The sequence below is a fragment of the Felis catus genome, chromosome A2 (genome assembly GCF_018350175.1).
Source record: "Felis catus isolate Fca126 chromosome A2, F.catus_Fca126_mat1.0, whole genome shotgun sequence".
NCBI lineage: Eukaryota > Metazoa > Chordata > Mammalia > Carnivora > Felidae > Felis > Felis catus.
Genome location: NC_058369.1, coordinates 89190405 through 89467706, shown reverse-complemented (window position 1 = coordinate 89467706; position 277302 = coordinate 89190405). Strand labels below are relative to the sequence as shown.

Genomic DNA, 277302 nt, shown 5'->3' with positions numbered 1-277302 from the left:
CTAAATATATTCATGCAAATCTTGACTCCTCGATGATCTTTTTTAAACTTTTTTTTTTTTTAACGTTTATTTTATTTTTGGGACAGACAGAGACAGAGCATGAACGGGGGAGGGGCAGAGAGAGAGGGAGACACAGAATCAGAAACAGGCTCCAGGCTCTGAGCCATCAGCCCAGAGCCTGAAGCAGGGCTCGAACTCACGGACCGCGAGATCGTGACCTGGCTGAAGTCGGACGCTTAACTGACTGCGCCACCCAGGCGCCCCTCCTCGATGATCTTAATCAGAGTTTTCAGAGATTAGTTTATTATTTCAAATGTCTAATCACATAAATGTTTTGTGGTTCTTTTCTAAATTTAACAATTTTGGGGCTCTTGGGGTGGCTCTGTCAGTTAAGTGCCCGACCCTTGGTTTGGACTCAGGTCATGACCTCACAGTTCGTGAGTTTAAGCCCGCATTGGGCTCTGCGCTGACAACATGGAACCTGCTTGGGATTTCTCTCTCCCTCTCTCTGCCCCTCCCCAGCTCGCTCGCTCTCTCTCTCTCTCTCTCTCTGTCAAAATAAATTTATAAAACATAATAAAAATAAATAAATAAATTTAACAATCTGAAGATCGTTCTACTTCCCTTATCTCCAGTTTATCTTTTCTGACTATAGACAAAGCCCATGGACTTTGTAGTTGGGTAGATGTACGTTAAAACTTTGGAATCACCACTGATCTCTGGAAGGGTTCTTAAACTTTAGTGTCCCCATCCACAATATAGGAATAATGATGATACCTTAGAATACCTCCTTTTGAGGGCACTAAGACAAAAACATATATATGTGTGAAAAAATACATTTTTTTGAAAGAATGTCTTTGAAAGAGCCTGAAGTAAACAATAAGAAAAAGCTCTTTTTATAATTATTGTCATTGTTAGGAATTCCCTTATTGAGGGGATGCCTGGTGGCTCAGTCGGTTAAACGTTGGACTCTTGATCTTGGCTCAGGTCATGATCTCACAGTTAATGAGTTCGAGCCCTGCGTCAAGTTCTGCACTGACAGTGCAGAGCCTGCTTGAGATTCTCTCTCTCTCTCTCTCTCTCTCTCTCTCTGCCCCTCTCCTGACCTTGTGAGTTCAATCTCTCTCTCTCTAAAAATAAATAAATAAACAAAAAACAAAAATAGCGCCATAGGAGAGCAAAGTGATAACATTTTACCAAGATAATTACAAAACAGTTCCTTTGTGAAAAGTGGTTTCAAACAATTCATAAACCATTCACCCAACAAAGGGTCCCTGTTTTATCCAACAGGAGAATATCCACAGCTAAGACCTAAGACGTGAGGAAGAAGATGGTAGCAAACAACGGGCAACAGAGTCAGTGGACAAAATCTGTATACCTCTTCAGTCACCAAGTATAAGGTGAAGGACCTTAGGAAACAGGGGACTGGGGGAGTCTGTGGAACTTCAGTTATCACACATCACCTAAAGCTGTTTTAGTCCATAGGGGCTGCTATTACAAAATATGCACCAAGTTGCCTATAAACAATAAACATTTATTTCTAATTGTTCTGGAGGCTGGGAAGTCCAAGATCAAGGCATCAGCAGATACAATATCTAGTGAGGGCCTAGTTCATAATGACTGCCATCTTTTAGCTGTGTCCTCACATGACAGAAGGGGTGAGGGGCTTTCTGACATCTCTTTTCATAGAGGGACAAATATCATTCATGGGGGCTCTGCTCTCATGACCTAATCACCTCCAAATACCATGACTTTGGGAGTTAGGGAAGAATTTGGTGGGGCGTTGGTGGGCATAAACATTCAGTCTATAGTCCTTACTTTATGGTTGCTATCTATTTTCTCTTATTTATACTTCTATTCGATTATCTCAGGTAAGGGCAAGAGAGTTTTGCCAGCCATACCTGTCCCATATTTCAAAGAGACCTGGGAAATCGAGAAGCGTGAATGAAAATGAATTATAAAGAATTCCTTGGTTGCAAGTAACAGAGATTAACTCCAGCTAACTTAAGTAACACAAGAATTTGCTGGACGGCAAATAGCCTAAACAACCGGCTTCTAAAACATCGAAACCAAGAAAGCTCTTGTGATTTAAAAGGCAGTGTCATCAGAATATCGTCACCCTCTGAATAAATCTCCTGCAAGTGTTTTCTTTCCTTGAGACACTGCTCAAGAATCAAATTCTAATGTGAATCTAATTGACTTAGCTTTAGATATAGGACAAACCCTTTTCCAGGACAAGAAAGGTGTTTTGGTTTATCATCCCAAGACTAAATCTAACCAGGGTGCAAAAGTTTGGGCCTGGATAATAAATCAATAAAAAGAAAACTAAAGAAAGCTGACTACAGTGATAGATACATTAAGCCATTTGCCTGGAAAACTCAGAAAATATGATCCTAGGGCTTGATTTTTAACTTTCAGGTGAAATAATTATGTCTCAATCCAATTTTACTGTTTCCTTAGATACACATATATATTTAGAAAAACAGTATTCAAAGAACAATATTGATGCATTCATTTGTTTTTGTTTTCAGTAAACTCTACGTGGAAAGTGGGGCTCGAACTCACAACCTTGAGATCAAGAACTCCGCGCTCTACCATCTGAGCCAGCCAGGCGCCGCTTGATGCATTCATTTATAAGATGAAAACATTGCTTGTTTTTAAATAACAATTCATAGCTTTTAATAATAATAATAATAATAATAATAAACAACCAACAAGCTTCACTCCCTCCGAGTTTTAATTTCCTTGTTTATGAAATGAGAGATTGGGAATAGATCATCTCCAACTCCTACAATCTTTAAGTCCCTGAAGATGATGGCCCACTGCAAGCTAGCTTCAAATTTAAAAATATTTTGCAGAAATGTTTGGAAACTAATATTCACCCTTTCATATTTTCGCTTTGATCCCAAGTGGCTGGGCTTAAGGCAATAAGTCCCAGTATGAAATGCGCTCCTTAAAATTATGGCTAAATCCCAGATGTCTATCTCAGGTTTGTATTAATTTAGTAGGCTGCCACAGTTCATAAGAGCAAAATTGTGAACTTTCTGGAGTTAAGTACAGTTATATGCTTTGAAATTAGCGAATATAAACACAACTGAAATTATCTGATTTTAGCTGCTGTTTTTGTTTCCTTTTGCTAGAGATTCCCACTCCTTACTTTAGACTATGAATGAAAGATATCAGTCTGATATCCACAAAATTAAAATATGGACATTAGCAAGAGACAGTCCCTTATATTCCAGCAGATAAAAAACAAGCATTTTTTATGGGAAGACTTCCTCATGAACGTTTTGCATGATGTCAGATCCTGTCAGTGAAAATATAATAGAGAGTTTAATCCATAATAATTATGGTGTAGAAAACATGTTTTAGTAGAGGATATCTTTGACGTTTACTAATCCAATCCTTGTAAAGAAGCCAAATTTCCAGCTAAACCGAAAGACAAAGAAACTAACTTTTAAAAAAACCAATAGAAGTATAATTTTTAATAAACTTTTAAATAATATTTTATTGTCAATATTAGTGGCATTCTTCCTAGAAGTCTAATACCAGTTTCTCTGGCCTGTGTGGTTGGACATTTACAGAATTTTTTTTTATAGTTTTTTTTTTTTTCAACGTTTATTTATTTTTGGGACAGAGAGAGACAGAGCATGAACGGGGGAGGGGCAGAGAGAGAGGGAGACACAGAATCGGAAACAGGCTCCAGGCTCTGAGCCATCAGCCCAGAGCCCAACGCGGGGCTCGAACTCACGGACCGTGAGATCATGACCTGGCTGAAGTCGGACGCTTAACCGACTGCGCCACCCAGGCGCCCCAAGGACATTTACAGAATTTTAACAGGATAGTAAGGCCTGTAGAGAAGAAAAGAGTGAAGGAGGAGAAGGAGAGCAGTGGCAGTTTGAGAAGAATGAGGAAGAAATAAAAATATCACCTACAAGTCAACTGACTGGGCACCTGGCTGGGGGCTCAATGGGAAGAGCAACTCTTCATCTCTGGGTCATGAGTTTGAACCCCACGTTGGGTGTAGAGATTACTTTAATAAAATAAATAAGTAAATAAGATTAAAATAAAGTAAAATAAAATTCACTAAGTTTACTGGGCTCTAGTCTCTCCAAATCTCTCAATCCAAAGCCAAGGAATGTGTTTTTAAATAAGCTATTTACAGTATTTGATGAAAGAATGTAAAATTGTGGTTAAACCAAATAACTGACGATTAAATCCTTTCAAATCAGCATGGAAACACTGTCATCGTTATGCCTTTATTATTGCGAAAGTTCAGTTTACCCCTGTGTTAGTGCTGCATTAGTCAATTCTTTCTTACATTTGGAGTCTACTTACTATCTATTTTCTTCTATTTTAAATTATTTTTTATTATTATAAGATTACCATAACCACCTTCTCTTAACTTTAAGAAAATAGAATGGAAAATAGAAAATAAAATTAATTGAAATCCATCATTATACTATCGTTTAATAGTATATTAGTTCACTTCCCTCTGGCTTGTACTCAGCATGTATTACGTAGCTTATAATTTAACACGCAAACTTAGGAACACTACTCTATCGATGAAAACTATCAATAAGTATTTTCATGTCATGAGAATAGAAATAATGCCCATAATATTTAGTGGTAAGGTAATATTCTGACCTTAATCAGGTCTCCCCAAATTTATTTAGCCACCACCAATCTTGGACTTTAAAACCAATTTCCATTTCTTTGAATAAGAATATTGTAAGGAAAATTACATTAGTATATTTTTTCCACATTTTCCTAGGATACATATGACATCTTTGGATTCATTTGGTAAAGAACATGAGTCTATCTCTGGTTATACATTAGCAAGTTGACTTCAGAAAAGGCTATCTAATTATACCCTCACCAACAATATGAAACTTCATTTTCCTTTGACAAGCTAGTTAATGAAAATGTTGATACTTCATGTTTGCTTTAATCAATATTGTTTTGGATATTTCTGAGAAATCTTTTGCTTCCCATTTTTTCACTATTTGTCACTCATTGCTGTCTCTATATCTTGTGAATTACTGCTTTATTACCTCTCCTTGTTTGTATAAGGAATCTTTTTGATAATTTGGGGGCACTTAAAAATCTATGAGGCAAAAAAGCAATGATCTCAAATCATTATTTGGCTATCTCAATGACATTATCAGTCTCCCTAAAAATGTGTATAGATGTATCTTGTCCTAAATATGCAGAGTGGGATGTGAATAATTCTCTTTCAATTTTAATCACTGGAAATAAGTGATTATATACACAAATATGAACCACACTTGTAAGTATAGTTCTTTGCATTTGGTCTCATATTTGTTTTTAAATATTTTTTTAATGTTTATTTATTTTTGAGACAGAGAGAGACAGAGCATGAATGGGGGAGGATCAGAGAGAGAGGGAGACACAGAATCTGAAACAGGCTCCGAGCTCTGAGCTGTTAGCACAGAGCCCGACGCGGAGCTTGAACTCACGAACCGTGAGATCATGACCTGAGCCGAAGTCGGACGCTTAACCGACTGAGCCACCCAGGTGACCCTGGTCTCATATTTTAATTTGTTTCAAATAAAGCAAGCTTTGCACCATAGGATCATGAGAGGCAGAAAAGTACATTTTTTTAAATCTTGTTTTATGTAACGTGGAAGGGGACAGGTTTGTAAGAAGAAAGGCTGGTCTGTCCGTGGTAAAGGATCTTCGATGGGAAATCACCTGTTGATTTTCTGACAAGGAGGACGAGGGGCTGCCCTTCCTGGTAAGAGATACGTAAGTGCTGTTATAACTATGGGGTGCTGGTTGCATTCTGGCAGACTTCAGAAAAGGGTGTGTTGGGTGGCAAGATATTTGAAAGAAAAATGAAGGATTGAGTCATCACTCACTCTAAGTTGTTATTTTATCAGCAGAACATGCAACGGCTTGTTTTACTAATACGTTTTTAATGGTGTCATGCGGGTTCTGCTGGTGTACTCACGAGGTACAGAAGGATTTTATATTCTAAGGGTGATGCATGAATAAAGATTTAGTTGTAAAATAATTTCTGGTATGCAGGGTGTGGCCCTGAGCTGATCCCATACCCTGAAAGTCTGTGTTCATCCTTCTCCATTAAGCATATGGGAGAAACCTGTTTATGTACTTTACTTGTGGATTGTCTTGCTTCATTTAATATAATGACTTAAAATTTTCCCTCTGCTCAGGAATTGCACTAGCTACTTTATCCATTCAGAGATCTAGATACAAATATTCTCAATAAAATTTCCTGGCAGAGTTATTAAAGTTCCGTGTTTTTTCATGTTTTTTTTTTTTCCACCTGTTTTTTTCATGCTTAATGTTCTTCCCTTCTGGTATTATAAAGCTACGTGATTTAAAAAGTCTAAACAAATTCTTACCTAATGTTGAACTTAATGAAAAAACACATCTGGAAACATTCCGAACGAGGCTTTCTGAAGTCTAATCAGATAATGTCTTATACACAAGTTTCCACTGAGATTGAATTAGCCTACACAAATTCATGCCTACTGTTGTAATTAATAATTGCAAAATGTTTCCATGTTTATAGGAAGAAGGTTTAAGTAGTTTTATTCAGTTCGTGGAAAATATAAATCATTTTTAAAGCATGAGAATTATACCTTTTCCTACTTTACCTTCTTAATCCTCTTTTTTCTCCCTATTTTATTTTATGATTCAATGTTTTGACCTGGTTTTTCTTCTCTGCTTTTTAAAAACCAAGCAGATTTTAAAAATGGGCTAATTATCCATTATAAACGACTAGCCTTTTATTTAAAGTATTAAAAGGATAGAAAAGTAAATCATCTAAGTGATTTGACTTGAAGAGCCTTACAAATTCCCTGGCAACTAGCATCATTCTTTGAAAGTAAAACTTCCCCTATTTATTGAAATAATTTCAGAGTCAAAAGCCTATTTTTTTTTAAACGTTTATTCATTTTTGAGAGACAGAGTGCAAGTGGGGGAGGAGCAGAGAGAAAGGGGACACAGAATTCCAAGCAGGCTCCAGGCTCTGAGCTGTCAGCCCCAACCCCAAGAGGGGCTCAAACCATGAGATCATGACCTAAGAGCCAAAGTGGAGTGCTTAACTGACTGAGGCACCCAGGCGCCCTGAGAGCCTACTTTTAAAGTGCGTATACCCTTAAACTGAATGAAGTTTCAAGGCATTAAGATAATTGTTTATCGGGGCACCTGGGTGGCTCAGTCGGTTAAGCGTCGGCCTCTGGGCTGATGACTCAGAGCCTGGAGCATGCTTCCGATTCTGTGTCTCCCTCTCTCTCTGCCCCTCCTCCATTCATGCTCTGTCTCTCTCTGTCTCAAAAATAAATAAAACATTAAAAAAAATTTAAGAAAAAAGATAATTGTTTATCAAAGACTAACTCTGAGGAAGACATTTTTATGTCAATTTATTGAATATTTTATAGCAAGTAAACATCTTAATCAATATTAAAGTAATCAAAATTTTCCTAGAAGAAAGTTTCTGGTTACCAGATCTCTTCCTTTTCTTCTCATTGATGACTTTTTATGTTATTTCGTTACAATTGGGGAAATATTTAAACACCTATTTGGTATAAATAAATAATGAATAGACTTTGTGCATGCTTTACAGAGTTTATCTAAAATGAAATAATTTCAGTTACATTTTAGTAAGTACTGAGATGCATAGAATACTATGGAAGCACACAGAAGCCATTCAGGAATACAAGATTCTTAATGAAGAGTAAGGCGGGCCAAGAATAGGAATGATGAGAAAGCCAGTTGCAAACAGTAAGTAGTTTCAGGTCGAGATAGAACAAAAGCTATAATCACATGGACCTGATGCACAATTAGAGGCAATTCAGTAATGCTGAAATGTAAAAATTGGACAGGGATACTTAGAGTGTATGAAGTTGAATTCAAGGGCTAAATCGCAGAGGGTCTTATATATCATCATGTCAACATGGCAAGTATTAGCAATAGTTACGAAGCAAAGGAACAACGTGGTCTTATTTACATTTAAGATGACTCTCTGGGATAGTGTGAGAAATTAATTTGGGGAGGTGTTCGGAGGGCAAAGAACAGAGACTGAAAAACTAGAAATGTGAAATGACCCACAGGAAAAAGATTAGGTGCCTGAATTAAACAAATGGTGTCAGCGAAAGATAGTAAAGGGACATATTTATGAAATATATGTAAAGTATAAATCACAGAACTCAGTAACCAATTGAGTGGTTACAGATGAGACAGGTGGAAGAATCCAGGGTGACTGCCAAGTTCTTATTTTTACAGACATTTGGACGATGAATACACCGTCCAAAACAGGGCATGCTGAACTAGGGGTGACCTGTGGCGTGGGAGGTGTCACGGGAACTCCAGACACATATAACATTAGGCATCGGGTTTTGTGAATTGGAATCTCAGGGTTCCTCAGTACTAGTATGTGTTTCTTTCTTCTGTTGTGTAGAATTAGAAGGTTTTTTTGTCGGCCAGTTCGTGTTACCATTTTCTTGGCTGCCCTTCTGGTGGTTTTGCAGTTGCCCTATAAAATCTGTGCGGATACAAACAGTGTCTTATTCGTGTTTCTTAAAACAATTAGCACAATTTTGTGTTCTTCTGGCACTCCGCAAAAGATTCAATTACTCCTTTCATTTGCTAGCCATTGAGGTTACAAAGATGGAAAGCAGGCACAGTCCCTGCCCTCAACTGGCACACAGCATCACTGTACAAACAAGTAAAAACATAATTAGTACCCTTGATACCTGTAATATTGGAGGGGCTACGAAAGCAAAGAAGAAGGAGGCATTGAATTGATTTTGCAGAGCGTAGGGGTAGGTGAGAACTTTGAGCTGAGTTTACTATGCAAGGCTCTATAGGGGCCTTACCTCATGTTGCCATTTTCACTGCAAAATATGAAGCCTGAATGAATAAGCTACCTCATTCCTTCACACCACATTATAGCTCAAAGGAGACAGGATTGGTGACCATTTGACATGGAAGGGGTGAGAGCAGAAGAACAAAGATGAATACCAGGTGTCTGATACCGGTGACTGGTAATGTCACTAACGGAAGTAGGGAATACAATAGGAGTAGATTTCATAGCAAAGTTATCAGAGTTAACACAATCTGATTTATTTGATTATCTGGGCCAAGTAAACAAAAATGAAATGTGAACTGATATTTCTTCAAGCTTCACATTACGATGCTCTGATGCTTGTTTTGTGAGCTGTGTTTAAATTAGGAAGAAAGGATTGCTGTGCAGATTCTATGACAAAGTGGAGACAGTCTTGGGTAAAAGTTGTAAAACGCCTTCCTTTATCTTGCTTCTCTCACATTACCTTTTTTTTTTTTCTTAAAATCTTTTAAAAATTAATCCTTCCAAGCCTTGACAAGACACAGAGGGAGCTTAAACGCATGTAAGTAAGTGAACGAAGCCAATCTAAAAAGGTTTATGATTCCCACTTTCTGGAAAAAGCAAAGCTATGGAGACAGTAAAAAGTTGTCAAGTAGTTGCCAAGAATTAGAGAGAAGAGAACACTGAGGAGGCAGAGCATGGAGGATTTTTAGGGAAGTTGACCTATTCTGTATGATAGATAACTACAACGGTGGATACATACCATTACGTATCGGTCAATCCCAAAGAATGGACAACACCAGGAGTGAATCCTAGCATAACCTTTGGGTTTGGGTTGATAATGATGCATCGGTGTAGATTCATCAGCTGTAACGAACATACCATTTGGATGTGAGATTTTGATAGCGATAAAGGTTGCGTGTATTGGGGGGACTAAAGATATATAGGAACTCTGTACTGTCTGCTCAATTTTGCTGTGAACACGAAACTTCTCTGAAAAAATAAATATCTTTTTAAAAAATGTTTATTTATTTATTTTATGAGAGGGGGAGAAAGCATGGGGGAGGGGCAGAGAGAGAAAGAGAGAGCGAATCCCAAGCAGGCTTTGTGCTGTCAGCGCACGAACCATGAGATCATGACCTGAGCCACAACCAAAAGTCAGACATGTAACTGACTGAGCCACCAGGAGTCCAATACATTTCTTAAGTAAAACCTTCATATTAAGGCCTACTCAAGCTTCATTTGAATTATGTATTCCTTAGAATTTGTTGATACTCTATTGAAAAGTGAAGGGGTTGGTGAGATACTCAGCAATACACGGAACCTGATTTCCCTAGCTACCTCTTTGGTTTTTCCATCTTCTGTAAAGATGTAACCACAAAGGAGGTGATTTTGAGTCCCATTTCCAGTGTGAAGCATCTATAACCTCAGCCACAACTTGCTTGCTCTCTCTTTCTCAAAAATAAATAAACATTTTAAAAAAGTTATAACTCTGAGAGTTAACCAAGTTAATTAAGTTAACTTTGTTGGCTCTCAAACCAACAGAATTAACCTATTATTTCTTTATATAACCCACTGGAGAATTCAATTTCTACTTAACTTACTAAAGCCAGGATTTCTTCTGAGTGTTGTTTGAGAGAATAACTTTTCTGGGAAGGAGAAATGAGTCTTGAATCTTAAGAACCCAACAGAGAAAATTATATTTTTGACTTTGGTGTTTTTAAGTCATGAAGCTATTTCTGGGTTCTCCCTAAAACCATGTACTGACACATGTTGGTTCATATGAGTACACAGAATCATTTTATTTTTTTAATTTTTATTCTTTTTAAAGGTTTATTTATTTTTGAGAGCGATAACATAAGTGGGGGAGGGGCAGTGAGAGAAGGGGACAAAGGGTCTGGAGTGGGCTCCGCCATGCTGCCGTCAGCAGCAAGCCCGATGGGGGCCTCGAACTCATAAACCTTGAGATCATGATCTGAGCCAAAGTCACTGCTCAACCAACTGAGCCACAGGTGCTCTCAGAATCATTTTAAATAGAAAATTGGTAATCTGCAATTGCTTTTCAAAATCAGCAGTTAAAGAAAGTGATGTTTTCACTTTCAAGGGACAGGGTTGAGAGTGGTTGCAGGAGGGATTTAGAAGATGCCTATCATTAACATCTTACATTAGTACAGCTCGTTTAATGAGCCCATATTGACACATTATTATTAATTTAAGGCTGTTCGGATTTCCATAGTTTTTAACCTAAGGTTCTTCTCTATTCCAGGATCTCCCATCCAGAATGCCACCTACATTTACATTTAGTAGTCACATCTTCTTAGATTCCTCTTGACTGAGGCTGTTTCTCAGATTTTCCTTTTTTTTTTTAATGACCTTGACAATTGTGAAAATTATTAATCAGATTTTTGTAGGATGTTTGCCTGATGATACTTCTCTGATGTTTCCTCATTATTAGGCTGGTTTGGGAAGGAAGATCACAGAGGTGAAGCACCATTCTCACTGCATCATTATAACATACAGAGGCGGCGCTGAATTTTGCATATTACTATGGGAACAAATAATGAATGGATTTATTAACATCTCCAATTTTTCTGGTTTTTACCCATATGTTCTACATCACAGGTATTTATGTTATTCATATTACGTTAATTTAATTTTTAATTTTCAGCGGATATACTGGTTCATCTTTTATTCTTCCAATCTCACCTAGTTGTTTCAAAATATGACATAGCTAAAGGCAAGGTAACAAGTCTAGACAACACATGCATGTTTTGTTAATCTGTGAGAAGTACTTGAATTATACTTTAAGTAAAAAATCTTTTTAAGAGAATATATAATGAGAAACAATCTGTAGCTTTTAAAGTAGTATTTGTTTTTACCTATTTCTCTCTTGTAAAACAAAAACATGCTCTGCAAAAGAAGATAATTGCTGACATATTTAATCAGTCCACCTCTTTTAGTTCTAGTTCATTCAAAGCTTAACTGTGTCCTAGGTAAGACAAATGTTTAAATCTCATGTGTGTACAGAAGATGGAAACCAAAGGTTACAGCAATTTCAATTTGATTTACTGTGAAGTAAACACAAAAAATGAAGGTATTCAACTAGTATGGAGACAACATTTGTTTTGAGAAAGTCAAACATTATAGCTGATTAAATGTTAGGATTTTTTCTTTCTTGGTGTTGTATCATAAAACGAGGCATACGGACACCTGAACTGACTACATAATGCCTTTCATGGAAACCTATATTCAAATTTCTACCAGTACTTTTTCAAGCACTATTCTGTAAGGGACTTTTATTTTGTATCTCACAACGTAGGGACTGAACCTCTACCCTCAGCCTCAGAGGATCTGGTCGTTCTGTAGTCCTTCCGGTTCTATGTTGCCCTTTGACCCTCTTGTTAACTCCATACCATTCCATATTCTAACTCTGTGGTGTTGACTCACGACACTTTTGTATCAGGGTTTTCTCTTTCTCCAAAGTTTGAACATTAGGTTTAGTGTCTCCATCTGTCATATATACATTTTCAACAGACTGTGTAAACTGTAAATTGCTGCAACATTCCTTAAAAAGGAAGGTTTGTTTTTCATGCTTCACTTCAATAATGTAATAGATTGTGTATATCGCTCAGGATTTCTCCTGGAAAATTATAAGCGTAGGTTTGAATGTTCTCTGAAATGTACCACTCCACCCCCATGGTTATTTGTTACTTCCTACCCCAGACAGCCAGATATCTCCCTGGACCGTACCAAAGTAGTTTCACAATTTACTTTATACTCATTGACATGTGGCTTGCACCAAAGTAAAGAATGTTTTATAACCATAAAAATATAAACACAAAGTTATTACAAAGAATGGAGAAAGTGTACCCTAAAAGTTCATTAGGTAATTAAGTAAGTTATATTCTAAGCTTATAATGTTTCTGACTATTCTTTTTCCCAATAGGAGATTGCTCGGATGTGATTTACAAAATAAGAAATTCTGAAATTGTGGCGCCTGGGTGGCTCAGTCAGTTAAGCGTCCAACTCTTGAGTTCAGCTCAGGTCATGATCTCACGGTTTGTGAGATGGAGCCCCACGTCGGGCTCTGTGCTGACAATGAGGCGACTGCTTGGGATTCTCTTTCTCCCTCTCTCTCTGCCCCTCTGCCACTCTCATTCTCTCTCTCTCTTTCTCTCTCTCTCTCAAAATAAATAAACATAAAAAAAAAATTCTGAAATGTCAGTCTTCAATAAGGGATGTTAGAATAAATCAAAGATAAAGCAATATTATACCTTTTTGTACACAATGCATTCCTGAAAAGAAATACAAGTCAAATATTTAAAACTTTCCATAGACTTATATATTCCATTGGAAGGATCCCATTTTTATTCAGTTAAAAAAAAAAATTACAAAATCCAGTAACTGTGAGTGCATGTAAAACTGGTGAAACCTAAATAATGCCAATGAACTGTGCCAATGTCCATTTCCTGGTTTAATTCTGTAGTAGAATGTGGCAATATTTAGTACTGTGGAAAACTGAGTGAAGAATGCACTGTTTCTCTATTTCTTGCAACTGCATATGAATATAAAATTATCTCAAAATACAAACCCATTAACTCGGCCTCCTTCTTTAGACAATTTGTAATTACATACCTTCAGTATTTTGTGCCTTTTCTTTCTCTTGAGTACTTTGTTCAAAATTGGTAAGTTGACTGGCTTCAGTCAAATTGTAATGCAATTGTTGGTCAAAGGTTTGCTCTTTGCAAAACACCTCATTATTTCCACTTTATCTCCTTATATTCATTTAATGAGTCACTGTGTTTAATACTAGAGTTATCACTTTTATTTACCTATATTCCATTCATTTCATAAACCTCAAAGCACTGAAAAATTCAAATATTTAAATCTTTACAAACGAATGAAAAGTGCTCTGATAGCGATGATGACACTGTAAAAAGCTCTTGCTTTGCAGAATATCAGGAAAGTAGCTTGAAATGTTATGAATTTGCTCATAGGAGTTTGAATTTGGTATACGAAAGCCAGTTTGAGGTGCCAATGTGCAACTGCGGACAAGTGAGGTGTCCTATATGAACCCAGGGTAACTATTGCAGAATGACGCGAAACGTACAAAATCTTAGTTGTACAAAAGAAACTCCTAAACCAAGAGTTTTTAGTAAGGACAAATCATTCTAACGTTTAGAGCTTTAAGGAATTACAACATCCCTGTAACATCCCGTTCCCCTCATTTATCGCTGTCCTCATGCTGGCGTCCCCATCTACGGCAACACTCCTTGCTACTCTGTCAGAAAACACGTGTCTCCCATAGAACTGTGCCTACAGTCACCGTTATCATCTTTTGGCACACAATTAAAACTATCTTGCTCTATTCCAGACTGATTCCTTCACTTCAGCTTCAAGATCATGAACTCCATTTCTTTTGAAAAACTTTCTGTCAATCTGAATTATTTTCTCTTTCGTTCATATCACACATCTAACCCACTCTCCTGCCTCCTTATCCTGAGCTGATGGCTGCTCAGGTCTCGTCCATTAAAAATTAAAAAACGGGCGCCTGGGTGGCGCAGTCGGTTAAGCGTCCGACTTCAGCCAGGTCACGATCTCTCGGTCCTTGAGTTCGAGCCCCGCGTCAGGCTCTGGGCTGATGGCTCAGAGCCTGGAGCCTGTTTCCGATTCTGTGTCTCCCTCTCTATCTGCCCCTCCTCCGTTCATGCTCTGTCTCTCTCTGTCCCAAAAATAAATAAAAAAAAGTTGAAAAAAAAAATTAAAAAAAAAATTAAAAAAAAAAATCTAAGAAACATCCTTCCCTTGAACATATATCCTCTTCTAAGCATTGCCTTCCTTTGCTTTCTGAAAAATCGCCATAATATTGAAATGCTTTGGGTACAAGGTAAAATTAGCAGATCTATTTATTTATAATGTTTATTCAGTTATTTAGATTTGTCTTCAGCAAAAAATAAATTTTTACATGATGATTGGGGCACTCTTTGGTTTAGAAATATCCTAACACGTTTATAACACTCAAATTCTGCTAGACAAGAATAATTTTCATATACCCAAAAGAACTCATAACAGTAAGTAAATTTGGAAGGCATATATATTGAATATGTTTTATTTTCTTTATTAACTATATGCATATGTTTATTCCTATATTATCTCCATATTAAATATGTGTATGTGTGTATACCTATGTATGTGTATACATATATGCATATGTGTGTGTGTATATATGTGTGTATATATATATATATATATATATATATATAAATTGTGATGATCTCAGACAGAAAATTTTTCTACAGAAGAAAAATAACACCTCCATCACCACTGTTATTTCCCTCTTCCTTAATATGCCCAGAGGTGCTATTGAGCAGCCCTTGGGCAGTTATGGCCTAAACTGTCTAAAGAACTTGCCCAGGTCAATGACATGCACACCTGTGTCAGCTCCTATCAAGCTCCGCTCACTCCCCAAACAGCTGAGAAATTTCTTAGTAATCAGTGTTTATCTGAGCTCCTGAAGCCTGCTAACCAGGGCTGAGCGAGGGGGGCTCTGCCCAGACAGATCTATGACAGAGAACTGGACAGTGATGTTAAGGGACCCTCCCCTCTTCCCCTGATTTTTCAAACTTTGTTTTACCAATCTATAAATTCTAAAAATCAAAGTGAATCATACTATTCATGCCTTTTTTTCCCCCTGAGAGCTGCCAAAATCATTTTAGTTTTTTTTTTATTGAACAACGATCTTCCCTTTCTACATGATTTCTGTGTAAATACATTTTATGTTCGATATATGGTTTTGTCTATACATGATTAAGAGGGAAAGGCATTAACTTGTAAGCCTTTCAAGAGTTTTTCTGAGCCTTTCATAAGCTCTTTCAAGGCTTAAGCTACATAGGTGCAGCCCTCCAGCAATTGTCTTTGGAGATGGCTGAAGTGTTTGCCAGTGAGTGATTCCAATGACGTGGTCACCAGCGACAGGACTGCTCATTTCAGCATAATCTCTCCTTTATCTTCCAATGGTTTCTGTTTCACAGTGGCCTCTTTTTGGGCCCAGAAGCCCTGAAGGAAAATATTCTGTTGGACCACGTGATATGAATCTACTCTGGTTCATCTCACAGAAGGTTTGGGCTTAAATCTCTTTGCCCTTCTCCAACACTTCACGAAGGCTTTCAGCTTTCTCTTCTTTATCATAATCTGCAGGGCATGCCCAGGGCCATTACAAAGATAACAGATAAGAGTTAGATACCAAGTCCTTCATCTTCCCAGGTGGTGGCCCTCCAGGGGTCTCTCAGCAAACCACCGTCACTCTGCTTCCGCAAGTTTGAAAAGCTTCTGAGGAAGTGTTTATGTTTTTCTGAAACGCTTAAAAGAAAAGTTGTAGATGGCATTCTGCTTTACCTCTAAAAATTTCAGTTTGCAACATCTAAGAACAACATTTTCTTACATTTGTCATGGTAAAATGATCAAATTAAGGAACTTGACATTGATGAAATTACTATCTAATATACTTTCTTCATTCAGTTTTTTGACAGATGCTCCGTGGTTTCATGTATGATATCTTTCCTGATCTGGATCCACTCCAGGCCCTTGCATGGCCTTTGGTTGCCATGCTATTTTAGTCTCCTTTGATGTAGGAGAGTTCTGCAACCTGTCTTTGTCTTTCATAACCATGGTATTTTTCTTTTCTTTTCTTTTCTTTTTTTTTTTTTTTTTTTGAGTGGTGGAAGTTGAGGTGGTTTTTTTTTTGACAGTTTAATATTTTTATTTATTTTTTTAATTTTATTTTTTTTAATTTACATCCAAATTAGTTAGCAGATAGGGCAACAATGATTTCAGGAGTAGATGCCTTAATGCCCCTTACCCATTTAGCCCATCCCCCCTCCCACACCCCCTCTGTTTGTTCTCCATATTTATGAGTCTCTTTTGCTTTGTACCCCTCCCTGTTTTTATATTATTTTTGTTCCCCTTCCCTTATGTTCATCTGTTTTGTCTCTTAATGTCCTCATATGAGTGAAGTTATATGATTTTTGTCTTTCTCTGACTAATTTCACGTTGCATAATACCCTCAAGTCCTATCCACATAGTTGCAAATGGCAAGATTTCATTCTTTTTGATTGCCGAGTAATACTCCATTGTGTGTATATATATATATATATATATATATATATATATATATATATCACATCTTCTTTATCCGTTCATCCATCAATGGACATTGGGGCTCTTTCCATACTTTGGCTATTGTTGATAGTGCTGCTATAAACATGGGGGGTGCATATGTCCCTTCGAAACAGCACACCTCTATCCCTTGGATAAATACCTAGTGGTGCAACTTCTGGGTCGTAGGGCAGTTCTATTTTTAGTTTTTTGAGCAACCTCCACACTTTTCCAGAGTGGCTGCACCAGCTTGCATTCCAAAACAACCATGGTATTTTTCAGGACCAAGCCTACTGCTTTGTAGGAGTAGAAGCTTCTATTATTGTTTTCTTTATTCTTATTGTTGTTATTGATATCTCTTCCTCCATGGCAGCCATCAGCTCTGGTAGAACCAGTTCCCCACTCCCACGCTGGTGCCTCTGCATGATGATGGCACATATCTTTCCCTTCTTGCCTTTCCACATTAAAATCAATAACTGAACAAGATTAGTAAGAGTGAAGGTTGCAGAGGGAGATGCTCTGTCTAGGTAAACATAATGTGGAGCCCAGATTTAACCTTGCAGAGTATTTATCTAATATTTCTCTGGACTGTGCACTCTCATCAGATTATCCAACCACATTGTATATGTATGCACTTTCTCTTTGCCTGCCAGTAAAAGTTTATGCGTGAGGCAACTTCAGTGGCACAAGATTCAGGAGTTAAGTTAATTCAGGGGTCTGTATCAAGGGTCATATATAAGAGGATAGTGTCTCCCTTTACTCAAGCATAGACACCAAGCTTTTCCTTCCCACACTGCCATCACCCCTCTGGGGGTAAAGCGCATTCACCTGTGTTTGGAGGTTGGTACAAATGTCCTGAGTCATTAGAAAAATAGGAAAAGTCAGATGAGGGTTAGCCAAGTGTTTGGGGATGGGTGGTTGGTTGCTCTGCTGGATGGTGTAATGGTGATTCCAAGTCATGAGCTCACACGCCACAACAACTAGTCTTGCAGAGGTTATAAGCAGTGACATATGGTCAGCAGATACGGGCCTAGTTACCACATGATTTGCCAGTACTGACAGCAGGAGGGGCAGTATGTGATGCTACCCTGCTTCTCTTCCCAATGTCCACTGCTCCCTTTTCTTGTCTCTGGCACTCCTTCCTGTAGGCCACTTTCCCATTCCTATTTTCCTTCCCTGACCCAGCCCACATAGTCCTCCTATCATCTCCTAGTCTACCAAGTGGAGTGGATGAGTCTTCTTCATTTTCTTTCCAATTCGACTGTTTTCTAACCTATTTCCTGCTTTTTTCAACCCTTCTTTTTGATACACAGAGGCGGGGCGCCTGGGTGGCACAGTCGGTTAAGCGTCCGACTTCAGCCAGGTCACGATCTCGCGGTCCATGAGTTCGAGCCCCGCGTCAGGCTCTGGGCTGATGGCTTGGAGCCTGTTTCCGATTCTGTGTCTCCCTCTCTCTCTGCCCTCCCCCGTTCATGCTCTGTCTCTCTCTGTCCCAAAAATAAATAAAAACGTTAAAAAAAAAATTGGTACACAGAGGCTTCATTTTTTTTTAAAGAAAAAGTGGAAGTATTTTTCCCTCTTTTTGCTCTGCCTATGACAGTGCCACTTTTCCCTCTGCCAACATGAAGCCTCTGAATCAGTTGAAGAAGGATGTATGTAATAGAATAAGGGAGGGGAAAAGTATAAAAAAATAAAATGTCAACATATCATCTCATTACATAGGAAACTCAGTGAAGATAATACAAGGGGACCTTACTGCTAGTTTTGATATGGGGGTTGAAAGAAGTCAATGACCTGGAGATTACAAGTCTTAGATATTTAGGAAACTTAGAGTATTCTTTAAAAAACAAAAACAAAAAAAAATGGAGTGTCTGCTTCAGGGAAATTAATTATTAGCTTGGAATGACAGAGTTTGAGTTCTCAGGGCTGACATCACACCAAGATTGATAATTCTAGCAGCCATGTGGAAAAATGTTTCTGGAATTTAGGACAGAAGTCGGCCTGGAAACATATTTGCAACAAGTCTACACAGAAGTGATGGATATGGACAATGCAGTAAATATTATAACATAGTAAAGGGGTTGGAGAGAAAAGGAGAAAAAGCTGTGGATAGAATCCTGGGAATGTGTACATATAGGGCAGAGAAAGGAAAGAAACCTACGAAGGCACGAATAAAAAAAAAAAGCATAGGGAGAGAATTAGAAAAGATTTATAAGAGAAACAGCCAATATATCCATGAAAGAACACTCCTTAGTGAGGGGAAGGTATAAAATATCACGGGAACTGAACTCAAAGTGCTCAAAGGCTGGGACCAAACCACACTTTTAGGGGGAAGCTAGTATACTTATTGGGATTGTTCAAATAGGCAACAGGAGATGAAAGGAAAGCTGAGTGGGGATGGGAAAATTCAAGAGGCAAGTAAAGGTTACTCCTTTGTGCCCTTTGACATTGAGAGGAAGGAGAGGTTTAATGACTACATGAGAAAGTAGAAGGTTGGAAGGAAGGCATTTTGATGGAGGGGTGAATTAATTAAGCATGCATGAAAAATACCAAGCAAACAGCCAAGAAAGAGAGAATACCTGAATACCATGGAAGAAGTGTGATCATTAATGAATTAAATTCAAATTAAATGAGCAAAGGGGAGCTTGGACATTAACTGGGCCTTTAATCTTTTTTTTTTTTTTTTTTAATTTACATCCAAGTTAGTTAGCATATAATGCAACAATCTTAATAAGAAAAACTAGAAAATAGACATTGAGGAGGAGAATTTCAAAACATCTCGCATTGGATTACCTTAATTTCTATACTATACGAAAGGAGATATGTTGACTGCTTTAGCAAAGGTAGGGCCCAGTTACAGAATATAAAAATGATCTGAAACACTGCTGGTAGGTAATTTGGTAGATCTTCAACATCGAGGATCTTTGTAGGATTAATTCCATGCATGTTTGGTGACCCAAAGAGCAACCCCAAACTAACAACACAGAAAATATAGTATAGCGATACCTAAGGTTTTGATTTGGGTAAAGCAAGTGAAGGAAATAAGAGATTTTTAGAGTTTGCGCAATATCATTGTTGAAACGGCTGATCGAAGTTTTCTGAATGAGACAAAGAGCCTCATAGTGGCAAAAATAGGTTTAAGAGAATGAAGACAGTAAGCAATGTGGAAAGAAGGACACTGACTAAGATGTACAGACACAGATGGACAATCAAAGCTGTTTGGTTGTGCAATGATTTGGAAGTGGTAGGAGGAAGAGGAAAAATATACTGATTGAATGTCAATAAATGAACTACAGAAACCGACAATGTCGGAGTTTTGCATTTCAAGGTAACGAGGCTTCATTTAAAGCAGTTAAAAGGTTCATTTTCTGTTCTTTTGTTTTGTTTTGTTTTTTGAAAAGGAAATGCACATTTTAAACCAGGCTTACATTTTAAACCAGGATCGGAACGATGAGGTTGAGAACAAGTAGTAGGCTGGCAAAGCAGGTAGCTGGGGAAGAATAATCAAAAGGAATAAGGGACTAAAAGATTTAGAAATAGGCTTGATGAGACATGTCATAGGGGAAATCCCAAATATGTTAAATACGTAAAATTCTGTTATTGGAAGAGTTTTTATATTAATCATTTCCAGTGTCCCACTTGGAATGCTAGCAGGAGAAAATAGGACTATAAAATTTTACTCATTTATGTTGATTTTTTCATCAAAGACACTTAAAGATATACTCATATTAAAGTTAGACATGTTACCAAACAAGTGTATGCAGTATTCATGCCACAAATATTTGGAACTCGGCAATAATGCTTTTTATTAAAAACAATGACTATTTTTGTGGACAAGATCCAATGGAGTAAATCCTATTTCCATCAAATGTTCTTGTTGAATATGGGAAACATTTTTACATGATTTCATTGAACCAAAATGTTGTTATTAGAGGACGTTTTTATTTGTATTTATTTATATTTTTAATGTTCATTTATTTTTGAGAGAGAGAGAAAGAGACAGAGACATAGCAGGAATGGGGGAGGGGCGGAGAGAGAGGGAGACGGAGAATTCAAAGCAGGTTCCAGACTCTGAGCTGTTGGCTCAGAGCCCCATACGGAACTCAAACCCCTGATTCACAAGATCATGACCTGAGGTGAAGTCGGACACTTAACCCATTGAGCCACCCAGGTGCCCGTAGGAGATATTTTTAAAATTAACAATGAATCAAGACACTTATTGAATAATGCAGCATTTCAAGCAGATTTTGAAAAGTATTTTGCATACTTTGAGAGTGAAATCTCTAAGACAAAGGATTATCTAATAAACTAATGTGTGCTTTTTTTTCCCTTACCTTCTGAAGATATTTACCTTCTGAAGGCTTAGGGTTATATGTGATTCCAGGATTTCTAAATAAGATGACACATATTTTCTTTCTATCCAACATGGAAAGGCTCTATTTTATAACTGAACATTTCCTCTTTTTTATAGTGAATAATGCTTGGATAAGAAAAGCAATAAATACAATGGAGATAAGAAATGCAGTTTTCAAAGAGAAGCTGAAAATTTGAGGCTTCATTTCATTTAGGAAGTAAACCAATTAAAAAGAAAAAAAAACATTGAAACAAGACCAGGTACTCCTTTTTTTTTTTTTTTTTTTTTTTTTTTTTACTTTATGGATGTCTTACGGCGTATATCACGGCACTATGCTGTGCTAGACAAGGCTTTGTATAAACTGGACAACTCAGGTGTCCTCAAGGATTACCAACGTTGTAAATAGGTGACAAGACATTGACACTGTTTAGATTGTTGTTTTTGCGTCTTAGCTTGGAACAATGGGTTGCAAAACAGCCATCTGCCTTCCTCTTTCTTCGCCCATCTCTTCATTGTCCCACATTTCATAGAAAATGGAATCACAAAAATGGAATCACAGAAATGGCAGTTTTTAAGATGGCAAAACAATAAAAAAAAAGAGGAGGTAAAATGAAAGATAAGAAAATAAAGGATCACTATGTCCTTTTGAAAAATAACTTTCTGAAACACACAGGTGGTCAAAGAAAGAACAGAATCTAGAAATTGTGTGAAGAAAAAACAAAATTTCAACTTTGCAGCCTGAAGGGCATTAACACAGGTTATCTGAGGAGGTTTTCAAATCTTACACTGGAAGTGAATATTAGATCATTGTGTATCCATAGATTTTTGTCAAAATAAGTAGATAGATGATAGAAGGAAGGAAGGGAAAGAAAGAAAGAAAGAAAGAAAGAAAGAAAGAAAGAAAGAAAGAAAGAAAGAAAGAAAGAAAGAAAGAAAGAAAGAAAAAGAAAGAAAGAAAGAGAAAGAAAAGGATAGGATAGAATGGAGATATCTCTGGTTTGTTTCATTTCGGAATAAACATATTGGTTAGTAGATGACAAGCACCTGATCAAAAATTGAAAATAAAATCACCATTCAGAAAATTGATATACAGTGTAGAAAAATATCTAGATAATTATTTTTTTCTCTCTTATTGTCTGGGCATATTGAAATTACTTAGTCACAAATTTACAGTGTGCAGGATACATACTGACATTTTATGGGGCAACATTTGACAAGAAAAACACAAATAGAACCCCCAACATACCTATCAGCATGACAAACATCAAAAGCTCAAAGGTACATAGGAAAGTAGTCACAGTTTTAAGTGAAAATATATGTTGCTGACCTGTGTAAAACATATAAAAGTACAGCACAGTATCATGGCTACTAAAATTTAATACATTCAATAAAATTTTAGAAACTAATGTTTTCCTATGTCTGTGAGCCAAGTTGATTAGTAGGAATATTAACAAGCAAGACAGAACAATTTCTTAATTTATAAATTATTTGATTCACGTATTTATTGCCAATACTAATCATTGTTTTTAATGGGATTTGCCTTGGAAAAACACATAATTTATCATAAGCAAATAGAAAACTACTGTATTATTGTACAAAGAATCTGAAGGAGATTTTACCTATATGTAACGGTGACTTACTTTAAAATTGCTTCACGACAAAATTATACACAGAACTCTAATTCATGAAATCATCATATATTTGCTTTCTGCTAAAAGAATACAAAGTTTTTATGGGTAGATTTGCATTACATATATTCATACATATATTACATATGTTTCACATTAAATGTCATATAAATTGACAATACTTCAAAGATAGTGATGTGGATATTTTTATTGTGTTCAAACATTTTCAGTCCCAATCCTTATACTTTATACACAGAACACTTACGATTTTAAAGAAATATTTTCCAGCAGGATACATACTTGTCAGTAAAAGACAAATACAAAGGATAAAGAGTCAATTAACTCAATATCATTTTTCAAAAAAAATTGACTGTAGGAAAGCATCTCAATTATTCTTTTTATGATTCTATTTTATTTTTATTTGAAAGAGCACAGAGGTCATTGTGCTTAATGCACATGCCTTATAAGGAACCATGCGGTTTTTTCGTTTGCTATTGGTTACACACTGATGTCTAGATAAATCTTTACAGTATCATAAATTTCTACAATATAAACTCAATAAAAGGCTACATGGCATGCACTTTGAAAACATCTGCACTTGCCATCTACAATATTTCTATACCAAAAAAGAGGTTGCGTTCAACCTTCTCTTTAAACAATAATAACTAATTTGATGCAAATCTTTGGCTTATGGCACAAAGATCTCTCTTGGATAGGAAGAGGAAAAAAAAAATCAGTGTCTAGGCTTCCAATGTTGAAACTGGAAAACTGCCTTTCCCATCGTGTAACCATTTCATCAAAGTAAACTGAGTTCAAAATCATTCTTCATACCGACACTATCCTGCAAAACCTGCAAATATGCAAACTGGTGTCCTTCCACAACCACAGAAATTGAAGGAATATTTGCCATCATTTATAGTTTAATTCTATATTTAAGTAATGAAAGAGAGGTCACCAAGTATACAAGTGTGCCATTTAATAAGAATGTGAACTAGTTCCATAAAAATAAGGGTACTGAATAGCCAATGGATTGGAGGTGAAAAATTCCCAGTGCTTAAAATTTTTACCGGCAGCATGAGGTTGCTATTTTAATTTGTGAAGTCTAAAAAAAAAAAAAAAAGAAGAAGAAGAAGAAGAAGAATGGAATGTGTATGTCTTAGGTTTTCTTGAAACTGAACTCTTGATCTCACTTTGAAAAAAAAAAAAAAGAAAAAGCTTTATATTTAATAGACTGTCATGTAAATTCAAATTCAAGCTGATAAAGAATATTTACACAAGAGAGTGAATAAAACATATGAAAACCATGGAATTTTAAACAGAGTTAATACTGTAGGGAAATGTACTAATAATACATTTATAGAAAAATATGGGGATTTGATGGGAAGGGGCTAAATAAGGATTTTGACAATTTAATGATGAACTGGTAAAAGAGAAATGTAATTTAGGAAAAACTTCTGCTTTTAAGTCAAAATTAGTGCAATGTGGATGTTTTACAAATCTATTTTTATATTTTTGTATATGTATTGCATTTGTATAAATGCTTACTTACTAGAAAGTAAAAATTTTAAGGCAATATAGGTACTATCTTTCTTAAGCAATTATGTTTGCAACATGAAATCATAAATCTATTTTTGCTTGTTAAAGACACATGCTAACATCAAAAGCTTAAAATATGCTAATGCAACATACGTCAATAAAACATACATCATGCATCTAGTGCAACATACAGCTATTGCAACATACTTCAATTCAGTCTATACAGAGAGATAAACTTCAATGTAGCATAAATGCATAGATGGCTGATGTTTCTCTGTGCTTTTAATAGTATTCTTGTTTTTTACAATTTTTTTTTATTTTGCCAATCTTACAACTTCACAGTTACATCTTCTAGACAAAATAAAGTTTTAAAAGTTTTTTTTTAATGTTTTATTTATTGTTGAGAGAGAGAAAGAGAGAGAGAGAGAGAGAAGACAGAGCATGAGTGTGGAAGGGGCAGAGAAAGAGGGAGACACAGAATCTAAAGCAGGCTTCAGGTTCTGAGCTGTCAGCCAGAGCCTGACGCAAGGCTGGAACTCATGAGCCTTGAGATCATGACCTGAGCCAAAGTCAGATGCTTAACTGAGCCACCCAGGTGCCCCAAAGCAAAGTTTTAAAGAAGTAGCTATTAAGTATATGTTTAATAATAGATCTGTGTGTAAGACCTAAATAAGCCACTGAATAGAGTAGGTTTTATAGAACGGGCTTCATGGATCCTACTCCCTACTACTTATTCTAGACATTTAGAGAAAATCTTTTAAAAAATTATTTGAAAGATAATGTATACTTATGGTAAACATAATTTTAAAATTACAGAAAAGTATAGCCTAAAAAGCAAAATATCTCTCACTTAACTCCTTCTTTCGAGGGTCTCCTTCTAAGATATATATTTACCTTCATTTTCTTCCTAATATTTAGTATTGTCAATGTATATACACAAATCATTTGTTTTAAACAAATAATTCTCTTCAACTATGTTGTTTTCCAGTAAAAATATAAATTAACCATATTTCCATATCAATATTCCACCATATTGATATATTAAAATTTACATAATCATTTAGTTAGAAATAAACCTTTAAATTGCTTCCAGTCTTTCTTATCATTTTGATGCTGAAATGAAAATCCTTGAGCATAAGTGTCATTGTAACTTGTTAGAATATATTAGATAAATTTCTAGAAATAAAATCATTGACAACTGTTGCTTGTAAAAATACATTTGACTAAAGATGTCCACATATCAGTGACATATAAGATTTATTCAATCTATCACCTGCAAATTTATGCAGTTGGTAGATTTTGTTTTTAATAAGCACGGCTAAAGAGTCAATCAGACGAGATTGGGCACATTCAGGGTGATATGGCCATAGACTAAAGAGTCAGTCAGAGAAAGACAGATATCATATGTTTTTACTCAAATGTGGAACTTGAGAAACTTAACACAAGACCATGGAGGAAGGGAAGGGGAAACAACAGTTTCAGAGAGGCAGGCAAACCATAAGAGACTCTTAAAACTCAGAGAACAAACTGAGGATTGATGAGGTGGGAGAGGGAGAGGGGAAAACGGGTGATGGGCATTGAGGAGGGCACTTTTTGGGATGAACGTGGGGTGTTGTATGTAAGCAATGAATCACAGGAATCTACCCCCAAAACCCAAAGCACACTATATACACTGTATGTTAGCCAACTTGACAATAAATCTTATTTTAAAAATAATTAATTAATAAAAAACGTAAGAACAGCTAAAGAAGAAATTAACACCTATTAATACTGATGTTATGGATGGAACGTTGTCCCCTCCCTCCAAAATTCACATGCTGAAGACCTAAACCCTAAGCTAGCTTTATTTGGAGATGGAGCCTCTGAAGAAGTAACTGGGGTTAGAAGAGGTCATAGTGGTGGGGCTCTGTTCCAAGAGGATTAGTGTCTTACAAGAAGAGACACTAGAGCATTTGTTTGCTTTCTCTCCTCCCACACAACACCCTGAGGAAAGGCCATAAATGGACAGAGTGAGAAGTTGGCCATCTACAAGCAAGGACGAGTGCCTTCATCAGAAACCAACTTTGCTGACACCTTGACCTCAGAATTCTTCAGCCTCTAGCATTGTGAGAAAATAACTTTCTGTTGTTTAAGTGACTCAGTCTTTGGTATTTTGTTATGATAGCCCAAGTGGACTAGACAACTGATGTTGTTATCGCAATTTTCAGTTAATTAGAGGGAATAATTATCTCAACCAAAATTGCTGATTGTTATCCAGAAAAACTTTTACACTTTCCATTGCCTAAATATGACTTGTTGATAGCCAATTCAATGAATTTTCAAGTAGAAGGTACATATGTATACATAAAGATGACATAGAGGGTGAAAAACGGATCCATGTTTCAGGAAATGTAATTCACAGTATATTTCATTCTCTTTTTTATAAAATATTTATCCTTTTAGATAAATGCTCATACTCCAAACAGTATTTATAAAACTAAATGAAGAGAATTCTCAAAATACGAGAAGAGTAAATGAAAACAAAGCTACAGCATAAAGAATTATTGAACGTGTATGTGTCTATAGTCAATCAACCACCATTTCACTGAATGTCTAGTCATAAGCAAGTTATTATTTCATGTATGGAATAGAAACCATTACTCACATAACAATTAACCTTTGGGAGTAACTTTCATGTATCTATTCATTATATATTTCCTCTTCTACATTCCCCAAAATAAAAACCACACACTGTAAAATAAGACAAGTATTATTATTGAAACTTTGCAGATGAAGAAACTCGGGCTCAGAGAAATTAGGAAATGTGTCCAAGGTTTTAAAACCAGTGAATTACAGCATAAAAATATCAGCCTAGATTTCAGGAGTATCAAAGCTTGTGCTCTTTCACCTGCAATGTGTTTTTTCTCTCATGCACCTTCAAATTTGTGCTGAACAAACTCCGATGAGTGTCCATTCTACGTTAGCACTGTGTGAGAAAGTAAACAAGGGAGGAACATAGTAGTGTGGGATCAGAGAAGTAAATGGACAGAGTAAGCAGAGTAATAAATGGTCTGATAGAAGCAGGCTCAGGGAGCGTGGAAATGGACAACTGACAGTCTGGAGAATATCAAAGAAGGCTCCCAGGGAGGGTGAAGCTTGCGATGGTTTTAAAGGACCCTTGAGAATTATTCAGATCAACAAGGGAATGAGAAGTCTAAAACATTTTCTGTCAGACTTCAAAATCTCATAATATGGGAGATGGAAGTTAGCTTACTGCTCCAAAGCCCTGTTCACGAGAATATAGAGTGTGTATATAAATAAATACTATATATGTATTTTAACTACATTGATATTTACATACTTATAGTCATTCCTATAACTATAATTACATTTATATGTATATATATCATATATATTATATATTTAATTTAAATTTATTTCTTTTTTTAACATCTATTTCTTTTCAGAGAGAAGGTGCACAGGGGAGGGACAGAGAGATATCTAGAGAGAATGCCAAGTAGGCTCCGTGCTGTCAGCACAGAGCCCCATGTAGGGCTCCATCTCACGAACCGTGAGATCATGACCTGAGCCAAAATCAAGAGTCAGACGTTTAAGTCACTGAGTCACCCAGGTGCCCCAATTTAAATTTATTTCTGTATCTGCAGTTACTGGAATCCATGAGTTCACAGCCCACTTCCAATCACATCTCAGGGTTCCTTCTAGTTTATTCCCTTTCTGTATTTGTAACTGCCTCTCTCACAGTGAGAAACCAAGTCCCATTATTCTTAACTTATTAATATGTCTCATTCACCCTCTATACTGACTGATCTCTCATTACCACAACCGCCCATCCCCTGTGTGGACAACTTGTTTAGCAACTCTTGTACCAGGATAAACCCCATCTTCACTTCATTCAGGGTTGAATGTCTTACATTCATCCGTCCCACATAGAGACAACCTCCCACCCTACTTAGCCTCTGAAACCCCACAACAGATCCCTCCACTGGGATGTCCCACACTAGGCTTCCCCACCCCCTCTGTGAGGATGACTTCCTCGTTCTGCTTTGATTCTTCACATTGTTCACCAGGCCCCCACCCTCAGGTGAGCCCATACCTGCCGTGCTTAACCATGCTCTGCCCCACCTAAAGCCTACAGGGCTGAATTGCTCAGGAAGACAAGAAGAAAGGGGAAAGGGAAAGGGAAAGGGGAAAAGGGAAGAGCAAGAGTCACACATCACAAGAACACAGCTTGCTCTTTTTCCACTACAAAATCAAGAGCGGTGATTCTCAAAAAGGAAACGCCACAGATTCTGTGGTTTGAAAACCATAGCCAATATATAATTCTGTATTTGGAGTAGGAAGCAAATATATTGTTTTCAAGATACAAACTAGTCAAAATGAAGCCAGACAATTTTTTCTTGAATAAGGATAGAATCTTGTGCTGAGGAGGAAAGAAGTGAGAATTTTGTATTTATCCAAATGAAGCATGGATCTTCAAATATTGCCATAGAGGACAGACATCTCAGTTTTTAAGGAATACCTGTCTGCTGGCTTTATTCCACTCAATATTTATTAGCATTGTAGGGTGAAAGATAGTTATATGATCCTTAAATAATTCACTACCAGGAAATCCTCAATTCCCTTAAATTTTAACTCTCCCTTTTAATCTCTCTCTCTCTCTATATATATACACACATTTAACATCACTGTACATAATGTTTAATATCATTATATATGTATGTGTATATGTACAATGTTTAATATCATAAAGCTTCTTTTATAATGAAGGTATCTGGGTACCTTTAGAAAGTCATTTTCTTGTTTTTGTTTTCTTATTTTTTTTGAATGTATGTGTCTAAAATACTTGAACAAATCAGAAATGAACAGAATGGAAAGCTACAATGCCTCCATTATTAAAGCAGATTATTATTAATAGAGTAACTTGGGAGTTGGGGGGTTTCTTCACACATTAGTTAGGAACCTTGCTCCTGCATTTGGTTGTGGCAATTTCCACATATAAAAACTCCAACAAAAGGCTACATCATAATGCTCTGCTTCAGCTAAGAAATAATTGAGGGGCAGCTGGCTGACTCAGTTGGTAGAATATCACCTCTTGATCTCAGGGTTTTGAGTTTGAGTGCCACTGGACATTACTTTAAAAAAATGAAAAAAAGGGGTGCCTGGGTGGCTCAGTTGGTTAGGCATCCGGCTTCTGCTCAGGTCATGATCTCACCGTCCGTGAGTTTGAGCCCTGCGTCGGGCTCTGCGCTGACAGCTCAGAGCCTGGAGCCTGCTTTGGATTCTGTGGCTCCCTCTCTCTTTGCCCCTCCCCTGCTTGTACTCTGTCTCTGTCTCTCTCTCTCAAAAATAAATAAATAAACATTAAAAAAATGAAAAAAAAGGCCTTTAAGAGCTACAATATGTCTTTTGAGTCATCAATTTCAAGAATTTATTTTAAATTTCCTAAGAAAATTGGAACATATGCAAGTTTTTAGTTATGGTAATAAAGATAATTGGGCCATATAAAATTAAAAAAATGGAAACACCTGATGTCCAACGATACAAGATTGATGAATAATTGTTTCATAGCCACAAAATGGGATATCATATGATATTAAAAACAATTGCAGATACTGATTAGGAAATAACCAGTTTTTATCATTTTGAGTAAAAACCTAGTATATACAAGTAAGCATTGCATTAATATTTCAAATTAATCTACTTGATCATGTTAAAAAATTTACAATGTACTGTGTTTCAAGTTGGTCTGGCGAGGCAGAGTAACATTTTTCCAGTGATGACAATTTTTTATGCTAGAAATCAGGATCTAGCTAAAGAGAGATGTTGATTTGCTAAATGATCCACAGTGTATCTACAGTTCAAGCTAATACGTGCCACCATTTCTTGGATCGAGAATTGTATATATGCTCAGAGATAAAAGTTCTCCCTCTCTGTTGCCTAGATTTTCTTATTTTTAAAGGTAAAATTCAAAAGACTCCCTCAGTGTTTGATGTATTTTTAATGTTTTTCAAGTCTTAAATCACTCAGCATATAAACTGAGGTGTTGTAGGATGTTTTCTCAGATGCCTTTTTGGACAAATAAGAAAACATGGCATTAATGTACTCAGCTAGAAAGAATATTGAGGTATCGATATGCTGCCTTTATTTAAACAAAAGAAATAAAATTTTCTCTTTCAACCTGGAATAAGATAGAGTTAATAAATATTTGTTGAAGAAATGGAGAAAAAAATGAGCAAAAGTTAATTTGGGGGAAAACGACAAAAAATAAAAATAAAACCAATTCTAACCCCAGAACATGAAGACATTTTCATCTATACCCAGTCAGACCTTTTGCTATATATGTGTGCACAAATATATACAGACATTCATTTGTTTTTTAAATACAGAATCATGTTCATGTATACTGGTATACACTAGCTTTTATTTTAATGTTTCTTGTGAGCACAGTTTCAAAATCAATAGCTATATTCCGTTCCATTTAATTTCTGTAAGTTGGTTTAGGTGTTTATGTTATAAACAACAACACATTATCAAGGGGAGTTAAGAATGCTGTTCTAACTTACAGACGAAGGGGTATGACTTAATGAAAAATAGCCACGCCCTCTGTATGTTAGATCCAGAATACTAAGGTGCCTAAACAGCCCCAAACAATATTAGTATTATTTACCTTCTTGTTTTGCTCTAAATTTGGAATACAGTCAGTAAACACGAGGTGAGATTTAAACGATTATTTTCTCTAACATTCATTATATTTCCTAGAACTGTTACTAAAATAAACATTCTCTTGAATTACTACTTCCAATTATGAGAAGATAATTTTGTACACTTCTATTATGAGCTATAACCATGAAATTTTGTAGTAGGAGGCTGTGAATCTCTCAGACAAAACCCTGAGGTCTCTGCGAGGCTTTGTCCTCAACCCAACAGAAATGAATATTAGAGTGAGATTGTTCTAATATCTGTTTTACTAGGCTTTGACCGCTGCCCCTCCCATCTGTAGAGAATGCAAAAGCCTTTTCCAACTTCTCTTCTCTATTACCTATGGCAGTTTGACTTATTCAGGTTCACATACAAATGTAGGTGCTGCTGCTGCTGCTAATACTACTACTTTCTGTACTAAGGCACAGAAATTTGGAGTTTATTTAAGAAATTATCATTACTTTAGCGATACAGCTCTCTACACTACTCAAATCATGATTTTGAGCAAGGGGGAAAATAGAGCACAGGAAGAGAAGAGGAAAAGGAACGAGCGTAGATGTGACTGGGGTTTTGCTAATGTGTGAACAAAGTGCTACACTAAGCCATGATAGAATCAGACTGGAATAGTAGCAAAAATATGCACATTCTGGTTTCGCATCTATCACTCTTGCTCAAGGCAAATCTGCTCTTGCTTTATGCAAGTTTTGTGGGCCTTGGTTTTCTTACTTGCAAAACAAGAAATTTCACCAGATGAACACTGACAGCTATAAAATTCCCATTCCGTATTTCCACTAACACATGAAGTGATGCATTTTAGGTTACAAGGTGCACTAATTCATCTAAGATGAGTGCATTTGAGTAAAGAATTAGGCACTGAGAGTTCCCCACCAGAGTTCCAGGGTTTGCCCTGACTCTAGACGGTGGAAGGTATTCAGAAAAGTTATTTAAATTCTCTGAATCTCAGCTGCCTCACGTTTAAGGTAAAAACAAAGGCAAAATTATCTCTAGATTTCCTTTAAGCCCTAATATTCAGCAATTCTATAAACAGTCCAGCTTGTGTACATTTTATAGACACGAAAAGCGATCGCCACCAGTCTTTCAGTCTAAGTAAAGTGCATAGACAATCTCTCTCTATAAAACTTCGTTTATAAAGTGTTATCAAGAAGTTAGGTACAAACCTGTTGACTCATAAATAATATTTAAGAGACCATGACATTTCCCCATCCCTTTCCTCACTTATCATTGTAGTATAAGGAACCTCTCTGTGAACAGCATAGCAGGGGCAGCAAAAGTGCAAATTTAAAGTTAGCTCCTAGCCCCAAGGCCAGAGTCACATTCCTCATTGATGATGTACTCTCAGGCAGAAGCTCCAAGAGACACTGAAATGTAGGGCAATGCCTTTCCTTCTGAGAGACAGAAAAAAGGACTGCTAATGCCATGACTAGTCAAGGGCAGGAGGACGAAAATTTCCTCAAATTAGGCTTTGAATGCATCATTTAATTCTGTCTATATCTTTAAAACAGCTCAGATCCTCCATATACAGAAAAGTAAATCACTTGAAATCATGTTAAAAAAAAAAAAAGGAACTTAACTCTTAGCCATTAGTAGATACACACACACACACACACACACACACACACACACACAAACACACAACCACGTGTCTGTGTATTTGTGTGTGTGTGTGGAGAGAGAGAGAGAGAGAGAGGGAGAGAGAAAGAGAGACAGGGAGTCTTTTTAAAAACTAATATGTGCATTACATTGGAATGGTTAGTTTCTACCTATCTCCGAACACCTACCTTAGGTAATTTTTTCCATTAACGTAATTTGACATTTAAATACAAAATTCCCATTTTATCTCTCGCTACTTAGAAATGGGCTATGTTTAAATAAAATGTCAACTCACTGTCAAAAGTATAAACACAAGGAAATGTTTAGCTTCTCAAGGGGTGAAAGTGGTAGCGAAATAAATTTGAGAGATAAAGACTTTCAGATGTTTTTTTTTTTCTCCTAGTTTCAAGGGTGTGTATTCTATAAATGAGGATACACATTAGGATAATTGGACTGGTAATGTACACATCTTGAGAACAGATAGTTAAATTTGACTGGGGATTTCTAAACCTCACTGCAACCTTTGGCAGTCTTATTATCTGCAATGATTATTATGTTTGCCTCTGTTCTTGCCTTCAGGAAAGACTTGTTTGATGGCTATTAACCTAGATGTGATGAAACTGAGTGGCATAAAATAATCCAGGTTGAAATTCTATAAATATAGAATGTAGCTTTTATGAAAGGAGAATTTGACATCTAAGTCAATACCTTAATAATAATATCATAAGTCAATTACTTCGCTTTTTTTGGTCCTATTTATAACATTGATTGCAAAGTTTATTTTAATATAAATTTTCCCTCCTGCTTTCTCCTAACCTTGTTCCCCCCTGCTTTCTCCTAACCCATAACCTTGTTTGACATGTTCCATGAAACATCTTATTTGTCTGTATATGTTTGTGTATATGTTTTATGTGAGTGACGACAACACGAGAAATCGAGCTATTGCATACATAGCGATCTGTTTTATATTTACTTATATTTTGAGAGCACTAAATGTAATAAACTATCATTGGTGACCAAATGATACCAAATCAGAACATCTTCATAATCATCTTGGAGAGTATGATGTAGGGGTTCAAGAACACGAGGTTTGACACCAGACAAAACTATATCCAAATCCTGGTCTGTGTGAACTTTGCCATATGCTCTATCCTCTTAAACCCTGGTTTTCTCAGCTGCATAGTGAGGGTGTGTTGGAGTCTTAGTCTTTAAAACAGTTTCCACTTCAAAGAACAGAGTGTTACCTGAATTTCTCTTTTACCTCTCTGGCATTTTAGCTTGCATTTTAATCATTTCTTTTTCTTTTTTTTTTTTAAGCTGCTTTTTACTCCGGTTTTCCTCTCTCCCCAACATGGGCATCTGCTGTCCAAAATGAAATTGTCTAGTTGAACAATGCACTCATCACGTCTTCTCTAATGTTTCAATGGGATCCATGCTAATTTTGCCTGTTTCTCTGCTAGGGTCACAACGTAGGAGCGCAGGTCTGCTTGAAAAGATCTTAGGCTAAGGCTCTCTGGACTTCCCCATCCCTTTTCTACCTGACCTTGACCCTCATATATATTTTTAAAAGGGGCTTTTACTGTTTCAACTTCTTTACTGCTCTGACGCAGTTTTCTGTTGAATTCTTTGTCCTACAGTTTTTGCAACATGATTCTCTATAATCAGGTCCTGGCCCCTCTGACATGAACCAACTGATTGTATCATGGGTTTAAATGATCACTATATTTGGATCAAAGAAGCAGAGAGTTCCTTTCATTCTCTGTCAACTCAATAGTTGCTTTTCAAACAGCATTGTCTCTTTATTAGGCAAAAATGAAACACTAGTTTTAAGACTGTAGTCATCTTTAGGTGTCACAAAGTCCGTATATATCTATTGTCTTTCTAACTCTTTCTACCAATAAGATAATGAAGATAAGGTGGGTGTTACTGTCACTCTAATTTTATACCCAAGAAAACTAAAACCCAGAGAGGTTAAATGAGTTGCCCAAAGTTGCATAGTAGGCAAGGTGACGAACTGAGATATAATCTCAGGGTTTTTGATTCAGAAAACATTAATTGTTTTTCTCCCAATAATCATATGGCTCAATCTATACAAATCAATGACTTGAGCCATTTATAAAATGTGAATGAAAATGAGGGAAGACAGAGAAACAATAAACAGTTTTTTGTTTCTCCTTAGGGGTAGAAGTGTGGCCAGAAATAGCATAATGATAAATTGGGCATAAATTTACGAATGAAATTTTGCCTGGACGGCAAAAAAAAATGGATCCCAAAACTCTGCCACCCATATTTGTTTTTTATCAAAATGTCTCTAGGCTACTTAATTGATATAGTCCAAGAAACCAAAAGGCCCCTAGAAAAGTAAATTGTTTAGGTACATAGTCACAGCACATGGTGCCCAGATCTGACTCAGAACATCTAGGATATATTGCCAGTCGTTGATATAAAGAACATAATACCTGAAAAAGTAAGATGACATAAACTAAATAAAAAAAATAATAAAAGTACTGATTTCTTAATATTAAAGTCAGAAACAAACAAATATATTGTTAGAGGGAGTTTAATGATAATTTGCTAATGGCATATTAGATAACATAGTTAAGCCTTGTTGATCTGAAACTTCCTATTGAAAAAATTGGAATGATGCTGATGAAAAAAATTATGAACCAATTATGACAGATGTTAAGTCTGTTATCCATTTCTGTATAAATCTGTGCTCATTCAACGATTTTTATGTCTGACAGTAATATTTTTTATTTATTTAGAGTAATTTCTGTTTATGTCTTTGAGATTGTGAAACCATATTTCTAGGAATAATATGGTGATACTTGCATGTATAATTATAGAATTATGCAAATAGTCTCCCAGGATCACTATCTCTCCAATAATTAGTATATATTTTGATTATACTCACATCATTGAAAGACTTCTACTTTCTGGAATAGTTTTCCCACCAGTGCATGCTGCATGTGGGTGCAAGAATTATGACTCTGTATACTTCTATTAGGAATCTTATTTAAAAATAAATATTGAAATGTATCTACCTGTTTTTTCTAGATATGTTGCATCTATGAGATAAATTGAATTCACATATCATTACTATACGGTAGAGAATAACTATAGAATTAGTAATTCTATTTGGTTTACCTTGTTTGACATGTTCCATGAAACATCTTATTTGTCTGTATATGTTTGTGTATATGTTTTATGTGAGTGACGACAACACGAGAAATTGAGCTATTGCATACATAGCGATCTGTTTTATATTTACTTATATTTTGTAAGTAAGGCAAACCAAAGTGTTCTCCATCTTACATTACTGTTAACAGGTACCATGTATAAATAAAGTACTTGGAGTAAAAACATGAATAAAATGTGATCAGTGCACACTCTGAGCTCTAATATTTTGAGGACATGTCAGAGAAGCCAACATAACCACTTCTGCCATTCATTAGTGAGAATCTCTTCACACCCCAAAGGGCTCCTCGATTTTCTGCCTTTCCTTTTCTTTCTGGGCTCTAGAGAACAATCTACATTATTTTTCTCTGACGGCTGCCACTACAAACTCCTTCCCCTAGGGTTATTCACCACATAAACCTGGGCTTCTAGAGGCTGTACACTACTTACTACCACTGAGAAGGTAAACGTGGGCCATGTTCTACTTACCAGCTCTACAATGAACTATGATTAAGAAAGAGGGAGATTTTTTAAGTGCATAGAAAATTCTAGAATCTATATTTTCTACTTCTCAATTTCGAGGGTGTTTTAATCACTTGGGGAGTACATTAAAATTGAATTAAATCTATGGAACCAAATCTAAGAAAGAGGGAGATTTTTTAAGTGCATAGAAAATTCTAGAATCTATATTTTCTACTTCTCAATTTCGAGGGTGTTTTAATCACTTGGGGAGTACTTTAAAATTGAGTTAAATCTATGGAACCAAATCTATGGTAATTGGGACCGGGCAATTCCCGTGTTTCAAAGAAGCCTCCTAAATGATAAAAACTATGTTAAAATATAATCATATAGTTCCAAATTACATCTGGTAAATAGAATTCTAGGACACTGATCTCCAAAGTAGGTTAACGATCCTGGCTTGGTCATGACAGAAATATAGTATTTCAACATTTATGAATATTAATCTTAATCTAAATTAAATGGACCATTGAATTATCTCATGTTAAGGCTCTGACTGAAGATTATACTACAAATACAAACACAAATGAAATGCAAAAGAAATAGAGGCAGAGCTGGCTTGTCCTCCCCAAGGATAAACTCTTTGAAGTATGCATCATGAGGTAAAAATCAATGATGAGGTCATCAGATAGGCCACGATATCATATAAAAATATCAAAAATTTTAAGACTGTTTGAAATATGGAGTCACATCAAAGAGAGTTAATGGCATACTTTTAATGAAAAAGTGAAATTACATGGAAATATTATTTATTAATATGTATTTTATTCCTAAGTCTTGTTTCATGAATGTTTTATAATGTGCATAATGTCTTAGTACAATAGTAAATGTACATCATTTATAAACAATATGCATTCATAAATATAAATATAAATAAACATACATAGCAGTCGGATAGTTTTTACTCAAAGATGTGTACAATCAGAAAAGAGTAGAGGCCTCTTCTTTTATCCAATTAAAGTATATGGTCCTTCAAAAAGTCTCCATTTTTTTTTATGTAGGAAGCTCATTCAAAGAAAAATAATTGATTATCCTTTTACCTCAAATGAACAATTTTTGATTCTTTGGGACTCCTACCCACGTGGCACTATTCAGGCACTTACTAGTCATGCCCAGAAATGACTTCCTCTTTGGTGGACAAATCCGTAAATGGCAAAATAATTAGCTAACTAATGATTATTATTAAAGCATTATGGCTCAGCTACGATTGCATCATGAAAATGGTGAGAACACAGAGTAGTAGTAGTAACTGATCCCAATAATAATTTAATGACAGCTTTATGGTAAGTGTGCTAAAAGTTCATCAAAGGCAATTATCTCCATATAGAAATGAGAAAACAGCTACATCAAGGAAACTAATTGCTTGGCAGGGTCATAAAAAAGGCTTCATAAGAGAGAACATATTTACTGGCCCTTAGCAGGTGTTTGCTTTGGCACCTTCGGGAAAGGACATTCCTGGGCAAATAAACACCACAACAAAAAGGGCCCTCACATATTGATTCCTGGGAGTTAGAACACGCTAATTCATCCATCCTCTGTTTTATTCCCTAAGTCTTGCACTTCTTTGTGATATTGACGTTTTCCACTTATCAGCCTTCCTTGTCTATTGAATTAAGTGCCCCAGAACACATTTCTTCATTGCTCATTTGTCTGTAATCTCTCATCATTATTTTCACTAGATTAAAAGATGTGTGAGAGCAAGGGCCCTATCTCTCTCACTCATCTTTATCTTTCCAGAGTCTAGGAGTATGTAAACATTTAGTAGATACCAAATAAATATTTGATGAATAAATGACTGAACATATTAGTTTGGCATGATAACAGGCATATGCCACTATCACTTAGTGATATGTGGACAGAGAAAAAATAAATACTAGTTTAGTCTAAGTTTGGAAGACCTTTAAATAAATAGAAATCACAGCACTAGAGCCAAAGAAATGTAGGTAACTGGAGGAGAATCAAAAGGTAGGTATCCGATTAAACAAATTGGCACTGAATCCAAGAAGCTCCAGATTACTTGATCTGTGATACTAGCAGGCAATCTTTTGATGTGTCTAAGCCTTGGCATCCTTATTTCTGGCATGCAAGGAACAATAACCCTATTTCATAGGTCTTCAGAGAGGTAGATGTAACATGAAACTAATAAAGTTTATGCTGAAAGCTCTGTGGTTTGCACAGGCACCTTTCAAGGCCTTAGTTAATGAATGCAGGGCAATGGAGAGTGGTGACTTCTTCACTGTTAAGAAAAATCTGAAATGTCCTGAAACCTTGTAGTTTTTATATGAAAAACAAAACAAAACTTATCGGAGAATATCCTCCAATTTGATAACAATCATAAATGTTTATTATGACCTTAGCTATAACAGGTTATGAGACTGAAGGGACCTTTCCTAAAGTATCAATGATGAAATACAAATTGAAAATATCCGTGAGAGAGAAAAACTGATTTTTCCCTATTCCTTCTGTAGAAAAAATAATACAAATTCGTATCATAGGAACAGGCCAAAAAGGCAATCATAGGAAAGTATGTATATGTGCACAGTCTGACCAGTCCTTAGAATGCTTGACTTGGGGTTTATACGTAGAAATAACCATTTAAACTGTCATTATAAAAAACAGATGTTAAATGAAAATAATTTAAAAGAGCAACAAACATCTCATTCTCACCAGACCAAAATTAAATAACATCTTTCTCTGTATCTATCACTGTTTCTTCCCTTCCCTAACAAATGATGTTAGAGTTGTCACCCTCGGAACAATTAATAAAACAATGCAAACCTTTTATTATACCATGTATACATCTAAAGCATATTTTCTAATGATGACAAATGGAACGTGGGAAAGGTCCTGTGGCTACCGATCCACAACACTGAATTAGTGATTTTACTCTCAAGGGTGGGTCAAATTCATTAGAGTAAGAAAGTGCCAACTAACCCAAACAATATGTGTATTCTATGACTCTTCCCATTTGATGTTTGACCAAATAAAATGGTACCTACCCAAACCACAATATCAGGTTATGAATCCAACTGGATTTTGTTTATTTGAATCAATATACAGGATTGTGCACGTTTATGGGTTTGTATTACCACAGCCACAGATGGAGCCACTGAATGTATGACATTTTTACATAGATGCACATGTTTTCAATGATGCTAAACTTAATAATTTATGTATTTTTTTATATAGCCCATGAGACTGAAAGGCAGCCAAAGAGAGCCACATCTAGAAATGTTGCTGATGTAAACTAAATGAAGTTGAGCATAATGTTGTGCAAACAAAATAAAAATGGAAAAGAAAACACATGTATCAAATGCAGTTTTATGACTAATCAAATACTAAAGGTCACCAAGGTTAAACTTACATTAAGTGATTAAAAGGAGAGTAGCTTTTGTCCAGTGACCCAGAATGCTGTCCTCTCTAATATTCTTAAAGGATTACATGGCACTAAAGAGAAGAATATCATTTATCCATCTGTGAAGAAATGTAGATTGTGGTGGGTACAGGGAACTATAGATACATTAATTAGTGAATAGTTCCCAGAATTTAAAGGGTGACTTTTTAAAAGACAAACACATGTTCTAGAATTACAATAATAACAAAACCTTTACCTGAAACTTACTGGAAGGCAGTCCCCCACCCCTTGCAATTATATGTAAGTCACCTGACAACATACAAATGAAGTGAAAAGTGTCATATTGGAATTTCGGAGACTATACTTTCAAAGAAATTCCAGCTGTTAAACCTTAGTATCTTCTTGGGTGCTTTTGACATTTGTCGAAATTATGCAAAAGTCTGGTAAAGTCTTTTCACATATTACTATTGCAAATAGTTTTAAATTCTTTATATGTGTGTTTATAAACTAAGCACACTGTATTTAACAAATTTCTTACTGATAAAATAGGTATAAGGAAAGCAATGACTGTATCTGGTGTGTCCAACATATGACAACTGTAATTAAAAAAAAAAATAGTACTAGACATTGCTTAATATCTTAGAAAAACTGATCTTGGAATAATATTAGTATTAAAACCCTTAAATGCATTATGATATGTTTTATTGTACATTGATAACTTCTAGAATAAATCTGCAAGAATACAAAATAGTTGTTCTAATATTTGACAAAATAAGCTTTCTTATGGGCAAAATTTTAGCAATTCTATGATTCTGCACTCTACAAACCATTACTGCATGAGTTTTTATTTAACAGATAGGTTGCCTAAAATGTAATCACGTGGTTAAAAGTTGCTATAAATAGAATGAAAACGAAAAATATCTAAAAATAAATAATAAATAGTGCATATTTTGAAAATAATTATATAAATATAGATTTTGGAAGAAAACCTTGTTACCAAAGCTGAAGTTTCGACATCAAAAAAGTTATCTTTGATAAATCATTGAACAATGATTAATATATTCCAACTGTTTAAAATTTCTTTATTACAAGGAGAAATATTTTTCAAACGTGTATTTACATAAACACAAGCACACATACATGCACGCATACCCAATTTGCAGGCAGACAAATTTAATTTAATTTAATTTAATTGTATTTTATTTTATTTTATTTTTAATTTTTTTAATGTTTTTTTTTTAATTTTTTTTCAACGTTTATTTATTTTTGGGACAAAGAGAGACAGAGCATGAACGGGGGAGGGGCAGAGAGAGAGGGAGACACAGAATCGTAAACAGGCTCCAGGCTCTGAGCCATCAGCCCAGAGCCCGACGCGGGGCTCGAACTCACGGACCGCGAGATCGTGACCTGGCTGAAGTCGGACGCTTAACCGACTGCGCCACCCAGGCGCCCCTAATGTTTTTTTTAACAGAGAGAGAGAGACAGGGTATGAGCAGGGGAGGGGCAGAGAGAGAGGGAGACACAGAATGCGAAGCAGGCTCCAGGCTTTGAGCGGTCAGCACAGAACCCAACGCGGGGCTCGAACTCACAGACCGTGAGATCATGACCTGAGCCGGTCGACGCTCAACCAGATGCCACCACCCAGGTGTCCCAATTTTATTTTTTTTAGCCTAAGCCCATACCAAAGTTGAAAATTGGGAGAGACCACACAGGTGCCATATTTCCCAGACTCAAGGACCGCTTAGCCCTGTAGTCTGCTTCAAAAATACTAGTTTAACAGGCATGCACTGCTGTTCGGAGGCTGGGGGTTTTCCAGCAAACACAATTCTTGCTCTGTTGAAGTGCTTTGATGTTAAGAATCCAAGTATCATACAAAAGAAAATGCTCAGGCTATCTTTACCTAAGGGTGTGGGCTGCACGAATCCTTTCTAAAATACATCGACAGAGGGAAATGGTGAATTCAACCAGGAAAAGGCCTTCAGCAGAGATTAGCGATCAGTAGAGGAGAATCAGAGAAGAGAAAGAGAGTTGACACATATCGAGAATTGGTCCTACTTGTCTTTCTATTTTCACCCACTTTAGGAACTCAGTGGCTTAAATTTTCAGAAACTCCTTAAACTCGCCTGTAAGCCTCTTCATCCTCTGTGGGTGGGCAGTACTGGAGGCTGCCGTGCAGGAGACACAGGGTTAGAATGGTAGAGAACCAGGGAGTTCCCTACTTAATCTCCCCAAACACCAGGCACCTTGTTTCCCAACACAGTTCCAATACGCACTCATTTGGGAGTTAATTTGATAGTATCTGTCTTTCAGTGAAACCTCTGTTGAGAGACTGTTTTTGTTCACCACTTATCTATAGCATCTGCAGCACCATCTGCCTCATAGTAAGCACTGATTGTAATATTACATTTGTGACTAAATAGATAAATGCCAAAGTGACTGTGATAAAATCCAGTTGGATGATATTCCTCCTGAAGACCATAGTAAACAATAAGTCTAATAGCCTTCAAGATCCTGTATCGACTCATTTTATAGTATTTGCAGATCAAATAGATTAGGTGGAGTAATGCTTGACCTAAGTTAGCATAGCAGCTTTTGAGTTTTTGCCTTCTGTTGTTCTAGAACAGATCAAAACAGTTTCCATCTCTAAATATGTTCTCTTTCAACATAATCTTTACTCCTATTGAATATTTTTTACATTTATTGTGAATGTGCTCAATAACTCTTTGAAACAGTTACTAATGTAAAAGGAAATATAGTCCATGATATAATTTTATTCATTTCAGACCTCTGCAATGTATCTGGTCCTGCAGAATCTTTCATTGTACCTTTCCTATGTGATCTGTGAATGATTCTAAATGTTTGTGCACATATGGATGATTTCCAGTTAACTTTAGAGTGTGAAATGATTATGATTTGAGGAATTCACTGAAAAGATAAATTAAATGAAAAGGAGTAAGCCCATCTCATACACTTAAAGTAGTTTAAAATAACTTCATTTTAAAAATCATTTGTGTTATGACTACATAAAGATTAATCGATGCTTTGATAGGAGAAAGAATAGCAAGAGTAATCAACAGATTATCTTTCCAGGTGTAGAAATGTATGTTTTGTTATCAAAAGGAAGGTTTACAATATTACTTAATTAGCGTCTGCTAAGAGAGGCTGTGTGTATAATAGGATCCTAGTTCACGCTCTCCCAATTAGCTAATGGTGTGACCTTGAGCAAATCATTCTGACTCACATTTTATTCATCTGCAAGTGAGGAGTTTGGATCAATAAATTCCAAACCTAAAGTTTCACAGTTTTCTGTGGCAGTCCCAGGATTATTCCAGTTCTGATATTCCTACCGATTTTTTAATGGAGAATCTGAATACACTAAATAGATGGTCAGGTTTAATAATAACCAAGACCAAGATTGAGAATTGCAGCAAAGAGTAGTTTGGGCTTTGTTTTAAAGAAAACATATTTTAATTGACCTTGAGAAATAAATATGTAGACACTAACTATAAAATATTTAGAGCCTAAGAGCTCAAAAACTAGTTGATCATTTATTATTGGAGAATCTTAATATATTGAATTGAACTACTTTGAGTTTTAGAGTCTGTACTAGTTGATAGTTTGATATAAAAATTTATTTGGGGTGGGGTGCCTGGAGGGCTCAGTTGGTTAAGTGTCCGACTTCTGCTCAGGTCATGATCTCACAATTTACAAGTTCGAACCCCACTTTGAGCTCTGTGCTGACAACTCAGAGCCTGGATCCTGCCTCAGATTCTGTGTCTCCCTCTCTTTCTCTCTGCCCCTCCCCCCTCATACTGTCTCTCTCTCTCTCTCTCTCTCTCTCTCTCTCTCTCTCAAAGAATAACATAAAAAATATTAAGATTGTTTTTATTTATTTAGGGAAAAAAAGAAATGAATCATTAGAAAATATCAAACAAAAAAAGGATGGAGAGTAAGGGGATAAGAGGGTGAAAAAGGAGATGAACAATAAAGAATAATAATTCCTTTTGCTCTTAAAAGCCTTTAGATAATTGGTTGGAGAGACGCAGAGCATCCATTCAGCACTGATGCGCTGTGATGTGTTGTATCTCTCCACTCCTTGTCCCTTTCTCTTTCTTTTCAGGCCTCTTCCTGATTCACAAATGTCTGATGAGTAATTACCCAGGGGACCAGATGGTGTACGTATACTGTGAATGACTATACTTTGCACAAAGCTTTAATACTATTGTAGCAGCTGTACTGCTCTGTGTGTGTGTGTGTGTGCGTGTGTGTATTATATCTAAAACCTACACTTTTATACACTATAACACATAAGTGGTCCTCTCACAGATTGTTTTCTATCAAGCATATCAGCAGATACACTTAGAGTGTGTTCTGTTAAAGAAATTTTATGCTCAGACTGCTCTACACACTAATTTTGATTATTTTTGTTGTTACCTATTAAATTGAAAAGTTGACCATAGACTGTGTGAATCTGGACTCACATAGGGCAAGGGTGGTGTACGTGAGCCAACGGTTCTTGTCTATATTTGGTTGGGATGTTCCCATACCTCATACAAGTCCTTCCTCACAGGTCCTGAGCTTATTCTTCTGATGAACATTCTCAGATGATTGGTAATGACATGTAGGTTTTCTTTGCTGTTTAAAGCTATGTAGAAATGTGTGCCAGGGACGGATACAGCTTATGGGTGCCTTGGTTTACTTACTTTCTTTGCCCTCCTCTCTTCTCACATGTCCCGGGGGTTGGGAGGTATGGGGCAAGACCTAATGGAGCAGGTGAGATGTGAGGGAAAGCCTATCACCTTCTCAGTCACCACTGTTGCTTCTCCAGGCTCAGGTTGCCAATGTGTTGATTTTATGATAAGGATATGCCGAATTATGTTGGGCAATGCTAAATCAGTAAGAGGCAAAATCAAAATTTTAAGGGTTATTTTTTTAAGTTTGGCATTATATTAAAGAGTCTTGTAAGTTATTTATTTACCTTTGAGAGAAAGAAAGAGTGGGCAGAAGAGGGACAGAAAGAGAAGGAGAGAGAATCCCGAACAGGCTCCACACTTGTCAGCACAGAGCCCAATGTGGGCGCGAACTCACCACCGTAAGATCATGACCTAAGTCAAAATCAAGAGTCAGATGCGTAACTGACCGAGCCATCGAGGAACCCCTAAAGTTTGGTATTATAATGTGCTAATTTATTAGCACTGTCCTGTTTCTTTGTGCAGTCACCCTATTATAAATTTGCAGTGTCATATGGACGCTCAAATGGGATACTCATTGGTTGCTTTGATGATCATAATACGATGATTAAGTAAGGCAAGGAGTGTCTCAACTTGTTTTGACACATCTGTATGCTAAATTTTTAAAATTAAGCAAGGTTTTACCATTGATGTAATTATTTGATAAATATATCTATGTAAATCAAATATTTAAGATATTTTGTAATTAATAGTCCCTGAAGTTTCTTTTAAACATTAGTGGGTGCAAGTTTGAAAGCTGAGTAAATTAGGATACACTGAGAATATTCTTTAAATAAACGAAATTGAAATTTTGGGAGATAGATGTTCACTTCATTCTGAGGCCAGTAAAAAAGAAAAACAAGGTATTGTCATCCAGCTCTGTCAGTAGGCAGAGGTAGTGCTGTGACTAATTTGTTAAATTATTTTTCTTGCCCATAGACCAAGATAAAGACCTATCTCCCCGTTAGCTCCAGAATCTGAAGTCTGGCAATAAAGATATTTCATTGAGACGATCCACAGAGTAAATCATTTTTAATGATGAAAAAATACTTACTGAATATTTTTACAAAGTTAATATGATTGCCCCAGCTTGTATTTTTATCCATATTTGTGTGTACCTGCTGCTTCACAAAGTCACTTGAAAAAAATCCTTAATCCTTGGATCTAGATCTGGCAATACATCAACGCAATTGGCATGCAAGATAAAAACAAGTAACATTTCTTACCTTCCACCTGCACCTCCACTTTCACTGAATGTACATTCTATTCACCATTTTTGTGGAGTAGAATGATTGGGAGGTATTGTCAGAACCCTTTGCGCTCTGAAACAATATCATTTTGATTTCAGCAGACTACTTTCGCTGCAAGCACCCATGGGATGCTATTTAGTATATGTTATCTGCAAGTACTGTATTAAAACATTTGTTGAGCATTCTTGTCTGGTTGAGAGTTGCTATTCTACCTTGTTGGAACAGCTTGCACAAATAAATGCCTAGGTAGTTATAAAACCTCTCCTCTTGGGGCGCCTGGGTGGCTCAGTCAGTGAAGCAACCGACTCCGGCTCAGGTCATGATCTCACTGCTCATGAGTTCGAGCCCCGTGTCGGGCTCTGTGCTGACAGCTCAGAGCCTGGAGCCTGTTTCGGATTGTGTGTCTCCCTCTCTCTCTGCCCCTCCCCTGCTCATGCTCTGTCTACTTCTCTCTCTCAAAAATAAATAAGCATTAAAACAAAACAACAACAGCAACAAAACCCTCTCCTCTTTTATGGAGTTTGGCTGAAGAAAAATGATGAAAACACCCCAATTGCTTTCTGCTTATGACCAGTACTTCTGCCACATGTCACTTTAAACACTTTATAAACACATAACTAAAGAATGTGAAAAAAAAAATAAGGTAGTGATTTCTCAGTTAATGGTAACTTTCACTGTATTAGTTGTATTATCTATGACAATTGTACAACAATTACCAAATTTCCACACTATAAATACTGTTACTTTTGTGAGATCAAAAAATCTGTTGGTAAGAAGGTGAAGCAGGAACACAATTTATTTGATATGGTGACAATCTATTAATCATAGAATCATGGCTCATGTAAAAGTTCAGATACACAAAAATCATATGGAAGTAGGTATTTAGAAAAACAGCATGTTTGAGTCAAACACTGAGTCTAAAGCTAAATTTTAATGACCACATATTGTACACAGTTTTCCCTCCCCCACTCCAGGCCAGTGTCAGGGCTTGCCCACATTCTGTTGAGGAAATGCCATTTAGATGATCTTCTGTCCTTCTGCTCTCAAACTGGTGATATTATTTTAAGCATTTGAGGGTCTGACTTGAATCTTTATTTATTTATTTTTTAACATTTATTCATCTTCAAGAGACAGAGAAAGACAGAGTGTGAGCGGGGGTGGGGCACAGAGAGAGGGAGACACAGAATCTGAAGCAGGCTCCAGGCTCTGAGCTGTCAGCACAGAGCCCGACATGGGGCACGGACCCATGAACCGTGAGATCATGACCTAAGCTGAAGTCGACGCTCAACCATCTGAGCCACCCGGGCGCCTCTGACTTTAATCTTTAACCCCTAAAGATACCTCATTAGCTTTTAGGTATATGTAACAAAAGTAACATTTTCTGAGCTCTCCATGTTTCCTGTTAGGTCTCTGAGCCCTTGGCCTTCTCCTGGTTTGCCCACCGTGTCTGTTTCCTGGAGCCCTATAATTTGTTTCAGAAATCATGCATAGAAAAGAACAACATTCTGCATATGACGTTAAATGATAAGATTTTGCAATGAGCAGTAGTTTTGTGATGCTGGATTTTCCTGAAATAGAGTGGTCTATTTTTTTCTCTCACCTTTTAACATTTCTAGAACTAAGCTTGGCTTGCTGAACCAAGGAGTTTTACATAAAATAAGTTATATATATTTGGAGACAAGGAGAAGAAAGAAAACACTGGTAATTTCCAGGCAATGGGAATTAGAAAGGAGAAGAGAGGACTCCCTAGGTGGTTCAATTGGTTAAGCGCCTGACTTCAGCTCAGGTCATGATCTCACAGCTCGTGAGTTCCAGCCCGGCATCAGGCTTCCTGCTGTCAGCGCAGAGCCTGATTTGGATCCTCTGTCCCATTCTCTCTCTGCCCCTCCCATGCTGGCTCATGTTCTCTCTCTCTCTCAAAAACAAACATTTAAAAGAAGAAAGGAGAAGAGAAAATGAAAGCAGAGGCTTGAGGCACTCAGGTATATCCCAACGTAGGCCTGGAGAGGGGAAAGTTTATTAGGTAAGTCAGTGTAGAGGGAGGCTATGCCTCCAATCATGTACCAACCTGGGCACATTCACATCAGCCTGGTGGTCTGTCTGAGGGAGGCCCTCAGATGTCATTTTCCCCACAATCTGTACTCCTCATGGTAACCAGGTAGAAACACAGGCAAGAGCCTGGACAGACTGCCAGGAGAGTCAAGACTTCCTAGAGAGAAACTCCCCACTGACTGCTGCAGAGGAGACTGCCCAAGCTGTGGCCACGGGGCAGAGGAGGCTGACCTCAGAGTGTGCTGCAGAAGCAGAGAGAGTAGAGGAAAGCATGAGACAGTCAGGAGATGCTACTGGGCCTGATGAAATCAAAAGATTTCATCATGTTCTAATCATAGACTTGAACAAAGAAGCCAAGAGGGCGAGCCTCACTCACAATGGTAAGCGATATGCTCTGCAGGACAGGAAATGCCAGAGATGCTGAGCCCCAGGGCTTTGGCACTTCCCTGATGCCTTGAGGCTACCCAAGCTCCAGGCGGTGATTTTAGGGGGAAAAAAGGAAAGGAGGGCCAAATTGTCCCAGAGTTTGATTGCTGTTTTATGGAGAGTCTGAACACAACGTGAAAGGAAAGTTTAAATTATTGGTTTAGCTAAGATACATGAAGGCAGAGGAGGGGAAAGAAAGGTGAAAGAGATGGGGAAAGTGAAAAGGTAACTGGAAGGGGCGCATGGGTGGCTCAGTCCCTTAAGCCTCAGACTCTTGGTGGTTTGTGAGATCGAGACCTGGGTGGAGCCCCTTCTCAGGCTCTGTGCTGATAGTAACAGCTCCAAGCCTGTTTGGGATTCTCTGTCTCCCTCTCTCTCTCAACCCCTCCCCCACTCTAACATGCATTCTCTCTCTCTCTCTCTCTCTCTCTCTCTCTCTCTCTCTCTCAAAATAATAAATAAATAAGATGACAAGAACATTTTTTTTGGTTTGTTTTAACTTCCCTCTGATTACTGCTGTTAAAATTCATTAGAAAATTTCAAAATACCTTGTTTATTTCAGGGTCAGAGGTTAGAGTCAAAAGATACCAAGTGAGACTGGGAACCCAAGTCTGCTTCCAAGGATCTCCTGACTTCTAAAAGCCAGCCCTAAGGACACCCAGCCTCCTCCACTGGGCAAGAAGCCCCTTCTCCCTGGTGGTTCGTGTCAATAGTCTACTCTGTGGAGGGAGCAAGTACCCATGCCCTTCCGCTGCTGGGAGTCCCCTCATGATCCCACACTGACAGAACTAAATATGCCTTCTCCAGACAAATGTTAGCTATGATTTAGCACGTTTACTAGGTCTGGGGGCTGCTTCTAGGAAAAATTCATTTCCAAGCCTAACCAAATCAATCCATGACTTGGGGAGGCTATTTTTAAGTGGCTGACAGTCTGTTTTTACCATATTAGATCAATTGTTGCCATTTCAAAGGTCTATTCATTCAAGTGCTTTGGAGTAAGGCTCAGTCAATTTCAAATGCCTTTAGCAAATTGGAAAACTTGCTGCCCTCAGATGACTAAAGCAGAAAAGGTCAATTAAGTAATAGTCTATTCTAGTCTACCAAGCCTCTTCCCTGACAATGCCGAAGCATGGATTTATCTTTTAAGAGCTCAAAGATTGCAAAAAGTCTTCATTATGAATTATTTATACAGAAAGGAGTATTTATATCTTCTTTCTCTAGATTACATAAGACAGATAATTTTCAACCATTTCTCAAACTTGAACTCTCCCCTGATTCTGTGGTCATTCCTTGAGTTCAGATCCTTACTACCCGACAGTATTGTAATAATCTCTTAGGAGGACTTCTTGCTCCGGATTTCTCCCACTTCTGACACATGCTATGGGTAGGCACTTCTTAAAGTGAGCAGCATTGACATCACTACTGTGTTCAACGTTTGTTTTTTTGCTTCGTTTTCGTTTGTTTTCTCGACCTCTCTCTCCTGTTCAATTTGTATAGTTTTCATGTTCTCAGTCAGGCATCCAAAATCTGCTATATATCTTGCACATCTACTTTTTCAATCTTGTTTTCTACTCTACACTTTTATAGATCTTCATGCCAAGAACACCAGGCATTTTCATTTTCCACTTAACACACTGTCCACATTCCCACATCAGGACTTTGTTCACATAGTTTTTCTCGTGAAGGAGCCTTACCTTGCAACCTCTCCCACATACACCCCTACACTTCCCAGGTGCTTATATTCGGCTCATCCTGCAGGACCTTACTCAAAAGTCATCCTAATACAGACTACCCACGCGCTTAACTTTATAATCTCTTCTGTGCAACCTTAGGTAAGGTCTTTTTTTCTCTGAACTCCAATAGAGCTTTTTGTTCAGTCCTTTTTTGAAATATCCCTTTCTACCTTCACAAAGTTAGGCAAAACTACAGTTCTGGTTAAATCTAACACTTCACTTAATCATCTCATGAAAACATATGCTATGTGAATGTATTCGTATTTCCAAAATTAATTAGCATAAAAACATACAACTATGCTGAATTTCTTTCCAGCACACCCACAGTCTTCTGGATCTCTACCGCATACTTCCATCCTCTCCCTATTACACCCACTCCAATCTTCACTTCAGCTGCTGGTCTTAAGCTTACATTACTAAGAAAAGACCGGCGATAACCAGAGACCTTTGACAAGCTCACGCTAGTATCCTACCCATGGGCCAGCTTCTCAGTGCTCATAACTCTGCCCTCCTTCATTTTACCACAAATCCTCCTCGTTCTTATTAACAGTAACTTTTTTACTTGGATGCTAGACCTTATTCTCTCTTGTCAATGCAAGGATTTCATTCCAGACGTTCTCTTCTTATTCCACAGAATCATATATCTTTCTATCTCTACTCTATAATTTCCATCAGTATAAAACCATAATGTAATTGTTTTCCTATGGTAAAAAGGAAAATCCTCTGAGTTTCTGTAGAATAGTAGCAACCACCTACATCGGAATTGCTCTCCACAGTCTCTAAAAAGCCAAATAGAGCAAGAAGGAACGTATGTGAAACCACCCTTAACTCATTCCTAGATCTTAACTAGGACACAGAAAATACCACAATCTTTAATTTACATATAAGTAAGAAAATGAGTAAGGCTTTATCTGGAGCCCACATTGGAGCTACTAACAGTGAGGAGCAGACTGAACAAAAACAAGGAGAGGGTGGTGGGGCCAGCAATGGCAGAAAACATGAATGGCCCATGAGAGAAAGAGTCCAACGCTTGGACATCAAGAACAGGTCACAGCATGGATGGCTGGGGAATTAGGGAAGGGATTTAAAAGCTTGGGATCAAAACTAGCAGTTTTGGAAAGGCACAGTTTCTGGGAGAGAGGTTGAAGGGTTGGTGCTGGGGGGACACAAGGGAATGAAGGCTGTGACTTCAGCATCTCATGGAAGCAGAGAATTACAAAATCAGAAGACTTACCGATTCTCTCCAGCCTTGACATAAAATAAGCTATCTGTGAATAAAACTGTCTTTGACTGAACCAAAGAAGAGTATATTTTAGAACTAAAAAACTTCAGAATAACCACACCCAAACTCCTCATAGAGAATTACTTGTTTTGCTGGTTTAGGAAAATTTGTTCTTTCAAAAGGATGAGTAAGTTACCAAATATGTATGTATGTATATATATACATGTATATACACATATATATATACACACGTGTATATACGTGTATATATATATATATATATATACACACATACATATTTGGTAACTTTACTCTTCCATATATTGTTATATATATATATGATATATATAACAGTATATGTACTGATATATATATATATATATAACATATACATACTACATATACACACACACATATATTTTCCACTAAGATATGGATATGTATATATATATTTCACTAAGATATATATATATTTCACTAAGATATATATATTATGAAAAGAAAGCGGAAAATGAAAATCAAAATATTTCAGCTGATGAAGATCACTCCCACTCAAAATAAACAATATTAAAAAAAGGAAAGGCAAAACAAAAGGAAATCAGACAACATAAAGAAAAAATATACCATTATATATACAGTACATAGAGTACACAATAATATGATTAATTTTTGTCAAAATAAATTAGTCATATTGAATAAATGGGCTTAACTGACTGATGAAAAGGTAAACATTTCCAAATTGGCTCATAAAGTAAAAGTCAATTATATGCTGTTTCATGAAACAAACCTAAAAGGATGTTATTCAGAAAGCTAAAAATGAAAGAATGGGCAAAAATGTATTAGGAAATGTAAACAATAAGGAAGCAACTGGTTGTGATCCTGTTAACAAATAAGGTAGAATAGGCGAAAAACTTTCAACAAGGCAGTTTGTAATACCAAAGGCCACAATACACAATGGAGATTTGGGGTTTTCTATGGACCAAATATCAGAACAACTGACTTTATACAGTAGGACCTATAGATGATGCAAATGAAATAGGGAACCATTAAAGTAGGAAACTACTACTCAGTGCAATGGAAATCAGGGGATTAAAAAAAGGTTAAAGAATTAAGCAACACAGTCTCAAGGATAGACCTTATGAAAATACACAGAATAATAGGAAGAGTACCTTCATCTGAAACGTATAAAAAATAGGCATTAAAATGGACCATATACTTCATCCCTGAAATGTCCCATACTTCTTTTTTAAAATTTATTTTAAATGTTTCTATTTATTTATTTTTGATAGAGAGAGAGTGAATGTGTATGTGTAGGGGAGGGGCCGAGAGAGAGAGAGAGAGAGAGAGAGAGAGAGAGAGAGAGAGAATGAATCACAAGGAGGCTCCCTGCTATCAGCCCAGAGCCCGTGGAGGAGCCAGATTCCGTGAACTGTGAAATCATCACCTGAGCCTATATCAAGAGTTGGGCACTTAACCACTGAGCCACCCAGGCACTCCTCCCATATTTCTGTTAAGTATAAAGATTACAAACCATATTCTCTTACAAGGGTACAATGGATTTGGAAAATAACACAATTTAACATTAAACAGTAACAATAACAAGATTTCTTTCTCCTGGGATTAAAAAGAACAGATTAATTCATCTTAACCAGAGAAAGATGAAATAAAAAATAAATATACAGAATTTCTGAAAAATAGGAATTCAACCCTACATATCAGATAATATTGGCCCTAATTAAAATGATAGTCAAAAGAAAATGTATAGCTTTACATGAGTGTGAGCTCCATTTTGTGTGTGTGTGTGTGTGTGTGTGTGTATGCTATTTTTTGTACTTGAAATGCTCTATAACAAAAGTAATTTTTAAAAAGGAAGGCATTTATTGTCCACTCAAGCGTGGAAAACAAAATTCCCATCACACGTGAATTATAATATATACCTAAATCTGTTCTCTAGGCCTCTAATTGTTTTGCTTCATTATCTATTCACTAGCCAATACCTCACTGTTTTTTTTTTTTTTTAATATTTATTTGTTTTTGTGTGTGAGAGAGAGAGACAGAGACAGAGCATGAGCTGGAGGGGCAGAGAGAGGGAGACACAGAACCTGAAGCAGGCTCCAGGCTCTGAGCTGTCAGCACAGAGCCTGACACGGGGCTCGAACTCACAAACCGTGAGGTCACGAGCTGAGCAGGAATTGGACACTTAACCAACTGAGCCACCCAGGTACTCCATACCTCACTGTTTTAATACCATAAATTTATGTTTTATTTTATTTTTTTTAATATTATGTTTTAACAGTTAATATTGGTGGATCATCATTTTTAATACTGGGCATGCTATCAATAATACACTTATAACTTTATTATGGACAGCTTGTCTTTTATTCTAATTAGTGAAATGTTAATTTCTTAATACTTTTAAAATGGTCATGTTTTTGTCTTCTAAAATTGGCTCTAAGAGCACCTGGGTGGCTCAGTAGGCCAAGTGTGGACTGACTCTTGGTTTCAGCTCAGGTCATGATCTCACAGTTCGTGCATTCAAGCCCTGCATCAAGCTCCGTGCTGACAGTGCTATAGGGTCCTGCTTGGGATTCTCTCTCCTTCTCTCTCGGCAAGCCCTGCTCTCTTTCTATTTCAAAATAACGAAATTAAAAAATAAATAAATAAAAATGGCTCTTTTCTTAGTAGTTTTAAACATAATAAAAGTAGAGATAATTTTTTAAATATGTGTATAATCATAGACTTTTAACGTGGACATTATCAGCAGACACATGAGTAAAATTTGGGAAGTAAAACTTTGTTTACATAGGAAAGATAATTTTACTGAGGTGGTAAGAATGCAAATTTTTAGTAGTAGTATAGTATAGTGGTTTGTTTTTCTTTACTAAGTTAAAAGTAAATAAAATTTAAAACCTTGAACTGTTTTATGATTGTTTTTTCAAATGATAATTCAAGTGAAAGTGTATCTATGCTTTAAGGGTCAGAATGATTATAAACTTAGAAGAACAGGATTCCATTTTAGATTGTAACTGAGAAAAATAATAGTTCCATGTGTTAAATTGGGCAGTTTGGAAAATGGCATTTTTCATTCTGATAAGTAAGATTCGATTTGGTTTATTTCTGCAGCATGGGACTAAGGATGCAGATTAGGAAATGACCCAGTGGCCCCCTTAGTACACAAGCAGATCCAGGCAAATGAAAAATGTGTGACTTAAGTCACTTAACATTAAGTTTCCTTGCATGTAAAATGATAATAATGTTGTTCATCATAATTATTATTATCACAATTGAGTTAGACTAAGAATTTAACAATCTGGCCTGTTTTAAACCTTTGAGATTTACTTTGTTACTAAATCATTTAAATCACAGTTATGTGAAAGTCTTTCTCTTGATCAACAAAGGTCACTGTCCACTATACCCATCTCCACTTTGCTGTGGGCAAACATGGTGGGCATTTTTTTGTCATAACGTGAAATTAATTGTATCCACAAACCACTGGACGTAACACATTCGTTATATCTTCATTTCTGAGTAAAGCAAGGGGAAAGAAGAGAAATAAAATATTCAAAGAATGAAAATCAGCATTCTCTTAACTGCTTCATATTTTACTTTTTTTTTCAATGGAAAAATAGGCAGCATCCTACAGTTAAAGAAATATTAGAGGCACAAATACAGTAGGGCAGGAAATTATGAATTTTCTCCTATTTGTGGAAACTGATAGTTTAAGTCTGTCCAAAACAAACCTCAGTGTTTGGGAAAGAAATTCTATCGATGCATTTATTTGAAAGGTATTTTTATAAGATCTGTAAGACTCTGTGGGTTATTTTGGAAAACGTTCCCCCATTTTTAGGGATACTGATTTCATTGTGGCTAAGTAGCTATATATGACCTTGAACAAAGCAGAAGCTTGGAATGCCTTCGTGTTGTCTACATGGGCCTGTTCTCTCCAGTTACCGCACAAAGGAATAGTTTAATTCCACTTGGAATACAGGTATGTTTGAGTTTCAGGAAATAATAGAGTACTGTTGATTTGTTGTGAACTAGAACAAATAAGCCACAAGAGGGCATATTTTTCTTGGTTTCATCACCCTTATACAAATAAGGCTTGCCTGGATTGGTTTCACGGGAATCCCTCCCCTCCCCCATTTTCTTAGAAGAATACACGGTTTCCGAAGTATGCTCTGAGAGAGGGGTGGTGGTGGCAGCATGAGGTATTCAGAAAAGCAAACTCAAAGGTGATTTTTTTTTTCTTATATATGTAAGAAAGGTGTTTATTTTTCCTTAAAATCCTTCCTGGGGGATTGTTTGTTGATGTAAGAATACTGTTAAAAAAAGAAAAAAGAAACAACAACAGTCATTTATTTGACTATCAACTCCTCCATCCTACAGCTATGTGGACTCCTATATCAGGCACAGAAAGCCTTCCAACCTCTAGTGAATGTTCATAGTCAAGGAGGTTTTCTTTTCTGAGGTCTCAGGACTTGGGCCAAAGGGGTTGGGTTGTGTTTTTATTTTTATTTTGAAGTGCATTCCTGCTGAATTTAATTATTCACCACACCCCAAACCAGCTAAGTAAATATAACCTTAAGATTCTGGCTTGGAAAGGTTTTGAAAAATAGCTGATTTTTTTTTTTTTTTCCTTCTTCTTCAAGTAAAGTCTCTATAGCAGGGTGCTGTATTATAGAGGGCAGAGAGCAAGAGTTAGAAAGTCCTGGGTGATTACTCCATCTTCTTGGCTTTGGTTCCCTCATCTATCCCATGAGGGCCAAAAGGTCTCTGAGGCCTCTCCCAACTCTGAATGTTTATGATTATTTACGACGTTAAAAGAGTTTAAAACTCAGAGACATTAAGCAAAGTTCTGACAGTTTTACATTCTGATTAACCAACCATAAACTCTCTTCTGTCTTTACTTAATGATGAGAAGCAGAGATACACTTACTTCTGAGAGTTCTGTGTATGTGTAATGAATGCTGAAGTAAAGATGAAAGGTGTGTTCTTTTCCATCACTAAGCATGATCTAATGATCTTAATATGTAACTAGCTAATGATCCTGTGATGAGTGGATTGCCATGATCAGATGAAACAAATGGGGGGAAAAACATATCTGAAATTTATATGGGGAAAACACCTGATAGAAGAGGAGGAAGTGGGTGAGGTGCTTCAACTCATGCCATCACTTGATCCAATTACACATAAACTAATATAGACTCCACTTTTCTCAATTGAGTATAACAATATTTATCTGTCAGTACAGATACGTTAGTATGTACGTGGGAAAACATTCATAAAGCAGTATTTATTATAAGGCAGAGAGGTTTGATATCTGACCAAGGTATGACTAGTTTTATTCATATAAATACTAATTGGTTTGAGTTTTATCTTCATTTTCCTTGTCTCTGTACATAGAATGTTGCAGTTTATTTTATCAGTCTTTTTTTTTCTTTCAAACTCACCAAATTTTCTTTCTTTCCTTTTCTTTTTGTGAATAGAAGAAAGTATAGAGAGAACTAGGATTATAGATTTTTTGTTGGGAAAGAACAACAAGCTACTACCTTCTGCTAAAAGTGCAGCCAAATTCTCTGAGATCCTGCTACATTTAAATTCTGGACCCAGTAATTATCTTTCTTCTGTCTTCTTGGCAGAGTTAGCTATATGTGGAGTTGGAGAAGCCCGGAATATACCTATTCCACTCTTACCCATCCTTGCTGCCTTTTCTAGTGGTTCCCAACATAGATTGACAATTCTTGAAGTTGTACAGCTAGAACTTTATTCTTTGGCTTCATTAAGTATTAAAATGTAATCCTTTGAGAAATAGTGTACTTCACATAATCTAACATGTATCTTCTACTACATTATGTATTAAAATGTAGGGTTTTTTTGAAAAATAGTGTATTTCATATAACCTAACACATATATACTACCATACAGTAAAAATGACTTACTTAAATTCTGAGCGCTAATGGAGATGGGTAAGGGGCGGTATGTCACAGAGGAGCAGCCTGGGCCCTCTAGACAAGTTTACTTACTCAAAATTTTTTCCAGGCACCTAGAAAGTACTTTGTTCTTTTCTTCCTTTCCTTTCTGTTTTTTTTTTTTTTTCCTTTTTTCTCCCAGGATGAAACAGGGATACAGCCGCAATTAGGTAGTTCTAACTGATGATACACACATCTCTTTCAGTGTAATTAAGGATCACTTGTTGAATCACAGATAGTCACCCTTGGAGATACACTAAACTCTGTAATACACCTTACATTTTAACAAAACTTAACGTAAAAAACATTTTTTCCCCCCAGGTGTTATTGCAAGGATTTAGATAGGGTATTAGCCCTTCAGGACAGATTACCAAACTGCTTTTGAGGACAACGGATCTCAAACTCCTGGAAAGGCCTGTAAAACCATGCTGAGGAGATCTTGTAGGGTTAGGAGAAGTTCAGAAATAAATGCAGTGGCTGATTATCATCATTATAGACACTGTTTTCAGTAACTAATTTAACCCCCAGATATTTGTTACACACCTACCATATGCAAGACACTCAGAGAAGTGCCCTGGGGACTACAAAGCCATGGACACAGCTGAGGCCATTTATCACAACTTTGGGCAGCGCGGTTGATTTCGCCTGCTGCGTGCTCAGAGCAATTAAAAGAAGGAAAGCACAGAACCCAATTTCCAGATGTTGTCTTCCCATGGTATGTTCAGGATGCCCTGGTAAATGCAGCCTGAATTTCAAGTCAGTGGAATCTGAACTAAACCAGTTTGATACACATTCATAGGCATTGTTTCAGCGGCTGGAGCAACAAAGCTAAAAAACTGCCAACACTCGTGTAAGAGCCACATGCATAACTAATTACGACATAACATGAAACGGGCTTATAAGAGTATTGAAATCAAAGTGCTTTGGGGAAATGGGAGGGAATGATTAATTTTTTAGGAGTTTTGTGGAAAAGGTTGAAATAGTAGCAAAGGGAGATGCTGTCTGGCTTGGGTCTACTAAGATTGGATTTTTGACAGGAGGGAAAAAGGGGAAATCCAGTTAGCTGCAATTCTAGTTAAACAGAATAGTCTGGCCAATAAACCCACAAAATTATTAGACAATAAGTAGAGAGATTTTAAAAGTCAAAAACTACTTATCATGGACCCACTATGTGCAAAACCCTAAGCTATGCTGTGGGAGATAAAAGAGGTATCCTGTCCCTACAATGAGCTAGCAATTTGGATGGAAGGGCATTGGCATAAACAAATAAAATAAAATGCATAGAAAATGCGATAAGCACACCGAGGGTATGGTTAATTACAAAAACAAGTGCTATAACATCAAATACAAAGCATTCCAAAAAAAAAGTTGCTACAGGTCGGAACAGTCAGTAGGGACTTAAATGTTCCTGTATCTAAAGAGGAAAATTATGGGGTTGGTTGGTTGAAAGTCAAAACCAAGGTTACAGAAATGGGGCAGCATGAGACACAGGAAAGAACTTTGGTCAGAGTTAGGAAACTTGAGTCCCTCCTGAGCCCGCTCTGCCACTAACCATCTGCAACGTGAAATGACTCATTTAGCTTCTGTGGCCCTCAGCTCTCCGCTGTTGAGGGGAAGCTGAATGAAGAGTCCCCTCCCACCTTCCAGTTCTTCCATTGTTGCTATTGATTGCTCAATACCCTCAAACCAAAACACCCCTTGTCATTTGCCAAAGGGGCTCTGGGATCCTACAAGCTGTGCTCTTAAATCAAGCTGACAAACGCAGAATCCTGGGCCTGCTTTTTTTCTATGGCTCTACCCCAAGTCAGCTTTATGATTGGGACTAAATAAGTGCAAGGTGTGTGATTCCAGACCTACAGTTACCGTCACAGAAGGACTGACCATGCAGCTAACGAGGCCCAAGCTGCAGGACTCATCACTTGCCCTTTCCGTGACCCTGAGGGCGACCTGACAATAAATTCACATAGTCGTTTTTGGAAAATCTGTACAAATTAAACTATTTCCGCATTGTTTGTCTTAAAGAGGATCCCACCTCCAAATTGTATACGTTCCAGGCTCCACAAATGTGGATCCACCCCTGGTCTCCCCACATACTTCAGTTTCCTATTGCGCGACCACGGTGTGTGCAAATCTACGAAGGAAACCTCCTAAGACAGAAATAGGTTACATATTCCTGTTGGCCTGGAATGAGGTAAAGAGGAAAGAAGACTTACATCTTGGGGGTTTTGCCCTTTTCCCCTCCTCCCCCGTCTGCCTCCCTTTCTTGGGTGTCAGTCCCTTAATGGAAGATTGATCTCCATCGCTCATCTCAATGCCTGCGGTTTCAAGGCTAGTGGTCCCGGGGTTTTACATACCAGACAGAACCAGCCACTCTTTATGAGGTTTACAATTGTTTGGACATTATTTGTCCTGTTTCTTCCGCGGGAGGTCCCTAGAGACTTTACGGTATAGTGTACATAGGTCCCAAAGTCAGCCAGCCGGACGTGGGCTCAAACGTCAGAGGCTGCTGCACAGACAGTGCACAGGGTGGCCAGTCCGGAAAAAACATGCCTGAGCGTGGCCGGAGCTACATTTAATCCACGCTGCTGACAGCCTGCGCGCCGGCAGGGATGGACTTCGGCACGCTGGGGAGGACTGGCGTGCGCAGAGGAAAGGGGGGCCGAGGGCTGGGGGAGGAGATCGGAAGGGGAGAGGTAATCCCCGGCGTTTTGAGCATCCCCTTTTTAGAAAGACTGAGTCTCTCCCAGGACAGCTGCTGCGGTCACACCACAAACTTAAAAGCCGCCCTCCCGCTCGGAGCGTGCCTTTCCTTGCCACACTCGCCTCCCCAAAGCTCCAGCTGGTGCCTGGCTCCCCGCCTGTCCCGTCTCCGCGCTCGGGGCCAGCAGCGCCCCCTGCCTCCCGGCCGGGCCTCTGCGGCTGCAGCCACCGCGCTCCGCCAGGGCCGCCGGCGGCTCCGCGGCTCAGCCAGGGCTGCCTCTCAGAGGACCTTGCGCCGGTGCCCAGGGTCGCCGCCGCGCACTCCCACAGCCTGCATCCCCGTCTTCGGTTCCTGAAAGGACGTCTGGCCCAGAGAGAGGGAGAGAAGAGTTCAAGCAGGTAAGGCTGGCTTCTGGTCACCTGCTACCCCAGTGGGAGGGCGCGGCGGGGACCGCAGAGTGAAGCCGGGGTGACTGGATTTGGGGGGTGGCCGTGGGTCCGAAGTGGGATGCGCAACTCCAGGAGCTAACGAACCGTCGTGGGACCGAGAAGGCGCTCCGGAGCGGACCAGGTGGGCGCGCGGGGGACCAGACAGGGAATCAGTGCGCTTAGGTGCGGACGGCCTGTGCGCGCCGCGCCGGGGACAGCGTGGCGGCGGGGGCGCGGTCCCACCTCCCAGCTGCCGCCGCCAGAGCCTCCTCGGCCAGAGCCTCCCGCCGCCAACACCGCGCAAAGTTTTCCGCCGGAGACGCTCCCGGGAACTTCACTCTGTCCCTCGCTCCCTCCGCGGCCAAGGCGGCAGAGAGCGCGTCGGACCGTGACCTGCGGCTTCCGCCGGCTGCAGGTTCATTGGGAGACGCGATGGTAGGGACCGTCCGGGGAGGATTTGACCAAGGGCTTCCACACCCTCGCTCCCCCCTCCTCCCCGCTTTTCCCCTTGGGCTGGGAGGGGGAGGGGACGGGGAGACCGTGGCGTTTGTTTGTTTTGTGGCTTCGGGAGAGGGATGGGCGATGCCTTTTGCCTTGCGAAGGAATCGTGACGCTCCGTCTGAGGGAAGCGCGCATCCTTCTTACCCTGAGGGTAAAGTTGGGGTCAGACACCAGCCACGAAGCTGGCTGTCTGGGAAATGCTGGTTATTGCAAAACGCACTCAGGCTGGAGCGGGGCATCCCTTGGTAGCCTCGGCTTGGCTCGGAGTTGACTCCTGCTGGGAATTTAACGCAGTGACTCTACCCCCTCCCCGACCCCGGGTGTCCCCTCCTGGCCCCCGGCCGGCCCGCCCCGAGTCGACGCGTTAATGGGCTGCCCTGGCAGAGCCAGGGCTGTTTTCGGCACTGGCAGATTCTCCTTCCCTGGCGGCTTGTGTTCAGCCTCGTGGGCTGAGTCGTGCTTCCGTCCCAGCGCGGAGGGGACTTGACAGGAGGAGGAGACGGTGCGCTCTCGCCGGCGAGCTGGAATCCGAGGGACTAGACGCGCGTCGCGCGCCCTGCAGCTGGGGCCATTGAGGTCCCAAATTCCTTGTTACGGAGATCGGAGTTCAAAAGGCGAACTTTTCGCCGAGTAGCCCGGAGTGAAACGAGGACTTCACCAAAGCCCCTCCCACCCTTCCTTAGCTTGTCAGTGCCGTTTGCGCTAGCGAAAAAAGGGGGGAGGGGACTTGAAGTCTCAAGTTTAGCGGCGAAGACTTCTCTTCCTGACTGTGTTTGTGGGGGAGGCCCTAACGGGGAGGAAAGGGTCGAGGGGGGAGTGGAGAAGGGATGAGACCCCCTCCTGCGTCTGGTGCTGCTGTTGCGTAACCATGACAACCGCCTTGGCGCGAGCGGTCAGAGCCTTATGGGTTCCGCACGTGGAAGGAAAAATGTGGAGGGTGGGGAAGGGAGAGAGCCGCATGTCATCACTCCAGTGTTGCCTTCGCTTCTCCTGCTGTACCGAGGCCAGATATCGAGGAGATGAGCAGGAAGGGTTGGGGTTGGAAGTGCGCAGCCCCAGCGGGGAGTTGCTTTAATTCTGTCCAGCCTTGAAGTCGTTGAGGCTCCTCCCAGCAGCTAAAGCTGGCCAGAGGAGTCACGGCTGACAAGCTCCAAAGTGACAGTCCAGGTCAGGGAGATGGGAAAAGACCATGGCCCTTGGAAGAGAAAGGCCAGGAAATACAGGAAGGTGATGTGGGAAGAGATAAGAATAGGGTCAAGAGGTAGCTGAGAGACAATAAAGCGGTACTGATTTGGATTGCCAACATTTCAAATGGAATTTGCCCATTTATGAAATGGAAAATTGGTGGAGATGGGAAGGGACATTTATCAAACACTTGCATTGTAGGTGCTTAATACATGATCACGATTAATATTCCCAACAATACCACTCAGTGTCATTCTTCTTTGTTTTTAGTTGACAAGAAAGCAAAGACACGGGATTAGAAATGGGTGGTGTCCCATTTTGTTTTTCGCAATTCTAACAAAGAATCCTGATCCTTAAATACTTAAAAATGGAATCGATGGTTAGGGGAGTAGACAAAGCGGTTATTTTCATCTCAAAAATGAGAATAAGGAGATCTAGAAGTGTTAATGGGTATGTCCAAATATAAACCAGTAAGGGGCAGGCCTGAATCTGGACCTGTTTTCCCGTCATGTGGCTCACCTTTCAGGGACTTTAGGAAGCTTTCAGTCATCACTTAGGTCATCACTTAGAGGCCCTTTCTAAGATCACTTTGATACTGCATCTGTATATGATCATTTACTAGGGAAGAACACCTAAGAATTTAAATGGAATCCATTATTGAGGATTGCTATGGACCACATCAAATGTGTAGGCTGAGAATCGTATGCATGTGATATTAATAATCTATATTTACACAGGTCTTATTGTACCTTTTAGGAATTATTGAGTGGCTTTAGTAATAATTGGAAAGAAAAGATGAAAACAAAGAAACATATTTTGTCAAATAGTAACCCCATGGCTGTATTGAGAAAATTTCCTGAGATTAATGGAGATTTCCTTAGTCTATTTATTGCTTTCATGACCTGAATACCTAAAAACTTACTTCATATTTTGGCACCACTGTTTCACCTTTGTAAAAATCTGCTGTCTGTCCGTTTAGGAGAAGTAATGATGTGACTCCTGTTACCTTCCTGTCTCTCTGAGAGGGGGAGGTCAGTGAAAAGCATCTGACAGTGCAAAATGTTTTGGAATTATCAGGAAACCATAATCAATACCAGCAGAAACTAAGGGTACAAGGTAGAGAAAAAATTATGTGGCTTTTATTTTACCTTTTTGCAGAATTGCCTTTATAGGTGAATCTTAGTTAATAAATTTGCTTTATATTTTTACATGGGAAAATGCACAAAGATAAATTGAATTTTTCATTTCTGCGTGAGTGTGTAGGGCTGGTAAGGGTAGGAGTAGGAATTATTTTCGGTAGCAGGGAAGGTCAGGAATATAAACAATTACAAAGACAGAGGAAGCACATGTACTGTTTCCAATGACAGGCTAACAGATCGACTGTAGGTCTGAACTTGAGTCATGGAGCTGAATTGCTCTCACATTATTTCTTTTCCAAAAGTAGGAAATACATTGTTTGGGGTTGGGGTTAAAGTAAGTCAGGAAGTTTCAGAGTACCTCATTTTTATTCTTCATACTGTGATCTCATTCCATTACATGAGCATGTGTTAACCATAAAAAGCCTTATCACAGACCTGAAGAAGTTTCCGAAGATGTCTTCTGGAATTGGTAGGTATCTCTGTGGACCAGTATTTGTATACTGCTTGTACAGAGCCACTGGATTAAGTCATCACCATTTTTATTAAGTATTTGCAATATCAAGTTTTCAGTCTCAAAGAAAAAAATATTCCAATTGGTGTTAGCTTCATAAACACTAGTATGTCTTCAGATTGTTTTTTTATGGCTTCATTATTTTGAGAAAAACAAATGTGACTCTGAACTTTATTGTTCCGTCTGGGAAATCTAATGGTGTGCTGACATATGTTCTTTGGGAAGCATTCTTGTCGATTAACACATGATTTATTTCATGAATAAGAGTAACCATAGCTCCATTTTGAAAAATTATTATTCTTTCCATAAATACCTGGAGCTAAACAAATTACTTCAATAAAACAGCATTTCAGCACTCAATAACAAATTCCTTGAAAGAAAAAAAAGAAATGTCCACATTTGTAAAATAAATAGGAATAATAGTAATAATGATTGACCATAGACAAAATTGTTAATCAGTTTCTTCCTACCTCAAAATTTGGTTAAAAAATACTCCACTAATAGAGGAAACCTTGGCCCAAATCCTTTTTTATTTGTATATCTTCATACTTTTAAAGCTAATATTCTGAGTTTTTAGTAATGTGTTTACTTCTTTACTTTTGTTGTTTATGATTGTTGACTAGATCATAAGAACTTTGGAGGAAGGAGGTGACTAACTTTTTATACCTTCAGGTTAGTACAATGCTAAACATATTCAGATGCTTAGCACATACTGAAGTCTGATTCTGTATTTAAACAGTCAATGCAGTGATTTTGAATCGCTTTACTGACTACAAAAGACCAGATTAAAGGTCTTTGCTATTATACTTTACTTTTTCTGAGATTTTTAGGAAGGAGACTTTCATCTTACAGCTGAGTTTTACCCCGTCACCGAAAAAGGTGGTGAGATGCTGAGTGTGTTATCCTAGTACATAATGTACAGAAGTGGTGTAATGATTGTGTGAAACAGGTATATGAGAATACTTAATAAACTGTTGCACGCTATGAAAAGTTATTATTTCATTTTAAATTTTTTGTGTGTTTTTTAGAAGGACCCAGTTAACACATGAGAATCTACATCATCTGTGTCCATATCAGTTCACCTTAACTTTGTACCTAAATAATAATTAAAACGAAGGACGTAGCTAAAGCAAAATTCACTATGAATAGGAAATACACTGATAAGCAACTATAACAGTTTTGAAATGATTTTGAAATTTAATAATAATGAGATATACTCAAATAATTACACAATTATAGGGGCGCCTGGGCGGCTCAGTCAGTTGGGCGTGTTACGCTTGATTTCAGCTCAGGTCATGATCCCAGGGTAATGGATGGAGTCCTGCATTGGGCTCCGTGCTAAGCATGGAGCCTGCTTAAGATTCTCTCTCTCTTTCCCTCTGTCCTTCTCCCTCTGCTCGTGCTCTCTATCTCTAAAATAAAATTAAAATAATTAGACAATTACAAATATAAATTATTAAAAACAGGGGCACCTGGGTGGCTCCGTCGGTTAAGTGTCCGACCTCGGCTCAGGTCGTGATCTCATGGTTTGTGAGTTCAAGCCCCACATCGGGCTCTGTGCTGACAGCTCAGAGCCTGGATCCTGCTTCAGATTCTGTGTCTCCTTCTCTCTCTGACCCTCCCCACTTACACTCTGTCTCTGTCTTTCAAAAATAAATAAACATTGAAAAAAATGTAAAATTATTAAAAACAGATAGTTAAGTGCTTCAAGAAGCTCGACTATACAATGAAACATACTGTTCATACTTAGATTTTACTCTATCTTCTTTGATATTTGATCATTCATATCCATGTTAATAATATTTAATAATTTCTAATGTCATGAGTTGCGAGCCAGGCTATCTTTAACAATGAGTTTGCTCATTGTTTCACAAAGCTCAACAAGCTACAAGTATTACCCTCCCATAGAAATGTATAAAATAAACCAAGAATTAGGTGACTAGAAGAGTCTGCATTTATCTGAATCTATCTTCTTTTTAAAGATGCAATGTCTTCTTCAGAAATTAGGAATAACATGTCCCTTGTTTCTTCTATAGGTAATTTAACATGATAACTTAAACATTTTATATCTACAAAGCAGAGAGTCAAGTAATTGTTAAATATTTGTAAATATGATGTAACAAAAATAAGACACCGGTATTTTTATTTTTTTTATGTGTATTTATTTTTGAGAGAGAGAGAAAGAGAGAGAGACAGGGCATGAGTGGGGGAGGGGCAGAGAGAGGCAGAGACACAGAATCCAAAGCAGGCTCCAAGCTGTCAGCACAGAACCTGATGCGAGCCTCAAACCCATGAACCCTGAGATCATGACCTGAGCTGAAGTAGAACACCTAACTGACTGAGCCACCCAGGTGCCCTGACACCAGTATTTTTAAAACTGGTGGTTAATAGTGTTTTCTATTAGTGAGTTTTACTAGCAAACCATTGGAAAAATGGAAACATTTGCTATGTTTTCCTAATTAAATAGAATTAAACATCATTAAATGGTGCTATTACTACTAAGAACAAAGTCAATAAAATAATCAAAAATGTCCAAATTACTGATCATCTTAAAAAGACATATAATACTCTTGCTTTCATGGCAAAGATATAAAAGGGTGTAGGTATATGAAGGTGTCATTATTAACCTACCATCAGATAAATGTCCAATTTATTTTATTTTTTTACTAATTGTGCATTTTACTACGTCTCCTCTTTAATTAATATTTTGCATATCTTAAATAGCTTTTAAGGATATTGGTGTCATATTTGGTCCAAACATGAGCCTACATAACCGATACCTAATTAATGAGTTAAACATCAGTAGTTTCAGACATACTACATTAGCAGAAATTAGACTAATAGGATTGCTCAGTAGATATTGTCTGGAGTTGCCTTAGTGAAGAGGCAGAGAAGTAGTGTAAACCATACATTTATTATCAGCTTGTATGAGTCGCTTAAAAGTGTCCAAAGTACCATCTTAAGTTGCTTAAGTAGTTCCGTAGAAGCCTTTTTTTACACATTATGTTGACAGCTGAACTCATGCCTGAAGATGCCATAATCTCAGATTACATTTAAGTAGTCTGGTTTTCATGATAGAATGTATAAGATCAGTGAGACTTTACTCCCACTCTTTGTTTTTTACTTGGGTTTTGGTGTTTGTTAATGCTGTTGCTTTTGGATAAATGTTTCCTCTTCATATCTGAATTGATTGTTCTATGAAAGAAAGAAGTGAATACTATTCTTATTTGGAGACATGCTTTCAATTTTGAAATATAACTTCATTTCAAAGATATTTAGAACTCGGAATTCTCAGTTTACTTTGAATGCTACATACTGGGTCAATAGAAATTGATACTAATTGGAGTTTGTTTTTTTTTCATGTTTGTTTGTTTGTTTGTTTACTTATTTATTTAGAGAGGGAGAAAGAGAGCATACACAGGGTAGGGACAGAGAGAGAGGGAGAGGGAGAATCCTAAGCAGGCTCCAAACTGTCAGAGCAGAGACGGACGTGGGGTTCTATCTCACAGACTGTGAGATCATGACCTGAGCTGAAACCAAATGTTGGACACTTAACCAACTGAGCCACCCAGGTGCCCCACTAATTTGAGTTTTCTTGTTGAAAGGGGGTGCATGTTTTTTTGTAGATCTTTTATATTTATAATAATGATTTTCGGGGTGCCTGGGTGGCTCAGTCGGTTGAGCATCTGACTTCGGCTCAGGTCATGATCTCGCGGTCTGTGAGTTCAAGCCCCGCGTTGGGCTCTGTGCTGACAGCTCAGAGCCTGGAGCCTACTTCGGATTCTGTGTCTCCCTCTCTCTCTGTGCCTCCCCCGCTCATGCTCTGTCTCTCTCTCTGTCAAAAATAAATACACATTACAAAAAAATTACAATAATGATTTTCATCACAGATACAGTTCCTGATCATTACTGAAAAACTAGAAAATATAGTATGCATAGAGATGTGTTAGTAAAAATGTATTCATAAACCTACAAACATATATGTGAATTCTTAGCTTAAACATGAAATTTATTTAAAAAATAAATTTTATATGTGACAGTGCCTAGATCTTGTTTTCTAATACCATCCTCCAATAAAAGGAACCAGGGATCCTTGGAGAAATGGCTGATTCAAAGGCTGGGGCAGGAAGCCTATACCACGAACCTGGAGCTTCTTGTAGTGCCAAAAAATAAAGAAGTGCTCAACATACACCCCACTGCCACTGCCGTTGCCACATACACACAATGATTGGGTATGTCCGAAAGACACAGAAGCCAATTGAAGGAGCTCGCAGTGGCCAAAGCTGGAATAATTTGAGCAAAAAAATAAAGTTGTACTGAGTATAACCCCAAATGTAAAATAACTATGCATGAGAGCGTGCTAATATAAATGATTGAATACATTAACAAATGGAGAAGAGACAAAGCTCCCGTGCAGAATTTCTTTTTTTTTTAATTTTTTTTTTCAACGTTTATTTATTTTTGGGACAGAGAGAGACAGATCATGAACGGGGGAGGGGCAGAGAGAGAGGGAGACACAGAATCGGAAACAGGCTCCAGGCTCTGAGCCATCAGCCCAGAGCCCGACGCGGGGCTCGAACTCCCGGACCGTGAGATCGTGACCTGGCTGAAGTCGGACGCTTAACCGACTGCGCCACCCAGGCGCCCCAAATTTCAAATAATGTATGTAGATACTCTGTTCTCAAGGAGGGGAGCCTAGCTCCCTACTTCCGAGGTGTAAGCTGAGAATGGTCTTTTCCTCCAAACAGTACAGTATGGAAAGGGGGAAAATGGTATTATACAGAGGTTCACAAAAGCTTGACAAACAGTATCTTGGCCAGGTGATCAAGGTCAACATCAGTCATGAAGCCAGTTGTTAGTACATGCTCTTGATATGATGGGATGAAAAGGACACTTTACCTCTTCAATCTCTCTCCCCAAAACCCTAACCCCAGTAGAACCATGAAAAAAACATCAGACAAATTCCAGTAGAGGGACAGTCTACAATACACTTGGCTGATACTCAAACTGTCAAGATCATCAAAATCAGAGAAAATCTGAGAATCTGTCACAGGCAGGAGGAAGGAAGCCAAAGAGATAGGGATTCGATGTAATGTGATATCCTGGATGGGATCCGTGAAAAGAAAAAGAAGATTAGGCAAACATGAAGGAAATTAGAATAAACTATGGGCTTTAGTTAATATATTAGTATTGGTTCATTAATTGTAACGAATGTCCATACTAATGTAAGATGTAAATTAAAAAAAAAATAGGGGAACCTATTATAGGGTGTGTGTTTAGGGGACCTCAGTACTATCTTCTCAATGTTTTTGTAAATCTAAAACTATTCTAAAACTGAAGTCTATTTTTAAAAATTATATTTGAAAGCATATAGATTAATCATGGTGAGAAACTCTGTAGGAGGTGAACTGTTCTCTCGTCAGCAAGGTTAATGTCATTCAGTTAAATGGTTACTTTATTCCCCTAGTTCAAGGTACCACTATTCTGCCTTTTGAGGGGGAAGAGTGGTAAATATTATAGATATTATTATACTAAACACATATTTTGAGTTAGCTCTTCTCATAATCACTTTTTTGAAAGAAAATGTGGTATCTGGATTACTAAAAAATGTCCCCATCGCTATTATTATAGGTTCTCATGAAAACAAAGCTGTGTATTATCATGTCCTGTAAATCAATCTTAAATATTAAAAGAGAAGACAAACTTTTTTTCTACTGTCCTTGCTACTTTTGTGGATATTGACAAGGTCCATCTCCTGTGCCAGTTCTAGATGATGATTATGCTTCCAGAATTCTTGCCAAAATGGCTCAATGATTATTTATTCTTTTTACCCCTCTTTGAATATCAAGGACACCTACTGCATTAAGTATGTTAAATATTATTCCCTACCAAATATTATATTTAATACACATATCATTCCTATTTTGAAAATTGTAAGTATACCTAGGAGGCCATTATGTCCTCTAAAAAACCCCCTAGAAGCTGAGACTTAACGCGTGTTCAACTAATGTAGAGTGGGGAGGAAATACAGGCTGCCATTTCCCTTTACGTGTGTGTGTCTGCGTGTGTGTCTGTATTTTCACTGTGTGTCTTCTCATTTTTTATAGATGCTTTTTCCCTCTCTCTATAAATCACACATTATTCCTTCTCTTCCTTGTGTGGCAAATTGTTTCACATTTTTAAAAAATCTAAGTTGTACTCTCTTGGACTAGTCTCTTTTACAGTTGGACTAAAGTCCTTGTGTTTTACTTATCTAAGCTTTCATACTGGTGTCTTATTTTTTATTGTTACCTCATATTTACAATTATTTAACAGTTATCTGACTCTGTGCTTTATAGTTAACTATAGTTTCTGCTGAATTTGTGTTCTAGTGTGGCAATTGTTGAAAAGTTTAGCTTTGCTTTTTTTTTTTCTTTCTGTTTTTAGTTTGTATGAGTCATAGCATAAAAAACACATTTGAAGAACTTGTTCAGGATAAGTCATGGAAACCAATTCCAGAATATGTGACTAAAGGGCCTCTTTTTTGGTATGACCCCACTGAATTTCCTGAAATAATGAAAGCGTCTGAAAAAGACCCAGATCAATATGACTAATATGCTCTGGGTTCTCACTGGATTCTTAGATTCAGGGTTTTCATTTTTGTTACACAAAATAATTGAATACATTTCTAAAAAAAGAGAGATCCTGCCTATGGTAATTTAACCCAAACAAGAGGAATGAAGAAATCTAATAGTCTGACCAAAACCTTTTAAAATGCATACCAGAGACTGTCATGTTGTCTCCTTTTTCACTTCCTATCAGTGTACTTTCAAGTGCTTGTTGACTTGTGAATACATAATTATAGCTAGAGTACATTTTTTTTAAAAAGATCTTTGTAAATAAAAGTAAGCATCTCAAGTTTTCTCAACTTTGAGATTTGACCCTGTATTAGATGACAACATCTTTAGATAGTGCGAATGTATAGTTAGTAATTTTATCGTTGACATGTATTCTGATTCAAAGTTCACCCTGTTGGCCACACTAGGGTCTGTCTTATAGCTTCATGTATTTCCTTATCATAATTGAATTAGTGTGTTATAAGTTGCTCTCCAAGCCGGATGGTAGAAGGTTAAAGAAGCCACACCATTCTGTCTGCAGAAGTATTTGCATGATGAAATAGCGTAAGATGTTATTTATGACATTCAAATGGGAAGTTAATACCAATCAACTTTTGAAGTTAAGACTTTTATCACCTGTAAAGAAGCTGTTCAAAAGCATTTATGCTGGCTATACAGATGAGAGCCCAACATTTCCCTTTCTTTGGCTTGATTCACATTTCACAGAGCCGTGGGGATTGTTGTCTTAGACTGCACTGTGATGAGGTTTGGCAGAGAGTATTCATTGTTCAGGTTTTAAAAAGGGCAAGTTTTTGGCAGGAATAACTTGCACAGAAAAGAAATGCTATGCTTACACATGTGCACTCAATAAACCCTTCAGAGAGCTTGGGCTGAGAAATTGTGGATTCCTCACTCCACCCTACACCCCTATCTCTGTATGTTGACTGTTTAGAACCCTTTTGTTGTGTCACTATCATATAGACCTTTTCATTTCACAAGAAATGATACTTTTGACTCCTATTTCAAAAGTTATTAGAGTACTGTGAGTGGTTATTTCATATCCTGTACACTTTCACTTGAGATTTATTAAAAATAACAATTGCATTGAGATCTGCTGTTCCCTCATATTTATCAGTCGTCACACAACCATCATCTCCATGATAGCCCATCATGCTTTCTATGTATTCGTGACCCTTGGTTATTTCTGATAATCTGAAATGAAGATGTAGTTTCCGCTTTTTCTTTTACTTTATTGCATTCAAGCCGCGTTGAAAGTGTCTGTGCTGTAAGTAGTTAACATATTAGGACAAGCAAAACCGAAAAGTCTTGTAAATACCCCAACTCAGTAAGCAGGGCAAACCAGCGTCAACCTCATGGGCCTACATTCTCCATACTCTTTCCTTTGTGGGTCTTTGACTGCTCTGATTTCTCCTTTCCCTTGGAATAATTATGCCTTTTACTGCCGCCACCTCTCCTGGCCTCTAGCTGATGCCCATTCTCCTTGCCACCTTTACATATGTCCTCTAAGTCTTGCCTGAAAAAGTACTTTTCACTCAAATGCTACCCACCGGTCCTTAAGATCTTTTCCAGTCCCCAGTAACTATTAACTATTACCCTCTCTCTAACTTCTAGGATCACAAGACTAAGTTTCTCAAAGATGAAGTTTAAATGGTTGTTACCTTGGCATCTTTCATGTTCCCATCGCATATCATCGAGTCTTGTATACAATAAGTACACCATCCAATACTTGAAGGGAAATTAATCCATTCAGAATCCATTGCCTCTGTTTCTTCCTCGTGCAACTACTTTAGATATATAATTCATCATAAAGTTCATTTCATGTCTATATTCCTTCATCACAAAGCTTACTTCTCATGTATTCGTATTATTTTTGAGCCTTCCCACCTCCAATTCCCTTGTCATCTTTTATTTGAGAAGTATTTATTGGGTGCCTTCACTGGGCACTATGAGGGTCTCTGATGAAATACACATGAAGAAACATGACTACCCTGCAGTGGACAATTATAAAAGAATTCATGATCATTATGGGTCAAATCACATCCCTTTGGGATCTTAAATACAATAAACAAAAGGTCCTATTCATACTGCTGGTCTTTTTTCTCTAGGGCCTTTTAAAAAATTATGTCATCTTCTTCCTTAACTTCTGCTTTTATCTATGTGTAGCTTATGCCTCATGTGTCCTCTCCAACCCTGACTTCTCTCTTGGATCTCATCTATTGCTCCATACTACTTCAACGCTTGTGGGTTGGTCTTCATTGCTCAATACTCCACTTATAAAGAGGTTTCACTGGTAACTGAAAATTTCAGAGTCTTTGATTAGTCTTTGAAGTGTGGGAGGGGATGTGGTGCAACAGTTGAGACGATGCCCTGTGAAAGCAGACAGCCTGGGTTCAGATCTTAGTTCTGTCCCATCTTAGCTGTGTGATTCAGACAAGTTGCTTGACCTTTCTGTACCTCTTTCCTGTCTTTCACCTAGGGGTTTGTGAAGGTGCTGACCTCGTAGGGGCATTGTGAGGATTAAATGGGTTAATACAGGAGAATCAGATGCTGTGTGGCACATTACAGTATCTGTGGGTATTATCTTTCCTTTGTCCTTATTCGGATCAAGCATATGGCATTTAAGGTCAGATTCTCACACCATCTACACACTGTTCCTAGTGACTTCTTATTCTTTATCTGCTGAATTCCCTTCCTTTCATTTGAAGAACAGCCCTTTGGTGACCTCCCTGTTGTGTTCCTGGATAAGAGAATGACGTTTTAGGATTGACGATTACCACCTCCTTATTTTTCACAGACGTGTGTTTAAATTTTTTTTTTTCAACGTTTATTTATTTTTGGGACAGAGAGAGACAGAGCATGAACGGGGGAGGGGCAGAGAGACAGGGAGACACAGAATCGGAAACAGGCTCCAGGCTCTGAGCCATCAGCCCAGAGCCCGACGCGGGGCTCGAACTCACGGACCGCGAGATCGTGACCTGGCTGAAGTCGGACGCTTAACTGACTGCGCCACCCAGGCGCCCCACAGAAGTGTGTTTAAAGAGCCATACAGTTGACCCTTGAACAACATGGGTTTGGACTGCACAGGTCTACTTATATGCGCTTGTTTTTTTTTCAAAAAATATATCAGAAAACTTTTTGAAGATTGTGACAACTTGAAAAAAACTCATATAGCATAGAATAAGTGACAAACTAATTCAGGTCATGAATGCATAAAGTATATGTATATACTACTTTATTTAGTCATTTACCGCCATAAAATATATATAAATCTTTTATAAAAAGTTAAAATTTATCAATTTATCATGGTGCCATTCACACTCGAGAGAAATGTAAACCAACGTAAAAATGCAGTATTAAATTATAGCTGCATAAAATTAACTGTAGTATATACCGTACTACAGAAACAATTTTGCAGTCACACCCTGTTGCTGTTGCGGTGAGCTCAAGTGTTGTGAGAGGACCCACTAAAAACACGGTGTGACACTAATCATCTCCATGTGAACAGTTCGTCTCTCCCTAGTAAATGTCAAATCATAGTAAAAAGTGATCTTCTGTGGTTCTCGCGTATTTTTCACTGTGTTTAGTGCAATACCATAAACCTTAAATAAAACCATGGGAACCCCACGAAGATTAGTGATGCTGGAAGTGCCCCCAGGAAGCAGAGAAAAGTTATGACATTAATAGAAAAAGTTGAAACGCTTGATATGGACCATAGATTGAGGTCTGCAGCTGCGATGCCTGCCATATCAAGATAAATGAGTCCGGTGTAAGGACCATTGTAGGTAAAAGAAAAGAAGTAAATGAAGCCATCATTGCAGCTATATCAGCAAGCACAAAAACCTTCTACTTTTTGCAGAATATCTTCTTTATCTCTTATGTAAAATATAGCAAAAAAAATGTAGCTTTTATGTGTGTACAGAATTGCTAGAAGAAAAGCATACCTATAGACTCTAATATGATTTAAGAAAAAACGAAGTCATTATATGACAACTTAAGGCAAAGAGAAAGCGAAGGATCTAAAGCTGGGGAATGTAATGTCAACAGAGGAGGATTTCACAATTTTAGAAAGAGGTTTGGCTGAAAAATGTCAAGATAAGAGGAGAAGCAGTTTCTGCCAACCAAGAGGCAGCAGATGAGTTCCCAGATGCCGTTACAAAAATTGAGGAGAAAGGATATCTGCTTGAACAGGTTTTTAAATGCAGATGAAAGCGCCTTATTCTGGGAAAAAGTGCCACAAAGGATATTTGTTAGGAAGAGAAGTGAGCACCAGGATTTAAAGCCGGAAGGGATAAACTAACTGTACTGTTTTGTGCAAATGCAGTTGGGAGTATGATCAGGCCTGCCCTTATCTATAAAGCTGCTAACCCCTGGGGCACCTGGGTGGCTCATTCGGTTAAGTGTCCGACTTTGGCTCAGCTCATGATCTCACAGGTCGTGGTTCGAGGCCCAAGTTAGGCTCTGTGCTGACAGCTCAGAGCCTGGAGCCTGCTTCAGATTCTGTGTCTACCTCTCTCTCTGCCCCTCCCCTGCTCTCGCTCTGTCACTCTTTCAAATAAATAAATAAATAAACACTAAAAAAGTTAAAAAAAGAAAAAAAAAAAGCTGCTAACACCCTGAGCCTTCAAAGGGAAAAGATAAACATCAGCTGCCAGTCTTTTAATTGTATAACAGCAAGGCCTGGACAATGAGAACCCTGTCTCTGGCTGGTTCTATACATGCTTTGTACCTTAAGTCAGGAAGTACCTTGTTAGAAAGAGACTGGGCATGTATTGGACAATGCCCCGAGCCACCCAGCACCCCATGAGCTCAACACCGAAGGCATCAGAATGACCTACTTATCCCTAAACATAATGTCTCTAATTTAGCCTCTAGATCAGGGGGTTCTTAAGGACCTTTAGGTTCATTACACATGGTAGGATTGTCAACATTATGAAAGAGAACCCTGATAGAGAACACCATGAAAGTCTGGAAGGATTACACCATTGAAGATGTCATCCTTATAGAAAAAACCATGAAAGCCATCAAGCCTGAAACAAGAAATCCGTGCTGGAGAAAACTGTGTCCAGATGTTGTGCGTGACTTCACAGGATTTATGACAGAGCCAATCAAGGAAATCATCAGAGAGATTGTGGAGGTGGAAAAAAAATTGAAAAGGAGGGGGTGAAGGGTTTCAAGTTATGTATGGCTCTTGGAGAAATTGAAAAGCTAATAGACACCGCACTAGAAGAATTAACAGGAGAAAACTTGATGAAGACGAGTACTTTGTACCAATGCCTGATGATGAGGAAAAAGACATTTTAGGAAGATGCAGTGCATCTTAGAAGAAGCAGTGCAGAAAATAATCTGGCCGAAGAGGTCCAATTACTCAAGGCTGCTTTTGACTTTTTTTTTTTTTTTTTATAGCATGGAGTCTTCTATTGATAGGGACACTGAAACTAAAGCAAACAGTGGAAGAAGGATTGATACTCTTTAGACACACTTTTATAGAAATGAAAAAGAAAAAAAAATCGGACAGAAATGACGATGTATGTCCATAGTTTCACCAAGTCTGCCTGTCTTTCTTGCCTCCCCTACCTCTTCCACCCCCGCCTTCCCTCAGCCAAAAGACCAACTGCCCCTCTCCCTCCTATGCAACATAAGGATCACAAAGATGAAAACCTTACCATGATCCACTTCCCCTTAATGACCAGCAAATCATCATCATGCCATACAGTTAATAACCCTATCTGTTGCGTATGTGTGTGTCTTTGCTGAAAATCTAATCACTGCACAGCAAGAACTGTATAAGACATTCTGTGTCATCGTCATTGTCTATGTATTAATCCTGTAGAACACCGCGTGCGTGAGGTGAGTGGCATTTAACGTAAAATTAATGTGCTAGTTTTCTTACTGTTTTATATCTTTGCTGTTCAAAGAATTATATTAACATACAGTACTCCTCTCTCTCTCATAGTTGGAGAAACTGTGTATTCACCAGCCATCGCAGGTAACGGTGTTTCTAATACTGTACTATGAATGACTGTAATACTATATGCCATAAAACTTTATAACAATTCATTCATGAGTGTGTAGGCTAGGCTGCCATAAAGCGATTCTATTGATGACACTAGGCTATCATAAGCAGTCGTATAGCTACTTCATTATCAGTGCATGAAAGGAACCCGTCACTACGAGTTCTGTCACAGAAGAAACAGCTAGTTATAGAGGCTGAAACGTGAGGAATAAAATCCTTAGGCACCCCATCTAAATTTCTAGACTTATTTTTGGAGGTCTCACCATTGTCATTTAGCTATCTCCTGTTGGATCTGTAGCATGTCATATTTCCTTGCTAATGTGCTCCATTCCCAAAATAAGCCGGAAATATTTGCTCAACAGCTTTCCTTCCCCTTTCTCCTTTCTTTTAGCCAGTGCACAGATGATTCTTTAGCTCTTCAATATGGGCCTGTTGCCAATTTGATCCCCTCGCTTACTGCCACGACCTTATCCCTCTCTCTCTCCTCATGAGGTATTGCTCTTAGAACTTTCCATCTAATGCGCTCACTATTCTGAAGCTTCAGAGTATTCTAGTTTAGTCTCCTTTGCAAAGAGTGAAGGAAGACGAAGTGATCTAATTCACTGTCCTCCACTAGAGGAGCTGGAAATTGGCCCAGCAACATTTTCTTGTATTTCAGCCTCATGTCCAGAGACTAGACCTTTTCCAGACCACATACCAGTGGTGAACTTGCTCTACTTGAGCTATTTAACTACTAAGAGAGCCCTGGATCCCTACTCCCTACATGTTGCACTTCAGGGGACCTTGCAGAAACCTGTAATACAGCACTTAAGGATGAAGTTCACTAAGGGAAGCTAAGCCCTATCTCTCAAGGAGGAAGTTTAGGAAGAGCCCAGCAATAAAGGAGTGATGCCTGCATCTCAATGCAAGCAATCTAACATGCGGAGAGCGTCTCAGTCTCATGCTGCCTCATCCACTTGGCTGTTCTCTGGAATAAACTAATAGAAACAGCAAGTATGTTAATCAATGATAGTTTCCAGAAATTGAACTTAAAGGTCACTTCAGCTTCTGCGCAAGTGGAAGTGAAACTGAATAATGTTTTATGGGAAAATACTTTTCTGATGCCTTTGTTGATATTGTTTCAGATTAGTCTATTCCTTTAGTTGTCACTTCTATATATGAATCTTCATCGATAGGCTTATATTCATAATAATTTATAAATTATTTATATTGCTTATATTAATTACACATCTTACATTAATAATAATTTATAAAACCATATTCTATTTCACAGGAAATAAAATGTTTTGGAGATAGGATAAATAGGATTTATTTGAAATAATTTCTAAATATTTTCTAAACAATCATAAAGCTGATCACTCTCTATATATCATTCTTTCTATATACACCTTTAGAATGTGGCATTTTCTTTTTTTTAATTTTTTTTGAAGTTTTTATTTATTTTTGAGAGACAGAGAGAGACAGAGTGCAAGCGGGGGAGGGGTAGAGAGAGAGGGAGACACACAATCTGAAGCAGGCTCGAGGCTCTGAGCTGACAGCACAGAGTCTGACGCGGGGCTTGAACCCATGAACTGTGAGATCATGACCTGAGCTGAAGTCAGACGCTTAACCGACTGAGCCACCCAGGCGCCCCTAGAATGTGGCATTTTCTATTCTATGACTTATTAAGGATAATTTTGTTAGAGGAAATCAAGAGAAGGAATAATTTTAAAGAATACAGAGTCAATTTAGCTTGTGTTATTTTTAAAAATTTCTCTTACTCCTGTTGCTTTTTTTTTAATGTTTATTTTTTGGGGGGGAGAGAGGGCTAGAGGGAGAGAGAGAGAGAGAGAGAGAGAGAGAGAGAGAGAGAGAGAGACAGACACTCCCAAGCAGGCTCCACGCTATCAGTGCAGGGTCTGATGTGGGACTCCATCTCACAAACCTTGAGATCATGACCTGAGCCAAAATTAAGAGTCAGGTGCTTAACCGACTGAGCCACCCAGGCGCCCCCTTATTGTTTTTTAATTACTTTCATGAATAAATGCTTATAAATCTGCTGGTTTATCTCTTGATGGAATTTCAAGTGAAGGCGATAATTTATAAATATTTTGCTAGGGCAAGGGGTTTTTTTTTCCAGATGATTACTTTTAGATGTCATTCATAGGGACCAGCCAGGCTAATAGTGGGCTTTCCAGTTAGTTCCAGGGTCACTAGAAAAGCAGTGATCTGGGACAAGGCAATGAGTCTGTACTCCGGTTTGAAGACAGGTAGGGAAGATGAGAAAACCTTTGGGCTGCTATGCAGGTTGTTATTTGGGGGCCTCTATAATTCCTTGATTGTATCTGACTGCTCCTTCTTTACCCCCTTCATGGTTCCCCTTTCTCTTCCTCCCACTAACTGAATTTTGCCTCTTTGCTTACAGCTGCCTTTTCTTTGTACAGGCTTTTCTCACGGATCCATTCACTGTACTCATTCCAGTTATTATGTAAATGGGGAAGACACATAAATTATTAACCCTGAACCCTCCCCTGGTTTTGGTCACTTAGCCAGTGCTTTTTCCAGTAGACGCTAGTCTAAGGCTGTCAATCATCCACTTAGCAAGGAGTTTAGATTCTTAGAATGATCTCACCATATGCTTTCTCCCATTGTGGGTGTGATTTTGTACACATCAGTGTTTATACTATATTGTGGAAAAGGAGTACACTCTGAAGTCACAATTTAGTATTTGGGAAAACTTGGGAAGTTTTTTAACCTGATCAACTTTGGTATACTTGTATTTGAAGTGGAGTAAATGACAGCCTTACATCCAAAACACATGTGAGTATTGGATGAGAAAATGTAGATAAAGAACCTCGCCCAGTTCCTGACACCATTGTTATTTAAAGAAACCGACACTAAGAGTTTGATTTTTTCTCAAACATATACAGTGTACAATATATACAGTAAGCTGTTCTATTAGTTGCAAAAGCCTTGAGGTGCCAGGGTACAGAGTTTGGATCTTATTCTGTAGGCAGTTGGGAGCCACTAAACACGTTTGAACCATGAAATAACCCAAGTCTTAGTGTTTTAGGAAGATAGACCTAGGAATAGTTTTCAAGGAGACCAGTTAAGAGACTTTTCATGGATGTAATAAGGGCTGAATTCACACAATGGTGATGAGAATAGAAAATAAGGGTACCAGGGGAACACAAGACTATTATATCAGACTTTTTGTAATTTGTGTACTTTGTTCATTACTTGTGGATTTCATGGTTTTGTCCTATTATATACTCGAAGCATTTTATTATAATGAGAACTTTCACTCATCCTGACTTGGAACTGTTTTATATTCCTCTCAGGACCTAGATTTGTTAACCTTCAAACTTTCTCATTGATGTTACACTTTTTGAAATGAATGTATATTGTTCCCGGAATTCACAAAAAAACAAGTAGTATCTTCCCACATAGAAGGTCTGAGGTCAGACTTAATTCCTGCAGGATATAGAATACCTAATGAATTTTTTCCTGCTAAAGGAAGTTGAATTTTTTAGGTTACTGAAATAATCTTTAGATAGACAGGATGGAGACCTTGTATAGATAGAAACTTTAAGGGAGATGTCACAGAATGGGAAATAGAAGCCTATGACAAAATTAAATAGTTGGTGAAATAAAATAGTAAATCCTTAGTTTGTTGTTATATATGTTTAAAATTTCATGTCCAGTGTTGCTCATGCTGTTCATCCTGAGTGAAGTTCCTTCCTTTTGTCTTTTTTTTAATCTCTTAGTAACCTGTCCATTTTCTTTCTTTTTTTTTTTTATTTTTTATTTTTATTTATTTTTATTTTTGAAACAGAGAGAGACAGAGCATGAGCAGGGGAGGGGCAGAGAGAGAGGGAGACACAGAATCCAAAGCAGGCTCCAGGCTCTTGACACGGGCCTCGAACTCACAAACCAAGAGATCATGACCTGAGCCGAAGTTGGACGCTTAACCGACTGAGCTACCCAGATGCCCCATCCTGTCCATTTTCAAAAACTAATTCAGATCTCAGTTTCTTCATCAATGTAACAATTCACAAAACATAAATAAGTTCAGTAACTTATTTTCTCTGTCACATAGATTCACATTTTATAACAAATATAAATTTAAAATTAATTTATCTGGATACATTAATTTTTTTTAATGTTTATTCATTTTTGAGGGACAGAGAGTGAGCGGAAGTGGGGATCAGACAGAGAGAGAGGGAGCACAGAATCTGAAGCAGGCTCCAGGCTCTGAGCTGTCAGCATAGAGTCCTACGTGGGGCTTGAACTCAGGAACCGTGAGATGATGACCTGAACTGAAGTTGGACCCCCAACCAACTGAGCCACCCAGGTACCCCTGGATACATTTTATATACCTTACAAACTAGCAGCTCCTTAGGATAGAGACTTTGTTCATATCTTATGTTCGTTCTCCTTGACATCTAGCTTAGAAATCAATCTTTGTTGATTTGTAATTACAATTGAAAACAAAAATCAAAGTTGAATCATAAGAGCCAAAAATAAGATCCCAAGTCACATGTAGCATCAGCAAAATAGTATTTTGTTTAAATAATGGAATTTTATACTTCAGCTGTTCTTTCTCTGTTTTAGTGGGAAAGTATCAAGGAGTCTTAGATTGATTCTCTCTCTTTCAATCAAGGAATCTAAAATAATTCTCACCAGATAGCAGCAGTTATTTATTTAAAAAAATGTTAGGTACTAGGATGAGGTTTTTATAGCTTTATGTACCATCAAGTTAATAAGCTAGGAAAATGTGCCAAGCATACTATCCTGTCAGTTTATTTTGACTTTAGATCACCTACATTCAGAATAATGTGAACAGAAAATGCTTTGTGAGAGTAACAGACAACCTGTTAGTGTTCAGAGAATAGCGTTCCTAAAGTTCTGTATTACAGTCTAAATATATTGTATTTGTGCATATCCGGTACAGAATTTTGCTATTTTTTCAACATGTGTATTTTGTTAAAGCTTATTTAACAGGACTAGTACCTGAGGGATTTTGTTTGTATTTTGTTTTTTGTGTGATTTAGTTTGTTTTAATTCCAGCCTTGGAAATAATCAGAGTGTAAGGCTGATAAACTGTTAGTCTCAGAATGTTTAATTGGAAATCTCTCTATTAAAAAAAAAAATAATAATAACAATAATAAAATAGTAAAATAATTTTTGTCTCATTTGTCTCATACACTCATGATATTTCAGGAAAAAAAACAAACAAACCTGAGAGAATGCCTAGTCCAATTTCTTAATTTTACAGAGAAGATTGAAGATGAAGTAATGCGAATTCTCCCCTTCCTCTTTACTTTCTGTTCTTCCTTCCTTAAACATGAAAGAACAACTTCTGTATTCTAAGATCAGTGTTGAATGTTTGCGGAGGAATAGTCCCGCCCACGTGTGCAAGAAAAATTGTAGCGCGTTCGGAAACGTACAACTGAGTAGCCACCAAGCTGAGATTATAACTGAAGTCTCTTTACTCCTAGCAGGGAAAGCATCCTACTTCTTCCAGATAGTGACAAATAATTTAAAGTTTTATTTATTTATTTTGAGAGAGAGCATGTGAGCAGGAGAGGGGCAGAGAGACAGAAAGAGAGAGAATCCCAAGCAGACTCTGCTCCATCAGCGCAGAGCCCTATTCGGAGCTCAAACTGAGGAAGAACCGTGAGGATCATGACCTGAGCCGAAGTCAAGAGCTGGGCGCTTAACTGACTGAGCCACCCAGGTGCCCCAGATGTCGACAAATAATTTAGAAAAGAAATGTAATGTGTTCTACCAGAATTGTTGACATTTAGACCTAAGCAAGGTGATAATGAGTAGTCCATAAAGGTGACTGTTTCCAAAAGAACAAAATATTTTCTTATCTGTTAACCAAAGACTCTTATCCTGCTTATGACCTCCAAAGGTTTAGAGCTGCCCTTGATCCGGTCTCTCCCTAGCTACTTTTCATTACTTAAAAAGAAAGAAAAAAAGGGGGGGAGTATACTTATAAGTGTGTACCTGTTATTAACATTATAGAATTTTCTATCTATATGTTTGTGTATACACACTCTTGGATATACATATGTATGCATATATTTGAAGGGAAGCAAAATATTTCACCCCAAAATATGCCTCTTTGGTGTAAGGATTATCTTGACCTGGTTATTTTTAAGAGATGGCAGATTCAGGAGAAACTCTGAAAACCTAGAGGTTATCCTTTTGTAAGCGAAATTTATTTTTATAAGGGATATCTCCATTTGTACAGGTGCCTCCCTGTCTCCTCTTGAAGAGGCGGATGACTAAATCTCTTGGAAGCTCTTATCAGTGGAGAAGGCTTGCACTTAAAGCTGCATAACGACCATACCCTTATTTACTGTGCTTTTCCTGGTAACCTCCCTTAACTGCCCCCTGCAGCAGTTTCTTTTACCTTTACATGGAGATAGTTTTTAAGGTGGTGGCTTGGGCCATTTAGGGAGTTACACGGTTTTCCTGGCTATATCCCATGTATACAGGAGGTATACAAGTTATTAAATTTATGTTGGTTTTTCTGTTAATCTGTCTTTTTATTATTTTATTTACAGGGTAATCTTAGCCAAGAACCAAGAAGGACAGAGGGAAAATTATTTTTCCTCCCCTAAAATCTCTATAAATGTGCATATATATATATATATATATATATATTACAACATGTTAATCCTTTAGCATATAAGAGATTACTTATGTATTACCTATACTCTGTGTGATTACATATACTTTATATTATGCATACAATGCCTTTTATATATGTTTGTGTATATATAAGACTAACATGGTAGATGATAGGCACAAAGTGTTAATAAAGTTTTGGGAACTTATTAAATAAATTTTCAAAATATTACAAAAGAATCAGGGCACTGGGGCAAGCAAGGGCAATCTTAGTGTTTCTATCATCTTTACGACAAGACTAAATAACATGAAGGCACGTGCAGAATCAAACTCTCTTCTCCCATTTAAAACATCCTGTGGAATTGCCTGTTTTCTAGTCTGTGTCCTCTATTATAATGTAAGCTTGATGAGGGCTGGAATAGGCCTGAATCACCATGTTACCACTATGGCTAATCAATATATAGCAGATGTTCAGTAAGTATTAAGTGAATGAATGATTCTTCTACAGGATGAACGTCTGAAGTGTCCCTTGCAATGCCCTTATTGGTTTAGGACATTCAGGAGGATTCTCCCAGACAACCCGAAAAAGTACAGAGTTTTTGATTTGCTTTCTTTTTCTTTCTGAGCTTACCCTCGACTTAAGTTGTTGTTACCTATCAGTTTTAGGGTAACTTCATCATTCAAGAAACCTAAATGTTTAAGCGTCCGACTTCAGCCAGGTCATGATCTCGCGGTCCGTGAGTTCGAGCCCCGCGTCAGGCTCTGGGCTGATGGCTCGGAGCCTGGAGCCTGTTTCCGATTCTGTGTCTCCCTCTCTCTCTGCCCCTCCCCCGTTCATGCTCTGTCTCTCTCTGTCCCAAAAATAAATAAAAAACGTTGAAAAAAAAATAAAAAAAAAGAAACCTAAATGAGAGTTAGATTTAATTTGAAGGCATTTCACACCATGCACATTCTATAAATCATATGAGAGGCTTTTAGTAGTTGCTCCGCTATTTAAAAAAAAAAATCATACTTAAACATTGTTAGAAGTTGTATAATATTTGCTGTTGGTCATTTCCTGTACAATTGGTTCTGAGTAGCTTGTAGAAAGGATGAAGCTCCCTCTGGGTCTGGTGTGGGTCTGATGTCTAACTGTACTCATCCCCCACCCCAAAATGCTAATGGATAGATTAGTAATGGGTAGATTATGTGGGCAGACATGCATCCCTTTCCACATTTTTTTAAAATAAGAAGCTCTGGTACAAAATGGTATTAAACTGTTCAACTGTAGTATAGATTTTAATCCAAAATAAATGTCCTCATCTGATATACTCATGTTAACCTGACGCGGTGCGGCTATTGGTTTGTTGTTTATAGCTCTTTGTAGGAGGTGTAGACTTACCTAAAGTGTTGCTACTTGCCATTTATCATCAGGGTGTGAACAAAGGAAGATAACGTTTTTACACAATCTCATGCTTTCTTGATGTGGTCACCTTTAATAATAGAAACCAAAAGCAACATTTCCCAATGTATTCATCATAATTCTACCAGGAAGCAGATGTGCAGTCTTATTTTTCTCTTAATCATGTATTTATTTATTGCATTTCATCTTTCAGTTGTGGATATTTTCCTGTAGAGGGAAATTCCAACCTTCCTGGAATGATAATTCCCGGTTTTATATGTTTGGTTTTTTTTTTGTTTTGTTTTGCTTTGCTTTGTTTTTTTTAACTGGTGAATAGATGTGAAAATACATTCTTCCTTCTTATACGTATTGGTCTTTTGATTGTATCTCTATACAGGTAGAGCTCAAATACTAATAACTCTTCCTGAGGATATTTCTATGGTAGCATAAAAACAAATCTAGGGAATTTTAGGCGGAAATAATCATATTCTCACTAAAATATAAACAAATGGCTCTCCAACAATAGTGTCACCTTCATGGGAAAGTTTGCTATCTTCTAAAGGTGAAAACTTTTAATAATTGAAACTCCTATTCTAGCTCTTTTATTTCTTTTCTTCACCCTGACTGAAATTATTTGTGTCTCCTTTAGAACATCTCCACCCTTGACTGTCCTCCATATTTCCAGGCACTCTTGGTCTCACTTGTCCATGTATCCAGCCTAGATCTCTAGATCAGGCATTTTAAGCTACCAAAAAAACCAACAAACAAAAACCTATTGTAACGTCTCGTGCCTTGATGTGGTTGATGTCATTTCCTACGTAATGATGCATAATTTTGTTTGTGCTCTACCTTCTCCATGGTGGTTTCTATTTACCTGTATCTAATGAAATACTTCTGCTTCACCAGCCACGGTTGATAGATATTTCCCTAGAGCCAATTCATTTGTGTTGATTTCAGGACATTTTTCATCCAACTTTTGAAAATTTGATAATTTATCCTCAAGTTCACAGCACCTGTACACCATTCATCAGACAGTGGTACGATCAGTTGCTTTGGTCATAATCTATTATATCCTCTTGTACAAAACCTCCTTGTCTTTTTTTTTCTAATCTACATATCTTTCTGGCCTTCAAACACAAATGTGTAAAATAAAACACGAATTTTTAATATTTTGTTTTCTTTACCAAACTTCTTAACCTCTTTTCTTTGTTTCTGTACCACAAATAAATAAATCCCATTTATTTACCACAATAAATAATCTGAATTTCATACAGTAGGCATCTCTGAGGTAATGTAGAACATGTGTCTCGGGTTTAGTCAGCCTGTGTTTCCATCCTGACTGTCATTTATTGGCTTATAGCTTAGGACACCTTATTTTAGCCCTCTTAGTTCCCACATCTATAAAATAGGGTAATGAGAGTATTTAATAGGTTTACTGTGGGGATTAAATAAATCAGTGGATTCACAGTTTAGGATAATGTCTGTTCTTTAGTTATCCCTGCATAAGTGCTAGCTGCTATTATGATCACTTTCCCCTGCTCTCTATTTCCACTTAGTTCATCAAGATTTTTTTAAAATTTCCCTCCTTTCCATTCTCACTGCCAACATCATGATTCAAACCTTCATGATCTTTTGCCTGAATTATTTTAATAGTCTCCTAACTCATATTTCTGTTCTCATTTAATCCTAAACCCTAACAAATTTAGGATGTTGCATTCTAAAACCTTTCTCTTGGGTAAGAACACTGTATTTTGCAACATCAAGGTCTTTCAGAAAAATATATAATTTAAGCAAAACTAAAACATTAAGCATTAGGTGTGTATATATAGGTGTGTATATGTATAACTATGTATATGAAATCTTGCATTGGATAAAAGTGAAAGCAAACCCATTTGAACCAAATTAGATATTCATAGCTATTAAATTCGCTTATGTTGTTAATGATTTTCTTGGCACCTTCCTCTGTTGATTAAAAATGACTGAAGTGGGGGAACCAGGATGGCTTAGTCGGTTAGGTGTCCGGCTTCGGCTCAGGTCTTGATCTTATGGTTCGTGAGTTTGAGCTCCACATTGGGCTCTGTGCTGACAGCTCAGAACCTGGAGCCTGCTTTGGATTCTGTGCCTCTCTGTCTCTCTGCCCCTCCCCTGTTAACGCTCTGTCTTTGTCTCTCAAAAATAAATAAACATTAAATTAAAAAAAAAAACTACTGAAGCATGTAATATGCTTGAATATGTATTTATATAATTTTATGTTATGGAGATAATACATTTTTTTTTAATTGTGAACCAGTTAAGATTTTCCTTTGACATATATCCATATATCTCTATGTATCTCTACATATTTCTTTTCAAGCACGTATTCTCTTCATAATTTGCAATTCCTACGTCACACATTTGTTCCTATTTTATATGAGAGGGATCAGGAATGGTCGAGGCTCTTGTTTTGTTTAAAGAGAGTGACCTAAAGTGGACTTAATAAGTGATTTTTTAGGTATTGATGTATATATGTATCAAGTTACTGAAAAACCACAAGAAATGAAACCATTCTGGGCAAGGCGTGGTTTTCTCCTGATAATGTGATCCCCTCATTATTAACCATTCTCAGATGCCACTGTTGTCATTTAATCCATGCCCTAAGTGATAACAGAATCCAGTCTAAATGCCTTTGGCTGTAATCTGACTTTGCAGCTTAGATCATGCGATTTTAGCCCCATAAAACTATGACATCACTTCTCTTCTTTTGTCATATCTTAAGTGTCTCTTGAAATTTTACTTTCAAATTCCAGCTTAAATGACATCCCTACTATGAATTGTCATTGATTCCACTCCATTCCCTTCCCATCTCAATCAAGACAAGGTTTTGTAACGATTTCATTTATATTTATATCTTTTATAGCATTTACATTCTGCTCAAAATACAGCTGTTTGTATACATTTTTTAAAATTACATTGTTATCTCCCTGAGCAAAGGACCACATTTTATTGGCCAGATGTAAACAAAATACAGTGGAGTTGAATCTTACATAGGTTCTGCATTCTAAAATCAGCATTTAAAGTTAAAATTTTATACTATCAATATTATCCTGAAAATTTCCGAAAGTAATATGTTATATGCACTCTACAGAGTTTATATGCCACATTGATTGAGGGCTGACATTTAGTCTCTCAACATGTAACACTGAAATTTCCTTCTACTTTGGATCAAGTCATTGTTTCTTCACTTCAGAACAGATGAAGTAATTGGCTTATATTTAGAGGCTGTGTTGTATGAAAAAAGTCCAGGCACCTTTAAACATGAAAATCAAATACAGCTTGGTGACATGCTCAGACTATGAGAACTAAAAATTATTAAGGGCATTTTTTCCCCTTGCAATTACTTTTTAAAATCTAAGTGGTTCAAAAATTCTGTCTATCTTCTTGGTTTTCATGAAATTTGGTTGCCCATATTCACAAAAGTTAGATAGATAGACACAGGTTGGGGTAAAAATTTACTGGTTTTGCTTATATCAAACGTAAACACTTCTGTCCATCAAAGGAGACAACAGATGAAAAAGCTGCCTGTGAAGTGGGAGAGACTAATTACAAATCATATATCTGAAAAAGGGTTAACATTCAGAATACATAAAGGACTGCTATAACTCAGTAACAACTGTAGAAGTCATAAATTGATTGAAAAAAATGAACAAAGGACTGGAATAGACATTTCTCCAAAGAAGATAGAAAAATGGTTAACAAGCATATGAGAAGATGCTCAACATCACTGATCAATCGAGAAATTCAAATCAAAACCATAATGAGCTATCCCTTCACACCCATTAAGATGGCTGCAATCCAAACAACAAAAAATAACAAGTGTTGGTGTGGGTATGGAGAAATTGGAACCTGTGCACTGTTGATGGAAATGTAAAATGGTCAGCAGCTTAAGATAATAGTATGGAGTTTCCATAAAAAAATGGAAAATATAATTACAACATGATGCTGCAATTCCACTTCTAGATATATGTCCAAAAGACTTGAAAACAAGATCTCAAAGAGATATTTTCATATCCATGTTCACTGCAGCATTGTTCATAATAAATGGCCAAACAAAATGTGGTATGTATATGCAGTGAAAAACTCTTCAGCCTTAAAAAAAAAAAAAAAAAAAAGGAAATCCTGGTACATGCTACAACATGGATAAACCCTGAAGGCATTATGCTAAGTGAAATAATCTAGTCGCAAAAAGAGAAATTCTATATGATTCCTTTTATATGAGGTATCTAAGGTAGTCAGACTCATAGAAATACAAAGTAGAAAAATAGTGGTTTCAAGGATTAGGGGCAGGGAGAAATGGGGACTTGTTCAATCAGTAAAGAGTTTCAGTTTTATAGGATGAAAAGGTTCTGGAGATTTCTTGGGCAACAAGGTGGATATGCATAGTGCTACTGAATTATACACTTAAAAATGGCTATGATGGTAAATTTCATGTTTTTTTTTTTTTCTGGCCAAAATTAAAAATCATTTAAAAAATACTGGTTTAAATAACTACTTTAAATCTGGGATGATTGGCATCATGTGGTGTGTTGGCTCAGTTCAAGTTATTTATTCAAGAATGACTTTCGTATAGGGGCGCCTGGGTGGCGCAGTCGGTTAAGCGTCCGACTTCACCCGGGTCACAATCTCGCGGTCCGTGAGTTCGAGCCCCGCGTCAGGCTCTGGGCTGATGGCTCAGAGCCTGGAGCCTGTTTCCGATTCTGTGTCTCCCTCTCTCTCTGCCCCTCCCCCGTTCATGCTCTGTCTCTCTCTGTCCCAAAAATAAATAAACGTTGAAAAAAAAATTTTAAAATAAAAAAAAAAGAATGACTTTCGTATAGAAACATTGTTAAAAGAGCAGTATTTTACTTTAGATAGACCTTAACTGAAATTCACTCTACTACTGATGGACTATATTACCTGGAATGCTAGTTTAGCTGCTCTGAATATCAACTTTTTCTCACGCTAATTTGGGTTAAAAATAGTATCTACCTATAGGAGCTTGAGAGGAAATATGTTGGCTTTAACACACAGTGAGCAGTCAAAAAATTTGGTTATTGTTTCTATTGATTGTTCCATTTAAAAAGTAAATATAGTGAAAGCTTAAGACTTCTTTGTTAGAACAAGCATCTATGACTTAATTCAATTTATATTTGGAAGATAGGCACAATTACTTTTATTTAGTATTTTTGAAAGGGCATTCCAACATGAAATGCTTGATTATTTACTTGAATCAGGATTGAAACACTTGGCTAGTTGAAGGCAATTCTGGGAATGAGAAGAAGGGTGCCTCTGGATGATTGAAGCTGGATTTCTGAATTGGTTCTTTCAGAAATAAGGGGCTGCATTGCCCATTTTCCATGAATTTACATTTTTCATAGTAAATTTCCTTGGATCAGATAAATTTTAAGTAACATCTCTCATTTTTTCATTACATTCAAAAAGAGTAGCCTTAATCTTCATCTTTCTCGTTCTCTTTATATTTCCTTTCTGTTGGACACTGATTCTTTCTTATTTATTTTCCAGTGAGGCTTACCATTTTTATAGATAGCCTTTGTTTTTTTTCTGTTTTTTTTTTAATTTTCAGATTTCATTTCTTATTTTCAACTATTCTAAATACTTATGATTTTTGAAGTTTAGCTTTATTTTACTGTTTACTCTCATAAGCACTGTGTTCTTTGCAAGACTTTTCTAACTGAATTATTACTCTACTGTGTAGTGACTGATACTATTTTCTGCTTTTCGCAGGTGAGTAACGTGAGGCACAAAGAGATTAAATAACTCGCCCAAGTTCCCTCCTAAGAGGTAAAGATGGGATGTAGACCCAGGCGATTTGATTCCAGAGCTCAGGCTCTCAAATGCACAAATATTAACTTACTTTCTTAGAGAGGCACTTTCAAAGGCTGTCTTTTAATTTTGTCTTTGTTCCTTCTCTATTTTAATTTCTGCATGTTTCTTTTAGAAATTTTCCCCTTCCCTTCAAAATGTAAATTACCATTTTAGAATGTACTGCTTTTCCCTCTCTTGTCCCTGGCCTCTCAGACCTTTCCAGGTCATTAGCTCACTGCTTGGGATATCCTCAGCCTCTAAACCTCTGTCCTGTGACATTCCATAGTTGACCCAGTTCCTTTACTTCTGTCTTCCAAGGAATCTGAGCTTCTGAGCTTTTTGAATGTTATTTTCCTTTAAGCCGGTTCCAAGATGATGTTTGCCTCTGCTAAGTGTATTTCCTCTCGGCTACTGGAACCTTCTGTTCTGCAGATTGCTCCTTGGTGCATTTGGGAAGAAGTTGCCAAGTCTCTTTTTGTGCATGTGCTTGTTTTTCAGTTCCTGGAAACTTGACAGAGCTTCCACTATTTTTCCACATTCTTCTTCCTCAAGTTGCGCCTCACCCTCCTAGTATACCTCTGCCGCGTTGTTTTCTCTCCACCCCACTTCACATCAGAATGTCCTCTTGTTCCAAATTCTGAAATATACCTGGGCCTTCCACCATCTTGTTCCACTGTGGCAAGAGCTGTATTTTAATCAACTATGATATGCCCTTCTGTAAAAACAGATGGCTACACATTCTGGAAACTTAAGCAACTAAGTTTTGTTTTATTTATTTGTTTGTTTGTTTGTTTATTTATTAAAAAAATTTTTTTAAGTTTATTTTGAGAGAGACAGAGACAACACAAGTGGGGAGGGGCAGAGAAAGAGAGGGAGACTGAAAATCCCAACCAGGTTCCGAACGGTCCACACAGAGCCTGACATGGGCTGTGATTGAGGACAGGAATCATATAAGAAATACAGTGTAGTGGATAGATCACAGGCCATGCAGTCAGAAGATGCTGGTCTTTGCTACTGGTGGTTCTTGTCAGCCTGACTTTGGCTTCTGAGTAACTTCTCTTCTCAGCTTTGTTATTTATAAAGTGGGGAATTAATAATACCTAACTTCAAGGGTGAGGTTCAAATGGGCTAAGAAGCATACACGTGTTTTACAAATTGGAAATTGCTATCCAACAGGTACAGATGATTCTTAAAGCGCAGAGATTCAAGTTGTCAAGCACGTAAAAAATTTTGATGAAAACATGGGAAATATGACTCCTGTCAGTATCAGAATTTTATTTGATTCCGTTTTCTATTGAGCATCAGGAGTTTTCCTCAAATCTTGAAATCTGTGCCATGGGTTTTATTTAATTTTTTTTTAATGCTTATTTCTTTTGAGACAGAGAGACAGAGAGCGAGCAGGGGAGGGGCAGAGAGAGAGAGAGGGAGACACAGAATCCGAAGCAGGCTCAAGGCTTTGCGCTGTCAGCACAGAGCCCGACGCGGGGCTCAAACTCATGGACCACGAGATCATGACCTAAGGTGAAGTCGGATGCTTAACCGACTGAGCCACCCAGGTGCCCACCATTGTTTTATTTAATAAAAGAAACTTGTAATAGGATGGGTATCCCGGTGTGATTCATAGGGAAGACACAGATGGTCTCCACGGGCATGCAGCAGTGTGTGGTATTATGGATGAAGTTCCACCTGGGAATCCTCTGTTTCCTTCTGTGAGGAGCTGTCTCACTCCCACAGGGATGATGATTTCAAGGTTTTATATCTGCCCACGTGTCTAATTATATAAGTGATTCATTTATGTTTTAATCTTTAAAAAGACCATATTGCAAACCAACACATAGACTAACTGGAAGCAGCAGTAAAGGACTTACCCCATTTTATTCCTTTCTAGAAGCTGCTCAATTACTTTACATTTCAAGTCATTAATTAATAAGGCCATCGTAGGAACAAATTATAGAGGCTGAAGCTAAATTTTTGAGTCTTTTGCGAACCGAGCTCAAATTGTTAGTATGGTTCTGATATTTCTTTATTCTGTTGATTGTGTCTTCTAGAATCGTCGTAACATCTGTGTGGTCCAATTGGTTGTATCTTGTACATACAGACCGATATCAGCTATTTCCCAGGATAGTGCCCTGTTCCATTATCAGGCAAGCAGATTTATCTCTTGTATGTTTATGCTTCCCTTCGTAACTTAGGGTTGTCTTCTTTTCTGCCTTATTACAATTGTTCTCCATAAACCACTCCTCCTGGTACCAGGTTCCGTAATAATGTTTTTCCTCTAGGTTATTTATGTCTTTTGTCTGTTTATAGATAGCTCCTTTGCCCATCAACTTGTGGCTCAGCCAACCTTACTGCTTGTTTAGTGCTTTAATCTTGCATCGTAAATCATTTTTCTCCGCATCTTAATCATTCTTCCATCATGTCTCTGAACTCCTTCCAGCTTCTCTTCACCTTTTGGATAATGAGGTCCCTGAGTCTGAACACCAGGTGCAATCCCACCAGTCCTGTCTAAGAGGGTGCTGTGGCCTCCAGCGCTGCTATGATGCCTTTTTATTCCCTGAGGTACTCATTACAGAGACCATGCCTGTCTCTACAGGCAAAGTCGGCAAGCTGCATCTCCCCTCTTGTCCTGTAACTCCCTCCTCGCTAAGCCCTTTTCCAGAGTGAAATCTCAATCTCTCTCACGCATTTTCTTGCTCTGGAGCTCTCACTATAACTCTGTACTCCTCCCGCCTGACTTATGATCTAATTCATCTGTTTATTTCCCTCTTTCTCTCTTTTTCTTGATTCTAACCCAGCATCTTTCCGGTCCCACAATCTCATGCTCATGCTTAATAGCCACCTCTGCCACTCTGACCGCATATGCATCCATCTCTTAAATACATCAACTTCTTGGGGCGCCTGGATGGTTCAGTCGGTTAAGCGTCCGACCTCGGCTCAGGTCATGATCTCATGGCTCGTGACTTTGAGCCCCGCATCAGTCCCTGTGCTGACAGCTCAGAGCCTGGAGCCTGCTTCAGATTGTGTGTCTCCCTCTCTCCCTGCCCCTCTGCTGCTCTGCTCTCTCTCTCTCTCTCTCTCTCAAAATAGATAAACATTAAATTAAAAAAAAATTAAAAAAAATCAGCTTCTTTCACACATCCTTGAGAAAGGATACACTTATTCCCTTCTGTTTATCTAATGTCTTACTTTTTTTGTTTTTTTTTGAAAGCAAATTGATAAGTGGTTTGGCATTAATCTGTTAGTCTTGAAAATTTAATTTTATCACAGTTGATCAGAGAATAGAGCTATGAGTTATTTTTTAACACTAGTCTTTGCAACTTAATAAAATAGCATTCAGTTCAGTTTTTTTATCCATAAATTATATATTTTGGGGAAATACTTGATAGGTATGGTATTTCTGGAACAGTTATAATATAAATGATGGCTTGTGTTTTTAAAATTTGAATTTTCTTTCTTTCTTTCTTTCTTTCTTTCTTTCTTTCTTTCTTTCTTTCTTTCTTTTTTTTCTTTCCTTCCTTCCTTCCTTCCTTCCTTCCTTCCTTCCTTCCTTCCTTCCTTCCTTCCTTCTTTCCTCCCTTCACTTCATTCTTTCCTGCCTTTCCCCCTTCTTTCCTCCAGTCATGTGATGGTTACTGAAGTCCTGTCACCTGCAGATTAGTGTGAGGGAGAGAATGCAGCACCTGTATTCTTGACCTGCTCTCACAGAGATTACTGTGCAGTTACATCCAATCACATACATTCTGTCACTTGTGTCTTCATACATAGCAAGACCATGGTTCAAAAATATGATTAAGTGAGACCAAGATAGCATTTTACTCACAGCCTATAGGAATAGTGAGAGATAAATCCCAAATCAAGTTTTGGATCATTGTGGAAGGACACTGAACACTTGAAAAGTTAGTAGTTAAACAGTGAAAGTCTTCTCATTGCCCACCCAATGAATTTTATCAAAACACCTTCAGAGCATGAATATGGTTTGTATACAAATGGAGAAATGAAGTGAGGGAGGCTGGAAAATGAGCTTGGGAAATGTTGTGATAGTCCAGGAATTAGATAGATAATAAGGACAATAAGGATTAAAGTATGGAGAAAATTTGAGTGTGGTACTGTGACTTTGGGAGCTAGCTTTAAAATCAGTGGCTGGTTGAAATTGGTTGTATTGAGTTTTACCACTTGGAATGTTTTCATGGTTAATCTAGACTCCTGAAAACCCTTCTGTGGCCTGTTGGAATGGAAAGAATATTTGGAGATGGCGGTATGGAAAACTAATGGTTACAATCCCCTCAGTTGATTCATAGTCTTATAACTGGTTACAAAATTTTGAGTTGAAAGAGCAGTTGTTGTCAAAATAAGTTAACTTTAGGGTCTAGTGTGAGTAGGAAAAAAAGGGTAGCCAAAAAGTGTGGCCGAAGGGGATTAATGGAGACTAAGGTCAACCAGGGAAAATCCAATGGCTGCAGTGAAGGAGTGCTGTAATTAACAAAGCAGGTGGACAAAATGGGCACAGTTGATGGGAATGGGTGAAAGAAGTAAGTGAAAGTAATCTGTGAGAGACTGAGGAAGTCTGAGCTTTTGCTTTTAAGAGAAAAGAAAAATTCCTGAGGCGATGTGGCCAACGGGTGTGTTTTGCAACTGAAGTGAAAAGTTGAGGGCAGCATATTGCTGGGGAAGGAACGACTCCCCTGGCCAGGAGAGATATTGTTGTTTGTTGGTTTGGTTTGATTTCCCAAGTCATGGTGATCCACATAGAGCTGTAAATTGATGCTTTTCATTGACTTATGAGACTCGTGAAAGAAAAATTAAAAAAAAATAAATAAATGGCAGATCATCTTGAATCACAGTGCAAAAGACCCAGATATCAGAATATCAGAGTGAGCACTTTAGATAATATACGTAAGGTTTGGGGCAAGGGTCAAATGGTGGTGGAAAGATCCATGAACTATATAGTGGAGATCTGTTTAGGGATACAAATTGTTAACTTATTTATATATTTGTATAACCTATTTTTAGGAACTTCGTCTCACTTGGGGAAATAAACTAAAAATCTTTCTGTTAATACTCTGAAGGTATTAATCTTCCATTCAAGTTATTTTCATTTAGCCTGCATCAGTATATTAACATTAACATCAAAATCATTACCTTGTTTGATATTATTATTTATTTACGGTCATATGTTTAGTATTGACTTTCTCTATACCTCCAGGCCTCTAAGAAACAATCTTTAGGGGCATCTGGGTGGCTAAGTCAGTTGAGGGTCCAATTCTTGATTTCGGCTCAGGTCATGATCTCATGGTTCGTGGGTTTGAGCCCTGCGTCAGGGCTCTCTCTCCCTCTCTCTCTCTGCCCCTCCCCTGCTTGCTCGCTCGCTCGCTCTCCCTCAAAATAAATAAATAAACATTTTTTTTAAATGAATAATCTTTATTTTTATAAAATGAAAAAACAGAATTAAAACTCAGATTTTTTTTTTTAACTGACTAAAACAGTAGGTTTGTGTCAGGGATCGTGAGATTTTGTGTATGTTTAAAGTGGTGTTTATTCCTGAAGCATGTCAACCTCTCTGCACAGTGACTTACTGTGTTTATCTTTATAAAGAGTAAACCATTACACAAACTGAGTTCCATTTGGGAACTGTAGTGCTAAGTGTTAATGGCATCATTATTCCAAACAAAATGTGTTAGAACCATTGCTTTATGTGGTAGGTTTCCTGTGGGAATTTCCATGAAAGTTTTGTAGTCTGTGAGACATTCACATGGCACAACTATTTTCTTTTTACAATGTCTTATGCTAATGATTTTTCTTGGTAGACGGGTTGGTCCTTTCCATAAAGAAATGTCAATTTCTTAACCTTTGCTTGCTATCTTTTTATATGTATTCTTTATACTGAATGAATATGGATGACAGGTAGGCAGTAACTTTGGAGGGACATGTAAATGACACATCAGGGGATGGAGTTTGCTTCTAAATGGGTAAGCATCTGAAAATTTTTCCACATTGAATTAGAATTCATCAAGATCCTAAGTTTTGAAGAGAGACTTGTTTTTCTCCAGAGACCATTATGAAATGTACTCTTGAAAATTCACTTATTGTTGAACCAGCCCCAGCATTCCATGAAATATGTAGAAGTTGGAGGCTGCTTATTATCTTAAGAATTACTTATCTTATGGCATAATATGAAATGTAAATATCTTAATGCCTTATTCTGTACACATGTAGCATTTCTAAGCATATATATATATATATATATATACACACACACACACACATATACGTATACATACATACATATATACATATATATATACATACATATATATGTATGTATATATATATATAAATCTAGATAAATTTGGATTTAAAGGCACATCAGGTAAAATAAAGGGAATTGTATACGTGTGATGAGTTACACTGCTCATTCATATATTCAACAGCTCAGCATCAAATTGTTGATTAGGGTGCCTCTGTTTTTTAATGATAAATCAAGGACTGTTTACTCGTTGTTCTATGATAGATGCAAAAATCACTATGGGAATATTAGACTCCAATAATTTGCATTCTTTTGAAGAGCTAGCCTGCATTAGAAATAAATACCTAAAATAAAGCATTCATATCTGTAACTATGATGTACCTTGAAGGTAAATAAGCCATAATTATTTTATTATACTTTTTCAAATAATAAATGTTTCACAGTCACTGAATATACAAATGAATCGTTCGCAAAATATGTTAATTAACATCATCACTAGGGGCTGCTCACAGATTTGCCTGTAACTAAAGATCTGTGTACTCTTCCATGTTACTTCCTTGTTGAAAATACATTAAATTTCACTTTGAGTAAGTGTGATTAGAGATTTAATATGTACCCATGGAAAATAACTAATTGACCCATTAGGGAGATTAAAACTAAGACCATAGCCTCATAAGCACTAAACTCTAATGGACAAGTTAACTAGCCTCCTAGTGATACGGCACACAGCAAGGCATCATTATCATTATCTCTTAGCAACATATTTTTAAATTACAAGGGAAAATAAAAGTATGTCATGCTAAAGTGTTTATGGGTGAAATGTACTGTTATCTTCACCTCACTTTGAAAAACATTAAAAAAACCAGATGACTTGGCAGGATGGATAGATATGCATTAAGGTGAATATAGAAAACTTTACTTATGGAATCGAGGTATCAGGATATGGATGTTTGTTGTATACTTTTCTGTTATGTATATTTGACAGTTTTTATTATAAAATTTTGGAAAAACACTTGCAAAATAAGAAAGACTATTACATCATTTTAAAGTAATCAGCATGATAAAACGTGAAGGGAAATGCCAATAATAACATGACATAATTCCTTATAAGTAGAAAGACAAGCTATGCCATATTTTAAAATGAGAAGTATATTTTTTAAGCAAATCTAAACCTTAGCCAAATTCCCTTTAGATTAATGCTTTTTTTTTCGGAAAAAGATTTTTAGTCTTTTCTCTAGATTATGTGTTTAAACCCAATTATTTTTTATGGTTGTCTATTATTTAGGGCTAACCTAAAGTTATCACCTTGTATTGTATTCTCGTCAATGGGCTTATTCAGTTTTATGGTTCTCTCTGGTACATTTACAAAGTACACTTTATACTGCCTTTCTAGTTCCCTATTAACAAGGAAACAGTCGGTCCTACTGTATTTCAAATCATTGTCACATTGACCATTACTTCATTTGCAATAAAAAGCACGGATAAACTAGGCAAGTGCATTTCATACAAGCTCATTTCTGAAGTGTTAATAAGTAAAAGTCTGGTCAGCCTTGGCACAGAGCAAGTGGCAGACCCCCCGCACGGTGGTTTTTGTGTGAGGTTTGATGGGATACCAAGGGTGTAGCTCCCTACCTATTCCCCTCTCTTCTTTCAGGTTTTGTTCCACCTTTACAAAATAAATAAAGTGTCTGGTTAAAAGGTAAGTATTATGAACCCCTACGAGTTATTACTATCTGAGCTTTAATGTATATCCTAGACAGTCTTAAGGAAATGGGGCATGGAGAGAGTTTGGAATTCAGAAATTCTCTCATGTTGATAACGTCCGAGAATATCTCAGTTCAGCAGGCGCAGGGGAGATCCCAGCCTGGGGGCCAGGCAGTCAGAAGCAAGCGGGAGGCACTGTGTGCTAACAGGAGCCAGGCAGCCATCTCTTTGGACTGAGGTGACGGAAGGAGAGCAGTCTTACATGATAGTTTATCAAGGCCAGCAGTCTTTGGATAATCCGTGTCCATACCTCTTGCAATATTTTTTATAGACATGATCAGTTCAAAACCATATTGGATTACAAATGATGTTTGGGTCTCTGCTATATAACTTTACTGCTGTGTTTCACTGAAACATACAGTGTGAACTTGTCATGATGCCTCATGTTGTCACTAGGTTAGAAATGACCTGTAAATAGTTACTTAGCTCCCTCAGAATTAGCAGCCATGGCTTTCTGACATTTGCTCAATATGAACAATTGCAAGTTGTCCCGATTTCTGAGACTGCTTGACTTTGATTTTCGTAGGAAGGAGGGCAAAAGACTGACAACCCTTCCAAGCGCTTTCTACTATCTCATGAGTTTCACAGAATAAAATTTGCCATATCAACTACAAGCCATAGATCATTTTCTCATGTGGATCCATATTTGTGTTTGTTTTCTAAACCATACTTTTTTATAGAAATTATTTTGATAATGAGATTATCAATACATTGTTACACTGCTTACATCATAGAAGCAATACTCCTCTGTTATTAAATTATTACTAGCCGTCATACACTGTTAATATTCTGTTGTTTCACTGTTTTCCAAGCATCATCAACAGCTCTTAGTTTTCTTTGACTACAAGATATAATTAACCTTTTACACTCAGTCTGCCGGAGATCATTTTCATCTTTGCCAACTTGTCTGCTCCACAACCCCGACATAGGTTTATGTTGTCCTCATGCTATAAACTAATTCCTTTTGGGGCAAGAGCAGGGGTGTCTTTCACCTGCCAAATTCTTTATTTTATTTTTTTTTACCCGAGATCAAATTTAGTTGCATATATTGAAATCTCTTTGACTTGCATATGGTTAACAATGATCCTTTCATATACCACTTTGGCTTAACCAAATAATGAGTAGGAGGTCAATTCAGTCATTACTTATATGCACATTTCAATAAAAACTGTCCAACAGGTAGTTGAAATAATCAAAACCTAAGATCAAAAAGCACTTTCTTTGGATAAACAAATGCTTTCCTACAACTAGGTATAGGTGTAAAACAAAACATGAAAACAAAACAAAGAGATCACAATGATAATAAATGGTTAATAAATCAGAGGGAAGCAAAAAAATTGTACAATGATGACATTTTCCTATATTTTATTATCAGGCCACAGTATACATACGATAATGAACATTTGATATAATTAGAAGTAAAGAAAAGCACTCAGGGCATATGCCATGTTTGTAAGAGTTTGTTTTTTTTTTCAAATTAGTTTTGTGAGCTTTTTCATTATTTTTATTGAAGTAAGTTCAGAAAACTTTTCATTCTTTTTAGAGAGAGTCTAAGATTTATGACTTTACAATATGAATTAAAACTTATTTAATATCTTTTAGTAAAAGTCTAGTATAAAAGCTTAAGATGTCCTAGAACCTTGAGTTAAATATAATAAACTGAATATAGATTATTAATGCAAAAAGCATTATGTGAGATGCTTTGAGGATGTAGGAGAATTGTATTCAGACAAACTATAATAATTAAATTAAAAATTGCATACCTGTGTGGTCATCACATGTACACACAAATCCATTGTGAAGTTCAATTTTAACTAGTATTGAAATATATTCTTGTCTAATTATTAAGCCTTCTGATGAGGAACTATATAGTTTTTGGAACTGATTTTGAACATAATCTATTTCTGGTAAAAATGTCACACTGTTGTTATTTACCTGTGTGTTTGCTTTGTTTTGTTTTAACTTGGAATTAGAAAGGATTTATAGGAATTTTTTATATATGCAAAAATGTGTGGAAGTTTACCTGTTTTTTTTATAACTTTATTTTTTATTTTTTTTTAAATTTACATCCAAATTAGTTAGCATATAGTGAAGCAATGATTTCAGGAGTAGATTCCTTAATGCCCCTTACCAATTTAGCCTATGCCGCCTCCCACAACCCCTCCAGCAACCCTCAGTTTGTTCTCCATATTTATGAGTCTCTTCTGTTTTGTCCCCCTCCCTGTTTTTATATTATTTTTGTTTCCCTTCCCTTATGTTCACCTGTTTTGTCTCTTAAAGTCCTCATAGGAGTGAAGTCATATGATTTTTGTCTTTTTCTGACTGACTCATTTCACTTAGCATAATACCCTCCAGTTCCATCCACGTAGTTGCAAATGGCAAGATTTCATTATTTTTGATTGCTGAGTAATACTCCATTGTGTATACATACCACATTTTCTTTATCCATTCATCCATCAATGGACATTTGGGCTCTTTCCATACTTCGGCTATTGTTGATAGTGCTGCTATAAATATTGGGGTGCATGTGTCCCTTCAAAACAGCACACCTGTATCCCTTGGATAAATGCCTAGTAGTGCAATATGCATAAATGTGGGAAAGTTTACCTGGTTTTGTTGAAGATTTCCAAAGTAAGAAAAGAAGATAGACTATGCAGGACGAAAAGAAGGAATGAGAAAATCAACAAACTTCACAGATAATTTATTTCCTCTATTCAATGTTTATACAGGATTTCTGTGGCAATTTCCTTTTTTATGTAGCTTATTTGTTTTTTATTCTCAGTAATATCAGATCATCTCTCTAATTCCATGGGTGTGTGTGTGTATGTGTGTGTGTGTGTGTGTGTATTTCTTTGTTGCAGGTAACATTGCTATTTCATTTATATTGTTTATCATTTGAAGAAAGTTCAAGGTGATATTTAACTTTTTTTTATTATAACTGGGTTAAATTGTTTTTAAAACTTTAGGAGCAAATATGTTCCTAAACATATTTTGAAATGTTACTTTGTTTATCCCACCTTTACAATGAAAGGAATTCTCAGGAAACACAAAATAACACGATTACCACTGAGGAAAGTCGGTGTGAAGAAAGTCAGCTTTGGACTCTTTCCAGCAGGGCTTAATTGTGGTGCTACAATGAGGACATTGTTAGACCAGGCTTCTACCTACTAGTGAACTCAGACATAAACTCAGAAAACAGCAATATAGAAAAGCTTCAATGACCATAATCTTTTGGCTGTGAGTCTAACAAAAGCTGGAAAATGTGGACGAGTAAAGGAGGTATCAGAATGAAGCTTCAAGATTCAAGTGGTAAGTTGATTAGTATATGGCATACACAAATTTTTCTTCAGGAATGATTTGGTGGGTGATCTTACTTGAAGCACTGCATTTTCTTAATTTTCTAGAAAAGCATTTAGAAGTTTCCAGAATTTTTCAGTTTGTGGTATCTTTAGCAGCTCAGTAATATTTTTAAGGCACCACTAGGCCAACACACAAAAACCAAGAATTCTGTTTAGTAAATAGTTGCAGCCAAATAACATATTAGTTATGGCCAAACAACTTAGGAAGTTATTTATGTCCTGATAACCTAAATTGAAACAAAAATTAAAATTAATATTTTTATTTCATTCATAAATAACTGTTAGTGTGTGTGTATGTGTGTGTGTGTGTGCGCGCGCGCATATTGGGTGCGTATGTGCACAACTTCTTAAACCTTGGAAACAATGCTGCCAACTTCATTCCCTGTTCCACATGGATTTTGAGGAGGCACTTGCTTTTTGATCACATGACCTTCTGGAAACCCAGCTTCACCCAGCTATGACATCCTTGAAAGGAATGTTGCACTCTCTAATGTCAAAACAGCGAAATACCTCATGCAGTAGTTTGCATAGTGTCTGACAGATGTCAGATGTTGTGTTTACCTTGAAATTTCCAAATACCCGACGGCACCCGGGGGAGTTCACTGTAGTGCTCCGGGGTGCCTTGGCACATAGTTTTGGAATCATAAATTTAAACCATTTGATGCTAATATGAATCATAGCCCCTGGATCTTAAAATCGAAAAGTCAAACAGCCTCTGCCACAGTGAAAACCAATGGAAAGCCCTGGGAAGCAACTATAAACTCCCACATCTTATTCTTTCATCTCGGTGTTTTCCTGTTCTCTCAGCCTAGTTATTGTGAATATTGCTTAGCATTCACAATATAATTGTCTGTGGCTTTGGAAATTTGAAGTTAGAATACACAGTGGTTATGCATGGTACCGTCATCGTGGCTCAAGGCGAGAGTTACTTGCATATTTGTAGAAAATAATATCATCAGTGTCTGTTAGGACATTTAACATTTTGATGTGGCATTTTAAGAGTTGGACTAAAAGTTTTTCAAAGCTTCCAATTACATTTTTCACTCAGAGGCACTACTTTTTTTTCTTTTTTTTAACAATGCATGTGAGATGTATTTTACTGAGAGGAGTGTTTCTGTGTTCTCGTGTATATCTTAACTGCACATAAACCCTAGTGTGCTCTGAGTCAGAGGATTTGAACTAATTTTCCACTTTATCTCATTTTTTTTATTTGAGTAACACAGTTAACTATATAAACATTGTTTCCTTTTAAAAACAAACATCTTATAGAATTGTGTATTTACCCTCAGCTAAGGAACTCAGTGGATCTTATCTGGATTATTAGAAGAAATCACATATGAGAATTTTTGAACTACATCCTTGTTCCCTTCTCAGTCAACCATGAAAGCTATCAGTGTCCCCAAATGAAGGCTCAGAACAGAAAATTACAGCAAGGTATAATAAAGTGAATCATGAAGAATGTAAATCAATTTTTTAAGTGAAAAGAAAAACAGGAAATGTTATAGCATAGAGCTCTTATCTCAGACAGGGCTGAGGCTCATGTTGATACTAGTTCCTTCACTGAAGTTCTTATGATTTTGAAATCAAAGTTTGAGTTAATTTTTTCCCCACCTTTGCATTTTCAACCTAATCTCCTACCAGATACTTTGTCGATAAAGTTTCCGTAACTTGAAAGAATAAATCATCATAATCTTTTGCTGTGGTAACAAATCAGGAACGGGCTTTAGTAGCAGGGATAATTTGTTTAATTTGTATTCACTGGTTGAAATCATTTACCATCTACTAGATAATAGGTGTTTGAGGAAATGAAAGCCACAACTAGTCCCCAGCAGGCTGGTTTGTCTGGGACCTTGTGAATTCTCTCAGCTGAAACAGTCCTAAAATCTAGAGGGAGACATAGCAGGGAGTTGGTCATATGGAGGAAACCTTTTTGAAGGTAATGGGAGGGACACTTCACCTATGTTATATGTCCAGGACTGCTTCTGATTATTTCAAAAGAATTTTTAAATGTTTTTATTTACTTTTGAGAGAGAGAGAGAGAGAGAGAGAGAGAGAGAGAGAGAGAGAGAGAGAGAAAGCAGGGGAGGGGCAGAAAGAGAAAGAGACACAGAAACCGAAGCAGCCTCCACGCTTTGAGCTGTCAGTGGGGCTCAAACTTACAGATAGTGGGATCATCACCTGAGCTGAAGTTGATCGCCCAACGGACTGAGCCACCCAGGCACCCCTGACTCTGATTATTTCAGATCCAAGTACATGAGCAGAAAGTAGTAAATTAGCTGATACGGTCATGTGCAATATCTAGATAAGTAAAACATTAGGAGAAAGAAATAATATGTAAAAATAAGGTACAAGAAGAAAAAAATAATTTGATTTTTCTATTTCATGAGATCCTGTCACCTCAATGTCAGAAATATAAATGCATGTTTCTCTGTGTATATGTATGTGTTTCTATATGTGAGTGTTTTCCTTTTTTTTTCTTTAACCTCTGTTATTGATTACATATATATATATATATATATATATATATATATATATATATATTTTGTGATTGGTATTGAATTGCTTTTTAGCTGGGTAACTAGTAGTAGATCTATAGTTAGAAACATGTTTACAGATAGTTAGAAATAAGGATCATTAAAAAGACGGACAGAACCCTATGCCTGTGAGCAAGTCCTCTTAACATTGACAATGAGCCCTTCCCCGGAGGACTGAATACTTTCCTGGCTCACTGACTTCGTCTTAATTGCTGTATCGAAATGTCTTCTTTTGGCCTTTCTATTCCTCAGGCCATTCCCTTGAATTGTCCGTGTTAAATTTGCTACTCCTCTGAGCACCCACACAGATTCACAACATCCTTTGGTAGCCTGCTTTAAAAGTGTGCCACTGTGTTACGAAAAGCATCTGGAGATTTTGCTGTATATTTCTCCACGTATATAAATTTGTCAATATATGAGAAGACTGGTTCTTGCAGCCCACTGCTCCTCTATTTCTTCTATCTATAGTATCTGCAACTATGCTGGGCTTTTATTTTGAAAATATAACTACTTTTTTTGTGTGTATCAGTATCATGACATACTATTTTAAATGCAGAATTAAGTAAAGGATTTTAAAATAGTGTAACATGTGAAATATGTTGTATGTGTATATAACAAAACTATAAAATACTATATAAAAATAGGTAGATTAAATTATCCTTTTTTTAAAAGTTTGTTTATTTATTTATTTATTTATTTATTTATTTATTTATTTATTTAGAGAAGTGGGGGAGGGGTAGAGAGCTAGGGGGAGAGAAAATCCCAAGCAGGCTACATACCAGCAGTGCAGAGCCTGAAAGGGGACTCGATCTCATGCACCATGAGATCATGACCTGAGCCAAAATCAAGAGTTAGAGGCTTAACCAACAGAGCCACTCAGGTGCACCATTCTTTTTTTGTTGTTGTTTTGTTTTGAGAGAGAGGGTGGGGGGGGGCATGAAAGTGAGCAGGGGATGGGAAGAGGGAAAGGGAGAGAGAGAATCTCAAGCAGGCTCCACTCTCAGCATGGAGCCTGGCACAGGGCTCAATCTCATGACCCTGAGATCATGATCTGAGCCAAAATTAAGAGTCAGATACTTAACCGACTAAGCCACCCAGGCACCCCTAAGTTTACCAAGTGCTGCTTCTTGATGTGTTTTCAGTCTCTCAAAGTTTTATATTCTAGTCATTAAAAGTAACTTCTTGGGGCACCTGGATGGCTCAGTTGGTTAAGGATGACTCTTGATTTTGGCTCAGGTCATGATCTCACCTTCATGAATTCAAGCCCCCATTAGGCTCCATGCTGACAGCTCAGAGTCTGCTTGGGATTCCCTCTCTTTCTCTCCTTTCCACTCATACAAGCTCTCTCTGTCTCTTTCAAAAATAAATAAACATTAAAAAAATACTGTATATTTGCAAATATATTACAATCCCCCCCCCAATTTAGGGCCTTCTCCCTAACAAATTTTTTTGTGGTGGTAGTTATTAAACACACTCTATTATCTTGTTCAGTGAGAAGATTGACTCCTGGTAATTTCCTGTCCCTTTTACGGAAGTTCTTTTCTATGAATTGTATTTTCAGTACTCCACGTTGCCAGCAAGGTGTCTTTTTGAAAAATTTAGCAAATTGTCTTGAAGTAGACTTGCTCTTGACTTTACTTTTCCGAATTAAGTGGGTGATGTCTTGGCATTTGGCATTTGGCATTTCATAGAGAAAGTCCTTTCAATTCCTGGGTATGGTTCAAGAGAGAAATATTCAGGAAAAAAAATATGTATAAGATGGGTTATATTTATTTTGAGAAGCCATCACTCAGCCAAAAAAGAGAAAAGGTTATTACATTCACATCATATTGCTTGTCTGGGAATCTTTCTAGTGAGAACAAAAGGAGCCATAAAATTAAAGAAAACATTGACAGGATTTTCAGACACTAAGAATGCCATCCCTCTTTCCTTTCTTATGAAGAACTTCTTCCTGGGATCTCTGAAACCAAACAAATACCAAAAGCCTTTATTCTTCTTTCTAAAACTTGTCTACATCCTGCTCTCTGACATCCATGATGAATGCAAAGTGAGGAAAATGCTGTATTACCATGGAGAACTATTACAAAAAAATAGGACCACCATGAGATAGTTAGATTCCTTATTTCCCTGATGTGGTCTATGTCTTTTATAGATAAATTATAACATCTTCAGAAAGTTTTTATTATGGAGTTTTAAATAAGGTTGTAATTTCGTGCCTAGAGAAATAAATTGGGACTTTTAAGGCAATAAAATACATATGGAATTAACTGTAGCTGATACTGAAATTGTAGATACAACTAAGCACTTTCTCAACATTTCACTAGGCATTTAAAATTTTTTCTTAATGTTTATATTATTTATTTTGAGATACAGCAAGCACGAGTGAACACGAGCAATGGGGGAGGGGCAGAGAGAAGGGGAGAGAGAGAATGCGCTGTCAGCGCAGAGCCCAGCCCAGAGCTGGATGTGGGGCTCAGTCTCAGGAACCCTGAGAATATGACCTGAGCTGCTATCAAGAGTCAGACTCTTAACCGACTGAGCCACCAGGCGCCCCTCACTAGGCATTTTTGGTTCAAAAGTCTATATTGGTAAAGAAATGACATCTCAAATTTTAAGTATGCAATTGAATTATTTAAAACTTGGGGGAGGGGCGCCTGGGTGGCTCAGTCTGTTAAGCGCCCCACTTTGGCTCAGGTCATGATCTCACAGTTGGTGAGTTAGAGCCCTGCATTAGGCTCTGTGCTGACAGCGCAGAGCCTTCATGAAGCCTGCTTCGGATTCTGCATCTCTCTCTCTCTCTCTCTGTCTGCCCCTCCTCCGCTCACACTCTGTCTCTCTCAAAAATGAATAAATGTTAAAAAAAATTTAAAAAAAAAACTTGGGGGAGAAATACTTAGCAAAATGTCTTTTTAAACTGATGTTGTATATCAAGTTCAGAAATTCTTACCCAATCAGATCAACTCAGATGCATGGCCAACCTCCTGTAATTGACAGAAACACATTCTTTCTCTTTTCTTTTTTTGGAGGGTAGGGTGGTTGTTAAATTTAAATAGTGCATTAATGTATTAAAGCTCCGTTTAAATGCCTTTTTTAAACTCTTTTCCTATTCTCTTTTTTTTTTTGAGTGCAAAGTGCATTGCACACATCATAAATTAATACTGAGAAATCCAAATTTACTCCAATAGGGTCTCTCAGTGACGACTTTATAAACTAGGCCCTTGTTTATTCTGTGTGTGGCCACTTTGGTTATTAGGAGAGGTTACACTGACTGCTTTTTCCCAGATTTATGAGACTTGGCAAAAACCTTGAGAAAACAGAGCCCAGCTTCTCTCTATAGAAAACATTATTAATACTAAATAAACATTAATTTAGGTAAACTGGTACTACTCAGCCCAACAGGAATACGCTCTTATTTAGATTTCCCTCCGATGGGTGAAAGAGTACATGGGGGAAATGGCTTTGTACAGACCACAAGGAAGGTGCATTTAAGTAACAGTTAAGACTCTGTCCTCAGAAACTTTCATACTCATTCATTAAGAGCGGTACAGCTCTGTCAGGGAGGCATGCGCCAGGTCCTTCACCCGGTGGAGAAAGATCAAGAGACATTCAATCTTTTAAAAATTAGCACAGTATCCCTGATAGCACGGTGATTAATTTTCTCGGGATTCCATCAAAAGCTTTGATAAATAGGCATCCTGTGCCGTTGGTTCACACATGGCTTTCAAATAACTTACTGACTCTCGATAACATGAAAATTCATGAACAGGTTAAAGCATTTTTCGAAAGATAACTTGAACCTAACTCGCATCAATAAGTTAATGGCATGAAAAGAGAAAAGGGAGGTGACTTCTGTGCTAGACTGAAAAATGACACACATACAACGACTAGTTACAGTGTCCCACTAAATTGGATCTTAAGTTGGACAAACTGGATCTAAAGAATAGTTCGAAGACAATCCTGAACATTTTAATATGGAGTGGGTAGAATAAAAAGTTACTGGCAGACAAAATGAAGATAATTCACATGTAAGTAAGTGATAAAATAAAACATTTGATGCAATCTCATTGTGATAAAGTATAGTTAAGTATACGAACAGAAAAAATATGGGAAGATAAGCAAGATTTTAATGGTGACATTCCCTAAGTGGAGTGTGACTAAGGGTATGATGTTTTTATTTTCTTCTTTTTGCTTATCTGTGGTTTCATGGTGTAGAAAGCAAAAACACTACTTTTGTAATCACCACAACCTATTGTTAATAAAATGAGCAGCAGTAAAATTGACCTTGAATTTTACATTAAGATATTGTACATTGTGAGAGAATGTATAAAGAACCCTACAACTTTAATCGGTGCTGGGGGTTATGTCTTTGTTTTGTGGTGTAGAATCCCCTAGGTTGTTTTAATGATATAAAATTGGTTTTTCTTGGCAGCAAAGCTAGTTGGTGCAAGAACAGCGCTCAGACTTTGTGAAGAAATATCAAGTTTCTTTCTGTACAACAAGAAATAGATTAAAGCAGATTGCTTTCTTCTTTTGAGAATTCTAAATGTATTTGGAATTTTGCTATTTTTATGTAACAAAACCAAAACATTGCTCTAAATGAGAGTGTTTTTCAAACTCGCCTCCATCCCATCCCTGCTCATATTTTGTACTCATTCATTCGGCACCAGGCTATTAATCCAGGAAAACTTCTTGAAACTTGGATTCTGTAGATCTGGCTGCTAAGAAGGACTCTGTGGTAATCAGAAACTGTTAGTAATATGTTCGTGTCTTGTAAGTTTTAGACCGTTGGTTCTACAAAAATAAGTGATATATGACAGAGTGAGGAAATAAAGTGACAACTTAGTTGTAATAGGAGAGTTGAACCAAACTCTGTGCTGATAATTGAAAGTAATGTCATGATGAAGAATGTCTCAAGTTCTTTTTCTCACCATAAGTGATCTCGCACACATTGGAACAGTAAGACATATCCCTTCATTTCCATTGATGCTATGAGTTTACTTTAGCCCTTTGTATGATATATGGCATCCTGTAATGCCACTTACCTTAATTAGTTCTCACGTTCAGACAACATGTAACTCTTGAAGAATGACAAGTAGTGGTCACTCATCTCCAGACTGATTGAATATGAGTACACTGATTATATTTTCACTCTAATTTGGATTTCAAAAGGAAACACAGCTCTTTGCTGTGTTCTGTAAAAACTTGTTTTGGGGCACCTGTGTGGCTCAGTCAGTTAAGCGTCCGACTTCAGCTCAGGTCACAATCCCACAGTCGTGAGATCGAACTCTGCCCTGGGCTGTGCACGGAGCGTCTATCCCTGACTGCTACCCTTACCCTGTGGACTTGAATTCAACTGCCTTCTAGGGGTTGCCACGTGCACGTCCAGTACTCAAATTTAATATCTCCAACACCCCAATTGTGATCTTCCTGCAAACCTCCCCTTGAGCATTTCTCTCCCACATCCCACAGCTAGTCTCTTGATGAATGACTTGATGATGGTATTGACTCCATCTTCACAACACGTGCAGCGTCTGACCATCGCTTTTTACCACCTCCACAGCTAAAACTCTGAATGTTTCATTCACTGAATTTTGACCTTCCCCAGATCTTTGCTCCAATTTAACTTTTCACTGAGACCTTTCTTTATAATTGCAAACCCCAACCCCAGTGGCATTCCCTATGCTTTTCTTTTTCACAATTCTTTTGTCTATAGCACTTGTCATGATCTCTGCGATATGTCTTTTGACTACTATGTGCCTCCCTGTACCCCTGCTTAATACAGAGTAAGCTCCACTGGGAGTGGGAACTTACCTGTTTGTTTCTGTGTTTTATCCCCAACACCTAGAAGAATCTCTATCACATTGTAAATGCTTTATAAATCATAATTGAGTGAATTTAAAACTATCATCATTACCATCATCAAAAACATTCCTTAATTCTCCTTTTTCCTTCTTTCCAACAAAACATATTACTTAACCTACGTTTCAAACTTATGGACCATAGAACACATACCTTAGTTAGCTGTGCATACAAAGCTTATGACAGCTCTTCATTAAATGCAGGTTTTGGGATTAGCTTTACTCATATTATTGTTCAATAGGTTTTCCCCAAGGATGAATTATAAATAGCAAACTATTGTATGTTCTTTTGAATACTTTATTAAAGAATGTAATATGTTATTTCTGAAAGTCAGTTAAATAATAATGGCTACAAAGTAAGTTCTTTATTAATGTGAAATCCCAAAGAATCATTTATCTGAACGTAAATTAATGTCGAAATTCTTAGATGTATTTTGCATTGTCTAAGCCCTTCTTGACTTCTCTTTCCTTACATGTAGCCAAATAAGTTATCATGAAGGCATTAATGTGTTCAGTGTGATAATGTTACTACTGCATTGCTATTTATGATAATATGAGAATAAGGTACTTATCCCAATAGTATAAGTGATAAATACAGTCCATTTTATTTTTATTTATTTACTTTTTCAACTTTTTTTTAATGTTTTTTATTTTTTTTTGAGAGAGAGACAGAGTGCAAGCGGGGGAGAGGCAGAGAGAGAGGGAGACACAGAATCTGAAGCAGGCTCCAGGCTCTGAGCTGTCAGCACAGAGTCCAACAGGGGGCTCAAACTCACAAACTGCAAGATCATGACCTGAGCGGAAGTCGGACAGCTAACCAACTAAGCTACCCAGGTGTCCCTATTTTTATTTTTTAAAGTTTACTTGCTTATTTTGAGAGGGGGGGGGGACAGTGAGGGAGGAGGAGAGAAAGAGACAGAGAGAGACAGAGGGAGAGAGGGAATCCAAGCAGGCCTCATGCTGACAGAGCTGAGCCCCATGCAGATCTCAGTCCAGCAAACCGTGAGGTCATGACCTGAGCCAAAATCAAGAGTCAGATGCTTAACTGACTGAGCCACGCAGGCGCCCCAAATAAAATCCCTTTTAAAATCTAGTTCTGATCACTAATAGTTTCTCAGATTGACAAAAATGATAAATCTGATGTTAAATATCATGGCTAACTATTTAAAGAATAAAACTTTAATTACTTAGGTTAATCATTTTATTTATGTTTCTCTTTCTAGAATTCCTTCATATCTTCTAATAGAGATACACCATATTTAAGCATATGATTTTCCAGTGTTTCTAATAATTGACCAGGGTATATTACTAAGTTCTGTTGTACATTTCACTTACAAATTTGGGTTAAAACATGTAGGTGTATTGTCATTGCCACAAATACATTTATTACAATATTTTTAACACTTTTTTATATAATATGTTCCTTTCAACCAAAGCCTATCTCGCTATTTAGAGATGTCCCTTCATTTTCTTCGCTACAAATGTCAAACCATTTCAAATATAATTAGAGATTATTCTGACAATAATAATTTTAAAAATTGGGGCACCTGGATGGCTCATTTGGTTAAATGTCCGACTTCGGCTCAGATCATGATCCTGCAGTTCGTGGGTTCAAGCCCCATGTTGGGCTCCGTGCTGACAGCTCAGAGCCTAGAGCCTGCTTCAGATTCTGTGTCTTCCTCTCTCTCTGCCCCTCCCCTTCTCACACTCTGTGTCTCTCTCAAAAAAAATAATGATTATTATAAAAATGTATTACTGTATTTTAACTCTTCATCCTGTAGGCTTTTTTTGCAAGAAAAACAAAAATAATGTCAAAACACAAACAGGATAGGTATTTTGTTACTTCAATATCATATTGTTGTAGCTCTAAGTTTAAAACATTGGCAATGTAAAATGTTTCCATTTTTCAAAGCTTAACGAAATTTGGTTTATTTGAAAAGCAGTTTTTTTTATTTTATGCATGCTTATTGAAACTTATCCCTGGCTTTTGTTCCTACCTGTTTTGGAGGTCTTCATTTGCTGTGTCTGCGATATACTTTGTTTCTCTTGAGTAAACCTGGATTTTTAAATCACTCAGACATTTTGACAAAATGATATTCAACACGACACTTAGTAAGTGTCATGATAAGGGGCAGAATCTATACGTAAAGGTTAGCACTCTTGTTACCAGTAAACTTTTCTTTCAGGCAGTCTGTACAGCTTTTTAATTTGGGGAAATGGGAGACCCTGCAACAGGACAAGATCTGCCACACTAGGATTTTAGACTTAGAAGAGACCCTAGTGTTCCTATGGTTCTAGCTTCCTTAGTTTAAAGAAAAGGACATTAAAACCTAGAGAGGTCAGTCTTTGTCTGTTTAGATTGCTGTAACAAAATACCACTAACTGGGTCATTTATAAAGAAAAACTAATTGCTCACAATTCTGGAGGCTGGAAGTCCAACAGCAAGGCTCCAGCATGGTCACCTGTTAGTGATGGCTGTTTTTCTGATTTATGGTTGGCACCTTCTCTTTGTGTCCTCATGTGATGGAAGGGGCTCGGGATCTCTCCGGAGCCCCTTTTTTAAAGACACTCATTCTATTTATGAGGGTTCCATCCTTATGACTTAAGTACCTTCCCAAACCCCACCCACTGATCCCATGGCCTTTGGGGATTTCAGATTTCAACATATGAATTTTGAGAGGGGGGGACAAATATTCAGACCATAGCAAGATCACATTAGTTATCTAAGGAGAAAAAGCTTGCTGGTGGCAGCATCTGGCCTCGAATTAATGTCAGGAGTCCATGATGATACTGCTTTCTTCAGATTGGTAGTCAAATGTTTGTTGATAATATGATGTTTTCAATTAAAGACCATTCTATTGTTACAAAAAGATGTTTGACAGTTATAGTTGATATTGAAAAGAATGAAAAATTCTAAGAGGCTAAAAATGAAATTTCTTAGGTTTTCCCTTTGTGTGAGGACTATGCTGGTTACACTAAATATGTTTTGAAGTAATGGGATATTCAAAGAGTGAGTGTTGGGGCATCTGGGTGGCTCAGTCGGGTAAGCGTACGACTCTTGATTTTGGCTCAGGTCATGATCTCACACTTCATGGGATCGAGCTACACATTGGGCTCTGCATCAACAGTGTGGAACCTGCTTGGGATTCTCTTTCTCCCTCTCTCTACCTGTCTTCTGCTCATTCTCTCTCTCTCTCTAAGTAAATAAATAAACATTTTAAAAACCAAACAAGCCAAGAAAACAGAGTGTTAGTGTTACTATCTGGTCTGATATTAGTTTCCCATATAATTCAGTGTTAAATGCTTATGAGTCTATATATTTACTATATATTCATTATATATTATCTAGGAATTCTAACATAATTTTATGTGTTTAAATAAATGAAAGGTATTATAGCTATTGTGATATTTAGGTACAGGACATGCTTAGTTATTGTGCCTCCTATATTTTTATGAACATGAATAGTGTTTTCCAAGGTTAGCTTATAAAATATTTCCACGATGTTCTTTTTACTGAGTAGGGTTAGGTTGCACTTATCATGCTTACAGTGACACATACACTGTCAGCCATAAAATGAGGTCATGTTTTATATTTTCCCTTTCTTTCTTTTTTAACTTGTAATCAATTCCAAGTTGATTATCATTTCAGACTTTTGATCCACATTTATTAACTAGTATTTCAGCAGTAGTGTTCTTTTTGTAGTTGCTGTTAGAGAACATGCCTGTGACATTCCATAGCAAAAACGAATAAAGTAGCAATTGCATTTCCATGCTGAAAGAAAGACACAAACATAGAAGACTATGGAATAAGTACTGCTGAACTGTTTGTCTGAGAGAGATGATATTTTACAAAGATGAAAGAGAATCTAATTGGCTAATTCTTACTTTCTGATCACATGACAGAAATATTAAAACGTTATTTGCTGATCATTTTAGGGCAGATGTCATTCTACATTTATGTTGTTTTAAAATAATTTTATTATGAAATGTATTTTAAGTAATGGAGGGTACAAAACCCAGCAAAGATTTTGTATCTATGGGTTTTAAAGCTGTCCTTAAAACTGGCTTTTAAAAACTATTAATAAAATGAACACGCATTGTTTTCCTGCTACAGAAAACAAAAATGAAAACAAAACCCAATACAGTGTTCAAACGAGATGGTAGTGTGTTTCTCTGTTGTGCAGAAGGACAGATATAGGGTAAGTGGCTCTGTTCTGCTCTCAGATTCTGTCTTCTTGCCCTGAGTTCCTCAGAGTGTTGCCCTCAGCTGCAGTGTGACCACAGTTGGCTTACAAGCACCTTGTCCACATTCTCGCCTGTTACAATAGAGCATGAAAGGGAATGGAAGCAAGCAATTTATTTAAAAGCAATGTCAAGGGGCGCCTGGGTGGCGCAGTCGGTTAAGCGTCCGACTTCAGCCAGGTCACGATCTCGCGGTCTGTGAGTTCAAGCCCCGCGTCAGGCTCTGGGCTGATGGCTCAGAGCCTGGAGCCTGTTTCCGATTCTGTGTCTCCCTCTCTCTCTGCCCCTCCCGCATTCATGCTCTGTCTCTCTCTGTCCCAAAAATAAAAATAAAAACGTTGAAAAAAAAATTAAAAAAAAAATAAAAGCAATGTCAAGGGCATTATATACATCACTTTGAATTAGTGAAAGTTTATTGACCGTCTCTCACCAGCTGTGAGAAAGGATGTGAAATGCAACTTCTACCATGTGCCCTGCTCAAATTCAGGGCTGGTACATTTGCATTCCTAATTTGAAATAGGGGTGTGTATACTGAGAACAGTTAGTAGTTCCTGCCATACCCATATGCCCATTCCTGTCATAAGAGAGAGATTGTGTTTTAAAAAAAAAAAGCAAACAGATACCGTTTGTCCAGGAAAACACCATTTGCAAATTGACAAGCTAATTTGCATCTTTTGGTATGATTTCATTATAGATTTTCCATCGAATCACACCTTACTAAACATCACAGAAGTTATGTGGATATACTTGTACATCATTACCATGACTTTGGATATATTACCTAAAATGTGATTATTTTAGCCTGAATTATAAACCCATTGGAAGACTTTTGGATAAACCAGTTTACATGAGAATTTGTTTTAAAATAAAATCATCCAGTGGGTGGGTAAACAACTCAAAAAAAATGGATACTGTCAGACCTAGAGTGAATAATGGTGTAACCATACCCAGACAGCTGAGAAACAGTGTGGTGTTTCTCCACTCACACCTCAGTGTTTTATTTTCTTAATGTAACATAGTCTTGGGGCGCCTGGGTGGCTCAGTTGGTTAAGCTTCCAACTTCAGCTCACAGTTCGTTGAGTTCGAGTTCCGCATTGGGCTCTGTGCTGACAGCCCAGAGCCTGGAGCCTGCTTTGGATTCTGTGTCTCCCTCTTTCTCTGCCCCTCCCCCACTCGCGCTCTCTCCGTGTGTGTGTGTGTGTGTGTGTGTGTGTGTGTGTGTGTCTCAAAAATAATAAACATTAAAAAAATAATAAAGCGTTACCTATCTCTCCCATACCTGATAGTAATTGATCTATTTTGTCCCAGTCACAAGTTTCCATGTGATTTCAGGTTCTTAAAGGATATCTTTTCTGTTAGAAAATTTACAGAGGTTTCTATCCCCAAAATTCATTTAGTGTTTAATAGGCCAGAAGAGAAGATATTTTTATTATGTTTTCCCTTTATAATTGATTGATGTCTTATCTCTCTAATAACATTTATGGGGCTTCTACTTTGAGCCTCATCAGGTCCTAGGAGCTGTTTGAGGTAGATTAAAAAATACATACATTTTCTATGTTTAAGCATCTTGCAGCATTTTTGGAGAGATAAGAGGTGTGCACAATTCAAACCATATACAAGATAACTTGCCTGTAAATTAATGTGGTAGAGAAAACTATACCGTAGTGATCCTGATAGGGAGTGAATGTTTTGACCTGGAATTTATCCAGAAATGCTTTTTGGATGAGATTGGATTTGGGAGGGCAGGACATCATGCACAGGAGAAGGAAATGAACATGACTTGGATGGCATGTGTTCGTGGACCATCTTGCCTGGAACAGGGAGTGCACATTGAGGAACAGAGATTTATGTAAAGAAGGAACTGGCATGCCAAACTAGGGAGTTTATATTTTAAATTGGAAATGGCATTTTGAAAGCAAACACTTTAAGAAAACAAATCTGGAAACATCAGGCACTCCCTGGGTTGAAGTCTACAGTCAGAGTCCAGAATACCAATTGTAGTAACTCAGGAATACAGTCGTAGCAACTCAGGCTCCATTAGTGGCCTTAAAAATGGAGTGGAAAAATTAATCCTAGAGATAAGATAACATGTATATGATTAAATGGCATCACTGACGCAGATGACAACGTTGTTTGGTAATTAAAGGACAGATAGATATTTCCTCACCTTTCCCTCTGGGGTGTGTGTGTGTGTGTGTGTGTGTGTGTGTGTGTGTGTGTGTTGTCTATTTGGTAAAGAAAAAAGTTAGAATAGATCTTAAGCAGGCTTTCTGAAATTAAGTTGAAAAATTTAATCCCTTAAAGAAATGCTTAGGTCTATGTATGTGGTCTGCTAACTATTTTTCAAATATTTATATGCACTTTATAAGAACTACATGATATCCATGTTAGGTCAGTGACATGTCAACATAGTAACTTTACATAAGAGAATTATTGAGTGATTGATTAAATTCCTAAAGACAAGATGTGTCGAATGAGATAAAGCCAGGACTTTTGTCGGGTCTTTCGGCCCTTAACTCAGTGCTCTTTTTGCTGTAACATGATTCATCCTTGTTCATGTTCTCTATATCCTTTATAAAATAATAACCAGAGAAGCTGACATATATTTTAAAAGTCAAATTTTAGTAGTTGAAGTTATGTGACAGAAATCTGTAAATAGCAAAATACTGAAAATGTCTTCTCCTCGTTGATTTAAATTTATTTTTAGCAGCATTAAGGCATAGTTTACCTTCTGATGGTAATGACTTTACCCTTTAAATAGTATTTGAATTAAAAGGATATTATAGACCAATTCAAAATGCAATTTCTATAGGCTTAGTCTTAAAATACCATTTATAGATGGTAATAATTTTTCCTGAAGTATATGAATTTACAAATTTGCATTACGTAGGTGATATATATGCTTCTTTTTTTTAATTAATTAATTAATTTATTTTTTTATATGAAATTTATTGACAAATTGGTTTCCATACAACACCCAGTGCTCATCCCAAAAGGTGCCCTCCTCAATACCCATCACCCATCCTCTCCTCCCTCCCACCCCCCATCAACCCTCAGTTTGTTCTCAGTTTTTAACAGTCTCTTATGCTTTGGCTCTCTCCCACTCTAACCTCTTTTTAAATGAATCAAATATAATATTTGAAAAATCAAAGTTGTATGACTACTTAATACTGATGTTTAATAGTCCCTGTCAGCCAACCCTTTCTGAGTGAATAAGTAAAATAGTACACAAGGTAACTTAGAAAAAAGTCTTAATTTTTTTGAAGTAATACAATAGTTTTATTGAAAAGATGTCTGAAAAACTGATTTTTTGAAATGCCAAGTATACGAAGGTATCTTTTCTCTTTGTTTTAGAATCAAGAATTCTTTGCTATTCTTTGACATTCCAAAAGACACATGCATGTGATATTGTAATTGAACTTCACATTCTTTCTTGCCTAAGACAGCAATAATCTTTACCTCTCTCCTTTTTTTTCTAAGTGGTTTGCATATTTTAGCACTTAGACACTTCTCTCCCATCTTCTTTTAATCTGGATGTACATTTAGTTGGAAAAGGTTACGCTGTGAATGTTCTAGGAATGCGGAAATTGTCAAGACAGGATGAATGCTTAATAGATCATTCTTGATATGTGCTTAATTTCTACCTATGTTCAATTTTATGCTTTGTCTTCTGGATAAAGCTTAATAATGGACAGAAAGATAGAAATAAGAAGTATAAAGGTGATAGTAAAGAAAGAATCACATTAAAATATCATTTTCTTGGGGCACTTGGGTGGCTCAGTTTGTTGTGTCCATTTCTTGATTTTGGCTTAGGTTGTGATCTCACGGTTTGTGAGCTCAAGCTCCGCATTGGACTCCACACTCACAGTGCGGAATCTACTTGGAATTCTCTCTTTGCCCCTACCTTGCTTGTGCACTTGCTCACTCTCTCAAAATAAATAAACTTAAAAAAATTTTAAAAGATAAAATATTATTTTCTTATTATAAAAGTTTCTCCACTGAGACCATGGATGGGGGAGGGAGATGAAAGTTAGAATTTTCCAAATGGTTAACAAGCATTTGCTTACTTCCAATTCATAGGTACCAACAGGGTTCATTGACAGACCAGACTCAAGTGAGGGACTGGGACTATCTTAATCTGTCATAAAGAATAATTCTCATGGTTAATATTTACACATAGTGTGTGGATAGAGATTTTAATATATATTATTTCAAATTGAATAACATAACAAGGTGACATCATTTCCTACATTTCAAAGAAAATCTTGACCAGAAAGTGGTAAAACTGGAATTCATACCTAAGCTTACCTGACTCAAAACTTCAAACTCTTCACATTCCATGGCCTTTCTCTGCATAAAAGGGTTTTCTGTAACATTTTCAGGGAAGGTTAGAGAAAAAATGTGATTCTGAAAACTCTCAAAAAAAACATATCCAGAAACCAAGAATCCAATAATGTTTCTGACTCACTCAGTCATTCCTCCTTTTTTTTTTTTTTTTTTTTTTTTTGGATATGAATCTCTGTAGCAGCCATGGGTCATTCTAGTTTAGTCCAAAAGTTCCCATATGATTCTGGGATTCCTGACACTACCCAAGTTCTTTGAGTTTTCATGATATCACACACAGGGATGATATATAGAAATTTTAGCTGCTTATCACCATATGTCTTAGAAGTGGATTGATAAAGGAAAGAGGAGATTGACTGCTTCTTTCAATTGTTTAACAAATATGTACGTATCTCCTACTCTCTGTGAGGCACTGTGCTAGGCTTTGGGGATACAGGGGTGAATGTGATTGATGTCTTTGCCTTCATGTGACTTAGAAAAGTACAAGTGTCCATAGATGGAAATTACACTTGCTCTGGAAGGTACAAATACAAATCTTGTGAGAGATGTAGAGAATGACTTAAATATTGTTTGAAAAGGTTTTTAAACTGTGATTTTACTGTACTATAACATTTCAGTGTTTTGAATACTCTGAAAAAGTGCAGCAGTTATAATTAAGGCTATGTTCTTTCTGTATATAAACTCTTTTGGCTCTTACAATATCCAAATAAGCTTTTAGAGATAACTTTAGATTGGCTTACTGTCAAAACTGTTTGTAAATATTAATCTCACTTCTAAGACTTCCTCTATAGACTTTTTCTGCAAACACATTTGGTAACTCCAACTTGAATGTTCTCAAATAAAAATATTTCTTTTTTACTTTGCTTTATTTTTATTTTCTAACAATTTCCATATCCAATAAAGCAAGTAAGTGTGTTCTTTCAGATAGGATTTTGTTTTGGCAGTGCATATGACCCTACAAATTGGAAGCTTGGGGATCCTGGATGGCCAGGTTGGTTGAGCGTCCGATTTCGGCTCAGGTCATGATCTCGCGGTTTGTGAGTTCGAGCCCCATGTCAAGCTCTGTGCTAACAGCTTGGAGCCTGGAGCTTGCTTCGGATTCTGTGTCTCCCTCTCTCTCTGTCCCTCCCCTGTTCACTCTATGTCTCTCTCTCAAAATAAATAAAGATTACATTTTTTTTTAATTTAAGAAAAAATGGAAGAGCTTTATGCTAACATTTTTTTGAGAGCTAGCTATATGCCTGACAAGGTACTAGTGCTTTTCTTACATTATCTCATTTTATTTTTGCAACAGTCATATTTGACAGGTACTGATAATCCAGTTATATAGATGAGGAAACTGGATTTAGAGAAATTGAGTGAATTCTCTTCGGGCATAAAGATGATAAATAGCAAAGCAGGGATTACAACCTAAACCATTGCACACCAACACCTGATTTCTTTCTCTGTGTCACCTCTGGTATACTCAAGAATTTCCTCTCATTTGCTGTAACACATGATAAAAATAAATGAATTTAATTATTAAGCATTTTGAGAGATTACCTAAAGTGAATTGTGCATTTAAGTATCCACATTACAGTGCTAGTGTCATTTTTTAGTGAAACTTCAGTGGTCATGTAGGTATGACATTCTCTCTAGGAGAGAAATATGTAAAAAATGAAAGTGGAGAAATGTCCATCTACAGCTGTAGGCTTAAACTGAGGAATTTCTTGCTTACCCTAAATGAGTCAGAAAGGTTTGGGATGGCCATTTAAATCAGTTCTTCAGATATAGCTGAGGGTGTAAAGTTGAAATTAAACACGGCTCAGAAACTGGTTTTAAGTTTCTACAATGTTACATGTAAATTAAAAAAAAAAAAAGGACAGAAAAGAGACAGTGGTATTAGTAAACAGGAAACTAGAGGGGATGATGCTGAGGTTGGAAGGGAAAACTGGAGAGCCAAATATATAGAACAGCCTTCAAAAATGTAATTAGGCAAAAAAAAAAAAAAAAAACCCACAAAATATGTTTACACAAGAAAGACCAGAGGGTGTTTAGAAATTTGGGGCCGCCTGATAAAAAAGTTGAAATTTATCAGTCTCAATATGGCAGCTCTCTGTTCATTCTTTTCTCAGACCTACTGCTCATGTGCCGGATAATTGTATGTTACTTTTTAAATACAAATGTGTGTGAGTCCAGGAACTACTGTCTTCTATGTATTAAGAGAATATAGGTAACAAGAGATTAATTTAGCTTTACCCAGGGCTCTTTAACAAAGTTCACACTGTGTTTCTATACTGCATATCTAGTATATCTAACATTGTTTCTGAAGAAATTATAGAGTCATAACCTAAAAATATAATATCTTTGGGACACCTGGGTGATTTAGTCAGTTAAGCATCCCACTCTTGGTTTCGGCTCATATTATGATCTCACAGTTTTGTGAGTTGCAGACCCACATCGGACTCCATGCTGATAGTACGGAGACTGCTTGGGATTCTCTGTCGCCCTCTATGCCCCTTCTGAATTTGCACTGTCTCTGTGTCTAAATAAACAAATAAAAAGTAATTTAAAAAAAAGAAAAAAAGGGTAATATCTTCATATGAAGATACAAAGAAAGTTAAAATTTGTATTAATTATAAAACAATATTAATCATTTTGCAGTAATGGTATTTGGTATTATGTAATACATCATCATTTCTCTTTAGCTTTATTAGTTTCTAATTAACATGAGTTGATATATGCATTTTGAGGACAGTAAAGCTCATGGTATAGAAATATTGAATACTTATACAAATATATATGGGGACAATTATTGAATATGGAAGACTTTTTAATATGTGCTTTTTTTCATGTTTATTTTTAAGAGAGAGGGAGAGAGAGAGAGAGACAGAGAGAGACAGAACACGAGTGAGGTGGGGGTGCTGAGGGAGAGGGAGACACAGAATCCGAAAGCAGGGTCCGGGTTCTGAGGTGTCAGCCCAGAACCTGACATGGGGCTCAAACTCAGTCCGACGCTTAACCAGCTGAGCCACCCAGGTGCCCCAATATGTGCTTTTAATATTCCATCTTAGAGTTAGCAGATATATTAAAATGTTCTAAGAGGTTCAGTAACTCTGAATCTATGGGAGAAACAACTTCAAATCTTTGGTATGCTATAAATACAGCAATTTTGAAAAGTGTTATAAATAATGCTTGGCATGATTACAGATCTGGAATGATTTAAAATGTAACTCAAAGTTTTGTCTTTTTAATTTACCCAGACCTAATTGAATATTAACATAATAACTAATTTTGTTGTGCTTTCAGTTAGGAGATATTGCTTTCCTGTTTTCTGGATTATTGTAAACTAAAAATTACTTTTGAACTCCTGTTACATATCAGACAAAATTTTGCTATGTTATTGTATATAATCATAGAGTGTTAATAATGAAGTTGGATTCAGCATGTTTTATAAGCTGGTATGAATTTCAAAATTCACTTTCTAATAAAGTAACAATTTTAATGTAAGAAAAAAATACTTGTAAAAATATTTGGATAAAATACAGCTGCGTTTAATTGTGGTTTTTTTTTGATGCAGAAAATAATTTAAATTAACTATTTAAAATAATTCTATATGTCAAAGAATGTCATAACTTACCAAGTATAAAGGATCTAAACTTCTTAAGTGGCATCATAATTAGGCAGAATAAATTGCTTAAAGAATATGAAAAACAATTAAGTTCATGAAAGGTCTTTGTAGCCATTTTATTTATTTATTATTATTTATTTTTAATGTTTTATTTATTTTTGAGAGAGAGACAGAGACAGAGCACCATAATGGACAACAAGATACAGAGCATTGCCTTCATCAGAAATATTCTATTAGATATTGCCAAACAGAGCCTGGGGTACATGCCAACAAGAATGGCCACTAGGTTAAGGGCACTTCTCCATCTCCAGATACGTATTGCCTAGACAATGTGGACCCCAGGGCAGGCTCTCCTTCCCACGCCCCACCCACCTTGCTGGCATTGTTGAAGGAGCTCTATGTGTATAGTAACTTGACCCTGCATCTGATCTTTGCTGAAGGGCCTTGGCCAGTGATGTACTGTCTTTTTGCCTCAGTTTCCTCATCTGCCAAGAGTGAAACTGTTGAGCGAAAGTATGTATATCATCTATATCTATATCTATATCTATATCTATATCTATATCTATATCTATATGGATCAGAACAATCGCATATGAAGCATTTTAAAGCAAGATGAAATCCATGAACATATCATCATTAAACAATATAAACAATAATCATTAAAGAACTATTACCAAAAGTGCTTGACAGTTGTTTTTTTTTCATTTGTTGAAAAGACTGCCTCATTGTTTGCATGGTCATCAGTGGTGCTGAATTCAATATGCAAAAAATAAGTAAAATAACATTAATTATATTAAAATTGTAATTTATTTTTTGTTTCAAGTTTTTATTTAAATTCTAATTAGTTAATATATAATATAATATTGGTTTCAAGAATAGAATTCAGTGATTCATTACTTGTAACACCAAGAGCTCATCACAAGTGCCCTCCTTAGTTCCCATCACCCACTTAGCCCAGTTGCCTCATGAAATTTCAAATATGATGAAATGTAAATCTAATATGAAGCTGGGTTACTAAATTCTGCATATGACACCAAGTTTCCTTTCACACACTGCCTATTTTTATTCTTAGGTAGTGCTGTTTATGAAGTGAATTATTTAAACTCTCCTTATGCAGATGGAATGAATGCCTCATGGTGCTAGAAATGTTTATTTCCCTAAGGTGTTTCATTAAATAGTGATGAAACAAATAGTGTTAATGTATTTAGTACATCTTTTTCCTTAAAAAAAGGCTATAAAGGAGTCATTTAACTTATTTTACATGTCTTGATCTTAAAAGCACATGCATTCCTGGAGAATTAATGTGAATATGAAGTTCAAGGTCACATTTTTCCTGGTATATGCTTTTTTTTTCCTACTTAAAAAGTTTGCTGTTAAATATTGGAATTAATGGTAGATTTGATTGGATTTCTTGGTCTGTTTATTTAAGTGTTAGGAGTTTTACAGAGAATCCTTATATTTATTCAATATGATATGTCTTTAAACATTATTTAATTCATTTGGAAATATTTACTAGTTTCCAGTAGTTACATCCTTGAGATTCTAATTAACTGTCGTGTGAATCCATGTTTTAACTTAAACTTACTGCAGGAAATCACTTAAATACTATTTGTTGTACATAAATGGTTTTGTATAAGGTTGATATAAATTTTATCAGTCGGCAACTAATAACCTCTATGTATTGTTTTTAAGGATATGGTGAATTTCCTGTTTCATAGTCTTGGAAAGTATGCATTGAATAATAAAAAAATCTCTTTACGTTTTCTTCCTTTAACATAAGTAATTATTTCAATAAATATTTTTTTATCAGAACTTATGCATACGGAAATTGTAAAGAACAGGAGCACCGTACAGGTCAGGAAATAAAAAATTCTTAACTGCGCATTTGTCCATCATTCTTATGCTGGTACCACGCTCTTCTCTTTATTCCTCTTTGCAGTGCTTCAGCCTTAGTATAAGTGCGGCTGAAGCAAGCACCGTAATAGTTTTTAATACAATAAAATACATAACGTTGCTTTGAAAGACAAGTTTCTTAGTGCGAGGTTATTTAGAGAGATCGGGACACTAAATTAGTTTGTATACAGAATGTTTTGTACATTTTATCATTAAAGAGTCAGTTTAAGACCCCAATCCATTTGCTGCCCACATTAGCATAAATATTAGGTAAACATTATACAGTTTGGGAACAATCTTTATTGGGTGTATAGCTCAATGTCCACATTAATACCTAGATGTATATTTCAAGAAAGGAAGTTAAAATTTTTAGATGTTTACCAAAGTAGCACTCAGTTTTGATCATAATGATATTCCTTAAAAGTAAAAGCAATAAAAGAAATTAGAATAACCTCTCAATAATAAACACATGGCTAATTCTTATTTTATTGTTTCAAGAGAATACAATTGTTTTGCCATCTCAATTTCAGTAATTCCTACTCTTCTTTATTTAACAGTCTATTTATAAAAAAAGCAACTTTTTTTAAAACATGGGAGGCACATATCAGAATATTTGAGGTGGGGGTTATTAAAAAACAATCAGCTTAATTATACATTTTTATTTTGAGTACAAATGACAGGCATTGAAATTTGCCAAGTAATCTGTAATTTCTATAAATATTTCTGTAGAATATATATAAATATTTTATAATCCTCAAAATGCATATCAGAATTCAAAAAGGTGAGAAATAAGATGATCTTGGTCACGAGAAGGTGCATCGATTAAAATACTCTCCAGATTGTAAGAGTTGGAAAGTGAAAATCGTAAGTCTTTGAATTGCGGGTTAATCAAATTTAAGATTATGCTGCTGGTGCTTTCTCTGACCCTGTGAAATGATAACTAACAGTGTGCTGCTTTGAGTAGCAAAATGGTGTAAGATTTAGGATAATGAAAATGATTAGCATAAAGTCATGTTACAGTAGTGTTTCATTATTATTAATTTTTTTTTTGCAAATGTGTTAATTATTTGAGCAGTTTGTACCTTGGGAACACTTGATTTCTTTAGGACCTCTTAAGAGCATTGTTTTGTTGTTTCTGTTGTGTTCAGGAAAAAGTGCAACCCACTATATTCTAACAGGTTACACGTGTGCCTTCTGAAGTCTTACTATTATTTTCTATTGAACTGCATTCATTAGGGGTGATATCCTGAATAATTTGACCTGGCCACACATACAAGGCTATAAGGCACGGAAACCCAAGTAACGTTTAACAATGGTGCTTTGTTGAGCAGGTTTTTATACAGTATATTTTCAGTGTATTTTAGCAATGTAAACATTGTGGTTAAACCACTGCAAAATAAAAGTCACTGATGTAATGTATCTTTACTGGCAAAGAATTCAGCTGAACTTCATGGCTGATTACTGATGATATTCATACTTAGGCATATAGTGAAATATCACTGGCTATTATCATAAGGATGTTAGGAAGTAAATTAACATTTAACTAAATGTTCAATCTGCTCTTCATGATCTCTGAAAAATCAAATGATCTTTCAGACTCCATGGGATTATATTAATTGTTGAGGAATTCATGACATCTTAAAACAATGAAGTCCATTAGTGGAGAGTTAAAATTTTTCAACCAAAAACTGTTGCCCTATAAATTCTCCTCACTGGAGATAGTTCTGTACACTTGAGAAGTGACTGCATACCCCTGCCTGCGCTGAGCAGCAGGATATTAGATATATTAGAAAATACAAAGAAAAATGTAGAAAGGATGACATAAAATACATGTACATGAACGCATTCCAATCTCCATTCTGGTAGATCTTCCTACATCCTGTTGCATTCTGCCTTGTTATCACCATCTGCTTTGTTCCACTTGATCCACGGAACATAAGATAGCCCTCTGCAAACAGAATTCTTCTCTTTGCTTGCCTGTGTTGTTTCTTTGATTCTCAAGTTTCTTGTCCATATATGTATCATGAAGTTATGTTACTAATAATTTATCAGTTTTGTGTACCCTACAGAAAATCCATCTAATCAGACAATAAGTCAAAAATATGAGCTAAAACTAAGCCAGAGTGAGTTTATACAGATAATACTATTAATTTGGGTGTAGTCATAATTCCTAGTGTCTCCTGAATGAGTAAAAATATTCCCAAGCGACCTTACGTGTACCACAAAGGTATGAGCAACAAACAGCTCTTTATAAATTCAGCATCAAAGATTCTTTTCCTCCTTTCCCCAACGTGTGCGCGTGAGCACGTGCGCGTGCGCACGCGCACACACACACACACACACACACACACACACACACACCCCTGAGGAAAAAATCCTAAATGTAAGTGTTCAAGGTTTTTATGTGTTAAGACTTGTGTATTTTAATTCTTGTCCTATGCATAGGATATATTTTTTCACCATAATTACATTATCTTAATGATATTTGGAACAAATAAGTATAGATAAATAAGTCAAATCAATGAAGTTCACATATAAAATTGCATATCCTTTGCTTCCCAAATAATATTTTGATGAGTTACTACCCATCCAGTAAGTCCTGGACTCTGTATTCCTTTGGGAAATGGCACAAGGCCTTCCTGACTGTTAGATTATGCATTTGGATCTCTGATTTAGCGGAACAGTGTGTAAAACTCTTTCATAATCAGAACACTCTCTATTGGCTCCACATCTGAAGATCCCCAAGAGTGCTGTTTGTTCCAGTGAACATCTGGAATAGATTACATGCAGTTAATTGGCTCCAGGTCGAGCTTGTTACAGACAGTAGCATGCAGTATAACCTATGCAATTCACTAAATCCACCCACTTTAGGTTAAATCACACCTACTTCTCTCTATAATTCCTCCCAGATGCAGGACACACACACGTGTCGTACATAACACACACACACACACACACACACACACACACATCCACATCCATTGGAAGGAAGATGGCAAAATATCATATTAGTGGAGAGGTTTTGGCTATATATTTAACCCATAAATTACCTCAATTAAAAGATTAACTATTGAATTCAGAGGATTGTTGGGAAGGAAAACAGTGAATCAGGAACAGCAGATTATAGAGAGTGACTGTTTTATAGTAGGAAAATATTTAAAGTCAAGAAGTTCCAGCAGTTTCAGGATTTTTGTTTTATTTTGTCCCTCACCCTTAGCATATGTTTCAGCACGTGTGTGCACTTATCAGACTGTCATAGTAGCAAGGAAAACAGAACTTTGATTTTTAACTTATTTAACAGTATTAATGAGTTGGGTTACAAGGAACAGTATGACTACTGTTCATTGAAAGCCAAAACATCAATCTTCTTAACTTATAGTGGTAGAGGCACAGGGCATGTCTTAGCGATTAATGATCAGTTGGAGGAGGAGATATCTCAATACATACCCAAGGGCCATTAACCCCAACTGGTCGTTAATTCCCAAGAAAGGTCCTGTACTGAGGTCATTATTGCTAATAAAATGCACACATGGAAAGTTCCCTCTCTTTTGCCTGTGTACATAAACATACGTTCACATTACATGCATTGTTGCATGTCGTGAAAAAAAAAAGTAGTATTTTACATGTCCAGAAGTTCAGAAAAACTAAGCCTAATGAAAAATTTAATGTACTTAAACTCTGCATTCAATTTGCCTTTCATTTTGGTGAGGGGCAAGGGTAGGTGGAATAATACGTGTTTGTAGATCAAGGCTGTGGATCTTCTTCGATCAGAGACCCATATTTTGCTGACATGTAGATCTAGGGAAAAATGAAAGCAACAGGTAAATGGGATTAGAGTTGCTGATGAGTATGGATGGAATCAGCACATAAGATCTAACCTCAAAAGCAGTGTGGAGTAATGGCACTGTTTGAGTCATAATATATTAGGTACCAGAACAGGCATGAGGCACATTTCGCAGTTAGGTCAAGTTCATATTTGGTGTCCTTTGTCTTCCACCTCTCCGGATTATGCTCCTCTGTCCCTCCTTTCTCCTCATAGCAATCTAATCAAGACTATAATGCTTCGGGTTTTTCAAGAGCCCTGAAGGAAATATCACTGTCTTCTGAAACTAGCTCCTTTTGCTTTCAATTCTCCTTTCACTGTCTGCCATGAAACTATCCTTGTCTTGCTTAAATCTGCATGATACACCTTTGAGCTATCTCCCATAGCATCCCATAACTATCTTAATTTTAGAAATTATTTCATGGTGCTTTAATTATTTGTATATAATCAATCACTCCTTTCAGAAAATAATCTTATTTTTTTTCCTCATCTATAAATGGTTAACAAATGGTTGGGGACCAGCTATGATGTTAATGACTGTTACGTGTATATTCTTGTACATATGTTCTTATTTGCAAAAACGCAGTAAGTTTTTAAGGAGATCCTGTAAGTCAGTGGGTGTATCTGTTTTTTACTGGGATAAGTGACAAATTGAAAGGTTGCAAGATTCATTTCTTAAGAGACTGAGTAACTTAAAACTCACATGATTTAAAACTAATTGTGATAAACTTTTCTGTAGACCAGCTAAAGTGACTGTTTTGTGGCAGTAATTTCTATATTCTTGAAGAATTTACTTTAAATAATAATACAGTTCTTTATTTTTGAAGAATTTATTTTAAATACATTATTTTGGGGCACCTGGGTAGCTCAGTCGGTTGGGTGTCCAACTTCGGCTCAGGTCATGATCTCATGGTTTGTGGGTTCGAGCCCCGCGTCAGGCTTTGTGCAGACAGCTCAGAGCCTGGAGCCTGCTTCGGATTCTGTGTCTCCCTCTCTCTCTCTCTCTCTCTACCCTACTCAACTCACACTCTGTCTCTGTCTATCTCTCAAAAATAAATAAACATTAAAAAATTTAAATACATTATGTAAAGAAGGACTTTACTGCATTAATATGCAGTAATAAATTAATTGTGCATCAATTTATTATTAAAATTATTAAATTTTTATTTAAATTAAATTATTTTATTTTAATTTATTTTAATTAATTAAATTAATTAAATTAAATTAATTTATTTATTTATTTTATTTAATTAATTTAAATTAAATTAAAATATTAAAATAAATTAATATGCATTAATAAAGTTTTAAAAACTAAAGTTTTCATGAAGGGCTACTGTTGGCATAGATCTTTTTGGTCAGAAGGACATTCCTGTTTTCTCTCAAATTAAGTGAAACCATCAAGAAATGCCAAGTAACTGTGAATAAAATATGTAATATGTGGCATGTTTAGTACAATATTCTTTTTCTTTAATTTTTTAATCTTTATTTTTGAGAGAGAGAGGGAGACAGAGTGTGAGCAGGGGAGATGCAGAGAGGGGAAGACACAGAATCTAAAGCAGGCTCTAGGCACTGGGCTGTCACACAGAGCCTGATGTGGGGCTTGAACTCAACGGGCAGTGAGATCCTGACCTGATCTGAAGTCAGACGCTCAATGACTGAGCCACCCAGGAGCCCCTTAGTACAATATTCTTAAATGAGTGTCTAAATTACCTTGGTTATTCACATATGTGGTAATCTTCTAAATAAAAGAATTAAATATGTGCAGATTACACATAAGACAGAATGGTTAGGTATTTCTTATAGGTATCTTTGAAAGTAATTAAAATACTTTAAAAAGTATAATGTATCAAGCATTTATGTTCAACATTTCATGAAGAAACAACATAAAACTTGTAGTCTATTTCCTTAAAATATTTGTCATGTGTAACAAGGAATCAATACATCCCTAAATTTTATTTTACTTCACTTTCCCAGATTGATCTTAACTTGTGAGATTCAAGGTAACTAGATCCTTGATATTCAGAGGCATTTACTTAAGAGTTGTTCTTTCACAAGAAAGTTCACTCATATTAGACCTTGTCTTAAAACTAAAGCATATACATAGAATATTTTGATATTCAATAATTAGAAAACTACTTAAAGTATACTTTTTTTTTATAAAGGATACTCTGTACTACAGCAATTACTAATGAAGTATAGAAATTTTTTAGACAAAAGGTAAAGCAGGTACCACATCTGGAATCTTCCCTGGAAGTAGACATAGCAAGATTCTCTCTGTGGGCTGTTTCTCAGAAAGACAGCAGTAACTTTGTGGAGAAAGAAGAGAAGTTGAAGACTGCAAGAGTTGATCCCTTGATTCCACCACTTTGCAAAACACCCAAAGACTTAGGGGTTAAGAGTCCAACTCTAGCCAAGGTCCTGGCCAAATATTTTAATTCACTTCTTATGTGACCATGTGATCTTGGGAGACCCATTTAACTGTATACCTCAGTTTCCTCATCTGTGAAATGAGGTAAATAACTATGTATCCTTTAAGGCTGTCAGTGGCATTAGTAAAAGGTAGACTGAGACATACTAAAATTTTAAGTTCATTTGAGCAAAAATTGATTCCAGCCCTGTAGTGCCCAACCGGAAGAGGTTAGGAGCGCTTTGCCTCTGGCAGCCAGAGTAAAGACTTGGGCAGAGAAAGTGCCAAAGCAGAGAAAAAATTGGCTACAGCCTGCAGCCTCGTTGGTTCTTTGTGATTGGTTGTCCCTCGTGTTTTGATTTTGTAACTTTGATTTTGTAACTTTCGATTTTGTAACTTTGATTTTGTAGACTTACATCTCAGCTTGCTTAGGAGGCCGCCACTGCATTAGAGTCACCCCAGTCTCATGGCCTCCTTGTTTAGTTCATTTAACAGGATTAAGTTATTTCAGTTATGGAAAGCACTTTAAAGGAAGTATCTGGTACCTATAAATAGTCAATCAATATTATTTGTCATTATTATTATCAGGCTTAGTTTGAAATGTGTGTTTTAATTTATTTCAGGTCTTAAGAAAGACAAGCAAGGCAGCTTATTTATGGCAAACTAGTTGATCACAACTTCCTCTCTTTTATAAAGCCTTTTATATTACAGTTTGTTTTTCTTTTCATTACTGCCGTGTGTGGAATAGTATATAGAGTGCAGGTTAAATCACATTATCCCAGGCCTAAAATTGGTGGCGGTGGCTCTGACCTAATCATTGCCAATTTTTCCAATTTTAGGCAGACTTTTAAACTATCTTTATGTCACAGGGCACCTAATTGACTCAGTCAGTTAAACCTCCAACTCTTGATTTTGGCCCAGGTCACGATATCATGGTTCCCGAGATGGAGCCCCAGGTCTGCACTGTTAGCACAGGGCCTGCTTGAGATTCTCTTTCTCTCTCTCTGTCTTCCCTTCTATCCCTCCTCATGGTCTCTCTCTTTCAAAATAAATAAATAAACTTAAAAAAAATCTTTATGTCAGAAACAAGAGAAGAACTCCCTGAACATGACAGCTTTTATTTGTTTTTGCTTGGGGATCTTTCTCCTTGGGGATGATATAGGGAAAGAATAGGCTTCTACCAGTATTCTTATTTGAGTAAAGAATTCATGAAGTTAGAAAGAGTTGGTTCCTCCTGCATTTGTGTTAAAAACAAAACAAAGCTTTGTTACAGAAGGGAGGCTAATTATCACAAATAGTTGAAATTTTAGTATGCATTCTCCTCTGCATCTGAGTAAAGGCAGACCTGAATTTTATCAATCAGTTCTGATTCATTTCCCTTGTAACAATTTGCAAAATCAAAACAGGGGAGAAGGTGCCATTATTATTTTAAAATCTATACACATTCAGAAAATTATAATTTAGTAAGTCTAGGAAAATCAGCAAACTGCTCTATTAATGATTATTTTCTTATTTTTTAGATTGAATTTTCACTGTTTGAAAGAGGACATTGTTTTCATCATGAATGCTACTAAAAATGAGAGACCAAAGTCCAGAAGCCACAATTTTCACCTTTTTCATGCCTTGATGATGCTAAGCATGACCATGCTGTTTCTTCCTGTCATTGGAACTGCTAAGCAAAATATTCCACGACTCAAGCTGACTTACAAAGGTAAGTCTGTAAATGTTTTTCAGATTGTCTTTTCGATGACTGTATTTCTTTTCTTTAGAAATGCGTACTGACTTCAGTGAAATGTTTATAGTGTTGGCATCAGTTAATAAAAATATTATAGAATACAAGGCCCAATTATCATTTTTGTGAGGGAAATGGTGCCTGGGTTATTTGTGTACCCTTTTCAGCTCATTATTTACAATGATCAGCTACTGATTAACATGATTTGGTGATTTGGTTTATAGGTTATAATCAGATTTGTATTAAAACAAATCAGTCCCTAAAAATAGAAAAACATAATTTCATATAGCTCATATGGATTAGTTCGTCCCTAGTTAGAGGGGATTTATTTTTAAACACAGTAAGATATCTTCAAAAAATTAATACACTAACCTACCGTTAAGATCTCAAACATATACATGTTTATTCTTTTATTTTTTTTATTTTTTTTCTTTTATTTTTTTTAATTTTTTTTTTCAACGTTTATTTATTTTTGGGACAGAGAGAGACAGATCATGAACGGGGGAGGGGCAGAGAGAGAGGGAGACACAGAATCGGAAACAGGCTCCAGGCTCTGAGCCATCAGCCCAGAGCCCGACGCGGGGCTCGAACTCACGGACCGCGAGATCGTGACCTGGCTGAAGTCGGACGCTTAACCGACTGCGCCACCCAGGCGCCCCATGTTTATTCTTTTAAAAAGACCACGTGGAAGGCTTAAAATACAGAAATGAAAATCTCTTTAAGAAATGAAATCTGCTAATTGTTTTTAAATGTTTAAATTAACATAAAAGCAAAGTTTATATGAGTTATATTTAGTCATCTTACATGTGTGTATGTTTATGTGTATAGATAGATAGACAGGGACTATGCCAAGTTTTATTCTTAAAAATGTATTTCTTTTGTTTTCTCTTCTTGCTTCTTTAATACTTTAAGTAATGAGAAGGATGTAGGGACTTATACTCCTTTATACCAAACTTGGTAGGTAAAACTTATGCCTGAAGTTTTAATAGGTGTTTAAAACAACTTACTGAGTTCAAATTAAATATCAATAATAAAACCTAACTTCATGTCAAATATAAGTGGAAGTGGAATTGGCATTATACCCATTACACATTTCATATGTGGGTATCTGTCTGGAATTTATATCTCCTGAGTTAAAGAATTAGGGCAACATATTATTTTTGAGTTCTAATATTTTTCTAGAATTTTTTAAGCAGTTTAAAAAAACACACAAGAAAACAAAAAACAAACCCAGAAAATTGCCTCTGTGTGGTTGAGGGGAGGATTAACTGGGAAGAGATATGGAAAGAAACGTTTTGGAATTATGGAAGAGTTCTCTATCCTGATAAGGGATGTGATTCCCCGAGTATATGGATTTTCCACAACCCATCGTATGCACAAGTCAGAGTCGTTCATTTGCCTGTATTCAGAATTAATCTTAAGAAAGAACAGAAAACAAATATGAAACTCCAAACAATTAAAAAAAAAAGATAGAGAAAGTTTGAAAATAAAGAGGTTGAAGGGGAAAAAGGAAAAGGAAACTCTATCTGGTTCCTATGATAGAGTAACCACTGAACAGGTAACACTAGAAGATTGCACTGATATGTGTGAACAACACAAAATCAGACTTGCAAAGAAACAGAGAGCAAAGCATTGGTATAAACACGGTGTGTTGTCAGTTCATCCTTAGCACTGGCTGTTATGGTGAGGATTGTTATCATCCCCTTCTTACATATATGGGTATGCTGAGGTACCGAGAAACTGAGAAACTTGCCAAGGTTTCAGATTGGGTCGTGGCTCAGCTCCTGAGTCAGCCTCATGCTGCATAGACACTAACTGCCTGATCCTATTTCTTAGTTCCTGGTCATTAGTGGTTCTTCCCTGAGGCACTCACCCATCAGAGTGAGCTTTAACATTTACAGAAGCACCATGCTGATGTTTGACTGGCTATATGATTTTCAGTTGTCAAAATTAAAAAGAGTTGAAGAAGGCCACATGCTCTATTTAAGATGACAGCGTGGCCCAAAGAGACCTACACACTTGTGAGATGTTATGCCTTTTGATAAATATACGGAAAAAAGTATATATCGTCATCGTGATCATTTGGGTTCATAATCATAGTTCCATACAAATGGTTATAAAATATGAACTCAACTGTGATAAGTTGATTATTTGAAACTAGCAAATTAGAGCCTAAAAATAGAAAAATATTATTAATTAATTCCATATAGCTGCTACTAATTAGTTTATCCCTAGTTTGAGGGTTTTGTTTTGTTTTGTTTGTTTTTGTATGCACATGTTTTTGGACTTGGAATCAATCCTGTGAGTTCAAAGTCTTGTTTACTTATCTCTGTATAGACTGCCACTCCTCTCAGTGCCTAGTGCTTATTTATATAAAAGCAGAACTGGTGTAAGTGTTGGATTAAATGCAGTAAGAATTACTCTTTTGATGGTTCTTCTATTAAGTATACTTTCCAAGTGTTATGTTTTTTAGATTTTTGTTTACATTTGGGTAATTGACATGTCACAGCCTGGTAAGCAGCAACAAAGATTGAATGCAGGGTGAGAATTATGGAAACCTCCTCCCAACCCACCCTCGAAAGATACACACACACACACACACACACACACACACACACACACACCTCTGCTAGCTCCCCATAGCTACTATTAGCCTTTTGTTTCCAGATTGTATGCTAATAATTGAGTGGTCATCTTTACTAGAATTATTCACAACCCTAACAGAGCACTCCTCTTCACACTTTAAAGAATAGGTTGGGGGGGCGCCTGGGTGGCTCAGTCGGTTAAGCGTCCGACTTCAGCCAGGTCACAATCTCGCGGTCCGTGAGTTCGAGCCCCGCGTCGGGCTCTGGGCTGATGGCTCAGAGCCTGGAGCCTGTTTCCGATTCTGTGTCTCCCTCTCTCTCTCTGCCCCTCCCCCGTTCATGCTCTGTCTCTCTCTGTCCCAAAAATAAATAAAAAACGTTGAAAAAATTAAAAAAAAATAAAGAAAAAATAAAGAATAGGTTGGGGCGCCTGGGTGGCTCAGGCGGTTAAGCATCCGATTTTGACTCAGGTCCTGATCTCGCGGTCCATGAGCTTGAGCCCCGCGTCAGGCTCTGTGCTGACAGCTCAGAGCCTGGGGCCTGCTTTGGATTCTGTGTCTCCCTCTCCTTGCATCTCCTCTGCTCACACTCTGTTTCTCCCCCCGCCCTCAAAAATAAACACTAAAAAATAAAAAAAATAAAAGAATATCTCATCTCTGGAAATCATCTATTCAGCACTATGAATGTGCACATCCACTTCCAAGAATGTGAACCACTTCCGTGTTCACCTTTTCTCCACCATATCTGAGAGTTGAAAAGGAAAATAGTTCAAATCCTGATATTTTTTTTTAATTTTTTTTCAACGTTTATTTATTTTTGGGGAGGGGCAGAGAGAGAGGGAGACACAGAATCGGAAACAGGCTCCAAGCTCTGAGCCATCAGCCCAGAGCCCGACGCGGGGCTCGAACTCACGGACCGTGAGATCGTGACCTGGCTGAAGTCGGACGCTTAACCGTCTGCGCCACCCAGGCACCCCCAAATCCTGATATTTTTAAGTGAGCTGTTCCAGAATAAACAGCTATGATGTAAAAAATTCCTGCTAATTTGGGGTTATGGTGAGGCAGATTGCCTGTACACAACATTCCTACTTCTGAGATAACGATCATAGCTCTCTCTTGGCATTTTCCTTCTCTTTTGATTCTAACTAATTGAGATCAGCTAATACCACCCATTGCTTAGATAGTTTGGGGAGCGTCAAAAAGTTTGTGCTTTGGGCATTAAAACACTGCCAGAATGTGAGGTTGGAAACATCAGCTGAAGTGAAAAAATAATTTTGTTTTCAAAAATATTTAATTTTTCTGGTCACAAACTCCACTTTGTTTTCTTTGCTTTCCGTAGTTCATGCTTCCTTAGATGCTGACCAGGGATGCAGACAGTATCAGTAGCATTAGCTACTTGGAGCAGCTGCGAGGTTATTTTGAGGGATTTCTTAAAGGCCAACAGAAAATATAATAACCATTTTATCCGAAGAATGCTCTTTGATAAAGACTTAACTTTGAACTTCTGAATCCACAGGAGCTTGTTTGGCTCTATTGTTTTGTAAAGAGATTTCCCTTCAGTTGCATATTTTGAATTCTTGCACATGTATGCATCCTAAACCTGTTTCTTGAGTAGCAGGTACGGAAACTTGGAGATCAGGATGTTGTATGTATCTGGAATTCATGTTATAAGGTTATGATATACATTTTGCCCTATAGGTTGGACTTCTCTCAGTGGCGTGTACAGTTTATACTGCAGATGTAGTAAAAAATAACTTGTGAGAGATGACCGATTTCAATCCTGTAATAAACAGTATAAACATTCCATATTTCACAATCGTTGTGAAGGAACTCATGGGTTCAGGATATTTTTGCCCAGGAATCATTAGCATCTGCAATATTATTTGTTTGGAGAACCAGAAAATGAGGTAGGTAAAATAAAGAAGAACTGGACAAAAGCTTTGGAATAGGAAGAGAAAAATGAAAGTTAATTGAATATACAAAGACTCATTTCTTATTATGAATTGTAGTGTTTTTTTCATCTTTTTTTTCTTTTTTGTATAGTCTCTCTAGCTTTTCTTTTTCCTTTCCTAATTTTAGATTTTAGTACTACCTTATATGTGAATGGCTTATATCTATTACATATACGTGTATGCATGATATGCATATGTTTCACATGTATCATCTTTTTTCTTACTACATCCTTTGAACCTGGCATAAGGGGAATTCAGCTATCAGTTCCATTTGAATACCCCCCTAAGTCAGTGTGTCGCATAGTAAGCAAAATACCGTCAATTATGCTTTTTGTGAAACATTATTATCTTGCTAGATGTGAATGATTGTCTACAGACCAAAGGTTTCCCTATGGGAACAACTGTGAAAACTATTATGTAGCTCCCTCTTGTTTACAACACATATTAAGATTACTTCCACTTACTCCCAAAGCATTTTCTACTGGAGTTAGTTTCCTTCAGTTAAGTACCCAGTTAATTCACCCAGAGATTGTGAATTTATTAAAGGTGCTTTCCAGTATTTTTACTGTTGTGGTCTTCTAGTAGTTAATAAGCCCTTCCAGTTAAAAAGATCATTGTTGACCTTGATAAGAGTAGTGTCTTTGATGGTTGGTAACCTTCAGAATGGGTTAAAGTGAATCATTAAAATCACTAAGGAGTTCCAACCACAAAATGCAATCTAGAGTGGACATTTTTGTTGTCAAATTAATGGGAAAAGAAGCCGGCTTGCTCTGCATACCTCCCCTTAAGTACGTAGTGAAGAAGCCTTATCAATCTTATAATAAGAATTTACATGTAATATATGTGTTTTTCTATGAAGCAAGTCACTGATGGTTTAATTTTGGTAGATGTGTCATGTTTGAATGAACGCACTTGTTTTCCCAAATGTATTTTCTCTAAACAGAGGCTGTTCATCTGGGCTTCTGTAGTTTCAAGAATTTAGGGATAATCTTACTGTGTGTGTGTGATGTTTAACTGTCAAAAGTTAATAACAATAGTTTCTGAATGCCCATTATGTTTCTGGCCTTGTTCTGGCAACAAGGGGATATGTCAGGAAATGGAAGAGGCCAAAATCCTTGTCATCATGTGGTTTATATTCTGGTAGGAAAGGCAGGCCATATATAAGTACATTGCCTAGCAAAATAGAAGATGATAAGTGCTATGGGGAGAAATGAATCAGGAAAGTTAGCTAGAGAATGGTGGGAGTGTAGTAGTCAAGTATGTGGTAAGGGAAGAGCTCACTGAGAAAGTGATGTTTTTCACAAATACTTAAAGAAATTACTGTCGCAAATCATGCAGATACTTGGGAAAGAAATATTTTTTGGCAAAAGAAACAGCCAGTGCAAATGTCATGAGGCAAAAATGTGTCTGCCATGTTTAAGAATCCTAAGGAAGACAACATGGCTGAAAAACACTGAGATAGAGGAAAGAAGATTAATTTAATCAGAGAGTTGGTAGAAGGAAAAAGATTAGATTCTTCCACTGTTGTCATTGTCAAAACATTGGCTTTTAGTCTGTGTGTTGGGAATTCACTGGAGAATTTTGGCACAGAGGTGATATAATCTGACTCTTATTATAGGATCATTGTGGTTTCTGTATTGTAAATACACTGAAAGGGGGAGGTCAGGGAAGTAGACATATTGTAATAATGCTGGTAAGAAATGATGGTCTGTGGGCCAGACTGGTTGCAGTGAGGTAGGAGAAGAGGATGATATGTAGGTAGAGTCAACGGGATTTTTTGATGGATCAGACATGAAGATAGAGGAGTCAAATCTGACTCCATCTTTTTTTTTTTTTTTTTTTTTTTTAATTTAAGGATGGAGATACCATTAGATGAGATGGTGAAGATTGTGAAAAAAGTAGGTTTTGGGGGGAAATCAAGTGGACATGTTTGTTGGAGAAGACAAGACTATTATGATGTCTAAATGAGATGCCAGGAAGGCATTTGAGTACATAATTTCTGGAGTTTATGGGAGATGTCATTGGAGATATGAATTTGGCAGTTAGCATATAGAAATTTTTAAATCCGTGAAACTCTATGAGATAACAAAGGGATGTAGAAGAATTTGGAGGATTGAGTTCTGGGATTCTCTTAAGCCAAGAAAGTAAAGAAAGGGGAAACGAGCTTCAAAGTGAACTGAAAAGAAGTGCCCAGAGGAACCATGTAGGAGAAAAATCAGTAGTTTGTAGGATACAGGAAGTCAATGAAGAAAGTAAAGGAAGACGTGTTATCAGCAATGTCATGTTCAGCTAATGTTTCTTCAAAGATGACAAGCAAAAATTCACATTAAATTCAACAACAGAAGTTCATTGTTGACCTTGATAAAAGTAGTGTCTTTGAGTGTGGGAGCCATGGCACAATTAGGATGGATTCCTGAGAACATGGGCTCAGGGACTAGAGAGAATTATAGATAATTCTTCCAAGGATTTTTTCTATAATGGAGACATGGACAGTAGTAGCTGGAAGGAAAATAAAATCAAGAGATTTTTTTTTCACAAACTAAATAACACCATATTTATATGCCAATTGTGAAATAATCTAGTAGAGAAATAATTGATGATTCAGGAGAGATGCGAGACAAGGCATACCTTATTGAAGAAAATATTGATGAAATTCCATTCTATTCTCTAAAATAGGCTACATTTAAAACATATGTTAATGATGGAACTGGAGGATATTATGCTAAGTGAAATTAGTCAGAGAGAGACAAATATCCTATGACTTCACTCATATGAGGACTTTAAGAGACAGAACAGATGAACATAAGGGAAGGGAAGCAAAAATATAAAAACAGGAAGGGGGACAAAACATAAGAGACTCTTAAATATGGAGAACATACAGAGGGTTACTGGAGGGGTTGTGGGAGGGGGGATGGGCTAAATGGGTAAGGGGCATTAAGGAATCTACTCCTGAAATCATTGTTGCGCTATAGGCTAACTAATTTGGATATAAATTAAAAAAATAAAAAACAAATTAAAAAAATACCTTAAAAACATGTTAATGAAAGTGGCCCATTTTGCATAATAAACTATTATCTGCATAATTGTCAGTGTCAGCTATTGTCTAGATGGAAAGATAGGTCAAGCAGTTCTAAAACTATGTTCAAGGAGGAATGTGTTTACTGTTTGATATAGTGATACAGGTTGTAAGTACTATCAACGTTTAGAAAATTGAGGCATAAACATTTGGAAAGAAAACTCAGAAAGAAGAGATAACCTCAGAATCACATAAGAGATAATTAAAACAACAGCAACAACAATAGCAACAACAACAACAAACATCCAAGTCTCCTGCTTTTCATTTCAATAGTATTTATACTACAACTTGCCTGCATCCAAGCCTATTAATTAATAATAATTAAAATCTATTTAACACTGTATTTGAGCACTGTTCTAAATATTATTGATCTGTGGAGGTTCACAAAGTGATAGAAGTTACACAATAATGTAAAATAATACATAATTTAATGTTACCACAGAAGTATCATGCAAAAAGTGTTCTTGGAATTAAGAAGGGATATAAAACTCTCTGAGATCTACAAAGGTCAGCAATGTCCTCCTGGCAGGGTAAAAGAGGGCTAGATCAAGGGATACTTTGGTTGTGTCTTTGGTTATGCGTATAAACATGGAAGGAAGTTTAAGAGTATCATTACTTAAGTAAAGGCAATTTTTTGGGGGGATTAAACCCTGTTAAGTCTTTTTTAGTTAAAAAAGTTCTTTGTTTTTAATTTTTTTTTAAGTTTATTCATTTTTGAGAGATAGAGACAGAGCATGACAAGGGGAGGGGCAGAGAGAGAGGGAGACACAAAATCCAAAGCACGCTCCAGGCTCCATGCTGCCAGCACAGAGCCCAATACAGGGCTCGAACTCACTAACTGTAAGATCATGACCCGAGCCGAAGTCAGAAGCTTAACCGAACTGAGCCACCCAGGCACCCCATTAAAAAGGTTCTTTTTAGGGGCGCCTGGCTGGCGCAGTCAGTCTCGAGGTCCGTGAGTTCGAGCCCCGCGTCGGGCTCTGGGCTGATGGCTCAGAGCCTGGAGCCTGTTTCCGATTCTGTGTCTCCCTCTCTCTCTGCCCCTCCCCCGTTCATGCTCTGTCTCTCTCTGTCCCAAAAATAAATAAACGTTGGGAAAAAAAAAAAAAAAAAAGTTCTCTTTGGACAGATCTTGTATGTGGTGGGATTACTATTGTATAAATTATTGAGATAAAATTTTGTATATACAACTGCTTGTTTTAGGACTTTACTTACCTACAATGTGGCTCAACTTCCTTAGGTCTTATTGAGGGAATTTTTACAATGAGATTCTTTCAATACATGTGTAAAAATATAAATTTAAAAACATTTTATCTATTTTTTTAAAAACATTTGTTTGTTTATTTATTTATTTGAGAGAGAGAGAGAGAGAGAGAGAGAGAGAGAGAGAGAAAAAGAGAGAGCGTGCGAGCAGGGAGAGGGCAGAGAGAGAGAATCCCAAGCAGGCTGCGTGTCATCACAGAGCCTGACGCGGGGCTCAAACTCACAAGCCATGAGATCATGACCTGAGCCAAAATTAAGAGTCAGCCTCTTCACTCACTGAGCCACCCAGGCACCCAATTTAAGGACATTTTAAAACTGAATGCCATTGGGTCTTTTTTTCACAGAAAATTTGACAAATGCCTCTGTGCTTCTTAAAACTAGTAATATATATTTTGCATTTTTGTAAAAGTCCTTTAAATTGGCTGATTTAATCCTATTAATTCAGAAGAGGCGTGTATCAGAACTAAGTACTTTTTACTTGTAAAGAATGACACTCATAAAGAAGTTTATTTGACTAAAGCCACAGTGAGCCAGGCACAGTCTGGAAAATAAGGTAAATATTTCAGCAATAGGTATATTGTGTAAAAATGTAACTAAAATTGTTTTGTAAAAGAATCTTGTTTTTCTAAATAAGGCTAACTCTTCAAATATAAAATGTAGCTGTAATAGGCAACAGGGCTTCAAGTCAGAAGACCTCGATTTTAGCTCTTTCTATCGCATGTACAGTTCAGCCACCATTAGGATGAGGATTTGCTCTTTCTGAGTCTAGGTTTTCTCATCTAGAAATTAGTGATAACCCTCTAGTTCTCCTCAAAGATCAAGTTGGATAAAATAGGGAAAGTTCCTTGAATGTCACAAAACACAAATTGAATATCATGACAGGCTTCAAAGGGAGTCCAAACAGTACGTAATTGAATTAATTGAAGTAAAAACTGAAGGTCTTTACAAATACAATTATATTTAGGCATTTCTGGTAGAATTTCTGCTGCTGCAGGTAACAGGACATTTACCTAAAAGTCAATAATAAATTATAATTTGTCATCTTCGCATCTCCTTCCAGGTTAATGCATGTTAAATGAACGCACTTCCCTTCCTTGTATGAGAGAACTGAGGGGGGAAAGCTCATATATCATTGGTTTAAATTAAGCAGGTCATTTATCACTTATAGCAACTAAGTTAGTTATAATTTTTTTTTAATTTTTTTTTCAACGTTTATTTATTTTTGGGACAGAGAGAGACAGAGCATGAATGGGGGAGGGGCAGAGAGAGAGGGAGACACAGAATCGGAAACAGGCTCCAGGCTCTGAGCCATCAGCCCAGAGCCCGACGTGGGGCTCGAACTCCCGGACCGCGAGATCATGACCTGGCTGAAGTCGGACGCTTAACCAACTGTGCCACCCAGGCGCCCCAGTTAGTTATAATTTAAGTTAATTAGATTGTTAGAATAAGTAAGGGATATGCACAATTGACCAATGTACAATTGTAATGGAAAAAAAATAATTTGGCCATCCTGCATAAATTAACACGCACCATGTTTTAAATGTTTGAGGGAAACTCTAGTGTGGAGAAGAAGGAAGAGTTCAGCTCTTCTCTTCAGTGCAGTGGGGCCATGTTGTACTTTAGCCTTTCTTACTGCAACTTTGGTTCAATGATCTGTAGCACCAGAATAATCTGGGAGTTTGTTAGAATTGTACAATCTCATTTCCCTGACACCTTTCTAAATGAGAAACAAGAATCCCAGATGATTTGAAAGCTTGTTAAATCCTGAGAAGTGCTGTTCTAGAGTGTTCTTATTCAGACCTCTTCCTCTATTCCCCACCTGCTCCCCTTCCAAGCATTTGGAGATAACAACCAGAACCTTTAATGACTGCAAACCATTAGAGCCACAGTTGGGTCTCTTAATGACACATTAACCTCTCTAAATTATTCATATGGTTGTAATAAATTCTGATTTAGATGGGAGGCAGGTAAACCAACATACATAAGAATCACTAGTTTGAAAACCGTTAGTTAAGTATTTGTTAGACTTCTTATGTGCAAGAAATAGTGATGGATTACAGCATTGATTTAGACATTATTCTTATCTGCAAGAGCTTCTAGTTTTTTTAAGGGACAAAATAATTGCAAAAATATTAATTCAATAGGATTAGGATATTTTTTAAATGAATGCCATTCAAGAATGTTGAAGAAGGTTGGGTATGAAATGGAACTTTGAACGATGGAAAACATTTATACTTTATTGAATGAAGTGTATGTTGGCATTGGAAGATTTTGATCATGAAATTGACCTAACTTAATTGTGATTTAGGGGAAAAAAAAAAGAATAGATAGCATCATGTGGTAGACATAGGTGAAGGAGAAGGGCATAGAACAAAGTTATTTATGAATCAGGTATAGTAATTTAGACAAGGAATAATACGCATTTGGCCTGGGTTGCAATAGGAATAAATATTTGAGGGGGAAGAATAGAAAATTTACATGATCAAATTTATAAGACTTAAATTTAGCTTGATGTTGGTGTAAGGAAGTGAAATAGACTTAGAGGCACCAATTATTTAAATACAGGAAAAAAGAGTAAGGGACCAAGGAAGGTAAACTAAAAACAATTCTGATTTTTTGAGCCTGGGAACTAGGTCATGTCATTAAGTCATTGAAGTCAGTAAGATCGGTTGATTGGGGGAAAATGACAGTAGCAAGCAGGCTACTGAAAATTATGAACTGTGATTTAAGAGAGGCAGTGCAGGGTGCCTGTGTGGTTCAGTCGGTTAAGTGTCCAACTTGGGCTCAGGTCATGATCTTGCAGTTCGTGGGTTCGAGCCCCACATCGGGCTTTGTGCTTACAGCTTAGAGCCTGGAGCCTGCTTCGGATTCTGTCTTCCTCTCTATCCGCCCCTCCCTCACTCGCACTCTGTCTCTCTCTCAAAAATAAACATTAGGGGCGCCTGGGTGGCGCAGTCGGTTAAGCGTCCGACTTCAGCCAGGTCACGATCTCGCGGTCTGTGAGTTTGAGCCCCGCGTCAGGCTCTGGGCTGATGGCTCAGAGCCTGGAGCCTGTTTCTGATTCTGTGTCTCCCTCTCTCTCTGCCCCTCCCCCCTTCATGCTCTGTCTCTCTCTGTCCCAAAAATAAATAAACGTTGAAAATAATTAAAAAAATAAATAAATAAACATTAAAAAAATACAAAAAGATAAGAGAGGAGTGTGGTTTTAGGTGTCTATCTCAAAGTCATGAGCAGAGATCTAATAATTTGTGAGACAAAAACATTTATAGGAAACTATAAATGGAAAACATTATTTCATTGCCTATGCTCTATAAACACTGCCTGAAATTCAGGAGAACATTATTCCATGACTGTATTTTTAATCTTCCTTTTGGAAGTCTGTGTGCATACTCTGACACAGATTCTCTGCACACCTCTACCTGGATTACCTACCTTGGGCATGTGGGGAGAGGACCCTTTCTGGAGAAAACCTCGAGAAAAGTTCTACAGATAATAGTCATCTGTTTGTTTGGAATGAAAGCCAAACTCAAAGTTTCTTGAGCCAATAGAAATTAAAATTTAGATCAATATCACACTGAGTGCCCGGCATGATAAGTGAAAAACAACAAAATCAAACCAACAAAAACAAAGTTCAAGACATGTTCAGTCCAATTATTTTAAACTTCATAATAGTAACAGTGAAGAAGTGATTCATATAACTTCCAGAAACAATAAAAGACACGTTCCAAGGCTGGGGATACGATAACGTGAGACTTCTCAATCATGAGTTTGAAAACTGGAAGATAGTGTTCACATGCCTCAGATCACTAAGGGTGAATGCTGGTCAACCCAGAATTCTATAGTTAGCCCACCTATTAATAAAAATAAATTAGTGGCCTTTTTACACATGTAAAATTTCAAAAATTTAAGTCTCAGTCACCATTTCTTAAGAAGTTTCTGGAGATGTGCTCATCAGAATAAGAAAATAAGTCAAGGAAGAAGACACGGGATCTAGGAAAGTTGGGATTCGTAGTAGGAGAAAGGTGGAAAGAAGTTTGAGAAAGCTGTCCCTCTGGTGAGAGAATAGCCAGTCTAGTTTGTAGGGAGAAGAAGACAGGGTCCAGGAGACATCTCCAGGAGATAAAAAACAATCCGACAGAATTTCATATGAAAATTTTATGCAGGCCCTTTTCAGGAATTGTGGAAAGGTTTGATCATGATTTAATTTTTTTAATATTTATTTATTTATTGAGAGGGAGAGAGACAGAGTGTGAGTAGAGGAGGGACAGAGAGAGAGGGAGACACAGAATCCAAAACAGGCTCCAGGATCCAAGCTGTCAGCACAGAGCCTGACCCGGGGCTCGGACTCACAAACCACTGGATCATGACCTGAGCCGAAGTGGGATGCTTAACCGACTGAACCCAGATTTAATCATGATCTTAAAGAAAACTAAGTAAATGTCACAACTTGGAAATTATTAATTAAAGCAACAGATTTTTTTTTTCCAAGAAAGTATGATCAGAGAACTAGTTTTCTAAGTAGGGAAGAGTATTTACGTTGTTTAATAATGAAACCATTGAATACAGCTTTTCATAAAAATGGACATATAATCATGTCAGGACTTTGGTTAAAGGGAAAGAGTTGGCATCAGAAAGCTAAAATTCTCAATTTCTGTCAAAGGGAATTCAGTAGAAATGTCTGAAAATAATGTTCTAAAAGATAGTAGTGTATACATATTATTTAGAAATAGAAAAATGAATAGAAAATAAACTACTAAACTGGTTTGGAGGTAGACAGACGATGGGAGAGGAGACAGATGCTTACATATGCCTTTTAACTTTACTTTTTGGTGCACGTATACTTAATTTTGGTGGATGCAATTAATTTTTAAAAATATCGTTATAAAATGTTGTTCTTTTCCAAAAATGTTATTACTCTTTGTTCTGTATATTCATCATGATCTTAACTTGAAGAATTATTTGTTCCTATCCTATTTGTCTTGCTGTTTAGAATCTATAGCTGATGGTATACTAAGGTATGGCTTTCTGAGTTTTGTAAAAATTAAATTTATATACTTGATTGAAAATAGATCCGTATTAATTTGTGACATGGTGTCTTGATTTTAAACATTCCTTGAAATTTGGAAGGGGAGATACTCTCAAGACCTTGAAGGCCATTAAGAAAATAATTGTCAAATCAGAATCCTTCCTTCTGAGGAAGTTTATTCTATTATGACACTGGTTTTCTGGAAATGTACTAGGTACTTACAATGTTAGGCTTTTTTTATAGGTCAGTGGGAAAAATGATCATAGCAAAGCTTTCGAGCATTTAAAAGGACTCCTTCAAAGTAAGAGTTTAAAAGGATTCATGATCATAAATTATGAATCTCACATGTGATGGATTATATAAAGCCTCTGCTATTGAAAGCTAGCCAAATAAAAATAAACCTGTAATTTAAAAGCATGGATGTAGATGGAAATGTGACAGTGTAAAATTGCCACACTCCTCTCCACATCCTGTCCTGGCAAGAACAAAGCTCTGATGATATAATAGGCTTTATTTGTTTCTAATTTATGTTTCCCTACATGGTATCATCTGATTTATTACTGACATAGGCAATGTTCTAAGACCTAATGAGCAGAATGATCTTCAACATTCCATTGCAGAAGAGCAAATGAAAATTTGATTTTTTTTTTTCCTGACTTGGACTTGCATTTGTGGGAAGAGAACAGGGTTGGACTTCTCACCTAGGAACGTATAAAGATAATATAATACACACCTATAGTTTTGAAGTAGTCTTTTGTAAGGATTTTAGGTTTGAATATTATTCTTTATATACTGGATATTGTTTCAGCAGTTAGCTATGGAGACTGAGTGTACATAAATAGAGACTAATTTGTATTTTTGATAGGTGGAAGTCAGCTATCTTGGTAACCAAAATTTTTTCATATGATCTCAAGCTTCAGAAAACCAATTGAAAGTCAGGTGGGGCCAGTTTAAGATGAGTTAAATTTCCAAAGCTTGATTCCAAAACAGAATCCATGCCTTTCCTTGGACCAGAACCTAGAGAAGCAAATACAAGTTCACAGAGAGCCCAAGGAACTCAGTGAGCCACGGTATTAGGGACTAGTTTTCTTTTTGGACTGAATAACTTGTTGCCTTTACTCAATTCCTGACCCAAACTGAGAACAGGCTTTTTTTGGGGGGGTGGGGGGTGAGGTAATGGTTTGGTAGCCAAAACATTTCTGGGAACTATGGGAAGAAGGAATTCCATAGAAGAAGTCTTTAGATACTAACAGCATGAAAGCCCTGGGGGTTCAGAGATCAAGGGAGGAAAGCTGAATTTATGGGGAAGACAGGAATAAAAACTCCTTTACTTCCTTACTTACAACAGCTTTGCAAAGAACACACTGGAGATGCGACCATATTTCAAGAAGCCTCAGAACAGCCTTACTGATATAATGGTTATTTCCTTTGAGGAAAAATAGGAGTGGTTGCAGTAAGCATTTGTGCTGAATATCTTGAGACCATAGGGAAAGCCGATTCGGTTTTGAACTGGGGCCATTTTTGGTTGTAAACTTTCTCTGCTGAGGCATTCTGCTTCTGTGACTGGAGGAGATTGGGAAGTAACTTTCCTCAAAGGTGATTTTCTTTTTACCTCATGAAATTCTAGCTTTAATAACTTGGATTATCTTCTCAAAAAATCTTTCTGTTAAGTGTTCTTTAAAGGATGTGGGAAGCCATTTTTTTTTAGCTATGTAGTCTTCTTGTGAGAGAAATGGTCAACTCCACCCAGTTCAAGATTTCTGGCAATAAATGCTATTTCAGGGATATGGGATCTTGTTCATTTAACAGTCAAACATTGAGGAAGTCTGTGTTGCTTAAACCTAAATTTATTAGATTCAATGTGACTAACCACTCCCTTCCTTTCTGAGGTGAAGAGGAAGAATGTAGACCGTCAGGTCAAATGTTTCTTCAGGCTGAATGAACAATTGTATTAAGTGACACTAAAAGGGAGATACAAAGAATTCTTTTAAGAACAAATGTTTATTTCAAATCAGAACAGGGATTACGGGATCTTTAGCCTTCCCCTCACATGGAAGGGCATCTGGTTGTGAGTGAGGAGTTTCATTGTTGCTGAACAAACAGCACCATTAAGAGCAAATTGGTTTTGTGAAACCTCCTTAACCATTCTGGACCTCACTGAATTGGCACATGTGAGTCCAACAAAGGTTATTGATAGAATTTCCCTTTAGTTGGAATTGCTTTACACTATATTCCTGCTCTTCCCAAAGGTTAGAGGCAATCTGTTCCAAGGAACAGAGTGATGCCCAGGAATAGAGAGGTGAATGATAGTTTACCTGATAGCTCTTTAATTTTAACAAAGTTAGGCATAAGGTTCTAATGCTGTAGAACGCGAAGGCATTTTAGAAGGAGCATAGAGACCATGCAGCATCTCTACCCAACATAATGGTGAGAGAATTGAAGTGGCATTATTTGGCTTGGTAAAAGAATTGCAGATGGGAATTTCTTCCCATTTTACTGTTAAAGGTATTTGACAGTCTGTGACTTTCGCTCCTGCTGTCTTTTGTCACAAGCATGTTTTCCTTTTTGATGTGGATTAGCATTTCCTCTGCACTAGGCTGTAAGATCCTGAGAGTGGAACTTGTTATCAGAGTCTTTGTATCATGTGCAGAGCCCCTGGTGGTCTTAGGTAGTCCATTGTTTGCCTTCATCATCAGATTTTATAAAGGTAGTGACTTGCTTCCTTGTACCGAGCAGTTATTCTAAATAGTGAAGAAATGGGAAGTTATTCTAAATGGTTATTAACTACATGTTGGAAATATACATTTTCTCTGTGGCTTTTGGAGAGATACCAGGAGATGCTGATGAAGATTCTGGACATACCCTTCAGAAAAAGGCACATGTACATACAAACATGAAAAATCATGTTACTTATAGGGTTTTTGATACTCAGAACCGTGCTGTTGCTCTGCAGCATTTTATTGATCACGGATCATGAACATCTTGTCTGTGTCATCATTCAAATAAAAATCTATCACAGGAATGATTTCCATATTCAAACTAGTGGAATAAATTAATAATCTTATCTTCATTTCATTTCAGAAACAATCATCCTGTAACTTTTCCAAAAGTGTATTGCTAGAATAGGAGTGGGAAATTGAGGGCGTGGGACATTGAATGACACTACAACTGAGAAGAAGGTGATAGACCAACAAGTTGTTAAAAGAACAGTTCGAATGAGTGATTATAGAGAATTCCATAAGTTTAGGTAGAAAGAACAAAGAATGCATTGAGGACCTAGAGGGAAACGCTACTGTCATCTGAGGAGAGGCGAGGCTGGCTAAGTACGTATTGGGCAGGCCTCCTCTGAATGGCTGTGTGACGCAACATGCTCACCCCCCTCCCCAATGGGGACAGAACAGAGTTTCTGTTCCAAAGGATTGTAACTGTGGACAGTCTTAAAAATCACATGGCTTGGGGCACCTGGGTGGCTTGGTCGGTTAAGCGTCCAACTTCGGCTCAGGTCATGATCTCATGGGCCGTGAGTTCGAGCCCCGCATCGGGCTCTGTGCTGACAGCTCAGAGCCTGGAGCCTGTTTCAGATTCTGTGTCTCCCTCTCTCTCTGCCCCTCCCCTGTTCATGCTCTGTCTTTCTCTGTCTCAAAAATAAATAGACGTTTAAAAAAAAAATTTAAAAAAAATCACATGGCTGAAAATTGTCAGTTCAGGAGAAGAAAAAAAATAAAGCTCAGAAATCTATTGCCAAATTATTGGTCTTTAACTTTCATGAGTTTCCAGCCTGCAGAGCCAGCATCCACCTCTGATTCCTCTAAAATTCTCCTGGGAGTATATCAGGTTTAGGTGTGAAGACGCAGGCTTTGGAATTAACCACCTCCAACCCCTGTCTCCCTGCCCCCTTCCCGTCCCCCCAGGCTTTACTTGATGATCCTGTGGAAACAAAAATGACTTTGCTTGGTTTGGCAGAAATGCAGGAAAGATAAGCTGTTTGGGGAAGAGGGAACCTGTTCCAATCCCTGTCCCAAGGTCTGTTCAAAATGTATGCGTCAGCCTGAGAAATTTTCATATGTAATGCCTAAGTCTAATTATTTTGTTTGGCTACAAAGGATTGGCGGGGCATGCTTTAATCATTTTGATGCTAACATTGTCACAAGGCAACATGAAATCATTTTGAAATGATAATACTTTACATTAGTCACTATTTTTGCAGCTGTTTTTCCTTGTCAAATTTGAAACTAAACCCAATAGAATTGGTTGTGGTTAAAGAAAATAAATGACTACCTCCATTTTGTTTTCCTTGCTGTACCAGGAGAAACAACAAATGAGACGCAAGGTTCTTAAACATCTTGCTCCTCTCAGTGGCACTGCCAGAATTCAGGGACTTGCCATCTTTCAGGAACTTCTGGGTAGTCTCCCTTCTACATTTCCAATTCTCATTCATCCTGAACACTGCAGCCAGACTTATTTTTCAACACTCAGTTAAAGTCTTTGTCACTTTTCTGCATAACGTGTGTTAGTGGCTTCCAGTTACCTCCATGATAATCACACTTCCCAGCCTGCCATTTTAGGCTCTGGTTATCTCAAGGCTGCCTTTATGTCCGGCCTCATATATGCTGTATGTGCTAGCCTATCGAACTACTTCAATTCCACAAATATTTAATAAGTACTTAATTTGTCTCAGACACTGAGCTAGTGCTGGGGATTCAAAGATAAAGTTGGACATAGTCTTTGTGCTGAAGGAGTTCACACTGCAGAGTAGGAGACATATTAAAAATGTATTGGGTGAGTGTGACGTATGATGATATATGCACTTGTACATTCTCGTGTTCTTCTGCCTCAAAAAAAACTTTTCTTTATATCTTTCCTGAAAAGATTCCATTCGTCCCTCAACACTGTTGTCAATTGTTATCTTCTTTTGTAAAGTGACACACAGTTAATTATTTGAAAGATTTCCTTTGTGTATACTTGTATTAGAATGTACTTTGCCTATACTGTATTCTGTATACCTTTCTACTTATATATTCATCTGTGAGCCCCTTGAATGCAGGGCTTAGCATGACCACACCCTTAACTACATGCTCAATACCTAATATAATAGATTCTTATAAGTTTTTTGGACTGAATAGCTTTTTAATGTTAGTCCAATACTGTAAAAAGAATACAGGGAATTTCTCATCTTCACAAGTCAGGTTTAAGGGAAGATGAGATACTCTTCTTTATTAGAAGTTATTTGGCTCAAACTGGAATTTAATAATCATATTCAAAGTAAGTTAATATTTACTGAACTTTTCCTATCTTCAAGGTACTGTTTTAAGAACCTTAAAGAAGTTATCTCCTTTGCTCATCCTAAGAATTATATGAGTTGGGAAATAGATTATGTCTTCCTTTTTGTACATTTTGTATACAGTTTAAAAAATACATCGTCATCATTGTAATAACTGATAGTACATAGCACTTACTATGTGACAGGCACCATTATAATGCTCATCATTAAGTCCTTGAGTCCTCACACCTACATGATTTATTAATCGTTTATATTATTCTCTCCATTTTATAGAGGAGGAAACTGAGGCACGGGGAAGTTAAGTTTTTTTTTTTTTTCCCCTAGATCACAGCTAGATTTGTGAGGCTGGGATATGTCCCAAGTGGTCTAGACACAAATCTCACACTCATTAGGCTAACCCATGTTTCTTTTTGTTAATGAACGTTGCAAATGCATGGTTCAAAATAGTTGATTATTATCCATGGGCACTTGAAATAATAAGATGTATATCATATAACCTACTTTTCTCTATTAATTGGGTCAAGATATGCTCTTGGAGACCCTTGCATACTTTTTCCATTTTGCCCATTTTATTCTTTGTTAAACAAGTGGGAATGTCATGGAACATACCAAATCACCTCAGTGAATAAGGGTTTGTGTGAAATGTTTTCTTTTGTTAAGGCTTTAGATCATATCTGTCTTGTCTATCCACTCGGTTCCATTATTCTTTCCTCAGTTCTACTTTATAGTTAGTATGGAATGTTTACCAGATATTAGCCTACAAAAATAGGGTTACTGTATTTGGAGATGCTAAAAAATATTATTCCATGGGTCTCTGGTCTGAAAAACTACTCAAGTCATATTTAGCTTGAGAGGAAATAATTAGTATTGGGTTACTATATCCAGACTTCTATCCAGTATACACAAAGCAAGATTGATAAGCGTTAGTAAGACCACACTCACTTGAGAATTCAGATAATTTCATATCTTCCTCTTCGGCATACAGCCTTTGGGTTTGTCAAAACTAAGACCAAAATCTATCGTGATGAATAAGGGAAATAACATGTAACCATGGTAAATTAGAGAAAAGAGTGAAGGGAATACTCAAAAATATGCAGTAACAATAGAGCCCACAGTTGATGTGTGGAATATATAGGCTTTAAATTTAAAAGACTCATATATCCATTTACAGAGGTTGAAAATTGCCATGATACATTTTGGAAGTATCCTGTTACCTGTTTCTGAGACATTGACTCTTTGTATTTTTCTCATCAATTAATAATGACTTACTTGAAAATAATGATTTAGTTTCAAAGTCCATCAACATATAATGGACTTTAATGAGTGATGAGTGATGAGTGGTATTATTATTATATTGGTATTTAATATTATGAGGCTATAGAAAATGAGAGGGTATGATAAGTATTTGAGGAAAAATCTGTTGAAAGATTTGTATTTTTGTAAACCCGGGCCTAAATTTAATAGGTCTATCCATATCACAGTTGTCAGTGAAAAAAAAAAAAAAGAATTAGGACATACAGACAAGTGTCAAAGAGAATGGAGACTGGGAGTGAGGCTGTATTATCAACCTTACCATCACCTGATTTTGAGACTTGAGGCATGTGGCTTCACCTTGCTGGAGTTAAATACCTTCATTTAGAAAATCACGAATTCGTATTAATTGATTTTCAAGGTCCCTTCCTGCTTTACTATTTTGATCTCTTTACTGGTTCAGGATCATATATCTCTCAGAATCCATTTTCTTGGATTTGGCTTCTTTGTTTACTCCCGGAATGCGTGAAATAGGAACCGTATAATCCCCCAAACATAGTGATGTGTTTATCAAAAGTAGGGGGCGAAGAAATGCTGTAAGTTTTATCATACACTTAGTTTCATGCTTACTTTGCATATATTGATTTATTTAATCAGTTTGCAAACTGATGCTTTCATTTGTAACTTAAGAAGGTGGACAGAGTAGTGAAATATTTTGCATTCAGTTGCTTTGAAAATACTCATTTTAATATCTTGCATTTTTCATATGTAAGATTAATGTTGTATCAGTAAAATGAAATGTAATAAATCACAGTGATTTCTATATGATTATGTGCTAAAAAACCGTATCTTGTTTGCTTCTATCTAAATTTGAGCACGCATGCTGTTATGTATGCATTTACAAAGTGCAGAAATGTATGTATTGAGGCAAGTAAATATTTTACTAATTAATGTTTTCTTTCTTTCAATTCCTCTTTTACTTTCCCATAGACTTGCTGCTTTCAAATAGCTGCATTCCGTTTTTGGGTTCATCAGAAGGACTAGATTTCCAAACCATTCTGTTGGATGAGGAGAGGGGCAGGCTGCTTGTAGGAGCGAAGGACCACATCTTCCTGCTCAGTCTGGTTGACTTAAACAAAAACTTTAAGAAGGTCAGTTTATTTATATATAAAGATATATATAAATATTTACGTGTGTGTGTGTGTGTGTGTGTGTGTGTGTGTGTGTGTGTGTATATATATATATATATTGGCTGAATGCATTTATTTCCATCTATGCCATTCTCCTCTTTTATTTTAAGTGACTCAGTTTCAAATGCATTAGGTCATTTACATATCCAAAAAGAACATGTTAGAAGAACACCTGGCTTTTGATGTACGTTTTGGAGTTTTGTGGATTTAAGTACATATGCATATTCTCTGTTAACAGTGAATAAGTGTAATAATAGAACGTTTGAAAATATAAATGAAAGGGATTATGCAAGATAAATGTAATGTTTTAGACTGAAAAGCTGCCAAATGAGTTATTCATCAAGGGTTAACATTTACATTCATAGTAATTGTAAAATTAAGTTTTTGTTAACTTTCAATTAACAAATAACCATATTTCAAATTGACAGTGTGACTAAGGTGGCATTTTAACACCACACTTTTTTTTTTTTGCATTCTTATTTCTTAACTGAATAGGTTTCTCCTATGGCCCAAGCACCCTCAGAGGGTGAGGATTATTAATACCTCAACTATGGCCTCATTAAGAGTAATCTACCACTGAAAGAAAACATATGCTAGTTATTGAAAAAAAAAAAGGCAGCTGCTGCTGTGCTTTACCTTTTCAGTTAGCAACACAATGCTCAAAGGCAAGAGTGTCATCCTTTAGGCCTTATAAATTATGATCAGCAAGTACGTTAGCAAATATCAATATCTATGCAAGCCCAGATGGATGCCAAGACTGGAAGGATTGAATGACTGATGAGAAGACATAATATATAATTCATTCTACATCTATGAGACATGTTAGATTGGTTTTTCTTTTTCTTCTTTTTCAGAAGCATTGAAAAACAAAATACTAGGAGCCATTACAAGCTTTCAGGTCAATAGTCCCCAGTACTGAATTAATAGAGAATTCTTTCCATTCTAAAAGAGTCGTTCACAAGTCACTGTAGGACTTTGAAGCTTCAAACAGTTGTCACCTATGATGATCACTTGAACTTAAACTTCTGATTTTTAAATGCTTTAAAAGCTAAATATTAGTTGCTCAGTTATTTGAATATTATCAACACTAAGGGCTTAGTCTACATAGGTGAAATAGTTGTCTCCATATGTGTTAATATTGCTTAATTAATGCCTGCATCAGAAACAGTGTTTTTTGCCTTTTAATAATTTAATTTTTAAGTAGCTCTTCTGTACATTTTTGAGGTCCACCAAAAGAAAAGGATATCTTTTTAAAAATGTATTTATTGGGGGCGCCTGGGTGGCGCAGTCGGTTAAGTGTCCGACTTCAGCCAGGTCACGATCTCGCGGTCCGTGAGTTCGAGCCCCGCGTCAGGCTCGGGGCTGATGGCTCGGAGCCTGGAGCCTGCTTCCGGTTCTGTGTCTCCCTCTCTCTCTGCCCCTCCCCCGTTCATGCTCTGTCTCTCTCTGTCCTCCCAAAAATAAACGTTGAAAAAAAAATAAAAAAAAAAAATAAAAATGTATTTATTTATTTTGAGAGAGAGAGCACGCAAGCATGAGCTGGGGAGGGACAGAGACAGACAGAGAGAGAAGAGGGACAGAGGGAGAGAGAGAGAATCCCAAGCAGGCTTCCTGCTGTCAGCACAGGGCCTGACATGAGGCTCCATTTCATAAACCATGAGATCATGACCTGAGCCAAAATCAAGAGTTGGGCGTTTAATTGTCTGAGCCACCCCCAAACCCTGAAAGGAGATGTTTCTTATGAATGCTCAGACTTGATAAAGAAGTAGTGTTTGAATGCAAATGTATATGCATGTGTTGGATGTTCCTAGAAGAAACAATGAGGGTAAAATATTAGCAGTAGGTGATGTGATAATCGACATACTCATAAACTCATAAGATTATCTTATTTAAAAAATATAATTATTCTATAGTTTGAATATTGTTTACAGTAAGGTAAAATAAGCAGTGAATATGGGCTCGAATTTGAAAAGCTTACCTTCATTCTGCCATTGTCGTTCTGTTCCGTTTATGCTTAAGGATATATATTTTCTTTAGGATTTAAAAAATATATATTTGTATAGGAGAGCCTATTGGTGGTATCAACTAATATCTCAATCATCAGTAAATATCTTAGCAGAAGATGACTCCTTTAAGGAAAGCCACCAAGGAAAATCTTAGTCAGTTTCACAGTTTTGCTTTAAGAGCTGCTATATAGCTAACAAAGCATTTTTCCAAATATGTCTCAGCTTTAGTGTAATAGCAAAAGGCAATTCACAGTTTCAAGGGAAGTTGTTCTTGTGCTATTCTCTGCCTTCAGGGATTAGAAGAAAAAGTTCATTTATCTGAAATGAGTGCATTACATCATCGCTTAAAATAAATTCTGATAACATAACTTCCTTCTGTGACTATTTTAAGCAGATCTCTCTTTGGCTGCATTCCATCCATGAAATGTGCTAATATTTAATAAAATAAATATTTATGAAACTTTGATTTCCCTCATGCTATTATTGAAATAAATGGTTATTTGAACACATTGTAAAATTAGGGTCTGTACTGGAGATTTTCTGCCTGATATTCCTTTATCATATCAAATGTGTAATTCATAAAGAGGTTATGCATACAAAGGAAAAGGAAAGAATTTATGTTTTTGTAGGTATCTACATTTAAAACTTATATAAATCACTCCAGTGCTAAAAGGTACTCTACAGTAGCAACTTGAAGTGTCAAGATGTAGTACTTTAGCAGTGTTTAGACCTACGTGGTTTGCGTTGGCTCCATGCCCTTCGGCAAAAATCCAAACTTCTCTGCGGAAGAAACCACACATGTTGGGACTCCATGGGGCTGAAGGATGCCCTTTGTACTCTCAAGACCTAAAGCAATCTACAACACGTAATTGAGTTAGGAATGACTGGTTAGGGATATTTTCCTCTGGCAAATTAAAAAAAAAAAATCTGTAGAAAGTATTCCATTGAAGTGTCAAAATTTAGGATGTATGTTTACTTAAAAGTTCTTGTACAAACAGGGACATGTCTATTGAAAAATCGCCTTCATTTCGTATTTGCCCCTGGCCTGTGGTAACATCCTTTACAAAAAAAATTCAGTAATAAATATTTTAAAATATCCTTTGTATTATGTTTCCTCTATTCCAACTAGATTTTGAGTCTTCTACAATGAATGATACAGGTATATGTTCAATAGGGTTTGATGGGTACGACTGTAGAGGAAGAAAGTAAAAATTAAATATTTCAGAGTATTTCTACTCCTCTGGAAAGTAAAAATTAAGTATGCCAAGGTTTTTTGTTTGTTTGTCTTATTGTTTGTTTGTTTTTTGTTTTTGTTTTTAAACGATGCAACATTTAGGTAAAAGGGATAAGATTCTGATCTTTTCTTGAGGGAAAGGACTATTTCTATAGGGATTTAATAGACTTAATGACAAGTGTCAGCACACGTGGGGACGTGAAGTCTCTCACTTCAAGTAGGTTTTTCCTCAGTTGGTCCCTAAGGCCTCTCTTCAGCTAGGGAACAGTCTGTGGATCTCTGTGGGACAGGTTCAGGATAGATATGCGCATTGGTTCAACGTTTCCTTTTCCCAACACTACACCAAAATAGAAAAATCAGAACCAGCCTAACAAGATCCCATTCCAAGGGAAGAATGTGGATCTGGAACCATTTTTACTGTTGGGCTGTAGGTTGAATTCCGCCAGGAGCCAACTGGGAGAGCGAAATTATTTTATAGGATATTTGTAAGGGAGTGTTCTGGGGATCAACACATGTGAAAGGGGCCGTGGGGAAGTACTATTAGATAAAGAAAGAACTGTGCTGTGATGCAGACCCAGCAAAAAGCCTCAACTGACAAGCCAAACTGATAAGGTGGCGACCATTTCAATATCGTCCTCTAGTGTAAGTGATAATACCATTATTCAAGTGAGTTTATCTTATAAAAGGGATTCTCCATTTTCTCCCTATCTAATCCATTCACCATGACCGTCAGTATTATCTCTTAAAAAAATAAAAATCTGACCATATTTCTTCTCTGCTTACATACTCTGGAGTTCTTGATTTTCAGGGAACTTGAATGAACTCCAGATTTCTGTTGATTTCTAAGGCTCACCTGATTTCCGGTCTTATTTTTATCCACTGTTCATTATTCCCTCACTTGCATTTTATTTTCTGCTTCCCTGCCTTCCTCTCTCTCATTCATTTACTCAACCTGCGCTGTTAGTTCTTTTCAAAATAAATTACTTTCAAGTTTTGTGCCTTTGCTAAAGCTTCCTGAAATTGCCGTTCACTTTCTTGTTCACCTCACTCCTCTGAATTTTGAAGGCACTTATCTAATTTTACCCTTTTGTTGCCTTTTACTCCCCAAGGCTTCCTCACCCTTAGAGGACATAACAATTCTTTGTGTTTAGTAGAGCAATTATATATATTAATATCAATGTCAGTTGTCCTCTTTTATAGAATTATCGTTATGCATTGGTATAAGTAAATATATCCCCCATCCAAATCATACCCTCTTTGAATGGGGACTGGGCTATTTACCATGCACTTCTCATTCTCCTTTGACTCATTGTATAAAAGTTCTCTGTGACTCTCTACTTAACGTAGGCTTTATGAATTCTGCTGCAGATCTCTTCAAAGTTCTTGATACTCCATAAGTTTTCTCCCTTCAATATTGTAAACATTATTGGGGTGACGTTGTCAGGAGAGACTATATTACAATTGAACTCAAAGAATTGAAGACTACATAATTACTCTGTTGTAGTATTTAGCATTATCCACTAAATATTTTTTAAATAAGTTTACTTATTTATTTTGAGAGAGAGAGAGAGCACAAGCTGAGGAGAGGCAGAGGGGGAGAGAGAATCCCCAGCAGGCCCAGCATTAGCAGCTTGGAGCCCAATGTGGGACTCGATCTCATGAATCATGAGATTGTGACCTGAGCTGAACCTAAGAGTTGGACGGCCTAACTGACCGAGCCACCCAGGCACCCCTCCACTAAATATTTAATGTACAGAGAACATATATATTTTTAAATCAAATAACTAAATATCACTTAAGTATCACTGAATATATATCCTAGCAGAATTATACCCCGAATAATGCTCCTGTGTTTTGGTTTTGTCAGTCTCTGAGGTTGAAACCAATTATATGGATTTACAGAAGTATAACTTGGGATACTTTTTAGTGATTGACTTTTGATTTTTTTTTCTTTTGTTCTACTTCAGTATGTGTTTCTTTTTCATGTTTTCATTAAAAAATCAGTTGAGTGTCTACTGTTGTCATATGTGCATGGTATCTGAACTAGTTCAAGATGGATGGGCAAAATCTGGGGGGTTGTTAAATGGCTAATTAAAAATAGTTTACATTTGTATTTGGAACTTGCAGTTTATTGTATCCTGGCTCAGTTAGGATGGAGGAAAAACATGTTGGAGAACTTGAGTGGTCAGAGTTGTTCTCTTGTCTGTCTGTATATTTCTTATAGTTCGAGTTAGAGAGACTAGATTTCCCTGGCCTAGCCCTTAACATCCTACTCCATCTCTAGAGTCAGAGGAAGTATATGAAAAATGTAATTTTAATAGTCCTTGAGAAAGGTGGTCAGCTGTGGACATTTACATCTGTTTATCATTAAGTATTAAGTTAAGCATTAGAAACCTGTTCATGATGTTCATCATCAGCATCAGCATCATAATAATGCATTTTGACATCTGTGCCTTATGGTTTAAGGACCTGTGGTTTCTAAACAAATAATTTTAAACTCTGTGGCATCTGTTACTTTGACTACAAATGAACATTCTCCACTTCAGCCAGACTTAAGTAGTCCTGGCAGTAATTCATATAAAATCCAGAGCCCTCTCTATATAAACTCCAGGAGTTATATATACAAGCTGAAAGTCTCTCTTTCTCTCTTTTTTTCTCTCTCTCTCTTAATTAAAAAAATTTTTTTTAACTGTATTCATTTTTGAGAGACAGAGAGAGACAGAGCATGAATGGGGAAGGGGCAGAGAGAGAGGGAGACACAGAATCGGAAGCAGGCTCCAGGCTCTGAGCTGTCAGCACAGAGCCTGATGCAGGGGTTGAACTCACGAACTGCAAGATCATGACCTGAGCCGAAGTTGGACGCTCAACCGACTGAGCCACCCAGGCACCCCTCATTTTTTTTTTAAGTGGAGTCATAGTTAACAGAAAAAAAAAATCCAGTACTCCATTACTCCATTTGGTTATGTTCGTTAGTTGGCCTTCTGAGTTAATGAATTGTTGGGATCCTTCCATCTGAAAATGTTACTCACTTTGGAAGCAGTTCAAACCATGCATGGGTGGAGTGAGTGTCCAGACCAGGATGTAAGCAAACAGATCACAAAAGTGATGATTTATTAAACTAAGTACTGCTTTTGTATTCATATTATTCAAGGATTTCTTTCTTGGTTTCCCTTTTTTTTCCTCTCTTTTTTTTTTCTTTTCAAGTGGGCTATAGAGGCAGACAAGTAGACCAATGAGAAATAAACTTACTCTGAGACTACAGTTGTTATTTATTTTACCTACTAATCTAACAGCAACTGGTATGTCAACTTGCAGAGTGTAATAATAAACAACTTTATGTTACCTCCCACGGTTCCTTTCAATCTGCTCTGTGGAACCCCTTCTTTTTCTGGACCTGTTGGGTAACTCTAGCAGGCAGCAATGGTTTTCGAGATCACTCTTTGGTAGTAACACAGTTGTTATCCAGCAACTCAAATGTCCCGTCTGATGTAATAAAACTTTCAACCTCATGTAAAATTGAGCCTCTGTTCCATCTACCTGTCCCCGTTTGCACAAGCCATGTGAGTGAAGGCTCCCAGACAGGGAGATGTTCAGAGGCTTCTTTGTGTCTCTTCCCAGCAGTCCTCCTCTCCCTTAAGCTTGTTGAACACAGTGTATGACCCCTTCAGTCAAATCAGGAGAAGAGGGGAGGAGAGGGCTTCAGAGAAATGTCTGCTCTACTGTCCTTGTCAGAGAGATCTCACTTCTCGACTTTCCGTCCTTGTCAGATGTTTAAAGATGATTTTTCTTTCCAAAGTGACTTAGTGAGTTCTGGGGGATTCCCTCTTTTTGGAGATCTTTCCCTTGCAGTTCTCTGGGATGAGCTTGATGACATTTCTTCTCTGACTGGTATGTTCTCGTGTTTTATCCTGAGACAGATTGCACTTTCAGCGGTGTTAACTTCTGAAGCCTTTTCACTCAACACTCTTGAACAGGACATAAGGCGACCTCATGCCATCCCATTTTTGAGCAAGTACGGCTCCCATCTTTTCTATGGAAAGCCATCATGTGTCCGTTCCTGGACGCACTCTGGAAGTTCAGGCTGATGCCAAAATAGCTGCTCAATCTGGCCTGTGTTTCCACTGGAGCTTGTTGTTCTCTCGCTCACCTTTAGACATTAATCTAGAATGTTCCACCGACGGCATTTCAACAGCAAGTGCTTCTTGAGGTTCCAGGGGATCTCCTTTCCTGGCACCTACCCCTCACCTTGGGGTTTGTAGGACACGTGATAGGATTGTCTTAGACGAAATATACTTTTCTACAGAAAGGAAGAAAAAAACTTTTAATATCTAGTTTCCAAGTATTTATAACTGCACATGGGTGAAATTATCTGTAGGATTCTTGGCCACCTACTTTGAAACTTTTTGCTTCTTGACCTAGCGTCTCATTTTTGAGTTTTTATGCAGCTAAAACTTCTCTTTTAACATCTTGCCTTACTACCAAAGCCATAAAATAAGCCCTGAGAAGGATGTTGTTTTACCTACAACCTCATTATATATCCTCATTCTATTTAATTCCTGAAGTATACAAACTAGAACCATAGAGAAAACCAAATGGAGGATGTTAATGTTCCTATTAATATTATTTACCTTTTGACTGTTGATAGCCTCATACAAAACATTTGCTGTTTGACATCTTGTTTGCCATAGATTTCTGTTGGAATCTGATTCCACCAAAGCTAAGCTATACCTGACAACCTAGATAAAAGAGAACGTAGGAGGGGCCCCTGGATGGCTCAGTCAGTTGAGTGCCCAACCCGGCTTAGGTCATCGTTTCATGGCTGGAGAGTTTGAGCCCCACGTCAGGCTCTGTGATGACAGCTGGGAGCCTGGAGCCTGCTTCAGATTCTGTGTCTCCCTCTATCTCTGCCCTTCCCCTGCTCGTTCTCTCCCTCTCTCTCTCTCTCTTTTTCTGTCTCTCTCTCAAAAATAAACATTACAAAAAAATTTTAAAGAGAGTATAGGATATGAATGGATTCATTTTTCAATGATCTTTGAAAGTAATCTTCAAAAAGTTTACTTTCATTTTGAGATAATAACCATCTTTTTCCTTTTTAGTTAATTAAAAAAATCATTCCTCTTGAAACTCATATGTGTCAAAATTAAATATTGTATATAAAATGTTCAAAGAATTGCTGTGTTAGCTAAGATCTTTTAATGAGCCCAACAAAAATCTATTAGCTAACCTTACAGTGTTCAAGGAAAAAGCAGTATAATACTTAAAATTTTTCTGTTTAAAGTAATTTATGTTTGTTTTTAATGCAAAAAAAAATTCTAACTATGTTTCTGGGGAAAAAAAGAGAGTTTTCCTATGGATTTTAAAGTGAAGGGGAGCACCTGAGTGGCTAAGTTGGTTAAGCATCCGACTCTTGATTTCGGCTCAGGTCATTATCTCACCATTCATGAGTTCAAGTCCCACATTGGGCTCTGTGTTGACAACATGGAGCCTGCCTGGGATTCTGTCTCCGTCTCTCTCTGCCCGCCCCCTCCCCTTGCTCTCTATCTCTCTCAAAAAAGTAAATAAATAAATAAATAAAAAACCTGAAAAAGCAATGTGCAAAAGCAATATATACATTATATAACCTACATAAGGTAGCTCCATATTTTTGCGGAATAACTTAACACAACTTAATCTTGCCTTGCTAAATTTTAGGTCCCCACATTTGCTTCGGAACTCTACTCTGTTGGTTACTTAACCACAAAATAATCAGAATTATTTTAAAGGAAACACTGGATAAGCATAAAGGTAAAAACACTTAAGCTAGAAGCTGGACACTTTAGGAGGATCATTTTTTTTTTCTTTTTAGCAGACTGTTAATAAAGTAATTCCATGTTCATAAATGTGACCATTATTTCTTTCCACCTAACAGTCATAATGCAGTTTTTTTATATTATTTTTCTCCTTATTTAGCATGAAAACTCAGTATGTGATTATGAATATTAGGTTACTTGAAATTGGTCAAACTGTGCCTCTATTTTTAAGCACTTATATTAGGAAAATAACCAGCTAAGTGAGTTTGTAATTTTAAATATAATAAGTTTTAGTGGATCATTTAAACACCCTTCTCTGCATAGCATGAAAAGCACTTTGTTATTTCCCTTTCCTCAAGGAAGTCTAAAACAAGAGGGTTTTCATACATGAAGATCCTGTACTTGCTTGCTTTACGTTGAGTATAAGCAGAAATGCTTTTATAAGTCACCATGACCTTCTGACTCCAATTCTATTAACTCACATCATGGCTGAAAAAGACATTCCCATTGAATGCTTTACCTTGTATTTGATTCTTTGTGGAGAAAATCTCAGAATAAATAACTTCTCATTTAAAAACAAGTTATTGATAAAAGGAAATTGTCACCTTTTTTTATTCTTAGTTAATGCTTGAAATTAAGAAATTATAAACACTTGAAAACCATGTGGACATCCCAATAAATTAACTTTTGGTAGACAGCCCCCTGCTTAGTTTCATGGTGATTAATCTGTTCCTAGTGCCTGTGGAGCACATGCTGTGTAGTAACCACAGAAGTAAAACAATCACCCCGTTCATGGATGTGCTGGCTCCCCAGCCTGGGTGCTGATGGGCAGGTCCCATCTGGTCACTGTAATGGACTGTCAGGATGTTGTCAGACTGCTCAGACTCCTGCCAGAACTCTGACAGGAACTCTTTCTCTGTCTGTAATTTTAAGGCAAACTCTGCAGATCACTTTTCAATCAGTATCGAGCTTACTACGTATGTGATATGGTGCCAGGTACTAAAAAGGGTACAAAGTAGAAGAGTGTTTTTTGTCACTCAAGATCAGTAGTCCCTAAACTTCATTGAGTCATATATTACTTAAGAAGATAATGAAGGCTGCGATCCGTTTTCCTCACAGAATTATAAAATCTATCCACAAGCATAACTGCGCTTGAATTCACATGTAGCTGCACCACAGATTCAAAATTACCAATCCATTTGTGGATTTCTTAAAATTTCTTTTAGGTAGTATGATACGATAGCACCCCTCTCTCTTTCATAATGCATGATTATTGAGCTCCTACTATGTTGCTAGCACTCTTCTAGACGCTGGGAATCTAGTAGAGAATAAAACTGGTGAGGTCTCTGTTCTCATGGTGCCTCTGGTTTCTAAAGGGAGAAGAAAAAAAAGGAAGCAAATAAAATTAGTATTAAGTGTTGTTTAAATACTGTGGTGAGAATCCTGGAAAAAAAAAAAACCTGATGAACTTTCTTCCTCTCTCCCTCCCTCCCTCCCTCCCTTGCTTCCTTCCTTCCTTCCTTCCTTCCTTCCTTCCTTCCTTCCTTCCTTCCTTCCTCCCTTCCTCTCTTTCTCTCTTTCAAGTTTTTGTTTAAATTCCAGTTACTTAACACACAGTGTAATATTAGTTTCAGGTGAACAATATGCCGATTCCACAATTCCATACATCTCCCGGTGCTCATCATGACAAATGCACTCCTTAATCCCCATCACCTATGTAAATCAACCCCCATCCACCTCCCCCTCTGGTAACCATCAATTTGTTCTCTGTAGTTAAGAGTCTATTTCTTGGTTTGCTTCTCTGTCTCTGTCTCTCTGTCTCTCTCTCTCCTTTTCCCTATGCTTGTTTGTATTGTTTCGTAAATTCCACATATGAGTGAATCATATGTTATTCGTCTTTCTCTGACTGACTTAATGTGCTTGGCTTAATGCTCTCTAGCTCCATCCGTGTTGCTGCAAATGGCAAGATGGAGAAAACTACTTTAGTTGGTCTTCAGAGAAGGTGAAATGGGGAGGTGATAGTAAGCTGACATTATAAGAAAGAACCATCCACAGGAGGTCAGATGTATTCCAAGTACAGCAAATTCATTCTGCGGTTAGTATTGAGATAATATTTGAAAGCACAACATTAGCTGCTCATGGGCATGAAGTGGGGACTCAAATTTACGTTTTCAATTCCATTGCACTTCATCAATCTTTATGCCCAGGAAAGGGTCCCAAACTAAATTTACTTGCGAAAAGAAAGTGGCAGATGGATATGATAAACACAAGTGTATTAAAATTCAGAGACGTCGGGTGGAAGAAGGCTAAACGTGAAAGAGGCTTTACGCTGAGTCCTGAAAATGCAAAGAGAGAGGCAAGTCTTGCCCAACTCTTCATGGAGGAAGCTCCATGGGCAGATCGTGCCCAAACTTGAGAGTTAAAACTCCCCATCCATAACAGTTTCTACCCCAGTCAGTTTCAATAATGGAAGCTCTACTTTTGGTGCTGTTGTCCTTGTTTTTCAGTACTTCACTCTATGAGCCAGATCTCTTACCTCTTTCTGTTCCTGGAACCCAGAGCTGTCTTTGCTCCCTTGGTTGATCAAATCCTTTACCAGACGGCATTTAGAGCAACATATTTCCAACTTTTTTACAACCATTCAAAAACTTGAATCCTGTTCTTTGATAGAGATGCCTGTCTGCATTTTTACGGCTCTGAATTGTTGTCCTTAATTAGGGTTTTTGAACAAGTTGTAACTTCCCCTTCTGTGTATTCCTTTCAGTTTGGGCATCTCTGAATTAGGCCAACGGCCACTTGACTGACCTTGCACTTGCTAACTTGAGTCAATTAAATTGCTTCTCCAAAGATGTAACAAAGAGCAGATATAATTAGAATTTCCTTAGGATGTTCTAGGCCTTATCATTATTTGAATGTTTTTGTAACTTGCCTAAGATTAAATAATTAAAAATAAATTGCCTGACATTTTCACCTTACTAAGTGATAACTGTTAATGAATGATATGAATTATGAATGAAACCATTATGGTTAGAGACATTGCAGTATTTACTTGTGAGTTTCTCCAACCTGTTTGTATCCAAAGTGAAGTAAAACTCCTTCAAAAAATGAACAAACAAAAAACATTTGGGATTTTGGATAGAGATAAGCAAATAAAATCAATATAGGATAATTAGATCATAGGTGTATTTTTAAATGCATGCAGCTCCCATTATATTTTCATAAGAAAATTAATATTGAATCTCTTTTAAAAATGTGTTTAAAATGTAACTTTGTAGCAGATGAGCATATGCAAAGTGACACTGAAGAGAATTTTTATTTCATTAGAATGGTCCCCTAGTATACTGGTAATCTACATTCTCTAACTCTCAAAGAAAAAAAAAAAAAATATATATATACATGTATATATTCTTACTCTTACTCTTTTAAAAAAACAACATGGAACACTTCATGAATTTGTGTGTCCTCTTTGCAAAGGTACCGTGCTAATCTTCTCTGTATCATTCCATTTATTTTTTTACATTATTTTAATGTTTATTTCTGAGATAGAGAAAGACAGACAGAGCACGAGTGGGGGAGGGGCAAAGAGAGAGAGAGACACACACAGAATCCGAAGCAGGCTCCAGACAGCTGTGCTGACAGCTCAGAGCCCAGTGCAGGGCTCAAACTCACAAACCGCGAGATCCTGACCTGAGCCGAAGTCAAACACTAAACCAACTAAACCACCTAGGCGCCCCATCTGTATCATTCCATTTAGTAAATGTGTTGCCAAAGTGAGTCCTAATATATATATATATATATATATATATATATATATATATATATATAAGACATTAATATTTGATCTTTCCAAGTGTAACCTACAAAAGTGAATCCTTCGGAAATGTTTGATTTCAATTGTGAAATGTTATGAAAACAACGTAAATATACTAGCATGGTTAAATCAGTAGATTATAGAACATGGAGATTGACTTACCAGACATACTTGTTTTGAAACGTTAACCAAGAAATTGTGGAGAGATTTTATAAATTTTATAAATTTATTTACTTCCGTATCCCAGAGTGGTTTTCTGTTATTAAGTTGATCTATAAGATTAGCACTCAAAATAAAATTAATTTGCAACCCCCAATTATTTAGTAGTTCAGTTAGTAGTTATACCCTCAATAATTATGTTGAGAGAAATTCTTGGGCTTATCCGGATCCGCAGAAAAGATGTTTGCTTTCTGATGTCTGTCCTCCATGTGGGTAGAGAGACCAGTGGTAAGCTTTCTACATATTTGAAATCCTTGATATCTGAGCGCCAGGCTTCCAAAGACTACTCCCACCAAAGTGACAGCCTTACAACCTGACTGTGGTACATCATACCCCATTAGTTGTGAACGAGTGCTCTGTGGGAATATTTCAGAACAATTAATGTGGCAGTTACGCAAGTATCATCTCTGCTTTGGTACATCTCTGTCTGATAAATGAAAGAAAAATATCCTTGGGTAACTTTCTGAGGGAGTAGTACAGTTGCATCAGCTTTAAGGGATAGGGGTACGTGTTTTGTTTGTCCTGCTTGTGCCGCTTTTAGTATGGCATGACACCGCATGGACCATGTCCTCAAGTTCAAGGAGATGTATGTGTCATTTTATTGCTGATAAATTCAGAAGTCATGAAATTGTTAATAACCACTGCTTCAAAGCTGTTCACATTACCTACTTAATGATCAAGAGGGCTTTTATAGATTTTGTGGACATTGTATTTTAAGGGTACTGACTGGGCTGCTGAAATAATTTCAGGATCTCAGGTATTTCTTGGGCTTTTGTGTAAACCATGCTTAAACTTAGGGGCATCTGGGGGGCTCAGTTGGTTAAGTTTCTGACTTCAGCTCAGGTCATGATCTCGTGGTCCATGAGTTTGAGCCCTGTGTTGGGCTCTGTGCTGACAGCTCGGATTCTGTGTCTCCCTCTCTCTCTGCCCACCTCCACTCATGCTCTTTCTCTTTCCATGTCTCCCTCTCTCTCTCTCTCTCTCTCTCTGTCTCAAAAATGAATAAATGTTAATTTTTTTTGAAAACCATGCTGAAACTTGGAAATATTTATGAAATATGTTGTTCTATAGTCAGAGTTAATATCTCTCGCTAGATGTATCTGTGTGAATCTCTCTCTTCTCTCTATTACCCCTCTCTGTCCACCTACAAACACATGCACAATATACCATATGCACATGTATACACATAGACATGCACACCACACACACGCCCAGATATGCACATGCGCATACACATACACAGTTTGTCCCTAAAAATACAGAATTGGCGGAAGGTTTTTCTATAAATAGACACAGATAGAGATGGATATGTCACAGTATTACTCCACTTCAAAAGATTTTGAGAAACAAAAATGTTACTTGAACATATTTCTGCCAACCCCATGTAACTATGTGGCTTGTTGGTAGTTTTTATTTTTTGTTTTGCTTTATTATATTTTTAGATTGCATTAAGTGAAATTTTGCTGCTTTAAATTCTTTACAAACAAGGAATTAAAAGGAATCTTAAAAAATGCTTTATTCTAATGACTAGGTGGCAAGTAAAAGAAAATCCCACCATAAATCATAATTAAAATGATAGCTTTTAAATATTGGCACGACTACAATGATTCTCCCCCCCCCCCCTTTTAAGTGAATGTTTCCAGTCTGGAAGACAATCAGATATCTCCTAGGTTGTTGATATTAAGATAACTCTTTTTGTGATTTCTGAATTCTTGAGAGCATTGTATCAAAATAAGGCAGTATATAATCTTAATGAATCTTTATTTTAAAGGCTTATGTTATCTTAAAAAGTAAAATTATCTTTGTGATACTATCTTAGAATTACTCTTCAATAATAATGATTAAAGGATAATTTCTATTTTTAACAGGGTCTAGACTTTATGGGATTGAAGGCGAATGATGAAAAGTGAGATAACATTCGGGGAAAAATATCCTCTATAAACAAAGATTAAAAGATTTATTAAAATTGGTTTCTGGAGCCCAACGAATTCTCAGTGCTTGAGTATCTTTGTGTAACATTTACCCACTAATCAAACATTTGATTCTCTGCTGCTTGAAATTTCAGTTTTATTGCTTCATTAGCTAGGATGACACATTTCAATTTACAATTACATGACTTACAATCAATTCAATTTACAATTATATGACTTACAGTTAATAACTGAAAATGTACAAAAACCATGAAAACATCTTTTAGAGATTTGTATTCCTTTGCAAAGAGGGAAAAGAAATCGGCAGTTACTAGTGTCAAATCCTTAAGAAAAAAATCAGAGTCAAAACTATTAAACCACACTAAGCTATTAAGCGCAAGTAATTGAAAACAGTGGTTCAAAAATAGAGACCTGTATCTTGGTCTGCCCTTGGGGCCCCTTGGATGCTCCCTGAGCACAGTTTCCATCTTCTGAGCTCTCTGCTCACTTTGTATCTCCCAAGAAAATGCAGTTACCTTATCTGTTTACAGAACTATCTTCCTGACTCAATGCCACACCTTGCCCAGGATACAGAGGGCCTTTGTAATTATATGTGTAATGAACAAATAATTTATGTATAGTACTTACTCTGTGCTGACTTTGGAGCTTTCGTGTAGATTGCAAAGAAGTTATAAAGATTGTTTCCACATTTTGTCACTCTTTAAATAACTCAGTTTTGAAGCCCCTACAAATATATGCAAAATCAATTTTAGAAACATTTATGTCATGACCTACTTTTTTTTTCTTATTTTTTTAAAATTTTTTTTTAAACGTTTATTTATTTTTGGGACAGAGAGAGAGAGAGCATGAACGGGGGAGGGGCAGAGAGAGAGGGAGACACAGAATGGGAAACAGGCTCCAGGCTCTGAGCCATCAGCCCAGAGCCTGACGCGGGGCTCGAACTCACGGACCGCGAGATTGTGACCTGGCTGAAGTCAGACGCTTAACCGATTGCGCCACCCAGGCGCCCCCATGACCTACTTTTTAACTCAGTCACTCACTCTCTGGTTCAAGGTAAAAAACAAAACAAACCAAAACAAACAAACAAACAAACAAAAACCCTGTGATAATCTTTCTCTTCTTTATGTCTTATTTACTTAATATAGCAGAATTTTATATTTTCCCTTTTTAAATAGACTTTATACCAATAAGATATTTAAAGTTTATTTGTTTGTTTTGAGAGAGAGGGAGGGGCAGAGGGAGAGGGAGAGAGAGTCCCAAGTAGGCTCTACAACTGTCAGTGCAGAGCCCAGTGCAGGGGTCGATCTCACAAACATCCATGAAAGAAATCATGACCTGAGCTGAAATCAAGAATCAGATGCTTAACCGACTGAGCCACCCAGGTGCCCCCTCAATAAGATATTTAGATTAGAACAAATATCCATAACTATCTGTTCTAAGTTTATTTCTGAAATGTGAGTGAATTTTACCATCATAAAAAAAAAACCCAGAAAAGGATTTGACATATTGAAAGGACTCAAAGAAATATTCATCTAGACTAGAGACCAAATAAAATGAGCTAAAGATTAAACCAATTGACAGATGGTGGATATGCATTCTGTGTACCTTCTATGTTCAGTCCAATGATACACAGTGATACTCTGTAAAATCACTATAATATTCTAGATCAGCATATTGAGAGTTGCAGTTTTGTGGGAGATTGTTTGCACAAAGTGAATATACCTGACAATACTGAATGAACTGTAAAAATAGCTCTGATGGTAAATTTTTTTAAAATGTTTATTTATTTATTTTGAGAGAAGGATAGAGAGCAAGGGAGAGGCAGAGAGAGAGGGAGATAGAATCCCAAGCAGGCTCCACACTGTCAGCACAGAACCTGACATGGGGCTCAAACCCACGAACCATGAGATCATGACCTGAGCTGAAATCAAGAGTCAGATGCTCAACTGACTGAGCCACCCAGATACCTCTAAGATGGTAAATTTTATGTTACGGATATTTTATCACAATTAAAGATAATAATAAAAATGAATCATCGAAGAAAAAAAATATCTTGAGAGAGGATACATTGAGCTCATAGGTCCAAATACAAAGCAAAGTTACTATAAATTCAAGATGACACCTTTACAGGAGAGGAGAAAAACAGTGGCTTCAGTGTTTCTGCTACTAATGATTACAAATAAACAATTAAAAAACAACTGGAAGAAGGGAGACTGGGTGGCTCAGTCGGCTGAGTTTTCGGCTCAGGTCATAATCTCATTGTTCCTGGGTTCAAGCCCAGCGTGGAGACCCATAGAGGGCTCGTAGAGTCTCCATGCTGACAGTGTGGAGCCTGCTTGGGATTCTCTCTCTCCCTCTCACAGCCCCTCCCCCGTTCTCTCTCCCTCTGTCACTCTCTCTTTCTCCCTCTCTCTCTCTACCTCCCTCCCTCTCAACATAAATAAATAAAATTAAAACACACAAGCAAACAAAACTGGAAGAAACTTTCAACTTTTCCTGCCAGCTGTGGTGTTCTACTTTTACTCCTCTTTCATTTATTTATTTAAGACCTCATGATTCTGGGTGGATGATTGACTGTTGTCTTTTGGCCTATGCATGGCCCGTTTTGATTCATTTATTTACTAGCTTGAATTGCTTAGTTATTTTAAACTATGCATTAAATACCCGAAAAGGCACCATCCAGAACAAAAGCTAAGATCTCATAAATAATCTGTTTCTTACCACCAATTTGTCTTTTTCCTTCCAGTCTGGGACAACCATTTTTTTCTGAATCCTGTATTCATCACCCCCTAGTTTTCATTTTTACATATTTATTGCATCTACATATACGATAAAAGTGTCTATTTTCTTTTAGTTGTTTTTGACATTATTCTAAGTGGATCATTCTGTTTGTAATTTGGGCGACTGCACTTTTTTTTACCTAATAGCAACTTGCTAAGATCTGTCCATATTATTTTTTATTACTGTAGTCTATTTATATTTTATGGACGGCTACTCTTCAGAATTGTGTGAAAGTATAATTGCCGAGAATTAAACCAGTTTGCAATAAATAGCATCTTTAGGTCCTTATTGTGAACCACATCGAGTTTAACTCATCATTTGATCCTACTCCTGGTCAGCCACCCTGTCTAGGTACACCTTAGGCTTGCAACTTGCAGCCTGTAATTTGCAGCATTTACTTCATTTAAAAATCTTAGTTATTTTATTGAATTTGTCTAGTACGAGTTTGAGTGGTATTCTCTGTTCTTCTTTACTCGGAGACATAAAACCCTGAAATCTCACTATGAAGATAATACCATATAAACATTTGTGACTCCTGGGTCATTTGTGAGTTCCAGGCTTAACAAGGCTTTTTCAGTGCATTCCCTCAGGATATTTTCTTTTCTTCCTTACCTATTAAAACATTTTCAGCTAACATTGGTGAGAAACACAATAAAAGTTTATCAGAGCTCTTGGAATATATATATATATATATATATATATATATATATATATATATATATAGTAAGTAACTCAGAATTTGCTTTTCTTGTTTCTTCTTGCCTGTAGCTTAACAGGGAGCATTTCTTTCTTTAAGCTAATGGAGTAAAATAACTGTTTGAAACTTCATTTGCAAAACCTTCTTGACAGAATTCCTAAACTTTGTTAAAAACAAAACAAAACCTTGGTAATAAATTCAAGACAGTTAAAGCATGATTAAGAGCTACCAACCAAGGGATTTGCTGCCCTTGTCCTTAATCATTTGCCCAGATAATAATTATTATATAGTGGTGGAGACCCCTCTACTTCAGGAGACGGACTTTGGGTCATATTTTGGCTTTGCTGGTGACTATGTTCATGGCCCGTGACATGTTATTTAGTGGCTGTGTGAATAAGTTTTCTGATGTGAAAATGAGGAGAGTAAGTCCAGCCATCTCATTGGGTCATTGTGAGATTTCAGTAAGATGAAGCATGTATAATATTTAACTAAGTGAAAGATGCGTATGAGCTCCGCACGCGTTAAATATTGCCAGGAAATCCACACTGGTCTTTGACTTGGAGTGATAACTTTTGCTTGTAACCGAGTGCCGTTTTCCAACATTCGCTGCACATGTTTGTAATGCACCACCACTCTGAGTGAGCACAGAAAAACAGCATAAATAAAATCTCTTACTTAAACAGATGCGAACCTGAACTGCTGACACCACAATAAGATTTTATGGCCTTCTCAACATAACTTATCTGTTATTAAATACGTTTGAAAAGAAATTAGAAGATTATAATATGCAAATAGATAGTTCTGTAGTTCATTTTATTTTTTTATGGTGGCTTTGGAAAATATTTAAATCTCAAAATTCTTACATCATATCTAATAACATACCCATAGTTTGACATCCACTCTTCAGCTTCACACACTCATTTTCCTAATTAGAATGGTAAGGTGTTTTAGATATTCAGATTCTGACACACTTTGAAATGTCTTACAGATTTATTGGCCCGCTGCGAAGGAACGAGTGGAATTATGTAAATTAGCCGGGAAAGATGCCAATGTAAGTACGAGACTTTAAAACTATCTTTGTTGAACGGGTACTGATATGATAGTAAAATTTTTATTGGATTTTATTGAATTATTGGCATCAGTGTATTATTTTTAAGACTGCATTAATATTCTCTATAAAGATTAAGAAGATATAAAATATTTCTACCTTGCCAAAAGGAATAACACTATTCTCAGAAATTTAGAAATACAGGACTTTCTAAAGGGTTAATTGTAAATATTATTATTTTCTTCACATGAATCTCAGAAATGCACCTAAAACATTAAAAAATAGATCGTCAGAAAATATTATATTTCTAGGATTTTACATTTGTTATTTATATGCATGGATTTTGGAAATGCACACAAAATCATGAGGTTCTGCAGCACCATAAACACACAATTGATACTTAATTTAATTTGGGTTAATTAAACTTATGGCCTCTGGAAGAAGAATTTCAAAAGTTGGCATATTAAGAAAGATTGGGTGAAATGAATGGCATAAATTCTGGGATAAGAACCAGAACTAATGTACTCTAAAATTTACTTAACCATAATCATATGACGTAACCTATAAAGGATAAATAATGGAGTTCTAATACAAACTTCTGGTGTAAGCTGACTTATGGACCAGAGAAAACCCTTAGATACATGTGACTAACCTAGTTGCTTTGGGTGTGTGGCCAGGAGGTCCTGTCCGAATTGCTTTTGCACTGTCCACAGTGTTCTGCGTTCTCCTCCGCATTGCATTGCCTGTTCTATCTCCACCAGTAACAGAAGAGGACTGGGGCTCTTTCTGCCTCTTCTCAGCAAAGGGTTCTGATTCAGGACAGATGCTCTGTGTTCTGCCCTGACTTCTTGTACTGTGGTGACAGGGAGAATTGCTCACTTGCTTGCTTTCTCTTTCTTTCTCTTCCTCTTTCTTTCTTTCTTTCTTTCTTTCTTTCTTTCTTTCTTTCTTTCTTTTTCTTTCTTTCTTTTTTGATTTTTTTGTTTTTGACAAAATAAATTGCTTCCTGAATGTAACTCAAGGTGAAAAGAGGTTCTAATTTTTTTTTTCAACGTTTTTTATTTATTTTTGGGACAGAGAGAGACAGAGCATGAACGGGGGAGGGGCAGAGAGAGAGGGAGACACAGAATCGGAAACAGGATCCAGGCTCCGAGCCATCAGCCCAGAGCCCGACGCGGGGCTCGAACTCACGGACCGCGAGATCGTGACCTGGCTGAAGTCGGACGCTTAACCGACTGCACCACCCAGGCGCCCCAAGAGGTTCTAAACCTTGAGCAGAAACATGGATATCCTGAGGCTTCCGTTACAGTATTCTCTAATGTTGCTGTAAACACAGTAATGCAGGGGTGTTTTGCTGAGCAATGCTTTATATTTAATAACAATTAATAGTGTGTGTTATATATAGGAAAGCATAATGAGATATAAAAATTCTCACTTGATCAATGTGATAAAACAACATGACATATGATGCCTAATATAATTACGAGAAAGCTTAGAAGACTAAGAATTTGAGACAACTGGTTTGTTCACCCATTTTGTTTATTCAGCAAATACTTATTAGAGTGTAAATATGTCCATAACTATATATATGAAAGGATACAGTATCTGCTATCATGGAGTTTTTAATACTCAGTAACAACACTGCAAAACAAAATAATCAAAACAACAGGAAGGAAAACTTTCGATTATGCCTGACTTTGTATTCCTTTAATGTTAAATGTGGTCTTTGCAGGCACATTTATGTTAATAGAAATATATCAGGGGGTGTCAGCAGCAAATGCAACAGGAAACAGCTGTCACATTTATTTTACTTGAAATGAAAAAGATCAAACTATTCCAAAATATATTCTTCCTCCCATGTCTCTAATCTCTTCACCCTGTTCACTACCCTACTGAGCGGGTGCTCAGCTCTGCAAATCCTCAATACTTTTTTTGTATTTGTGGGGAAAAAAAGATGCAGTATTTATGAGAGGCTTCAAAATTAATTTAATAACAATAAGAGCATGCCATACACAGTATGAACACTAGAATATTTTGTATTTTCCCAGTATTGACTGCGTGAAAAGGGGACAATAGGAAAAGGGTGGTTTAAATTTCCTCCAGTAAACTAATGTCAATATTCCCATGGAGCAGATGAGGGGTAAATACTCAAGGTCAAACAATCAGTGAAGGTTTCAATTGTGACAGTGTTCTTATTTCAGTATGTTCACTACTCCCAGTTATATAGTAACTCAGTTGCCCTTATTATTAAGTTAAAGCAAAGGGTGATAAACTTTTCAGGAGGTGGGGTCCTAGAGCATATACGACCCAATATATGGAACCTATACTTGCAAGTTGAGTTGTATTTGGGAGCTAGTAATCACCTCTAACCTTGAAGCACACCTACTGCTACCCCAAGATTAGAGATATGGGAAGCTTTTCCCTCTGTACTGAAATCTGTAAAGTTTGATGTTGAATCATGTGGGGATAATACAACTCTTCGCCTCCTTCTTTTTAATCTGTCACTGTAAAATAATATATTTTAGAATTACTAAGAATAGCTAACACTTTTATAGCACTTACCATGCTCTGGGAACTGCTTTCAATGCTTTATAAGCCCCCTTCATCCTTTTAATCATACTAAATGCAAGGTTTTAATGTTTTCTAGATGAAAAGACTGAACCCAGAAAAATTAAATGGGTTGCCCAATATCACATCTAATAAATAGTGAAACCGTGAATTGAATCTAGAAGTCTTGCCCCATAGTCCGTGTTCTTACTTATACAACACTGTGATCTACACGTCTGAATTCTACATATAAGGTCTGAAAACCTTACCCCTCAAACTGTACCCCTCAAATCACTTCCCCTTCAATATCCCGTAACAGAGCCTCGATTTACAGCATTGCATAGATTTCAGCCAACAGAAAACTGAGGCAAGTGTGTGGTTTTATTGACCTCTTTTACTGCCTTTGGCATTACCCTCTCTCCTCCCTTCTCTCTAGTAATTTTTACCTACTTCCCAAGAGTGCTTTTAGGATTAACAAGTGTTTGGAAAGACTGTCCCTTTACACAAAGGTACTATATAACTGAAAAATAGTGAATTATTTACCATAATGAAAGTTAGCTAATTGGGGTGGGGATGGAATAGAAGATGTGGATACAAAAGAGAACTATTCCCCTTTCTTGACCAGTCTCCAGTTTAGACCAAAGAAAGGAAATAGTGGCAGGAAGCTATTTGATAGCATTTTGTTTCTGCTTAGAATATTTTTCAAAAGAAAGTCACTAAAAAAGTGTCTTTGGTCCTGACTATAAAGAGTGGAGTAAACAGCTCAGTCCAGGCAAAAGAACACACAGGATGTGGGCAGGCTGGGTTCTGTTTGTCATCTTAACCCTAGAGGCACACAACCTCCTCAACAGAGACATTACGTAGAATTCAAGGATCTTCCATGGGTAACGTCCTATGATTACATTCTTTCTTCTTTTTGTGAAAGAACATCTAAAAGTGAAACAAAGTGCTCATTGTAGAAAGTTTGCAAATTACTTGGACGTAATCTGTAAATATCTCCTCCCCCATGAACATTACCCAGAGATAGCTGGTGACGTTTTGATGTTTATTCTTCTATCTTATCTATTTACTATTTTTCAGAATGAAATCATTGTATACATAGTCCCTTACAACATTTTTTTTTTGCTTTGCAAACTGCCATGAGCATTTTCCCATGTCATTAAATTCCTTTTTATAACACTACTTTTAATAGCTACACTGCATTCCTTTATATATTATTTCATCAATCCTCTATTGTTAGAAGTTTGGTATATATCCAGTTTTTAACTTTTGTAAGTGATGCTTCACGTGAAAAATCTTATACATAAATATTGTGAATATCTTTGATTACTGAGTAGAATTACTGGTCAGAGGATATAATTTTGTTTTAGGATATAAAAGTTTTTATGCCCATCACAAATTACCCTCCAGAAAGTTGATGCCTTTGTGCCTTAACCAGCAATGTGTGCTGGTGAGAGGATATTATTTTACCCTACTCTTGCTAATAGTGGGTACAACGTGTGGTTAATATTTAATGCTAATACGTAAATGAATAAAATAAATGTATTTCATCTTGGCCAACAAAAAGACAGTTATTTTTGTTATTTTTGCCTGAAATTCTTCCATTACTAGAAGTACTAAATATTTTATATTTGGTAGGATATCATACCCCTATAATTTGTTCATTTTTAAGTTTTAGTGTTTGCCTTTTCCTTACTGGTTATTTACAGATTTTTAAGATATATATATTGTTGTATCATATTATTATACATATTTTCCAGGAAAAAAATATATACAGTTTATTATTACTTTGTGATCCCCTTATATAGAAAATATTCTTTTCCAGTTATCCTATTTGGTCTGTGGACTTTTGAATTTTAAATATTTACCATTGAGCTATAGCTACTAAATTTTAAATGTTTAAATAGGCATCTCTCTCTCTCTCTCTCTCTCTCTCTCTCTCTCTCTCTCTCTTTAAAGTATTTTATTTTGTCCTGGCACTACAGCTAGTTTTTGCTCTGTAGAAATTTCTACTTTGGATCTTCCATTTTTAAGAGAGAAATGTGTATTTGTATTTTCATGTATTTATTTTGAGGTGTCAACAACTAATGAAAATATTTTCAGCCCTGTAAGACCTAAACAGTTCCCTGTGTAGCCTGGATTCTATTCTGAGATCTTTTAGACAAACCTGACCTGTAGCATGTGAAAAGACTATACTGATGACCAAAATATTTGATGGTCACTATTATTCTGCAAAATATACTAAAAGTAAAAACAAACCAGATCCCTAAGTCACGAGTGTCTTTCCATATATAACCTAAATAAGTTAAAATTGGCAATTATAAGTTAGTTATCAGAAACATGTATAAAGCTATATTAGATTTAATTGGACTATATATAAGTCTAGAGAATTATAGTTACTGGATTTCTGTTTTCTTTTTCTTTTTTTTTTTTCAGGTGTCTAGGGAGAAACTCAAATTCCAAGTGCTGACACGTAATACAAATAGATATTAGCTTTTTCTTCTGAGTATTAATTCAGTATTATATTTGTCTTACTTATTTAATTACATATATATGAATAAATGTATATGTGAGGTAAAATATTGAAATGTTATTTGAGAGAATTAGAAAGTTGATACTAGTTTTAAATTTTCTGTTTCTCTTTTTCTTCCAATGGGAGTGTTGGTTGGAGGGAAGGAGAGTAGGTGGGAAGAATAAGGAAGGAAGGAGAAATTCAATATTTTTCCAAAGTTGAGTATATTACTCACTTAATTGAATTGTTTGTTCCCATGTGACCACCCTTGCAGTTGTGGGGAATAGCTGACAAATTAGCCAGATTTCAGGGGAAGTTAAAAAAGCTGCTTCTCAAAGTTATCTTTCTTCATGCCTCACAGAATTACGCTACCGTTAATAGCCGTGCAGGTTGCTAAGTGAATTAAATCAAGTTAATCATTGCTCCTGCTATTGAAGCAAAACTTGATCTTGTAGGATCTTTGTTCCCAGGTTTCTTTTCCCTCCAGCAACCCAACCCTTTTCATTGCCTTCAGGAACTACCTTCCATCAACTTCACTACTGAACACTTTGAGCAGAACTGACTTTTTCATAAAGTGTCAGACAATTCAGGACGAACCCATAAATTGTTCTATTCTATGTCAGCCCAATCTGGGATGCGGGAGGGATTTCATAAGTAAATCACTGCTAATATCTCACCAGGTCAGATACTAACATAGTAAGTTACTTTCTAGGACTGGCTGCATTTTAATAAAGTACTCCTACACAAGTTCAAGGATGTGAAATATTTCAGGTGTGATTCTGTCTCCTCTGTATTAAACTTCACCCTGGCTTATTAGCCTTTTTGAAACAATTGCTATGTCTCTCATAGTCCTCAATCTTTCTGACTCTATAATTTATAATCTGGAAAGGGAGTTGTTTTATTTTTTTATACAAATATGTATGTCAGAATCTTGTAAAATTACTGTCTTGGTCAGCGTGGGCTACTGTAACAAAATATCGTAAACTAGGTGGTTTAAACAATAGACATTTATTTCTCACAGTTCTGGACGCTGTGAAGTTCAAGATCAAAGTGCGGGCAGACTTGGTCCCTGATGAAAATTCTCTTCCTGGCTTGCAGATGGCCATGATCCTGTCATATCTTCACATGGCAAAGAGAGAGAGGGGAGGGAGGAGAGGGAGAGAGAGAGAAGAGAGTTCTTCCTGTTCCTTCCCATAAGGGCACTCACTAATCCCACCATGATGATCCTACTCTCCAAAAGCTAATTACCTCCAAAGACCCCACCTCCTATTACTATCTCATTGAGGGGCTTAGGGTTTCAGCCAATGAGTTTTGGAGGACACAAATACTCAGTTCACAACAATTACCCTCTGAATTCTATGACTGTTCGTAAAACTGAGCTTTTTAAAAAATGACGAAATAATGGGCAGTGAATCCATCTCTCCTCACTCCAGCAGTGCAGTTCTGCTCTTCCCTTTCCTGTGGACTGTTCCTTGTATAGATCTTACCTTGCATAAATCTCTTTGTGGGGGAAAGATCAAGAAATAAAAGTCCCTTCGGTGAGCATGAGTGAGCCAAATAAAGGCCAGAGAATACTAAAACCTGTCATCCTAGTGAGGAAGCCATCGTTACACCTTATCTGGTGATCACAGACATTTTTTCCACTTTTTGTCTTGGCTGTTCTCATCTCTGTTATTTGTTCAAAATCATTAGTGTGGCATATGTACTGTCGGAATTAGATTTGCATTTGAGATTGCCTAACATGATATTAAAGAACATGAAGCAAGTCCCCTATGGTGCCTTTGTGCACATAGAAAATAAGTTCTCTCCATCAGACACATTGATAGAAAGGTGGAAAACTGACACAATAGGATTTTGTTAAGCAAGGCTATTTGCTAGAAAACTGTCTTAGTGAATTTAAATTTTTCCTTTCTTAGGGGTGCCTGGGTGGCTCCATGGGTTGAGCATTACACTCTTGATTTCAGCTCAGGTCGTGATCCCAGAGTCGTGGGCCCGAGCCCCACGTCAGGCTCTGCACTGAGATGGAGCCTGCTTAAGATTCTTTCTCCCTCTGGCCCTCTTCGCACCCACACGCTCTCTCTCTCTAAAATAAATAATAGAGGGGCGCCTGGGTGGCTCAGTCGGTTAAGCGTCCAACTTCGGCTCAGGTCACGATCTCATGGTTCGTGGGTTTGAGCCCCACATCAGGCTCTGTGTTGACAGCTTGGAGCCTGGACCCTGCTTCTGATTCCGTCTCTCCCTCTCTCTCTGCCCCTCCCCTGCTCATGCTGTCTCTCTCTGTCTCTCAAAAATAAATAAATGTAAAAAAAAATTTTTAATAAAATAAAATAAATTAAATGATAGATAGATAAGTAAATAATTTCCTTTCTTAAGAGTTTGCATATAGTAAATATATAAGAACATATACAAAACATATGAAAATATTCAAAATGATAAAGATGTCGATAGTGTGATTTGCACATTTAGATGTGCCTTTTTGTTTGTTTTTGTTTTCAGCATACAACCTAAGTAACCATATGCAGTGGCCCCATTAGAGAGTGCGAAGTCTGCCCGCTTGATAAAAAACCATCCTTTTCTTGTGTAGGTGCCCGAGGGACTGATAGTGATACTGTCTTTTCATATAGTCTTAAGCAACTGCTTTGGTTATAGCGAAGCAGAGAACAGAAGGCCCCATGAGTTCATTGTGACATTCTTCTAGGCTAGAATGTACATCTTTTATTAACTGGCATCTATGAAATCTCAAGACATCAAACTGCAAGGCGAGCTGGCCGAAGGAAGTACTAAGGACAAGGAACTCTGTACCACAGAGATGCAGACGTAGCTTTTCACTCTCAAATCTCGGTAGCCACTGGGATAGTGATATTTTATTTAGATCAAAATCAGGGTTGGGTGCCTGGGTGGCTGAGTCGGTTGAGCGTCCGACTTCGGCCCAGGTCATGATCTCATGGCTCATGAGTTGGAGCCCCGCGTCAGGCTCTGTGCTGACAGCTCGGAGGCTGGAGCCTGCTTCGGATTCTGTGTCTCCCTCTCTCTCTGCCCCTCTCCCACTCATGCTCTGTCTCTCTCAAAAATAAAATAAAAACAAATTTTAAAAAATCAGGGTAAATAATAATTATTAATGTTACATCATTTAACTTAATTCACATAAGAATCCTGTCAGTTAAGTTGTTGTCTGCTTTTGAAAATTTTCTGTAATTTTAAAAGCCACCCTGCCCTGCCAGTTAGGTCACTGTTTTTTGGTGTTGGGGTTTTTGGTAATACATTCCTTCTTAACAACCCAATAAGAGTGACCACTAGGTCAAGGTCTGACTGGTGAGGAAATCGTGGACATTCAGGTAGGAAAGAACTTGACTTTTCCTATGAATCCCAGTGGCTTCATTAGGCTTCTTCCTTCCTTAGTGAACACTCACTCATCTCCTAGATAGAATCAATCTAGAATAAAAGTGTACTCCAGCCCATGTTTTCTCAGGGGTTTGGGGTCTGGGAACCATGAAGCCGTGGTTAAGATCATTCCCAATAATTATGTAAAGATAAGGAATTATTTATCGGAGGTAAATAGAAAAGTAATGTATGATAACAGAAATGACTACTCTGAAAAATTGAGTCACTATTTATAAGTAACTAAGATAATAATTAAGTTATAACAATAATAATGCAAAGAAATATTTCTAAGACTAAGCATATGCAAAACAAGCAGGAATCTATAAATCTCTCAAAACTTTGAGCCCGTGTAAAAATATGTATGGGAAAAACAAAAGATTCTTAGAACAAGCAGGAGTTAATTTGAGTCTTAAAGGCTCTGTAACATTGAAAATAAGTGGAAATAAAGTAATAGGGCATTCCACCCAATAAGAATGGAATACATATATGAGAATACACGTCTGTGTTCAGTGTTTTGCTCAGTGGAGCTGAGACAGTTGATGTTGTAAGCAGTAGACAATGTGGGAACATCAGAATGTGACAGGTTTTGTTCTCTAGGTGATTCATGAAGCAACATATGGATATCTCATTCTGTTTATGTACATTCTCTGGGCCCCTTGAATACCTATAGAGATGTATGTTCTAAGACCCTGATTAGTTCAAAACCTGTAAAACTTCAGACAGCTTCAGTCGCTCGTTTAAGGCAGTTTCTAATATGTTTTGCCTCCTTTGCTAAATCAGATGTTGAAAGACTTCTCATAAATCTTTTTTTTTTTCATTTTTGCTGCTATTCTTGATAATTTATCTATTTGGAAAGCAGGTGGTATGAGTCAATCTTTGTGTGCTAATGCTTTCATTTTTTTGTGTGTCCAATAGACAGAATGTGCAAATTTCATCCGTGTACTTCAGCCCTACAACAAAACTCACATTTATGTGTGTGGAACTGGAGCATTTCATCCAATATGTGGTTATATTGATCTTGGAGTCTACAAGGAGGTAATATAATGAAATAGAATGAAAACAGTTAGTTGTCATAATGTTACTTAATGTCTTTGACATGAAGCAGTCAGATTTGAATATAAAATTTGAATCATACAGTTTATAAGAACTCACATTCCCAACCATCTGACGGATTGCCATTTTGATTATACACTTTATCTACCTAATAACATTTTTATTGGAAGTTTTTTAATGAGAAGATTAAAATTAACAGGACATAATGTTGAAAGTGCTTGTTTTCTGTGGGCTCTATGTATGTCGTTATTTTCTCTTGAGTTTCCATTATAATTAGATCTATATAGTATGTTGCTGTTGGTAAAAATCCACGTCTCATAAGGCCTTGCAGTGGAATTGTATCTTATAAATAATTTCATTTTCCCCATTTGGCAAATTTGGACCTGTTATGTATGGTTACAATGGTGCACACTAAGCACAGAGGATTTTAATTATTGTCTTATAATTGTATAGGTAGTCATTAGCACACTGAACTCATGATTTCTGCCGGATCAAATTGACATAGTAGAAATAAAGGTTGTACTAAATTAGGAATAATATATTCCAGCTATCAGTGAGCATTTTAATAAATGAGAAGCATGCAGATTTCAGTAACTTAATTAATAACTAATACATTAAAGCACCTTCTTTGGGTCATGGACTGTGCCAGGCACTGTACATGGATGGTTTCTTTGAAATTTCATGACACTCTTAATTGAAGTTAATACCTTTGTAACTCCCAACTTACAAGTTAGTAAAAATGGAGTCTCAGTGGAATTAAATAACACGCCTGAAATCTCCCAGCTAATAAGTGGTCTGGCAAGGAATTGGACCAAAGCAGTCTGTCTCCAGAGCAAGCATGCCCACCTGAGATTCAGAATACATACTCTAAATTGCTTCTTTGTATGGGTTTGATGGGTTGTACTGTCATCCTTATGTTTATGTATATACTACTTGTGAATAACCACACATATTTGCAGGATAATTGGCTGTGTGTTTGAAAGCAAAGTCTAGGCGTATGGAACAAGTTTCTTTACATTGATTTAACTGATTCATGCAGAGATCAAACCCACAGCTGTGGCTGGATTAATTTTCCTCTCTAACCAACTTGTCTAACCAGCCCATTCTCAACCATTTGAAAATAAAGCAACTCTCATAGTTAAATCTCTGAACCACTAGGAGACTTGGCAACTTGAATCCATCATTCTTTGTTGCTGGTGTAATGTTCTCTTGCCTAGCTTTGATGAAGGGTAATATATAACAGTAGCTCATAGCATAGGGTGTAATTATATGAGATAGCCCCACAGCTTGGATGTGTTTTGAGGCTTGAGGCTAAAGGCCAAACTCACAACTTGCTGAGGGGTGCAAATAGTGTTCTTTAACTCCTAAAAGTCACAAGTGCTGAAAGGGAATTTAGATGGAGCTAATTACTTAGCTTGGGACTGTCAAGCAGCCCCGGGGCAGTCAGATTTATAAGTTCTGTGAACGCGAGAATTATGAGTGAGCAGGGATATGGAATCTTGTGTGTTTTCCATTGGTCAGGAGTACAGGTAATTGCACGGCGATGCTGCTTGAAGATGGTTAACTTTTTAAATGAATTGTGAGTCCCAGGAATTCCTTGTCCTTCCAGAACGAATTTAGAAGGCTCTTAGATTATTAGGTAAAGTTGCTCCTAAAGTGGCTGGAAAGAGGAACCAGCAATGAGAAGAAAGAGGGAAAAAAAAAAGCCTCAAATGAATGCCAGATTTCTGTCTTTGGCAGTGAATCGGAGAGTGGTATTACTTATTGAGGTGAGAATAGTAATAAGTTTGGGAGGGAAATGGTAAGTTGGTTTTGTACATTCTGCATCTGACAAATGCAGGTCATACCAACTGGGCGTTTGGATCCGGGTTTCAGGACAGAAGTCAGGGCAGTTGTTAACAGCTAATAGTGAGCGCATGGGGAGCCAGGGTTTGAATTATGGCTTCAGCCATTTACCAGCTCCATAGTCTTATCCACCCTGCATAAAATTTCCAAGCTTCTGTTTATTTAGGAAAAAGATAATGATAATAATAGAAACTATCTCACAGAGTTATTTTGAGGAGAAAATGAGAAAATGCTTTTGGCCAAGTACTTGCTTCCTTCCAGTAACTTAGTACTCAGTCATATTAGGCAGTAGGAACACAGAAAGGCAAAAAGGCAAGGATTTTAAAAGTGTATGTTTAAACTTCATGTGAAAATAATGTCTGCAATATATTTATGCATGTATGTGTATGTATAGTGTGTGTATACACACACATTCAATATATATATTATTCTGTGTGTGTGTGTATGTGTGTGTATATGTGTGTATATATATATATTCCATGACACTGGGAACACCTGATAGTTGTTGAGTAATTACATTGTAAGTGTGTTCTTTGCTCTGGGATCTCCCCTATGCTGCTGCTTATCTCTTTAACTGCGGGTGGTATTAATAATAACTTTGCCTTGTTGCTATGTTGATTAAGTGTTTCCTATCATGCTTATGTCTCTACTTCAACAACATATGTCTGTGCACAGCTTAGATAGGTACGTTTTGCTTAATTAATTAGGCTTAGGGAATTTAATAGGACAAGTCTTATAAAACTGAAGCTGTCTCAAAAGTTAGCGTCATGTAATTTAGTCCATTTATCTTGGAAAGGCCGTTTAATCAACCATTATTTTTTTACATGATATTCTTATTGGTGTCCTTGACTCTGGCTTAAGGAAACTTGCTTTCCTGATATTTTCTTTCCTCAGGCGATTATAAGAGAGACCTTGAACTAAGCCTTCACAGATACCAATTTTATGGACTTATCTTGAGAATTTAATAACGTGAAACATCTTAAAAACAGAAGTCTGTACAATTATGAGCGTTTATCCAGGACTTTTGATTAACTGTGCCCCTCTCTGGTTTTCTTGGTTTTTCTTTCTTAGCTTTTTACTATAATCTTCTGGCACACCAGGATTCAGTTTACTTCCTGTCCCATTACAATATCCCATTATAGGCTTTAGGGTCTACAGTTCTGTTTGACCTATGGAAAATAATGTGCTCTTAATGATATTTAAACATACATAAGAGCCACTATCTGCAGGTGTTTTTTTTTTGTTTTTTTTGTTTTTGTTTTTTTTTTTCCCCCTGACATATCTCTAGCCCCATTCCCAGTTGGGAAGCATGCCCTAAATGTGTTCTCACTGGACTTTTTTCGTGCTTAGGCTACACTATCACAGGTTGTCATTAGCTGGCCTGTTCTAACCAAACATACTTGGATTTGATCATATTACACGGTCACGGTGGGTCTACAAGTTGATTTCAACACGTTTTTAAATTCACGGGTTTGAAATTCTTAGATGAAATTAGTTAACAGCATGAATTTTGGGGACAACCTTGAGAGTTCTTCACCTCTTACTAGCTATATGATACAGAACAAGATACTTAACCCCTTCTAGCCTCAGTATTCCACTGGTAAAGCTGGAACTCTTAAACTAGCTATGTCCTTCGGCTTATGGTGAGGATTCAGTGAGATAATGTACATAAATTTCCTGGCCCATGGTTAATACCTATTAACAGCAGGGACTTTTCCTGTTCGCATTAAAGCGCATTTACTTAAAACGATGAAATAGCATTTGACAATCATGCTATTAAATTGCTGCCACTATTTTTTTAATTAGGTGGTAATTACTATTGGTTCCGTTCAGAAGAAATACACAAATCTGAAATGACGGCATCACACAACAAATAATCCAACTTCCTCCATCCTTTTTGCTTCCTTGCTTACTTTCTAGATAAGTAGTTTTAAATATCCCTTTCTTATTACATGTGTGTTCTGATATAACGTGGTAGATACACCCTCTAGAGAAAATGTCTGAAATGCTGAGATTCTCTAACTAGTGCATATGTGGGGTGAGTCAGCCTTTCTGCTGGATGGTAGTGTTGTCATTGTTATGAAACACTCAAACTCATGGGGCCATATTCATTATGCATTCATATTTTTCTTGGAAAGTTCAACTTAAGATGTTGTTTTTTCCTGAATATTAAAAGTCTGCCAATGTCATTCTGTCTGTGGCCACTATTATAAAAATAGATATTTCAGCCAAAATAACTATGTGGTTTTAATGTGTACAGTGTTTTCATAATAGTGAAAATACTACAACAGCGTTTTTTTTTTTTTTTTTTTTTTTTTTGGCCCACATGTATCAACAGCTCTGTAAATGTACTCCCTGTCTTAGAATGCTTTCATGTCTCTAAAATCACAAAATGTCACAAGCTTATTTTGGTATAGTAGCAGATGCTTGAGTAAACAAACTGCAATAGTAATGAAAGTATAATTATTATAGTAAATTAATTTCTTCCTTTTTTTTCCTTTTTTAAAGTAATCCCTATACACCCAACGTGGGGCTTGAACTCATGATCCCGAGATCAAGAGTTGCATGCTTCACTGACTGAGCCAGGCAGGCTCCCCATAAATTCATTTCTTAAATGAGGAAATTAGCTTATTAGCCTCAGTGAATTTGTTTTGAGGCTTAAGAAATATGTATGCTTGATGGTGATTTTGATAATGAGAGTGGTCCAGACTTAGTGAATTGATTACATTACCACTTCCGATTGAAAAATTAATTCAGTATTATCATTACTACTTTGGGCAAACACAGACCAAGCCATGGGAATTGAGCCATGCCAGAAATAATATTTGCTGAAGAGTTAAGGAGCACAGCCTGATGCACATGCTATATTCAATCAGTTTTTGTTGAATTAATGAGTTAGAGTTTAGTTCTTATCTCCTATCTTCTTGCTGATTCTGCTGTTTTAAAAAATCTCACTTGTGTTAATATTTCTCATAACAGGAAGTTATATTCAAACTAGACACACATAATTTGGAGTCTGGCAGACTGAAATGTCCTTTTGATCCTCAGCAGCCTTTTGCTTCGGTAATGACAGGTAAGAGCAACGGCAGGCTGTTCTTGCTTTTAGGTGATTTTCTGAAAAGGTATGTGTAGATGAAACCACAGTTTCTTGCTGCGTTAAAGATTATTTTGGATTACTCTTTCACTGGCTATTTGGTTACAGTATTTTAGTGCCAAGTCTCTATATTTAGCATCCTTATCCTAGGTGAGGCCCCAGCAATCTTTCATTTCTACACAGTTTTTATTTACTTTTATTATTTTTTTAAATGTGTATTTATTTATTTTGAGAGAGAGAGAAAGAGAGCATGTGAGAGAATCCCAAGTAGGGCTGTGCTTGGGAACCCACAAACCATGAGATGAACCGTGAGATCATGACCTGAGCCAAAGTCAAGAGTTAGACACTTAACCAGTTGAGCCTCCCAGACACCCCTCTGCACAGTTTTTAACTGAACTTCTGGTTGAATTCTTTTTAATGCAAATGACACGTACTTACTTGTTCTATAATTCTGTATTTAGATGGCAGATTTTCTTATACTACACTATGTCCTGTTTGGCTTACTTTGGAAGTTAAATTTAGCAATTCTTTAAACATGATAAAATACAAAATATGTTGAAGAATTGAGTGGAAGAATTAATAATAAGATATAGTGGATAAATTAATAAAACAAATGGTAAAATACAGATAATATAGAATACAGATGATAGAATGTTGTAAGACTTTTTCTTCCAATTTCACCCTAACTTGATTGGATTCATGGAAATGCAAAATGTTTGCGAACATATTCAATCTTCTCTTGCTTTGTCTACATCATAAATTCAACTTGAGAGGTGACTATCCTGTTTAAAGAAGGCAGTACCGTGTGGTCTGAAGTCTGTTCAGAGGAATGTCAGCACGACCTCTGAATTTTAACCATTATAAGGACTCCTTTTGTCTCGGTTTCGTTCATGACTTTGCTCTCTTTTTATTTAACTTGTCTATCAAATGTTTGAATAGACGATAAGAGTGAGGCACCATGGCATTTTAATTTTCACCTAGTGAGAACTAGTGATCTTCCTTTGAAGTGAAAGCGTGTGTGTTTTTGTGTGTTTTGAAAATTGTATGACTAATGTTCAGTCATTATCCTCAGAAAGTGAGATAGATGATTTGGGATTCTGATCTGTCAAGTGGGGCTGACAGATCCTTAATAAAAACAATGGATTGTAGGCATTGGTGACCCCCCCACCCCTTACAAATCCCTAAGTGATTTAAATACAAAGAAGACAGTTTTAAAGCCTGGATAGACAGATAAAATTTTTAGGTTGAAACATACCATTTTTTTCCCTGACAAAATGTTCAGATATCCACAGTTTTATATGTTTGAAATGAATGGTTTGTTTCCTTTACTCTTACCAGGTAATGTCTTTGTTGATGTTGGTATTTCTGCTCTTCCATTTTTAAAAACGTGTCCCGCAATGAAATATTGTTATTTACCGTGTATTTTAGGGGAATGCTTTAAGAGATGAAAGTAGTATCGTATCTACATTTACTTTACCCAACTGGATTTCTCTCTTTTGTGTTTTGTTTTGTTTTACATTTTTCCCTTTCGAAATTGACGCTTGTCATTATTAGATTGGTTGACTCAAATAGCTCATTAGAAGATAATTTAGATGGATATAATCAGAGGATTTAGGAACTCTGTCAACCACTTATAGGAAGCCAGAATTTTAAAGATAATGTTTCTGTGGAAAATTGGATTTTAGTGATAAAACGTCTTTAGTTCTTCTTATATTTAATCGTTTAAAAATCTAAATCCTCTGTAGAGATTAGCTTTTTTTTTTTTTTTTTTAATTTTGGTCTGTTAGGTATACTGAACATTGTTGACTACAAAGGTTTCTCGAATAGAGGCTTAACTGTCAAAGGGGCAGGATTTTGTGCTGTAGGGACAGCATTCTTCTCTCTCCCCCTCCAAATGCTGACTGGCATTAGGGAACACTAACCCCTACCCCCTCCGCTTCTCTGCCCCAATCCTTGCTGTTCCCCCTTTTCCCCCATCTCTGCTTTCTGTTCTTTCTCCCTCCCCTCCTTCCCATCTTTCTCCTTCCCTTCTTCCTCCCCAGACCTCTTTCTTCTCTCCTCTCCTTTCTCCTCTGCCTTCCCACCCCCCACTTCTCAGTCTCCGGTAAAACATGGATATGCATTTTACATAAATAACAGGACAAAGAAGTTTGGTATGCCGTAATAGCCACATCTTTGCCTTTTCAGGGATTCCTGTTTATCAGAGCCATTAGAGATGTGATTAGCTCCAAGGAATGCAACATGTTATAATTACAAAGAATGACTTCAGTGCTGAAAGCTCCCTTTCAGCAGAGGTTAGGCACAGAAAAGTTGTGGTCATTGGGGTTGTGCCGGTTAAGTAAATACTAATTACACAATCCATTCCTCATTATGGCATTTGCTTTTTAATATTTTTTGCATGTGTTGCTACAAAGACAAACTCCTAATTATGACGTATCCTTGAACTATTTGGGGGGAGAGGGAAAAGAAGGAAGAGCTTATTCGTAAGTGAAGCTCATGCACTTGCAATGATTAATTCGGAAGTCTTTGGCCATTTTTATATTCAGGAGTCTAGCGTCAGCTGGCAAAGTTCATGGAGTTATATTTTCTATGACCATGCAAATTTTTCAGAATTTGAACATGATACTTATGACACAGTGTATCTTCTCCTGTTAAGCAGTAAATGTCTCCTGTTCATGCACTGAATGTAGTATATTGCAAACAGTATCTGCTGCTGTACGCTTAATAGTCCTATGTATTCTCTTCTCCCTCTCAGATGAGTACCTCTACTCTGGAACAGCTTCTGATTTCCTTGGCAAAGATACCGCATTCACGCGGTCCCTTGGGCCTACTCACGACCACCATTACATCAGAACTGACATTTCAGAGCACTACTGGCTCAATGGTTAGTGATTTTCTGACTTTTCTTTTTTTTTTTTTTTTTTTTTTGCCTTTGCTTTTGGGTAGATAAGAAGCTCATTATTATTCACTCAAATGTGTTTTGGGATAAGTGGTTTAGCTTAACACAATAAAATGCATTTGATATAATTCCCCACTAAGTTAGACAGCTCTCCAGACCCTGTTGTGTATATAATAATAATAGCTGACATGTACTGACAGTGTGCTGTTGTCCTTGACGCTGTTCCATGCTCTAATTGATTTTTTAAATGTCCACAATGACATATGAGGTATACATTATTATTATGTGCTTTTTAAAGATGAGCAAAGTGAGGTAGAGTGATTTGGTCGAGTTCTTATAACTTGTCAGTTATAGAGCCCGGGGTTCGAGTTGGCAGTCTTTCCCCTGCAGCCTGTTTTTTTGTTGTTGTTTTGTTTTGTTTTTGTTTTTTAAATTTTTTTAAAATGTTTCTTTCTTTCTTTTTTTGAGAGACAGAGACAGAGTGTGAGCGGGGGAGGGGCAGAGAGAGAGGGAGAGACAGAATTGAAGTAGGCTCCAGGCTCTGAGCTGTTAGTACAGAGCCCAATGTGGGGCTCGAACTCACAAACTGTGAGAACCTGATCTGAGCCAAAGTGGGAGACTTAACCAACAGAGCCACCCAGATGCCCCTCCTGCAACCTGTTTTTAATGACTAAGCCAAATACTGTCTATGAGCCTAATGAAAACAGGTTAGGTTATAATGTTGACTTCTTTTGTTTAAAGATAATTTATTTGGGTTGACGTGTCCCTCCAGAATTTAAAGCATATTAATATTGACATTGGTTTTTCTGATTACTTTTTTGTTTATAGGTCACACAGAACTCTGAGATAAAAAAAAATCCACTAATGAATTAATTGATTAATTAATTAATTTATGTTTGTTACTTCTTTGTTTATTCTCTCCTGCTGTACAGGAGGTCAATTTTTGGCATGATAGTCCAATGTTTTCTAATTATCATAGAACTTTCTTGCACAGTGGGGCAGAATAACATAACATTACTGTCTAAGCAGGCAGATAGCATTTCTCATTCCCACCATAAATATTGGGTTTTAGTGGGGGAGGTCTGGGTAGACATTTCCTAGGGGCTATCTCTCTATCTCTCAGTATCATTTGAGCAGTGACAACATAAACAAAAGGGAAAACACTTTAAAACATTTCTTTAGTCAAAACCTCCTGAACCATTTGTTTACCCAACAATAGGATCTCCCTTGGCCAAAAGAGAACCCTGTTAGTGGGGAAAACAAATATAGAATATCTCCAGCTATGCGATTACTCACTAATTTCTTTACACTTGTACAAGGCAAGACTATCTTCTTGAGCTTTGTGAGGTTTTTGTGAAAATAGTTGGTTTGAGACGGACTTCGTAGATTTTACCCAATAGAAAAACGTACCTATCTGTTTAGGTAACAAGATATACTTACGGCCTAAAATGAAGTATAGATTTTCTTTCTCAGTCTCGGGATGGCAAAAACCATATTGCCACTCTTTTCAGAGATTATTCTATGTATTCCTTAACAATGGCATGTCCATAAAGAGGTCTGCAGCACTGCTGAATTAATAAATGTAGAGAATCTCTATTCAACTCTTATTTGACTAGCATGCTGTGCTGAGTGCTGTGTGAAGACTATTACAAATTAGGAAGCCTTGAGTTGGTTTAGCATTTAATAAACAACATTTGAGGACCCTTGGCATACTGAATGCTGTTCTGCTCCTGGGCATGCAAAGATTACATGGGAGGGTTACTGACCTCATTGATGATGACTGCCCGAAGCATCAGAAGAGAGTGGGAGATGGGGCTAGAAAACTGTAAATATCCTGAAATCATGGGGAAGTTAGCTGTGGTTAAACTCTTTTTCTTTCTTCTCTTTTCTTTTCTTTTCTTTTCTTTTCTTTTCTTTTCTTTTCTCTTCCTTTCTTTTCCTCTTTCTTTCTTTCTTTCTTTCTTTCTTTCTTTCTTTCTTTCTAGATATAATTGATATATGACACTATATTAGTTTCAAGTGTACAACATAACGATTTGATATTTGTATGTATTGCAAAATGATCACCACAGTAAGTCTAGTTAACATCCATCACCATACAGAGTTGAAAATATTTTTTGTGTGTGAGAGAACTTCTAAGATCTACTCTCTTAGCAACTTTCAAATATGCAGTATGTGTATTAACTATAATCACCATGCTGTACATTACATCCCCATGACTGACTTATTTTCTAACTGGAAGTTTGTGCCTTCTGACCCCCTTCACCCATACCCTGAACTTAATCAGGGAAATGGATCTTTGTTTTTGTTTGTTTGTTTGTTTGTTTGTTTTTTATAAAGGTGACTGACAGTAGCATTAAGGGAAAATTAAAGGAGAACGGGGGTAGAGAAAGAAGCCATTGTAAGGAAACAGGAAAAAGGTGGGACAGGAACAGAAGTATTGACTGTGGACACGGATGTGAGAATATATAGCAACAAATATTTGAAACAGAAGATGTTTGTTTGGGAATAGAAGAAGCCAAGAATATGAGGTCGAATTCAAGAGATTTTGGATACTGAGAAAACTTTGCAGTGAGAGAAGTCAGCAGAAAGGAAGAGGGAGAAAGGATGCACAGTAGAGAATTCTCAATGGATTGAATGCAGGAAAATGACTAAGAGTTAGGAGAACTAACATTTATGGTTCTAGGACATTCAAGGCAGATCGCTTAGTGGTTAATGGCCCAGGGGACCATATAACCTGGTTTGCCCCGGACATTTCCAGTCTGCCTCTAATGTTCTGTAACTCTCAAAAGTGTCCTACTCTAGATGAGAATCACAGCTGTGTTTCTGTAGAATATACTTACCTCGGCTTAAAGCCTAAATATCACTTTGTGACCTTGGTCAAACCTTTCTGTGCATCTAAATTCTTAGTCAAAAATTTGGCATAATAATAGTTATTCACAGTGTGTTCTAAGGATTAAATTAGATCGTAAAGGGAAGATCATATTGGGAAATCTGATGGAAGACAATTTTAAGAGCAGCTCAGTGTCAATATTGTCATCACCATCATTATTATTGTCCTTGAAGGTGAGAAAGGCAGGAGGTTGGACTAAAATGCTGAATCCTCTGTGATTCACTGACATCTGTTTAGCATTTCTATTGACCACCTTTCTTTCTCTCTGTCTACATGATAATTCTGTGAGCTCATTCATTCTCAGAACTTCAACTGCTTCCCGTGTTCCATTTCTTCCTAAAACTGTATTTCCAAACCTTTTTCTGCAACTCAGAGCCCTTAAGAACTTTTGGGGGGGGGTACCTTACATCTTCATCCCAGTGTAAAAGAAAGAAACTGATTGTTTTATATGGGAATAAAGATACTTAAACCTAATAAAGTATATTAGTGCCACTAATGTACTTTGATTTTTTTTAACAAGTTGTTACAAGTTGTGATCCTTTGCTTGAGTTTCTTTAAAAATATGTAGATACAGATACAGATATATAAAAGACTAATTGGATCTAAAAACCAAAATCCTGTGAATCTAATTTAAAATTATCTTGTTTTCCCTTTCTAATCTGCCCTTCAATACCAGTTTCCTGATTTCTGTCTTAACTTTCTAAACATTGTCTACCCTATTACCTTGAAGTTATCTTTGATTTCTTCCTCTTCCCGGTCCCCTTTATCTTATCTATCACTAGAGGCCTTTACTTCCTTTAAAATATCTATTGACCTTGTTCTTTTCATGACCACCATCTTTCTATAGGTCTTTATCACCTTATCCCTGGGTTCTTGACACTATTTTATTGTTTGTTAATTCATTTCCTTCTCTTCTGTTTCAAATTTATTTTATACAGTATCCATGCTGGTCACTATTGTAGGCACTTTTGAAGTATTATTTTATCTAGTGGTATAATCTTGAGAGAATTACTATTCCCATTTTATACTTGAGGATAGATTAGAAGTCAGATATATTGTTCATAGGTACCTAGTAGATATGAGATTAAAACTCAGGGATGTCTCTCTTGCTCTAGACACATTTTTAAATATATATTTTATAATGCATTATGTGATCCAACCAAATTCTGCTCTTTTGACTGCACGTCCTGTGCTCTTGGAGCCTCATTTACAGACAGGGTTCATGTTTGCATGTCATGTTATGCAATAGCAAACTGAGAATGTGGGTTTGGTTGTAGGCACTAGAGAAGATAGAGAAAATGTGGTCAGGTAAGTGATGTGGAAGACCTCAGCAGAATCTGTGAAGTCAGGGTGAGTGCAAGCATCAGATCAGATGTCAGGTCACAATTAGAAGAGCACGACGCTTCAGGAGACCCCTTCAGCCAAGGAGCTTCTCGGTCCATGGAAACTAGGACGCAGTAGGGGAGAAATTACAGAAACTATGTGAGATTCTTGTAATGGGGAAGTACTTTACAGACTAAGGCAAAAGATTGGGTTGTGTAAGGAGCATTTCTCCCTTCTGAGAAGCATGCATTTTCTGGGTTGTTGTCAACATGAGGTCCAAAGACAGAGGTCAGTGAATCATCCGGAGTGTGGGGAACAAAAAACAGTGATAGAGGAACTCTGAAGATTATTAGGAATAATGTTGTCATTGACATGATCTTATTCAACCTCATATTCCATAAGTTAAGACAGCTTGAAGAATGTGAATCCAGGTCTCTTAGTCCCCCAGACCATCCTTCCATCCCAATACCAAACTTCTGAAAGGAATAGTGTATCATATCTCCTGAACCGCAAGTCTGCCATTTTGGTGGCTGTTGTGGGAATAAAGGTTGTTTCGGCCTTAACACTGGATCTGACCTATCAGTTACTGATATAGACTCCTTGACATAAAGCTGCACTATCTAATATAGTAGACACTAGCCACATGTAAACTTAAATTAATTAAACACATTGAAAATTTGGTTCCTTAGTCACACCAGGCACATTTCACACGCTCACTAGCCACATGGGCTAGGGGCTATCATTTTGGACAGCACAGATTTAAAACATTTCCATCATCACAGAATTTTCTATTAGACAGTGCTGGTCTAAATTATACTTATTTATTACGTGCACTAGCCCACAAATAATGCAACACCAGTGTAAATTTTCTGTACTATTCACATAGCATGTAGATGTGGAACTCACTGCTTGGTTTCATAAATTTGTTGCCAGGTTGAAAGAACTGACAGATATTTGATATTTCAAATGATGGAGTCAGTGTCAATGCCCAATCAGTTTCTTCTATGGATTATTACATCATTGTGTTATTTATTTCTGGTTAGATGGTTTGAGAGTTTTTTCCCATTCAATTTTGCTCTCTATAGTTTCACTTTTAGTTTAAAATCCTACTCTTTACATGTTTGTGATTACGCTCTTGTAAGTGTACGTTGATATTACATTTAGATTAGGGGAAATAACGAAGATTAAATGAAATTTGCAGTTGAGTGTCTGTTTAGATAATTAACCGTTAAAAAATATGAATCTTTTAGACGTGGATCTTTTAGAAGTCCATAAAATCCTTGATGCTTGTGTGAATGCCATATTTTGTTCTTTGTCCTGCGTGGGATTAACCAGAGCAAGATCAGCTAACCTCTTCACTTACCAGTCCAGGATCCTTGTCAGAATTTCTCTAGGACTTTGCCTAATCCAGTTTCAAAGCTTTAAGAAGTATGTATCCTGATTGCTTCTTTGAGAGACTAATCCATCCATTGAATAAATACCTCTCCAGGAGGAGGAAAAATTACAAAGGTGAAATATTACGGGCAATTCTAGATGAAGTCTTAGATGGTTTCACACTTCTTTTTTTTCACTTTTCTTTATCAGCTTATTCTTAGAACCTATCAGGAAATAGGAATATAGATACAAGCCAGAGTGGTTCCTCAAACACAGTTGAGTTTTTGTGAGAATCTTAGGATAAAGCTTAGAAGTATGACCATTGGGAAAATGAAAACAAACAATGATGCCTCAGATACATATGTTTTTGTTTTCTTTCCTGGAGTAGAGGAGAACTTTTGTTTTATTTTTTTATTTTTAACATGTGGAGGCAGTTTTCATTTGAAGTTTCTCTTGGAGAGTTCTGTTGTCTACAAATTCTCTTTCCACTGAAAAGGATAACATTTTTAAAAAGTGGTAGGAAGAAGATATTACAAAAAGAAGGAAAGGAAAATAAGGAACTCACTACTTGTTAAGTCATGGTGTGTGCTCATCTGTGTGCAAAGAGCTTCCTAGGGAGAAATGAAAGAGATGTGTATTGCAAGCTGGGTTGATGCCATTTTCATTTGGCAGTGTCTCTCAGTGTCATGCTAATAGTCCATTTGTGAAAATGCATGATTTCAAACTCTATCCCTATTAGAGCATGTCTTTTAAATGCCAGAGGGGAAAAATGTGCTATTATAATAAAGCCCAGGTGTCTGTTGGTATGATTTTAAATTATTTCATTCAACAACTGTGCATGTCACACACTGATTAAATGATAGCTATTTTTACTCAAACTTGGCCTCAACTCAGGAAGGAGTTTCTTTCTCAAAGTACTAGCATCTGAGTTCTAAGACAGGACCTCAACTGAATCTGCAAGAAAGAAATTCTGTACTCTTGAAACATACACATATATATTTAACAATTTTTTTTACCATTTATTCATTTTTGAGAGACAGAGCAGAGGAGGGTCAGTGAAAGGGCGACACAGAATCTCAAGCAGGCTCCAGGCTCCATGCTGTCAGCACAGAGCCCAATGCGGGGCTCGAGCCCGTGAACTGTAGGATCATGACCTTAGCCGGAGTCAGACGCTCAACTGAGTGCGCCCCCCAGGCGCCCCTTGAAACGTATATTTTTAACTCATGAGTATGCTTATTATTTATATCACACAATAGAATCCTATTTGATACAAACTTTTCTTTCATAATTAGATTTCTTCATGTAATAAAAACCTCCATCATTCAATTTTCTTACAGTACTCTAAATGATAGTCTTAGAGTACTTAGAGTCTGCATTTAAAAGAGAATCCAATAAAATCAGCTGTCACTGAATAAAGTAACTGTTCACCTATGACCACCTAGGATCTACTGATCATTTATGTTCTATATTAGTTGAAAGATGAAAGTAACATAAACTGGAAAAATAGCTACTCTGCTTGCCCACACTGATGTCATAAATAAAATTCCTGGAATGTAGACTAATGTCACATTCTGCCTTTGACCATTTCAAACGCTACCACCTGGCAACACTTGAATAAGCTTTTCAGTGTCTAAAGTAGGCTTTTCTGTGTATTTCTGCAGTAGGAGAATATGAATTGCCTGCCATGTTTGTTTGTGCTCCTTTTAGACGCGCTACATTATGCTTTGTTGTAGGATTGATTTTTTTTTTTTTTTTTTTGTTGAACTCCATAAACAAGTGAAGAGCTGACAATTTGCTCCTGTAACTTCTTGTCCCTTCTGAGTATCTGATCAGCTCTCTCTCTCACACTGGAATTCCTTTTACCTGTAATGATTTTCTGTTTCACGTCACTGAATTCTCATTTCCTCTCTAGAGAGAGAAGATTATGTAAATTTTGTACTACCATGGTATTTTTTAAATTATAAGTTCAACTCAATCATGAAATAGGGAGAGGATATTAATTAATGTTACAAGGGTGACATACTTCATGTAGAACTTTTACTTAGATTATACTTAAGGGCGATGATAAATTCTGCTTTATCCCCATTTTGAAGTTCATTCAACTATTTCAAGATAAAACAAGCTAATCATATTCCTAAAAATTGTTATAGGACTATGAATCCCCATTCATAGTGTGAACTCCCATTTTAAGTTCAAATATTTGTTATGATAATACAAGCTAATCATATTCCTATAATTTATGTATATTTTCAGTTTTATCCCCTTTGTGCCCTAATCACTAAAGAATTTGTATTTATCACTGGTCTTCTCTCCCCTTGTCCATCCATGTGTCTGCATTATTGACCTTTGGTTAATGAGTGCTATCTATATCCTTTTTCCCACATGCAAAATAGTAGTCTAGGTTCAGTGACTCTTAAATTTAGATGCTTATAAGAATCACCTATTATGTTTTATTTATTTTTGTATTTCTTTTTTATTTAATGTTTATTTATTTTTGAAAGGGGCAGAGAGCTAGAGAGGGACAGAGATATATATATAGAGAGAGAATCCCAAGCAGGCTCCACACTGGGAGCGAAAGAGCCTGTATGTGGGGCTTGATCTCATGGCCCATGAGAGCAGGACCTGAGCTGATATCATGAGCAGGATGCTTAACCAACTGAGCCACCCAGGCACCCCAATGTATTTCTTTTTTTTTTAAGTTTATTTATTCATTTTGAGAGAGAGAGAGCAAGCACAAGTGGGGGAGATGCAGAGAGAGATGGAGAGAGAGAATTCCAAGCAGGCTCCATACTAACAGCACAGAGCCCTACATGGAGCTTGAGCTCACAAACCATGAGGTCATGACCTGAGCCGAAGTCCAGAGTCAGACTCTTAACCACTGAGCCACCCAAGTGCTCCTATTTTTATATTTCTTTGTTTTTAAAATACACATGGCAGGACACTTGGAGATTTTCTATCCAGGCAGGTAACATTTAGGCATCTGTAAATCCAACAGATTTCCATAGATTATTGTTAATGCCTTTGTCTATGTCTGTGGGTGCCCATAGTTCTATGCTCATTGTCACATTCTCCTTGGAAATCATTGAAAACATCAAGACTTGGGCCTTCTCCTTGGTCATATCTTAGCCATATGTTAATACTTCCCTAATCTGATTTGTAATTGGTTTTTATTCATATTTGTATTCTGTGATTGTAGTGGTTTTTGTTCTAAATACCTTGAATATTGTATAGTAGTAATTAAGTATGTTCCTCATTTTCACCAATGTGCTGAACTCCTAATACTGCATTGGTAAGAAAATCTGTGTCCACATTTTTTTTTTTAGGAAACATAATATATTTAAATAAAAATTAGACTTTTTTTTTGAGAGAGAGAGAGAGCGAGATGAGGGGGGAAAGAGAAGAAGAAGAAGAAGGAGAAGAAGAAGAAGGAGAAGAAGAAGAAGAAGGAGAAGGAGAAGGAGAAGGAGAAGGAGAAGGAGAAGGAGAAGGAGAAGGAGAAAGAGAGAGAGAGAGAGAGAGACAGAGAGAGAGAGAGAGAGAGAGAGAGAGAGAGAATCTTAAGCAGGCTCCAGGCTTAGCATGGAGCCCAAAGCAGGGCTTGATCCCAGAAACCTCGGATCATGACCTGAGCCGAAATCAAGAGTCAGGTGCTGAGCCATCCACACTGAGCCATCACACTCGCCTAGAAATGTTAATTTGTGACTACAAAAGAATTTTTACTTTGCTTAGGGGTTCAAACCAAATGTTTGTAATTTATCAACAATTTAAAAGAGGGGCTGGAGAGAGAAAAATTAAAACATCGTGAGTGAGATTGTTAATGAAACTTGCTATTTTAAGGTTAATTAGAAAACTAAAAATTTAAAACCCTACATGGTTTTCTAAAATTTATTTTTTTTACTTAACCTAGGGCTGTATCCAGATGAGATTATCAAGAGCATAAGAATCCACTGGGGTTCTAAACTTCAGGGAAAGAACAGGGAAATAATAAAGAACAAAGGGGAGAAAGTTAATACACAAAATTCCCTCTCACTTTTCCTCTTAAGGTTTCCCATTTAAGCAGAGAAGACACTGGATAGGAGACCCCAGTTGACCCAGCTGGACTGGGACAATAAAGACTGAACTACCCATTGTTTGGAATCAAACATTAACTTTTGTTTATTGAAGAAGGCTATTATGAAGTCTTGTTTGTGGGGCTGTTGACCTATTGCTCTACATTAGCAGGGGGATGATTCTCAGTACTCCTGGGGTACTTGACAATACGGCAGTGTTGATCTTTTTTACCTACCACGTATTCTTTGTTTTGTTTTTGTGGTGGTGTGGTGGTTGTGGTTGGAAACGATTTGTCGTGTCTTGTTTCCTGCTTCTCCTTCCTAACGAGTGCTCTTTGCTTCCTTTCAGCCATCTCATGTTTTCTACTTAATTGAAGTCCTTCCTTCCTTACTCAATAAGTATTCTCTTTCTCTACTTTGCCTTCATCAAAAGAACCATTTCTGAATTAGTATCACCTCATTACAGATCTGTTATCTTGTTAATTCACAGTTCTACAAAACCAAGACTTAAAAATGCCCAACACTTTGTAATAAAGGAGTTAGTAACCCCAATTGACTTATCACTGGTGCAGCACAGAAATGGTTGAGTTGCTAATATGTTTTTTCACTCGACTTGTTTTATGGACATATTTCCATGCTGGTGCATTTAGAACTGTGTACTTTGTTTTTATCAGCTAGATATTACTGTAACAAATGTTGGGATGTGCTACATTTTCTATCATTCTCTTCTTTGTGGTCATAATAACGATTATTATCCTGAACATCATCTTAATAAATAACATTTATTGAACCCTTATTGTCAGGCATGACCAGATAGCAAGTATTTTACCTATATATTAATTCACTTGGTTATCATAGCGGTTATCCTACTACGTAGATGATTGGTAGCCTCATATTAGGCATGAGAAAACTGACACATAGAGAAGACAAAAATTTGCTTAAGGTCACCCTTCCAGTAAGTGGGAGAAACAGAATATAAACCTGGAAAGACTGTCTCCAGAGCCTACACTGGAGTTAACGCAAGCACTATTAATTAGTTGTTTTAATTTCTTTTTTCCCTTTAGCAATTACACAAAATGCAGCAAATAACATCATAATTTAGCAAATTTGGGGTGTGTTTATAGTTTTCCCTGAGCTCTTCATTATGTACATTGTGATTAAAAAAAATTTTTTTTAACATTTATTTATTGTTGAGAGACAGAGTGCGACCAGGGGAGGGACAGAGAGAGAGAGGGAGACGCAGAATCTGAAGCAGGCTCCAGACTCTGAGCTGTCAACACAGAGCCCAATGTGGGGCTCGAACCCACAAACTGTGACATCATGACCTGAGCCAAAGTTGGATGCTCAACTGACCAAACCACCCAGGCGCCCCATGTACATTGTGATTTTAAAAGCAGTGACTTCATCAAATAAAAGGAAAATGTAAAGTTTGAAAGGACTTTCTAAGTAATTTAGTTGAGTTGCAACAATGGTGAATATCAGCCAGTCGTGTTCTCACCAGGTCTCTGGAGTTCCTAGAGAACTTGCTTGAGACCTCTGCATGCTAATACATGTTTCTATATTGTGTCATGTTTATTTGTGTGGATGTCTTGTTTCCCACATGCCAGTCACGGTTCATTTTTTTTTATTCTGCTAATTGTTTCACATTCAAAGACACCAATATTATCTTGGCTGAATTATCTCAGTATTTTAATTTGTAGCTTCTTTTCTTTCAAACAGGAGCAAAATTTATTGGAACTTTCCCTATCCCAGACACCTATAATCCAGATGATGATAAAATATATTTCTTCTTTCGTGAATCATCGCAAGAAGGCACTACTTCTGATAAAACCATCCTTTCTCGAGTTGGAAGAGTTTGTAAGGCAAGATATATTTATCTTACTTAAGGCATGTATGTATATGTATGAACAATTAATCATGTAATGTTGAAGTAAGAATATTTTAATGTCCATCATTCGTAAGTAGTAGGATAAATTCAGACTATCACACTGGTATAATATTTTTTTTTGAGAGAGAGACAGAAAGAGAGAGTGAGTGAGAGAGAGAGAGAGAACACGAGCACGGTAAGGGCAGAGAGAGAGAGAGAGAGAGAGAGAGAGAGAGAGAGAGAGAATCTTAAGCAGATACCACGCCCAGGGGGAGCCCGACACAGGGCTTCAACCCATGACCGACCGTGATCGTTACCTGAGCTGAAATCACGAGTCAGACACTTAACTGTCTGAGCCACCCAGGCTCCCCTTAACATATATAATTTTTAACATCCAAAAGGAAAAAGGAAAAAAAAAGAGATTAAATTTTTTCCAATATTAGAGCTCTGTTTCATTGTTGGTTTTGTTTTCGTCCAGTGTGAACTGTTATCCAGGTTTGAGTTAGATACTTGGCAGTTTGCTCCTTATATTGACAGGTTACCCCCTCACCAGTTTTCACTGTTCCCAGCAAGATCATGCATTGTCCTGACCCAGGGAAATTAAGATGCTTTTATACATTAAATTTGATTTTGAAATTGAAAGTAACATAATCACTGGAGTAACTGGAACACTAACAGAATCAGATCTGGTATTTTTTATGAAAACACATCACACATGTAAAATTATGCATCTTTCTAAGGATCAAATAAGTTGAAACTATGGTTAGTAATATATGGTAAATATTTTCTGGAGCATTCATCTAGATTAGGTTTTGAGAATACATGGGATAAGGGGGGTGGGGCGACGGGGACAAATAAACCAAAATGCAAAACATTTGTTTTGAAGAATACTGCGGTTAGTTTTTAAGATTGCCATTTTATGTAATTTATAGGAAAACAGAATTCTATGACATGCTTACATTTTGTTCCTTTAAGGTTCTCCTTTGAGTGAATACAATCTTTATAGAATAATAATGCTACTGGAATCACACTTTTGACTTCAATATATTATTTTGTTGTTGGATTTGTCTTTACTGAAATAACTTTTCTTTCATAGCCAGACACTTTCAGTGTAAACTCTGTTATTAAGAAGAAGAGCTGTTAAGTTAATAAATACTCTCAGTAGGAAGCTTTTTTTGGTCTTGTCCAAACTTTTCATTTTCTTCCATGTGAGCCTATCCCTTTTTTGTCCCAATCTGTACCCTCGGGCTTTTGAGCACGTCCAGGGACAGAAATACAAACCATCACTGCACTTAAAGTGCTAATGAAAACATGGCTTTTGAATGAGGCCAGCTCATGAGCACACATCATTCTTTACCTAGTGTCCTGGCCAGGGATGCTGTCTCCCACTGATCCCTTCACCCCCAGGGGACAGAGTTCTCTAAAAAGCATCCTCATTCTTTCCGAGTCCAAGAATTCACAGTAATTTCTCTTGAAGCCTCTTGCCTAGAGATGAATAGCCATTGCTTGGAGTAGTCGTAGTGTGTTAATGTACTGAAGCATGCTTTAAAACAACAGTCTCCCAACTCTGAAAAGCTGTACTGTGGATTGACATCATTTATATAAATGGCTACATTAAATATGTCATAAAAGATTTACAAGTTAGTTTCTGATGAACGTGTATAACAAGTGAGTGTTTTGTAGGCGAGTTCAATACTTATTTCTTAATAGGTCTAATCCATTCGATAGCAATTAATTCTTTACAAACTACTCTTTCCACCCTAGTATTGTTGAAAGTTACATTAGAGGGGGAAAAATTTAGTTGCCCCACTTACAAATTTTTATATTAAAAATGTGATGTAAACGTGAAGTATTGGCCCAGGGATATTTAGTTTTAATTATGAACAAACTCCTAAAGAAGTGAAAAGGCAGAGAGAATTGTAGCGCAGGAATCTTCCCACCAGAAAAAACTCTAAGGCCACACAGCAAGATTTTGTCATGCCATTGTGTTTGGATAAAAAGCTAACAAATTGTGAGATCAAATAAGGACATGTGATGGATGAATTTACTTTAAAGAAAAAAAAAGATGTAATGAAAGTCCTTCTTGCATTAGTCTATCTGTTTACTCAATCATTATTTCTGGTTAGTTTCATCTTCAGAATTTCCCACTACACGTATGATCTATTAGTCAAATGTTCACAATATTTGGTTCTACATGCACCTTTAAAATTTCTAAGTTCAGCACACTCTGCTATGTTTTTAACTTTACTTAATAATTTAGGATTAACGTGTATCAAACAGTGAGCACTTCTAAGTGGAGATTTCACTGACAAGATTGAAAATGACCTGAAATCTTTTTTTAAAAATGTGTTATGTCAAAACAGTAGCAAAAACTATGATAAGTTTAATTTAAAAAACTGTTCAGCATCATCACTGTTGCTGTTACATATAATTTTCACATAAAAATGTTCCTCTGACAGTTTTCAGAACATATTATTCCTCTCTGTTCATTTTTTTTTTTACCCCCATGGGGTTATTGTGATATTGTCATTCAATTTTCAAGAAATGGTCACAAATGTATGTCTATGCTGCGGAACAAAATTGACTTCAGTAGATATAAGCAAAGATCCAAGAAGGCAGAGATCATGTTAGATAGAATTAAGAGTGAACTGTGTACACTTTACTGAGTTTATAAAACTTTTTAGTGATGTGGGACCATCAAAGTATTCATTTACTTAACACATTTTACACAACATTGTGCTAAATAAACAGTAGTTTTACAGAGAATAAAAAGAAAAGAGATTGGTATTTGTATTCGCTGAGCTTGCAACCAGGTAATGGTAATAGTAATGATATATGCATTAAAGAAGAAAACACACAGATTAATATATAGAATTGGCAAATGTGGTAGCTGCCAAACTGGGGGAAAAAATCACAGGGTGTGGTTAGGAAACAAGGGTGGGTTTTTGATTGGCTACGGAAGGTTCCTCTGAGAAAGTAACTTTTGATCCAGAGTATTGAAAATGATGAGGATGCTCCAAGGCAGAGATGACAGGGCTAGGGAAGAATGCGCCAGGCAGAAGGAAAACACTTGTGAAATCTCAGAGGTGGGAAAATAGCATTTAAGCAATTGAGAGAGCTCTGCTGTGACGGGAGCATAGCGAGTAAATGGCAAATTAACAGACTAGTGATTCTTTTTCCTTTAGAACATACTTGAAATTTGCATAGTCTGGAGAAGTCTTATCTTCCCTGTTTGTGGTTAGGACTGACTGAGACTACAAATACTGACCCCATGATGTACATGAAAGGTCGCGACAAGCTCCCATCCTATTGGATCCTCGATGCCTTTGTTTTTTTGTTTTTGTTTTTGTTTTTTAAGTCGATTTATTTATTTTGAGTGAGAGACACAGAGAGAGAGAAGGAGAGAGAGACAATCCCAAGCAGGCTCTGCACTGTTAATGCAGAGCCGACATGGGGCTCAAAGAACTCACAAACTGCGAGGTTTTGATCTGAGGGAAAATCAAGAGTCCATCACTGGATACACTTTAATTCTTCCTTACTCCTGTCCCAGAGACTTTGATACTTGCCCATAGACAGGGACTCCTATATTCTTAGTAATCGTGATTTCCAGAAGGTAAGGCAGAGATTAGGAAAATTCATAAAGAGTGTCTTCTGATTTTTGATACAAAAAAAAAAAAAAACACCAAAAATGGTGTTAAGGGCATAGATTTTACAGTTGGACATGTTGAACTTGACCTGGCTCTGGGATATGCTGCCAGAGCAGCCAGTTGAAAACATGAACCTGAGGCTCAGGAGTGTCTGGAATCATGAATTTGGAAATCACCAATGAATTGGTGGTTCTTGAAGTCATGGAAGTATGTAAAATTGCCCAAGAAAATATGTAGTAAAAGATCAAAGAGCAAGGATAGAATCCCAAGCAACAATGATATTTAAGAAAAAACAGAGGAAAATGACCACAAAGACAATTGAGAAGAAATAGCTTGATAGTTGGGTCAAGACTAGATGGTAGTGGTGTCACAAATCAGACACGAAAGCTGTCTCGAGAAGAAAGCAGTTGTCAGTGATGTCACACACCAAAAGGAGGTCAGGTAACATTGCAATTGAAAATCAGGTATTACGTTTGGCATCAGGATATCATCAATAACTTTTGCTCGAATGATATGGATATTCGCTACAAAAGCAGATCTAGGCTTCCATTTCCGCTCTACTTCTTCCGAGCTCAGCCTCTTAACGGAGAAAATCAGGGCCCCCATCTCTTCCGTGACTATGTTACCAAGCAAATGAAAGACTTAGATAAAATCATATGAATTTGGATGAGGCAGATACTGAGGAAGGAACTGGAAAACAAGAGGGACTTGGATGCATCTCTATTTTCAAGCCGTCAACAACATAAAAGATTGACATATGAATAAAGTAAGTTCCTTGTCATACTACAGTGGGTTAAGTGTCAAAAATCACATATAAACACATGCACACATCATGCATACACAGTCTCACGTTTGGAGCCAGATCAACTAACTGTCATTGGGAGTGGAAGAGTGGTAGTGGTAGTGTGTGTGTAGTAGGGCCAGGTGGTGGTTAGAGGCAGGTGACTGAAGATTAATGGGAAGAGATGATATTTTATTAGTTTTGATGTTTGAAATCCCCGTTATTATTTTGCCTTCTTTTTTAGCAATATTTGTACTTGGAGGGTGGATCTTATTTCCGGATATAGTCAAAAGAATTTGGAGACATGCCTGGTGATAATTTTGTGAACAGTTTTTTTGTGTGTGAGCAGTATGACCAATGCAAATTTTAGACAAGAGGTGTGAAAAGGGAGAGACACTAAATAGTGAAGAAGCTGAATTAAAGTATCATTTCGTAGGACAGTGTGGATCAATGAGAGCCTCAGGAGAATAAGTACCTTCCTCTAAAGAATATCTTTCCAACTCAGTCTGTTGTGTATGTTATCAGTTTACATGGCAGAACACATTTAGTAATGAATTATTTTTCAGTGGTATTTCCCTACCTACCGCACTTTCTCGTATTTAAAATACAGTGCTTAGCCTAGATGATTTCTAAAGCCTCGCCAGACTCTATAGTTCTTTGATTTTGTTGTATAGTCAATATGTTCAAGCACCAAATGGTGCACCTTACACCCCAGGCTGCTCTCATAAATGGTAAATTGCACAGATCTTCATGGGGAGGTTATAAACGCTGACCGAAAGAACAGGTGAAACATCATGCAATAAACCCTCTGAATAGTCCTTTCAGAAACTATTATTTATGTCTGTATGTTTATTACCATGCACATGTGTGTGTGTCCCTTCAAGACCCACCCTATAAGCTACAGTGTGGAAATACCCGTCACTTCAGTGAGTCTGGCTTGCAGCTTTTCGCCTCAAGCCTGTTTCACATTATTTTTGAGTTCTGTTCATTTTTTGGAAGCATTGTCCATTAGCTAGCCCACTCTGGATTCCAGCTCTAGGTTAGGCCGGTTCTCATTTTTTGTTCCGCAGTATTTCCTTTTGTCCTTGCCAGGAATTCAGTTTGGATGGTCCTTTCACATAACTTGCCTGGGGGTCTAATTAATAGCCCTTTGCTTCGATTCCACTTGCATTGTCTACCTTGATATATGGTCCTATTTGGACAATTACTGCCTTTGAAGATTTGTGTTTTGAGGCCGATGACACTTTCCGTATTTATTGATCTCCACCGAGTTGTGGGGTTTTTTTGCTTACTTTCAACGTGTCACTTACAACCTGAATGAGAGATTTAGAGCCACGAGTTACAGATGTGCTTTTGCTTCACTTCCATCTGTTTTCCTGTCAGGAATTCCTAGGCAAGGATTTATACTGTTGCCTTGTAGCTTTTTTTTTTTTTTTTTAATTTAATGAGCTCTGATCTTACCTGGGGGGAGGGAGGGAACTGCTTACCATGCGTTGATTTACCTAATTTTAACCTGTTAAATCTTAGAAACTGAATTTTTTAGCATAGTGTCTTACCCAAGTCTTGCATTTCTAATAATGTTTACAAATTTTTGAAGTAGTTAGAAAAACATGTTCTCCATTTTGATTCTCCAATGGCAAATCAAAAACAGTCATCTTTAAACACTAGACTCCTTTTTAGAAAAAAAGAATGTATTGGTGCCTTGAAAGCCTCTTCAGAATGGATCTCTTAAAAATCACTGTGCTTAATACCTGCCATACAAGTTTTTTGTTTCTTTTTTCTTCTCCTCTCCCCTTTGTCTGAGATGTTTGAGTTTCTACAGCTTTGTTTCTTTTACTACTAAGGGATTTCAAGATTATTTGTAGATGAACTAAAATATTCCTTCTTTTTTTTATGTCTATTTATTTTTGAGAGAGAGAGAGAGCAGGGGAGGGGCAGAGAGTGGAGGAAGACAGGATCTGAAGCAGGCTCAGTGCTGACAGCAGAGAGCCCCACACAGGGCTCGAGCTCATGAACCGTGAGATCGTGCCCTGAGCCAAAGTCAGATGTTCAACTGGCTGGGCCACCCAGGTGCCCCAAAGGTTCCTTATTTTCTTATTTTGCCTTTTTTTCTTCGTGGTCATACATGTATTACTATTATTTTTTTGCATCTCAACAAAACAGTTACATGAAACGTAGTTATAAGACGTTGCAAAAGAAGATGAGGGCTGAAAAGGAAAGCAAAACAGCACAGTTCTCTCATTTGATTTGGTCTGCATAACTTCGCCGTCTTCCATTAGTTTACTTATTGTATAATGTCCTCATTTAAACTCTTGCTCTCAGTACAATATTGTATTTTAGTATATATGACATGCTTTCCTTGAGAGGCTCCTGGGCTCTTATTCCAGGTTTCACGTTTTGTTTCTATCACATCACGATCATAGTTTCCAGCTTCTAACTGGGCCATTCTGTGTTTGGAATACCCTTATCATTATTATTTACTTACACAGCCCCATATAGACCATCTGTATTAAGTTTACAAATAAAACTCGTCCCTAGAAATAACTGTGTGAAGACTGAGGCAGCACAGGGAAAAGTACATTGGACAATTGCTCTGCAATGTCAGTTGCTGTGGTCCTATCTCCAGGACTTCCGGGGGTGATGGGTCTTCAGGCGATTCGGAGGCATATCTCAACACAAGGCTGTTTGAGACCTGCAAGGGACAGCTGTTACCATAAATGACATATCAGATAAAGAATATGAATGATGTATTGAAATGCAACAGGCATTACACTGAAAACATGAAAGTATTAACTTGCCCTTATCTTCTTCAATGTGTAAAAAGGGTCAATTGCAAGCCTGTGTGTTGACCTCAGTGTGGCAGTTTCAGTTATGGAAAAACATGTTTATGGATTCACGATATTGTGGTATTTAGATTACACTTCCAAAGAAAGGAAGTAGTATTAACTGAAGCTTAAATCTCTGAGATTAAATGTCATTAATGGCTAGAACTGGGGAGAAGTGTGCACAAAAGATGCATGGATGATAGCTTTGCAAGTGTTTCAGGAATTCCCATCCTCCTGCTTGCACAAAGGTGCAGAAGAGCATTAAGGAAAAGAACTAATTTTAAGCAGAGAAGAATTTATGAACTCCGACTCCAGCATCAAACCCTTGATTTTTTTCTTTTTCTTCTTTAAGTGATTAAGAGTTGTTATTCTTCAGTGTTTGTTGATTTGAAAAGGCTAGTGACTTTCAACTTGAATTCATTCACATGGTTACAAATTTCTGAATGCTAATCCATATTTTAATAGAATACAACACGTTCCCAAATATCTTGGAGATTTCATTGATTACTAAAATCTTTAGGATTCAAGAGCATAGGAGCCGAAAACCGATTCTTACTTGGTCCAAGAGCTTCTGTTTCCCAAGATATAGGTGGGAATGACTATATTTATAAAGTGTGAAGAGATCCTCAAAGAGGATGATGTATACAGATAAAATCGTGTTTAGCAGATGAAGCCAGCATAGTGACCCAAAGGTCGAAAGACACACTCAATAAAAGTTCATGTGTGACAGTTTGTAGCTACTCCACATGTCTATGCAAGATTTATAAGGACTGGAGTCTGCTGGGACAGTAGAAGCAGAATGGAGTCACCATTAACCTGCCTTCTGACTGATCTACCCATTAGCAGCCTATGATTAGAAGATCATAGTATTTCATAATATGCAGCCATCACCTGACTCAGAGATAGTTTATTTTATAGCCGCTGAAAGATTGTAAATTGTGTTTTGTTTCATCTTCTGTCTTTTCTGTTTTCTTTAATCCCTTTACACTTAGGAAATATCGCAAACATATAAGAAGCCACAGAGAATAAGAAAATAGGCACCCTCTGCATTCACCACCATGTGGTCTGGCTTGTTTACATTTAATTTCTTTGTTACTTTCATCTGCATCTTTGTGTAGAGAATGTCAAGGCTTTTGGCAATCTGACTACAAAGAAGCTGTGATAGAGTGGAGACACAGAAGTGACTGGTGACTAAAAGCTGCTGATTCTGACATCTCAATAATAAATCTATTGTGTTAGTGAGATGGCTGCGTTCTTTAGAACTTCACAGAAATAAGCAAGGAGGTGACAATTTAGTACAAAAGTGGTTACCTCCCTTTCAGCCCTCTTCTGTGCTTAAGGTTCTCAGGGGGGGATTTGGTGGATTTGCAAACAAATCCAGGCACTGAGAGCTGGTCAACAGTCAGTCAATTGACACTTCCCTACAGGAGAAATACAACCCCTCGTGAATTGAACTTTGCCATCCCAGGTCATGCTTCTGGATGTCTGTAAGAGTTACTATTCAGTCATTAAATGCTTATGATCCATTCCTGAGAACTATTATCCCAGAAATTATACTTGTTTCCCTGCTGACAGCAGGTGGCTTTCATCTTTGACCTGGATTTTTTTTGTTTGTTTGTTTTTTAATCTTTTTATTCCTTGAGGGAGCATGGAAAGGCTGCTAGACGGATAGGCAAGCACATTTAAAGATTCTTTTGTTCAAAGGATTGCAATTTCCATTTGTCAGGTTAAAAAAATATATATGCAGGCCACAGTGTAAGTTCCTTTCCTGTCCAACAAATTTGAGCCTAGTAGAATAATTAGAATTTTTTCATGGTTTGTCTTAAACATGGGTGATAATTGCAAGGAGAGAGAGGGGGACACTCTGCAAATAGACATTTATTGTTATTTTTATCTAATAAAATGCTTAAAAGGGAATGTGATTGCTGATTTTTATGATAAAGTAGTGATGTATACACCTGTTAAAGGAATGTTGTAGAGCAAATATTTGATATATCTGTTTATTCATTTAACAAAATAATTTGAGCAACTATGCTATGCCAGGGGAAAGCAGTAAACCGGAGTCCTTAGCATTAAATTCATGATAGCTAATATTTTGAATCAGCACTGTTTTTAGTATTTATAGCTGACTCAAAATTGCAAATATAGGCAATGAAAAATTTTACAAATTATAAATATGTAAAAAGAATACATTCAAATGGAAAGATTTTCACTTAGAGCTTAGTACAAGGAGGAGTCTGCTACAATAAGACTATATGAAGACAGAACATATGTGAATGTAAAAATATATAAATCAAGGTTGATGAGAAAGATGAGATATCTTACTTTTTATTTTTAATTTTTAAAAATGTATTCTAATATTTATTTTTGAGAGAGAGAGTGTGTGTGTTTGTACTGATAGGGGAGGGGCACAGAGAGAGGAAGATAGGGAGTCGGAAGCAGGCTCCGCGCTGTGGGTGCAAAGCCTGTTGTGAGATCTGGGGCCGGAACTCAGAAACCGTGAGATCATGACCTGAGCCAAAGTCGGACGCTCGCCGAACTGAGCCACCCAGGCACCCCTATTTTTTAATTTTTTATAAAATCTCTTTCTTCCCAAATAATTCCAGGTAGCATTTCTTGCTGAGATCCTATGAAACATTAACACAAAATTCATCCTTACTAAAAGGAAGCACCAGGGGTTTTTCCTATTCATATTAACATCTGGATTTATATTTATGAAATGATCTGAGGATGTTAGCGGTAAAAATAAAGGCCGTGTCTAGATAAATCTGCCTTCACATCTGTAGCCATCGTTAATCATCCAATAGCCAGCTGAAATATTGGTTATGTTTGTTCTTGCACAATGATACTTCAACAATAGAAGCACCATATACAAAACATAAATTCAAAAGCAATTATAGACATGTTTGTATCTAGATGGTTATTATATAAAATATATTAGGTATTAATTTTCTTTCACTTCCTTGTAGTAACTCTCGATACTAAATAACATATTACTAAATGACATAAATACTTTGGCCTGGTATTAAAGCTTTCCTTGAATGTACTCCAGTATCCTTTTATAACATTCTCTTCCACTATTTGAATTTATCCCAGTATTTGCCTAAATCAAACTTGTCCTGGTTCTCCCTATGTGTGCTTTTTTTTTTTTTAATGTTTACTTATTCTTGAGAGACAGAGACAGAAAGAGACAGAGCGTGAGCGGGGGGGGGGGGAGGGGGGAAAGGGGGGGAGGGTCAGAGAGAGAGGGAGACACAGAATCCGAAGCAGGCACCAGGCTCTGAGCTGTCAGCACAGAGCCCGACGCGGGGCTTGAACTCAGGAGCCATGAATTGATGACCTGAGCCGAAGTTGGACGCTCAACTGACTGAGCCACCCAGTCGCTCTGATCCATGCATGTTCTGAAGTGTCCCACCTGTTGTCCTTTCCCCCTCTTTTCTAGCACCAAGAATATTTCCTGAACCAATCTCTGATCCCACTTATCGTTTTAAGAACAATATTGAATCTAACTCTTCAGTGAGGCCTGTACTAATTTTTTTTTCTTTTTTTTTTTTTTTTTTTACTACAGAGACCTTTCAGAGGAGACTTAAATTCTATGGCATTTATCTATACTTTCTAAGGGCACTTCTCAATTTTATCTAGTATTTTTTGTTTCTCACTAATAATTGAACATGCTCTTATTAAACACCTGGTAAGCAGGATATTAGTGACATATGTGCAGTGATGTAGGATGAAAGCAAGAGGGAGTGCGTTTTCTGGAAAGAATGAAAAATTATGAGAAAATCAACTTAATGTTCTTTTGCTTTGTATTATCACCATGTGTCAGCAATTCTAAACAGTATCAGTGTCAAAATACAACTGCCAGGAAGGTCTTTTGTTGGTCCAGTTTCCAAACAATCACCGTAGTTATCACTGAGTTTATATAATGTATCTGTCAGCACACACGTGAACTCAGTTACACATGCGTTCCAAGACTAAGTGCACATTGATTTGGATCATTTAAAATTTAAAACAGCGAGACATAGTGCAAACTGCGAGGTGCAATTTTTGTTCAAGTGCAAATTTTAGTTCGTATATGAAATATTTTCTTGAATTTCAGTGTCTTTAAATTTCAATTTTTTTTACATTGTTGTAAGCCTAAAGAACAAATCAAGGAAGTAAAAAGTATTACTCATTTATACAGAGCTATTTCTGAAAAGTATTCAGTTGTGTAGCAGAGAACGTTATAAAGTGGGATTCATTCACTCTGGGTGTCCTGGTGTGCCTCTGGTGTTAGGTGCTGAGGCTATAAGGATAGTTACGGTCTGTGGTCCCAGGGACCTCATTGCCTTCTCAGCTCTCCCACAGTTCTGTAGACTTCTGAGATTTGCTCTGTTACTAAGATTATATCACATGGAATTTGGATTTCCCCCTCACCCAAGTTAGCACTCAAAGGGATCTCTGTCTTCCTTCCCCTTTCCTTTCTTCTTCCCCCTTTCTTCAAGAATAGCAACTATTTCTGTGACTTTGAATTCTCCTGTTTGGAGTAGTCATTAAGATACTTTTTTTTTTATAAATTGCATTTAATTTTCAGAGATAACGAAGCAGAGGGAATACAGTTCCTAAATATTCAGAGTTAGTATTTGACAGTGAACTTTGTATTAAATTTGTAAGACATAGATTGCATGTAGGATAAGAATGTTTATATAATTTACATTTAAATGTAAGTGCATTAATGGAAATCATGGCTGTGAAAGTAATTTTTGAAAGTTGAGTTTAAGTACTTAATATATTTATTTCATGAAACACTCTCATCTTACTTATTGTAAACTTAGCAGATCTAGTCAAATAACAATTGCATTAATTTTGTATTCATATTTAGGGACATATTAAATTAAAAATAAGAAATGGATGTTTTAATGGTGAATTATTGAATTGCATTGCCCTATTTATTTTATTGAATTGATTTAAATGCTTATGTTTAGTAAGTGTCTAAAGAACATTTTTAATGAAATACTTCAGAGTAAAAAAAAGTATGGAAATACATCAGTTAGCATTTAAAACAAGATTGGTTTTATATGTATGTTTGTGTTGCCTTATTGTTTAATTAGTAGGGCACCAAAAGACTTTTGAAAGTCTACACCAAGGCATATTTCTAAAGATCATAATGATCTTACTCATATGTGTAATATACAAGTCAGTTCTAGTATTTATTGAACACAAGTTGTCTGGCCCTTTACTAAGCATTGTACACAAATTTTTCCATTTGATCATCAGAATAACCAATTTCAAGGCATTAATCATATTTGTTCAGTGGAGACTTGGAGAATTACATAGCCTTTTGTAGGCCATGGGGCAACCGTTGACAGAGGTGAGATTTGATTCCAGGTCTGAGTAGATTGCCTTGCCAGCCTCTACCCATCCAGGAGAGCTGAATTATATTCATTTAACCATGAGAAGAACATGTAATACTAAGAGACAAAACTGCCTTTTCCCTTGTTTCAAAGTTCAAGGCCCTAAATATGTAGGCTCCTTGTCTTTGTGAACAAAGACATTAACTAAATCTGTATCTCTATTATTTTCCTTTTCTTTTTTTTCCAGAATGATGTTGGCGGACAGCGCAGCCTGATAAACAAATGGACAACTTTTCTTAAAGCCAGATTGATTTGCTCAATTCCTGGAAATGATGGGGCCGATACTCATTTTGATGAGCTACGTAAGTCACATCCTCCTTTTTTTCTTGAAAATATCTTACTGCCTAATAAATTCAGCATTTATTTTACTTCAGCCCAGGACAGCTGGCAGGAGTGTTATTACTAAATTCATACACACAAAGAACATGGAGGTGTTCTAGGTCTCAGAGCATATTGTAATGACGCAATTCCTCTTTTCGTAAGCGTTCTCAAAGTTATGAAGGAAACAAAGCCGCAGCAAGAGACACAAAGCTGCTAGCAATGGTTCTATAGAATCCATCCATTCTCCATATGGCGTTTTACTTTGGAAGGAGCAGCAGTCTATAGGTAGCAAGAGCTTGGGTTCTTTATTCTGCGGGTGCCCTCTGCTGGAGAGCACAGGAGACGGGGAGAACTCGCTCCCTCTCACTTGTTAAGAAAAAGAATACTGAGAAAAGTGTTAGACGGATTATTCTCTTTCATTTCCCTTCTTTACTCGCCTCAAAGCTAATTCTAGAAGGGATGTTTTCAGTTATATATAAAGTTAGCATCATCAAATCTTATCTTTTAAACTTGTTTTTGCCATGCAGTGTAAAAATGATTTTATCATTGAATGATTTTATCATACAACATATAAAGCATATATATATATATATATATATATATATTTTGTTGGTGTTGTTTGAATATTCATGGATGATCTTTCATGGTGTATATAAGTATGCTCACATCCTAAAAAATCTTGTGAAGGATATTATTTACACATATTTTGGTATCAATACTGTGCAAGTGATTAGAAAATGCTGAGCAAGTTGTTGCATAAGTAATGTTGCACAAGTAATTAACTTGTGTAGCCATTTTTATATTATTAGCAAATAGATAATTAAATTACTAGTAAGCTGACACAGTTACAGGACAAGATTTTTTTTTTACATTGGAGGGTAAAAATAACCTAGGTTTTTAATTTTTATTCTGTATGAAATCACATACTTCTGATTGGAAATAGTCATGGAGATTATCAAGCAAATCATCCCATCTATGGGTGATTGAAGTAAACATCTAAGAGGTTAGATATCCAGTTCAGTGTCACATAGCTAGTGAGAAAACCAGTCTTTAACCTTTAATTTCTTGTCATAATGTAATGACTTTCACTGTTATTTTACAGTATTTTATATACTGCAGAGTCTCAGGAATACTGTATGCTGAAAGAAAAAGCAAACGTGTAATACTGAAATATAAAAATATAATGAATCATTATTTCTTCCCATTAATAGAGGATATTTACTTACTCCCCACAAGAGATGAAAGAAATCCTGTAGTATATGGAGTCTTCACCACAACCAGGTAAGTTCAAAAAATGCTTGTAATTCTATAGAATTGTTATGTATATGTAAGAAAACACAGTTGTATGGTTTTTTTGTCCCTTTTGTGTGAGAAAAAATACCCCATTTTTCATTTTATTTTTTCACTTAGTGTTTCTTAGAAATCTCGTAATATCAATACATAAAAAGTCTCTTGGTTCTTTTTCTTCCAGCAGAATATTCCTATATCAACCACCACAATTTATTTAGCCTGTTTCCTATACATAGATGTTTCCATTATTTCTGGTGCTTTGGTGGTACGCATAATGCTTCACTGACTAAGCTTGTATACATGTTGTTCTCTGTATGAGCAAGTATATCTGTGAGCTAAATTCCCAGACGAAAGTTACTGGGTGCAAAGGTGTGTGCATATACTAACCATAGTAAATAGGTCAACCAAGTAAATAGGTCAATAGGTGACGTAGAAGTAGTATTAAAGAAATACATGTCTTAGTCATTGGTTTGGCTGAAATCACGAGACGGGACTTCTGAAATGTCCTCCCATACTATCTTACGTGCGCTTCCCAATCACCCTACAAAGCTGGGAGTTTGGCTGTTATCACCATATCATTATTGCTCTACTAGCTTAAACAAAGGAAGTTTGTATGACTTGCCCAAAGAAGACGAGCCAGTTAATAGTAAAGATGGCACTAGAACTGAAGGTGTTTTCTTAATTTCCACCCGTGTGTTTTTGTCTTCGTTCTGTATAATACTATCCTGCACCTGTCTCTGAGACTCTGTGACTTCCTTCCTTAAAAGTTGCCCTAGCACCTATGAATCTTTCTCAAAAAATATAGGGACCTTACATAATTTCATTTGAATTTAATTTTGTTTAATTCAGTAACTTACCTTTGACCCTGGTACGCCTTTCACAATATTCCTGTTACACGTTGCTGACTGCAATACCTTCTTTGAACTACTTTTTTACTTTTTCCACAGCTCTGCTATGAATATTTATATAGATATTAGTATTGGAAGTATTGGTGGTGTTGGTAATAGAGAAATGGGCCTACTGCCTCCTTTTGAAAAAATTATTAAAATAGTTTGTAGGCACATTATCATTTCTTTTCTGTGAAAATTACCTTCACTTAGTTTGCCTTGTACCAATAGTGTTCATCATATGTCAGAACACAAAATGCTCTTTGGCTAATTATAAGATATAGAATGTGAACATTTCAAATGAAAATAAAGAAGATACCCTAGCAAGCTGCCATTCGGACTCCCATTTTTCTGCTCATTTATATCTGAACTAAAAAGATGCAGGAAGAGCAAGTAAGTGTCTGGAGTCACTCAAGTTAAGTATCTCAGCCCTGGTTCTCTTGGCGTCTTTCCATTCACAGAACTGTCTTTGAAGTCACTGTGTTTTCCACACACAAGGCATCGATACGTGCCAGGGAAATACAGCTCCGAGATAGTTATCTTTTTTCTCCTACCAAGTTTCTGCCCACCCAGAGTGCGAAGTTACAAGTCCACTCTTTGTTCTTGGTATACTTTATTATTCTATTTTGAATGGCGCCCTGAGGACTGAGGTAACGTTGGGATGCATGGCACATCTTTTATCCAATCAGAAGATGCAGTGAATCTGCAACAATAGCAATACCACGAAGCATGATGCACCATCATTCCTTTAGGGTATCCTAGGCGGATGATGTGATTTTATGGGGGCGTCACCTTCTTTCTTCGCAGCTAGTTTTCTTCCAGCTGCCTGTTTGCCATCAGCTCCGGATGTTTCCCATTAATGTCATTCCAAGAATATTAATGGTCAAGCTAGAGAATCTTTGGCTCATTTGTATAGTGCTGAGATGATATGTCTCTTAGCTCCTCAAGGGTGATCTCGTTTTTATGAATAGGAATCACCGAAAGTTTTAGATGCAGAGAAAATGTCTTTTATTTTCCAGAAATAAAACAAAAATGAAACATCTGATGACAGTGTTAACAATTTTCACCATTAATTTGCAAAAAAATTGTGGAATCCTCATGGAGCTTTTCTGCTTCTTAATTATGTGTGCTCCAGTCCCGTGTAATTAAGATAAATTTTAAGGGTCAGATAAGGTACATACATAAATTCAAGAAAAAAATACAGAGATTAGGGAAGAAGCAAAAGAGAGTTTCAACATTTTTTAAATTAATAAAAATTGTATGAGGAAATTCTTAATAGTCAATATTTATGGCCATTTGTTCACTGTAAGAACACTTAAATAGAAGGGCATATGGGTGACTCAGTTGGTTGGGCGTATCACTTTGTCATGATCTCAGATGTTCATGGGTTCAAGAGCTGTGTTGGGGTTCGGATTCTGTGTCTCCCTCTCTCTCTGCCCCTCCCTGCTCACGCTCTGTCTCTCTCTCAAAATAAAATAAGCATTGAAAAAAAAAAGAAAACACAAATGAGATATTTATTATTCATGTATCTAAAATGCTCCTCTTTAAAAAAGTAGGTGATGTAACTTTTTATTTTGGAAGTTCTTTGGGAGGCATTAGGCCGTAAAAACTTCAAATGAAATTCAAAAGCATGTCTATAAATATGATACTCTTTTCTGCATATTTCCTTCTATCCTCCAGTTTTCCTAGGGAACTCCTCTGTATCTGTCAAGTGTCAGTGTAGGCGCCATCTACTCTGAAAACTCACCAGACAGCCTTGTGTTGGAGTTCCATTGCATGCTTGCTTAGCTTAGTACAATCATCTGTAAGGTAACTGCTGTCACACTTCTTTCAGGCTTGCTTGCTTATAAGCTCCTTAAGGGCATATACACACATTTTGTCTGCAGCACCTATCAAATGGAATGTGCCGCATTACTTTGTCCACACACCTGGTTATAATATGTGCTCAATAAATGTGCATTGAGTGATGTACAATGAATGATTGGACCATTCTGCTTTTTTTCAGCTCCATCTTCAAAGGCTCCGCTGTTTGTGTGTACAGCATGGCTGACATCAGAGCAGTTTTTAATGGTCCATATGCTCATAAGGAAAGCGCAGACCATCGTTGGGTGCAGTACGATGGAAGAATTCCTTATCCCCGACCTGGCACTGTATGTATCCAACTTAAAAATCAAATTATTTTTATAAGCCCATATCCTCTTTCCAAATTCTATTATAATAAACTATGCTCATTCACCACAGCAACATGTGCTGTGCTTTTGAAAATACCTATTATTTATTTACAGTCATACATTAGCATTTCCATCCTTCATTGGAACTTAACTTTTTTTTTTTCCCTTTTGAGTAAGAGCTTTAGATACTACAGGAAACAATGATTATATCATAAGGATCAGGCTATGCTGAAAATATAGTGCCTATCCTCAGTAAGTCTACAGAATCATCAAAATGATTCAATATGTAGAATGACAAATATTCCAAGTTAAATGAAAATGCCGAATAAATATTTATTTCCCACTTACAGCTCTGTATATAGGTAGAGTCTTTGGGTCCTTGTTTCTACTTTAAAAGACAACATCAATTCCAATAGTTCATGTATTTCTTTATTATGTTGCATCTGTTAAAAAAAAAAAAAGACTTTGCAGTGTGAAATCTGTATTTGCATTATAAATGGCAGGTTTTTGTTTTGTTTTGTTTTGTTGATGTGATTAAAACAGTTTAAGTTATTTAAATATTTTAAGGTTGGTTAATTGATAAAATATAAAGAAATACATGCTCTTTTTTCCACTTAAGATTCAATATGAATATTTCTACCAGGAGCTCTAAAGTATTCCTCAAAATCTCTGAGAAAAAGTATTGACTTAATCCAACCAATTCTACTGAATTTTGTCTTTTCATATGTTTGTCCTTAAACAGGAAACAGTTGGTAACCAGGCTTTTTCAGGCTTTCTCTTTTCATCTTCCTGTTACATAACCTAATTAAATTTAGGAAACACACTTTAGAACTGTGACTATTTTCCCTTTCGTAATTCCCCAATAGAAATATGTTTCAAATATGTTTTCTGGACTGATTATAAGGTTATCACACTTCGATGGAAAAATTATTTTGCAAATAATGTGATTTCCAGGATTCAGATTTTCAATTGTCTTTGAACATCAAAATTATACTTGTCTTATTAATTTCACAGTAACGTAAGGTGTAAGTTGCAGTGTGCGGATAATATTCTGAAGGTTTTACAAATCTTAACTTCATAAGGATTCTAAGAAGCAAGTGCTGTTGTTATTAATGCCATTTTACAGCCACTCATTTTATGCTACTCAGCATCAGGCACAGAGAGGTGCAGTAACTTGCCCAAGGCCACAAAAGCGACTGAGTAGTGCACCTGCGTTTTGAATTCAGACACTCTGGCAGCAGAGTCCAGGCTCTTAGAATTTGTACTATGATACTATATTAAAAATTTTTTTTGTCTCAAATTATATTTATTTTCTTCTTCTGTAGAATATCTTCTACTGCATATATATAGTATATATGTATATACTGAACATATAATAATATGTTTATGATAGACTACATTTATTAAGTATATATGTAGTGGATATATATGTGATGAATCTATGTAGAATTTCAACTGCTGTTATATATATTTGGGGCCTTTTGTGAGGAGGACAGTTAAAATTCAGAGGGGATTTCTAGCTGGGGAAATTCCACCATCCTAGGATGATGGGGTTAAGTACCATGGACTATCACGTTCTCAGCTGTTTCTACCTGAGTTTGTTTGTTTGTTTATTTAGAGAGAGAGAGAGAGCAGACATGCACTCGAGGGAGGGGCAGAGGGAGAAGGAGAGAGAGAATCTTAAGCAGGTTCCATGGCCAACTCAGAGCCTGATGTGGAGCTCAGTCTCATAAAACGTGAGGTCATTACCTGAACTGAGATCAAGAGTTGGACTCTTAACCAGCTGAGCCACGCGGGTGTCCCTCTTTTTAACAATAGAAAAGGAAAAATAGTAGCAGGCATAAGAAAGCGCCATTTAACTGAGTTATTCCTTTATGCTTACTCAACGTCAGTGTTCCTCAGGAAATTCCTATGCTTTTTAAAATATGTGAACATATTCACATCTGTAGCAAAGCTTTGAGAATTACATCTTATAACTACAGACAGTCCCCAACTTAAGTAGTTTTGACTTCTGATTTTTTTGACTTTATGATGGTGAGAAAAGGATCCGCATTCAGTAGAAACTATACTTAGAATTTTGAATTTTGATCTTTTCCTGGGCTTGCCAGATGCAGTACGAGGGGCTCGTGAAGCTGAGCCTGGCAAAAAGTCGCAGCTTCTGGTAGGCCACATCATCACAAGGGTAGACAAAAATACACTTGAAATCATTCTGTTTTTCACTTTAGTACAGTTTTGAATAAAGTACATGAGATACTCAATGCTTCTTTATAAAATAGGCTTTGTGTTATGTTAGAGGAGTTTGCCCAACCGTAGACGAATTCAAGTGTTCTTAGCACATTGAAGTTCAGCTAGGCTAAGCTATGATGTTGAGTAGGTTAGGTATAATAAATGCACTTTTGCCTTATGATAGTTTCAACTTACAATGGGTTTATGGGGGCATAATCCCATTGTAAGTCAAGGAAGATCTATAAACTCACTCACGGCCCGAAATTGGGCCAGTATTGGTAAAGGAGATGGAAAGAGGCTCCAGAAAGACTCCAGCAGAACAACATTCTCATTGATCAGGAAGTTTATCTCCTTGTTATAGAATTTAGAGATGCAAAAACGACTATCGTTGGGGTGCCTGGGTGGCTTAGTTGGTTAAGCTTCCAACTTCAGTTCAGGTCATGATCTCACGGGCAGTGAGTTCGAGCCCACATGGGGCTCTGTGCTGACAGCTCAGAGCCTGGAGCCTGCTGCAGATTCTGTGTCTCCCTCTCTCTCTCCCCTTCCCCCACTTGTGCTCTGTCTCTCTCTAAAAAATAAATAAACATTAAACAAAAAAAGCGACTCTCATAATTATTGGGAGAAGCTGTTTATTTTGCATTACACTTTTAGTTACAAGTGGGTTTCTTTCTCCTTGGTCTGAAGTGGGTAAGACTGGGATCAAACTTAGCTCTACTTGACTCCAAATCAAATGCTGTTAACCTCCACAGCACTCTACCTTCAATGAGATCAAAGCGAATAACCAAACTGAACCCCACACTGTTTCCCCTGGGACTGATCTGCTCCCTGCACAAATAATAATGCCGTTTTGCAACCTTACTGCGCTTGTCATTTCTTTTCTTGTAATTCTGGGGACACATCTTTGACTTTAATAAAAGCACTGCTGAATAATTTGCTGGCTACGAAACGTCAGAACCTTTCCTAAAAGCCACTTTACGCTTAAACCTTTTGAAATAGATTATTTGAAAAACCTCCTTTGCGTTTACGTTTCCTCATGTTGTTATCCAGATTGCTTCTAAAGTTGTGCTCCCAGCAGGGCCTTCTGCTGACATTGTCACTGAGAGAAATAAACACGAAGACTCTCAGGGTGCCACAGCGACTTTAATTTTCTAGTTTTTGACAGAATCCTGTGCTTCCTGTGACACAAAGTCAAACCTAAACTCCTGGCCTTACTACGATATCATTACTCTCTACAATGTCAATAAGCCTGGAAACTCGTGAATGACAAGGACACAGTCACAGAATCCCTTCACTTCAAGGGATTCTCCTGCCCTCTGGTGTCCAAACTGAATCTCTGAACAAACTGTATTTTGTTCAGGTGGACTTTTTCAACCGTTATTGAACTTTAGGCCTTGAGAATAAGAAGTTGCAAATGAAATAAAATATGGCAGAATCCACAATATAGCAGGTAGTAGGGGTCAAAAATGGAAACCAAACTGAGGTCAGGCCAACGGTAGCAGGCTGCTCAAAACCTCAGAATCGGAGGAAGATTTTTAAAGGCAGATTTCATTTTTGATATTTGACTTATTATTAAAAGATTTACTTGGTAGTTTTATTCTGTGTTGATAAGGAAATTTGTGATGTATGCCTAAGTGTCAAATGTTGATAAATGTTTACTTGACAGGGAGTTTCAGTTTTTAAACCATTCTCTTATCAAAAAGGTGAGAAGGTGCTTTAAAAATTGCTTCTTGTGGTAAGAACACTTAAGGTGAGATCTATGCTTTTAACATATTTATAAGTTTATGAATACAGTATTGCCTGTAGATAATGTTGTGCAAAAGATCTCTAGAACTTCTTCACGTTGAATGACTGAAATTGTATACCATTAATTAGTGACTTCTTACATTCCACTCCCCTTAGCCCCTGGTAACCACAGTTTTATCTTTGGCTTTCTTGAGTTTGAATATGTATATAAATGGAAGTATGTAGTTGTTTTAAAAATTTTTTCAAAGTTTATTCATTTTTGAGAGACAGAGACAGAGCACAAGTGGGGCAGGGACAGAGAGAGAGGGAGACACAGAATCTGAAGAGGCTCCAGGCTCTGAGCTGTCAGCACAGAGCCCAGTGCGGGGCTCGAACTCACAGGCTGAGAGATCATGATCTGAGCTGAAGATGGATGCCTAACTGACTGAACCACTCAGGGTCCCCATGTAGTTTTGACCTTCTGTGACTAACTTACTTCACTTAGCGTAATGTCTTCTTTGTTCATCTACATGGGCACCTGTTGAAGGATTTCCTTTTTTTTTTTTTTTTAAGACTGAATAGTATTTCTTTGTGGGTATATATCACTTTTTTCTTTTTCTTTTTTTTTTTTTTACCCATTCATCAGGTGATGGACATCTAGACTGTTTCCACCTACAATATAAATAATAGAACTAGCATATGATCTCACTTCTGGGTATTTATCCAAAAGAATTGAAATCAGGATCTTGAAAAGAGATTAGCACTCCCATGTTCATGGCCCCTAGGTCCCATGGCCCTATCACCATAGCCAAAATGTGGAAAGGACTTGTTTTTGAAGTTCAAGTATTTAAGAAATGTCTGTTTCACTCTTCTCAAATCATTTTGGTGCAGTTTTTGACTATTTCTAAACCTCTAATGCTGAAAAAAATTCATTTTTAGATTCCATTTTCCCCGAAATACTGCTTTTGCTGTTAAACGTTTTAGCTTTACTTTCAAAGGTTGAAACCTACACATGAATTTCCCAACTAAGTTTCCATTTTATGGTGAGGAGCAAAACAAAGTAGTTATAGGCCCTCTTCTAATTCCATTACTACAGGTGCACTGAAGTCACATGCAATATCACATCTACTAAACTAACCTCCTTGTACCCATTTATTGCCCCTCATATCCTGTAAAAACTTGACTAAAATTCTTAAATCTCAAAGAATCCCTGAATAAACATCTCTCCTTACCAATTCTATTTTAGGAATTTAGATCTTCAGAAAAATTTAAAATATCTTTTTCTTTTTATCCATATATCAATCAGCCATTTAATTTAACGGACCTGCTACAAAACATTAACATTGTTTTAATGTTAAGTGATTTTTCAGCTACCACCACCAAATGTAAAATAATTAAATCTCTCTTTCTATAACATTTCAAATCTTTGCCTAACAAGAAGCCCCACCGTGTACAACTCATACAGCTTTTTCTCTAGAGTAAATCAAAGGTAAGGGCTTTCTTTTCCATGGGGCCAATATTCTCTTTATGCCAAGCTACTTATTATGTTCAATGAGCTTTTCCTTTTTCTCATATAGAATTCCTCTAAAGGAAAGGAAACCTTGGGGCGCCTGGGTGGCTCAGTTGGTTGAGCATCTGACTTCTGCTCAGGTCATGATCTAGTGGTTCATGGGTTTGAGCCCTGCGTCGGGCTCTGTGCTGACGTCTCAGAGCCTGGAGCCTGCTTCAAATTCTGTGTCCCTCCCTCCCCGCCATCTGCCTGTCCCCCGCTCATGCTCTCTCTGTCTCTCAAAAATAAATAAACATTTAAAAAAAAAGGAAACCTTAAAAAAGACAGAGCTACAGCTATATGTTTTGTTAAATGTCCAGCACAATTAAGTTTAGCTTAAACTATTTAATTTTGAAAGTAAATGATCAAAAATTGTTGGTTTAATTGTTGTCTTTAAAGTACTACCCAGTTATAGTAGACAGAATCCAACCTTTGTACAAGCAGGGGAGCATACTATGACATTTTTTAAGTTCAGAGGTTAAAGTTCATTTGCCAATTGTAAATAAAATTTTGAATGGATATTTGCAACTGGTACATGCATTTCTTCAAATGCTAGAAGACATATCGCTGTATTAGACACTGAACAATAAAGAGGAAACTTGAGTTGTTGTTGCTTTACCTTTTAAGCATAGCAGAATATTCAAGATTCAACTATAACAACAATAAAGCTGGGTTTTAGTTTCAAAAAAAAAAAGAAGAGACAAATGTACCCCCATATTTGTACCCCTGGCCTTTCTAGTTCTGATACTGAAGACAGAGTCCTCATCCACATTTAGAAACTGACTCACAGCTGAATAAGCAGGGGGATAGAATGGCACTTGTGAAATTACAATTATTTTTCGGGGCCCCTGGGTGGCTCAGTCAGTTAAGCCTCTTACTGTTCGTTTTGGCTCATGTTATGATCTCACTGATCATGAGTTCGAGCCCTGCATCAGGCTCTGCTCAGATGGTGCAGAGCCTACTTGGGATTCTCTTTCCCTCTCTGTCTGTCCCTCCCCTGCCCACTCCCGCTCTCAAAATAAACAAATAAATTAAAAACGAATAGTTACTAAAAGAAATTGCATGTATTTTTTTTTACTTTATAAATAAAAAAAACTTCCTTTTTGTATTTAGGTTATTTTTCCCAGTTTGCTGAAAATGGAAGCCTGGTTCAGTCTTTCCTTGTGCGCTGTCTTCCCTCACATTAGTCAGTCCTATGATTTGTTTAAAAGGAAAGTGCAACCTGTAGAAAACAGCCTGAAGCAGCAGGGGGAGAAAACTTTGAACAGCTGTCTGGTGCCTTGCCAAGGGGCAAAGCTCTCGCGTTGGATAAAAACCATTTTTCTCCTCTCGTCCGTCGCTTCCCACTACACTACTAAAGGCCCTATACAAACACGTAGATGTGCCAAGCACAACACGGTCACACCTAGCCAGCTGTGCAGGCGGCCCTGAGATTGCTGCTGTTGGGTCACCCTTTCCTTTCACGGCACGCCTGGGCAGGTCTCTTCTGAAATACCCTTGTGCTGGTATTGTTTCCAGCAAGATACTCACATTTTAAAATATTGGTAACAGCTCTCTCTCTCTCTCTCTCTCTCTTTTTTTCTTTCCAAAATTTTAAACTATCTTAAGACTTTTTCAACATGACAGGTAGAGAAACAGATAAGTTCCCTAACTTATTTCCTATAGGCCCTGGGGTAGTGGAAATCAGGGAAATGTTAGAAAGCTGGAGGCAGAAATAAATGGTCCTCTACCGTATAGTCAGAGGGGCTGTGTTAATATGTAGAAATTAAAAGGACATACATACGGAGAAAAATTCGCTAGATTTTTAATACTTGAGATGTAGCTAGATACCTAGCTTCAAGAGGAACATTCTCTAGGGTTTGGGGAGGAAACGGCTTGATATGATCATTTACTTCAGATGCACCATTTCCCCACACTTTCTCTTTTTCCTTTATAGGATTTTTCGTTCCTAGTTTACTCTCCTACCTGCTCCGGTCGCTTGGCATCTCTAGTTGTTTTTAGATCTGTGTGCCTCACAGCTCTATGATATCAAAGGGGAAATCTCACTGTTTTTAATGTGCTAAAATAACAATATTTGGTTCAAATGGTACTCTCTTCAACCTCAGGGAGTAACTCTACCAAATCACTTTCATTTGTGAAAGCAATGTGGAGACGCAGACCTCGGAGATCACACACAGCAACGTAACGGATAAAGATCTTATCCAAACACTGGCAGCATGCCAGAAGGAAAAGCTGCCATAGGGGGGGAAATACATTTCCAAAGGTCATTTTATAATAGTCAACAGAAACCAGGTTTTCCTTCTCATCTTTTTTCTTTGATTTTATTACACTTAAACCTTTCCGTCAGAGGTGAGCAAAGAGGAAAAGCCTCACGTTTGCTTCTTGGCTAAATTGTTCCCATTTCATCCATCCATACTTTTCTCATATTAAAATTTCTAATTGTTTGAAAATTTGATATCAGAAACTGGCTTGAATGTCATGATATTTCTTTTGAAAATTTGGCTGCTTGCATAACTATAGTTGCAAAGGCAAAGGAAAAGAAGATCTTAAGCTGGAGGGCTGTTTCAAAAATGTGATGCAAGCAAAATCATGCTTTTGCTCTGATTTTAATGATAGGCCAACCAGATTTTACCGCAGGCAGTATAAGCTATAAGCCCACTATAGTCTCCTTTGGCGGGGCCTCCAACATGCAGCCTGTAATTGGGCAAGAGCTTTGTATCGTTTGAGCTCCACATCCATTTTGACTTGCAGCTTAATCTATTTAATATAGGGTTCCTTCCATTATCGACTTGAGAGATTCCACTTGTCTGAAGGCTAAGTGCTAGAAACAATGACTGAAGACATTCAGCTCTTTAGACCAACATCCAGTTAACAATAAGCTAAGTAATTGCCAAATAGCTAATATTCTGCACCTCTTTGGTGCAGACCTGGGAAAAATAAAGAGATTTAAGGGAAAGATTAATTTTTTTAAGATCAGACATGCAAGGGGCGCCTGGGTGGCTCAGTCGGTTGAGTGACCGACTTCGGCTCAGGTCATGATCTCTCAGTCCGTGAGTTCGAGCCCCACGTGGGGCTCTGTGCTGACTGCTCAGAGCCTGGAGCCTGTTTCCGATTCTGTGTCTCCCTCTCTCTGACCCTCCCCTGTTCATGCTCTGTCTCTCCCTGTCTCAAAAATAAATAAGACGTTAAAGATCAGACATGCAAGAATTCTGTAAAAGATAGAAATATTCTTCCATTACTAATGGAAAATCATTAACAAAATCTTTTAGTACAACTTCTTTGATATTTCTTCTAATTTAATGACCCATTATGATTTTATTCCTATAAAATTGGAGGTAAGGGTCATATGTTGTGGCTAACTTCGGTATCTTTAATTCCCTGAGAACGATCCTCTGGAGGTTCAGGATTTGAGAAGCACAGTTGGAAGCCTTGACAAGATTCTAATTAGCGCCTGGTGTAAATGGCTCAGTTTTGTAGAGATTGTGTTTCCACCTTGTGTAAAAATTAAAACAGGGAAAAGTAGCACTTTCTTTAAGACTTTCTTCTGTCTGTCTGCAACATAGAGCCAAAGTTTGCCATTCCAAAGGAATGTTAGCCCATGAAGAATTCAAATGTAATAGCAGCATTGTTCTGAGTTAGCTTTTTGAATTACAGTATACAGAAATCATAAAATAAATTTGATATGTGGAAAGTTAAATATTTGCCTGAAAAAAATCTAATTATAAAGCAATTCTTTATATTCTTTGGATAAAGGCACGTCACGTTCATTCAATTTGTACTAGTGTGAACATTTGTGTCTTACCACCAGGGGGCAGGGTATGCTAACTATTGAATTAGTGAACACTAAAAGGCAAAGGAGAGACAATTTTAGACAGAAGTGAAAAATTCCCTGAATGGTTTCTTCACAGATCCTTTAGGGAAAGAGCTGTTGAATTGTTCACAGTGTAATTTTCACACCAGTTATATATAAAAAAAAACTAATTATGATGTAAAACTATTAAAGCTCTTTTACAAGTAATTTTTATGACGTGGTGATTTGTTCCATTTAATTTTTAATAATCATGGGTTTAATTTAAAACTGCAATCTTAAATGAATTAAAAGAAATTGAAAATAATGGTTTCTCATATATTCCCATGTTTATAAATCGCTTTCTTCGTAATTATTTCAACTCAAATTTCATGTAGCTTCATAGGAAACAAATTCACTGTGGAAGCTTTTGAAAACACAGAAAATTAGATATAATTTACATTTTTTTTTTGAGAAACTTTGAGAAGGTTGAATAGGCAAGGATAATCTGTTTCGCTAGGTTCCCTTTGGTGACCATTAGCCATTTCTCCTGCCAACAAGTAAAGACAGTTGCTTTTTGAGATCTGAAGTTAATTCAGGAGGATAACAGTTCAAAAGGCAATAGAAATATCTAGCATAGGGGTTTTATATTCAGCTTTCTGAGGCCATAATTTTTGGAAGAAAGGACAATTGTCTTGGGATTGAAATTACAAATTTTCACTTGTGCCAGTGCAGCTGAAAAGAGTATTTCAAAAGCAGAAGCCCAACTGGGCAGAGATAAAGGACTTAAAATGTAGACAAATTTTTGAGGTATAGTTGACATATTAGTTTCAGGTATGCAAAGTGATGATTTGATGTTTGAATATCTTGAAAAATATACAGTAAGTCTAGTTAACATACATCACCATACATAGTTGCAAAATCATTTTCCTTGTAATGAGAACTTTAAAGATGTGTTCTCTTAGCAACTTTCAAATACACAGTACAGTGTTATTAACAATACTCATCATGCTACCCACTATTTCCCATGACTTATTTTTTTTATATAACTGGAAATCTGTACCCTTTGACCCCCTTCACCCATTGTGACAACCCTCCCACTCCTTGTCTCTGGCAACCAACCACTGATCCGTTCTTTGTATCTGTGAGTTTGGTGTTTTTGTTTTTAAGATTCCACATATAAGTGAGGTCATACGGTATTTGCCTTTCTCTGTCTGACTTATTTTAGCATAATGTGCTCATGATGCATCCCTGTTGTCTCAAATGACAAAATTCCATTCTTTTTTTTTTTTTTTGGATGAATAATATTCCCCTGTAATCATTAAAATAACTTTGAGAGAGAAAACTGGATTTAAATATATTCAAGGTAAACTATGTTTATTGACAAGCATATGTGATTCCATATTGATCCTGTTCACCATTCCTTTCATATTGTCAATAATAAGCCTTAAAAACTTTATTGTAAGTAAATATAAGTTCCTCAGCTGTATGAACAATGTCTTTACTTCTCTTCTCATTTCTTTTCAGTGTCCAAGCAAAACCTATGATCCACTGATTAAATCCACCCGAGATTTTCCGGATGATGTCATCAGTTTCATAAAGCGGCACCCTGTGATGTTTAAATCGGTGTACCCAGTTGCGGGAGGACCAACATTCAAGCGAATCAATGTGGATTACAGATTGACCCAGATCGTGGTGGATCACGTTGTTGCAGAAGATGGACAATACGATGTAATGTTCCTTGGAACAGGTATGCTAGACCCAGATGATGCTTTCTTTCAAAGGAATTTTTCACTATTAGACAAAGGAAGCAAAGACTTCAAAAAGATTATTGGTTGAAATCAAAATGAGTAATTATTAGCTGATATCTAGTCACTATTTCTTAACATTGCATAACACATGCTTTTAATTGACAGTTATAAATATCTCCCAGCCTCCTTTAGTGGTATTTGAGATTTCAAAATATATTTGTATGTTATGACTATAACATGCCTGCTTAGATGAGGTGCTCAATACATATTTGTTGAATGACTATGGACTAAAATTAAACAAGTACAGCTAAGCAATGTTTATTTTCAGACTTCACATTTTTTTCTCTCTAGGGAGATATTTGATTCCCTGCCCCCCGCCCCCAGCCCCGCAAAAGATCCCTTCACTCAATTTTGAGAATCATTGACTGAGTTGACTTAAAATGGCTTTTCAAAAAATTAAGCAATACTTTGTAAAGATCTTTAAGTAGAAACTTCCTGGAGATTATTTTTCCTATCTTTGAATTTTGTGGATTAAGTATCACTTTCATTATTAGAGACTATTTTATTTTTTTTTGTCAACTCAATCATTATAAAATGATTAAAAACTATTTTCCAGAAAAAGAAATATTGCTTATTTAGTATGTCTCAAAAAAAGAAAGAAAAAGGAAATAGAAAATATCATCTAATGATACATGCATTCTAATGGCAGTAAAGGTAACATGCATCATGGAGATAAAAGCACTTCATCCTAGATAATGTTATGTGATTTAATGAATCAGGCATTGAGTAAAGAAATCGAAATTAATGTGTTTTCAAGAAATGGGCATTTTTTTATTGAAATAGGTTTTCAGAACTACAGAACAGTTTTATTTTTAAAAAACATACTGTTTTTGCAAAAAGAAGAAGAAGAAGAAGAAGAAGAAGAAGAAGAAGAAGAAGAAGAAGAAGAAGAAGAAGAAGAAGAAGAAGGCTCAGAGCCTGGAGACTTCTTCAGATTCTGTGTCTCCTTCTCTTTCTGCCCCTCCCCTGCTCACGTTCTGTCTCTGTCTCTCAAAAACAAATAAACATTAAAAAATTTTTTAATAAATACATTGAAAAAAAAGTAGAGTTTATTAGGGAACGTGCATGTGACAGACTTAGAGGGTTTTCAGAATACCTGTTGTTAAGCCTGATTTTGCTGCAGATGGCAATAACAAGACATAGGAAAGTAAGCGATGTTCTCAAGACTATAGAGATTACTAGGGAAGCGGACCAAGTAAGTACAGTAAAACCTTGGATTGAGAGTCACTTGTTCTGCGAGTGTTCTGCAAGATGAGCAAACATTTCTAATAAACTTTAACTGGATAAACAACTGATTTCTCGCAATACGAGTTAGTACCTAATACCAAATGCCGCGTGATCACAACTTAGCCAATGGTTCTTAAAATTTGCTTAGATATATGAGTGCTTTGGATTACAAGCCTGTTTCTGGAATGACTTATGCTCACAAACCAAGGTTTAACTTTAACTAGTCTGTCACTAATTCTAAGGAGTTTGCTACTGAATTTGCGCTGTCCGCCCAAAGCGTTCCTAGGTCAACACTTCGCTGTCATAAATGCCATTCGGCCACTAGGTGGTACTACCTAACTTTGACTGAGAAAATTATAAGGTAACTAAGATAGATGGATCGATTTTCAATTATGACCTTTGGAAAATGTATATTTTATATTTTTTCAAAGATCCTAGAGTCCTTTAAAAACCGAATTAAATATTTCAGACTATTTTGGGCAAATAGGATCATTACTATCCATATTAAAATTCTTCAACCACAGTGTCAGAAGTTTAAAAGCATCTATATTGTATAAATTAATTTCCAAATGAGATTTTTTTTCTCCTTCTAAAATGTTCTTTTGATTGTCTATCTGTAATAAATAGCATGTCACCTTGTAAACTGCAATAGAAGATCCTGTATTTAAGGCATCTTTACTAAATGTCAATTTTTGGTTTATAGTCTTTTAAATTTTGGTTACTCTTAAATTAAACCAAAATGATTTTAAACAAAACTTCAGTTTCCAGCCTATTAGTAAAGTTTCTGTAAATAAAATATGTTGGTGAGTGAGCTAAAATTCCCCCCATGTAGATGGCTTCAGTGGTTTCTCTTCCCTTTGTTAACATTATTTAACAATGTATATATCTTACCTTTCACCGTAACTTAGATGCGATAAGCACTGAATAAATATTTCTTACATTGAGAGAGAGAGAGAAAAAAAATATTTTAATATATCTTAACCTTTTAAATTCAGTTACAAAAATATCATTCCACTTTAGTTATAATTTCAGCCATTATTTGAATGAGACATACATACTCCTTTTGCTCGAAAGATCTTTGAGTGCATGTCTTTTAATGTCTTCCTTACAAATATGTGTTTTATGAGTTAAAAACTATCATGTTTCGGAAGGAGGGAATCATATCCATTAAGCTTCACTTCTTGTGTGCCTTGTTTAATCTGACTTTTCCAAAGGCTTTGAAAGAAAAAGGAGGGAACAGTTGTGAAGGTTGCTAGGCATATACTTAAAGGAGAAACAGCAGGATTATAGGTCATGTATTTTTTCAGACATTGGAACAGTCCTAAAAGTTGTCAGCATTTCAAAGGAGAAGTGGAATATGGAAGAAGTAGTGCTGGAAGAGTTGCAGATATTCAAGGTAAGACAGTCCAGAGTTCCAGAAGAGATGGGGACACTTAGTAGTCCTTGATACAGGACAGTGTGTTTTAATACATCGTCACTTTTCCTAGAGAAGTCTGTGCAATTAGCTCCTTTATTTTCCTTTTCCTTAAGCAATGGAAAAAAAGTTTTTTCAAGCAACTGAGAACAGGACTCCTCTCTCCCCGTAGAATACCACTAAAATCAGGGCTCCTGGGATGGCCACTCATTACTTTATTCTCTAAGCATATGGTCAGACAAATCGCCACAGTGGATGAAAGCCTGGGGTCTGGGGTCTCTGACTACCCAGATGCTTTTCTACTTTAAACGGTTGACTTTTCAATTTTTCCTCCATTGAATTTGAGAAAACTGGAAGAGTGTGTAAATCACATGTCCCTGCTTTCCGTAAGGAATCTTTTTTAAACAAGGTTGCATGATAGTAAAGCCTTGATGTATGCTACGTCCCCCTAGAGAGCTAGATCTAAAATAATAATTTTCTAGATTTGGGGAATGTCTTTGACTTTTAACAATACATTTGAGCTGTGGTATTCTCTGTAGATGCTCAGTGACATTTAGTTCAAAATTATTTTCTGAAAGTAACATTAGAAATAAAAGTGTATTTCTGACAGGAGCCTTGAAAAATATGTTGTGTCTTTTATAACATTTTTGTTGAGATAGTTCATTAAAATGGGCTGTTTCCCTGTGAACATCTATTGCCTTAAAAAAAAAAATCAAGTAGAGACCCCCACTGTGAGGAACTCAAGGTAATTAACATGCTGAGTTCCACAGGATCCTGTTTACATTGTGATGATAATAGTGGTCAAGGAGTTAACAAGAACAAGATCTGCTATCTGGCATCTACCAAAAACAAAGTCTTGGGTGGTTCCTGAGGGAAAAACTGATGTCAAATCTAAGTGTGAACCCAGAAGCCAAATATGAAGCTCCCACAATACATAAGGTGCATTAAAATAAGTTTTACTTAATGGTGGTTAGTGGTCAAGAGGAATTATTTGGATTCCATTGTGAAGATTAAATAATGAACCTGTGTCCTTCATTAAAAAAAAAAAAAAAGTTTTGGGATAGCACGTTCTCATTTTAACATTTTTCTTTCATTTTTTTTTCATGTATTTTCTTAAATTTTTGGTATCTGCTACTGTTTATCGGTTTGTAAGTACTGGCTGGTGAGAAACGAATGGACAGTAAATAGATGATAAGTAGATGAAAAATTCTTAAAGATTCCATCCTTTTTAGTTTGGTAGCTTCTGTGTTCATGTTTCTAATTTTATATTGCATGCATAAAGCCATAGTTTCAACTAGTAAAGCAAGTCCTAGTTCATATCACGGAATCTTGTGCATCAGTAGCTTGCCACGTTCCATAAAGAATATGCTCATCCACAAAGAACACTATAGCTTTTCAGAACTCTGCTACTTGAACAAGTTTTTCAACTACCGATCTAAGTAAGAGCAGAACTAGGTAATAAATAATTATGGAGATGTTCTTGTCAACACTAGTTTGAATTATATGGAAGCAGTTAAGATAAGCAGATTTAGAAGGAGAAACCTTGTGGGTAACTGGGAGCGATTTCCAATGCACAGTGTTTCCTCATACATTTAGATAGTTTTTCTGTAATAAGATACTTTAAAGGAACTATTTTGATCCTTTCTATTAAGGTAGAATTAGAAGGAAAGAACAAACGTTAAGATCCTTTCCCCCTCTATATAACAGACCCTTGAAGTTTTCTTCAGTGATCTTTGGTACATGACAAGAGAACATATTGGCTGCTATAAAAGACTCTTAATGATTATCTTTATTAACATTTGATTTTTATTTTCAGCACTCATCAATCATCCTGAACATGGAGTTGTCTCTGAAGCAGGTACTTTCTAATTTTTCTGTAAAAATTAGCCACAAAAGCAACAGGCTGCTTGAATTCATTTTAGGGAAACTCTATTGATATTGGAAGTTAAATTATAAATAATGTAAAAAGCTTTAAATTGTGTGTTTCTTTTATAACCAATTAGAGGCCAGTGTTGTAGGCTTGCCTTAGGAGAAGTAGAACCAAATATCATTACTTGAATGATAGATATTCCCCTTCCCTTGGCTCTTGAAAACTGAGTTCACTTTCTTTGTTTCATGAGGATGTGTCTCTGTCAAGGCCATAAGAAGTACATGTAGAATACTAACCATAGTCACGAAAAATGGTTTTTAATCAGGGAGTCTAGAAATTACACTATGACGATGGTGGCAAAGAGCCCAAGAGTCAACTGCCGGCCTTCCACTTAGTATCTGACTCTGGGAATCAATTTCCTTAACAGAGAAATTAGGGAAATAAAATCCACCACCTAATAAATAGGATGCTGCACACAAAATTTGAGACAGAGAGTTGGCACATCGTAAGTGTGAAGTAAATGGTATCTGATGACAATGACAATAATGATATTTAATAGATCGTAAGTTCTCAATATGATACTCCAAATCCCAATTAATTCAAGAGGTTCAGGCTTGTATTAGCATTTGTATATGTACCCCCAGGATAAAAAAATTATGGGATAATATGCTTAATTTTTTTAATATAATTTATTGTCAAGTTGGCTAACATAAAGTGTATACAGTGTGCTCTTGGTTTTGGGGGTAGATTCCCGTGATTCATAGCTTACATACAACACCCACTGTTCATCCCAACAAGTGTCCTCCTCAATGCCCATCACCCATTTTCCCCTTTCCCCCCTAACATTGTCTTCATCTATGTGGCTAGTAATGACACAGAAACTATTAGGGAAAAGATCTAAATAGATTTCTTATTTGATCTTTTCCATTAATGTTTTTCACTGAATGTTTAGTTCTTAAAGGCCTACTACTACCCTTGGAGGGTATAGAAATGAATGAATGGCATAGTCCTTCACTTAGAAGCTCACAGTGGAGCTGGGAGACATAGAAAGAACACGCTACCAATGCAAAACAATAATGGAAGCCTGTACAGGGAAAACACAGGGGAGGAACTGGTCTAAGAGGAAGCCAGGTAGAGCAGAGGAAGGAAGGGAAAAGAACAGACATGTGGGGCGTGGGTGGCTCAGTCGATTAAGCATCTGACTCTTGGTTTCGGCTCAGGTCATGCTCTCACAGGTTCATGAGATCAAGCCCTGCATCAGGCTCTGCACTCACAGCGTGGAGCCTGCTTGGAATTCTCTCTCTCTCCTTTTCTCTTTGCCCCTGCCCCCCTCAAAATAAGTAAATATACATTAACAAAAAAGAAGAGACATGTAACCTGAACTACGAAGGATGTTGCAGTTAACCGGTTAAATTAAAAAGGGGATGGGAAGAGGAAGCCTATGCCAAGGAAAAAAGGAGAACATTTGGAAAGGTGTGAGCAGTGAGAAATCATAGCTTATTCTAATAAGTTTGTGAACAATTAGAGCAAAGGGCATATGTGTGTGCAAGGGGCAAGGAGGCTAGAAATGATTCTGGGACATAAAACAAAGCAAGATTAGGTACATCCTTATATGTCTTCCTAAGAAGTTTAACAGTTTTATCTGAGGACAACGAAAACCTTTAAAGATCTTCAGCAGGAATGTGTTGTGATAAGCTTTTCCTTTTAGGAAGGTCAGTCTGGTGTGGCAGAGCGAAGATGGATCGAGTCCTGGGGTAGAGGTGGGGGTTGTCGGAACACGAGGCTGAAGCCAGTGGAAATATTAGAACACTTATAAGTAATCCAGGGAAGAAACAATAAAGACAGACAAAAGTGTTGGCAGTGGAGAGGGAGAGGAGGAGATAGATAGAGAGTTCTGTGTAAGAGAATGGAAAAGATACGGTGGCTGACTAAGAGATAAAGGGGATTCAGAGACAACTCCCAGCTTTGTGTCCTGGGTGACAAAGCTAGGGTAGCAGGGCTAGATTTAGGGCAATCCAGTATGTCAACCTTGACGTTGTTTTCAAGATGCCCCTGACGCTTTATACAATAAGACAGGCAAAGAAATGAGGATAGAAAAGAGGGGGCACCTCACATTTAATGCAAAGAAAGGAATCCTCAAAGGAGACAGAAATCTTAGGCAGAAATAAAGACAGAGAACAAGAAAAAGTTGAAGGTCAAGGGAGGCATGATTCTTGGTGTTAAACACTTTGGAGAATTGAAGTAAAGCAAATACTGAACTGGGTGCATTGCATGTAGCAGCTAGGAGGTCTTAACTGACATTTTAATAGGCAGGGCAGGTAGAAGATAGATGTCTGTAGATTGAGTAAGTGTATTTATTTATGTCAGCATTTATTTCTCAGGTTTTTACCCTTTGTGTAAAGTCTGATATGGCCCGCTGTCGTTGACCATGAGTTCACTGAAGGCACAGACTCTGGCTTAGTTATTCGTATCCTCCCTCTCCCTACGTCTTCCACCACGTACGCTCAGCGAATGCTCATAAAGAGCAGTGCATTGTTTTCAGAACATATTTCCAAAATGCACCTTTATATGCTGAGTTGTTTAGTATCCTGCAGCCTTTCATTGGTGATATGGCATCTTTCGAGCCTCCTTAATACTTTCTTCACAGTGATACCAAGCATTTTCTCTCCAGCTTATAACCCATTTTCCTTCAGGGATCAAGAGGTATTTCATTAGCAAATGAAATGGTTCAAACCACAAGAAAGTTTCATAAATCTCTTTTCAGCCGTCTCTCACGCAAGAAGCCACAGCAGCGGAAGACCATCAGTGTTGCCCATCACATCTGTGCTTGATATAATCTACCAAAGCACATTTTCAACCATTGAGAAAGAATTTGACGTCTTAATTCCTCAGTCTAGCAGCTGGGTTTTGACCTTCTTAAATTACTGCCAAGGTTATCCTAGCTCTCTAGAATGCTGTCCATTTCGGTATCAACATCTTCAAACCGCCATGCTGCCAGGAGTAGAAGTGATCGACTCATCTTACTCTTTGTTACGTTTCTGTACAACTGCTTATTTTCTGTACAAGGGCACCCGAGGAGACAGATTTAGATCTGTGATGTGGTATTCAGGAAAGGGAAGTTCTTAAGACTGGTCTGAAAGATGCTTCTAATTCATTTGTTTTGCCTGATTTGTAGCAACAATTGTACGTCGGTTCCCGGGATGGATTGGTTCAGCTCTCCTTGAACAGATGCGACACTTATGGGAAAGCCTGTGCAGACTGTTGCCTGGCCAGAGACCCCTACTGTGCCTGGGATGGAAATGCATGCTCTCGATACGCGCCCACTTCAAAACGGTAAGAGGCACATGGAGTGAAGGTGAAGCCTTCTTTTCTACCCAGCGACTATCTCACCGGAATACCTTGTTTTCTAGTTTAAATTAAGGACGATTTAATTGTAGAAAACATGGTCTCTGGTAAGAATATTAAAATTAAATTTTGCATAAAACTAAATGTTGAAGGAGCATGAAATAGAGTGTTCTGAAGTGCCGAAATGTGGAACTTGAAAAAATTCTGAAAAATTGTTTACGTGCTTTTCCTTCATCTCCGTTAAATACCATTAAAAGTTGGTTTTTCTCGACTACTTTGCCCTTCCTCCATTCCTCCCTTCTTCCCTTATTTTTACATGGTCTATGTTTACCCTTACTGTTTTGCAAATAATGTATACATATACGTGTTCGTAAAAGCGTAGGTTATAAACAACCCACAGCGCGTCTCAGTGACTTGGTACAATTTTATTTTTACTGTAATAAGTCTAACTTGGTCAACTTCTGTCACTCAGATGTACATAAACATCAAAATGCTGTCCTGCTGTTTACTGTTCGTTGCTTTATGTGCTCTTAAAAATGAAGCTATTCTGAGCCAACAAAACCCAGTTAGAAACGTATCCTCTATACACACGGGCAAAAGCACCACAAAATCATCCAAGGATGTCCATTTCAGCACAGTTTTCAGTAGCAAAATTATTGGAAACAACCTGAATTGTCATCAGGATGACTGATGCTAGCTAAATATGTTATGATCATAAATTGTTAAATGTGCATTATGGTAACACCCTTTTTCTGCAGTATTGTTCAAGGTATATTTTTCCTCTAGGTAAAATGTCAGCAATTTGTGTATGGTATTTTTTTTTTAATCTTTAGGTCTGTATTAACTATGATGACAAGTGAGTGTATGTTAGTCCCACTAGTACGTACACACTTGTTTCTTCTTGAAATTTGACTCACATGTCAAATTTCAAATTCGAGGACTCACAGATTGAATGCATAGTACAACAGCAGATACGGCTTATAATTAGGAGACTGTTTAGATTCCCTGAAATTTCTGGATTCGCTGTGGGTGGGGAGATACCGCTATTACCAGTTCAAAGTAAAAAACGCCAATATTCTGTTATAGTTTTTGGCTAAGAATATACTTCTCATAGTGAGCCCTTGGGGAATATTTTTCTTTTCTAGAAACTAAAAATCAAAGAGTGCTCATTAGCTCGTAATGGACCTTCAGTTTGATGAATTGACCCTGTTTCTTAAGAAGCCACGATTTAAAAACATTCTTGACCTTATGTACCTTACACAATCATAATTTTTCTTCTTATATTTCCCAAGACTCTATCTCTGATCTTGCACACATGCCCCTGCGATAGTTTCCCTTACCTTAACATAAATGTCCACGGGAGCCAAAAAAATGTACGTGCTAGATGAATCTCATACAGGCTCGTCACCTGGTCAGTACTGCCCTTAAGCAACACCCTAGATGTTGCAGATTTTACTGTGACTTTTACGATTGCTGAAGTGGCAACATAAAATAGTCAACGCAAATGAAAATAGACTGTAAGAGTTTAAGACGTCTTTAATTCAGGGTAGCAGCTTTCTCTTTTCTTATGCAATAGCTACTGTTTTCTCTTAAGGAAAATATGTGACAATAATGCACAACACCATTATTTATTATTATCCTTGTCTCTACTATCAGAAAAACAATGTGAACAGCATATCAGCAGATAGGATTAGCCACTCATGCTCTACCAAACTGGTACTTCTATTTGAGAGGACAGTGTTTAACTTGTTGCTTAATCAAATCTATGGAATAGCGAATCTCCATAGGGTAACAAGTTCTAGATTTGTGGTTACTTTCCTACCCACGAAATAAAGCTCTTGTACATCTTGTTACTTTCCCATGGACTGATTGAAAAAAGAGGGTAAGGATGGTTTGCCTCCCCCATTGGATGTATCTGAAACCTGGGCTATATTTATAATCAACCTGTTCTTTTGAACAATTTGTCAAAAGTCAGAGGAGTTCAATAAAATTCATATCATCTTATTTCCAAAACAGGATGCATTCTGTTAGGACTCTGTTGCTAGTAGTATTTGGATTAACATTAGATGGGAATAGTGCCCTGTGTTTGAGTTGAGCAGTAATACAAGCATAGTTCTGCTCTTGCCACTGTTATTAGTGTTAAATGCCGACTATATCTGTTCCAGATATCATGCTCAATGTTCTAAACAGTTTAATCCCTTTTCCATAGGCGAGCCAGACGCCAAGATGTAAAGTATGGAGACCCGATCACCCAGTGCTGGGACATAGAAGACAGTAAGTATAAGTTTAATATGCTTTTCTCCCATTTAAAATGTTAAGCCTAGTTTTTGTGTGCCTTTTTATTATATGACTTAAAATATCTATTATATGGGAAGCTCTCATTTTATATAATGCTTATGTTCTGGAAAAGCAACAGGAGATTTTATCAATCAACCCCCTGTCTACATGCCTAAGTGAATAATCCTTTGTTATATCATTATTTGTATCATATGTCTTTTAAAATTCCTATCCCTTTTTTTTTGTATTTTTTACTGCCTTACCCATCCTCATAAAGTTTGAAAACTGCTAATAAAGATAAAAGAGGATATAGTCCAAAACATATGGACATTCAGAGTAAACTCAGAGACCCTTCCAGAAAGGTCTGATGAGAGTGTAGCACTTGTTAGAAAGTTTTAGGTAGTATATGCATTATGTGAATTTGTGTATTAATTCATGTTTTCATTCAATCAGTAAATGTTTATTAAGTGACTTCCAGGTGCATATAATTGTCCTGGGTACATGTTGAGACAAAGAAACTCCTTCGAGAGCTTATAATTCTTTGGGGAGATGTCATAAGGCACAATTAGTGATATGGGAGTTTAGCAAAGAGAGACATCACCAGAAGCTGTCTTGTTCAGAGAAAATTTCGTGGAAGATCTTGAGAGCCTGAGTATGACTGGGACAAAGTGGAGAATAAAAAGGAGTGAGTCTGATAACAGAGGGAAAAAAAATCTATAAGAGTATATTGCAAAATATCTATACAAAATATTCCCCTCAAAATCCATGAGTATATTCCAAAAAAAAAAAGTATAAGAATATATTCCATAGCTTTGGTTACTTTCCACTCTCAAGCTCTACCTTCAGAGGATATATGCTCACACACACGCTCAGGCACACACATACACACACTCAACTGGAGAAAGGAAACTGCCTTCCCTTCATCACATTGTTAGTAACCACCCCCACGTTCCATAAACAACCCAAATTTCATAGTCTATAACCAGTGACCCAGCAGCTTTATAATTTAAACACAAAACAATTATTTATAATTTATAATTTCATTCTTCTGAAAAATAAGCTCTGGTCCAGAAGAGTATGTTTGACCTTGTTCTACTGCATGGGTGACTGCCTGTCGTGTCCAGTGTTTTATTTAGCAGGTGTTACCATGTGCAACCTACATGGTGTTTTCTACGCACCCGCGAGATGTTTCCAGAACAGTTACAAGTATTGAGGATATACCCGTGAATGAAAAAGAAAACAGTCTGTGCATCCATGGAACTTCTGTTCAAGTTGTGTCAGGGGAGGGAACAGACGGTAAACTTAAAAAGAAGTAAAATAGATGTAATGTCAGATAGTGATAAGTGTTGTAAAGAGAGTGATTCAAAACACAGTTCCTGCTGATGGGGGAGATAGTGACTCACCATATCCTGTTCCTGCTGTGACCAACCACACACAGTCTCTGCCAATCATCACCATCACTGCCCCAATCCATTTTTTTTGTCAAGGTCTCCAGCAGTTCCTTCCTTGCCAAATCCAATGGCCAATTTTCAGTTGTCATTTCTACTTAATGTCTAACTCCCTCCTCCTTGAAACACATTCTTCATTTGACTTCCGTGCAGTGATGTGCTAGGGCCAGTTCTTAATGGTCCCATGAGAGCTGATGGCTTATTATTTAGGAATTGCATAAGCTGGTTTTAAACCCTTACTAGCTTGGTTCAGCCAGAGTGGGAGTTTTTACACAAAAAAGAACAAGCACTACAAATCAGGGTTTTTTGTTTTGTTTTGGTTTTTCCAAAGACATGGTGTCTCAGCATTCTTGGGCTTCATGCCCCCCCCCACATCCTTATGATTTTCCTCTCACTTTACAGGCTGCTCCTTCTGAGTGTTCTTAACTCTCCTTTGCATCCCACCATCTAAACATAAAATCTTTGCCTGTTCACTGCCTAACACCGTCAATTTCAATACTATCAGAGGCAATTTGCTCCCAGATTCTTAGTCCGGTTCTAAACTCTGTCTTGTATGCCAGACGACTTGTATGCCTACCCAAGAGCTCATCTTAGATGCCTAATAAGCGTCCCAAATGATCTATGAGAAAGAATTAGTGCTGTCTTTTCCTAAACTTCGTTCTGCAGTGAAGACTTACCCATATTAATAAATAGCACCTCCATTCACCCAACTGCTTAGCAAAAAAAAAGCAGCTAGGCATCATCTTTTTCTTTTTCTCTTTCTTCCACAGCCTAGTACCAACCTCACAATAAGTCCTTTTGGCTCTGTGGCCACCACTGCTCCTACTCTTCATCACCTCCCGATGTGCCCGCTTACCCAAAGCCACCACACCTGTCCCGGAGCCGTTTATCTGGTCCTCCTGCTTCCGTTTTTTCCCCTGATCAGTCTCCATCCCACTTAGTAGCCAGAGTAACCTTTCAGAAACTACAGTCAGATAACAGCATTCTCTTACTCAAAATCTTTCACTAGCTTCTTAGAACAATTAGTGAAAAACCCATAGCGTTTACCATGGCCTCTACAGTCTGCTTGATCTCGTTCCTGATACTTGCTTGGATCCTCTTCGTTTCACTGTTGCATGGCTCGCTCACTGGTTTCTCTTTTTCAAAAGCTCCAGTCTTGTTCCTGCCTCAGCTAGGTTTGTATTTATTTCCTCCGTACCTATCTAAAGAAGTGTCACACCATTTAATTTTTTTTTAATTTTTTAAATGATTATTTATTTTTGAGAGAGAAATGGAGTGTGAGCAGAGGAGGGGCAGAGAGAGAGGGAGACACAGAATCTGAAGCAGGCTCCAGGCTCTGAACTGTCAGCACAGAACTCAATGCGGGGCTCGAACCCACAAACCGTGAAATCATGACCTGAGCTGAAGTCAGACTTTTAACCGACTGAGCTACCCAGGTGCCCCCACACCATTTAATTTTATGCTTAAAATATTGTCTCAGGGGCACCTGGGTGGCTCAGTCAGTCAAGCGTCTGACTTCGGCTCAGGTTGTGATCTCGAGGTTTGTGGGTTCGAGCCCCACATCAGGCTCTGTGCTGCCAGCTAGGAGTCTGGAGCTTGATTCAGATTCTATGCCTCTCTCTGCCACTCTTGTGCTTGTCCTCTCTCTCTCTCTCTCTCTCTCTGTCTCTCTCTCTCTCTCTCGGTCTGTCTCTCAAAAATAAATAAGTGTAAAAAAAAGTTAATTAAATGTTACTGTCTCAGAGACACCTTTTCTGACCATCCTGAGATACTTTCTCCGTGTTCTACCTCTGATTCCCTGATCTGCTTTTTTATTTGTAGCGCAAAACACTGCCAAATACTATGTTCTTTAATTTATTCACTTGATGACCTTGTCCCTGTCACTGGGATGTAAATTGTATCCTAGGCACAAAAGAATGTTTGCGTAATGCATGGGTAAAGGAGAGGATACTTAGCTGGATAGCATCTGAGCTTCGCTAAAAGAGCAAAGGCAAATTTTACCGTAGATGAAGGCACAATAATTACAATCAGAAAGACCTCACAGAGGTTGGGCTAGGTTTGTGACAGCTCCTATGGAATTCTATGGAGTTTATGTTTACCCTGTAGACTATAAGAAGTTATCTCATGTTTCCGGGAACAGTCATTTAAAAATATATATATATATGAGTAGTTGATACCTATTTGGAAAGCCAGAGACAGAAAATCAACTGTGGGCATTAAAGTAGAGATAATAAGGGTATTTAAAAACTAATGTATTTGCAATCTTAAGGAATTTATTAAGTTATAATTGACAGGTAGCATTTACACTAGTTTCAAGTACACAACAACGATTCAATACTTGCATACATTGTGAAACAATCACAATAGGTCTAAGTTAGCATCCGTCACCACAGTTACAAAATATGCTGCAGTAAATGTGGGCGGGGCGGGGGGGGTGGAATATATCTTTCCAAGTTAGGGTCTTGTTTTGTTTTGTTTTGTTTTGTTTTGTTTTGTTTTGTTTCAGGTAGATACCCAGAAGTGGACTCTCTAGATCCTATATTAGTTACATTTATAATTATTTGAGGAACCTCTGTACTGTTTTCCCTGGCGCTAATTTACATTCCCATCAACAGTGCACAAGTGTTTCCCTTTCTCCACATCCTTGCCAACACTTGTTATTTCTTATCTTTCAGACCGTAGCCATTCTGACAGATATGAGACGATAGCTCATTGTGGTTTTGATTTGCATTTCCCTGATGATCAGTGATGCTGAGCATCTTTTCATGTACCTGCTGGCCATCTGTTATGTTCTCTTTGAAAAAAAAAATGTTCAGTTTCTCTGCTCATTTGCAATTGGATTATTTGGGGGCTTTTGCTATTGAGTTGTGTGAGTTGTTTATACATTTTCGATATTAAGACCTTATCACATATATTATTTGCAAACATTTTCTCCCATTTGGTAGGAAGACATTTCATTTTGTTGACGATGGTCTTTGCTGTGCAGAAGCTTTTAGTTTGATGTCGTCCTTCTTATTTATTTTTGCTTGTGTTGTTTGTGTTCTGGCATCAAATTAAAAGAATCATCAATAAAATACATCAAGGAGCTTCCTGCCTGAGTTTTCTTCTAGGGGTTTTATGGTTTCAAGTCTTACATTTAACACATCCATCCATTTGGGGTTAATTTTTATGTATGGTGTAAGGTAGTGGTCCTTTTTCTTTTTCCTTTTTCCTTTTTTTTTTTTTTTTTTTTTGCATGTGACTGTCCAGTTTTCCTAACACCATTTGTTTAAAAGACTGTCCTTTTCCTGTTGTATATTCTGGACTCTTTTATTGCAAAAATAATTATCTATGTGTGGGTTTATTTCTGGGCTCTCTGTTCTGTTCCACTGATCTGTGTCTGTTTTTATGCCAGTACCATACTGTTTTAACTACTATAGTTTTGTTACTATGGTTTAAAACCAGGGAGCGTAAGGGATCCCATCAGAGCAGCACCCACAAAGCCTCCAGCTTTGTTCTTTTTTTCTTAAAGCTGGCTTTGGCTCTTCGGAGTCTTTTATGGTTCTGTGCAAATTTTTAGAATTATTTCTTTCTCCGTGAAAAATGTGATTGGTGTTTTAATAGGGATTGCACTGAATCCAAAAATTGCTTTTAGTAGTATGGACATTTTTGTCAATATTAATTCTTTTAATCCATGAGCATGAAGTATCTTTCCATTTACTTGTGCCTTATTCAATTTCTGTCATTAATGCCTTATAGTTTGCAATGTGTGGGTGTTTCATGTCCGTAGTTAAATTTATTCCTAGGTACTCATTCTTTTTGATGCAGTTGTAAATAAGATTGCTAAAAGTAGGAAATTTAAAACTCAAAAATGAAACAAAGATTATTGCTAACAGTAAATTCATTTCCTGTCAAACGGACATAGTGATGACTTCGTGTCAAAGAGTCACTGTTTTTCCTGACTTGAAAAAGCGTTTCATACGATCAACTATTTCATTTTCACTAATGTATCTTTTACTAACTTGACCGATTCTTTGGCCGAATCAGTCTAATTGAGTTTCTCCCCCACTCTTGCCTCATCACCTAGCAATCAGCCTGAAACCTCCCTGCTCTGTTCCTGAACTCCTTTTGCTCAGGAAAATGGCATCTGTTACTTTGAAATGATACATGCCTTTCTCTTCCATGATTGGCACTGGGGATCTTTCTGTGCATTAGGAATTTATTAACTGTGAAAATCACAGATATAATCTGTTGAATTGGCAGGGACGGTGGATATATTACAAGTTTCAAATGGAATCCACACATTTTGAAGGTCAGATGAGGTTAATTCATGATGGTGTCAGCACGCCTGACTTAATCATTGCTGGTAAAACACAAACAAGTTCAAAAGAAGTTTCTTCAAAGGCAAGCCCAACTATTGGATATATGTGCATTCATGCCATTTGCTGATAATTTTGTGTGCTTACATGTAGGATTCACAGAGGTCCCTTAAGCCTTACTCTTGGTTTATGCCTAAAATGCTAAGTAGGCCCATCTGCAGAATTGAGACATCTGAATATATGATGAAAAAGTGCATGTTTGGGCCAGGCTGAGCAGCTGTCATTTTTTATTTGATCAAATTTGAGCTACAGATCTTAGATCACACATGGGACACAGCCTTTGGCTACTCTGGATGGAATGTATTTCAGATGGTGCAGTTGATTTACGAGAATAGGGTGTCTGAGACAATGCTCCCTTAGCAGCCCATTAACTATCTTATAGCAAATGCATGTTGGGCTTAAGAATCCCTCTTTGAATAAAAGAGAACATTTTTTGGTAGATAATGTGTATAAGTCCAGAGTCTGAGTATTAGAGCATCTAGCTCAATATCATCAGTATAGAATTTTATCAAGTACAGACCACTGTACTTACTTTTTTGACATTAAAATTTCTTAATGTTATGTGGTCTATCAAATCATGATAGAATTGCTCTGTAAAGATGAAGTAAATGCTCCTCTGGAACTATCTACAAAATTGGTTATATTTTATACAAGTTAGAAGGGGTGAATCATTAAAAGACACTAAAGTTGTATTCAGTTCAGCTCGGATAAAAAGACTCAGTGGTTAGAGTTAGATCTTATGAGTTCTTACTTTAAAAAATTGGTTGCAAATAGTTGATATATTGATGAAAGGATAAAAATTGTAATGCAAGGATAGAGTTTTAAAAATCAATCTATTAGATAATATTTGACTCTTCGGTAACAATATTATAACATGAATTTCCTCTCTCTTTAATAATGTGTATGAATCTTTTCCTCATAGCATCTGTTCTAAATCAGTCTATTTTCCCATTGCTTTTAAAATCAGGTCAAGGTTAATCTCCTATTCCATGTTTGCTTTCCAGGCATTAGTCATGAAACTGCTGATGAAAAGGTGATTTTTGGCATTGAATTTAATTCAACCTTTCTGGAATGTATACCTAAATCCCAGCAAGCATCTATTAAGTGGTATATCCAGCGGTCAGGAGATGAGCATCGAGAGGAGGTAAGTTATAGTCTTCAAAGAATGCTCATCTCGAGGGAAATAGTGTAAAAGTTAAATCAAGTTTTGGTGGTGAGAGATGTTCAATGTTTAGTGCCGTATGGCGCTCTCCTCACTATTTGGGGTAAAGAGGAAAATACTAATTTATACTCACTAACATGGAAGATAACAATGCTTTTGATATGAATAGGACAACTTAGGAGCGAGCACCTGGGTGACTCAGTTGGTTAAGCAGCCAACTCTTGATTTCGGCTCAGGTCATGATCTCACGGTTCATTAGTTCGAACCCCGTGTTGGGCTCTGGGATGACAGTGCAGAGCCTGCTTGGGATTCTCTTTCAGCCCCTCCCCTGCTTGCATTAATAAACTTAAAAAAATAATAGGACAACTTAATACAGACACATTAATAAAATATATTTAAAATTAGATTGAATTTTTATAAGAAATTTACATAATTTTTTCCAAATTTTCATTCTCATAGATTGTCTGTATTTTAGGGCAATTCCCTGGTCAAAAACAAGAACACATATTTTCCCCCTATGGTAGGATAAGGAGTAAATTTTGACTGTGTTTACACTTAGGTCATAATAGTGGTTTAACTATTGTGTTTAACTTAGATCACAAAGTGAAACAGGTTGAATATGGATACAGAAAGAAATACCTATCTTTGTCATATCAGGTGAACAAGTTGGATAACTATCTGGACATGTACCCCTTCACTCTGGATGTGTTAAAATTAAATTAGCAAAAGGAAAAGCAGTATGGGTGTTCTCTTTGTCTTTTGACTTTTTCTGTTTGAGTCTAAGACATACATATGATTGAAACATATAACAGAAATTTTGTGAGGTAGATAAATTATATATGTTGCTGAACTTAATGAGATGACTTTGGGTAGTCTGAGAAATCCTATGTTATTATTTAGTGCCATTAAGCAAAGGGTAAATGGCAAAGTTTTTATTTTTCTCTTTCAGTGCCTAAGAGAAACCAGTGACACTCAGTATAGAGTTCTAATATTCCCAATAGTAAACCAAGGATATTGTAACGAGTAATGGAATGAACTCAGGATTCAGAATTCCATATTTGATTGAATCACAGTCCTGTGTTTGGTAATATCATTGAGCCTGTATGCGCCAGGATTTTCTAAAGTGAACGAAATAAATTCAAAAGTTACTATGAAAGTAAAATGAGAAAATACAGATGAGAATGTGAATTTCAAAGCAGAGGATTACTCACAAGTGTAAAATACACTTATAAAATTACAGATACGCGGGGCACCTGGTTGGCCCAGTCAGTTAAGTGTCAGACTCTTGGTTTAGGCTCAGATAATGATCTCACACTTCGTGAGTTCCAGCCCCACACTGGGCTCTGCACTGGTGGTGCAGAGCCTTCTGCTTATGATTCTTTCTCTCCCTCTCTCTCTGCCCTCCCCCCCCCTTTCTCTCTCTCAAGTTTACATAACTTAAAAAAAATTGCAGATACTCTCTATCAGGAAGATGTGTGAAGTAGGAAATAGCACTGGTCATGGTTTCAGCTTGACTGCTGAGTATTTATGAGCAGGTTGAGAAGTTTTCCTAACACTCAATTTCTCTGTCATATAAATAGGCAGAGAAAATGCTCTAAAATACCAGCCTCCTTGATAAGTCTATAAACATTTAAAATAATACATGTAATCGGTCAGACATTAGTAGAGAATAGTGGTTCTCAACTGCAGGCGAGTTTGCTGCTAGTGTTCACATCTGGCGATATCCAGAGACGTTCTTAGTTGTCACAGCTGGATGGACGGTGGGTTGAGGGTGCTATTGGTATCTCTTGTGGGTAGAGGTCCGGGATGATGTTCAACATTGTTCAGTTCAGAATCCCTCACAAGAATGAGTTTTCTGGCCCCAAATCTCAGTAGTGCTGAGGCTGAGAAGCCTTGCAGTAGAAGGACCAAGTTGATCATAAGAAATTGATGGAAAGATATGTTCTACCATTACATTGAGGTGTTAATATCTTTCTCTTCATCTGAAATCTTCAAGAACAAATGTTTTTATTAAAATGTTGACTCTACATGCTTAATACCAAGGGAATACTCCAGTGATTGTCATGTCTGATTTCTCCAATAAAACTTGGATTCTTCATCATTACTGACATACATATATTCTAAGATTACAGCATATCCGTATTTATAATATATGTTTATTTTAAGGGCCCCATTTTCTCCAATATATATTAAAGTATTATCTGACATGGAAGTGATTATAAAACTTTGAAACATAAAGCATTAACTTTTTATCGAAGAACTATTGAATCTGAATTTTAACATGCACATTTTTAGTTACATTGTAATATTTTACTCTTAAATGTCCCAAACCAGCAGTTTTAAATTTATAGCTAATAAAGTTTGATAATTTCTCACCAGTTAAAAGTAATTCTTTAAACATGATGCTTCTTCCATGGCAAATTTAATCTGACTTTTAAAAGACTATGGTACTCTGCTTGGGGGGGGGTATTCTCCTAGTTCTAGATATATACATTTGCCTATTCACGTTTCCATTCGCATCTTTCATATTCCTGAAGAGGCAACGCATTCCTTTAATGTACCTTTTAACAGTATATCATATGGTCATGGTGGTACCATGCTCCATGAATTTTAATGGGGCAGAAATAGTGTATTTTACTTAAAAGTATGCTAGCTGTAATATTTCAACTGCTATTTTCATCTACCTTTGTAAGTAGGTAGTTACACATTGTCCAGGATATGCAGTCCTGCTTCCTGAGCTGAGGAAAGGGGCAAAATCCAGACTAGACTTGAAGCATTTTTCCCAGCAGGCTGTCTTCTGCTCCTTACCAAGAAGGTCACAGTTTGGAATCTTTCCCCACTGAAAAAAAGCCTGCGGGAGGGACTAGAATCTCCTGTGGCACAGAGCCTGTCACCAGCTTATTCTCTGCCAGGAGGAGAACATTTCCTTACTGAGCTCTTTCACAGTTGGGTGCTGTTGGGGAGGTCATGAGTCAGTTATCTGCTGACTTCCTTATAAAGCGGTTCTTGAAATTGATGATGTTTATGCTGTAAGTAGCAAGTTAATCGGCAGTCCCTGAGCTTCTGTTGAACTTTTGGGGTCTGAATGACTAGAAGAGGTAATACCTTATGCCATTTGTGGGAGTATGTTCGTGTGTGTGTGTGTGTGTGTGTGTGTGTGTGTGTGTGTGTGTGTTTAAAAAATATTTTAAACACATCTTCAAGTATTTGTATTTTTCCCTGCGTAGGTCTTTGTTTTACTGTCGTTCTTTCTATTATAAAAGCAATATAAATGGTTTGGAAAATATAGTGACACATAGAGAATTATGAGGCCTCTAATGATGTCTATTCCAATTTTTTTTCCACTAACCATTACACTTTGAGCAGCTTTCCTTATCATTCAATTTGAATACCATGTTTTTTCCCAGCCCTACGCCCGCCACCCTGACACCACAGTCTTCCATGATTATTCCAAGTTATTTAAATAGCACGTGTTTCCTCTTTGAAAAAAATAGTAGTCAACTTCCTGATACCTAAATCTTCCTCTCTCTTCTGTTTTCTTAGGACATATCTTTTGAGGTAAAATAACTGAGTGAAAAGTTATCTTTATGGCTTTTGATGAGCAACTGTATATTGCTAATTTCTTGTCAAAATCACCATATATGAATTTGCCTTCTCATATTTCATAGTTGTCAGTTTCCATTGTATTTGAAGTGCTGTACCCATCATTTGTTTAGTTAATTTATTTATTTTTATTTATTTCTAATGTTTTTATTTACTTTTGAGAGAGAGAGAGAGCGAGTGAGCATGAGTGGGGGGAAGGGCAGAGAAAGAGAGAAGGACAGAGGATTCAAGCCAACTCTGGCTGACATCAGAGAGCCCAACGTGGGGCTCGAACTCACAAACTGTGAGATCATCACCTGAGCCGAAGTGGGATGTTCAACGGACTGAGCCACCCAGGCTCCACCATTTGCTTAGTTTACATTGAAGTATTCATTGAAAATGATTTTCACAGGGGCACCTGGTTGGCTCAGTTGGTTAAGCATCCAACTTCAGCTCAGGTCATGATCTTTCGGTTCATGAGTGCGAGCCCTGCATCGGGCTCTGTGCTGACAGCTCGGAGCCTGGAGCCTGCTTCACATTCTGTGTCTCCCTCTCTCTCTGCCCCTCCCCTGCTTGCATTCTGTCTTTCTCTCTCTCTCAAAAATAAACATTAAAAAATTTTTAAATTATTTTCACCAACTCTTTTAAACTCTATTATTGATGTGAACATTTTAATGCTATGCATAAGTAACTTATTATGTTTTATGTCTCTAAAATGTGTGTTCCTTACATAAAAGAGTTTTATATTTTACACAGACAAATCTATAGATTTATATCTCGATGATGTCTCACTTATGATGCTTAGAAACTCCTTCCTTAACGAAACAGCACATATATATTTTCCTAGTTATTACCATTTTATTCTCACCATTGCAGTTTGCATTTTATATTTACATTTACTCTAAGACACCAGATTAATCTAGGGGCTAGTGATGTATAAATTCCATTTTTTTTCTTTTCAAGAACGAATCAATTGCCTCAGAACTATTTTTAAAGAAGTCTTCCTTCTATGTTTGTTGCAGAAAAGAGATATTCTTGAAGGCCGAGTCACTTGGAAGACACATGCCATGCTTTAGCTATGAGAGATTTGACAGGCAAATTATCTGCAAGGGAATTACCATTAGACCGCTATTATTGGAGAGCAGAGTCCCTGACCTTTACCTGCTGCTTCATACCTAAATGTCCTTTGTCCCTCTCCACGCTACTCTTCTCGTGTTAAATGAATTGCCCTTCACTGAAGATCTACATTTAATAATGCCAAATATATTATCCTCGTTCACATTAGGCAAATGGATAGTCGACCCCAGTTCGAGCGTGGTTTTGATTTAGCGGAGCAGTTTTTACTTATCACTCTTAGAGTGGAGAAAATTCCATGAGTTTAAATCAGAGGCCAGAGATTACATTATCTCTTTGTAAAGGAGCTGAATTTTCTAAATGGACTGTGCTGACATCTCACTGTGGAGATACAGCCTGCGTAATGCATCCTGTTCCAGGATGGAAGGCAAGCAGTACAGAGAAGGAGAACGTGAAGTAGACAAATGCGAATCAGCCGCTTAATTTCTGGGTCGCAGCTTCCTGTCTCTAGATAGCAAAAAAACCCTATGAAAATATAGCAATTCCAACTGTATTTTATTAGAAATACTATTTCAATCAAGGCATGTTTTTGAAAATTGGCAAAGAAAAAACACTTAAATGATCTAATAAACATTAGATAAATCCAGAAAGAAATTTATTAAAGTGCATTTTATATCTATAGGTCAAAAAAGAAAAAAAAAAGAAAAATTAAGCCTTCCATGGAAGAAAGAAAAGGGAAGGATCACACTGGACTAAGGAAATTCCAGGTGTTTATGAAACTCTGAGTCCAGTAGGGACAGACATAGACGCAGAAGGAGGGAAGGGAGCTGGACTTCAGAGTTAAACAAATAAACAGGATACAAAAAGAGAACAGCAGAGATAATGAAGTGTTACATCATATGTGCGAAATCAAAGTCATAATTTCTTCCTGTCAGGAGATTAAAGAGAACAATAAAAAGTAGTGAGTCAGAGCTGTGACAGCTCTCTAAAAGCCACATTAAGCGCAGCTTAAACATCAGCAAGAGTTCCAGTTATGAAATCTAGAGATGAACTGAAACTGAAGTCACCCACCTTGACTGTCATGCTAATAACCACAGGCCATTTTCTATTAAGAGGAAATTACAAAAAATAAAAGCCTCAGAACATCACCTCTCCAGCTTTCCAGTGACAGTGCAGTAGTCTATAATGTTGCTAATAATACCTCACACTTTAACCTTCCAAGAGCTTTACTCTTAACCCCCCAAATACACCATATGCTCTGTCACCAACTTGATAAATGGAAGCCCCATCGGAGAAGATAAATGAGTAATCATAGGAAGCAGAGTCGGCAGATAAGTACCAGATCCTAGGCTTTGGAGGCAGAATTTTGTGATCTAAGATATATTTAAAATTTGAAGAATAATTCCTACAGGAAAATTATTTAAAGGAAAACGTGTACGTAATGTGTTAAATTTGAGATTAGTATTTCTGCCTAAGATGGACCCTTTCGAATCCTACCAATTCAAGTTCACATTTGTTATTTTAGGCATGAGACTCCCCCGTTTCTGTGAATGTAAGTGAATGACAACAGCGTTTTTAAGTGCCTGGGCCTTTAGAGTAAGTCCATTAAGAAGAAAAAAAAATAGCACACACAAGAATCACCAAATGGGGAAAGTTAAGGGAAACAAACAAACAAAACCCTGACGGTGTGGATTCAGTGTAGAACCAAGGCAGCCTGGAGACCATTCAGCTTCATTAACCAGGGATCTGGGCTGTGACCTGCCTTTGGCCTCGCGTGGTACCCCACCAGCTGCACTTCTCTGGCACAGAGGGTGGTTGGCTATATACTTGTTAGTTAACTGGGCTGGTAGCCAGAGATGTTTCTTTTCCTTTGCTCATATTTCCACAATTGGAGGGACTTTTTCCTACATATTTTTCACATAAAGATGCAGTGTATAATCCACCCACTGTGAATAAATTTAATTTAGCCGTCTTTATGCCTCCTTGATTTCCATCCACTAAAAGTCTACAATTCAGGGACAGATGTGTAAACTGGGAAATCTTCCAGACTTCTTTGTTGTTGTTGTTATTCTACTGAGTGCCGAGCCACTCAACAATATTCCACATGAAACAGGGCTCTTGTGTCGGTAAACGTGCCTCCAGTTATGTTGAAGGTAGATTTGCTATTCACACCAGGTTGGGGGCCAGGCAAGCCTAAATGCTTGAATTGTCTTCCAGTGCTGTTGCTTCAAAGGGTAAAGGGCATCATGTTTCAGGAGGGGTTCTTTTTTGTTCATTGAGTTTTCTCACACTTGAAATCACATTACTAGGTCATGGTATACCGAGGTATGGCAAATATTTCCACAAATGACATAATCTAAACTATCACATATACACACAGTATCAAAATTCAATCCGTAGTAAAAAGGGAAATTCAGCTTTCAATGTTGCTAACCTTCTGACGATGGTCCTACTCAGTTACAGCCCTAACATCCCAAAAGCTGTATCCATGCTTTTCCCCTAGACTTTTAACAAGTCGCCACTTACGGTCTCCATATGCTGCTCAGCTCACTTACTGGGTGATATCCAGAAGACAGAGTGAATTCCTTTTGGAATCCTTGTTCTATTTCTACTTCACAGGTAGTAGTATGTGCTAAAATCCCTCTTTCTGCACGATGACTGTCAGTGTCCCGTTCTGGCTCGGAAATTCAGATACCAATTGGTGTTTTTAATATTCCACTTGGTACATGAAATTTCTGTAAAGATGGTCGGTTGAGAGTTTCCAGTTTTACTTCATTGTTTTTTATAGCTTTCATTCCTACCTGTAGACTGGGAGAAAAACGAACTATGTTCCAAAGGTTTAGTTAGATAAGAATGAGATGCAAACCTGCATCTTCGGGGGCTGTTACTTTTGTGGCATTTGTCACTGTCTTCCACTGTGGCTGGTAATGTTATGCTTGATGACAGGGAGACGGGAATAGATCTCTTAGGTTCATCTGACTAAACCTAGGGAGCCTCTGTTCATTTGCTCATAGCCCTCTCTGCTTTTCATTTATTACCTCCATTTTTCCAATTCTGCAGTTGAAACCTGATGAAAGGATCATCAAAACAGAATACGGGCTACTGATTCGAAGTTTGCAGAAGAAGGACTCTGGGATGTATTACTGCAAAGCCCAGGAGCACACTTTTATCCACACCATAGTGAAGCTGACTTTGAATGTCATTGAGAGTGAACAGATGGAAAATACCCAGAGGGCAGAGCACGAGGAGGGGCAGGTCAAGGATCTGTTGGCCGAGTCACGGTTGAGATACAAAGACTACATCCAGATCCTTAGCAGCCCAAACTTCAGCCTCGACCAGTACTGCGAACAGATGTGGCACAGGGAGAAGCGGAGACAGCGAACCAAGGGCGGCCCCAAGTGGAAGCACATGCAGGAGATGAAGAAGAAACGAAATCGAAGGCATCACAGAGACCTGGATGAGCTTCCGAGAGCCATGGACACGTAGTTTTTTAATTTAAAGAAAAGAATGCTTTACCTGCAAAAATAGCATCTTCTGTTTTGTACACCCCATATACGAACTCATAAGAGCTTTCCACGGAGTTGTGCTAAGGCAAAGGACCCAAGAACGATAATCTGAATAAGACTATATGTGGTGAATATGGCATAGCGAGGGCAAATGATTCATCTGAACCGGTTTTCCGAGAACTAAACATGTACCTGCAAAGTAGTAGAATTAGCCTCAAAATAGGGGCTTCCCATTTGTAAATGTTTTATGTCCTGAGTTTTTGAATTTGTTATGTCATGTAAATACCTGAGGTCAGCAAGCATCAAATTTTATATTGTCATAAGGTGCTTTATTTCCCTTGCATGGACGTTAAGGATGGAGTTGACCATGCAGTTGTGCTATATATATGTTCTTATGAACAGATATATCAATTCTGCTCTAGAACTGGCTACCACACGGTAGGAATTGGAAGACACAAATGCACACAGCCCACACTATCAACAGGATCTTTCCCGGTTCACTCTTGGTTCATGGTTTAGGAGTTTGGAGAGGTGCATTATTTCAAACTACAGAGGTTACGTTCGTTGTACTGCAGTGTGATTTACTGAAGGTATAAATGCTCCTCCCAGCATTCCTTATGACTTGTCAGGAGAAACAGGTTCGTGGAGAGAAGTTAGTGCTCGGTTATGTGTTTTTAGAATATATGCTGAGCTTTACAGGGACGGAATGCTTCATAAATATTTTAATAAGACATGGGAAAACATTTTAATAAGGGAAACACCATGATGTATACTGCATCCTAATGGGAAGGCATACAGATGGGATTTGTTAAGAGACAGAAAGAAAGACAGCCATAAATTCTGGCTTTGGGGAAAACTCATATCCCCATAAAAAGGAAGAACAATCACAAATAAAGTGGGCGAAATGTAATGTAGCTTTGGTCACCAGAGTATAAGTAGCTGCCAATTTGTAATCCATCTGTTAAAAAAATTCTACATTATAACAAACTGCTAGCGAAAGTCTGAGGAGAAGTAAATTTTCTAAAAGATCATGGGAAGAATGAACACAGATTTATTTACAACCAATGGGATTTCAGTAGTACTTCCTCTCTTTTTTTCTAAAATTTCATTGTACTCTGTAAATTATTTCCATTTACTGCCTTTATTCTCTCCTGAATATTGGATTATTGGATTTTATTTGAGTGAATAGGAAAATAACAATATATGCATATAGAGAGAGATAGAATTAGGTAGACTAGAGTGGTGGGGAGTGGGGATATATATTTGTTGAATAACAGAACAAATGCAAAAATTTTGACAACGGAAAGGGTTAAATTAACTCTTTGACATCTTTTCTTCACACAATCTTTTTGCATTTCTGAGATTATATGCTGTAATTCAAGTAACATTGCTTTCGTAATTTAATAATGAATAAGCCTAATGCATGTAAAGAAACCGAACTCGCAGCATTAACCTAAACATTTTTCATATTTTGTTAGCACTTTTGAATGTTTCCAATTTGACTTTCCCTCTCTGCATACGTATGGTATGTTTCCTGCCTGTGGAAGCAGGACTCACCTTTCCTTCTTGGAACACAAAACCCTTAGCCTTCTTCTGTTTTGCCTCTTCACGCCCTTTTTAGTGTGAAATGAAAAATTAGTCACTTCCTCACATGGAAGGCAGCCTTTCAGAAAACTGAATAGCAGACATTGCTCGTTTATCATGCATGCTGCATATCTTGAAAGAAGAGCCTCTGAGAACCTGTGTGGTTAAAGGGCACCTTATTAGAGTTCAGTGTCATGTCTGTGACTGACTCGATGTTCAGAACATTCAATCTTACGTTCATTTTATTTGTCTTGCTTACCTATGTCAAAGTAGTCACACTGCTATGTGAGGTTAAGTACTTCTTTTGAAATGATACCGTAAATATTTGTAGGTGTTTCACTATACAGAAAGCTTAAATATGTTTTTGTTTGTTTGTTTGTTTTTAAGGTGAACCAGACACAAACACTCTTTAAAAGTAATGCATAAGAAAGCTGTAGGGAGATCAGGCTAATTGAATATCGTAATGAGAGTGTCTGTAACTTTGGATTCGCTGGGTCTAAATGTTCCAGGAACTCATAGCAAGCTCAAAGCAAATAAATGGGAGGCTGTTTTACTTTTAAGATTTCCTGTAAATCTGATCAAAGCTGAGATGGCTTTGGGAAAATTACATGAAGCTCAAATGTTAGGATTGACTTCTGTAATAAATTTGGTTTTCATCAAAATACGAATGTTCAGGCCATTTTTTAATTGCTCCTTTTTAATCTTAATTATTTAGATAAAGTTTGGGCAACTTCTTTTACCCTACAGCTAATATTTGGGCTGCTTTAGATCTAAAACATTAACTTATGGTAATTGCTTAAAATATATTTGAAATATTGAGTAAATATTGAGTGAAACAAAAAGTCATAGAATAAAAAATATGGACAAAGATTTATGTGTATTTGTAAAGATAGAGGACATCTAAGCTACATTGAATTTTTAACCTTTTAATTGCCTGGAACACTTAAGACAGTGTGAATGTATTAAGTCTAGGGCTGAGACACAATATATACTTCCTCACCACTGAAGGTTTTACCAAAATTTCCTTGGAATAATGAAAACTAAAATTATAGTCATAGTTTCAAAAATGTTTGCTAAGAAATCAGCTATCTATGGAGAGGTCTTAAAGTGTCTGCTTATTCTTGGTTTCATATTTTTCTCCCCTGTTTTGAATACATATGTCTTTAACTTGCATATTCTTGCCTGCATTTCATTCCATCTATTTATGCTGCTAAATGGAATTCTGCCTTTCTGCATACATTTACATTCAATTCATTGGGAATTTTGAGAGTTTGCTTAGAAATGAATAGTAATTAATTTATGTAGAAGCTTTTTTTCCTCCAAAGAGCTCAAAACGCTACATTCATATTACTGAATAAACCTTTTGGAAAACCAACCAAATTACTTAAAAGATGGAAAAGTAGTCAGAGAAATTCAGAAATTTGCAAAAGCTACAACAGTAGAGGAATCATAATCTATACCAAATCTCACCAATGTTTGGCTAACTGATGCTCATTTTCAATATGCTACTGGCAAAATTGTCTTACTCTTGAATTCTGCCTTTGGTCAATATTTCAGTTCTTTTATGCTGTTAAGTTTTGTTCCTGCTGAATTGTATAGACTCAAAAACTGAGTTTACAGTGGCCAGTGACTGTTTTTCAACATTATCAAAACTAAACTTTCAAAGTTTTATGTTAACCACATGTCCACAGAATATTAAGTTGAATAAGAACATTAATTAGACACTGGTATTTTAAACTTAAATATAAGCTATATTTCATATATATAATAAATACCAATGAAAATCAAAACTGAAATGGCTTCTCTTTAGAATGTTACAATTGTCTCAGACAACATGTTGGAAAAGTGATTAGCCTTACTGGGAATGGATAGTTTAGAAAAAAGTGATATTTGAAATGTTTTTATAGAAAGATGTATTTTTCTCAGTGAATGACCACAGCATTTTAATAATTTAGCTTACAAGTGAGGTTAAAAAACAAGATTTAAAATTCCAATATTGACAGTGCAAAGATAGGAATAATACGCACATGAATTATACCTCTCGTTTAAATATTTTGTAGTGTAAATTATTTATGGTAAGTTTGAGATAGAGGATTTTTTGGGAAAGGGCAAAAATCTATCAGCTAGTCATGTAATTTAATTCTGGTATTGTAAGTGGTTACCAATCAATTTTCAATTACAGTTTTGCTATTTTAAAAGAAATGTAGTCTTGTAATCTAAAATAATTGAAAATTGTCAAATGTATATTTTGGTTGTATTATATAATAAAACACAAGCATTAGTGTTCTATGGTTATAAACAGAATGTTGGTTTGTGTGCAAGTTTTGTTTTCAAACCCTAAACATGGTAACCGAAATTTATGCAGGGAATTGCATTAGGAATAAGTGTCTCTCCCCAAATAATACAATTATGTAGCTACCCTTTACTGTGATCTAAATTTAGACTTTGGCAGACTGACATAAACATTACTACCCGAAGTAACTACTTTTAAGACTTCCAGTGATCACCTTATACATAAAATTTGAAAATACTCACCTATATGTTTAGCCCTATGACTATAATTTATTAAAGGAGTAAGCCGAGGTTTTTGGTTTTTGTCTTATAAAGAAACATCTTGAATTTCTTTTAAAGAATATTCTATTTCTGGTCAATTTGGTACATTTGTGAAGGAGAGTTTATATTTTCAAGCAGATAATACATAATACCCCCCCAACCCAGTTATGAAACAACTTGTAGAGATATTGTACAGAAAAATGTCAGGTTTTCTGTGTGCTCTGACAATCTTCAAACATGAGTGTTTACAGTAATGTATAATCCTTGAATGAAAAAAAATTATATATTGGCATTCTTAGTAGAACCTTAGTAGGATCATGTCCAAGTCATTAATATAAATAGAATATAATACAAGCTCAGTCACTGAGACAATTCCAGTTGTATTTGTTTGAATATAGAAAAGTGCTTGAGTGGGGCGCCCGGGTGGCTCTGTGGGTTGAGCGTCTGACTTCGGCTCAGGTCATGATCTCACAGTTCGTGAGTTCGAGCCCTGCGTCGGGCTCTGTGCTGACAGCTCAGAGCCTGGAACCTGCTTCAGATTCTGTGTCTCCCTCTCTCTCTGCCCCATCTCCACTCATGCTCTGTCTCTCTCTGTCTTAAAAATAAATAAAACATTAAAAAAATAAAAAAAAAGAAAAGTGCTTGAGTAATTCTCAAGACAAGAGAAACAAGTTGAACATTTAAGTTGAGAAGTAAAAGCATCTATAACCATGTAACTTGTTACCTGCATTAACAGTTTTTCTGGTCCAGGGAAAAGTCCTGCCCAGGAAGATGGAGCTGCATATAACTTTATTGTTTCTTTCAGAAGTTGATACACTTTTCCTTGGTGTATATATTGGTACAAAGACACATCTTGGAGAATGTTTGGGTATACCCAATTAGGTTTAAATAGCACATGTTCCAAGAACCAGCTTTTCACAATTACATACGTACCCTTGAGAGCCTTTTCCACATGTGCAATAATAGACATTTTTAAAAATAGTTATTCTAGAATTAATTATAATAGAAAAAAGGAGAACAATCTATTTTCTACAAGAAGAGAATGGATAAAGTGAAGTATAGTCACTAAATGGATACCGAAATTTAAATGAAAAAAGTCTGTGTGCATCAACATAGAAAAATCTCAGAAACACTGTTAAATGAGCAAAGTCAAGGAGTGTAGGAATGCAAGCAGAATTACACTGGATATCAAGTTTAAAGAAGCAAATGATACTGCTTATGGATACATACATCCATATATAAGTAGTAAACATATGAAAAAACACTTCTGGAAAAGTTAAACCCCAAATTTAAATAGATTTTCCTCCAAGAAACAAGAGAAAGAGGATATAGGGAGCTACAAGTGTTTCAATAATGTTTTGCTTTCTTAAAAAACATGCCTAAGCCCAGTGTTATATTTACATTACATATATTTGTAGGAACTAGTATATTTAAATGTTAATAATTGACGAAGTTGGGCATTGGATTGCGGTTTGAATACATTACTCTCAATACAATTCTGTGTGCTTGAAATATTTCACAATAAAAAGTAAATTAAGGATCTAAATCTCACAGAACAAATTATTCAATAATAGATTCTAAAGACGGAGGGAAAGAGGGAAAAGAATCAGATATAGAAATATTAGATATTCAGCCATCATAATAGATGCAGCTTTCCGGCTCCAGTTACTCGTACATTACGGACTTTCTTGGACACCCTGATTATTTTTAAAAAACGTGACAGCTAGGACCTTGGTTGGCCTCAGGGACCCTGGGATAATGTCTAGTTTTCAAAGCAACACCTTATTGTTATGGAAATGCCTAAGGCATCTAGGATATGGAACTATATGCTTAATATGCCAAAAAGACTCCAAACAGCTGAGTTGGCCTTTCTTGGATTGGACACTGTGCAAGGTTGATATTTAAAATATAGAGTTCCCTCTTTCTGGCTTGCATATCAAAATTATAAACCAGCTTACACCCTTTAGGTAACTGAAGAAGAAAGAGAAATATTTATATCTTGCAAAATGTCTTTAAATGGTCCCACAAATCATTATTTTCTGTAGAAAGATTTTATATTTATATAACTTGCCTTTTTAATTTACTATGATGTTTTGTTTATGTGTAGAGATCGGCCAAAATTTAGCCCACCATTTTTGCCCTTTACCTATTCTCAATTTTATTGGGTCCTGTTAGTGAGGGATTTGTGTATTTAAATATGTAATCGCAGGAGTATTTGGGGGTATATTCAGAGAGTATTAATTTAAAGTACGTCAACCTGAATAAGAAGAGAATGAAACCAATTTACCAGATGGGAAGTTATCATTTAGAATCAGGAAAAGGACTGCTTCATGGGCCCTATCCCTCTAAGCTTTTAATATATTGAAACAAGTACGATTGTGTAATTATCTTCAATTATTGAATTGTGTTGTAAATGTAGCCCTTTCATACAGATCATTTTGACTACGGGAAACAAATAAAAAATTAGAGTCACCTGTTGTAATTTGTGTTGTTGCTCTAGTCTTAATTGATATTTGGAAGCGGTCTTAGGCTTCAGGGGCCACAGGCAAAGTTAATAGTGAGAATTACCGTAACTTGCTCCTGTGTGAAAACCATAGAAAGCTGGACAAGAAGGCAAAGGGCTGATTATTAGGAACTTTACGATTCACACGAGATGGAGATTTCATCCTGTGGCCAGGGGGAGACACTTTGGTATTTTTAAGCAGAGAAATGACAGAATGGTATCTCCATTAAATTTGCATACGAGAAATCAACGTAAAGTGAAAAATGACCTCTTGATTTCCATGCGTTGCAACTGGGTGGATGACAGTTTAAAAAAAAAAAGAGAGAGAGAGAGAGAGATAGTAGTCCGCACCCCCACTTTCCCTGGTTTTAATTACCCTGCTCAACAGCTATTCAGAAGTAGAGGATCCTCCTTCTGACCCACCCGCAGGTCACTTGCAGCCAAACGCTGCGTCACAACGCATGTCTCCTTCACCTCACTTCACCTGTTCCCGCGGGCGTGTTGCCGTCTCCCGTCGTCACAAGAAGGGTAAGTACAGTCCAATAAGATATTTTGAGAGCGAGACCACATTCACATAACTTTTGTTACAGCAGATCGTTACAATTGCTCTATTTTATTATTAATTTGTGCCGTTCATCTCTTACTGCGCCCAATTTATAAACTAAACTTTATCATAGGGATGCATGTAGAGAAAATAAGAACAGTGTACGTGACGTTCAGTACTATCTGTGTGTTCAGGCATCCACCGGCGGTCTTGGAACCTATCCCTCACGGAGAAGGGGGGTGGTCACTGAAAAGGTTAGGGTGGAGGTCATGGTTTCAACATTAAACATCGAGTTTGGGATGATTTGAAAGAGTGTCGGGTAGGCAGTTTGAAACATGGGCTTGGTGCTCAGAAAAGTGAAAGCTGGGATTATTTGGTGGTCATGGTCATAGAGGAGGGAAGCAAGGCAACGGGGAATGCAGTGAACATAAGCAGACCTGGATGGTCAACTTGGAGCCTACATTAGTGTGTGTCTCCTGATGTGAACTTGTCATTAATTTGTCTGTATCTTAATGAGATATCTCTCAGGTATCAAAAAGCTTACAGAATTATGGATTTTCCTTGTTTCTCCCCCCAGAAACTAAACTGCTTGAGGACAAAGTCTGTATTCTTAGTATCTAGCAGCCTTTAGCAACTGAAAAAGAGTTAAACAAGTGTTGTGAAACAACAAAAGAGTTTTCCTCAAAATTATTATGATTCTTTATTTAAGGAACTGGTAAGAAAAAAATTCCACCAAATGGAAGCATTTTTAAAAATTCCTACCCCATGTGCTTCTTTTTAAATCAAATTGGTAAATTGATGAAGGCCCATTTTCATTTTGAATGTTCTTCTGTTTTAAACAGCAATTACAAACTGGTGTTGGGTTTTTTTCTTTGATTCAGGTGGACTCAATGCCACAAACTACGAGATTTAAACTGATAGAAAGAAGGTCCGTATAATTTGTGATGGATGGTTTGTTTAAGCGCAAGGACTTTAAAGAGGTCTTTAAAGAAAACTTGAAAGGTTTAAATTCATAGCGTAGTCAAGAATATAGATTTCTCTGACAGAAATTCTTTGGTAAATAGCATTTTATTTTTGCCATAGTATTTTCCTGTTTGATTTACATGAAAGGGCATCTAAGCATTAAATGAAATCTTCTTGGGAAAACATTCTACTAGACCTTTAATATCAAGTGCTGAATGAAAGCAAACCAAAGTTTTAACATTGTTTCTTTATCCATTTTGGCCCCTGTTTGTATTGTCTAAAAATGTGACTGAGTTAGGTATACTGGCTACATTTACACTATCTCTTAAACAGCAAAGTAAGTTTCTGTCACTTAGAACTATTAAGATGCATTACTTAAGATGCATTATGAATTTTTAAAAGTGAAATACTGACATATGAAAGTTTTGATTTTATTTTTTTAATGTTTTATTTATTTTTGAGAGAGAGAGAGAGAGAACCAGGAGGGAGGGTCAGAGAGAGAGGAAGACACAGAATCTGAAGCAGGCTCCAGGCTCTGAGCTGTCAGTGCAGAGCCCAGTGTGAGGCTGGAACTCACGAACTGTGAGATCATGACTGGAACAGAACTCAGACGCTTAATCAACTGAGCCACCCAGATGCCCTGAGAGTTTTGATTTTAATTTGTATCCAGGAAGATGTATGTAATTTGCAAAAAAACAGCTCTTAAATTTCCCATGCCTGAAAAAAAAAAAAAAAAAAAACAACCCCCCCCCAAAAAAAAGAAAGGATTCCTAGCTTTAGCAAGAACTATTTCCTTTCTCTGTGATTATATAAAAACAAAAACAACGAACTACAGCCCTCTCTTTTGGACATAATACAAATTAAGGCTATTTGTAAATGTATTTATTTTATAAATCAAGCGTACAAATGATCTAAGTAACAAAAATATAAAAGTAATTATTTTTGAGTATGTAGAGACTCTGTTGTCTGATTTATATGATATAGATGTATATCTGAGGAATCTAAACACGAACTCCACACCACACACATTTAGACAACTGTCCATTGTTTTCCACTGTATCTTACTGAGAGAGCTACTAACATGGGTAAGTGGTTTGTGGTACCTCTTGCCAAGCTGGTGAATTGGATAAGGTTCCAGTTTATCCTTCTTCATGTCAATATAATGGTGTGAGGGGAGATGGGGACCAAAGGGAAATAAGAGTGTGCTCTACTTGTCTCTTTCTGGTGGGGAGATAAAGATAAGCGTAAGGAATCAGTAACAGTGAATTGGCAGGATTATATGTCTTAAGTTAAAGAAAACCTCTATAGAAATTAAAACAAAACAAAACAAAAAAACTAGGCTTAATTCCAAATTTAACATGGGCAAGAGGGGATTATAGTTAAGAAATAGAGTGAGGGCCAGTCGAAAGAAAATTACTAAGAGGAAACATCATGGATAAGAGGGGATTCTGGTTAAACCAACTTAACAGGATTCTTGAGGAAGTCAGCCCTGGGTAATGAGATAACATCTAGGGATGGTGAAGGATGAGGAAATGATTGGATATCAAGGGTAATCAGACATTGAGGGTGGGGGATCCTGGATAAACTGACTTGACAAGATTCTTTTAAAACTGGGCGATGCAGGCCCTACAGGATGGACTCTGAAGCCCAAGATCAAAGTCTAGTTGAGAAGAGGGTTTAGAGGGGCCTAACTAAAGTTGGGTGAAGGAGAGACTCTTTGTCAGTTTGACATCCCAGGGCCCAAGAAGGGGGGTAGTGGTAGAGGATGGAATACAGATGTGCAGCCTCAGGTTTTCACATGTTTATGCTAGGGGCCCCTTGAAGGTCAGGAAGCAAATAGAGTGACTCATGGGACTGATGCCTGATGCATCCATTTACACTCTTGTTCCAGCTCTGCAAATATAATGGACTACCCTAGATTTGGGGATAAGATACACAAAGAGAGTGGACTTGCATGAACCAATGAAAACAATGTGTTTTGAACGGTGAACTATAATCAGCTCAAGCCTCCGTAGTTGAGATTAGGAGGAAAGAGAAAGAGTATTGCATTTGAGCACACCAATAGGACACAGTAGCTACTGAACTGCTCGTCTGTGGGAAAATCTGCCCCTTCGTGGATCAACATCTCACCATGGATGTTACTGCAGGAAAAGGGCTCCCTTCTTGGAAGGAGCCATAGCCCAGATTTCCTAAATGAGTACTTTTAGATTGCTTTATTTGCACTGTAATATTCCTTTTATTTTGGTTAATTTTTGAGTGAAATATCCTTATGTGGACTTTCCCAAGATATTGGCCACAATCTGAAATAGAGCTTCTTGGGGGAAAATGTGATTGGAGTTTCAAACTCTGGAACAAAATAAACATGAAAGTTACTCAAACCTACCAATTACTGCATGCATACAATGTGTTAGCTGCTTTGCAGGCATGATCTCAGTTTACACTCACATCCACACTTAGACATAGGAATTATTATCCACGTTTTTCAGAAGAAGCTAAGACTGGGCAGGGAATAAATGTGTGACTTAAAGTCATTACAGATACCGTAGAGCTGGTAAGTGGCAGAACCGAGATTCGCATCCTGGCTGTTTGATTCAAAATTCCAAGTTGTGCACAATAACAATACTGACTCTTGGCCCATTTGTAAATTGGACATGTCTATAATAAGTATTCTCATTACTGCTGTATTGAGACTTAGGTTTGTTTTTATTTATTAATTACCAATCATTATGGCAGTTAAACTTCATGGAATATAATCTTATTTAATCCTTTAAAAGCCTAGTAAAGTAAATACTACTTTAATTTACATTTCCCCATGAAAAAACTCAGAATTCCAGAGATTAAGTGAATTTACCAATGGAATTTTATTTTAGCCATACTAACATAGACATGCTTTGTGCCAGTTCTAAATGCTTTAGAAATATAAACTCATTTAATTCCACAGCCTCCTGCGAAACCAGTACTATTTTCATCCAGATTTTACAAATGAGGAAACTGAGGCACCATAAGAGTAAATAACTTGCTTCAGGCCACATGGGGGCAGAGACTGTATTTGAACCCAAGTTGGTTGGCTCTGAATCAGTCTGTGCTGTCTCATGCTGCAAACTGATGAAAGCAAGCATTGACTTTCAAGGCCAACCCTTAAACTCTGCTGTAGGAACAGCTATACAACATTATTACAGTCAAGAAATTATACTTAGGATGACTATTAAAGGACAAAAATAGAATAGTCATGGTATAAGTTTCTATGTTGCTGCATAAGAATTATTAACTGGATTGGAGCGCCTGCATGGCTCAGTTGGTTATGTGTCTGACTCTTGATTTTGGCTCAGGTCGTGATCTCATGATTCGTGATATTGAGCCCCACATCCGGCTCTCTGCTCACAGCCTGCTTAGGATCCTCTCTCTCTTCCTTTCTCTCTGCCCCTCCTCCCCTCTCTTTCTCTCAAAAATAAATAAACTTAAAAAAATAATTATTACATTTTTAACTTGATTTGTTCTCTTTCTTTCAAGATGATGTCTCATTCTTAAGATTTTCTGAATTAATATATTCCCATGGATTTAGAAAATGCAAGCACAGAGATGGTGTGGAATGGCCTGGGACTGGGTGATAGCTGTGGCACCAAGTTAAAACATTTACGTTCAGGGGCACCTGGGTGGCTCATTTGGTTAAATGTCCGACTTCAGCTCAGGTCATGAACTCACAGTTCATGAGTTCGAGGCCCCCATGGGGCTCTGTGCTGACAGCTCAGAGCCTGGAGCCTGCTTCGGATTCTGTGTCTCCCCCTCTCTCTGCTCCCTGCCCCCCCCAACTCTCTCTCAAAAATAACTTAAGATTTAAAAAATATAAGGGGAGGGGAGGTGATGGGTATTGAAGAGGGCATCTTTTGGGATGAGCACTGGGTGTTGTATGGAAACCAATTTGACAATAAATTTCATATATTAAAAAAATAAAATAAAAAAATAAAAAATGTATATTTGTGTTCATATTTTCAGTTAATAACATTCTAGTCATTCATTCACATTTGTAAAATTGAAGCCATCCCTTCCATAGATATTTAGTTGTTTTTGTGTTTTAGCATGAGCCTTTCAACTAAAACAGTTGTGGTTCTCAGAGTGAGCATCATATAAATATCAAATTAAGGCTTTTTGCTAAGTCTGAGAGTGTCTGGTGGTTGGAAGTTACTGCTCTTCTGCTTAGAAGTAAGAGCGATAGTGTCTGTAGAGTTTAGGTGAATGATGGCTCCATTTTGGAAGGTATATTAGACAGGAAGCCTCTGCTGGAGGCTGAGAGGACTCAATTCCATTTTTTCTTTTGGTGCAGACTGCTTTCTCTCCAGGGAGCCAAGTCTGTAAATGAGGACATAAGTCAGGTAACACTATCAAGTGGAGGAGGCTATGCTTCACTCCAGAACAGCATTGATATATTCTTTGCTGACCAAGGTGCAGGACTGATTACACACAGAAGAGTGGATTCCAAAAGAAAGTTGTAGGCAGTTGCTATCATGTGCATTTACAAAAATAATGAGCTAGAGAGAACAGCTTGTCCTAAGACTTTGACTAGGGGCAAAAATAAAAAATATATATATATATTTTTTGAAGTAAAGGGAGTAGTGATCAGTAATAGTCTAATTTATAAGTTTCTGGTGAGTAGAAGCCTGGCAATTTTCCGTGAATGTTCTATTCTTTATTTCAAATTGTGTCCTATTCCATTTTATTTGATTTAAGTAATATTTATTATATGAACACATAGTGGATGAATATAGAGTATATAACCATCCGATATTATAAGAAAGAGTGAAGCAACATAGCTTTATTAAACTGTATCTTTTCTTCCCCCTCAGACCTCTTTGTAGAAGTTTCCATGTCATTGTTGAAGTGCAGAGATCCCTAACACAATAGGATCAGACATATTCCATTAGAACAATAATCTCCTTAGAAGCAGGATCTAAATTCTGTGTGTGTGTGTGTGTGTGTGTGTGCGCGCGTGCGCGCGCGTATGTGTGTAGACATTTACTCATTGTTCTTTTTCTGCTTTGAAGATATGTGACATGAAAAATTAATCTGGCTAGAGAAAAAGATGCAAAAAGTGCATGAAAAAATATGTTGTTGTTGTTGTTGTTTTGTTGTTGTTGTTGTTTTTACAAGGATCTAAGTATGCTAGGAATTTGCCAGAGATTTATCTCTTGCTCTTCCTGGCATCATCTCCCATATGATTTCCATAATTTCTTACATCCTAGGAAAACTTGTACAATATGATTCCTGGTTATGTCTCCACAGTTTAGACAGTCACAAATGTTCAACCATCTACTCATGTGACTCAATACATACCCTTCCTGGGTAGATGTGAACACACACAGTGAAGAATGGGTATCAAGTACATGCTTAGTTGTGCATCATACTCATTTATATACAAGAACAGTGTGATATTGACATCAAATTACTTTCATCTTTGATTCTATTACATGAGTCTCTTTTGGGTCTTCCTACTATCATGCCATTCTCTGTAAAGTCTTTAGTCTTTTTTCAGCTTCTGCTTATCTTGTCTAGTTCTTAAATTCTGACATACCCCAGGGAAGACTCAATTATCTGAAGCCATATCCCTTTGGTTCAAATCCACGCTCTACTATAGGAGAGCTATTTGACTTTAGGAAAGTTATTTATCCTTTATGTGGTCCACCTGTGTATTGAGGGTAACACCAGTGTTAAAATATGTTCAATATAAGTATTAGCTATGATTATTATTCCCCACAGGCAATTTATTTTATGCCTTCAGCTCTGCCTGCCATTTCTATGCCAAAGATTCCCAAATAGGCATCTTGTATGAGGACTCTTCTCCTCAGTTCCAGAATGTTATGCTAAAATTTATGTTAGCTACCACTTTCTGGATTTACCATTCATCTCAAAGTAACATAAGTAAATCTAAACACATGACCTCATATTTTTTATTTTGGTGGATGGCAACATCCAAAATTTTCCCTCTCCCCATTTTGATCCCATATCTGATATCAACTGTTATCATCAATATACCTTCCCGGTGTAGATTCTTTTTTACTAAAGACCTTATTTTTTTAGAGCAGCTATAGGTTTATTATAAAATTGAGAGGAAGGTATAAAGATCACCCATGTACTCCCTTCCCATATGTATGCACAGCCTCCCCCATTATCAGTATCACTGATCAGAATGGTGCACTTTTCACCAAGGATGAACCTCCATCATAATTGCCCAAAGTTCATAGTTTACTTTAAGGTTCACTCATGGTGATGTGCATTCTATGGGTTTGGACAAATATATAATGACATATACATCAGTACATTATACAGAGCTTTTTCACTGCCTTAAAATCTTCTGTGTTCTACATATTCTTCTCTCCCCATCACCCCCTACCCCTGACAACCAATGATTTTATTACCATCTCCGTATTTTGCCTTTTCCAGAATGTCATCTAGTTGCAATTATGCAATATATAATCTTCTCAGATTGGCTTTTTTCACTTCATAACATGCACTTCAGTTTTTTCCATGTATGTCATGGCTTGATAGCTATTGTCTTTTTAGTAGCTGAATGATATTCTGTTGTCTGGATGTACCATGGTTTACTTGTCTCTTCACCTACTGAAGGACATCTTGCTTGCTCCCACATTTTGGCAATCATGTACAAAGCTCCTATAAACATCGGTGTGCAGATGTGAATTTTCAGCTCTTGGGTAAGTACCAAGGGATGCAATTGCTGGATCATATGATAAAATACGCTGAATTTTGTAAGAAACCATCAAACTGTTTTCCAGTGTGGCTGTACCATTTTGCATTCCCAGCAGGAATGAGTGAGAGTTCCTGTTGTTCCATTTCTTCATCAGTATTTGGTGGTGTCTGTGTTCCAGATTTTGACCGTTCTAATAGGTATGTAGTAGTATCCTACTGTTGGATTCTTTATGGGGCTGAAAAACCAAAGTATGATCCCAGAGAAAGGGAATATGTAAATGCTAGCACTATTTTTAAGTTATATGGGACAGTTAAAAGAATTTGAAGACAGATCTTGACAATGTAGAGAGGAAAACACACGCTGAGGAGTAACATCCCTGGAGACAGATGGAAGAAAAAAGCTTCTGCTCCCTTATATTGCATACTATTAGGTTTTTTGAGGACCCAGAAACCCATACTACTGAATCACAAGGAAGTGAAATAAATAGGTTCCTTTCATGTACAGCTAAACCTCCACTGGAATTTGATCTATTTTTTCTAGAATAAGTGTCTGTGATACTATCATCAAAACTTCTTTTTTATAATAAACAGTCATAAATTCATTCCCTGTGAAAGTATGATAACAACATAATTTTTGTACAAGATTGGTAAATTAGTCCAAATTTTATCTTGGTTTAAAAATAACAGTTCTCACTAATGGCAATAATCAGATTTTGCTTTCTCAGTTATCTTCAGTTTGGTAAAAGTATTCTTACTATTCAGTTTACCACATAGTTTATAAGACGTCCAGAGGAAAGTTCCAAACGTCCTTTACATAAGAACATTATTATCTGCCTCTCAATCCATAAAAGTTACAATTCCACTCTAGTTTTATTTACTGAGCTAAGTGCTCCCATAATAGGCTTTATCACTGATACCTTCCTCTAATAAAACAATAATTTTGTCAATTATTGAAATATTTAACTTGATTAATAACAAAACTCCATATTTATAAAAGGGGCTTCTATCAATTCTTTGGAGTATGCAGTAGATACAAAAACACCAGACTCAGATTGAATTTGCAGTCATGGCAATGAAGGGAAACATGACGGGTCAACTTGAGCTGCTTGATTATATTTGGTGGCAATAATCAAAGATTTAAACAAAATCATCCAACTTATATCAATTCCTATCAGTCTTGTCTCATTTGATTTATACTGAAAGTATACATGTGTATTTGGCGAGATAAATATAAACAAAGAATAAAACACAGAAGCTTCGATAGTTTAGGATAATATACTTGATTATAAATTCGTTAGACAAAATAGCTCTTTAATATATTCTAAAATAATAAGGAGATAAGACAATTTAACATAGAGAAGTATGTTTAATGATGATCATATAGTGGTGATATGTACACATATTTGAAGTATGTTATGTAGCAGGAAAATGACCCTGGAAAGCAGAGTCTTTTTTCTTTCTTTTTTTTTTTTTTTTAATTTATAAAGGAAGTTTTTTGTGTTTTTTTTTAATGTTTGTATTTATTTTTGAGACAGAGAGAGACAGAGCATGAACAGGGGAGGGGCAGAGAGAGAGGGAGACACAGAATCCGAAGCAGGCTCCGGGCTCTGAGCTGTCAGCACAGAGCCCGACGTGGGGCTCGAACTCACAGACTGTGAGATCATGACCTGAACTGAAGTCGGACGCCCAACCAACTGAGTCACCCAAGAGACCCATGGAAAGCAGAGTCTTGATACTATTCTGGGAATTGACACTAACAGATCATGGACACATCACTTCTATTATCTCTGCCAGATTTCTTTCATGAACATGATAATGTTGGTATAGATGTGTTGCCCAAATAGTGCTTTTTGAAATATTCCTCCAGAAATTTTAACAGATAGGTCATTGAAAAGGGGTTGATTGATCACATATGTTTGGGAAATAGTGTTTTTTATATCCTGTCTTGAACATTCACAGTGCATATTTGAAAATGAAAGACTCTAAATAAATGAAGGCTGTGATTTACTTTTTTGGAGGGAACAATTGTTTAACAAGGTTAATTGAATTTGGATCACATTTTTATGTTACCTTTATACACATTTAGAAGCTAGATACCTTCTAAAGTCTTTCCATTTTTTAAAAACCATAATTATATCTCAGAAATCATTGAAGTAACATGCCAGATAAAAAGAAATAAGTCTTTATCAATCTCATCTAAGCTAGTGAGCAATGGCAGAAATAAAGATTTTGATGCATTTTGTCTTTACCAGACATTCACGGATACAGAAAGTATGGACTCTCTATTTCACTGGTAAAATGTATTTTTCTGAGCACAGCATTACAATGCCTTCATTCCTTTACTCCACATTCATTGAGATCAAAGTCAGTGATAAGGATTTTCTGGGTGAGAGGAGGAAGGCAATTTGAAGTATAACATTAGATTAATATCTACTGATGAAATCTTTCCTTAGGAACAGGTCAGCAGGCTTGTAAGTTGGCTAAATGGTCATATCTTAGCTATGCCTGTTTGAAATGCTGGGCTCTGTTTCAGGAGGACACCTGAGGCTTTCCCTTACCAAAGGGTAGCGACAATATCTTTAAGTCTATTTACTACACAGTCTGTTTCCCTCTCATTTGGAAAGAAAATGTCTGAGAGTTTGGGCTTGATAAAAGTTTGCAGAAATTACAACCATTTACATGTAAAGAAAATTAAATACACATTATGGAAAATGTACCTTTTCTCTTTGAGTCTTTAGAAATCACATACGTTTCTCCATCTAAGATAGTGAAATGACTACTTTCTAAACCAACTGGCCTTCCCTCCCTGCTGTTCCCATGGAAATTATGAACAAGATACACAAATAGGAAAAAGCTACATCAGTGCAGAAAACTAATAAAATCTATCACCGAAGACCACTAGAAAACAAGTCTTTGTTATATCTAGACGGATGGGATAAGTTTAAAGGATAGCGTGGAAAAAACGCTTGGGATTATCCCTTATATTATTGTATTTGGAGATAAATGGCACAAAAGGGCAGTAATATCGCTGAGACAAAATGGAAACCGTGAAGAGGAAGTTAAAGTTCATGGGATCATCAGTCCAAAAAGGAGATACTTGGGGGCTATCCTGTGAATTGTGTGGCCAAACCAGGCAGAGTGCAGATCCCTACCACACGCATTTATGCTACAGGAGAGCTTCATAGGAGCAAATCTGCATGGTGTATACAGTAGTCAGTGACCATTAGATTGGAGGGTAAATAAAATTAGTTGAATAAAAGGGCAATAAGACACAGTAGATATACAGTTGCCCCATGAACAACATGGATTTGAATTGTATGGGTCCCCTTATATGTGGTTTTTTTTACAGTAGAGTACTGTAAATATATTTTGTCTTTCTTATGATTTTCTTAATAACATTTTCTTTTGTCTACTTTATTGTAAGACTATATTATATAATACAAAATATATAATTAATTGACTATTATTGGTAAGGCTTCTAGTCAGTGGTAGGCCATTAGTTGTTAAGTTTGGGAGGAGTCAGAAGTTATACATGGATTTTCAACTGTACAAGAGATTGGTATCCCTAACCCCTGTTTTGTTTAAGTGTCAACTATATTTTATAAGGGTGCCTGGTAGATGAGGGAGCGGGAGGTGAATCCAGCCCACATACTTAGTGCCAAGATGTAGGTCTTACCAAGTGGGTGCTGCATCTACCTAGAGGAAGGGTAACATTTTTACCTCACAAAACTGCCATCTGTCCAGAAGATACAAAAGTCAGGGTAGGCTAATATCAGACCTCAAGAAAAGCATATTTCAAGTGAAGTTTTCATAGACAATAATGGTGCTTCCCATGCAGTGGGCCACAGCACACGCAGATGCTCAAAAACTCAACTGCATATCCTTTCAGCATCCCTTAAGACCTAGGGTAGGCTGGAACCCTAGGGGTCAATCCTTTCCAGCTCAAGAAACCATATCTGTTTGTCCCTGCTTGCCATACATTTCCTAAGCCTGCTGTGCCATGAAAAAGGTGTGAACGCACTGGCCATGAACAATTTACATATTCAATCAACTACTAATTATCATTTTCCCATGGTGTGCTTTGTTCTGGAGAATAGCTGGACAAAAGAGCTAAGAGCCCTCCATGCATTCTTTATTCCCCTACATGACAATATCTTTTGCAACGTGTTCCTAATGTTATTCTCCATCCTACTAACATGTAGGTCTTCTTCATAACCCCTAGCATCTTAATCCATAGGATCACAAAGTTCCAGATGTCATCATCATTAACCTGAGGAGTGATAATTAATTCGTTAACTGTGCAGTGTGAGTGCGTGTGTGTGAGTGAATATGCATTATGAATATGTGTGTTGGGTAAGATAAGGATTAATACTAAAAAAAATAATGCATCTCAAAAGTGTAGCTCAGGTCAGTACAATTTGAGTGTTGAGTATCTCTAGAAAGTTTCCAGACAGAAACCAGCAGAGGAGGAGCAGAGACAGAGAGAGACAGAGGCCGAAGCAGGCTCCAGGCTCTGAGCTGTCAGCACAGAGCCCGGCGTGGGGCTCGAACTCTTGAACCATGAGATCATGACCTGAGCTGAAGTTGGCCGCTTAACCGACTGAACCACCCAAGCACCGCCCCCCACTTAAATTTTCATAGGTGAATGTAGAGTTCCACTTAGCCCTATTTTGGGATTTTTTAAAATAGAAGTTATGTTCAGATGTTTTTAGCAAATCCTGAATATAAACTCATTATTTCATTACTGTTCTTTCCCTACTAGTCTGCTGTCTTTGTTCTGCTCCTTTTTGTGGACTGCTATTCAGTTTTCCTGTTTATCGTAATATACCCAGCACAGTGCTTGACACATCATGGATGTTGAATTAATGTAGTTCTCACTTTTCTCACAGTTTCTATTTGAGTTCATCTTTTCTTAAGTTTTCTCTCTCCTATATAGTCTACCAATTTTTTTTTTCTCCACACATCATTCTGTATATAAACTGAGCTGACATTTTTCACAATTCTAGGCTTCATCATATTTGCAAATTAAAGACTATGTCAACTTCAATTGTACTTTCAATATACTAAAGGCCTAGTGACTGTCACTCAAAACAAATATATTAGGCCAATTTTTTTTGGAAAAACTATCAAATCCATAATACTTCTTTCTGAGTGTGGTTCTGTTCTAATATTTACTCCTGAAGTGAGAAGCCGCAATCATTTGGACCTGGTGTCTTTTCCTCTCACACATCTCTTTACTTATCCACTTGTCCAAATTCTATATTAGGAAGGGAGACAGGGCGCAGAGGTAAAGGCCTCTTTCCAAGTTTTCAAACCTTCCCCCTGCGTGCCCTTGAGAACTAAGGCTCAAAATTATGTAGATGCTGTTCCCTTTGAGATAAAAGGAGATACTGTTACCCCACGTGGTGAATAAATCATAATAAATCTAAGACACAGAACAAGATGAGCATTAGCAAGAGACCAGTGAGCAAGTTTGAAAAATGAGGATTAGCCAATTGCTCCCTAATGTCAAACCAGGATCCAGTAGAAATAATCATTCCGGCATCTGACAGAGGAAGGTCAAAGGTCAGGATTTGATGTCACCATAGTCTGATTTCCCAACTTCATTGAGCAGGTGCTTAATAAAGCATGATTATTTGTTATGTTTAAAGAGTGCAGAACAAAGCATGATGTAGAGTGATTCCAGCTCTGTTATTCTGGTGAGAACACTGTAACCTTTCTGTGAATGACAGTTACCTAGGGTCATTACTTTGTCAGAGTTGATCTCTTTGCCTCAAAGTATGGAACGCAAAACTATTATATTACATGAAACTACTAATGTCACTGATGCATCTTCAGTGATTATAAAGAAGAAAGAATTTAAGGTCAGCAGAAAGAGCCCAGAATGACTGGGTGATTAGATAAAAACGTGTTTTACTGAGACATGTAAGTGCAAAGGTTGTGTACAACTGGCAGAATTTTTCACACAGTTTATTCATAGAAAGAAAGAGAACGAGAGCAAGAAGGAGATTGAGAGCAAGAAAGAGAAAGAGAGAAAAAGAGAGAAAGGATCTTTTCACAACACAATTAATGCTGACTGTTCTAAGAAGTTTCAGTTAGTGAAGACATCATTAAACATAACAAACCTAATATCAGGAGTTTAAAACATTGCTTACTAGGCCCATTTCCTTATCCTTCTCTCTCCTTCTCTTTTTGTTCTTAGAAGTCATTTGAGTTAACAAATTTAATACTTAAACAATTAGAAAGGTCAGAAGCTCAGGAATCAGAACAACTGTCTGCATTTGAATCCCATGTTCCCCACTTAATGCGCCAATCTTTTTAAGCATGTTTCTTAACCTCTTTGTATCTCTGTTACTTTGAAAAAAAATTTTTTTGATGTTTATTTATTTTTGAGAGAGACAGAGACAGAGCGCAAACCGGGGAGGGGCAGAGAGAGGGAGACACAGAGTCCGAAACAAGCTCCAGGCTCTGAGCTGTAAGCACAGAGCCTGATGCAGGGCTCGAACCCATGAACCGTGAGATCATGAACTAAGCCTAAGTCAGATGCTTAACCGACTGAGCCACCTAGGCGTCCCTGTATCTCTGTTACTTTGAAATAACAATACACAATTGTGAGAATTAACAAGTGACAATCTTTGTAAAATAAATACTTGTTGAAAACTTAACCGACACTCAAGCATACTGGTCTCTATGCCTCCTGGTATTTATGCCCTTGTGTATTTTCCTTGCACCTTGAATCTGTGCTGGCTGAGACTCACTTTAAACAACAGCATGCAGGAGACATAACACTGTACAAGTCTCAGATCTA

At 37.0% G+C, this 277302-nt stretch overlaps 1 protein-coding gene and 1 non-coding gene across 7 annotated transcripts; one reads left to right on the top strand and one right to left on the bottom strand.

Annotated features, from left to right (window-relative positions):
- The first annotated feature begins 59914 nt into the window (after positions 1–59914).
- Positions 59915–259536, top strand: SEMA3D (semaphorin 3D). Of its 6 annotated transcripts, none has more exons than XM_019825397.3 (19): positions 59915–60350; positions 92238–92333; positions 131788–131978; positions 153423–153583; positions 173079–173141; positions 182494–182613; positions 187456–187549; positions 190326–190454; positions 201828–201970; positions 214809–214923; positions 216154–216223; positions 219125–219269; positions 230102–230324; positions 232920–233008; positions 234843–234884; positions 238072–238229; positions 240451–240515; positions 247329–247468; positions 255203–259536. In XM_019825397.3, the coding sequence occupies exons 3-19, from the start codon at positions 131828–131830 to the stop codon at positions 255626–255628; spliced, it is 2334 nt and encodes a 777-aa protein (XP_019680956.1). In that variant the 5' UTR covers positions 59915–60350; positions 92238–92333; positions 131788–131827; the 3' UTR covers positions 255629–259536. The 6 variants fall into 6 exon arrangements, with proteins under 6 accessions (XP_019680956.1, XP_011278658.1, XP_019680957.1 ...); XM_045052320.1 differs by lacking the exon at positions 59915–60350 and adding an exon at positions 90122–90165; XM_011280356.3 differs by lacking the exon at positions 92238–92333 and having other exon boundaries at positions 60228–60350.
- Positions 166081–166182, bottom strand: LOC111559606. The gene has a single exon (XR_002740735.1). It is a non-coding gene; the product is annotated as a U6 spliceosomal RNA (small nuclear RNA).
- Positions 259537–277302: the final 17766 nt, after the last annotated feature.

Excerpts from the sequence above, each read along its gene's own strand:
- SEMA3D (XM_019825397.3), top strand. The coding sequence starts at position 131,828 with ATGAATGCTACTAAAAATGAGAGACCAAAGTCCAGAAGCCACAATTTT. Across the intron at positions 173,142-182,493 it reads TAGCCGGGAAAGATGCCAAT|ACAGAATGTGCAAATTTCAT; the intron begins GTAAGTACGAGA and ends TGTGTCCAATAG. Across the intron at positions 182,614-187,455 it reads ATCTTGGAGTCTACAAGGAG|GAAGTTATATTCAAACTAGA; the intron begins GTAATATAATGA and ends TTCTCATAACAG.